This window comes from Vipera berus (genome assembly GCF_964194415.1).
Source record: "Vipera berus genome assembly, chromosome: Z".
Classification (NCBI taxonomy): domain Eukaryota; kingdom Metazoa; phylum Chordata; class Lepidosauria; order Squamata; family Viperidae; genus Vipera; species Vipera berus.
Window position 1 is genome coordinate 56,188,335 of NC_138205.1, and position 215,553 is coordinate 56,403,887.

The following is a 215,553-nucleotide window of genomic DNA, read 5'->3' on the forward strand; positions in this document are numbered from 1 at the left end:
ACACCCAATTGCCCAGGTAGCCTTAGTCTCCAAATTGTTACAAGCCATCCAATTTCCATCAGCCTTAGCTGTCATTCATTATAGAGCATACAAATCACCAAAGGCAATCAAAAAGCAGATCACACTACTAAATGGGTTGCTACACAACTCCTATCCCCACCCATTTTGGCCCATCATTAAGATCCACACAGAAATTCCTTACCTGGATTTCTTAGAAAACAGGAAAGCAGAAATATGGATAGACAAGTATGAAGCGACTTTTCAGGAAGGGTTTTGGAGAGTCCCAGATGCAGGCCTATTGCTCCCCACTACTTTCTATGACTCATATGCCAACAATTAAGGGCCACTGTGTGATCCAGTTCATAGTAGATGCTGCTAGAAGAGTTTGGTATGAATGTGGAGCATACAGTGAGGCAGCCAAAGTAGCAAGAAAATGCCAAACATACCAGGCTAATAACATCTCTTCCAGGAAAATTATTTGTGAAGGGGGAAGACTTTGGGCACAGCACCCTTTTGAGAAACTTCATCCAACTGCCTAAGACAAATGGCTTCCAATATGCCCTGAGATGTTGGGACCAGCTCACCCACTGGGTAGAAACCTTCCCCTGCTGCCATGCCACAGCAATTGAAACAGCCCGCCATCTTCTAAAAGAATAATAATAATAAACCTTTATTGTCAAAGTACAACATGTGTACATTGAGATTAACTGAGCCTCCCCCTGTGCTCTCCCCCCCCCAACACACAGTGACAACAAACCCTCCATCCTACCACACCATGTGAACCAACTAAACCACACGCCGGCCTCCCAAGTCAATTCTGCATACGTTCACAGAGATTATATCCCATTTAAAAGCCTAACAGCCCACGGATAAAAGCTATTTTTCAGCCTGGTGGTACGGCTGGCTATACTCCTATATCTCCTACCGGATTGTAGGACAGTAAAGAGATACCGTCCAGGGTGTGAGTCATCCCTGAGAATCTTCCCCACTCTTCCAAGGCAACGAGCCCTGGCGATGTCATCCAGTGGTGTCAGGGGACAGCCCACAATGTCTTGTGCTGTGCTCACTACCCTCTGTAATACTTTCTTGTCCACGGCTGTCAGACCAGCATACCAAACCACAATGCCATACGAGAGGACACTCTATAGTAGACCGGTAAAAGAGGGTCATTAGCCATTGTTCTACCCTGTTCTTCCGCAAGACCCTAAGAAAGTGAAGCCTCTGTTGGGCCTTTCTAGCCACCTGGGTTGTATTAACTTTCCAGGTCAGATCTTCATAGAGGTAGACTCCCAGAAATTTAAAGGAGGAAACTCTCTCCACACAGTCCTCCCGAATGTAAAGTGGGGCAGGTTTCTCCTTTTTTCTCTGGAAGTCTAACACCATCTCTTTTGTCTTGCTGATGTTCACGTGCAAGTTGTTGTTACTACACCAGGGGTCGGCAACCTAAAAAAGTAAAAGAGCCACTGTGAACCGGTTCCATCATACACACAAAAAAGTGGGAGCCACGCGCGTGCGTCCACGCACGCGTGTGCGCAAAAAATGTTTTGCGCATGCACAAAACGGGAGGCACCTGCATGGTGGTGGCGACGGGTCTCCCTGGTGACGGGCGCTGGGTTGCGGCACCGCCTTCAGCCCGGGTGCTGCTGGAGCCACCCCTGGGACCTCCAAACTGCTGCCCGTTCAGAGAGGTGTGCGCGCAGCTCTCCAAACCTTCCCACTCTCTGAATGGGCGGCGGCACCACCCGAAGGCGTCAGGTCTGCAAACTGGCCATGGCAGCTTTCCAAATGGGCGGCAGTGCGCACGCAGCTGTCCAAACCTTTAGAGAGGTGTGCATGCACCTCCGCCCAAACAGGCGGCTGCGCCACCCATTTGCAGACCTGCCGCCGCCGGTTTGGAAAGCTGCCACGGCCAGTTTGCAGACCTGCCACCTTCGGAGGAAGGCGGTAGCTCTGCAAATGGGCCACAGCAGATTTCCAAATCACCACCCATTCCGAGAGGTGCGTGCGCACCTCTGCCCGAACAGGCGGCGGCGCCTCCCGTTTGTAAACCTGCCGCCGCACGGTTGGAAAGCTGCCGTGGCCAGTTTGCAGACCTGCCACCTTCGGAGGAAGGTGGTAGCTCTGCCAATGGGCCGCAGCAGATTTCTAAATGGGCGGCGCCACCGCCCGTTCCAAGGTGCGCGCGCAGCTGTCCAAACCTTTGGAGAGGTGCGTGTGCACCTCTGCCCTAATGGGCAGCGGCGCCTCCCATTTGTAAACCTGCCGCCACCGGTTTGGAAAGCTGCCGCGGCCAGTTTGCAAACCTGCCGCCCTGCAAATGGGCCACAGCAGCTTTCCAAGCGGGTGGCACCATCGCCCGTTCTGAGAGGTGCGTGAGCACCTCCGCCCGTTTGTAAACCTGCCACCGCCAGTTTGGAAAGCTGTCGCAGCCAGTTTGCAGACCTGCCACCTTCAGAGAAAGGCGGCAGCTCTGCAAACGGGCCGCAGCAGCTTTGCAAATGGGTGACGCCACCGCCCATTCCAAGAGGTGCGCGCGCAGCTCTCCAAACCTTTGGAGAGGTGCACATGCACCTCCGTCCAAATGGGCAGTGGCACCACCTCTTTGCAGACCTGCTGCCGCTGGTTTGGAAAGCTGCTTCGGCCCGTTTGCAGAGCTACCGCCTTCGGAGGAAGGCAGCAGCTCTGCAAATGGGCTGCAGCAGCTTTCCAAATGGGCGGCGCCACTGCCCGTTCAGACAGGTGCGTGTGCACCGGGTGACTAGGATCCACAGGAGACGGCTTAAAGAGCCGCGGGTTGCCGACCCATGTACTACACCATATGGATAGTTTTTGTACCTCTGCCCTATATGCTGTCTCATCCCCACCTGTAATAAGACCCACCACAGTTGTATCATCTGCGAACTTGATTATCGCAGTGGATGGGTCAGATGATACACAATCATAAGTGTAAATTGTGCCTAGATTTGGAATACCCAGTGCCTTAGACATGGACAGGAGAAATCATTTTGTATCACAAGTAATCACCCATGTGTAATACGTCTTAGGGATTCCTCAAAACTTCATGCCCCTTACAACCTAGCTTTTTTGCGGGGCATGTAGAATGTCAAAACAGAGAACTTAAAACCCTATTGGGTACACTCTGCCAGGAAACATGGCCCCAAGCCTTGCCTAGAGCTTTATTTCAACTTAGGACCAGACCTAGGTGAGATTGGGCCATTTCCCCATTTGAAATGGCCTCCAGACACCCCGAAAGATTTAAACCCCCCACTCCTTAAATTTAGAAAAGGGGGAGGCGGTCTTATCATGTTATCTTACAGCTCAGCATCAGCAACTCAGCAGACTGTGGAAGCAAAGTGCACTGACCCAGATGCTGCTACTGGGAAAAAAATCCATTTCAATCAGGGGACTGTGTCTGGATTAAGTCGTTTACCCAAAAGTTACCACTGCAACTGAAGTGGAACAGACCCTTCCAAATCCTGACAAAACAGATAGTGTGAAAGTTGCTGAAACAGATGGCTAGATCCACTAATCCCATATCAATCCAGCCATCCTCGATCACAGCGCTGAACCAAACCTGGCACTGAAGGTCCAACACATAAATCACAGAAAAGACTCAGAAACAGACAAGTGGGTGCTGGATTCTCTGTTTAACACTGAAGAGGACAGGGGGAACTATGTGGGGAGGATGAAAGCTCATAGCAGCACTACGTCTGATTTGTCTTGTAACCCATCTAAACTGTTGGTTTTATAGAACTGAATTCTTCCCTGACAAAGGCTATATTGGAATATTTAGCACAGGAAGTATTGAATACCACTGATTTCTGTCTGGCAGGAGTAATCTGTTAAGGATCTCCTAACTATTTGCCTTTTTGGGGTAGCTGCCCTCCCACCTTTCAAATTCATACTTCAACATCGTCAAATGGGGATCTAATACTGACACTAGGGATAAAACAATGTTTATATTAAACACAGCAACTGTAACCAACTCAGCCATATGTTTTAGGATGGAAGGATGTGCTGTCCCTAAGTTACTAAATTGCCAAAATTTAATTAACACAGGTGTCCTGCAATTGCACTGAGACCATTCCCTTTACTTACAGAGATATCAAGCTCCCTTTAGAATGGTTCCAAACATGTTGTTTACGATCTGCAAATTGGTGCTTTTCTTCTTCGATTGTCAGTGGCTAATGGCCAGCCACAGGAATGTAGCCAGTCTTTCCCCTGCCAGTTTGGAGGGCTTTCCTTGGATCAAATGGAAAGACCACACCTCTCTGTGATCTATGAGGCATCCCTCCTTCTTCATCACTTATTGAGGGTGACTAGGCCTTTTTAGGGCCCCTAGCAGAGAGAAATCGGGCACGGAAGGCAGAGTCCTGCCTTCCTGCATCCATCTCACTGCAATGCCAAACTGGAAGTCTCACATATCTCCATTTCCATGAGGGTCAGGCACATGTGCCTATCACTCAGGCAAATTGAGCACATGCACACACACTCAGCCACTGCTCACACAAGTGGGGATGCGTGCCTGCTTGTGCACACTTGCCCACCACTTTTGCAGCCCAGTTCTGAAGGGCTCAAGGCCCGTTAGTGGGCCATGTCCCAGGGGTTGGGGACCCCTGCATTAATGGACCAATTGTTTCTTTGACTTTTTTCTTGTTTTTTATGTGTTGAAAGAAAAAAAATTAAAATTGTTTTTAACATTTATTGCAAGTCTTACTTCATTCAAATCCTTAGCTTTTTAAATCTTTGCTGGTCCAAGCTATTTGTTGGTATTCTGCCATAGTTATGTGTCCCTCTTTCCATTTAGTCAGAATCAGAATAGGGCTTGAAGGGACCTTGGTGGTCTTCTAGCCCAGCCCCCTGCTCAAGCAGGAGATCCTATGGATACCAAAAGTTTTTCTTTGGCAACAGATATAGACATGGTTTACCAATGCCTCCCTCCTAGGGCTGAAAGGGAATCAAATAACCAGCCCAAAATCACCCAGCCGGCCCTCATGGCCAAATTAGGATTTGAACTCAATTTCTGCAGCTTTGTAGCCTGTGGCCATAACTATGAGACCAAATTGGTTCTCTATAAAGGTTTTCCTTCCCCTCCTTGACTCCAAGAAAAAAGAAAACAAATTGAGTACAGTACATTATACAGCAATTAATCATCTCTTTTGCAGTAGCAAAGACTTCCAAAAACACATGATGTAAAAAATAATTTCATAGGATTCTCACGTCAGGTAATTTTCCTTAGTTCTAGGTTGATCCTCACCCTGACTTAATCTCCAGCTATTGCTTATTGTTCTGTCTTTTAGAATATACGTATATTAATGTTGATAATTTCTTTTGTGGCAGCCCAATAGATATTGGACAATGGCTAGTACATTTATTAACATATCCAATTCCTGCAGACCAGAGCAGGCAAAAAGAAACTGTGTTGTTTTTTGTTTTTACTGTGAGAGAAAGCAGAGATTGGATGCCACAATGCCCCTCCCTTCTCAGGCAAAAGTTGTAAGCAGAAAAAAGAATGGTTACAAGAAACAGAAAAAAACCACACCCAACCCTCTTTCCTAAAAAGGTAAAGGTTCCCCCGCACATGCGTGCTAGTCGTTTCTGACTCTAGGGGCCGGTGCTCATCTCCGTTTCAAAGCTGAAGAGCCAGCGCTTGTCCGAGGACATCTCCGTGGTCATGACTAGACGCCAAAGGCGCACGGAACGCTGTTACCTTCCCACTGAGTGGTCCCTATTTTTCTACTTGCATTTTTACGTGCTTTTGAACTGCTAGGTTGGCAGAAGAACCCTCTTTCCTACTCAGATACAATTTCAAAGGCAGAATGAGATTTGCATCACCATTCTGTCCAGCAGTTAATCTTAACTACATCCCTTGAGTCTTTTGCAGGAAGGAAGAAATCTCACTCAGACATTACCAAGGTGTAGAAAAAAAAATCTCCCAAACAATCACCCACAAACATAGTGCAGAGGTTTTTTAATTTAAGAAAGGGAGAAACAGGAAATAATTCCTTCAGAAAAGATCTCAAATACTATGTAACCAGTGAGTTAGCCAAAAAATAATAGAGCTACAGACAAACACAGAGAATTTTCAAAACAAAATTTTGCACTAATAACAGATTTTTTACATCCACTTTCAGGGAAATAATAGCGGCATTGCTGGTATAAAAAATATCAGGATTTTGTGTTGTGCTAAGTAGGAGGATGGAAGTCTGGGTTGCTCAAATAGATCAATTAGGAAATGACTGTAAATATTGAAAAGGGAAAAGGCCAAAGTACATCCCCGGCATACACCTTTTTGTACATTTATTGAGCCAGATAGTCCTTTGAGGATTACACCTTACTTTTAGGATTAGAATATAGTTAGAATATAATTTTTGTATGAGATAGTGGAGGATTACTATCGATAGTAATAATATTTAATTTATCTCAGAGGCACTTCTGGATATTGAATCAAAGACCTGTTTCAAGTCAAGAAAGCCTCAAAAAGAGGAAAATTCTTTTTATATGTATATTTATGTATAGATGGCGAAGTACCAAAATATGGTTAATTTCCCTTCTCTGAATCCAGTTTGCTTGTCTTTAATTATGCCCTCTAAGATTATCCAATCTTGAGATTTGTGGTTTAGGTGCTTAGCATACACTTTGCTAACTACATGCAGTAGAAAAATGGGTCTGTGGTTACAAGGAACATTTCTATGGAAATTCTCACTTATCCAGCTCATGGTTGTCCCAAAGGTGCTAAAAAACTCAAAGTCAATGTTTTTTTTTCTTTTTTCCTTTCTATCCCCACTTTCTTTTTCCCCATTTTCCTCCCCTAGTTTCCCATTGTTTTGATTTTCCTTTGTATTTTATATTCTGATAAACTAATAAAAATTGGTTAAACAAAGAAACAAACCTACATTCTAAAACAGTCATCCATGGCATATATCCAGTTCCCCACTCATCAGATATTCTGAGAGAAGCAAGTTACATTTCCATTCATAAGAAGGCGAATAATGAGACTCACATTGAGACTTTTGGATCTTTTATGTTCATTTTTTATCAATAGATGCAACTGCTGTAACAGCTTTATATATAGACAAAAGTAAAAGTAATTTACTTTTACAAAAGTAAAAATAATTACAATTAATCTTCATTTGCTATGACTTTCCCAGTCTTTTAAATTGAATATATATATATATATATTTAGACCTGTTGTTATTAATTTTACAAATAACTCAAGATGGTGAACTTACACAATACACCTTCCTTCTTCTATTTGCTTTACAACAACAATCCTGTGAGATAGCTGGGCTGAAATGGATGTCATGGTTTGGATAGATGAGACCAGTAGAAATAAGAATTCTGAGGCAATTGCTTTCCTCAAAGAACACTTTTAATGGCTACATAATATCAGCACAAACAAAGGTGAAACCAAGACTGAAAATCCCCCCCCAAAAGGCTACAAATTAAAAGTTGAACTCCTCACCCATTAATGTATCATAAATCACAATCCCCAATTAACATTTTTGGCAGGCTTCCTAATGGTAGCTCCAGCCCGCCAAACACTTGACCTGCTTGACCTTGGTTCCCATAAGAAAGTTATTGTTTTGACTAAACTATAAGAATGCAGCTTCCCCCCTCCCATTGCTGTGGCAACCGAAGAACGAAGAAACATGGCTGTATCTAGAGTGTTTGAAGGTCTGATAGTCGGCTCCCCTAAAGAAGAGAGAAATCCTGTTGAGGAAAAGAATTTAGAGTCAGAAATCAACCCCTAGGCTTATTCAGATGCTTATCATAAAATTTACCTATTAATCTACCAGCTTTTACATCAGTACTTTTCACCCAGGTGGCCTCTGATAGTGGGTAACCTTTCCATTGCACTAGATATTGCAACTTTCCCTTATACAACCTTGAGTCAAGGATTTGTTTTATTTCATAATGAGTCTCTCCCTCCACAACAAGAGGATCAGGTGCCTACTCAGGAGGCGATCTCAATGTGGACTCCCTAAATGGCTTCAATAGGCTGCAGTGGAACACAGGGTGAATTTTCTCTAGAAGAGGAGGGAGCTTTAACTCCACAGTTACTGGATTTATAATCTGCACAATGGGGAAAGGTCCAAGGAGTTTTGGTCCCAATTTTTTACTGGGCAGTTTGAATCTTAAATATTTTGTAGAGAGTTAAACTTTTTCACCCACATCAAATGATCTCCGAGGGGCCCTCCTCTTGTCTGCCTGTTCTTTGTAACTTTTTGAGGCTTTTATCAGAGCTGCTTTTGCATTGTCCCACACAGTTTTCCGGGAAGTTACCCATTGATCTAAAGTTTGAGAAACAGGAGGATCCTGAGGGAGCTCAGGCACAGGAATGAATTCTCTACCAGTAGCTATTTTCAAAGGAGCGAGTCCAGTGCTACTATGTACTGTGTTATTGTAAGCCACCTCAGCAACAGGGAGGAAGTCAGCCCCTGTTGTCTGTTGATAATACACATAGCACCTGATATATTGCTCCATCATCGAATTAACCTTTTCAACAACTCCATTAGTAGATGGATGAAAAGCCGATGACAGTCCCTGGATGGACCCAATAAGTTTCAGAAAGTCCCTACCGAAGTTAGCAGTGAATCACACCCCCCTATCTGATATAATCCACTTCGGAGCTCCATGGAGTTGGTAGATATGCTTGAGAAACATTTTTGCTAATTTCTTTGCAGAGGGGAGACCTGTGCAGGCAATGAAATGAGCTTGTTTAGAAAAAAGATCTATCACAGTCCATATTACTGTATTTCCCCTACTTTCCAGCAACTCTACAATAAATCCATGGCTATTTCTTCCCAGGGCTGGGAAGGGCCTGCGACTTGCTGTAATAATCCAGGGGGGTTTCCTGGACAATTTTTCATGGTAGCACAAGTTGTGAAGCTTTTCAGATAGTTTTCAACATCCTTCTTCAGTCCTGGCCACCAAAACTGCTGCTGAATCAAATGTAAAGTTTTCAGGAAGCCAAAGGGACCCGCTTGTTTGTTATCATTACTGCATTGGAAAGCGTGGACTCTGAGAGACTCTGGTAGATACAGTTTTGATCCTTTCCAACCTAACCCATCCTGACATGTCAGCATGGTTTTATTTGATAAGAACCAGGAATTGGTTTTCAACTCCTCCTTCAGTCTTCACTTAGTAATCGGGTTATCAAGATCTGTTGATTTTGTGTGCAATGGCCCCCATTTTCACTTGAGAAACCAACTCTGATTATAGAATTACAGAGTTCACATCTCTTCTTCACAGCTTTTGTATTGGGACAGTCTGGATAGGGCATCAGCTTGGAATTTTTTTTCCTCCCGGAATGTATTTTACTGTAAAGTTGAAACAGTTAAAATACTGCGCCCATCGGAATTGCTTGGGGGATAATTTGTGAGGGTTTTTTAGTACCTGTAGATTTTTGTGTTCAGTCCATACTTCAAAAGGCAAGTCACTCCCCTCAAGAAAATGATGCCAAGTAAGCAAAGCACATCTCACAGGGAAAGCCTTCAGTGTCTGTTAATTTTTTGGAGGTGTAAGCTCATGGCTGTAAATTTCCACTGTCATTCTTTTGTAAAAGAACAGCCCCCACTGCTACATTGCTGGTGTCAGCTTAAATGGTAAATTGCTTTTCAGGATCGAGATGTTTGAAAATGGGTTTGGATGCAACAGTCTTTTTAAGTTTTCAAAAGCAGTTTGGCATTCAATGGACCATGGGAGTGGTTGGCAGGGTTGCAGCTTCCTACCCATTTTCCCTGTCTTTAACAGCTCAGTCAGTGGCAAGGCAATTTCAGCAAAGGAGGGGATGAATTGCCAATAGAAGTTAGCAAATCCTCAAAAGCTCTGGAGTTGCTTTCAGGTTCATGGAGGTTGCCAGTACTGCTTTCACTTTAGCTGGGTCCATTTCAATGTCTTCACTGGAAATCCTATATCCTAAGTAATCCAGGCGCATTTGATGGAATTCGCATTTTGAAAGTTTTGCATAAAGTTTGGCATTTAATAGCTTTTTAGCATTTTGCATACTAATTTAACATGCTCTGCCATGGTCTCAGTATAGATGAGGATGTCGTCAAGGTAAACTAAAACCCCCTTATATAGGTGATTTATCAATTGCATGAATACCAGAGTCTCTCAGAGTCTCTCAGAGTTCACGCTTTCCAACGCAGTAATGATAGCAAACAAGCGGGTCACTTTGGCTACCTGAAAACTTTACATTTGATTCAGCGGCAGTTTTGGTGGCCAGGACTGAAGAAGGATTTTGAAAACTATCTGAAAAGCTTCAGAACTTGTGCAACCATGAAAAAATGCTCATCTTGCTTCTCCAGGGAAGAAAAGGTGACTTGTACAACTTGCCCCTGGTTAGCCCAATTCGACTTCTCTCATGTCGGCCGAGGCTGTCTCTTTGGCTTCACTGGAGCTGCAGTCGTACTTTTCGGCAGAGGGAAAGGAACTGGGCACTCTGCAGCTTGATGTCCAGGTTGTCCACACCTGAAGCACTTAATCTGGGGTCCAGTGGAGGATTGAACGGATCCATGCATCTTGACAGGTGGAGGCCACTGTGATGATTGACACCTCATAGGGTCTCGCTTTGGTTGAGGTCCTGAAGCAGCAGGCTTGTGGTACTGTGTTAGCTCAATATCCATGTCTGTAGCTAAGTGGTAGCAATCATGTTGATTAGGATTGCCTCTGCAGATGCACATCTTGAATAGGTTGCAATCCAACCCCGCTTTAAAATAGTGGATCAATGATTGCTTGGGCCATTGCCTGATTTTCCCTGCCAACCTTCGAAATTCTCTTATGTATTCTCTTGCTGGCCAACCTGTCTGCTTCATATCGTGCAGGTCTTTTTCTGCTTGTACCACTTGGGATTCTTCCTCGAATCTGACTCAGTTCATGCGTGAACATATCAAAGTTCCATAGCTCAGGTGCTTGCTCCTATGATAAACCAGCCACCCATTCTGCAGCCTCCCCCTCCAGATTGGCAGCCTTGGTATCAATCACCTTGGTTTCATCCAAATAAGGACTGGCAGGACGCCGACAGTGATCAGGGTTGGCACATTGTCTGTAGGGATTAGGTTCCACTGGGCACTGGTGACGATCTGGGCTGGTAGACACCAACAGCAATTGGGGCTAACATAGCACCAACAGTGCTCAGGGCTTGCAGTGTGTCAGTAACTGGGACTAGGTGAATGACGGTGCTGATCCGGGCTAAGGGGATGCCTACATTGCTTGGGGTTGATAGAATGTATGTAATATTCAGGACTGACCTGTCATTGGGGTCGATCCAGATTGGCCTGGCATCAGTAGTGATTGGGGCTCCACCAGTGCATGGGGATCAATGTCAGGTCAGGCTTTGGGAGTGGGGAGGTGACCCCTTCCATCACCACAGGGCTAGAGCTTTGTTGGGGTGGTGGAGGTTCCTGCGACCACTTGTCCTCTCGCCCACCTGTAAATATCTGGCGGATGGCTGTCTCCCTTTGCCCATCTCCAGCCGATTGAATTTCTCCCTCAGGTGTTCCACTGTGTGGCTGTGGATGGCCGTCAGATACTTCCACTCACTGGATTCCTCCCAAGCTGCTGGCCACTTTCCTTCATCGGTACAGGTGAAGGGAGATGTTGCAATGAAATCGGTGGGAATTCAACCTCTGCAGTCTTCAGCGTGCTCTTTAGTGGCAGTGTAGCGGTGGATCACCACGTCCCCCTGAGGATGATGGCTTCCTCCTTTTGAGTCAGTTTCCCCATTGGGACTTTGGTCTCGCTTCACCTGCCAGGACCACACTTTCCACAAAAGTAGCAGCCTGCGTCCCATCTGCTGCAGCTGTCCCCAGGCTTGGGATTGATTCCTCTTTCTTTTCCATCTCTGCATCTTCCCTGAGTCTTTGTCATCCTCCCAAAGTTCCGGTAGGTGACTGGGGCTCAGGACCCCATGAAAAATGAAATTTAGAGTCTTGGTTTAATGTCATAGTTCCAGTAGAAATAAGAACTCTGAGGCAATTGCTTTTCTCAAAGAACACTTTTAATGGCTACATAAGATCAGCACAAACAAAGGTGGAACCAACACTGAAAGTTACCCCCCCCAAAAAAACTACAAATTAAAAGTTGAACTCCCCACCCATTAATGTGTCATAAATTACAATCCCCAATTACCACCTTTGGCGGTTTTCCTAATGGTAGCTCCAACCCGCCAAAAGCTTGAGCTGCTTGACCTTGGTTCCTACAAGAAAGTTATTGTTTTGACTAAACTATAAGAATGCAGCTTCCCCCCTCACATTGCTGTGGCAGCCAAAGAACGAAGAAACATGGCTGTATTCAGAGAGTTTGAAGGTCTGACAATAGAGTTACTGACTCAAAGTCAACCAGTTGGTTTTCATGTCTAAGGTGGGGCTAGAATTGATGTCTAGCTGGTATCTTGATGTATAAAGGTAAAGGTAAAGGTTCCCCCGCACATGTGTGCTAGTCATTTCCGACTCTAGGGGCCGGTGCTCATCTCCGTTTCAAAGCCAAAGAGCCAGTGCTTGTCCGAGGATGTCTCCATGGTCATGTGGCCAGCATGACTAGATGCCAAAGGCGCATGGAGCGCTGTTACCTTCCCACCGTAGTGGTCCCTATTTCTCTACTTGCATTTTTACGTGCTTTTGAACTGCTAGGTTGGCAGAAGCTGGGACGAGTAACAGGCGGTCACTCTGTTACACGGCACTCGGGATTCGACCCGCCAAACTGCCGACCTTCTGAACGACAGGCTCAGCATCCTAACCCACTGAGCCACCACGTCCCTTTATCTTGATGTATAGCTGGTATCTTAACCACTAGGCCAGTGATGGCAAAGCTTTTGGCCTCAACCAATATTTAACTTGACTCTACTGTCATGTCACATTACAATTTCCCAAACAAAAGAGAAAAAATATATCTATTTCTCCCCATCTAGCCCTCCCCGAATAGCAGCACTTGGTCACAGTTCAAAGGCTAGGCCTGGAGTTGAGGCCCAGGTCTTGATTTCAGCCCTAGTGCCATTGCTGTCACTACAAGAGGTAGTCTTGTGCCATTCCACAAGGTGCAATTGCCCTGCAGCCCAGCTCTTCCCAGGATTTGCCTCTTGCCTTAAACAGTGTTTTCTTTCTGTTGACATATCCCTGCAGCCTACCTTAGGAGGTTCCAGGTTGCATGAGACCTTCGTTCTTGAAGTAGCATCTAAGAATACTCTTCCACTGCCTGTGCATCTTCCAAAAATTGTGCAAAAATACATCCCAATCTTGTATTATTTTTGGAGGCTCCAGAGGCCCTCCAAAACAAGACTTTGGAGGCTGCACAAAAGCACACCCCTTTCTTCAGCAGCCTTCACAGGACTTTGGAGGCTGCACAAAAGCACACCCCTTTCTTCAGCAGCCTTCACAGCTTCCAAAAATCATGCAAGAATGGATGACTTCAAGAATAGTTACTGGGTGTTGGTGAATGCTGGCATGTCACCCAAAATGTATGTATGTATGTATGTATGTATATATATTAATTTTTAACTTTAATTTTTAACTTATTTTAATTTTAATTTATTCTACAGGGCCATTAATTTAATTTTTCTTTTAACTTCTGTATTATTGTATGTTATTGTTGTTAGCCGCCCTGAGTCCTTCGGGAGATAGGGCGGCATATAACTCCCAATAATATATATATATATATATATATATATATATATATATATATATATATATATATATATATATATATATATATATATATATATATATATATATATATATATATATGTCATAGGTTCACCATCACTGCACTGTGACTAGACTAAACCTCTCTATAAAAAGTGTGAAATAAATAAATAAGGTTATAGTTTTTATTATTGTATACTGAGGACTATTGTCAAAATAGCATTCACTTTCAAATTTTCTCCACTTCCTGACCATTGAATTTTCTTTGTATCTTGACATAAGAGTTCCTTTACTCTTCTCTCATAGCTAAGCAGGAACATGGGAAAACTGAAATAATATTGCAACAGAGAGAAAGGTAAACTGTAGAAAAAAGGTACAAGTATCAATAAGGCAATTCCTACTGAGGGAAATCCCATGTCCTTTTATCCTCCTTTTTCTTTTTTGCTGTCAAATGCTATCTTGCTTTATTATAAAAGGCCCAAGCAAAACATTATAAATTGTTCTCATATATTCCAAAGTTAAAAACTACATGCTTAGCTATATCAACATAGAAATTAATGTGTTTTGGGAATTATGGAAAGGGACCTTTACTGAGAACTAGAAAATTAGTCAACCGAGAATTATTTATTATTCCAAATAACCCAACACAGCTTTAATTAACTCCAATAATGCAGTCAATTGTGTTGTGCAAGCACTTAAAGCAAAAAAGGAAGATTATGGGGAATGTATTCATTTTCATGCTTCACTGCCTGTGAGAGAAGAATGCTGTACTAAGTTTAAATATATAATCAAGATTTTGTTGCCATATACAATATATATTTGCACATTATAATAACTGTTCACTAACTTTTCCTCTTGCTCTATGAACTGATAGGTGGCTTTATTCCCACAACATTAACCCAATATTTAGTTAAATCTGTTTACAAGTAGTTATGTACCAGAGAATCACACAAACTGAGTCTAGGATGAACGACACAACAAACAATCTGAGTACAATAATGAGGGACTACAAATAACTAGGCAATGAAGTCAAGAAGCTAGGAGCACAAGTACTGTTCTCATCAGTTCTCCCAACGAAAGGCCAACACCCATTGATGGAAAAAAGAATCTTAGAAATAAACCATTGGCTAAAGGGTTGGTGTCACCAAGAAAACTTTGGTTTCCTGGATCATGGACTGCATTTCCTACATGAAGGACTTGGCAAGGGATGAGCTACACCTCACGAAATCAGGCAAAAAGCTACTTGGAAAAAGACTAGCCCAACTCATCAGGAGGGCTTTAAACTAAAACTGAGGGGGGAGGGTGACCAATCTCTAGAATCTCTAGAACCCCAAACCAATCACAAATCCCAAGAAAACAAATCAAATGTTGAGGTAGGCAGAGATGGAAAAAAAACCCTCAAGCAACATCCGGGAGACACAGGAAACACCCCCATGGACAGGCATAAACATCTTAAATGCTTACATACAAATGCGCAAAGCTTGGGGAACAAACAGAATGAACTAGAAGCAATAGTATATGAGGGAGGGCATGACATAGTTGGTATAACAGAAACCTGGTGGGATGAAAGCCATGAATGGAATGGACTGATGGATGGGTACAAATTGTTCAAAAGGAACATGTCTACAAAAAGAGGAGGGGGAGTTGCACTATATGTAAGAGAACACTACATATCTGTAGAAATGCACATGATCAAAGATAAAATCTCTCCAGAAAGTATATGGGTCAATATAAAAGAAAAAAAAGTGACATTGCCATAGGTGTTTATTACAGACTACCAAACCAATCAGAAGAAATAGACAAACTGTTTGCAAACCAATTAAATGCATGTAGGAAGCATACCACAGTAGTAATGTGAGACTTCAACTATCCAGATATCAACTGGGAGACAAACTCTGCAGAAAGCAGGAGATCAGATTCCTAACCAACCTAGCCAAAAGGTGGAGGAGGGAACTAGACATAAAGCTATACTGGACCTAATCCTTACAAAAAGAGAAGAAGTTATAGAGGGAATAGAAATTACTAGAACCTTGGGCAAAACTACCATGTCATACTGGAATTTAATATAATGCAAACACCAGGAATAGAAAACAATCAACCAATGTCCTAAACTTCAAAAGAGCCGACTTTAACAAACTCAGAGAGAACCTAGGAAAAAATCCCATGGATGAAAATTCTAAAGGGGAAAACAATCCAGGAAGTGTGGGAAACCCTGAAAAATGTGATCACAAAAGCCCAGACCAGCACAATACCACTGAGAAAGAAAAACAAGAAATCCAAGAAGAAACCAGCATGGCTGTACAAAGAACTTTCTAACAAACTAAAAGACAAAAAGGACAAATACAAAAAATGGAAAAAGGGGCACATAACTAAAGCCGATTATTGGCAGACAGCCAGAACACGCAAAAATGAAGTCAGGAAAGCAAAGGCTCAGAACAAACAAAGATAGCAACAGAAATGAAGGACAATAAAAAAAGCTTCTTCCAACATTAACAAGAAAAAAATCAAGGAAACCGTAGGCCCACTAAAGAGAGAAGATCGCAAGGAAATTACAGGCAACAGGGAGATAGTAGAGCTGTGTAACTCATATTTTGTGTCAGTCTTCACACAAAAAGAAACTATAGCCTAACACACCACAAAAATCACTGCAAAAGACATACTAGAAACAAAAATTAAAATAAGCAAGAAAATGGTAAGGGAACACCTATCCAACCTTGATGAATATAAATCACTGGGACCTGACAGGCTACATCCCAGAGTTCTGAAGGAGCTGGCAGAACCTCCATGCCTGGTTTATTTCCACGATCCCAGAGGAAGGTGTGAAGAGCCGTCAACCATTGCTGTGTGATCTGGAGACAGACCAATGTTATCTCCCCTTTTCCCATGATGGACCTAACACCTGGAGATTGGTCATCCCACACTGGCCGAATGGACTATGGGGTGGAGTCTTGCTTGGGGATACATTAACCTATCGTTCTGTGTGGGAAGTCTCAGATCCTGTCTATTATGCCTGCTATCTACTCTTAATAAAAGTTCCTGTTGGAAGAATTTGCTTCCAAGAGTTCTGCTTTCTTAAGATGTGGGATTGAAGTGGGTCCTGACAGCTATCCCCTCAGGAAAGCACAACTCTTGAAACAGGCATTGTTTCAAAATGGATCTTTTACTGAAAGTGCAAAGGAATTAAGCTAAAAGTCCCATTTTTCCAGCCCCACCCCAATCCCCCAGTCAATCAGGAGCCAATCTGTTGGCATGAAATTGTTTTGAGAACTTAGAGCTGAAAAGCCATTCTCTGGTGCCTCTTCCTTGTTAGCCAGCAGGAGTTAAGACAGATGGCCTGAAGGTGCTCCCCCTCCCTAATTCCCATGCAGATACATCAAAGTGAACATAGAAAGAATGCAGGAACATTCTCAACCCAGAATAGTGCATGCTTCTCCTCCCTTTTGGAATGGCAGCATTCCGATAGGGACCTGACATGCTGCCCCCCAAAAGAAGGGGAAATCCACCTGAAGAGGAGAAAATAACAAAGAGGAAATATGTTAGAGTTTACAGCTCACCCAATGCAAAATAAGCCCCAAAATTAAGCACACGTAAAAAAACTGAGCAGAAGGCATAATATAGAAAAATACTATAGAAATCATTTACAATGAGCAGTGCATACCTTGCTCCTCCCAAGCTGGCTTGCATTGGGCCAACCAAATCTGCATGTACCAGCTCTAGACACCTTGTTGTCTGCCCTGTGCTCTTCTTGCTCACTGGGAATACCTTGGATTTTGATGATTTACACACTGCACAGTCTAAATATGCCTTACAACTTTTTAAGGATAATCCCTCTGCAAACTCTAGCATCCTATGCAACACTCCGAAGCTGGTATGGACAAGCTTTCTGTGCAAGAGATGAATGCATGAATCATGCTGTGGCACATTACCAAATGTTTGGGCACAATTAACCTTTTGTACCTGCAACACATAAATATTATCCTGCTTTATGCCCTGTGCACATACATTCCCATTTCTTTTTATGAGACATCGCCCATTCACAAATGTGGTCTCAAATCCTTGTTAGCAAATTATGCTCCATTTCAGACACACATAATACATTATTAAACACTTCCAGACATGGAATCAGCACACTGCCTTTCCCCATGACTTTTGTCTTTTGCCCATTTGCTAAGGCCACTGCATCTCCTCAAACTGGAGCCATTCTGGAAAACAATTTAGAATTATTAACAATTGTTTGACTAGCCCCACTATCTATTTTTTATTGAAAAGTTTTACAGTACATTTTTTAAAAGACAAAACCCCTCCCAACCCCCTCCCCTCTCCCCAAACCTCCCCAACTCAACCCTCCCCTCCCCCTCCCCGACTTCCCAGAGCTAAATACAGGGTATAAAAATAAAAAAAAATAGTTTAGTTTGGTCGGAGATTATTAAGATTAACAGAGATAAGCGCTTTCGGCGCGTAACTGAGAATTTGTTTGGAAATTAGAGAAAGGTGGGAGAATGCAAATAGCAGGTGAAAGTTTTTTTTTTCTTTTCCTCCTTTTTTTTTTTTGAAATTAATATGAATAAGGACTGGGATTAAGAAAAATTTATTTTGAGTAAAGATCTTTTTGTTTTCCTCTTTTTCTTTTCTACTTTATTTGTAATATTAATATTGTTTGTACTCATTTTATATGAGCTAGAGAGAGATAGAATTTATAGTTTATTGTTGATAACATAGGGGTGTTTATGTTTGTTTTTTGATTTTATGCCCTGTATTTAGCTCTGGGAAGTCGCGGGGGTGGGGGGAGGAGGGAGAGGGGGAGAGGGATAGGGGTGGGGGAGGGGGGATTAAAGTCAAAATGTATTGTAAAACTTTTTAAATAATAAAAAAAAATAAAAATAAAAAAATAAAAATACAATCATAATCTACCATATGCAAACAACAATAAAATATTAAATTCTATCGCACTTTAACTCTTATTAAAATAACTACAAGTAGTTTATATATCACATAAATCCAATACTTATTCAAATGCTAGATGAAACTTTTTAGTCCCATATTTATTCTGGATGTAATCAATCCATCTTCTCCACTCCACAATATATCTCTGTTGCGACTGGTCTTTCAAATACGCTGAGATCTTTGCCATTTCCGCCAAATTGGAAACTTTTAAAGTCCATTCTTCTATAGTCGGCAGTTCTTCCTTCTTCCAATATTGCGCTACTAAAAGTCTCGCTGCCGTAATTAAATTCAACATCAATTTAGTGTCCACAACAGTAGTATCTGTAATAATGCCCAGTAAAAACAATTGCGGACAAAACTTTATCCTTTTCTTGAATATTTTTTGCATATTCCACCAAATTTTAATCCAAAAAGCTTTAACCTTTTTACAAGTCCACCATATATGAAAATACGTTGCATCTTCACAACCACACCTCCAACATTTGGGCTGGCAGTTCGGATACATACTTGCTAATTTTTTAGGATCTAAGTGCCACCTATAGAACATTTTATAAAAGTTATCTCTTAAATTTTGGGCCTGTGTAAATTTTACATTTCTCACCCAGATCTTTTCCCAAGTATCCATTGTAATAACTTCTTGAAAGTTCTGAGCCCACTTTATCATACAGTCTTTAACAAGTTCTGTCTCTGAATCAATTTCTATCAATGCAAGATATATCCTTTTAATATGTGCTTGACCTTGATCTCTAATTTGCTTTACCAAATTTTCATCAATCATTGAGAAACCAATTTTCTGGTCTTCCTTCCACCTAGCCTGTAATTGCCCATACTGAAACCAGGTTTGTACAATCTTTTCTTCTTTTAAAATATTATGTGGCTTTAATTGACATACATTCCTCTCAAAACACAAAATTTCCTTATATGTAATCACATCATGTTTAAACCCAACATTTATATTTTCTATTGCGTGTTTTGGTATTGCCCGAATAGGTATCTTATAATTTAACTTGTGTCTGTACTTTTTCCAAACTCGCAACAGAGCATACCTTAAAATATGTATCTTGAACACCTTATCCACCTTCTTGTCATACAATAAATATGCATGCCATCCAAATAACAAATCATGGCCCTCAAGATTTAATAATCTCGCTTGTGTTAAATTAAACCAATCACTTATCGCTGACAAAGCAGCAGCTTCATAATATAATTTAAAATTAGGCATTTTAAGACCACCTCTTTCACGCGTATCTTGCATAATCTTAAATTTGACTCGTGGCTTTTTCCCTGCCCAAATTTATTAATACCTTTTTGCCATTCCTCCAAATTTAAATCCTTTTTAAGTATAGGTATCATTTGAAATAAAAATAAAAATTTTGGCAAAACATTCATTTTCACAGCTGCAATTCTTCCCAATAAAGATAATTGTAATTTTTTCCAACTATCTAATTCTTTTTGTACTTTTCCCCATAACTTTCCATAATTATTTTTATATAACTTTACATTTGAGGGTGATAAATATATCCCCAAATATTTAACCCTTTTAACTATTTCAAATCCCGTTAGCTCTTCTAAAACAGCCTTTTGTAATACTGTCATATTCTTAGACAACATTTTAGTTTTTTGTATGTTAACCTTAAATCCAGAAACTTTCCCATATTGCATTATTATCTCCATCAATTCTACAACTGAAAAATCAGGCTGAGTCACTGTAACAACCAGATCATCTGCAAACGCCCTCAATCTATAATCCTGATCTCTAATTTGAATTCCCTTAATTTTATCCGAATCCCGTATTTTAATCAATAATATTTCCAATGTTAAAACAAATAATAAGGGTGACAACGGACACCCCTGCCTTGTACCCTTTTCAATGTTACATACTTCAGTCAAACTATTATTATCTATTATGCAGGCTGTTTGCTTTTGATATATTGCCCTAATTGGTTGTAAAAATTTATCCCCAAATTTCATTTTATCTAATACTTTCAACAAAAATTGCCAATCCAATTGATCAAAGGCTTTTTCAGCATCCAAGAAGATCAACGCTGCAGGGATCTGATTGTTTCTTTCCAAAAATTCCAACAAATCTACTATATGCCTCACATTGTTCTTCATTTGTCTCCCACTTATAAACCCAGTTTGATCACCATGAATTACTTGTTGCATTACCCTCATTAATCTGTTAGCTAAAACTTTAGCAAATATCTTGTAGTCCGTGTTCAAAAGTGATATTGGCCTATAATTTTTTGCTTGGGTGACATCCTGGTCTTCTTTCGGGATCAAAGAAATAAAAGCAGTTTTCCAAGACAGAGGTACCCCTCCTCCCATTTGAATTGTCTTAAACAATTCCCTTAAAGGCTTCACCATCTCTAACTGCAAGTTTTTATAATACACAGCAGTCAGTCCATCCGTACCTAGCGCTTTGCCCACTTTCAATTGTTTGATTGCTGAAAAAATTTCTTCATCAGTTATCAATTGGTTCATCTCTTCCTTTTGTTCTTGCGTAAGAACAGGAATATTGGCTTTCATCAAATATTCATCAATATCTGCGTCACTAATCTTATCTCTAGCATACAACTTAGAATAAAAATCAACAAAGGTCTTTTTGATAAGACTCTGCTGGTACACTACCTTACCCTTGTGTTCTATTCTATCTATATTAGAAGCCCTTTGCTTCTTCCTTAACAAATAAGCTAGCCATCTACCTGGTTTATTGGCATTACAAAAAATATTATGTCTAGCATGCCGTAAGTTAGTTGCCACTTGATCAGCCATCAACTTATCAAACTGGCCCCTTAGTAAATTAATTACCTCTTTAGTCTTCCCATCTGATGGATTCAAAATTAAAGCCTTCTCTTTTTCCTTAATTTCATTCTCTAATTCTTTCCTCCTAAATTCCAAGTTACGTCTATATTTATTGTTCAAATATATTAATACACCTCTCATATACGCTTTACTAGCATCCCAAACCATTTCAATAGAAGTACCTTTATACATATTAATTTTAAAAAATTCCATCATCTGTTTTTTACACTCTTCCACATTTTCCTGATATCTAAACAAATTTTTATTTAAACGCCAGGAACGCCTATCCCTATTATCTTTTTCTATCTCTAACCATACTGGACTATGATCAGACATAGTTCTTGGACAAATCTTAATCTTCTTAATCCTAGAAAAAAGATCATTAGTAATTAATATGAAGTCAATCCTGGAGAAACATTGATGTCTATCGGAGAAAAAAGTATAGTCCTTTTCTTGCAAATTTCTTTCTCTCCAAATATCTCGCAATTCCAAGTCATCCTTCATTTCAAAAAAAGATTTAGGCAATTTAGCATGACTTGGGGTGCTTTTAAAAAAACACCCCTTGTCCATTTGTACATCCAAAACGCCATTCCAGTCTCCCATAAAAATACAAGATTTATAATCCCACTGAGTAATCTTGCTGTGTAATAAACTGTAAAAATCTCCTTGTTGTTGATTAGGAGCATATAATCCAACCAAAAGCGTTTTCTTGCCTTCTATTAACAGTTCAATTATAACATATCTTCCTTGTTTATCTGCTTCAATAGCCCCACTATCTATTAACCATTTGTCTCTATATTACAATAGCTAACATTTGTAACAGCAGCTTGTCCATTTGCTGTTTTTCTTTCTTGTAAACAATTTTTCTTTAAATGGGTTTCAGCTCCACAGATAAAGCATTTCTTTTTCTCCTTTTCTTTCCTCTTGGGAATTCTCTGCTGAGATGTAATCCAATCTCTGCAGACAGGCAGTCTGCTGTTCTGCTCTCTCTGTTCCTTGGACTCCCACCTTAGGAATTTCTGCTCATGGCTTCTTCTAAAATGGTGTTTCTGTTCCTCTGAAATCAAACAGGCTTTAAGCACTTCCATACATAATTCCTGTTGTGGTCTACATTCAAAAACAGCTGAAATAATGGCCCACATTTCATCAAGACTATTTAAGACCAACAGCACCTTCTGAGATTCAGGAATCAGCATTTCACGCTGTTCCAATTCAATAAATAGTTTCTGCATGTGGAGAAAATGCTCTTCTATGCTCTCTTGTGGCAGCAGTCAGGCTCTGTACAATTGCCTTGATAATTGCACTATATTGCATGCTGACACACTCACATGGACACTTCTCAGTTTCAGCCAAACCTCTTTTGCAGTTTTTAAGTCAGCTACATTTAAGAATTGTTCATCTTCCACATTTAAAATGATGTATGCCAGTGCCTTATCATGCCGCTGTTTATCTGCAGCTGCTAATAGCCCCTTGGGTGGGGTAATCACAATGTCCCAGGGCTCCTTAGCCTTCAGGAAGCATTCCATTTTTGCAGCCCAAATAAAATAATTCTTTTGTCCCAATTGAGGCAGAGAGCCGTCCTTTAAATCAGCCATCCTGGAAATCATCAGCTGAGCCTCTGCCTTTTTCTTTCTTAACTCAGGAAGTCATAGCTTATAGGACTAAATTAGCACATTCACAGGCTCCATTAGTGTGAGGATGATGGGTGGAACTAAATTCCTGGGAGGAGCCTATTAACTTTAGGAACTCCAACCAAAACTTTGACATAAACTGTACTCCCCAATCTGAAATAATGTGCTTCGGGATCCCATGTAGTTGGCATACAGTATGTGCTGCATGAATAGCCTAGCTAGGACTTGAACTGAGGGAATTCTGGGGCACATCACAAAATGTGCCTCTTGGAAAATAAGTCAATAATAATCCAGACTGAGTATTTCCAGTGCTCTCTGGCAGCTTGAGATGAAGCCCATAGAGATTTCTTCCCAAGGACTAGTAGAGTTAGCACTGGCTGCAGCAGTTCTGGGAACTTCCCAGGTAGCCACTTCATCAAGGCACACACAGAGCAGCTGGCCACATACACCTCTATGTCCTTCTTCATTTTTGGCCACCAAAACTGCCTTTTCACTAAGTGAAGAGTCTTTACAAATCCAAAATGTCCTGCTACCCTCGTGTCATGGCTCTGCTGTAGGACTAATGTCCTCTGGCTGGCTGGGATGTAGACTTTATTCTCTTTCCATGCCAACCCATCCTGTAGGGAAAGGTTGGCTCTGTGCCACTAAAAACATTCATCTCCCACCAAGGCATCCCTCAATGGCTGCACTAGGTCTTTTGTTGATTGCAAGGGTGACTCCCTCTGCTGCCTCATGAGGGCTGGTGCCACAAACTGCTGGGATAGGATGATGGAGTTAATGATTTCTTCTTGGGCAGTGTTGTATTGCGGTATCTGGGAGAGAGCATCTGCCAAAAGGTTTTTTCTTCCCAGTAGGTAGCAGAAATTAAAGTTGAAGCAGTTGAAGTATTGCGCTTATCGAACCTGCTTAGGGGATAACTTCCAAAAGGTCTTGAATGCTTCCAAGTTCTTGTGGTCTGTCCACACTTCAAATGGGCTTTTACTGCCTTATAGGGACTGCCTCTAGGTTAAGAGAGACTTTCGGACTGTATAAGCTTCCTTCTCCCAAATAGCCTAGTGCCTCTTGGTCTCAGAAAGCTTGCGGGACATATAGGTGCAGGGCTGCAATTTCCCCTTAGCATTTTTCTGGAGTAGAACTGTGCCCACATTACTAGCATCAACTTTTATCATGAATGGCTCATTCAGCTTGACATTCAAGGGACCAATTCAGAGGCTGGCTGGGCTTGGGCTTTGCTGCTCCTCGATTTTCAGCAAGTTGGTAATTGGCCGGACTGTTTGGGCAAATGTGGGATGAACTGGCAGTAAAAGTTTGCAAAAATGAGGAAACTCTGCAACTGTCACCTGGTTCGAGGGGGCTCCCATTCTAATATTGTCTTCACTTTCCCAGGGTCCATTTCCACTTCCTCTGGTTTTGTGGAAATCTCATTTAGACAATTTTGCAAAGTTACAGCCATACCATTAAAGTATTAGTGTAACCTAGATATCAGGTTAGAATTTACTAAAAAAAACACCTACTAATACAAAGTATGGATAATAATTAAATGGCATGTTTTAAGATTTTAAACATGAGTGGAAGTATAAAGAGTTAATAGAAATAGAAATAACTAACATAAAATATAAAATGATAGTTTCATTACAATCTATAAGTAAACTGTATTTAATAATTGATATAATAATAATGCAACACAAGTAATTCTCATGTTACGATCATTAATTCAATGATTGTTCAAAGTTATGATGTCACAGAATGAAGGAATGAAGTTTCAGCCATTACAGCAATCCCACGGTCACATGAACATAATTCAGGTGCTTGGCAACCAATACATGATACAGGAATCAGAGAGACAGCATAATCTTACTTTCATCTCCTAGCTAGCCATAGAGAGAAAATCAAGCCTTCCTTCCTCCATCTCTCTCCTTCCTGGATTTTTGGCATAGAATTTCTACAAAACTGAAAAGACAGTTTTGTCTCTACAAAAAGACAAAAGCTGATGATCAACTTTGTTACAGTATGATTATAAGTTTTAAAATGAATTGGCAAGGTCTAGTTTCCTTTAGGGGGAAGCGGTGGCTCAGTGGGTTAGGACGCTGAGCTTGTCTATCAGAAGGTCGGCAGTTTGACGGGTTGAATCGTGAGTGCTGTGTAACAGAGTGAGCGCCTGTTACTCGTCCCAGCTTCTGCCAACCTAGCAGTTCGAAAGCACGTAAAAATGCAAGTAGAAAAATAGGTGGGAAGGTAACATGACCACGGAGACGTCCTCGGACAAGCGCTGGCTCTTCGGCTTTGAAACGGAGATGAGCACCGGCCCCTAGAGTTGGAAACGACTAGCACGCATGTGCGGGGGAACCTTTACCTTTACCTTTAGTTTCCCTTGGTCTTATAGAAGGGGGTAAGTATGTTCCGGCTCCAACCACAAGTAGAAAACTTGTGGAGCTGTTTATGTGAGTGAATAGGAAAACAGGAACCCACCAATCCTAATTCTTTCTTAATCTTCCAAGAGGCGTGAAATTCCTTTTGGGATTTTTCCAGATTTTATTTGTGAAAGGAAATCTTAGACCTCAGATGTTTGGAAGAACATTTTAACAATAACTCAGGGATGAATTGTTTAACTTTCCAATTGTGAAAATACCCTGTAGGAATCTATCATTCAGTATCTGTTTAAATTCTGTTCCTGTAAAGAAAATCATACCACTTTTGAGGAACCTCCATCATTGAACAATTCTTAAACTTAAGGGGATATTCTGGAACACATCTAAATAGTTAGATAGAATACATCTGTCAATGTATTTTCTAAAACCTAATTTCCACAACTAAATGCAATATTTTAGGTGCAATCTAACAATAGAGAATTGAGAGGAATAATGAGTTCTCTTGATAGTCTGTTGTTTCTACCACAGAATGTGTTTTCCTTTTTGGAGTTGAATCATATTCTTGGCTCTTGTTTAGCCTGCAATTCTAATGTGTCATTTGTCGTATTTCTTTTGGAAGTTGAACACTAAGCCTCCCTGTTCCCTAACATAAAAGACAGGCAGTCTGCCAAGGCATTCAGTGAAATTAATCTCTGACATTGCTAACTTAGCTGATAAGATAGCCTAGAGCATTGATACCCAAGATCATCAAAGGAAACATTAACTCTTCCAACTCCAAATATCCTTCCTGAAGAAGGTAATTCTTGGTAAAGAATTCTTTTAAACAGTTGCCAAGGAAAGAATAAGCAATTATTTTTCAAACATTAGTGTTTTCTTGGCTCTGCTAAACTCTGATGCTGTTCAGCTCTGTCAAAATTAAAAAAGCTGTTTCATTTAAATCAGGTCTAGCATTCAACATGAATTTCAGTGCTTCTGAAAAACAGGCTACACAACATCATATCAATGATTAAGCACACTCAGGCTCAGGCAAATTGCTAAAACAAATTTTTATCTTTCACTGCTATCCCATTTGTGCGATGGCTTGTCCAACCCCTCACAGTGCCTCTTGGAAGGCACCACCTCAAATCTTCTGACTCAAAAGTTAAGTATTTGAGGTCAACCTGATTCGGAGTGAATGTCTCTCTGTGCTCTGTACTTTGCACTTGGTTGTGAAAGTCTATAAACTACAATTATGTGAGTCACATTCCATAGTCACAGGTCAGTCTCAAACATTATTTATTTATTTAATTTTTATCCTGATTTTGTTACTTCATAAGTAACTAAATGCAGCAAATATCCATAATACTCCTTCGTCTTCTTTTTCCTTACAACAACAACACTGTGATATGGGTTGGATTGGCAATGATCATCACACAAACCACACAAAATTAGCTGGACTCTTACCTTTCCATTTCTCCTACATATAGCTGTTACTTTTAATTGCCTTGAGAGAGGCAGCCTAAAAGCTTTTCTCAAAATGTTGTATTTTTATTTATAGAATACAAGTTTGAAGGGAGGTCTTGAAGGTCTGTTAGTCCAACCCTCTGCTTGAGCAGAAGACCCTATGACATTCTGGACAAATGGCTGTCCAATCTCTACTTAAAACCTTCAGTGATGGAACACCCACAACTTCTGGAAGCAAGCTGTTCCACTGGTTAATTTTTCTCACTGTCAGGAAATTTCTCCTTAATTCTAGGTTGGATCTCTCTTCGATAATAAGGTTCCATCGGTTACTTCTTGACCTGGCCTCAGGTGCTTTGGAGAATAGGTTGACCTCCTCTTCTCTGTGATAGCAAGACTACTATTATGTCACCCCTAGTCTTTCTCTTTGTTAGAGTAGACATACCCACATCCTGCACCCATTCATATTAACCTCCAGGCCTCTAATTATCTGTGTTGCTCCTCTCTGCACTTTTTTCTAGAGTCTCAACATCTTATTTGTATCATGGTATCCAAAACTGGATGCAGTTTTCCAAGTGTGGTCTTACCAGTGCCTTATAAAACATTACTAACACTTCCTGTGATCTTGAAACTATCCCTTTGTTGAAGCAGCCTAGAACTACATTGGTTTTTTTCAGCAGCTGCAGCACACTGCTGTTTCATATTTAACTGGTTGTCCACTAGGACAACCTAGATCCCTCTCATGGTTGGGCCAGATGACATCTATTCTGGATCTGTGCATTATATTTCGTTTATAACTCCTTTTGCAAGAAGTCAAGTTATATCTACACCAGTACAGAGTAGTACGTTGAGAGTTTGAATGTTATAAAGCAGGCGTCCCCAGCCTTAGGGCTGCAGCCACTAGTGGGCCACGGCCCATTTAGAACCAAGCCATGCAGGCAGTAGATGAATGCACGTCTGCGCGTGCATCTCCACTTGCGCGAACGGCAGGCACTTTTGCTCACGTGCAAAGCTCCATTTGTTTATATTGTTTTTTTCATTTTTGGAAATTATGTTCTAAAGCAATAGCTTTCCCCCCTCCCCTTCTCAGATTCCACGAACTCAGGGATATTCTCTGTTTTGTCCGTAAAGCCTGCAGATACCTAATTTGCTGAGCTGGCGAGAAAAAAGAGATTATGCAAGGAACGAACTGTTGCTATCTCTGTGGGAGAAGCCAGTGGGAGGAGCCAGGGCCTCCGGCTCTCCTGTAAACTGATCTTTAGTTGAGTTGCGTTCTGTCGTAAACATTCATTGCTTCTCTCTTGTTCCGAGAAAGATCTTTAACTGCAATGGCTGAGAATCCGTGGGAAAAACTGTTGTCTTTCCAGTCTTTTCAAAGCAAGCTACCTTCGGGTGCTACTTATGGTTATGGTGGAGAGGATCTGCAAAGATTGTGCCAGAGAGAGTTTCCCAGACTAGGAGGTAACCTGACGTGGTGGAGGTGGCAGCAGAAAGATTGGGAAAAATAATGGGGCAGGGAAGAGGAAAGTATTCTGATTTTGCGGTTGCTGCTGTGTGAGCAGTTACCATACTAAGTATGACTCCAAGGTTTTGAAGAAGAAAATAATATATTTCCATGTTTATTTTAAAGAAGAAACCAAGTGAATGAGAAAGGGTGATCAAACAGTAAATTTCAATCTGTCCTTACATTTGAGTCTGAAAAGAAAGGAACTGTTCAGTCAAAATAATTTTCACCTCTTGAGCTTTGTTACTCTGGGGTAGTAATATTAGCAACTGATTTCCCTCCTGTCTCTTGCTCCATTTCATTAAGACTGAGCAAATGAAAGAGTACTTTACATCACTGGGTCTAATGTCTGGCAGGACAACCTAAATGGATTCATCTTTGGCAGATGGTTGATCACCTTTTCCTTAAACATTGAGTAGTTAATCTTTGTTTTGTTATCTTCACTGAAGAATTAGTTTACTATTATACCTCTCTTTTATTAGGAACTATCTCATTTGCTAATACTGGATAGCTTGGCTAGAAGAAATCTTTCCTTCTAAGGAGGGAAGTACCACCTGCCATTTTTGGGCCTCATACAGGCATAGCCCCTGTTTTTATGATCTCTTAGAGACTCTTGTAAATTTTTTAACTCCCAAATAATAAAGTTTTCCACCCAAGATTTTAAATAGATATGCTGCCTAAGCAAGGTAGGCCATGTTTTATATTTCAGCTTCCTAATTCTTTGGATAGGTATGTTTGCTAAAATTGATGGGGAAAAGCCCAAAACAATTTGGAGGACACCAGCCTTCAGGAGTCTTGCAGAAAAAGAGGAAGTTGGAGTTTAAAAAAGAGAAAGATGGTCTTGCAGGAAAGGGGAGTTCCCATGTTGTTTTCCAGCCTACATTGCAGTACTTTAGTAAAGAGATGACTGTTTACAGATTAGATTTATAATAAAACTGTTCTCCCTCATTCATGAGTTTTATGTGGTGGTACCTACCAGTAACTTTCCAAAAGGTTATCAACAGTGTCTCCTATCCTTTTGTTATAGTACAAAACTATTACGGTAAGTAGGGGGAAAGTCACAATGCAACATTTTGCAGTTCTGACTAGGAAACTACCTGCTTGAAGCACAGTAGGAGGCATCCAAGAGAAACTTTGTGATTTGTTGGGAATGCCCCTCCTTTTTCTATCATGTTACAGTACATGATTTCCTGATTGCACATTATTTTTGCAGGGCGTATGTTTAAAGTAGTTTGCCTTTTTCCATATATTTTGCGGTTTCTTGTTTTTGTATCTTAATTATGCTTAATTATGCTGCCCAAACTAAGTTCAGCTTTAAATTTTCTGAAGTTCATCTATCATACACAAATACAATGAGTTACTTAAATTGAGTATATTGACATATATTTCTTTTTTTCTTTCACCATATGTAAAGTTTCGGTATTAGAGAAAAAAGTAAAGGCTATGGTCTGATGTTTGAGGAAGAATCTGAACTTCCGTTGAGGCACAAATTTCAGAGCCAACAATCATGTTAGTATTTTAGAAAAATGTATCTGAGGCTGACTCAGTGAATTCTTAAGAGACAGGACTGAGTTGTCTGCTAAGAGTAAATTGCAAAAATTACTATTGTGAATTCTAGTAAACAGAGGTATTAGCAGTCCAACTTTGTACCTATTTTATTGGGAAAGAAGATGAGCTGTATTAGGGTACAATGTTGTAGATGTTATTTGTTAATTGTTGAGAATGAATAATGGTATTATTTTGTGCTAGAGTAAGTATAACTCACTATTAAAATGATTAGAGACAGACGTTTAACTGCTTTTAGATATATGTTGACAGTACTATTGTTCTGAGCCTGATTTGATTATTCAGAAAACGTTACTTTCAAGATGCTACTTGATGCTACCTGATTCAGCTCTAAGTCTCTTATGTAGTTAGAGTCTTGCTTCTGTTCATTGCTTGAAAAAGTTACGCTAAGCTGTTTTTATTTGTTTTGGTTCAGTACCATGGTATGAAAGTAGCATCTGCAAAGCAATAGGAGTCACAAAGAAGTTTTATTTTATTTATTAAATTTGTTTCACATCTCACCATGGGGCTACTCTGGGCAGCTTATAACAGTAAAATGTAAAATTATAAAGAATGTAAATATAATAATAGTAAAAACAAGGAAACAATAAAAACAAGGAAAAAACAGAATAGGAATTAAAAGATGGTGGGGAGGGAGCAGGATGGATGGGGGGAGGTGTCTGCCATTAGTCTAATAGCTATTTCCAATGTTGTACTTTCCCATTGGGTCTCCAGGCCAACTAGCAGCCTAGGCCTTTGGACACTTATGGAAGAGTGCGAGCAAATCTGTCGTGGGGGGAGAGGCTGTTCCAAAGGACTGTGAACAATGGCAGAGAAGGTTTTTCTGGACTCCGCCTGCTGGAGTTCCTTGATGGGATCCTTAGCAGGCCGTTGCTGGCACAAGTGGGAGGGGGGCTGACCTAGTGGATGAGATGGTTTATCAGGTAACCTTGACCCATGCCATGGTGTCAGAATCCATTTATATTTCATTTCTAACTATCTCCTCTGATCTAAAACCAAATCCCACCTTTCCCTAGATTCTGCCATACCCCCAAGGGGGAAGGGGATACGCATGTGGATTTTATTGTTTTCACTTCCTCTATTAACCACGATGTAAGCTTTTGTTTGTTTGCCTTTGTGTCTGCTATCCATTACAATGTAACAAATTTCCTCCTATACTATGCATCTCTCTGAACTTCTTCTCCGTTATGGGCAGCTAGGAAAAGTGGGGGGGGGGAAGATACAGACCTCCGGGATCTGGTTTATTTCTCCATCCTCAAAAGGAGGTGTGAAGAGCTGTAAAATGATCATGCTGCAAACAGAACTGGATTGATGATATGTTCCCTTTCCCACGATGGACTTACCACCTGGGGACTGGATGGTCTGAACCGCCCGGATGGACTGTGGGGTGGGATTTGCTTAGGGACACTTTAAAATATCGATCTGTAAGGGAATCCCTCAGATCCTGTCTATTATGCCTGTTATCTCTTATTCTTAATAAAAGTCCCTGAGTTCGTGGAATCTGAGAACATAATTTCCATGAGGAAGATATAATGTTTGTAGTGACCCCAGGCACGGAATGCCCAATGATCTTAGGGCTGGAATGTCCATGAACTGCACTGGCTACCTATTTGCTTTTGGGTACAGTTCAAAGAGTTGGTTATGGTGCTTAAAGTCCTCCATGTGTCAGGACTTACTTCAAGCCCACATCTTAAGAAAGCAGAACTCTTGGAAACAGTTTCTTCCAAGCAGGGACTTTTATTAAGAGTAGGAGATAGCAGGCATAATAGACAGGATCTTTCTTCCCTTAGACTGCCCCCAAAGACTGTTCATATTGCTGCACTCTGCGGTAGCTGAAGCTTCCCAATACATTTCAGGGATAGCTCCACATAGAGCATATTGGTGGTAGTCCAGGCAAGAGATTATTATGGCTTGAGTGTGTGTAGGGTATCCTGATCCAGGAAAGGCCGCAGCTGGTATACAAACCAAAGTTGTGCAAAGGTCCTCCTAGCCATGGCTACCAGCTGTATTTTGAGTAGGAGTTGCAAGTCCAGAAGAACACCTAAGTTTCAAACTGGGTCTGAACAGGGTCATGGAATCCATCCAGAATTAAAGATGTCAAAGACCTGAATCTTGAAGCTCCATGCACCCAAAGCCACTTGGTTTTGCCAGGATTCTTGATAAGTTAAAAAAATGTGGGATTGACAGGATTGACAGGATCACCACCAGATGGATTTGTAACTGGCTGACAAAACTGTACTCAACAAGTAGTCCTTAATGGTACTACATCTACATGGAGGGAAATAAGCAGTGGGGTACCACAAGGTTCTGTCTTAGGCCTAGTACTATTCATTATTTCATAAATGACTTAGATGAGGAATAGAAGGGGATCTCATCAAATTTGCAGATAGCACCAAGCTGTCAGGAATAGTCAACATCCCAGAAGACAAGCTCAGAATCCAGAAAGATCTTGACAGACAGGCCCTATCCAATAAAATGATATTTAATGTGGAGAAAAGCAAGGTTTTACACTTGGGCAGGAAAAACCAAAGGTACAAGTACAGATTAGGTGAAACCTGGCTCAAAAACAAAAACTGTGAGAGGGTCCTTGGAGGCCTAACGGATGATCACTTAAATTCAGAGGTGTACGGCAGCAGCCAAAAAGCTAATACAAGGCTTGGTTGTATAAACACAGGCATAGAATCAAGTCACATGAAATATTAGTACTGCTTTATGAAGCCTTAGTAAGGCCACATCTGGAATACTGCATATAGTTTTGGTTACCACATTACAAAAAAGATGTTGAGACTTTTTAAACTAAACAACGATACAGAACATCACTGTCCCTGGCAATCTAAACATCACTGTCCCTGGCAATCTAAGAAAATAGGGGAACTTAGGCACCACACAAGTTATGTAGCAAGTAAACACAGGGTCAGTCATAAAGGACTCAAATGTCTGTACACCAATGCGCAGAGTATGAACAGTAAGCAGGGTGAACTAGAAATTCAAGTAAATGAGGGCGGATATGATATTGTTGCCATTACAGAAACATGGTGGGACGAAACCCACAAATGGAACACACAACTAGAGGGATTTAAATTATTTAAAAGAAATAGACTAAACAAAAGAGGAGGTGGAGTTGCTCTCTATATAAGAAATAACTATCTCTACAGAAATAGAGCACAACAATGATGAAAACTGTAAACTTGAATGTATTTGGGTCAATATAAAAGGGGGAAAAATGACATTGCCATAGTTGTATACTATAGGCCGCCCAACTAAACAGAGGAAATAGATGAACTTTTTGCTAGTCAGTTAACTAAGGTATGTAGGAAGCGCATCTCAATAGTAATGGGGGACTTTAATTACCCTGATATCAACTGGGAGACAAATTCTGCACCAAGTGGAAGATCTAACAGATTCCTGACAAACCTAGCAGACAACTTTCTCTCCCAAAAAATAGAGAAGGGAACTAGTGGATTAGCCATATTGGATTTAATTCTCACTAACAGAGATGAAATGATAGAAAGTGTCAAAGCCACAGGAACCTTGGGGGGAAGTGACCATGCAATATTGGAATTCAACATTATGGAAGCACAAGCAATAGAATACAGCCAAACTAGAATCTTGGACTTTAAAAGAGCTAATTTCAATAAACTTGGGAATAATTCCATGGATGAGAATCCTAAAGGGGAAAACAACTCAAGAAGCTTGGGAAATTTTGAAAAGTGAGATAATAAAGGCCCAGTCTAGCACAATACCAACAAGGAAGAAAAATAACAGCTTTCAAAAGAAACCAGCATGGCTGCATAAAGAACTCTGATAAACTGAAAGATAAAAAGGACAAGTATAAGAAGTGGAAAGAGGGGCACATAACTAAGGCAGAATATCAGCAAATAGCCCGTGCCTGCAAAGATGAAGTGAGGGAAGCTAAGGCTCAAAATGAACTAAGGCTTGCGACCAAAGTCAAAAATAACAAAAAATGCTTCTTTCAACATATAAGAAAGAAAAAAGTTAAGGAAATGATTGGTCCATTAGTGGGGGAAAGTGGCAAGAAGGTGACAAGCAACAGGGAGAAAGCAGAACTATTTAACTCATTTTTTGCATCTGTCTTTACACAAAGGGAAAAAACAGTCCAACCTACCAAAACCAGTGCCATAAAAAACAGAATAGAAACGCAAGTTAAGATAGGCAAGAAAATGGTAAGTGAGCACCTGTCCAGCCTAGACGAGTTCAAATCACCAGGACCAGATGGATTACACCCCGAGGTTCTCAAGGAACTGGCAGACGTGATCTCAGAACCACTGAACTATATTTTTCAAAGATCCTGGAGCACTGGGGAACTACCAGAGGACTGGAAGAGAGCTGATGTAGTTCCCATCTTCAAAAAAGGGAAAAAGGGAAAAAAATAGATCCAGGAAACTACAGACCTATCAGCCTGACCTCAATACCTGGGAAGATTCTGGAAAAGATAATCAAACAACAAATCAGCGAACACCTTGATGCGAACAAAGTTATCACTAAAAGCCAACATGGGTTTGTCAAAAACAGATCATGCCAGACAAAACTTATTGCATTCTTTGACCAAGTGACAAAGCTAGTGGACCAGAGGAATGCTGTAGATATAATTTACTTGGATTTCAGTAAGGCATTTGATAAAGTAGATCACAACCTACTACTTGATAAGATAGAAAAATGTGGGTTAGATAACATCACCACCAGATGGATTCGTAGCTGGCTGACAGGCCGTACTCAGCGTGTGGTCCTCAATGGAACCGCATCTACATGGAAGGAAGTGTGTAGTGGGGTGCCCCAGGGCTCTGTTCTGGGCCCAGTGCTCTTCAACATCTTCATCAATGATTTGGATGAGGGGATAGATGGGGAACTCATCAAATTTGCAGATGACACCAAGCTGGCAGGAATAGCCAATACTCTAGAAGATAGGCTTAAGATACAGGAGGATCTGGACAGACTCGAACACTGGGCACTATCTAACAAAATGAAATTCAATTGTGAAAAATGTAAGGTTCTGCATTTAGGCAGGAAAAATCAAATGCACAGGTATAGTATAGGTCACGGGTCGGCAACCCGCGGCTCCGGAGCCGCATGCGGCTCTTTGAGCCATCTCCTGCAGCTCCCAGTCGCCTGGTGTGCGCGCACCTCTCCGAACGGGTGGAGGTGCGCGCGCAGCTCTCCAAACCTTCAAGGTGGCGCTCGGCCCAGAGAAGCGGGAACTGGAGGGGCCACGATTTCCCCTCCAGAGGAAGAAGGCGCTGGATGCGGCCGGCCCCGCGGGGAAGGGGGAGCGGCGGCGGGGGGGACGGAAAAGTCGCAGAAACGGCAGGAGAGATGCTGACTGGCGGCGGCCGCGGAGGGGGGAGGGAGGGAAGGGTGACCGGGCGGGGGAGGGGGGGTGAGCCAGAAGGAAAAGGGAAACTCATCCCGCAGAGCGGTTGCGAAAAGAGGGAGGAGATAAGCCAGCCCGGTACCTGGATCCGCTTCCTGTGTCTCCTCCACTCTGCCATGATGTCCCCGTTTGGTCTCCTGGTGACGTGGAGCTGAGCCGGAAAAGGGGGAGGTAGAGACCGAGGGAGGGAGGGACGGAGGGAAGGAGGGAGGAAGAAAGAGAGAGAGAGAGACGGAGCCAGCGTCAGCCAGCGGGCTCACGAGGGGCAGCAACCTCGCGAGAGGCCGCGTGCAAGCCATTAGGTAAGGCGCGCGAGCCCTTGGGGAGGCAGGGTGGGAGCGCGGTCCGGCCACTGGGCTTCCTTTCCCTCTTGTCCGCATCGCTGCAAGGAATTGCGTTGTTTGGGGACGGCGACGCTCGCCCATTCACACGCTGTCCAAACGCTGGTCATTTGCTGCGGGGCTCCCGCTTGGAAGGGAAGGGAAGGTGCGGTGAAGAGGCCGGGCTTCCTTCGGGGGGCCTTTCATTCCTGTACAAGGGGGAAGGGGAATTCTCTGTGCTTTTGTGTGTGCGTGTGTGTGTGTGTGTGTGTGGCCCATCTGCAAAGCTGCCGAGGAAGGAGAAGCGGGATACTGGTTGGGTGGGGGAGCGGCAAAAGCGGGTGGGGGGAGAGAGAGAGAGAGAAACGGCTCCGCCTTTGGTTCCCCCTCCTAAAGCACAGGGGCGCTAGAGAAAGTTTGGAGTTGGGTAAGGAAGCGCAAAATTCAGGAAGGAAAGCGGGGCGGCGGGCGAACGGGAGAACCGGGAGCATTGGGGGGGCAGAGTTGAGCGATTACTGTCTCGCTACTAAAACGAGGGCCGGCCACTCCGCTGGGACGAGCGTGCCTGTCCTGCTCCCTTTCTCTTCCAAGCGGCGCTGCTCAGCGGAGACGGCGACGACGACCTCGGGGTCACAGCCTAGGAATGCTAAGAATGCGGGGCGGCCGCCGGCAGTGGAAGGCAGGAAACATCGGGGCTTGAGGTCTCGCTTTCCCCCCCTCTTCCTCCCTCTCTCGTGCTTTACATACACACACACACACACACGCACACAAAAGCACAGAGAGTTCCCCTTCCCCCTTGTACAGGAATGAAAGGCCCCCCGAAGGAAGCCCGGAGACCTGCCGCGTTGACGAACACGGGAGCTGTGCAAACGGGATGGTGGCGGTTTGGAGAGTGCGCGCGCACCTCTCCCAAGGACGGCGGCGGCTTTCTGACGCCTCCGGCTGGAATCGCTCCCATTAGCAGCAGCGCCAGGAGCATCCGCCGGGGCAAACGAGGGGAAGGGCGGCTCCCCCAGCCTCGCAGATCCTCGGGAGCGGCAAGGACCGGGTTTCTGCTCGGAGGGAGTGGGGAGTGCAGCTCGCACGGTCTGGCTTCGTCCTCTGGCCCGGCCCAAATGCCGCCTCTCTCACCCCCTGCGCCGGGGCCAGGGGCCAGGCTGGGCACGCGAGGCGTTGTTCCCCTCCTGCAGGGCAGCCGCGGAGCAGACAAAGAAGGGAGGGACGTGCTCCCTCCTTCTGTCCCCCTCCGGAAAAGCGGGCGGGGGGCGGGCTTCCTGGCCGGGCTTCTTTGGGATGCTGGCGCCTGAACAAAGGGCGGGAGCCACGCAAGGTGGGCTGCAGCAACTCGCTTCTCTGCCCCGCCTCCAGGCAAGCAGGGCTTCGTCCCCTGCCTCTCTGGACCTGCTCGCGGCGCTCCGACCCTCCCACTTTTAAAAGCCGCTGTTCTTAGAAAAGCCTCCATCGCCCCCTCCCCCCTGCGCGCGCCGGCCTGGCCCCGTTTGACGAACGCGGCAGGTCTCCGGACGGGACGGCGCGCACCTCTCCAAAGGGGAGACCCGTCACCGTGCAGGTGCCTCCCATTTTGCGCATGCGCAAAATGTTTTTGTGCATGCGCGTGAGTGGACGCACGCGCGCACACTTTTTGCGGCTCCCACTTTTTTGTTTGTGTGACGGAACCGGTTCTGAGTGGCTCTTTTCCTTTTTCTGGTTGCCGACCCCTGGTATAGGTGGTACCATGCTCGATAGTAGTAACTGAGAGGGATCTCGGAGTCCTAGTGGACAATCACTTAAATATGAGCCAGCAGTGTGCTGCAGCTGCCAAAAAAGCCAACACAGTGCTAGGCTGCATTAACAGAGGGATAGAATCAAGATCACGTGAAGTACTAATACCACTTTACAATGCCTTGGTAAGGCTACACCTGGAATACTGCATCCAGTTTTGGTCACCATGATGTAAAGAAGATGTCGAGACTCTAGAAAGAGTACAGAGAAGAGCAACAAAGATGATTGGGGGAATGGAGGCTAAAACATATAGGGAACGGTTGCTGGAATTGGGTATGTGTAGTTTAATGAAGAGAAGGGTGAGGGGTGACATGATAGCAGTGTTCCAATATCTCAGGGGCTGCCACAAAGAAGAGGGAGCCAGGCTGTTCTCCAGAGCACCTGAGAGCAGGACAAGAAGCAATGGATGGAAACTAGTCAAGGAGAGAAGCAACCTAGAACTAAGGAGAAATTTCCTGACAGTTAGAACAATTAATCAGTGGAACAACCTACCTCCAGAAGTGGTGAATGGTCCAACACTGGAAGTTTTTAAGAAGAGACTGGACAGCCATTTGTCTGAAATGGTATAGGGTTTCCTGCCTTAGCAGGGGGTTGGACCTCTTTCACGTACATCTTGCATTATCCTAAATTTTACTCTTGGTCTTTTCCCTGCCCAAACAAATTTATTAATACCTTTCTGCCATTCTTCCAAATTTGAATCTTTTTTGAGTATAGGTATCATTTGAAACAAAAATAAAAATTTTGGTAAAACATTCATTTTCACTGCTGCAATTCTTCCCAATAAAGACCATTGTAATTTTTTCCAACTATCTAACTCTTTTTGTATTTTTAACCATAACAATTCATAATTATTTTTATATAGTTTCGCATTTGAAACTGAAAGACATACCCCCAAATATTTAATCTTTTTAACTATTTCAAATCCTGTTAATTTTTCTAGGACTACCTTTTGTTCCGTAGTCATATTTTTAGGCAATATTTTAGTTTTTTGCGTATTTATCTTAAATCCAGAAACTTTTCCATATAACAATATTATCTCCATCAGGTCTACAACCGACTGAGTCGGTTGACTTAATGTAATAACCAAGTCATCTGCAAACACTCTCAATCTATAATCTTGATCTGTTATGTTAATTCCCTTAATTTTATTTGAATCACGTATCTTAATAATATTTCCAGTGTTAAAACAAACAACAAAGGTGACAACGGGCACCCCTGTCTTGTACCCTTTTCAATATTACATGCTTCTGTCAAACTACCATTAACTATTATTTGAGCTGTTTGCTTCTGATATATTGCTCTAATAGTTTGCAAAAACCCATCCCCAAACTCCATCTTCTCTAATACTTTAAATAAAAATTGCCAATTCAATTGATCAAAGGCCTTTCCAAAAAGATCAGCGCTGCAGAGACCTGGTTATTTTTCTCCAAAAATTCCAATAAATCTATAATATGTCTCACATTATTTTTCAATTAACAAAGTAATTGCTTCCTTCACCCTCTTATCAGATGGGTTCAAAATTAGAGCCTTCTCTTTCCTCTTGATTTCCTCCTCTAACTCTTTACGCTTGTATTCCAATCTACATCTATATTTATTATTCAAATATATTAACACTCCTCTCATATAGGCTTTACTTGCATCCCAAACCATTTCAATAGGAGTACCCTTATACATATTTATATTAAAAAATTCTTTCATCTGTTTTTTACATTCATCCACATTTTCTTGATATCTAAACAAATTTTCATTTAATCTCCAAGACCTCCTATCTTTCCTCTCATCCAATTCCAACCATACTGGACTATGATCTTGTGTTGGACAGATCTTAATCTTCAAAACCCTAGAAAAAAGATCATAAGAATCTTGAAGCCATGAAAACCTCTGCCGTAAATGGGCAAGATGGTCCCAACACTTTCATCACTTTGATTTCACTATCCATTACCTCCCTGGGGGAAAGAACATTTTAGCAGACACATTGTCCAGACTACCACAATATAACATCAAGAAAGCAGAAGTGATTAAACCATTTTTACATCCTCATCAACTTGCAGCTCCTGTAACCATCAGGGCCCAGTCAAGACCTGTGGCTCCTATTGGAAAAACTTTGTTGCAGGACTTTAAAACTGTGTTAGAGACCGATGCGTGGTTTCGGAACCATAATAACCTTTGTGTGGGGTTTTTTTGAAAAGTTTTTTATTAGTTTTTATAAGGTTAAAGGAGAGGGTAAGGGAATGGGGGTTTGGGATAGGGTAGAGGAAAGGTTGGGGGAGAGGGTTGGGGTTTCCCCCAATAACATTCAATATTTGGCAAACAGTGTATTGTCTGGGTAAATATACATAAATAAAGGTAATAAAGCTAATAATAACAATGATAGGTATAATAGATTATCAAAAACAATACTAAATTTTCAATGTATGGTATCATTCTTACTCAAATAAATTCAAAATTGCATATCACATTCCTTTCTCTCTAACTCGCTTATCTAACCATTGATAGAATTTGTTCCAAGTTCTATAGTAAACTGAATGTTCTTTCTCTTTAATCTTTAAAGTTAATCTGCAATGTTCTGCAAACCATAATGACAGCTGTCATAGGCCGCATTTACGCGGCCGCACTGACAGCTGTCAAATCTGACACATGCGCAGACGCGTCTCCCTTGTCCTTCCTGCCGACAAACCACCTGGCGACGAAGGTGGGATCCCGGTACTAGCTGAAGCCACGGGCCAGGAGTGTTGCTGTCCGGTCAACCGCTGAAGTCACTTGCTAAGTCACTGACCGGACAAGCCAACCTACCAGGCGCCCAAGTACCGCGGACCCGGAATGGCAGCCCTAGGACACATAAGGGAGTTCGACGTCCGGCACCCTGAAGGATGGGAGTCGCATTTGGGCCAGGTTGAGGGGTACCTCCTTGTAAATAAGATCACGGAGGACCGCCACAAGGCCGCCGCGCTCCTATGCCTGAGCGGGCCAGCGGTGTACGATATCGCCGTTGGCCTCTGCAGCCCGGACCCGGTCACTACCATTCCGTTTGCCGAGCTCACGGACCGCCTCAGCAAACACTTCGTGCCAAGGCGGTCCGAACTATATTGGCGGCTCTCGTTCGCCCGACGGAAGCAGCAGCCGGGTGAAACCACCACCGCTTTCATCGCGACCGTCAGGCACGCCGCCCGCAAATGCCATTTCCCCGACCTGGAGGACCGGATCCGCGATCAAGTTATCGCCGGTCTCCAGAACCCGCGCCTGCAGAGGAAACTTGTGGCGAAGCCCACAATGGACCTCGCAGAGCTCACGCTGGAGATAATGGCATACGAAGATAGCCACCGCGACGAAATCGAGCCGTTTGGCGAAAACCCGGGCAACTCTGTCCATCAGGCCAGGGAGCTCGGCCAGGGGCCGCCGGAGCCCGAATCCGGGGTCGATGCGATCCTCTCCCGCTTCAACCGGATGACCGCCGGCCGGGAAAGGAGCCGCAACCAAGACCGACAATCGGGCCCCAACACGAAGAAGCCGCAGACCAACGCCAGAGCAAAGTGTGCCAGTTGCGGCGGAAGCCATGCCCGAGCCACCTGCAGGTTTAGGAACGCAAAGTGCCACGGCTGTGGCAAGACCGGCCACATCCGATCAGCATGTCGCAGCCTAAACCGGGAGACCCTCCACGACCTTGACGAGATCCCCGCAGGTAGGACAGTCCCTCCCCGCCCTCAACCAAGGGTCATAGGGTCCGTATGCTCCTTAACAAAAACCCCCGCTAACAACATCCCCAGAGCCAAAGTTAGGACGTGGGTCAAAATACAGGGAATCCCCTGTGAAATGGAGGTCGACTCAGGATCCTCCGTTTCAATCCTGTCAGGAGACACCCTCCAAAAGATAGCCACCAAAACAAATCACCACATTCCTATCCAACCCTCCAGGGTCTTGCTGGCAGATTTTCAAGGGGCGCAAATAGATTTAAGGGGACAAGCCGTCCTGAAAGTCGATTTTAAAAAATTCTCAGGCCATTTAACAGCCCAAATAACTAAGCAACCAAGAACTAGTTTAATAGGACTAGATTGGTTTGAGGCATTAGGCATTCGCCTCGAGGGAACAAACCGCATCCAAACCGACTCTTTAGATACTATCTGCAAAAAATTTGCGGATGTGTTTGACGGCTCACTGGGCAGATACAATGGCCCCCCCATCGACCTCAAGTTCAAACCAGAGGTCGGACCAGTTAGAATAAAAGCCAGGAAAGTTCCCTTCGCCCTAAAACCAAAAATAGACAGAGAACTAGACCGCTTGCTCAAACTAGGAGTCCTAGAACCCACTGACAGCGGAACTTGGGAAACCCCCATAGTGACACCTGTCAAACCCAATGGTGACGTCAGAATCTGCGCAGACTATAAAGCGACCCTCAACCGCGCACTCAACCCGCATGCGTACCCAGTTCCGTCAGTAAGAGATGTTCTATCAGAAATAGGGTCCGGCTCCATTTTCGCCAAACTAGACTTGGCACATGCCTTCCTGCAACTCCCTGTAACCAGGGAAACCGCAGAAGCCCAAACCATAGTGACGCACAGAGGGGCGTTCAAAGTGAACCGCCTCCAATTTGGCATCTCCGTGGCACCTGGAATATTCCAGGAAGTCATGGAGCGCACCCTCAAAGGCATCCCCGGAGTCTGCCCGTATTTTGATGACGTCCTCATCGCGGGCGATTCCACCCAGTCCCTAGCAACCAGGCTGCACGAAGTCCTCTCGAGATTCCGCGCAGCTGGCTTAAAATTAAAACGTGAGAAGTGCTCAATCGGAGTGCCCTCCGCAGAATTCCTGGGGTACAAAATAGACGGCAAGGGCATTCACCCCACCAACGCAAAAATACAGGCAATACAAGCCGCACCCCCCCAAAAAAATAAAACGGAGCTCCAGGCATTCCTAGGGCTCCTGAATTTCTACCATTCATTTCTACCCGCAAAAGCCACAATAGCAGAACCCCTTCATAGGCTCCTGGACAAAGGGGCCCCCTGGAAGTGGACTCCACTTCACAATGACAGCTTTAAACAGCTAAAACAATTACTTTCCAGCGATACAACCATATCGCACTACAACGAAACCAAACCTCTATGCATCGCCTGCGATGCTTCACCTTATGGCATCGGGGCAGTCCTCAGCCACTCCCTTAACGATGGCACGCAAGCCCCAATCGCTTACTACTCAAGGACACTTTCGAAAACCGAGCGCAATTACGCGCAAATAGATAAAGAAGCCCTGGCTATTGTGGCTGGAATTAAAAAATTCCATGATTACCTCTACGGCAGACCTTTTACAATCTATACGGACCACAAACCTCTCCTGGGCATATTCACATGGGACCGCCAAACCCCGCAAATTTTATCCCCGCGAATGCTTCGCTGGACGACATTCCTCTCTGCCTACTCCTATCAGTTAATCTACAAACCTGGGAAGGAAATGTCCCACGCAGACGGCCTTAGCAGGCTCCCACTCCCCCAAATAGACCCTGATCCAGCCCCAGCCGGCCAGGTCCTGGCCATACAAGAACTCACTGAATGCCCAGTAACAGCTAAAGACATCGCACTTGCCACAACCAGGGACCCCACCCTCAGCAGGGTACTCTCATGGGTCACATCAGGTTGGCAATCAACCTGCCCCTCACCCTCGATCCAACCTTATTTTGCAAAAAGACAAGAGCTTTCAACACATTTAGGCTGCATCCTTTGGGGCTGCAGGGTAATAATCCCCTCATGCCACAGAGCTAAAGTTCTCCAAACACTACATGAGGGCCACCCTGGCATCTCAAAAATGAAGGCTCTGGCACGCAGCTACATCTGGTGGCCATCCTTAGACAGGGACATCGAGCAGCATGTAGCCGGCTGCTATCTCTGCCAGCAAACCAGACCCTCCCCTCCACACGCCCCAGTCCACAAATGGGAAACCACTTCCAATCCTTGGTCCCGCATCCACCTCGATTACGCAGGACCGTTCCAGGGACAAACATTTTTAATTATTGTAGATAGTTACTCTAAATGGCTGGAGGTTCTCCCGGTTTCAAGCACCACATCAGAGGCCACTATTCAAGCCTTAAGGGGAGTTTTTGCCACCCACGGTCTACCAGATGTCATAATCACTGACAACGGACCTCAATTTACCTCCCGTGATTTCCAGATCTTCACGAGGAGGAACTGTATTAGACACGCAACATCGGCTCCGTTCCACCCGTCCAGCAATGGCCTTGCAGAGGTCATGGTAAAGACCACCAAAGACTCTCTGCGCAGAATGATCGTCGGAAACTGGCACCGTCGACTCGCCCGCTTCCTCCTCGCTCACCACTCCACTCCCGTGTCCACCACCGGTAAATCCCCAGCAGAACTAAGATGGGGTCGCCGACTAGTCACTCGACTTGACAGACTGCACCCAGACAGACCAGCGGCCGAAAAAACCAACAACTTGCCACACAAAACATTCTCTAAGGGACAAAATGTCTGGGCCCGAAATTATGGGGGAAGGGATAAATGGACCCAGGGGGTGGTTCTCGATCAAACCGGGCCCCTGTCATACACCATCAATGCTGGCTCGGGACTCACACTACGGAGACATGCAGATCAACTCCGACCCAGGTCACCCCCCAACACCTCCACGCCAGAAACAGCGGCGGAAGATCCTGCACCCCCCAGCACCGTTCACCCAGAGAATGTCCCCGCTCCAGCCGACCTTCCTCCCGAGGAAGCCCCCGCAACAATGGAGAAACCTTCACCTCGCAGATCCACGCGACAGAAAAGGCCGCCAGCATACTTACTGGACTTCGAATGGGCCGGGAATGCGCCAACAAGTTCTAACACTGTTAAAAGTTAAAATTAAATTACCTTGTTCAGTTCAAGGGGGGGGGGAAAGGGGTGCAATGTTCTGCAAACCATAATGACAGCTGTCATAGGCCGCATTTACGCGGCCGCACTGACAGCTGTCAAATCTGACACATGCGCAGACGCGTCTCCCTTGTCCTTCCTGCCGACAAACCATAATCTATCCATTTCTGCACAATCCAATATTTTCTTAATTAATACTTCTTCAGTTGGTAACTTCATTTTTCCAATATTGGGCATACATAATTCTCGCTGCTGTCAATACATGTAACATTAAGTACCCACTCTCCTTGTCATAGTTGGGGCCTATCATTCCTAAGAGAAACAATTCTGGTTTAAATTCTATTTGTTTTTTAATCATCTTCTCCAACCATAAATGTATCTTAAGCCAAAACCTTTTTGCTTTAGGACATGACCACCAGATATGGGAATAAGTACCTGGTCTTTGATTACATTTCCAACAAACATTTGAAGTATTTTTAAACATTTTAGCTAGTCTCACTGGTGTCATGTGCCATCTATAAAACATTTTATATAAATTTTCTTTATATGATACAGCCTTGGTTAATCTAATATTTCTGTCCCATAGCTTTTCCCATTCTTCAAGCTCTGTAGTGTGTCCAACATTTTTTGTCCATATTATCATTGTTTCTTTAACTCGTTCCTCCTCCATCTTTTAAGTTAAGCAGTAATCTGTAGAGTTTTTTAATCAGCTTTTCATCTGTTTTTAACAATGTAAGATCAAGTTCTGTCCTTTCCTTATAGAGCCCCATTGTTTTCACATCTTTTTCATATCTTGATTGGATTTGTAAATATGGCCACCATGATAGATTATATGATAGATTAATACCTTGTTGTTGTAAGTCTTGTCTAGATTTCAATCTTCCTTCATTGTCCAATAAGTCTTTATATGTTACAAATTTATCATAGTTAATTAAGTTTGGGTAAGCAAAGGGTTCCATTGTTGAAAGCCATTCAGGTATCTTAGTATAATTTTTTTCTTTTATTTTTCCCATTCTAAGAGAAGTGCATTTCTTATAGCATGGTTCTGAAAGTATCTATGCACTTTATTCTTTCCATATCACAGAAAGGCATGCCAACCAATCTTCAGGTTATGCCCCTTTAGGTATAGTAATTTTTTGTCTCTAAGTGTTATCCATTCTTTAATTCATGTTAAAATAGCTGCTTGGTAGTATAATTTCCAGTCTGGGCGTCCAAATCCTCCCCTTTCTCTTAACATCCTGTAGCAATTTCACTTTATTTCGTGCTTTTTTCCCTTGCCAAACAAATTTCAATATTATGGTATTTAGTTCATCAAAAAAGGCTTTTTCTAATTTTACCAGAATGGTTTGAAATAAAGTATTTTCGGTAAGTTATTCATATTAATTGTAGCTATTCTCCCCAATATTGACAGTTGGAGATTTTTTTCCACTTTTTAAATTTTGTATAGTTGTCCTCTTTTACTGTTATGCATCTTGCTGTTAAATAAATTCCCAAGTATTTAACTTTTTTAACTATTTGAAGATTTGTTTTTCTTGCAAGTTGTGTTTTCTGTTTTTCTGTTAAGTTCTTTGTCAAAACTTTAGTCTTTTCTCTATTTATTAAATTATCAGGCCTGCGACCTCACCATATTGTTCTATTATAGCCAACAATTTTGTGCTTGTTTCCAGAGGTTCTTCCAGTATAAAGACCAAGTCATTCACTAATGCCTGCTGTTTATATTTTTCACCCTTTATCTCCAGTCCTTTGATCTCAGAGTCTTGTCTAATATTTCTGTTCATTACTTTCAAGGTTAATATGAATAGTAATGGGAATAAAGGACATCCTTGTCTTGTGCCCTTTTTAATATCAAAGTTTTCTGTGTAGTCTCAATTTACAATTACTCTAGCAGTCTGTTTATCATACCCGGAGGGCAACTGGAAGCCAATGTAGCTCACAGAGAAGAGGTGTTACACGGGAGTATCGGGAAGCTCCCATCAAAACTCGCACGGCTGAATTCTGCACCAGTTGAAGCCTTCGGGTGGTCCCCAAGGGCATTGCAGTAGTCTAACCGGGAGGTCACGAGCGCATGAGTGACTGTACGTAGAGCATCTCGGTCCAGATAGGGATGCAACTGGTGCACCAGGCAAATCTGGGCAAAAGCCCCCCTGGTCATGGCTCCTATATGATCTTCCAAACTGAGCCGTGAATCCAGGAGGACTCCCAAGTTGCGAGCCCTATCAACGGGGGTAATACCTCATCCCCTATTGTTAATGATGGAGAAGGCTGGTCAGCCCGAGATGCCAGTATGAACAGCCACTCAGTCTTGTCAGGATTGAGACGAAGCCTGTTTCTCCCCATCCAAACCCGGACTGCCTCCAGGCAACGGGACATCATGGTGAGGGCATCACTGGGTTGGGTCGGGGTGGAAAGAAAAAGTTGGGTACCCCACCCCGAAACCACAAATGAGCTCACCCAGCGGCTTCATGTAGATGTTGAACAGGAGGGGAGAGAGGACCGACCCCTGAGGGACTCCACAAACGAGAGATCTCGGGGTGGACCTCTGTCCTCCTGTCAACACTGACTGCGAGCGGCCCAGGAGGTAGGAGGAGAACCACTGTAAAACGGTGCCTCCCACTCCCAGCCCCCTGAGACGCCGCAGTAGGATACCATGGTCGATGGTATCAAAAGCTGCTGAAAGGTCTAATAGGACTAGGACAGAGGAACAACCCCTGTCCCGAGCCCGCCAGAGATCATTCACCAGTGCGACCAATGCCATCTCTGTGCTATGCCCAGGTCTGAAACCCGATTGGTATGGGTCGAGATAATCAGTTTCCTCCAGGAACAGAGGAAGTTGATGCGCTACCACACTCTCAACAACCTTCGCCAAAAAGCGAAGGTTGGAGATAGGACGATAGTTATTCAAAACCGCCGAGTCCAGGGTGGGCTTCTTGAGGAGGGGCCTCACCACTCGACCGTGTTGTCCCCTTGCGACCCCTAACCCAACGCAGATCCCGGTGGGCTCCATGGTTTTCTTCGGAGCTCCGGGAGATGAAACGTCGGAGACGGGGTCTAGAGTGCTGTTGGAGATCCAGCCGATCTGAGCTGGACCGATTGCGACTAAGAGCCTTTACAAGGTCTTCATTGCAGCGAGATAAGACCATTTCCATTTGTTTCTTGAGTATTACTTTATCTGGATCTAATTGTAATTCTAATTCTAGTTTTCTAAGTTCCTCCCTCAACTTTAATTGTAGTTGGTTTTTTTCTTTGTTCTTCTTAGCAATATAAGTTATGGCCAGGCCTCTAAAATATGCTTTGGCAGTGTCCCAAACATTTTGAAGTGATGTTGCTTCCTTCTTGTTTATTTTAAAGAAAAATTCCATTTCTTTTATTGCTAGTTGCAGGAATTCTTTGTCCTTCAGTATCGATGTATTTAGAGATCATCTAGGTTTCTTCTTAATTCCTTTCCAGATCACTTTTATTGGATTGTGGTCTGCCCAGTCATTGGTTTCAATTTTCGCCTCTTGAATCATCAGTTTCAAGTCCAACAACATGCATATCATGTCAATTCTTGACCATGATTTATGTCTATTCAAGTAAAATGTATATTGCAGTTTCTCTGGGGGTTTTTCTCGCCATATATCTAAAATACTAAATTCTTCTATCATTTTTGAAAATGCTTTAGGAAGTAAATTTCCTCCTTTCCATCCTTGTTTAGCACTTTTTTGTCCAAGGTTCCATCCACTATTGCATTAAAGTCTCCCATTATACAAAAGTTTTGGTAGTTTGAGTCTAATATTTTCTTATACAGTTCAAGATAAAATTGTTCTTGTTTGTCGTTAGGTGCATATATTCCAATCATTAATATCTGCTTTTGGTACATCATTATTTCAACCATTAAAATTCTCCCCTCATCATCTGCATAAATTTGTTTAGGCATCATCTTTTCTTTGATATAAAAAGCTACTCTTCTTTTCTTTTGAGATGACGCTGCAAAGTAAAGTTTGCTGATTTTTGGTTGTTCTAAAATTTTGGTATGTTTAGTACTCTAAAATAAAGAATTGTAATTCAATTTTTTTATTAAAAAGTTTTATAAAGTTACAATACAAACCCACCCCCAAACCACCCTCCTCCCCCTCCCCCACTTCCCAGAGCTGAATACAGGGTTACAAAAATAACAATCAAAATCTAAATAACATTAACCAACTATATATGTAACCAAGTTCCTAACGTACTTTAACTCCCCTTTAACATGAACACAAACAAGATAAAAATAAACATAATAATACCGTATTTTCCGGCGTATAAGACGACCCGGCGTATAAGATGACCCCCTACTTTTAAGAAGATTTTGAAGGTTTTGTCTTATACGCCGGAAAATACTTACCCGCCGGCCCTCCCGCTGCTCCCGCACTTCTGCCGGCCCCCGAGGTGCAGCGTTTCCTGGGCGGCAGGCAGCGCTGGAGGGCAGCCGCCACCCCGCCACGGCCGGCGCCCCTCCTGCTTCCCCCCCAGGCCTTGAACTTCTCCCATTTGGCGCAGGGCGGGGCAGCTCTGCCTGCAGCCTCTTTTTTAGAACTCATGTGCCGCTTCCCTCTCACTGTCGGCCGAGGCGTGCTCGGCCCGGGCTCCCGGTCCCTCTTCCCGGCCGGCTTCCCGCCCTGCGCCGAATGGGAGATAAAATGGGGGGGGGGAAGGGAAGAATAATGTATTTCTGCAGCAAGTTCATATATAAAAATCTTGCAGTTGCTTTCTTTATAACAGTCAATATTGTATGTTCTTGTAGCCACCCTCATTGGAGCACTGTGTTCTCCTATTGTGTTAAATTATTGTCATATTTTCTGTTTCACAATTAAGATATTTCAACTATTCTTGCTGCTAGATGCAGGAACAGAATTGCTTCTTGGTGACAGGAGGAACCTTGCAAATCAGAAAGAGCGTAAGCTTCTCTTCAGCATTTGAATCGCTCCTCTAATGGAATGGCAGTGGAATAAAATTATTCTGTAGTGCAGAGGGTACCACTTCTGTTGGTTTGAGCATCACAGCAGGCTTTGTGTGACTTGTGCATTGCAAACCAGATGGGGCCAAGGCTACAGTTGGGAAGCTCCCGGTCCCTCTTCCCGGCCGGCTTCCCGCCCTGCCCCTCATGGAGCTGGCCTGGGCGTGCAGCCTCTCGGTGTGGCTGCTTTTCCTGGGCAGCCTGGCGGTGCGGCTCCTTGCGCTGATGCGCCCAAGCGGCTGCTTCTCCCGTCCTCGGCGGCTCGCACTCCTAGTTGCAGGCTGCTCTTCGGTCACCCGCCGGGAAACTTGCCAAACCGGGAGAGCGACTGCCGCGCCCATGCCCTGCCTGGGACGCCGCGCCTGCCTGCTTCTTCTGGGGACTCCTCCTCCTCCTTCCCCCCTCCCGCCGCCCTCTCGCCTCACGAAACGGCCTCTTAGTCTGGCGCGCAGCTCCGATCCCGGCTGCCTGCTGGCTCGTCTCGGTTGCGCTGATGCGCCCGAGCGGCTGCTTCTCCCGTCCTCGGCGGCTCGCACTCCTAGTTGCAGGCTGCTCTTCGGTCACCCGCCGGGAAACTTGCCAAACCGGGAGAGTGACTGCCGCGCCCACGCCCCGCCTGGGATGCCGCATCTGCCTGCCTCTTCTGGGGACTCCTCCTCCTCCTTCCCCCCTCCCGCCGCCCTCTCGCCTCACGAAACGGCGTCTTAGTCCGGCGCGCAGCTCCGATCCCAGCCACCAGGCTGGCTCGTCTCCGACAGCACCGTCCGACGGAAATGCATCCCCGCGGGGGGAGAGAGTGGTGCTGGTGACGGCCGTGGCGGCGGCAAGGGACTCAAGAAAACTTCCTGTCGCTGGGGAAGGACGACGAACAGGAAGTTTTCTCGACTCCCTTGCCGCTGCCACGGCCACCGCCTCTTCGCAGAAACACGACTCCCGCTCGGCTGGAGCCCTGGGCTGAATGGAGGCAGGCGATGGCGACCTGTGGTTAAGCGTCCGACGGCGAACGGGTGATGGAAGGCAAACTCGTCAGCTTCTGGGGCGGCTACTGCAGCTGCTGCCGTTGCTCGCTCAAGGACTGGCCGTGCAAGTGCCTCCAATGCTTGGCTGTCAGGTCCCCGACAAGAGGACGGGCAGGCGGTCCCCAGAGGCGCCCCGCTCGACCGTAGGAAGGGAGAGCCTTTGCTCCCGCCGAGGCACCGCCTGACTCGCGCTGACCACAAGAATTGCTTGCTCGGAGTGCGGAACTGAGAGCAGCAGCGCAGCAGGCGAGAGAGCTCAGAGACAATAAGGCGAGGCGCCCCTTTGGCGGGAAAGGAGCAAAGCTGGGCCAATCACAGAGCAGGTGGAGCAGGGAAACAGGGAGGGAAACAGGGCAGCGGCTGCTCGAGACGACGGGCGCGGGCTAGTCCCGCTCCTCTCATCAGGGACCTGTCAGCCAGCATTGGAGGCGCTAGCACGGCCAGTCCTTGAGCGAGCAACGGCAGCAGCTGCAGTAGCCGCCCCAGAAGCTGACGAGAGTTTGCCCTCTATCACCCGTTCGCCGTCGGCCGCTTAACTACGGGTCGCCATCGCCTGCCTCCATTCACCCAGCGATCCCGCCGCCCAGCAGAAAAAAGATCCGAAGGTGTTTTTTTCCAGCGTATAAGACGACCCGGCATATAAGACGACCCCCCCAACTTTTGAGGTGATTTTCAGGGGTTCAAAAGTCGTCTTATACGCCGGAAAATACGGTAATAAGAACATAAAAGCAAGATAATATATTATTAAACAATACTAATAATAAAAATAACAATAAAATATAATAAAAACTAATAAAAATACCATAAAAACATACTAATATTAATATCATTCTGTAGTTCATTCATAAGCTAGATCACGGGTCGGCAACCCGTGGCTCCGGAGCCGCATGCGGCTCTTTGAGCTGTCTCCTGCGGCTCCCAGCCGCCCGGTGCGTGCGCACCTCTTCGAACGGGCAGTGGTGCGCACGCACCTCTCCAAATGGAGATTGGCACCGCCCGTTTGGAGAGGTGCGCACGCACCTCTCCGAACGGGCGGAGGTGCGCGCGCACCTCCCCAAACCTTTGGAGAGGTGCGAGCGCACCTCCGCGCGAATGGGCAGCGGCACCGCTCTTTGAGAAAGCTGCTGTGGCACGTTTGCAGGCTGCCGAAAGTGGCAGCTCTGCAGACGGGCCGCGGCAGCTTTCCCAAGAAGCGGCGCTGCTGCCCGTTCGCGCAGAGGTATGCGCGCACCTCTCCAAAGGTTTGGGGAGGTGCGCGCGCACCTACGGTCGTTCGGAGAGGTGCGCGTGCACCTCTCGGAATGGGCAGCGGCGCCGCTCTTTGAGAAAGCTGCCGTGGCACGTTTGCAGGCTGCCGAAAGTGGCTGCTTTGCAGACGGGCCGTCGCCGTCGCGCAACCGGGAACCGGTTCCATCACACATAAAAAAATGGCAACCGCGGCGCATCCGCGCATGCGCAAGGAAAAGCCGTTTTGCACATGCACAAAACTTTTTTTGCGCATGCGCATGCATGGACGCACGCACGCGGCTCCCACTTTTTTTTATGTGTGATGGAACCGGTTCCCAGTGGCTCTTTTCCTTTTTCAGGTTGCCGACCCCTGAGCTAGATGAAACTTTTTAGTCCCATATTTGTTCTGAATATAATCTATCCATCTTCTCCAGACCGAAATGTATCTTTCTTGTGAATGATCCTTCAAATAAGCAGAAATCTTAGCCATTTCTGCCAAATTTGTCACCTTAAGGGTCCAATCTTCTATAGTAGGCAAACTATCTTTCTTCCAATATTGACCTACCAAGAGCCTTGCTGCTGTTATCAAATTCAACATCAAATTTGTTTCTTTAGTATCACAATCTATAACAATACCCAATAAAAACAATTGTGGAGAAAATTTTATCTTTCTCTTAAAAATCTTTTCAATATTCCACCAAATTTTAATCCAAAAAGCTTTAACATTTCTACAAGTCCACCATATATGATAATAGGTAGCATCCAAACTACCACATCTCCAACATTTGGGCTGTAAGTTAGGATACATACAGGACAGTTTTATGGGATCCAAATGCCATCTATAAAAATTTTTATAAAAGTTTTCTCTTAAATTTTGAGCCTGGGTAAATTTCACATTTCTAACCCCAATTACCTCCCATGTATCCAATGAAATTGGTTCTTGAATATTTTGGGCCCACTTTATCATACAATCTTTAACTAATTCTGTTTCAGAATCCAATTCTATTAAGGCATTATATATTCTCTTTATATGCGCTCAGTTTTGATCTTTAATTTGTTTTACCAAATTTTCATCAGTTAATGTAATACCAATTTTCTGATCTATCTTCCACCTCGTTTGCAATTGAGTATATTGAAACCAAGACTGTATGATATTTTCTTGTTTTAACTCACCTAATGATTTTAATTGCAAACCATTCCCTATCCATCTAAGTAATTCCTTATATGAAGTCATATCCAAACTCATACCCATAGATACACCCTCTATTGCATGCCCAGGAATCCCCCAAATTGGTATTTTATAATTTAACTTATAATATTTTTTCCACACGCGCAATAAGGCGTTTCTTAAAATGTGAGATTTAAATGCCTTATCCACTTTTTTTTATCATAAACTAAATATGCATGCCACCCATATAGTAATTTTTTTTGAATAGACAAATAGGATGAAAATACAGAATAACATTTAATAGCGATAAAGCATTTAGGAAACAAATCAAATATACAAATATAATAGCAATGGCACATAGACTTATATACCGCTTCACAGTGCTTTACAGAGTCAGCATATTGCCCCCAACAATCTGGGTCCTCATTTTGCCAACCTCGGAAGGATGGAAGGCTGAGTCAATCTTGAACTGTTGAGAATAGAATGGCTGGCAGCTGGTAGAATTAGTCTGTAATACTGCATTCTAACTACAGCACCACTGTGGCTCTCTATAAATAAGATGAAGGATGCCTGGATTTTCATAATATCTATCTTCTCAAAATCTCAGAATTGTAGATTACAAACTGAATATGAGTCAGCAATGCATTATTGCTGCAAAATATTCTGTGGACTTTATTTGTAATATGGGGGCTGTTGTTTGGGGGACTGAATATGGCTGCCTTCAGGGTAGTTTGGGGGTGGAGCCTTACCGGTCGTTGGAGATCTGTTTGCTAGAACATTTATTGAGAGCAATAAAGGACTCTCTAGAGCAGGGCTTTTCAACCTTTTCACCCATTGTACCACTTTTAGGATAAGGCAATATCCGAATACCACCAGTCGCCTAGCAAGGTGTCAGAAAGTTGATGACAAAAAAGGAAAAAAATTATAAAGTACAGGTAGTCCTCAACTTACAACAATTCACGTATTGGCTGTTTGAAGTTACAACAGCACTGAAAAAAGTGACTTATGACTATATTTCACACTTATGACTGTTGCAGCATCCCCAGGGTCATGTGATTTACATTTGGATGCTTGGCAACTGATTCATACTTATGACGTTCACAGTGTCCCAGAGTCATGTAATCAACTTTTGCAACTTTATGACAAGTGAGGTCAATGGTCGGGGGGGGGGCATGGGCAGCTCATCACTCAGGTTGTGGGGTGCCTGTGGAGGGTGCAGGCAGGGATGTGAGGGGATCATGGGTTTTTGGTGGAGGGGGTGGGACTGACATGGGCCCCTTCCCTCCCTCCCTCTTTGTCCCTTCCTTCTTTCCTTCCTCCCCTCCTTCTTTGTCCCTTCCTCCTTCCCTCCCTCCCTTCCATTGTCCCTCCCTCTTATTGCTCCTTCCTTCCTTCCTTCCTTCCTTCCTTCCTTCCTTCCTTCCTTCCTTCCTTCCTTCCTTCCTTCCCTCCCTCTTTGTCCCTTCCTTCTTTCCTTCCTTCCTTTCTTCCTTCCTCTCCTCCCTCTTTGTCCCTTCCTCCTCCCCTCCCTCCCTTCCATTGTACCTCCCTCATTACTCCTTCCTTCCTTCCTTCCTTCCTTCCTTCCTTCCTTCCTTCCTTCCTTCCTTCCTTCCTTCCTTCCTTCCCTCCCTCATTGTCCCTCCCTTCCCTCCCTCCCTTCCTTTCCCTCCCTCTCATTGTCCCTCCCCCCTCCCTCCCCTCCCCCCCTCCATGCCCATGTGCTCTCCTCTGCCTCAGCCTCTGCGTGCTCACATGCCGAACCTGTCTGTGCTTGTGGAGAGGCTGAGGCGCATGCGCTCTTTTCTGCCTCAGCTCTGCGCACACACAGGCTGATGTCACCAGTTCACCTTGCCTGGCCACTCGGTGTGGTGAGAAGAATGTGCCTCTGTCTGCCGAAACGAGGCTGAGGTCTGGGCGGTGTAGCGCAGGTAATGTGGACTCTCATGCCACTTGCAGCATCCCCTCCCCCGCAGTCCATAGGTATGTGAAAAGGGCAAGGGCCATTTGCTGGTCTCCTTCAGGGGATGCCTGTTTTTCTCCCTCCCTCATTACAAATATCTTCCCACCACTTTGCTCTTAACACTGTGTGGCTCTTGTCCAGCAATTTACAGTGGCCTTTCAAGCTATGGCCACCGGCAGCACAGCCACCAACCACGCTGGCAGACTGTCCCCCTCCCCTTGTCCCTTCCTGGGCATAGAGGGGGGGAAGGAAGGAAGGGGCAAAGAGGGAAGGAAGGAAGGAAGGGACAATGAGGGAGGGAGGGAAGGAAGGAAGGACTCTCATGCCATGACCCTTCCCCAGCTGCATTTCTTACTTGTTTGTCACTGCCATCCATGTGCAAACCCAGCCTATTTTTTGTCCTTTCCTCTCTCGCCCCTCCTCCTCCTTCTTGTACCTTCAGTGCAGCTCCAGCTGACTCTTCCTCCTTCTCCCAAGGCTGCATCTTTTTTTTCTCTTTCTCTCCCGCCCAAACTGCCTCCTTTTATAGCCTTTCCTGTCTCCACTCCCACCTCTTCCTGTCTCTTTTGGGTGTGCTGGAAGTGCCAACCCTGGGGCTTTTGCCTTGCCCCAGCAGTCCTGCAGCTCCCGAGGACTCTCTCAAGGTAAGTCCTGCGCTGCTCCACTTTGGCTCATTCCCTCCCCCGCTACCCTGAGCGGGGCTGTACAGGGCCACATACCACCTGGCACATGCCAATGTACACAGGTAGTACACGTACCCCCAGTTGAAAAGCGCTGCAGTAGAGCTTTAAACAGAATTACAATTTAGTTCTTTCAGGTTTACAAACAATACATTCTTCTCAATTCATTCTCTCTCTCCTTGTCAGAATTAATGAAATCTAGGATACAAGGGGATCAATGATATTGGACTTAAGTCTCACTAACAGAGATGAAATGATGGAAGGTGTTGGCACTATAGGAACCTTGGGGTGGGGAGTGATCATACAATATTGGAATTCAACACTATGCAAGCACAAGCAATAGAACATAGTCAAACTAGAGTCTTGGACTTTAAGAGAGCTAATATGTTTAGAGAGAGCTTGGGAAGGATTCCATGGATGAGAATCCTCAAGGGGAAAAGAACTCAAGAAGCTTGGGAAATTTTGAAAAGTGAGATTATAAAATCCCAGTCTAGCACAATACCAATGAAGAAGAAAAGTAACACCTCTCAAAAGAAACCAGCATTGCTGCATAAAGAACTCTGATAAATTGAAAGAAATATAAAAAATGGAAAGAGGGATACATAACTAAGGCAGAATATCAGCAAATAGCCCGAGTCTGGAAAGGTGAAATGAGGAAAGCTTGCGATGAAGTAAGGCTTGTGATAAAAGTAAAAAATAATGAAAAAGCTTCTTTCAACGTGTAAAAAACAAGAAAAAGGTTAAGGAAATGATTGGTCCATTAGTGGGAGAAAGTGGCAAGAAGGTGACAAGTAACAGGGAGAAAGCTTAACTCATTTTTTCATCCGTCTACACAAAGGGAAATATAATAATAATAATAATAATAATAATAATAATAATAATAATAACAACAACAACAACAACAACAACAACAACAACAACAAAACTGTTAGATGTTTAGTGCCAGCCATTGGCAGTTCCCCAAAAGGGTCATCAGATGGAGGCAAAGAGGCTTCTTTGCTTCCACTGATGAGCCAAGGGTCCCAGACCCACAGACCCATTGGCGAGAGAGTTTTATGGTCAAGGAGGGGCCAAGACCCCCCATAAATACCTCTGCACGAGGGGCTGCTCTTTGTTCTCCATTTTCCAGCTTCTTGTTCTGCTTCTACTCCTAGTTAGTTTAGTCATGTAATCCTAGCTTATTTTGTTTTATTTTATTTCTCTCTCACATGCAGGCATGAATGCTTTCATGCCAAGTATTTCTTTCTCTTTGATCTATCATGAATAAAGCTAACATGATTGCATCTCTGCGTGATGCCTTTGCTTGGAAGCACCTTTAACGATTCATTGTGAGTCCACCTCACAAGTTGGTAGTCAGAGGATGGTTTAAAGGAAAGCTTCCAAGCTTGCAGAAGATTTGAAACTGAAATGGATGGCCGGAGATCCCAGATCGTTACCAGGAGTCATCAATCAAAGATGCCTACATCCAAGACTTCAGTCCCTGAAGCAACCTCAGCTGCAGATGAAAACGCGGATGGCCTTCATTCCGTCAGAGGATCCAGCAGAGCGTCCAGGACCCCTTCACATGCCTCTCTACAACTGAACGCCACAGAGGAGAGCATACAAGGTTTGCAGACTGTCCAAGATTGCTCAGATGCTGCAGAGACGGACCTGGCTGAGACCAAACGCTGCGTGAGTAAACTGACTGCACAGGAACGTGAAGAGCTGCTTAAAGAGATCCTTGCAATGCAAGGGAAAGGGGGGGCAGCCCAGGGAGCAGCAGCGCAGGAAACAGCCCAGAAAGCCTCAGAACCCCTGGTGAGCCTCTCCCTAGAGACCACGAGGCTTCCAAATATGGCGCCCGCCTCCCTCAGTGACCCCGGGACCCCAGGGCTCTTGGTGCGAACCCCCCCGCCCAGCCGTGAGCTACAGCTTCCTGGGGCAAGCGGAAACAAGATGGCTCCGCCCACGTGGTCTAGCACAGGAAACAAGATGGCGGCCCCCTATAAGCCCACACGGTCTAACAAAGACTTGATTTGTTTAAGTCTGGAAGGCCAGCAGTCCCTGGCATCCAGCCAAAATTGCCAGCAATCCCTGGCATACAGCAGAAATGACATGCAATCCCTGGCTTCTAGCCACAGCAGCATGTTAATTCCTGAGTTCTCCCCACCACAAAGCCTAAAGTCCTATGATGGCGATGAGATCTCCCCAGCCGATACTAATACAAATACAAATGCAATTAAAACGGCCATCCAAGTCCTGACTACGGCCCTGGGGGCCAAGCAGACGTCGGGGGTGCCCACACCTCCCCCAAGGCCTCCCATCCTCTCCCCAGGGCCCAACTGCCGGGGGAAATCCAGCCTGCAGCCTCCCAACAATCAACCCCCGCGGCCTCCCACCTTCTCTCCAGGTCTTCAGGACCAGCAATGGGCTCCTCAGGGCAATGATGAAAATCCATGCTGTTGCAATTCTCGGGAGGATCCATTGCAGCAACCCCGAGCCGGCAAATCTGGGCTCCGCCCCCCCCAATGCCTCATGGGAAGAAGGGAGAAACCCTGAACAGCGCCCTCCCCCGGGTCACATGGTTCCCAAGCACGCCCACCTGGAGTCAATAAATAACCAAGAAAGGATTCCCTCCTCGACCACTAGAGGGACCCCTTTCACTGAAGGATTCACTTCAGGAGTAAGCATTTTTCCGCTTCCTTTTACATCAATGGACGTTTCAGAATTTTTTGAATATGGGTCCGAGTTTCTAGCCACAGACCTTCCTAGAGATTTTAAAAAACTACAGCTGGGGGGGGGGAGAATTATAGCAGTTGGAGTAAAGATATACAGCTATATCTCTTAAAGAATGGGATTCTACAAATGGTTCGAAAACCACCCCCTCCCCCATGGGAACGTCAAGAAGAGCTGCGACACTTGCAGGCTTATTCTGCTCTACTCAGTTCTCTGGACAATAACTTGTTCCCTAGCATCCCAGCTGGTCTCATTGCTGCTGAGGTCTGGAAACTGTTATTCAAACTATTCAACAGCGATACCATTGGTTCCATCACCAGATATACAACTGAGCTTTATACAACCAAACTGAAGTTTGGTGCCAGCATGCCTGAACATCTTGCAAAATTAAAGGCACTCAGGGCAGAATTGATTTCCAGAGATTTTCCTGTGTCTGATGTGAGCATGCTCTCCATAATTTTTACTTCTCTAGACAGGAGTTGGAGCAATTTCATTGTTTCACTCGAAGCGGTCAAGAGGGAAGACATAAATCTGTCCTACCTCACAGGGAGACTGATCGAAGAAGATCAGAGAAGGAGAAATGCTGGAGAATACACTAGAGTCACCACTCAGCAAGCCAGAAGGGGGCGCCACAACTCAGAGCAAATTAATGCTCTGCTTAAATGTTTCATCTGTGGCTCTGAGGAGCACCTCAAGAAAGACTGCCCCCATCAACATCAAGCCCCTAAACGTGGTCTCAATCAAGTAAGAGGCAAAGGGCAAGGAAGGGGGCGTGGCAGGGGCAAGGGAAATTCACTGCATACTTGTTCCCTCACCCCCACAACAAAGGCTGATAGCTCCACTGACTTATGGTTACTGGACTCTGGAGCTTCTTCTCACATTACTAATATGAGTCAAGATTTTAAAAGGTTAAAGAAAATTAACTCATCTGTCAAGGTTGCAAATGGAGATACTGCTTCAGTTGTTGGTGCGGGGTTTGTTTCTGTACCTGGGCTTGGCAAAGTTGAGGGTGTCTTGCACGCTCCCTCCATAGCCAACAACCTATTGAGCATTACCAAATTGTGTAACGATGACAAAGTGGAAGTCTTATTTCGCAAGGGGGGAGGTCATGTCACCCGTGACCAGAAGGTCATTGGAAATATTACCATAATAAATGGCTTACCATATTTTTCTCCCAAGCCACCACAGCCTGCCCCAAGGCTTTCCAAGGGCAGTGTGGGCAAGGAGCCTGAATCTCAGCAGGCACCTACAGTACCACTCAAAGCAACCAGAGCCAAGAGAGTGTCAATGGGGAAGCCAATTCACGATAAGTGCGCCCACTTATTGCACAGAAGGCTGGGTCATGCAAGCTTCCCTGTAGTTAAAAAGATGGGAGAATTTGCTGAGGGAGTCCAGCTCAAGGACTGTGACGTGTTTCTGGACTGTGCCATTTGCAAGAAAACAAAGAGGAAGGCTGCCCCGACCTCAAAGGTGTCATTACGCAAGACTCAATATCCATACCAACTAGTACATGTTGACCTAGTTGGGCCTTTTACACCATCCCTAGGAAAGAAAAAGTATTTTCTCACTGCCGTTGATGATTTTTCACGTTACGGTCATGTGTATACTCTCACAGAAAAATCTGAAACCTTTGATGCCATAAAGTCACTGTACAACTTCGTAGAGACCCAGTACAAGACCAAGATCGCACAATTGCAGAGCGATCGTGGGGCTGAGTTCATGTCTCAGAAGTTCCAGGACTGGGTAAGGCGCAAGGGCATCCGCCATTTCCTAACTGCACCATTTACGCCTTCGCAAAATGGTGTAGCTGAGAAAAGGAATGGAATCCTGCAAACAATGATGCGTAGTCTGATTGCAGACGCAAAAGTCCCAGAATCATACTGGGGAGAGGCGGTCCATTATGCCAATTACACCTTAAACCGCACCTGGAGCAGTGTTGTGAACCAGACCCCATATTTCCTGGTTCACGGTAGGAAACCAAATCTGGCACATTTGCGCGTGTTTGGTTCCTATGCATGGGTACACATCCCCAAGAAGCTGCGGAAGAAGGGGAGATCTGTTTCCCAGAGACTAAGGTTCTTGGGCTATGCTCCTGGCTCCAAGGCCTGTCGTTTCCTGGGAGAAGGGGGCAGGCCTGTGACTTCCCAATCTGCCTCTTTCGAAGAGGACTCCAATTGGACCCAGATCCACTCAAATGATCTGAGCCCATATGCCAACCGACCCAGCAAGGACACACCGACCGCGACATCGCCAGAGGCGACCTCGTACCCTGCCACCGACGAAAGTGAGGAACAAGACGAAGATGCGTCCAGTCCCATGGAGGAAGACACACCGTCTTCACCCCCAGCAACACCTCAGAGACCCGCGGAAGAAAAGAGCGGTGAGTGGCAGAAGGTAAGGAGGTCAAAGCGGTCCAACAAAGGGGTCCCGCCAAAGAGAATTGACATTGGCCACATCGCGTCTGTCAACAGCATTGTGGTCACCCCAAAATCCTTCTCTGACATCCAGGAGCTGCCCATCGAGGAGCAGGAGAGATGGCAGCTCGTGATGGAGAAGGAAATGCAGAGCTTAAAACAACTTAAGGTCTTCACCCCCCAGCAACCTCCAAAGGAGAGGAAAGTCATTGGCACAAGGTGGGTTTACAAGGCCAAATCACTTGCCAATGGTCTCTACCTGTATAAGGCCCGTTTGGTAGCCCAGGGCTTCGCTCAGCGTTATATGGAGGACTACTCGGAGACTTACTCTCCAACCGTCCGGGCAGAGAGCGTCAAAGCCACCCTCGTGACTGCAGCCGCTCTGGGAGAAGAAGTCTTCCAATTTGACATCCAGACGACTTACCTCCACGCCAACTTGGACCGGGAGATCTACGTGAAGGCTCCTCCTGGCTACCAGCAAGAAGGGGGAAATACATGGTTGCTTCACAAAGGGTTATATGGTCTTAAGCAGTCAGGGAAATTATGGTATGACTGTCTTAGAAAGAGTTTAGAACGAGTTGGTTTCTCAGAATCTCATGCAGATCAATGTGTTTTCACACGCAATTCCAAGGGAACCACAGAACGGGTATTAGTTTATGTGGACGACCTATTATATGTAGGGCCTAACAAGGAAAGGTGTGATGAATTTGCCAAGGCCTTGGAAGAAATGTTTACTCTGAAGTCTTTGGGGCGGGTTGACAAGTACTTGGGTGTGCATATTTTGGCCACTAAAGGGGGGTTCGCTCTATCTCAAAAAGAAAAGATAGAGGAATTACTGGCCAAATGCAAAATGACAGAATCTAATCCTACGCATAGCCCAATGCAAAGCGACTTTTACAACCACACCCATAAGGACGGTCCTGAGTTCACAGATAACACGCTTTACAGATCTGTGATTGGCTCCTTGCTATACATCAGCAATTGGAGCAGACCTGACATAGCTTTAGCTGTGAATCTATTGTCCAGGCACGTGGAACACCCAAAGGAATTCCACTGGACTGCTGTCAAAAGGGTGCTCAGATACCTAAAGGGCACAGCTGATGCTCTTCTCATGCTAGAACCAGAGAAAGGGAAGACGGCCCAGCTCTCCGCTTACTCAGACGCAGACTGGGCTGGAGACACCAAAACTAGACGGAGCACTTCTGGTTTCATCATATTGCTAAATGGCTGCCCAATACATTGGCATGTTAGGCAGCAAAAATTTATTTCTTGCTCCACGGCCGAGGCTGAATATGCCAGCCTGTCAGACACGGCCAATGATTTGACTTGGTTCAATGAGATGATAACAAGCATCTGGGCATCTCCCCCTCTGCCCATCCAAATTCTAGAGGACAACACTGCTGCAATTGCAATCTCGGAGGCTTATGCAGTAGGCTCCAGATCTCGCCATATAGACATACGCTATAAAAATGTCAGACAGCTTACCAAAAAGGGTTTTATACATGTTGAGCACTGTAACACAGCTGACCAGATAGCTGATCTGTTTACCAAGCCTGTTCCCGTTGACCGGCACAACCTTCTGTGTAAGCGTTTGTGTTTGGCCTTCTGAATGTTTTTCATGCATGTCTATGACACCTGCTCACCCCTTACATACATTCACTGGTCCCTGTCATTGGCTGGCAAGAAGGGGAATTGTTAGATGTTTAGTGCCAGCCATTGGCAGTTCCCCAAAAGGGTCATCAGATGGAGGCAAAGAGGCTTCTTTGCTTCCACTGATGAGCCAAGGGTCCCAGACCCACAGCCCCATTGGCGAGAGAGTTTTATGGTCAAGGAGGGGCCAAGACCCCCCATAAATACCTCTGCACGAGGGGCTGCTCTTTGTTCTCCATTTTCCAGCTTCTTGTTCTGCTTCTACTCCTAGTTAGTTTAGTCATGTAATCCTAGCTTATTTTGTTTTATTTTATTTCTCTCTCACATGCAGGCATGAATGCTTTCATGCCAAATATTTCTTTCTCTTTGATCTATCATGAATAAAGCTAACATGATTGCATCTCTGCGTGATGCCTTTGCTTGGAAGCACCTTTAACGATTCATTGTGAGTCCACCTCACAAAAACAACAACAAAACAAATAATAATAGTTGTTATTATTTCACACAAATGGTTGTCCAGTGTTGGAGCATTCACAAACTTCTGAAGGCAGGTTATTCCACTGATTAATTGTTCTAACTGTCAGGAAATTTCTCCTTAGTTCTAGGTTGCTTCTCTCTCTGAAGCCTATCTTCTGAAGTGTTGGCTATTCCTGGAGGCTAAAACATATAAAGAATGGTTGCTGGAACTGGGTATGTCTAGTTTAATGAAGAGAAGGACTAGGGGTGACATGATAGCAGTGTTCTAATATCTCAGGGGTTGCCACAAAGGTGAGTGAGTCAAGCTATTCTCCAAAGCACCTGAAGGCAGGACAAGAAGCAACAGATGAAAACTAATAAGGAGCGAAGCAACCTAAAACTAAGGAGAAACTTTTTGACAGTTAAAATAATCAGTGGAACAACCTGCCTCCAGAAGTTGTGAATGCTCCAACACCGGACGTTTTTACGAAGAGACTGGAGACTGTCTGAAATGGTATAGGGTTTCCTTGCCTGAGTAGGGGGTTAGACTAGAAGACCTCCAAGGTCCCTTCCAACTCTACTGTTGTTGTTAAATTGGATTTGATCAGGTCAGTGAATGCAATCTCCAAATTATTAGGACTCTGAACACATCATTGCCCTGATGTGATCACTGGGGAGGGGGTTGGGGGTGGTTATCGACATATTCTTCAGAATGCAGGAAAACTTTAGTTAATTTAATATTTCTATCCCATAGTTTTTGCCAGTCTTCCAAATCTATAGAATATCCAAAGTTCTTTGCCCATGTTATCAGTTTCTTTTACTTGTTCTTCTTCCATCTTTAAATTTAGCAGAAATTTATAGTTTCTTAATCAACTTTTCATCTGTTTTTAGCAGTATTTGATCAAATTCTGTCTGTTCTTTATAAAATCCCGTTGTTTTCTTTGTCATATCTTGTTTGAATTTGCAAATACGGCCACCATGCTAGATCAATACCTTGTTGTTGTAAATCTTGTCTATCTTTCAGCTTTCCTTCATTATCCAAGATATCTTTATAAGTCACAACTTTGTCGTAGTTAATTTGGGTAAGCAAAAGCTTCCATTGTTGAAAGCCATTCAGGTAACTTGATATAAAATTTCTCTTTTATTCTTTCCCATTCTAAAAGAAGTGCATTCCTTATAAAATGGTTTTGAAAATATATGTGTGTTTTATTCTTCCCGTACCACAGAAAGGCATGCCAATCAATCTGTAAGTCATGTCCCTCTAGGTACAATAGTCTTTTAGTTCTAAGTGTTATCCATTCCTTAAGCCGTGTTAAAATAGCTGCTTGAAAATATAGTCTCCAGTCCGGGAGTCCAAATCCTCCACTATCTCTGGCTTCTTCTAGCATTTTCACTTTAATTCGTACTTTTTCCCCTTGCCAGATAAATCTCAATATTGTTGCATTCAAGTCATCAAAAAAACTTTTCCCAATTTTACAGGAATTGTTTGGAATATAAGAGTATTTTCAGTAAGATATTCATTTTCACTGTAGCTATACTTTCTAACATTGACAGTTGGAGATTTTTCCAATTTTCCAAATCCAGTTTTATTTGTTTTAACAATCTTTCATAGTTATCTTCTTTTAGTGTTGCACATCTTGCTGTTAAATAGATTCCCAAGTACTTAACTTTTTAACTATTTGCAGATTTGTCTTTTTTGTAAGTTGACTTTTCTGTTTATCTGTTAGGTTCTTTGTTAATACTTTAGTCTTTTCTCTATTTATTTTCAGACCTGCCACTTCTGCGAAGCTTTCTATTTTCTCCAACAATTTAGTGCTTGTTTCAAGTGGCTCCTCCAATATAAAAACCAAGTCGTCTTTCTGCTATTATCGAAGCAAAAATTTTATAACCTATATTTAATAGTGATATTGGTCTATAATGTTTTATTTGTGTGTGACGGGTCTTCTTTAGGTATTAAGGTAAAGTTTGCTTCAGTCCACGACTTTGGTATTTTAGCCTCCAAAAGCATTTCATTACATAGTTCTTTCAAAGTCAGGCTTAATATATCTTGTAATGATGTATAAAATTCTGCGGGAAGTCCATCTGGACCTTGAGTCTTATCCTTTTTTTGCCTTTTTATAGCTTCTATGATCTCCATCATTGATATTTTTCCATTTAATATATTGTGAATATTCTCCAGAATTTTTGGCAAGTCTGATTTTTTTAAGTACAGCTGTATTTTTTCTTTAGAAATTTCCTTGGCCTTGTAGAGTGTCTCATAAAAATCTTTGATGATTTTTTTCATGGCGTCATTTTGGAATTGTAATTCTCCTTTTGAATCTTGTAGCTTATTTATCATTCATTCCATTCTCTTTGTCACTAGTTGCAAGAATTCTTTTTCTTTCAATATAGATTTATTCAAGGACCATCTTGTTTTTTTCTTAATTCCTTTCCAACTCAGTTTTATTGGGTTATGATCTGCCCAGACATTAGTTTCTATCTCCACATCTTGTGTTATCACTTTCAAGTCCAAAGATGTCCATATCATATCGATTCTAGATCATGATTTATGTCTATTTGAATGAAATGTATATTGTAGTTTTTCTGGGTTTTTCTCTCTCCATATGTCTTGGATACGGAAGTCTTCTATCATTTTTGAAAACACTCTAGGTAGTATATTTCCCTCTTTTCTCCCTTGCTTAGAGCTTTTGTAATCCAAAGTCGCATCTGCTATTGCATTAAAATCTCCCATTATACAAAGATTTTGGTAATTTAAATCCAATATTTTCTTCTATAGTTTATGATAAAATTGCTCTTGTTTATCATTAGGTGCATATATTGCTACCGTCAATATCTGTTTTTGATCCATCATAATTTCTACCATTAGTATTCTCCCCTCTTCACATAAATTTGTTTAGGGTTCATTTTTTCTTTAATATAAAGGACTATTCCTCTTTTCTTTTGAGATGCAAGTGCAAAATAGAGTTTGCCAATTTTTGGTTGTTCTAAGATTTTGAAATGTTGTCTCTTAATGTGTGTCTCTTGAAGGCACATTATGTCCATTTTTAGTTTTTGCAACCATGTAAAAGTTTTTCTCCTTTTTGAAGGAGAGTTTAGTCCATTTATATTTATTGATAAAATCCCAGTTTCCTCCATCTCTTTCAATTATATCTAGGTCTCAGTCTTCTAGTCGATCTTATCTGTCTCTGATCTCTTGGTCTTGCTCCTTCTTCTGAGTACATGTTGTTTACTTCTGTTTGTTTAGCCGCTTCTTCAACTGCAGTTTCTTCTTGTTTCTTGGGTTCAGGATTGCCTCTTTCCAGGAATGCTCTGTGATTGTCGAAAAACTCCAATGCTGCGATTAAGATCCCTTCTGGGATCAACCATCTAAAATTCACTCCTTTTTCAGCCAATTTCCTGGTTAGGAGCTGGTATTCTCTTTGAGCCTTTCTTATCCTTCTAGGGATTTGTTTGAGAAGTACAATTTCTTTTTCTTTATATTTTAATGGTTCATCTCTTTACTTTTCTCAGAATCTCATCTCTTATGGCTCTTAAATCTAATGTTCACTTCCCTGGGCACTTTATTTCTTCTAGCATAATTTGAGTTGACTCTATAGATCTGATCCAATTCTTGTTCCATTTGCGCTTTCCCAAATCCTAAAAGTTCTGCCAGTAACAGTTATCAAATCTAAAAGATCCTCTTCTTTATCTTCTATTATATTTTTGGAATCTTTGAAAATATGATGACTTTTCCATTTCTATCACTGCTAACGAGTCTTCTAGTTCTCCATTTATTTGCATTATTTTTTCATTTTCATCTTTTAAGGCTTCTAGTTTCTGATCAACTTCAACTGATTTATCTTCCATTTTTTGAATTCTTTACTGATTATATGTAATCATCTGTTTAAAATTGTTTGTAATTGTTTGTACAAGCTGGCCTAGCCTGATGGGGATCGGTGGGGTTGTTTTATCTTTGGTCTTTTAATCTTATCTTGGGGTTTTTTAGAATTGTACTTCTATTGTTTTTAACTAGGGCAATTGTTTAATTTTTTTAAATGTTTGTATTTGCTATTTTATTCTGCCCTGTAAACCGCCCTGAGTCCTCAGGGAGAAGGGCGGTATATAAATGTTATTAAATTAAATTAAATTAAAATTAAAAATTTCAATTTGGGAATCTATATTGTTAATTTTTGATTCATTTTATCAAGGTCATTTTTCAACTCTTCATGGTTTTTCGTCGAAGTTGCCGACTGAGCTGCAATTGCTTGGAAAATTGCTTGAGTATCTTTCTGGAGGACGTCTGTCTTTTCTTGTGGAAGCATTGTTGTAATTGATCTTTGGTATACTGGACTTGCAGAAGTCGAGGCAGGAGCAGAGGATCCTTTCCCCCCCAGTTTGGATAGATTTGAAACGCTCTTCTTTGTCTTTACTGTATATTGTAATCCACCAGGTAGCCAAATGGCCAGATTTTATAATCCAATAAGCTCCTATTAGTTTGGAGAGGCAATCCAAAAAAGTAGTTGCAAATAGGAAAAAAAGGAAAAGTAAAAAAATAAAAATAGCAGCAGGGGAAAAAGAAAAGGGGAAAAAAGAAAAAGAATGGAAAATGCTCCAAAAGGAAAAAGGAAGAAGGAAAAAAGAAAAAAAGGGACAAAAGTGTCAAAATTATAATCTACCAAAGTCTGTTCTAAGGAATTTCTTAATTTTCAATTCTTCTAAAGCAGCTTGTTATAGTTCCAAAGTACATTATATTTGTAATCCAGGAAAGTCAGATGGCTCTAAATACTATTTTATTTATAGTTATAATCTTATCTTGTAAAGCCAGGTAAAACAAAAAGACAGTCTTTTCTCCAGCAAAATTTTTCAAGGACTTTCAGATAAGCAATGTCTGTGCATACAGCCAAAGTTTTAATCTTAGTAAGCTCCAGTCAAGGGAAGCTAGACATAGTTCTCAATTTCACCACAGGGTGGCACTAGAGGTCCATTCCCAGCACATTTTTTAAAAAATAAAAAATAAAAGTAAAAATAAAAGTTTAAGAGATTTAAAAATTAAAAATTGTAGTGGCTACCAAACAAAAAGCAACCACAAAAAATCTCTATAAGAGCAGGAGCTTCCCAAATTGTCTTATGCCTCAGACAGCTTTAGAATATAGAAAGTTTTTAATTTGCCAAAAAGCTTAAACTGCCGCTTAAGTTCAGGAGGGGGGGCAAGAAGAAAGAATTCCACCCCATCCCTAAAAGTAAAGGCTTTGCTCTCAAGCTGTAAAAGAGCTATTTGTCAAACTGGTATCCACTTCTAGTGAGAAAGGAGAAAGTATTCTCACATAGAGCAGCTGTTTGCTGCCGCTTAAGATTCTTCGTCTCCGACGAACAGCTGGTAAAGGCGGACTGCATAAACGTGGTCAGCCTTTTCTCCTGCCGATTCCGAGGGCTCCTTTGGATCCAGCGAGCCGGCTACCACTGACCCCCGGTCTTCAGAGCTTCACCCCTTGGTAGCCACCTCTCTGGGGCGACTTTCAGTCCAATTGGACCCACCGGCAGGCAAAAATTGGACCCGGGGAGAGGAAAATCATTTCCCCAAGTCTTTCCTTCAGCAACATCACCGGAAACTCCCAAGTAGAGTCCAGTGCCATATAAAGAAAACTTGTACAAAATGTTTTATAGATGGCATATGACACCAGTAAGATTAGCGAAAATGTTTAAAAATACTTCAAGTAATTGTTGGAAATGTAAACAAAGGCCAGGTACTTACTATCATATCTGGTGGACATTCCCTAAAGCAAAAAGTTTTGGATTAAGATACATGTATGGTTGGAAAAGATGACTAAAAAACAGATAGAATTCAAACCAGAATTGTTTTTGTTAGGAATATTAGGAGTTAACTATGAGAAGGAGAGCGAATATTTAATATTACATGTATTAACAGCAGCAAGAATTGTATTTGGAAAAATGAAAACTTGCCAACTGAAGAGGTACTAATCAAGAAAATTTTAGAATGTGCAGAAATGGATAGATTGACTTTAGAGATTAAAGAGAAAGAAGATTCAGTTTACTTTAGACCATGGGATAATTTTTATCAATGGTTAGGAAAACAAACTAGAGAGAAAGGAATGTGATGTTATTTTGAATACATACTAGTAGGAAGAATGCTATACGTTGAATAATTAATACTGTCTATGATAATTAATCATACTACTGTCATCTATTACTATATTAATTATTGTTAGCTAAATATATGTACCCAGACAATATTCTGTTTGCTAAATATTGAAAATGTTACTGGGGGATAACCCCAATGTAGACCCCAATCCTGTCTTAATCCCAACCCCAATCCCAACCCCACCCTAAACACCAAACCCAATCCCTAATTTTTTCCTAATCCTATAAAATCCAATAATTTTTTTTTTAAAAAAAGAGAATGCAGGAAGTCTGATCTTGAAACTGAAAACAAATTTCTGATTTCTGGACATGCTTGGAAGGACTCTATTATTAGCCAATCTCTCCCTTTCAGAAGTACCATGAATTTCTGCCCGGCCGTTGTCTGGACATGAACCTGCAGCATTCAGTCAAGGGGCACCCTGCAACAATGTGAAATGTCTGTAAGGTGGCAGGAACTTTTCCATCCTAGCCCCCTGTGTGCACACAAAGCACAGTGGGTCATATTCTGCTTGTTGCCAGGAGAAACCTCACATTTGCCCCTGCCCCACAACCTTTCCAGTTTCTACTTCAGGAAGCAGAGCTGGCAGGACTGTGTCCAATGGGAAGGCAGAGCTGGGACACACGGCTACTTGGCCCATGCTGTGGATTGATCGAGGACAAGTGTCCCTCGATAAATAGCCTGGATAAGGATGCAGGGGAAGAACACCAGCAGACCATTGGTGGAAGAGGAGCACTGGTGGAGGCCCAGTCATGGATAAATGCCTGAATGAGGTGGCTACAGTGGGGGGGGCATGATAAAGTGGGTGCAGCCATGTGCCTACTGTTAATTGTTTTAGACCTGTTGTGCGCCTCTTCTCTGTAACAGGCCTTTAAGTACTGAAAGTCTGCTATGCTATCACCCCTAGTCCTTCTCGTTATTAGACTAATACCTAGTTCCCTCACTCATTCATCATATGGTTTAGCTTTCAGTCTCCTTATTATCTATTATTTACCCTACCATATTATTTACCCCGAAACCATTCCCTTATTGATGCAGCCTAGGATTGTGTTAGCTTTTTTGGTAGCTGCAGCATATTGCTAGTCATACTTACTAGGACACATAGATCTTTCTCACAGTTGTTACTGTTGGGCTAGGTACCATGAATTTTATACCTGTAGATTTGGTTTTTCTTACATATGTGTAGGACCTTAACTTTTTTTTACCATTGAATTGCATTTTGTTGTATCTTGAGTGTTAACTATTCCCTCCAGCTTGGTGTCATCTGCAACTTTGATGAGTTACCCTCTTTATCCCCTTATCTAAGTCTTTGTGGCCATGATCTAATAATAGGTCTAATAATTAGTCTAAAATTAAATGACAGTTTAGCTGGATATTAAAATCTATAACATTGTACCATTAGCAGAAGCTCATATCTCAGTATACAAGAAAGGCACCATTGCTCTATGTTTCTCAGATTATGGATTAGATTTTTAGATAGTCTTCAATTATCTTTTTATAAAGGATAATAATTTGCATATTTTCACTGTAGTACAATGATTCTAAAATTAGTTTGACTTTATTTTATTGCAATAGTGTTATTTTCTATTAAATAATGAAATATATTCAAAAGTATATATTTAAAACCACATTTTTTTCCTGTAATGCTATTTGGAACAAAAATGCTTAGATTGAAATTGATTGAGGGGAATAATTGGTGGCTATAATTTATATTCATCTTTTCTGTTGTAGAAATTACTTATCTTGACCATGCGGGTGCTGCTCTTTATCCAGAAAGTTTGCTAAAAGCCTTCACTGATGACCTCAGTACAAATGTTTATGGTAAAGTAAAATTAAACAATATAACTTTTGTCCTTCCTTACAATGGAAAGGCATTTCCGAGGCATTTCAAGATTTTATTCTAAAGTAGGATGTGTTTACTTATTTATAAATAAAATAAATAAGGCTTAACAGACCTTTGCTGCTATCTAGTGGTTTTCCAGATTGTGTTTTTTTAAAAGATACTTATTTATTTAATAAATAGGCAAATAAAAAGGAAGGGAAAAAGGAAAACTACATAAATAAGATGTTAAGCAGCTCTCTCGTTCCCTCTCGCCCTCCCTCCCTTCTTCTCTCTCTCTCTCTCTCTCTCTCTCTCTCTCTCTCTCTCTCTCTCTCTCTGTTTCTCTCTCTCCCTCCTCCATCTCTTTTGATCTCTTGATATATTAGCGTGTGTGCATGCATTACAGTAGTAGACTGTAGTGTCTGTAGTAGGATCTTCAGTTGTGGAGGGGAAATGAAAAAAAGAAAGAAAGCTCAACTATGCTCCTCCTGCCATAATAATTTGTTAGAGAATGTTTATAGGAGAAATAATGATGTTCTGCATAGTACTATTGAAGAATTTCATATTACGAGTTTCTGATTTTGAAAAGCATTATGATCATATTTCACATTGGAAGGAAGGGGACCGCTTCTGCTTTATCCTTAAGGCATTTTCTAATATTTGGAAAGAGTTAGAATTCAAGATTTTAGAAGGTCATACTAATATTGGTATAATGAAAGAAATTAAATTTCAATAGGATGATATAATTTACTGTCTCAAGATTTTATTATATGGTTGTGCTGGATTTTACAACATTTTTATACGAAAAAGAATGAAGTTCCAATCTACCCTCAACAATCTCTGGCTATGGGCTGGAGAAGCACATCAATAGGATTGTTCTGAGGAAAAACAGAGGAGGAAGTGTTCCCTCCTGGAGGGGAAATCAAGATAAATATAAAAATTAATTAGTGTAAAAATACAGGGATTAAAATTTAGACTAATTTCACAAAGAATGAAGTGTGTTTTCATGAATCACTGTTTTTTTTTAATCTAGGAAATCCTCATAGCCAGAATATCAGCAGCAAACTTACATATGATACTATTGAACATGTTAGATTCAGGTAATGTAATCCTTATTTTATGTGTTAGATGTTTTGTTTCATGTTTGCTTTTGGGTCCTTTTCTTTCTTATGTGCTATGTTTCTTATATGCTAGAAACATGATCCAAAGTATTATTATATGGAAGCAAGGATAAATATTATATATTAGTGATTTTTTTTTCTTAGTCCCCAGATCTGTTATTGACTAAGTATCAGAAATCATCAGTCTTATCATATTATCAGCAGAAAAACAGGAATTAATGGTGAAGTCTCTTAATGCTCCAGTGATACTGTAAACAAGGGTACAGGTGGGACAAAAAAGTATTTAGTCAGCCACCAATTGTGCAAGTTCTCCCACTTAAAAAGATGAGAGAGGCCTGTAATTTTCATCATAGGTATACCTCAACTATTAGAGACAAAATGGGGGGAAAGAATCCAGGAAATCACATTGTAGGATTTCTAATGAATTAATTCGTACATTCCTCGGTAAAATAAGTATTTGGTCATCTACAAACAAGGAAGATTTCTGGCTCTCACAGACCTGTAACAACTTCTTTAAGAGGCTCCTCTGTCCTCCACTCGTTACCTGTATGAATGGCACCTGGTTGAACTTGTTATCAGTATAAAAAACACCAGTCCACAACCTCAAACAGTCACACTCCAAACTCCACTATGGCCAAGACCAAGGAGCTGTCGAAGGACACCAGAAACAAAATTGTAGACCTGCACCATGCTGGGAAGACTGAATTTGCAATAGGCAAGCAGCTTGGTGTGAATCAACTGTGGGAGCAATTATTAGAAAATGGAAGACATACAAGACATACACTGATAATCTCCCTCATTCTGGGGCTCCACGCAAGACCTCACCCCGTGGGGTCAAAATGATCACAACAACGGTGAGCAAAAATCCCAGAACCACACGAGGGGACCTAGTGAATGACCTGCAGAGAGCTGGGACCAAAGTAACAAAGGCTACCATCAGTAACACACTACGCCGCCAGGGACTCAAATCCTGCAGTGCTAGACGTGTCCCCCTGCTTAAGCCCGTACATGTCCGGGCCTGTCTGAAGTTTGCTAAAGAGTATTTGGATGATCCAGAACAGGATTGGGAGGATGTCATATGGTCAGATGAAACCAAAGTAGAACTTTTTGGTAAAAAACTCGTTGTGTTTGGAGGAGAAAAAATGCTGAGTTGCATCCAAAGAACACCATACCTACTGTGAAGCATGGGGGTGGAAACATCATGCTTTGGGGCTGTTTTTCTGCAAAGGGACCAGGACAACTGATCCGTGTAAAGGAAAGAATGAATGGGGCCATGTATCGTGAGATTTTGAGTGAAAACTTCCTTCCATTAGCAAGGGCATTGAAGATGAAATGTGGCTGGGTCTTTCAGCATGACAATGATCCCAAACACACCACCCGGGCAACGAAGGAGTGGGTTTGTAAGAAGCATTTCAAGGTCCTGGAGTGGCCTAGCCAGTCTCCAGATCTCAACCCCATAGAAAACCTTTGGAGGGAGTTGAAAGTCCATGTTGCCCAGAGACAGCCCCAAAACATCACTGCTCTAGAGATCTGCATGTAGGAATGGGCCCAAATACCAGCAACAGTGTGTGCAAACCTTGTGAAGACTTACAGAAAATGTTTGACCTCTGTCATTGCCAACAAAGGGTATATAACAAAGTATTGAGATGAACTTTTGTTATTGACCAGATATTTATTTTCCACCATAATTTGCAAATAAATTCGTTAGAAATCCTACAATGTGATTTCCTGGATTCTTTCCCCCCATTTTGTCTCTCATAGTTGAGGTATACCTATGATGAAAATTACAGGCCTCTCTCATCTTTTTAAGTGGGAGAACTTGCACAATTGGTGGCTGACTAATTACTTTTTTGTCCCACTGTATATGTACATGTATTCGTTTCATCCACTGCTAGCCCCATTCCTTCATGTTCTTCTTTGGTTCTGCATTCTGCTAATACAGACCATTTAGAATGGTCACCTTGTCCTATCTAATGATAAATGGAGGTTAGCCATTAATGTCAAGTACCATAGCATCTTGTATTTAAGATGATGAGCAATTGCAATTAGATTTTTTTTGCTTTTGTAATTTTTTTCAGAATTATCTCTCATGATCAGTGCATTGATTCTATACACTTACTAAATGTAAAGTATTATGCAAGAGGCATAATAATCATAATCACAATTGAATTTCCTATAAAAGTGATTCTTAATTTGTATATAAAAAGGTTGATAAATAACAATACGTATTTTCTTATGAGTGTTCGTTACTTTGAGTTTATTCAGATTTTGATTTATACTAACATTTCAACAAAATGGGTGAAATGGCTGCCACTAAAACTAAAAAACAGAGTTATTATTATTCAGTTAGTAATGAGACAGAATCTTGAATTGAATCAGTCAGTGAAAAAGCTAAAAATTATGTCCGGTTGATTTAATTTATTGCTGATTACAAGCACTAAGGGATGTGTGTGAGTAAGGAAGGATCATAAACCTATACCTTCAGTTTCTTGCAATTCAGAAATGTTCTAAAGCCATTAAACATACATTCCATCCTTTGCTAATTAATTTTTTTCATTATGGTAATTAAAACTGTCCCATGGATAAATAGAGTTTGAACCCTGTACTATATAAACAGTTAAGTACAATAAACATACTGTAGTATACAGTGCATTCAGAAAGTATTCTGACTGCCTTCACTTTTGTCAGCTTGATTCTACAGATGTTGGAATTCATTTTTTTCTTATTAAACTATATTCAGTACTCCACAATGACAAAATGAAAACAGAATTTTAGAAATGTCTGTAATTTTTTTTTTAAAAAACTAAAATATCACATTGAAATGAGTTCTCAGACCCTTCACTCAGTATTTCGTTGAAGCACCTTTGGCAGCAATTACAGCTTCAAGTCTTTTTGGGTATGATGCAACAAGCTTTGCACACCTGGATTGTTGGATTTCCTGCCATTCTTCCTTGCAAATCCTTGCAAGGTCAATCAGGTTAGATGGTGACTGTAAGTAGACAGCTATTTTCAGGTCCCTCCAGAAATGTACAATAGGGTTCAAGTCAGGACTCTGGCTGGGCCACTCCAAAACATTCACAGAGGTTGTTTTTTTTTAAAAATCCCATTTATATCCCGCCCTTCTCCGAAGACTCAGGGCGGCTTACAATCTAAGCACAAATCAATGTTAGTTGTCCCTAAGCCACCCCTGTGTTGTCTTGGCTGTGTGTTTAGGATCATTATTATGTTGGAAATTGAACGTTCAGCATAGTCTGAGGTCCTGAGTGCCGTGGAACAGGTTTTCATTGAGGATATCCCTGTATTTTGCTCCATGCAACTTTCTCTCAAACCTGACCACTCTTCCAGTTCCTCCTGCTGAAAAACACCTCCACAGCATGATGCTGCCACCACCATGCTTCACTGTTGGGATGATATTGGGTAAATCAGACATGCAACCGTACGAGGGGGGGAAACAACACCGGACTGCCGACCCCTCTACAAGCCGTTCCCGCATGTCACACACACACACACACACACACACACACACACACACACACACACACAAGGGGGGAAACAACACTGGACTGCTGCCTCCCTAGCAGACCTTCCCTGCGGGATGTGCTGCCAGGAAGCCAGGCACCCCGATGAGCAGACCGTGTGGACCACGGCCCATCGGCCAAGGCTGGGCCAGCTCCAGGATGCCGCCAGAGTCAACAAGCGGCTCGGCGCGGTTCTGACATTGTCGGCACAGCCGGAGCACAGAGGAGCCAGCGGAGGTGGGCCAGCGACGCCGCCGGGGCAAGGCATCCCTGCGGCTCGCAGCACCAACAGGGCAAGGGATGAACCGGTGTGGCAGCTGTGGGGAGAGGAATCCTCGTGGGCCGCGGTTCAGAGTGAAAGAAGGCAGTGCGGAGCTGGAGGAGGTGGTGGCTCGCCGGTAAAACCAACAGACTTGGAGGTGCCGCGGCTGGCCTTTCGAGGCGCCGCAGACCTCCATTGACTTCCATGGGGATGTTTGGCAATTGGGGCTGATTGAAACTGCTGCAGGATGGCTTTGAGTGGCAGAGAGAGACAGAGAGACACAAACGCATCTCCACAGGAGAGGTAGCAAGGGCAGGAGATGAGGCAGTGGTAGTTCACTGGTAAATCAACGGACTTGGTCTCTCTCTCACTCTCTCTCACAGAGAGAGAGAAAGATAAAGAGAAAAGGGGGGAAAGAAGGAGGGGGTCTGGCAGCACTCGAGACTCCATATGCTGCTCAGAAACACCACCACCATCACCCCCGCACACCCCATCTGACCGACCCACTCACCTTTCCAGCAGTCCTCCTGTCTCTTCCTCTGCTGCCGCCACGTGCAGTCTGAAGAAGAAAAGAGGGTAGTCCCACAAACCAAAGAACTTCAACCAATCAATTCAAACTTCACAAGTTTTTTTTCTGTGAGAAGTTTGAATTGATTGGTTGAACTTTTTTAGTACCACTTTTTTTTCTGGACTGCACATGGTGCCAGAGGAGGACTGGGAGCCGCAGGAGACGGCTGAAAGAGCCATATGCAGCTCCAGAGCCACGAATTGCCAACCAGTGGCCATGGAGAATGACGGGGAGGGCCAGAGGAGTAGGAAAGATGGCTATAAATGGGCTGAGATGGGTGGCTGGGGGCAAAGGAGACGTGGCCAAGGGTCCGTGCCTAAATGTCCTAAACCCACATTAGCAGCCCTTGGTAGGGTAGCAATAGCAATACTAGATTCTTGGAAAAGCCATGATTTATACCTACAAAGATCAGAATTGAACATCCAATAGTACTTCCTGTGACACTCTATGGAAGGAAAATTTAGACTCTGAAGAAGCAAGATAGAATACTTTTGATCTTTGGTATTGGAGAAGACTCCTGACAATACTGTGGATAATCAGGAAAACAAACAATTGGCTTCTCAAACACATAAATTACCAGCTTATCTGACTTCAGACACATTATGCAATGACCCAGATCTCTACATGCTCTCTACATGCTCTCTACATGCTCTCTACATGCTCCAGAGCCTTGGTGGAACAGTGGGCTAATGCCTCCTTAAGTAACACCAGCTGCCTGCAATTAGTGCAGGTTCACATCCCACCAGGCTCAAGGTTGACTCAGCCTTCCATCCTTCCGAGGTAGGTAAAATGAGGACCCAGATTGTTGGGGGCAATTAAGCTGACTTTGTAATAATGCCGCTTGGGGTGTGTGTGAAAGCCCTAATAAGCAGGCATATACATAGAATGAAGGCTACTGCTAAGTTTGTAAGCCGCCCTGAGTCTTCGAAGAAGGGCGGGATATAAATGGAATTAAAATAAATAAAAAATAAAAAAATAAAGCTGGGAAAGTTGAAATAGAAGAGGACTACCAGTAGCAAGGTTGATAGACTTATTCACAGTAGCAATGAGTTGGAAGAGAACCAGATAAGGGATAGATCATCATAGAGAAAATCTGTGTAGCTGCTAAAAGTCAACAACAGATAATAAATTAAACTTGATTTTGAAGAAAGTCTTGATGATGCTTTAGTTTAATGTCCTCTTGTAACAATAAAGCTTCACTACTTCGCTGCCCTCATCGCGTCCGCAGATAATCGCCCGGCCGCCCTGTTTAGGGTGACCCGCTCCCTCCTTAACCAGGAGGTTAGTGGGGAACCCTTGCAGGGGCGTGCCGAGGAATTTAGTCAACATCTGTCGGACAAAATCGCTCGGATTCGGACCGGTTTGGACTCCGACTGGGCAGTATCGGACGATCAGGACACGAGCGATCTTGTCAATGTCACCTGGGAGGAGTTCGATCCTGTGACTCTGGAGGAAGTGGACAGGATCATGGGGAGGCTGAGCTCCACCACATGTTTATTGGACCCGTGCCCTTCCTGGCTGGTTTATGCAGCCCGGGAGGGGACACGAGGCTGGTTCCAGGCGGTTATAGCTGCTTCCTTGAGTGAGGGTAGTTTTCCCGCCGCCTTGAAAGAGGCGGTGGTGAGACCTCTCCTCAAGAAGCCTGCCTTGGATCCGGCTGTTTTGAATAACTTTCGTCCAGTCTCCAACCTTCGCTTCCTTGCGAAGGTTGTTGAGAGTGTGGTGGCGCACCAACTCCCTCTGGTCCTGGATGAAGCGGATTATCTAGACCCGTACCAATCGGGCTTCAGGCCTGGGTACAGCACGGAGACGGCATTGGTCGCGCTGGTGAATGATCTCTGGAGGGCCCGGGACAGAGGATACTCCTCTGTTCTAGTCCTATTAGACCTCTCAGCGGCTTTCGATACCATCGACCATGGTATCTTGCTGCGGCGTCTCAGGGGATTGGGAGTGGGAGGCACGGTTCTTCAGTGGTTCTCCTCCTATCTCCTGGGACGCTCGCAGTCGGTGTTGACAGGGGGGCAGAGGTCGACCGCGAGGCCTCTCGCTTGTGGAGTCCCTCAGGGGTCGGTCCTCTCGCCCCTTCTGTTCAACATCTACATGAAACCGCTGGGTGAGATCATTCGTGGTTTTGGAGTTGGGTACCATCAGTATGCTGATGATACCCAACTTTTCATTTCGACCCCAAACCACCCCAGTGATGCCCTCGACGTGATGTCCCGGTGCCTGGAGGCGGTCCGGGTCTGGATGGGGAGGAACAGGCTTCGTCTCAACCCTGACAAGACGGAGTGGCTGTGCGTACCGGCATCTCGGGATATTCAGGATATCCCACCACTCATTATGGGGGGTGAGTCATTACCTCCTGTAGATAGGGCTCGCAACTTGGGAGTCCTCCTAGATTCACAGCTCTCTTTAGAAGACCATATTGTAGCTGTAACTAGGGGGGCGTTCGCCCAGGTTCGCCTGGTGCGCCAGTTGCGGCCCTATCTAGACCGGGATGCCTTGCGCACGGTCACTCATGCGCTCGTGACCTCTCGTCTTGATTACTGCAACGCTCTCTACATGGGGCTACCCTTGAAGACCACTCGGAGGCTCCAACTGGTACAGAATGCAGCCGCGAGAGTTGTATCGGGGGTCTCCCGATACTCCCGTGTTACACCTTTGCTCCGCGAGCTGCATTGGTTACCAGTTGTCTTCCGGGTGAGGTTCAAGGTGTTGGTAATGACCTACAAAGCCCTCCATGGCATGGGTCCAGAATACCTTGGGGAGCACCTGCAGCCGGCGTCATCTTCCCTCCGCCCAGTACGCTCCCACAGAGAGGGCCTCCTCAGGGTGCCGCCAGTCAAAGAATGCCGACTGGTGACCCCCAGGGGGAGAGCGTTCTCTGTGGGTGCACCGGATTTATGGAACCATCTTCCGGTAGAGCTCCGGATGGCGCCCGATCTCCGCTCCTTCCGGCGCAACCTTAAAACCCATCTCTTTAAGGAAGCGGGCCTAGCCTGATGGGACGGGGTGGGATTGTTATTATGACTTTAATTTTAAATTTGTATTATGGGCACTGTTTAATCATGTTTTTAATAATTTTAATTTTTTTGTATCTGTTTTTATGTATTGCCCTGTTAACCGCCCTGAGTCTCTTGAGAGAAGGGCGGTATATAAATTAAATTAATAAATTAATAATAAATAAATTAAAATTTCAGATCTTTTATTTGTGGAATTCTCAGTTCTAGAAAAATTGGATTATTGTATTCAGAAAATCCCCTTCATGGATTACTGCCTTGTCGTGGCGAAGGGGCTTGCGTAATTCAATGAAGCTATGAGCTATGCCGTGCAGGGCCACCCAAGACGGACAGGTCATAGCAGAGAGTTCTGACAAAACGTGATCCACTGGAGAAGGAAATGGCAACCCACTCCAGTATCTTTGCCATGAAAACCCTATGGACAGTACCAAAAGGCAAAACGATATGACGCTGGAAGATGAGCCCCTCAGGTCGGAAGGCGTCCAATATGCTACTGGGGAAGAGCAGAGGGCTAGTACTAGTAGCGCCAGAAAGAATGAAGTGACTGGGCCGAAGCCGAAAGGACGCTCAGCTGTGGATGTGTCTGGTGGTGAAAGGAAAGTCCAATGCTGTAAAGATTTTTTCTCCATAGGAACCTGGAATGTAAGATCCATGAATCAAGGAAAGCTGGACGTGGTCAAACAAGAGATGACAAGACTGAACATTGACATCTTAGGTATCAGCGAACTAAAATGGACAGGAATGGGTGAATTTAATTCAGATGACCATCAGGTATACTACTGCGGGCAAGAATCCTTCAGAAGAAATGGAGTAGCCTTCATAGTCAATAAAAGAGTAGGAAAAGCAATACTGGGATACAATCCTCAAAATGACAGAATGATCTCAGTTCGAATCCAAGGCAAACCATTCAATATCACAGTAGTCCAAGTCTATGCCCCAACCACCAGTGCTGAAGAGGATGAAATTGACCAGTTCTATGAAGCACTACAGCACCTTATAGAACTAACACCAAAAAATGATGTTCTTATCATCATGGGGGATTGGAATGCTAAAGTAGGAAGCCAAAAGATAACTGGAATAACAGGCAAGTTTGGCCTTGGAGGCCAAAATGAAGCAGGGCACAGGCTGATAGAATTCTGTCAAGAGAATGCGATGGTCATAGCAAACACTCTTTTCCAACAACCCAAGAGACGGCTCTACACATGGACATCACCAGATGGTCAACACAGAAATCAGATTGACTATATGCTCTGCAGCCAAAGATGGAGAAGCTCTATACAGTCAGTAAAAACAAGACCAGGAGCTGACTGTGGCTCAGACCATGAGCTTCTCCTTGCAAAGTTTAGGCTTAAACTGAAGAAAGTAGGGAAAAGCACTAGGCCACTCAGGTATGAATTAAATCATATCCCTGTTGAATATACAGTAGAGGTGACAAATAGATTTAAGGAATTAGATCTGATAGACAGAGTGCCTGAAGAACTATGGACAGAGGTTCGCGACATTGTACAAGAGGTAGCAACCAAAACCATCCCAAAGAAAAAGAAATGCAAGAAAGCAAAATGGCTGTCTGAGGAAGCTTTGCAAATAGCTGAGGAAAGGAGGGAAGCGAAAGGCAAGGGAGAAAAAGAAAGATACGCCCAATTGAATGCAGAATTCCAGAGAATAGCTAGAAGAGATAAGAATGCCTTCTTAAATGAACAGTGCAAAGAAATAGAAGAAAACAATAGAATAGGGAGGACCAGAGATCTTTTCAAGAAAATTGGAGAAATGAAGGGAACGTTTAATGCAAAAATGGGCATGATAAAGGACCAAAATGGCAGGGACCTAACAGAGGCAGAAGAGATTAAGAAGAGGTGGCAAAATTACACAGAAGAACTATACAAGAATGAGCTTAACGTCCCTGATAATCACAATGAGGTGGTCACTGACCTCGAGCCAGACATCCTAGAATGTGAAGTGAAGTGGGCCTTAGAAAAACTGAGCAACAACAAAGCTAGTGGAAGTGACAGTATTCCAGCTGAGCTATTCAAAATCTTAAAAGACAATGCAGTAAAAGTGCTACACTCAATTTGCCAGCAAATTTGGAAAACTCAACAGTGGCCACAGGATTGGAAAAGATCAGTTTACATTCCAATTCCAAAGAAAGGCAGTGCCAAAGAATGTTCAAACTATCGCACCATTGCACTCATTTCTCATGCTAGTAAAGTCATGCTTAAAATCCTACAAGCTAGACTTCAGCAGTATGTGGATCGAGAACTACCAGAAGTACAGGCAGGATTTCGAAGAGGCAGAGGAACTAGAGATCAAATTGCCAACATACGCTGGATCATGGAGAAAGCTAGGGAGTTCCAGAAAAACATCTACTTCTGAAGCCTTTGATTGTGTGGATCACAACAAACTGTGGCAAGTTCTTAAAGAGATGGGAGTACCAGACCATCTTATTTGTCTCTTGAGAAACCTATATGCGGGTCAAGAAGCAACAGTGAGAACTGGACACGGAACCACTGATTGGTTGAAAATTGGGAAAGGAGTCCGGCAAGGCTGTATACTGTCGCCCTGCCTATTTAACTTATATGCAGAGCACATCATGAGAAAGGCAGGGCTAGATGAATCAAAAGTTGGAATTAAGATTGCCGGAAGAAATATCAACAACCTAAGATACGCAGATGATACCACTCTAATGGCAGAAAGTGAAGAAGAACTAAAGAGCCTCTTGTTGCAGGTGAAGAAGGAGAGTGCAAAACTTGGGTTGAAACTTAACATTAAGAAAACCAAGATCATGGCATCTGGCCCTCTCAATTCCTGGCAAATAGATGGGGAAGAAATGGAGGTAGTGACAGATTTTATTTTCCTGGGCTCCAAGATCACTGCAGACGGGGACTGTAGCCAAGAAATTAAAAGACGCTTGCTCCTGGGGAGGAAAGCCATGGCAAATCTAGACAGCACACTAAAAAGCAGAGACATCACCCTGTCAACAAAAGTGCGTATAGTCAAGGCTATGGTCTTTCCAGTTGCAATGTATGGCAGTGAAAGTTGGACCATAAGAAAGGCTGAGTGCCAAAGAATTGAGGCCTTTGAACTGTGGTGCTGGAGAAGACTCCTGCGAGTCCCTTGGACTGCAAGGCGATCAAACCGGTCAGTCCTAGAGGAGATCAATCCTGACTGCTCTTTAGAAGGCCAGATTCTGAAGCTAAAACTCAAGTACTTTGGCCACCTAATGAGAAGGAAGGACTCACTGGAGAAGAGCCTAATGCTGGGAAAGATCGAGGGCAATAGAAGAAGGGGACGACAGAGAATGAGGTGGCTGGATGGAGTCACTGAAGCAGTAGGCGCGAGCTTAAATGGACTCCAGAAGATGGTAGAGGACAGGAAGGCCTGGAGGAATGTTGTCCATAGGGTCGCGATGGGTCGGACACGACGTCGCAGCTAACAACAACAACAACATTCAGAAAATGGAGCTGAAATATTCATGTCTGTAAGTTTGGTTAATAATAAGTTAAAATCTCATATTTATATATTGATTTGATTGTTATAACCACCCATGTCACATAAGTGACTTTTCATTGCTTACAAAGATTAAAACACAGAAGACCCAACACTAGTTAGCTCCTCAAGCCCAAGGATAAGCAATAACCCTGCTCACTGAAACAACAGATTGATAACAAACTAGCTCTGAATCAAACGCCTGAGGTAACAGCGGAGTTTTCAGTGCTTTGTGAAGAACTGAGGCCCTCCAAGTCTCCAGGGGGATAGTGTCCATAGGGCAAGCTCAGACTTGTTGGGTGTCAGGCAGCATATGCATGTTGACTTACAACCACAATTGAACCCAGAATCTTAGCTGTAAATCATTGTAGATGTTAAGTTGCCTTTGTGACTCTCTGCAATCCTTGCTCTCTCCATTGTGATCGATAAGCAGACAAAGCAGAAATAGTTGCCTATCAAAGACAGATAGAGAGCTCCCCTCTGTACACAGAAGAGCTGGCCTGGAGAAAAGAAGCTTAGATCTTTATGATCCAAGTTTTTTTTTATCTCTAGCTCAGTGCCAAGTTCCTCTCTGTGTGCTCTGCAGACTCCAGTGCTGGACTGAAGAAACTTCACTGCCAGAGTTCACTTATTTCCAAACATGCCAGTATCATTGCAAAAAACTTAGTTGCTACCGTCCTTTGCTGCCTTGCACAGTTTTACAAGCGGTGTGTTCCTGGACTAGTTGGCTGTGGTGCAGGACTTGAGGTGGTATTTCTGCCAACTGAAGGATGAAGAAAACAGTATGATATCAAGGAAGAGCTCTAGGCCTTCAGTATTACTTAGTATCAAGTCAATGGAATTTATGATGTCAGGAACACAAATTGAGAATATCCTTGAAAAACACATTTGACGTAATTTGTCTCCCATATTGAGGTAAATGTCTCTTATTATTTTTACTTTTGGCCTATCTATAACGGAACAGAACAGCACATAATCTTAAATAGCAGTAATTAATATTTTTGTAGCTATATATCTTGTCCAATTTGATTTGATTTTAGATGACTAAATTACACAAAAGTAGTCAAGAAAATATTTTAGTGGAGTAATATAAGATGGAAGCATATCCATTCAATATGTCTGTGATTCTGTGTTTATTTTACAGGATACTACAGCACTTCAATACAACCATTGAAGATTATACTGTCATTTTTACTTCAGGAAGTACTGCTTCACTCAAACTCATTGCAGAAGCTTTTCCTTGGATGCCTGAAAACATGGGGGAACCTGGCAGCCGATTTTGCTATCTTACCGATAACCATACATCTGTGGTGGGCATGAGAATGATCACTACTGCAAAAAATGTTGTATTTGTTCCAGTAAAACCAAAGGATATGTTATCAGGAGCAAATATTGTGAAAGAGAAAGACAATAATTGCAGTACACCACATCTCTTCTGTTATCCTGCTCAGAGTAATTTTTCAGGAGTCAAATACCCACTTGCATGGATAGAAGAGATACAGTGTGGAAAACTCTGTCCCATTCAGATCTGTGGGAAGTGGTTTGTGCTTTTGGATGCAGCATCTTACACCAGCACTTCTCCCTTAGATTTAAGCATTCATCAAGCAGACTTTATTCCTTTATCATTCTATAAGATATTTGGATTCCCCACTGGCATAGGTGCATTGCTAGTAAAAAATGAAATTGCTTCTTGCTTGAGGAAAACCTTTTTTGGAGGAGGAACTGCTGCTGCCTATTTGGCAGAAGAGGATTTTTATTCACCAAGACAATCAGTGGCTGAAAGGTAATGTTATAAAATAAAGGTAGTCCTTGACATACAACAATTTATTTGAAGTTACAAGGACACTGAAAAAAGTTATGACCATTTTTCACACATCCGTTGCAGCACTCCCCATGGTCACATGATCAAAATTCAGATTAATTTGCCAGCTGACTCTTTTATGACAGTTGTGTACCGACAAACAGTCAGTGGAGAAACTAGATTCATTTAACAACTGTGTTACTAACTTAACAACTCCAGTGATTCACTTAACAATTGTGGCAAGAAAAATCATTAAATTAGGCTAAATTCACTTAACAAATCTCTTGCTTAGCAATAGAACTTTTTGGCTCAATTGTGGTCATAAATCAAGGACTACCTTGCATCATCTTTAAATGTTCTTATCTTATTTGGGTACCCAGTGACTGGCTCAATTTAGATACCAAATCTGATCTAAGCCATAGTCCAAAGAACAAAGAATACAGTAGTTCTCACCTCTCTATTTATTAAATATTAGAATTATAGAATGCATGGTTGGAAATTATTTTAATGATCATCTTGCATAATTATATGAACTCCATTTTTAACAAAATGAATAGGTAAATCACATGCATATGTTTATATGGGTAATAATGCTTTAATATGTTTTTCATTCTTTTTTATGAATTTGAGAAATCAGCTTTTTTTCATTGTATAGGGTTGCCTGATTAAAGGAACTCTGAGCTGCTTACAATAACTTGAAAACCAGATAAAACATGAAACAATTCATGTTTTAGTTAGCAACTGAGGACAATTACTCTACTTCTTAAAACATCTCAGAGTTGGAATTCCTCAGATCCTTGTCCTAACATTTGTCAGGTCTTCAGTATTTTGAAAGGCAGAAGCAGAGTTGTCTGGATTTTGGGGGTTAAACCTACTCCATAGGGTAGCGTTGGCAGAGAAGGCACACTTCTTGAGACCCATCAGATCACATTGCTTGGTTAAAAAAAAGACCTTCAGCATGCATAAAACCTCTGTTGAGATCTAGTAAGATGGCAGAATTAATAGACAGTTTCATTTAACATTTATATATTTTTAGATTGTATCCTAATAAATAAAACAGATGGAAACAAATTTTTGTAGTTTAATATTTTGCTTGTTTGTTCTTTATCCAGGTTTGAGGATGGGACAGTTTCATTTCTTGATATTATTGCAGTGAAGCACGGATTTGATGTTTTGGAAAAAATAACAGGTAGGATTGTGCTACTCAGTAGAAATGTAGTCCCTAGCATGCAGCCTAATATGGCCAATCAATGCCTTCTCACAGCCAACATTAATTTAAAATCTAGTAATGAAATACTTGAACACACCAGTTTTTAGATCACTTTTTAAAACATATCCTGGCACCTACTAATGAGATATTTTACCATCATTGGAAGAAATGGGCATGCCTTTTAATTGCCAAAGGATTCCATTCTGCTTCTTTTGATACCTCTGAGTATAGTTTTCAGCTAGCTCAAATAATACCATTAGAAACAAAAGCATTGCTGAAATTTGATAGACTTATCAGAAAAAAAAGTTGAAGCTCTGCCTCTGATTTCTTATCTTTGTTAAGGCAAATATGTTGATTTTCCTTATCAAAAGGTTGATTTAGGCTTCTTCATAGAATTTAACTTCTAGACCCCTTATCATGGTTTCTCTCCTCTGCAGTCTTTCTAGGCCCTCAACATCTTTTTTCGACTATGGTGACCAGAATTGGATGCAGTATTCCAAATGTGGCTTTACCAGTTCAGTATAGAGCAATACTATCACTTCCCTTGTTCTTGACACTTTCCCTCTATTGATGCAGCCCAGGACTGTGTTGGCGTTTTGGTAGCTGCAGCGTATTTCTGATTTATACTTAACTGATGGTTCACCAGGACACCCATTCATTCATTCATTCATTAATTATTTATTTATTTATTTATTTATTTATTTATTATTTATTTATTTGAATACAATAACTTTTATAGAATAAAAGTATAAAGCATAAAGAAAAGAAAAAGAAAATATAGAATTATGACTTTCATACTTTCTATTGAGTAATTACCAATTTTGGTACCATCTTTCTCTTTTTTCCTTTGCAAAACCCTTCCCTTCCTTTTTAATTCATTTTAGTTCCCAATTCTGTAAATCATCTATTCAATGTTTTTTCTTTGAACAAAAAGCCTATACAAAATTTTCAGTCTTTTAGAACGGTCTTAATCTTTTTTTCCCCCTGACCAAACTAGTCAGCTTTGCTATTTAGGTAAATCTTGTTAAGTTTATAATCCAAACTTCCATTGTGAATATTTCATTATTTTTTCATCTTTGTTCATAGAGTAATCTTGCTGCAGTTACCATATACAGTATTAATTTCCCATATTTTAGTTGAATGTTCATAATCCCCTTTCTCCCTAAAAAACAACTGGTTTCATAGTAATACCATTCTTAATATTTTTTTTCATTGTATGGATTTTTGCCAATATTTTTCAGCAAAGAAAAAGCCACTTCTTTTTGACACTTTCAACACTTGTTGAAAGCTGGTTTGACAGCTTAACTGAAATTATTTACCATCAATACATCATTTTATTAAATTATCTTAAATTAACACATAGTGTAAATTTAACACCAGTTTCCTACAGAGACAACTTCTTTTTCTATGTGGTCACTGAAGGAGGGATATCTGGAAACATTTGAAGACAATACTCTTTCAATTACAAGTAGAAAGCTCACTATTTTTTTCTTAAAATCATGTCATGTATTGCAACCCTGTCAAACTTTATAATATGGATTAGGGTTAAAGCACAGCTCACTTCACAAGGTTATTGTGGAGAAAATAGGAAGAGAAAGGTGTATTTAATATGTTTGTCTCCTTGAGTTATTTGTAAAAATAATAAAGCTGGGATACAAATAAATAAATAGGGACTGCACCACTTCGGACATGTATTTAATAGGGAACTGTTAATCAACTTCAATTTGCAAGTAAAAGCCAGAAGATAATGAAAGTAAATTCTCAAGCATTTTCAGAAAAACCAGCCAAAGCTAATGAGCCAGGTGATAATTGCGGTACCACACAAACATTGTTTGAGGGTCCCTCCTCTCCCCTTCCCTGTCCTAGAAATTAAAGGCCAGATATGAAAGGCCCATCATAGGCAAGTGTCCTTCCTCCCACTGGAGGAATACTGAAGGGCTCTTCCTTGACAGGTTCCTCAGATGAAACTGGGCAGTAGCTTCCTTGGCTTGTTGTGGAAGCGCTGGGGAAACTGACAAACTAAATCAGGGGCATGAACATGCTGTGTGTTTTCCCACAAATGATCTGCAACCCAACCCTTTCTAATGAATCAAACACTGGATTCCTTTGCCTTCTTTCCTAGAATCTAGGATTTCTTCCATCTCATATTCTGGTTCTCTCTCTACTATGACTGGCGGTGGAATGTGTTGCTGCAATTGTATTGTGCTTGGAGGAAAATAATGCTCAGTGAAATACTGGATGCCCCTTCATTGCAGGAGGTTGGAGATGGAAAGCTACACTGTTGATTTGTCAATGGGCCCACAAATTTAGCATCTAGCTTCTTGGAAGGTCTTGAAATGGCTAAGAACTTAGCAAAGAGCCGAACATTGTTTCCTACTGGTATGGGTGAGCCCTTTTGCCAGTGGGCATCTGCTGCCTTTTTATAAATCTGTTTTGCTTGGTCAAGTTGCTATTCCAAAAGATCTTGGGCAACAGGTTGCTCTGTAAGAAATCAACCGCCCTTGAGACAATTGAGTCCAGTGCAGGGTGGTCTGGGAATAGTTTAGGTGTAGGTGACACATGGCTTGAAATGATGTCATTGAAGTTGATGAGTGCAGCAAATTGTTGTAAGAAAATTCTGTGTGTGGCAGTAATGATGACAAACCAACACTATTGACAAGAGCCCTGTGGTGACCAGAACTGGATGCAGTATTCCAAGTGTGATCTTACTAAGGCTTTGTAAAACAGTATTAGAGCTTGATTCTATCCCTCTATTAATGCAGCCTAGGATTGCTTTAGCTTTTTTGGCTGCTCCCACACATTCATGGCTCATATTTAAGAGATTGTCCACTAGGATTCCCAAGATATCTCTCATAGTTACAGGCATTAAGCAAATTTTCATCTAGTCTATACCTATGCAATACCTATGGTTTTTCTTGCCTAAGTGTAAAACCTTACTTTTATCCACATTGAATTTCATTTTGTTAGATAAGGCCCAGTGTTCAATTTTTTTCTTTTTGAAACTTGAGCTTGTCTTCTGCGTTGGCTGTTCCTGCCAGCTTAGTGTCATCTGCAGATTTAATCAGTTCCCCTTCTATTCCTTCATCTAAGTCATTTATGGAGATATTTATTTATTTATTTATTATTTTAATTCCATTTATATCCCGCCCTTCTCCGAAGACTCAGGGCGGCTTACAAGCTTAGCAATAGCCTTCATTCTATGTATATGCCTGCTTATTAGGGCTTTCACACACACCCCAAGCGGCATTATTACAAAGTCAGCTTATTGCCCCCAACAATCTGGGTCCTCATTTTACCTACCTCGGAAGGATGGAAGGCTGAGTCAACCTCGAGCCTGGTGGGATGGGAATATTGAAGAGTACTGGGCCTTAAATAGAATCTTGGGGTACCTTACTGCTTACTTCCCTCCATGTGGATGTAGTTCCATTGAGGAGTTCACACTGAGTACAATTTGTCAGCCAGTTACAAATCTACCTAGTGGTGGTACTGTCTATTCAACATTTTACTAGCTTGCCAAGAAGTAGGTTGTGGTCTACTTTAACAAGTGCTTTGCTGAAATTTAAGTATACAGCATTTCACTGACCTACTAATTTGGTCACTTCATTAAAGAATGAAATAAGATTTGTTTAGCATGATCTGTTTTTGACAAACCCATGTTAGCTTCTGGTTATAACCTTGTTTTCTTCTGGGTATTCGCAGATTTGTTGCTTGATTATCTTTTCAAAGATCTTCCCAGGTATTAATATCAGTCTGATTGGTTCATGATTTCCAGGATCTGTTTTTTCCCCTTTTTTAAAGATGGGGACCACTTCTTTTCCAGTCCTCATATAGTTCCCCGGTGATCCAAGAACGTTGAAGGGTATGTTTCAATGGTTTTAAAATCAGGTCTGCCAGTTCCTTCAGAACTTTTGGATGTAATCTGTCAGGACCCATTGATCTGAATCTGTCTAGAGCTTATAGGAGTTCTCTTACCTTATTTTTGCATATTTTAATTGTAACCTGTCATTTATGGTTCTGTTTTTGGTAATTTTGAGTAGTGTATTCTTTCTGAATCTCTGAAGATAGATGCAAAGTATGAATTAAGCAGTTCTTTCCTCTACTCCCCATTACTTGTTTGCCATCTTCTCCCATTAGTTGACCAATTATTTCTTTGATTTTTTTTCTTAAGTTCTGTATGTTGAATTTTTAAAATATTTTTATGCCTTGTTCTGTTTTATTTTATTTATGCTTTAATTTTTATTGTAGTCAGTGATCGTAATAAAAGATTGAATTGAATAACTGATTTCCACAAGAGCTGTGAATAAAATTCAAGTGTAGAAGATGACCCAGGCTGAGCCTGAGGGCAGATCAAATGCTTCATCAATCATGAGTCTCTTCATGCCCATAAGAGAGCTAAATCCAGCCCACCTTGAATTCCTTCTATTCTTATCTACTGTCAATTTCTTTTGACTGTTAGTAGTTCAGATTCTTGTACAGAGCTTAAACTTGCAATAAGTCTCTCTATCTATTTGAACTACCTGGATCTTCTGATTTCCCTGGCACTTGACATTAATCTGAACTACTCTCCTTCACCAAAAATTTCACAGACTCCAGAATACCCTAACAATTGCTTCAGATTCCAGAGCTGCAGCAATAATGTACAAGCAAGATCTCCGCTTTATCCATCGCTCTAGATACTAAGATGGCATTGAAGATGAAATCAGGAATTTTGCAGACAATTTTCAACAAATGCAGATCCTGATTCAACAAGTGATTCCTCTGCAACCACAACTAATTGCTACACCTGCCCAGGCAGTTCCTGACACGCTCATCCCCAAGACTCCCCATTGCCTACCACAAAGATCACTGGTGGTCTGATACGATGAGAACATTCCTAGCCAGAGCAAAGTAATATCAGCATCCAACCAAGGGAGTTTCCAACAGACAGATCAAAAATTTCCTTCATCAGTGTTTTAATCAAAACACTCCATTGCCAAATGGGGGCATCCACCCATTGAAACCAATGACCCTGCCGTGGATAGTTTCCCAGACTTTCTCATTAGGTTTAAAGAACACTTTGGAGACTCTATTCAGATAGAAACCACAGAACAATGCATCCACCAGCTCCACCAGGGCAAAAACTCCATAAGAACATATATATATTGAAGATTTCAAACTCATTGCAAAAGATCTAGATTGGAATGAGTTAGCCTTAAGATTACAATTCAAGAATAGGCTCAACAAGGCCATAATCACACAACTGATGCAACAAGGTATTCCATGCAGTCTACAAGACCTCTATCAAGCCTTTATAATAGCTGAATCTCAACTCGCAGAACTTAGAGCATTTTTCAGCAGCTGCAGCCAACCGCTTCAACAGCTGACTCCTCCTGTCATTACCCTGAAGCTCTCTGCCCCCTTGGATTTGGATGCTGAAGATCTGATACAAATTGCAGTGCCAGATAAGCTCCAGGAGCAGAAGAATGTCATGGCACAGAGAGCTCGCCCTTTGTTTCTATTGCGCAGACAAGGTCAAGAATTGCTTCACTAAAGCTCCCAGGACAGGCAATAGATAGTTTGGCAATGTCTCCACTACTCACCAACTGGACAAGCCCCAAGGCCAGGAAACAAGAAATGCTCCCCCTCCAAGAGCTTACAGGGAGTTCACCCAAACACTGAATGAGGCTCAATTACCTCCATGCTCAGGTACAGTAATGAAATTTGATTCTACCCTGACACTTCCCAATGATCAGGAAACCACCATCCGTTTTGATAGATTCTGGGGCAACCTCCCACTTCATAAGCCTAGCCACAATCCATAAACATAAGATCCCCACAGTTCCCCTGATGTCTCTATTGCCACTGATAACTATTGATGGTGAAATTCTAAATTCTATTATTCATGCCACAGTGCCTTTGAAATTAACAATTAATTAGCATCCTGAAGAATTAACCTTCTTCAAATCTGACTACATCAATCTTCCATTTGTGCTGGAAACCACTTGGTTACAACACCGTGATCCCTACTACTAAGTGGAAAAACCAATCTACTGCCTTTTATAGTACGTGCAGGGCCACCCAAGTAATATTAAGTCATCAACTACACACTTGTTCTCCAAATAATTATATGAAGATTGTATTGCATTGATCTGCTGCATGCAATTTTCTTTTGAAAAGTTTTACAGTACATTTTATCTTTAACAATCCCCCCTCCCCCCACCCCTACCTAACCCTCCCTATCCCTCCCCCCCATTCCCCCTCCCCCCCGACTTCCCAGAGCTAAGTACAAGGTATAAAAACAAAGAACAATCATAAACAACCATATGCTAAAAACAATAAACTATTAATTCTATCGCCCTCTAGCTCATATAAAATGACTACAAGCAATACTAATGTTACATATAAAAAGAAAAAGAAAAAAAAGAGAAAAGAAAAGAAAACTTATTCAAATGCTAAGTGAAACTTTTTAGTCCCATATTTGTTCTGAATATAATCAATCCACTTTTTCCACTCCATAATATAACGTTCTTGCGAATGATCTTTCAAGTAAGCCGAGATCTTTGCCATTTCCGCCAGGTCAGAAACCTTTAAAGTCCATTCTTCTATAGTCGGCAGTTCCTCCTTTTTCCAATATTGACCTATTAAGAGTCTTGCTGTTGTAATTAAATTCAACATCAACTTAATGTCCACAACAGTAGCATCCGTAATTATGCCCAGCAAAAACAATTGCAGACAAAACTTTATCCTTTGCTTAAAGATCTTTTGCATATTCCACCAAATTTTTATCCAAAAAGCCTTAACCTTTTTGCAGGTCCACCATATATGAAAATAGGTTGCATCTTCACCACCACATCTCCAACATTTAGGTTGATAATTCGGATACATGCTTGCAAGCTTTTTAGGATCTAAATGCCATCTATAAAACATTTTATAAAAGTTCTCTCTTAAGTTTTGAGCTTGCGTGAATTTTACGTTCCTCACCCAGATCTTTTCCCAAGTGTCCGTTGTAATAACTTCTTGAATATTCTGGGCCCATTTTATCATACAGTCTTTAACAAGTTCTGTTTCTGAGTCAATATCTATCAATGCAAGATAAATCCGTTTAATATGTGCTGGACCCTGATTTCTAATTTGCTTTATCAAATTTTCATCAGTCATTGAGAAACCAATTTTCTGGTCTTCTTTCCACCTGGCACGTAATTGAGTATATTGGAACCAAGTTTGAACAATCTTCTCATCTCGCAAGAAATTGTACGGCTTCAAACACCAGACGTTCCTTTCCAAACTTAAGATCTCCTTATACGTAGTCACATCATGTTTGAAGCCTACATTTATGTTTTCTATTGCATGTTTTGGGATTGCCCACAACGGCATCTTGCAATCTAACTTATGTCTATACTTCTTCCAAACTCTCAACAATGCCTGTCTTAAAATATGCACTTTAAATACATTATCTACCTTCTTATCATACAACAAATATGCATGCCAGCCAAATAACAAGTCGTGGCCCTCAAGATTTAATAATCTCCCTTGTGTCAAATTAATCCAATCATTTATTCCTGACAACGCAGCAGCTTCATAATATAATTTAAGATTAGGCATTTTAAGACCACCTCTTTCACGAGTATCCTGCATAATCTTAAGTTTAACTCGTGGCCTTTTCCCTGCCCACACAAATTTATTGATACCCCGTTGCCATTCTTCCAAATTAGAGTCTTTTTTAAGAATCGGTATCATTTGGAATAAAAATAAAAATTTAGGCAGGACATTCATTTTCACTGCTGCAATTCTTCCCAGTAAAGACAATTGCAATTTTTCCCAACTCTCCAATTCTTTTTGAATTTTTCCCCATAACTTTTCATAATTATTTTTATATAACTTTGCATTTGAGGGTGACAAATACACCCCCAAATATTTGACCCTTTTAACAATCTCAAATCCAGTTAATCCTTCTAAAAGGGCCTTTTGCGGTGTTGTCATGTTTTTGGCCAAAATTTTTGTTTTTTGTACATTAACCTTAAATCCAGAAACCTTCCCGTATTGCATTATTATCTCCATCAGGTCCACAACAGAGTTTTCTGGCTGGGTCACCGTAACAACCAGATCGTCTGCAAACGCCCTCAGTCTATAATCCTGATCTCTAATTTGAATACCCTTAATTTTTTCCGAATTCCGTATTTTTATCAATAATATCTCCAATGTTAAAACAAATAATAAAGTTGATAACGGACAACCTTGTCTTGTGCCCTTCTCAATATTGCATGCTTCAGTCAGACTATTGTTAACTATTATTCGAGCAGTTTGTTTTTGATATAATGCCCTAATTGGTTGTAAAAATTTATCCCCAAAATTCATTTTATCTAAAACTTTCATCAAAAATTGCCAATTCAATTGATCAAAAGCTTTTTCAGCATCTAAAAAAATTAGCGCCGCAGGGATCTGGTTGTTCCTTTCCAAAAACTCCACCACATCAACTATATGCCTCACATTATTTTTCATTTGTCTACCACTAATAAACCCAGTTTGATCCCCATGAATCATCTGTTGCAAAACCCTCATCAGTCTATTAGCTAACACCTTGGCAAATATCTTGTAGTCTGTATTTAAAAGTGATATTGGTCTGTAGTTTTTTACTTGAGTAGCATCTTGATCTTCCTTCGGAATCAAAGAAATAAAAGCAGTTCTCCAAGACGGAGGCACCTTTCCCCCCCTCTGAATTGTCTGAAACAATCCCTTAATGGCTTTATCAGCTCCAATTGTAAATGTTTGTAGTAGATCGCAGTCAGACCATCCGTACCTGGCGCTTTATCCAACTTCAATTCCTTAATTGCTATAAAAATTTCTTTTTCTGTTATCAATTGATTAATCTCCTCCTTTTGTTCTTGTGTAAGAACCGGGATGCTAGCATTCTTCAAATATACATCAATATCTGTTTCATTAATCTTCTCCTTAACATATAGTTTAGAATAAAAATCCACAAAGGCTTCCTTGATAAGATCCTGTTGAAACACAATCTTTCCTTTGTATTCAATTTTATCTATATTAGAAGCCCTTTGTTTTTTCCTTAACCTGTAGGCTAGCCACCTACCTGGTTTATTGGCATTACAAAAAGTATTATGCCTAGCAAACCGTAAGTTAGTTGCCACCTGATCAGCTATCAACTTATCAAATTGTCCTCTTAGCAGTTTGATGACCTCCTTAATCTTCACATCCGATGGATTCAAAATTAGGGCCTTTTCTTTTTCCCTAATTTCATTCTCCAGTTCTTTCCTTCTAACTTCCAAATTACGTCTATATTTATTGTTCATATATATTAACACCCCTCTCATATAAGCTTTGCTAGCATCCCAAACCATGTCCATAGAGGTATCCTTGTTCATATTAATTTCAAAAAAATCCTTCATCTGCTTTTTACATTCTTCCACATTTCTCTGGTTTCTAAACAAATTCTCATTTACGCGCCAGGAGCGCCTATCTCTATTGTCCTTGTTGATCTCCAACCAAACTGGACTATGGTCAGATATAGTTCTTGCACAGATCTTTACCTTCTTAGTCCTAGAAAAGAGGTCATTAGTCAATAATATAAAATCAATCCTAGAAAAAGATTGATGTCTATCAGAAAAAAAGTATAATCCTTTTCATATACGTGTGTATCTCGCCAAATGTCTCGCAATTCCAGGTCATCCTTCATTTCAAAAAAAGATTTAGGCAGTTTAGCATGACTCGGGGCACGCTTAAAGAAACCAGATTTATCCAGCTGTACATCGATGACACCATTCCAATCTCCCATAAAAATAAAAGATTTATAATCCAACTGGGTAATCTTTGTATGTAGTAAACTAACAAAATCAGTTTGTTGTTGATTAGGAGCATACAGTCCAACTAAAAGCGTTTTTTTGCCTTCTAACAGCAAATCTATCATAACATATCTTCCTTGTTTATCTACTTCAATTAGTTCCGCTGTCAGAGTACTCTTGACATAGATAACCACTCCATTTTTCTTATTAATTGCAGAAGCAATAAATTGCGTGCCCAACCTTGAGTTCAACAAATACTTTTGGTCCATAACCCTAATATGCGTTTCTTGCAAACAGATAACATCAGTCTTAAATTGTTTTAAATATTGAAAAACTTTCTTTCTCTTCTGTGGTGAATTTAATCCATTAACATTCCAGGTTAGGAACTTAGTCGCCATTCTTGGCGTCCCGAAGCTTCTGGAGCACGTCTGCCAGGACCCCTTTAACTTCCTTAGGCCGCGCCCCTCCCACAGCTTCACTGTAAGTACGCTTTGGAGGTTCCATAACTTTCTGCTGATCTTGTTCTTGCTCTTGTCTCACTCGTCTTGAAACGGCACGCGTCATCCTCTGCTCTCCAGCAGCTGCCGATGAAACTGTAATTTGATCCCCTCCAGCACTATTCTCCTCTGTCTGTGTTCCATCAGCATCTTGAGGCTTTCCCTCGCCATATCCCTTTACAGCTTCCAGAAGTGATAGAGGGGTTGCTTTTAAAACTTTGCTGTAAAAATCACGTGCCTGAGTCACTGTAACCAGACGGTGTCTTTTACCTTCGTGCAACACCACCATGCCCACTGGGATCTCCCATCTAAACTTGATGTCACATTTCTTAAGTTCCTGTGCTAGGAAGGCAAAATCTTTCCTTCTCCTTAAAATCTTTGGAGGAATCTCTTTTAAAACCAGAACTTCTTGCTCAGCAACCACAAACCTAGTGTCATAAGCAACTTGAATAACTTCATCCCTAATTGCTCTCTTTGTAAAGTAAACCACCACATCTCTAGGTAACTTCCTCTGCCTTGCAATCCATGAGTTCACACGAAAGATTTTATCTATACTTCCCTCAATTTCAGCTGCTGATTGGCCCAGTACCACTTCCAAAGCCTCGGAGATCAGCTGCTTTAAATCTTCTTTAGGATTCTCTTTTAAGCCCCTGATTCTGATAGCAAACTCCATCTGATGGTACTGGACCAGACTCAAGTCTCCATCCATTTTATCCCTTATATTTTCATTCTCTAATACTTTTACTTCTAATATAGAGTTCTTTTGACTATGATCCTCCACTTTTTCATCCAAACTTTGCACACATACAGCCACACTTTCAATTGTAGACAAGATGTCTGCCCTCATTGCTCTAAACTTCTCTTCCAACTTCTCTTCCATTTTCTCCTCCAATTTCTCCTCCAGCTTTTCCATCATATCTGACATTAATTGTGTTTGCTTTTCAAAGGCATCCTGTAAATCCTTAAGAGTCAGTGCCGGAGCAGGTGCGGGAGGGAGCAAAGCTTGCAACGAAGTCTGTTGCACCGGGGAAGCCCCCGCACTCCGAAGAACTTTAGAGGCTTTCGTCGCCATCTTCCCCCACTTTCACTTGTTGCGCACTTTCGCTTTTAATCCATAAAATCCGTTGAGCTAGAGAGTAAAGATAAAAGTCCACTTCACCTTGACCTCCTGTACCGCTCTGCCTGTGTCTTCATACTCAAGAGTCTTTCCTTCTGGCAGGGGTGGTTGCTAACGCTTGGCTCTGCTCTAAAAATCACAGAGCAGAGACGCTGCGCAGCCCGGAGCAAACCCAGGCTTCGGGGGGGCTCGATCCTTCAGCCGCCCAAACTTAAAGCTCAGGCGGCCCCAGAGAGCTCAACCCCTACCTGGGGCCTCACCCCCTCCTCTTCTCCCGGGGAGGGGGCTTCCGAATCACCAAAACAGCTGATCGGCGCTGTTTTCAGTGATTCAACAAAGCTGCGGAGCGGACAGCCCGGAGATGGCTGTCTTCAGCGTCGCGTCACCACCGGAAGCCCATGCAATTTTCTTTTGGACTGGCACATCTTTTCTTTGAAGCAACTGTCTTGTGCACTATGGTTAAAGTTTGCATAAGATCCTCTAACTTAGTCTTCTTATTTGGAGTCTGACAAGTATCCAGAAGTGTCAATTATTTCTGCATTCAGTGATACAGCTGCTGGCACAAGGGTTAGAATGCAGTACTGCAGGCTACTTCTGCTGACTGTCGGCTGCTGGCAGTTCAATTGTCACCAGCCTTCCATCCTTCTGAAATCAGTAAAACGAGGACCCAGACTGTTGGGGGCAATATGTAAATTGCTTAGAGAGGGCTGTAAAGCACTGTGAAGCAGTACATAAGTCTAAGTGCTGTTGCTGTTTATCATATCTCTGCCTGAAGTTGCTTATCTAAATAATTAGTGGAGAAGGCTAGTTTGATATTTTTACAAATGGGGGCAGCAGCATCCACTCCTTGTTTCTCAGTTAAAATAGCAGTAGCATCAGGATGTTCTTCATTTTGAAAAGCATAGTTGGAATTATAGATTGCTTGAATGTCAGCAGAATTTGCTTACAGCCCATCTTGCTAGGCAGCCTCTCAACTGAATGTAAATCAACTGCATAATAATGATATTGAAGTGGCTGACTTAGGGAATAACATATTGCTTTTTAAAAAATACTGTTCACTGTTGAGTCGATTAAAGGGTGATTTTTAAATAAATCTGATTGGTTTGGAACACATGGTGTCAAGTTCATTTGGGATTTATTCCTTTTTTCTGTCAGTTTAGCTATAGAGTCTCATTTGGGGTTGCAGCACTTGGAGTATGTTTGGACACAGAATTGAATCCATAGCTCAGTCTTCTGCTGCAGAGGTCTTGCAGAACCAAGTTATGGATTGAATCCATAGCTCAGTTCTTGGCTGCACAAGCCTTCTGGAAATGCCTGTAACTGAGAAAAGCAGGCTTGGATGCAGAAGATGCTCCAGAAGAAGTGGGCCAGCAAAGAGAGGCCTGTCTGCAAGGTAAGTGGCTGTGGGTGTGTGGGGGCAGATCCACACCCCTATCCCCGACCTAGCTTGATTTTTAAGTGTGTGCCTCACCCCAAAATTAGGACTTATTTTTGGAGTAGTGCTTATATTAGGCCCACCCCCAAAAAATCAATCTAGGGCTTATTTTCAGGGTAGGCCTTACTTTTGGGGAAAGTCCTATCCAAATGCCACTTTAAAGAGGGTTAAACCAGTGCTACTATGTACGGTGTTACTATAAGCTGTTTGTCAAAAGAGGTCAGCCCAGTTATGTTGTTGGTAGTTAATGTAACATCTTAAGTATTGTTCTAGGACACCATTAGTACATTCACACACACTGCTCATTTTAGGATAATGGGAGGAGCTTAGTAATTTGAGGAATTCTTGCCAAAATCGTGAAATGAATTGAATGCTGCAATCCAAAATTATTCATTCTGGTGCCCCATGAAGTCTGTATACATGTTCCATGAATGGCTTGGCTAAGGTTCATGCTGAGCTGTTCTGTCCTAGCCTATATGAGTCCTCATTCCCTCACAAGGACAAACCCCTCTTTTAACAAGTAGGTTGGAAAAACAAACCCCTTTTATTTGAGTTACAGACCTGATAATTGTCCCCAAAGCAACAAAACATGTTTCAAACGGAGAATTGTTCAAAAGCAAAGGGAGCACGAGTCAAACAGGGAATTATTCACAGGCAAACAAAACACGATCCTTTGAAACTGGAGTCTTTTGCAAACAGTTGCCTTCAGCAACCAGTCCTGTCCACACATTCCCTTTTTGTTATGTAGCCACAAGGCGTGGCTTCTCAGTGCCTTCTCCTTCTCCCTTGGAGCCGCCCCATTGCCTCCCTCTGTCCTACTCATGTTGCCTGTCTGCATTTATGAGTGTCTATAATGTCCTCCAGCTGTGAGTCCTCAGAGTCCGACCCAGCTTCCCAGCACAGTTGGGTCTCAGCCTGTGTTCTGTTCCAGCCTATGACCAGCCCTGTTTGAATGTCAGGGACAACCCCTTTTTATAGTCAACAGGCTGGGAGAACCCAACCAAATTTATTTACAAAGAAATCAAAAGTTCAAACAAGAGTTAAACCAAAAGTTCAAACAAGAGTTAAACCAAAAGTTCAAACAAGAGTTATACAGGAATAACAGACCAGGATTTTAGCAGAAGATCTTCAAACGGTTGCCTTCAGCAACCAGCACCTCCCACACCTTCCCCTTTTATCAGCAGTCTCAAGGCGTGGCTTCTCATTGCCTTCTTCTCCTCTCACCGAGTTGCCTCATGGCCTTTCTCTGTTCTACTCTGCTGGAATGCCTCCTGCTCCTAGCATCCCTGAATAGATCCAGCTGTGAATCATCTATGTCCAATACCTCGTGCTCACACGGCTGAGACTGATGAGGAACATGACGGGAGGGTCCAGGCTGAGAGTCCTGCAGTGCATCAGAGCCTCCCTCTGGCACCAAAGGCTCTCCAAACCCCTCCTACTCCTCCTCTTCAGAATCATCAGACTCAGCTGCCGGTATCACAGGCTGACGCTTAATCACAACAGCCTGAGCACGAGTGGAAGGGCCATGCTCTTCATCAGTTTATAAGTCTTAGAGCTCATCAGAGTCTTCCTCCGACTATGATGGCTCTCCAGGCCCTTCCTCCTCCTCTGATTCCCCGGACTCAGCTGCTGGGTCCACTGGCTGGCATGGAATCACAACATGAGGGAATTTTTTGGCAAGGCATAAAATGTACTTCTTTAGAGAAGAGATTATCACTCAAATTACAGTATTTCCAGAGCTTTCCGCTAACTCCACTATAAAGTCCATTGAGGTTTCCTTCCAGGGCACTTTGGCACTAGTTGGAGAAGGCCTGGGGTGTTCATTTGATGTCTTTTGGCTGATGCACAAACAGGGCAAGTAGCTATGTAGCTATATCTTTTTTTAGGGATAGCCACCAGATCTGTCTTTTTACATGGTGCATGGTTATTAGAAAGCCAAAGTGTACCACTGTTTTCATGACTTTTTTGCAGGACAATGGTTCATTGACTCTCCAGGATCTATAGTTTGGCCCCTACCCATACCAATCAATTGTGCAATGTACATTTAACTTGGTGGGCGTTAAACAATTTGTCTTTCTCTAATACAGCTTTTAGCACAGAAGGTAAATTGTCTGCTATCTTTGGTTTGAGCTTCTCCTGCCCTTTGATAATGGCTGGGGCTGCCAGCTGCAGGAAAGGAATGATTAGTCTGCTGACTTCAGCCTTAGAGCTAAGACTTTTTTTCCCTCCTGGGAGATACCGCAATGTAAAGTTGAACTGTTAAATTATTGGGCCCAACAGACTTGCTTTGGAGATAGTCTTGAAATTGCATCCCTCTATCAGAAATTAGGTGATGTGGGGGTCCCATATAAATGATATACGTGATGAAGAAACAGTTTTGTCAGAGCCTTTGTGGTGGGGATCTTCTGGCATGAGATAAAGTGGACCTGTTTTGAAAATAGGTCAGTAACCGCCCAAGCGACTGTGTTTCCTGTGCTTTCTGACAGTTCTACCATAAAATCCATAGAAATCTCTCCAGGTTGCTGAAGGCTCTGCCACCAGTTGAAGGAGGCCAGGTTTTTTCCCTTGCCTCCATTTGGCAGCTGCGCAGGTGGGGCAGCTAGCCACATAGTTTTTGATTTCCTTTTTAAGGGATGACCACCAAAATGGTCTTTTTAAGAGGTTCAGAGTCTTTATGAAACCAAAATGTCCTGCCAATTTTGAATCATCGCATGTTTGCATGGTTTTCAGTCTCTGACTGGCTGGAACGTACAACTTCCTGTGCTAGCCCTTCCTGCATCGAGCAGACATTCTTGTGGTTAAGGAACTACTTGTACTGTAGAGCTTGCTTGAAAGCCAGGGTATTGGTATTATTTTGCATGCACTCTTGTGGCTTCTCGAGCCGCAAATTGCCTCATTGGGAACAAAGGCTTTACCATTTCCGACTTTGCACTATTATGTTGTAGACTTGATAGGGCATCAGCTAGGAATTTTTTTTCCTGCTGGTAAGTAGTGGAGGGTGAAATTAAAATATTGAAATTTTGGGCCCACTGTTCTTGCTTGGGGGACAATTTTCTTGGGGTTTTCAGAGCCTCTAGGTTTTTGTGGTCAGTCCAGACTTGGAAAGAGATTTTATTTTCTTCCAGAAAGTGCCACCAGGTGAGGAGAGCCCCTCCTAACAGCATGAGCCTCCTTTTCCCACACTTCCAACATTGTTCAGTTTCTGTCAGTTATTTCAATGTGTAAGTGCAAGGTTGCAGTTGGCGCTTTTCATTTTTCTAAAGCAGTATGACCACATCACTGGCATCGGCCTGAATAACAAAAGGCTTTTCAGGTTCTGGGTGCCTTAGTACTGGTTCAGCAAAAAAAAAAAAAGGCTTTTCAACTTTTCGAATGCGGCTTGGCATTCCATAGTCCATTTCAGTGGCTGACTAGGTTTTGGTTTGTCTACCCCTTTTGTCTTTGGCAAGTTAGTCATACGGAGGGCAATTTGCGCAAAGGAAGGGATGAATTGCCTCTAAAAATTTGCAAAACCAAGGAAATTTTGCAGCTGCTTCCTGTTGTGAGGAGGTGCCCACTCTAACACCCTGCACCTTTTCTGGGTTCACCTTTACCCCCTCATGGGAGATATGGTAGCCTAGGTAGTTAATTTTCTCCTTGTGAATTCACACTTTGAGAGATTAGCATACAGTTTGGCAGCACAGTTTGTTCAAAACTGCCTGAACCAATCTCGCATGTTCAGCTTTTGTCTCAGTGTAGATTAATATGTCGTCAAGGTACACCAAAACCCCCTTATACACGTGTTCATGGAGCACTTTGTTTATCAGCTGCATGAATACTGCGGGGCCGCCTTGTAATCCAAAGGGGACACTTTAAATTGAAAGCATCCAAGTGGGCAGTTAAAAGCAGTTTTCCATTCATCCCCCTCCTTAATTCTGACTTGATAGTATGCTTCCCGTAAGTCCTTTTGAAAGGTGGGCTACCATATCTTTCTTTCATGAGTAGAAGGGGGTACATGTTTTCCACACACACTATGTTCAAACTTCTATAATCAACGCAGAGATGAAGAGACCAGTCTTTCTTCTCCCGGAACAGAAATGGGGCGGCTATCCTGGGTCTAGCCAGTTGAATAAAACCTCAGGCCAGGTTTTTGTCTATAAACTTGCACAGTTCATATAACTCCCTTGGAATCATGGAATACAGTTCGTCCAAACCTCTCTCACTAAACACATCAGCCAGATCATCATATTCTCGGAGTATACCCTGCAGTAACTCACTTTTCAAAGCAGCTGCTACTTCTCTGCAGGGTTCCTTCTTTGCCTTGTGGCAGCCATCACGTTGGGCTTGTGCCCCCTACAGGAACTTCAAGAGCCCCTTTCTCCAATCCACCCACAAGTTCCATTTCATGAGCCATGCCAGTCCCAAGACAAGGGGCCATTCCATGCCAAGTACCACTATAAAGGTCAAATGGCTTCATTGGCTTTCCCCCTGGCAGTCAGTCCTATTTCTTGGCTTGGATCTTCACACGTAATTCCACTGCCCAGGGTCCTCTTTGCCACACTTGAAGCAGATGGTCGAGCGTGGCAGCACTGCCTAGGGCTTGGCCATCTCTCTCTTCTTCTCAGGTAGAAAACGCTTCCATACTCTGCCTGATCAGTACTGGTTCCATGCCTGGTCGATCTCTGCTTCTTCGGCCAGGATGCGCCTGTCGTGGAAGTGAGCAGGGGCTGTCTTGGTGATGCAGGCAATGGTACAGATCATTGTTCAGCCCGTCCTTAAAGTAGTTCACCAGAATGTCTTCCGGTCAGTTGAGGGGCTGGTTAGGTCCTGGAACTCTTCAGTATATTCGGCTACTGGGTTACGGCCCTGCCTCACAGTTTAGAGTGGAAGGGGTGATGTCACTATCCCTCCTTTTTCTGGAGACTGCATAGACCAGAATTCACCTTCTGGCTGCTGATCTCTTTCTCCCACTGAACTTAAAATGTATTACTCTTTCAGTTTTCTGCTTTTCTTTCATTTAAAGGCAGAGGCTACTTTCTGAACTCTTTACCTTTAAGTCATTCAACAGTATGTGTCAGAATCCATTTATATTTCATTTCTAACTCTCTTTTCTGTTTATTCCACCTGCTTGCTATCCATCACAATAAGATCAATGAGAGGCATTTTCCCTCTCATCTTACGGGCAACTAAGAAAGGGGGTGGGGGAAAAACCCTCTGGAATCTGGTTTGTTTCTCAGGATGGAATGTGAGGGGATGGGAATGATTCTAATACGAATGGACTGATGTTCTCCTTTTCCCACAAGGGGGTTACCACCTGGAACTTGGCTTATCCAGAACTGAATGAATAAACTGTGTGGTGGGACTTGCTTGGGGACATTTAAAAATATTGATCTGTGAAGGGATTTCTCAGATCCTGTCTATTATATCCTCCATCTTCTATATCGTAGTAAAAGTTCCTGCTTGGATAACCTTGTCTCCAAGAGTCTTTCTTTCTTAAGATGCAGATTGAAGTGGGTTCTGACAGTATGCTAAGTTCTCTCATATTATTACTGCCTCTGTTTGTATGTTAATTTAAATATTGGAAGGGACATTGGAAGTCATCTAGTCCAATCCCCTGCTCAGGCAGCAAAACCCTATACCATTTCAGACAAATGGCTGTCCAGGAGGTTTTCTTAAAAACTTCCAGTGTTGGAGCATTCACAGCTTCTGGAGGCAGGTTGTTCCACTGAATAATTTTTCTAACTGTCAGAAAAATTCTCCTTAGTTCTAGCTTGTATCTCTCTTTGGTTAGTTTCCATCCGTTGCTTCTTGTCCTTGTCCTTGTTTTTGTCCCCCCCACCCATGAATTTACTACTTCTTGTATAATTCTGGAACACATACCGTATTTTCTGGCGTATAAGACGACTTTTTAACCCATGAAAATCTTCTCAAAAGTTGGGGGGTCGTCTTATACGCCGGGTCATCTTATACGCTGGAAAAAAACCATAAATCAGTCAAGCGTCCCCGTTCTTGCAAAGCCGGGCCGCCCCGCGCAACCGAGCTATCTCCGGCGCGGCTCCCAGACACGGCTGGGTGGGAGCATCGGGTGGCTCTCCCCACGCGAAGGCGGCGCTGCCCGTCGGCTCTTGGCCCGAGGGGAGGGCCTTGTGCCCGCCGGACTCACCTGTTACCAGCACCGCTCTTCCCCCCGCGGGGATGCGCTTCTGCCAGGCGGTGCTGGCCGAGACGAGCCAGCAGGCAGCTGCCGTGAGCGCGGCGCTGAGGGGCAGCAGCAGGACGGCCTGGCCCAGCGCCTGCAGGACGGCCAGCAGCCCCACATGCAGCAGTAGCAGCCGCCAGCTCAGCAACAGGTCTGAGCGCAGGAGCTGCACCGCCAGGCTGCTCAGGAAAAGCAGCCACACCGAGAGGCTGCACGCCCAGTCCAGCTCCATGAGGGGCAGGGTGGGAAGCCGGCCGGGAAGAGGGACCAGGAGCCTGGGCCGAGCGCGCCTCGGCCGACAGTGAGAGGGGGCGGGCGGAGCTGCCCCGCCCTGCGCCCAATGGGAGAAGTTCAAGGCCTGGGGGGAAAGCAGGAAGGGCGCCGACCGTGGCGGGGTGGCGGCTGCCCTCCGGCGCTGCCTGCTGCCTGGGAAACGCTGCGCCTCGGGGGCCGGCAGAAGCACGGGAGCAGCGGGAGGGCCAGCGGGGCCAGTCAGGCCTTCGCCTCCTCTGTGACGGAGAGGGAGGGCAGGGCGGCCCTCCGCTCTCGCCTTTGCGGGTCTTGTATGCACAGGTGCAATTGGCAAAAGTTGCCCCCTCGCCGCCCCCCACAAGGCCTAGGAGCCCTCAGGTGAAACGGCCCCTTTTGCGTGTCCCCCGCGCACTCCCCTGAGAGGAGCCTCCTGGGCTGAGAGGCATCCTCCCGGCCAGAGCTCGAAGGCAAGAGCCCCCCCAGCAGCCCCTCTTCCCTGCAGGGGCCCGAGAGCCGCCTTCCGTGGGGTGGAGCTGGACCCCAGGCACTGGTGGGGTGGTTGCACCGCCCCTCCCGCAGGACGCCTCCCCTGCATCCCCCCTGGGGAGGGAGCGCCCACCCGCTGCCAGGCCGTTCCAAGTTCCAGGAACTTCCGGGGACTTCTGGCGGGCCTGGCACCCCTCTCGCCCACAGACCACACAGCGGCCCTCGCCAGCCGGCCTCGGCATGGCCGCCCCAAGCCCGCCTCTCCAGCGCGTCTTCCGAGCCCACCTGGCTGACCGCCTCCTGGGCGGGGCTTGGCTCCAGACACGCGGCTGCTCCGTCTGCAAATGTGCTCTCAAATGGGTGGGTGGAAGGAAAAGCCCCTTTGGGCTTCAAAAGGGAGGCTTTGCACCATCTGCATCAGACGGGGCTGAATCGGGCTTGTGTCGGACACTTGGCAACTGGCATGTAAGTATTTTCCGGCGTATAAGACGAAAAACCTTGAAAATCTTCTTAAAAGTCGGGGGTCGTCTTATACGCCAGAAAATACGGTAAATCTGTTTAATGATCCCCAGTTCATTATATCCATGTTTTTCTATCTTTTGGGATGACTTATCCCTCAGCCAGCTGTGAGATTCAAATATGTGAACAATCAGTTATCTGAGTGGATACCGCTTCCGGAAGTCCATTCTGGGCCTAGACAACAAAAAATTAACTAGCTGAATCCCACCACTGCCCTCAGCCAATACCTTATCTCCCCGGATACTCTTTCTGTGAATCTCTAAATGAACAAGACTTGTGCATTTAGACATTTATTGAAATATACAACTTGACAGCGGGAGTCTAAATGTTTGTTGTAACCCCTTGTCTCTTCTTGCTCTTTCATGGAAGTTAGTTTTTACTTGATTACATCTTCCTCTGTCTTGAATGCCCTTTGCTTTTCACTTTACTTTGATTTGATCTCTGTTTAATCCACAACAAATATAATTTTCTAAAATAATCTGTATTAATGGTTTCATTATGAAAAGTATTTGGGTTTTTTGTTTTTGTTTTTTGTACAGTCTTGGATAATTCAATTACTATCCCACTGATTTTGCTTTAATTGCCTGCCCAAATTTTTAAGCTAACTATTATATGAATCTAATGTTGTCAAATCATTTTTTTCTTTTATAGAAAGAAAATTAAAGTACTAAAAGATCTATTGTAACATGTTTGTTGTGATTTAACTGTAATAATGAAACAGTTTGTGATTGGATCTATGTATTAACTGATTACTGAATGGAATTGTTTTTGAGATTATACAAAATATTCCACTAGTTTAGTATCTATGGAGTTGAATCTATGGAGACTCTCACACATTCTGGAATTTTTGCCCAGGTAATACATTAGTTGAGTGTTATTTTTTTCTGAAAAGTGATCTTTTTATTACATCATTTGATATATAAAATTATTGTCATATCTAGTGAAAAATGCAACCAAATTAGTATATAATTGTTGGCTTTGTTTTTCTTAGGTGGAATGGAAAACATAAAACAGCATACATTTGCTTTGGCTCACCATACCTATACAATTCTTTCTACATTAAAATATGCTAATGGTGCACCTCTTGTACGCATTTATAGTGATACTGACTTCAACAACTCAGATATCCAAGGTCCCATAATTAATTTTAATGTGTTGGATGAAAATGGAATTATAATTGGGTATTCACAGGTACAGTTTATTTATTTTTTTGTTTCCATCATGCATCTTTTTGCTGTTATGCATCTTTCTGATTGTTTGATCTTCTTTCTGTCTAATTTCAGTTTATTGTAATTTTCTTATAGTAATTTTTCCCATATTCTTCTCAAGAATATACTTTCTAATTTTTCCACTTCAGATAATTTATAGCAAATAGTATGCCTCTGTGTGTCACATTTTCCCAAGAATTTGTGGTAGTTTAGTAAAATTTTACAGTCGTGAAATAAGCATAGAAAATACAGCAGAAGACATGTCTATATTTTTGAAGCTGAAAGTAGTAATCATGCACAATCACTTTGTAGTACACAATTTTTCTTCATTTATTCCAAAATTACAATTCTGATCTGGAATGTTTAAACTAAATCCAATTTGGATGGAAGAAGCAACACAGAAAATAGTGTGATACTGTGCATAAAGAGCTGGTTGAAAAATTATATCAAGCAAGTACATAGCAGTAGCTGTACATTAGGCTTGAAAAAAGTATTGAATAGTGTACTTCAAGACTCCATTCTAGTTCCTAATCATGTGTGCGTGCATGCGCGCGCGCGCACACACACACACACACACACACACACACACAGATAAATATATGGATTTGGATGAAATTGAAAATGTAGTTACCAAATTTGCAGATGGCACAAAGATAGGATTTTGATAAGCTGGAATAATGTAGAGAAATCAAGAAAATGAATTTTAATAGGAATAAATTGAAAGTTGCACGTTTAGATAGGACAAATTAAGGCATCAGTATAGGATGGTGAGAACCATATTTAAATACAGCAAATGTGAAAAGTATTTGAGTTGCTTACATACATCACAAGCTGAGCAGTAGTATATAACATGAATTAGCTTCAAAAGGAATACATTCCTAGGTTGCATCAACAAACAAATAACATTAAGATCAAGAAAATATCTCACTCCTTTCTATTTTACATTGATCATAATAGATCTAGAATATCATTGAATTTCTGGACACTGCATTTTAGGAGTATCATTAACAAATTGATGTAGGTCTGGAAGGAAAACACTGCAAGGAAAAATTAGAAGGGGTGAAATTGTTTTCTGTTGAAAAAAAGGAACAAAATAAAAATTTGTGAACAGAAATTAACCAAAAGAAGATTCAGAACAAATATAACAGGAAAGTTGGACAATGTGTTATTGATCATTGGAACAGACCAGTACAAATAATAGTAGAATTCTCTTCATAGGAGGCTTTAATTTTTAATTTTTTGTAATTTATTATTTCCTTAATAAGGCAATTCTTTTATAGTGGATTGTTGCCTGTTGGGAATAGTTGTGCCATGTGTTTCTTAATTCTAAATTTGTGCTTTACTCTAAAATTTCATCCAGACTATAGTCTTAAGTCACCCAGTAAAGAAAGACTATTAATTGCATGCATAAATAAGATATCTCTCTATTTAAAAGAGAAACATTTTCTACTTGAAAACTCATGACTTGATCTAATCTGCATCTGAAAAAATTGTAGTCCTAAAATTATTATCTCTATTCAGAATATAACTTTTTTATTTATTTTTAAATAATTTTTTGTTTTTGTATTCTCTCTTTGCCCAGAGCCTGTATCTCTGTTTTTACTGTTAATGTGATTTTTATATTTGTTAGATTTGTGGTTTTTATATATGGTTTTACTTTGATTGTGTATTGCCCTTAGTAAAGGTAAAGGTTCCCCCGCACATGTGTGCTAGTCGTTTCCGACTCTAGGGGCCGGTGCTCATCTCCGTTTCAAAGCCGAAGAGCCAGCGCTTGTCCGACGACGTCTCCGTGGTCATGTGGCCGGCATGACTAGATGCCAAAGGCGCACGGAACGCTATTACCTTCCCACCATAGTGGTCCCTATTTTTCTACTTGCATTTTTACATGCTTTCGAACTGCTAGGTGGGCAGAAGCTGGGACGAGTAACAGGCGCTTACTCTGTTACGCGGTGCTCGGGATTCGACCCGCCAAACTGCCGACCTTCTGATCGACAAGCTCAGCGTCCTAACCCACTGAGCCACCGCGTCCCTTGTATTGCCCTTAGTCACCTTCAATAAGAAGAGTCATTCTATAAATTTGAATAATAAATAAATAAAAGAGCTCACTGCCAACTGCTAGTAGTTCAATCCTGAATGGCTTAAAATTGACTCAACCTTCCTTCGTTCCAAGGTCGGTACAATGAGGACCCAGATTGTTGGGGGCAATATGCTGGTTCTGTAAACCACTTAGAGACAGCTATAAAGTACTAAGCCTGTGGTGGTGAACCTATGGCACGTGTGCCACAGGAGGCATGCAGAGCCATCCCTGTGGGCATGCACACCATCGCCCCAGAAGGAGGCAGGGCCAGGCTGCTTCCCTCCACCTCTCCACGTGCACCTGCACTCTCTCTTTCTCTCTGCACTGAGAGTCAGGCAGCAGCTGCAAGAGCTGCTGGACATATCTGGGCTGGATGGTGGAGGCAGCTGTCAACATGAGTCTGATAAGCTCCTGGAGCAATTTTTGCGGCACCCCAGCAGCCAGATATGGGCTCTGGATGCCTGGAAAATGCTTCTGCCACCCGGATTGGCTGTGGTGGTGGTGGTGCATGAAATCGCACTGCAGCCTTAGATCCAGGCAGCAGAAACATTTTCCAGGCCTCTGCAGTGCAGATCAGGCTGCTTGCATGCCCCAAAATCGCCGCGAGACCATGGATGCGAGCTCCGGAGGCCTGGAAAATGCTTCTGCCACCCAGATTGGCTGTGGGTGTGTGTGCAAAATCTCTCTGCAGCACTGGATCCAGGCAGCAGAAGCATTTATTATTAATAAATTAATAATAAATCCTGGAAACAGTGACGGAATGGCCCCTGTTGCCTTGGCCCCTGCCCAGGGCGGCCGGGAGCCAATGTATAATTTCATGGTGGCCATCTATGCTGAAATGCATTCAGTCTTAGCTCCACAAGGTTATCTGGAAACAGTGAGGGATCAACCCCTGCCAGATCAGCCTCATACCCTGGACGCGCGTGGGGAGGTGTCACTTTTCGTTTCTTGCCTGTTTTTATCTATCCCTCATCTCAAATATTTTCCCACCACTCTGGTCTTAAGGAAAGGAAGGAAGGAAGGAAGGAAGGAAGGAAGGAAGGAAGGAAGGAGAGGGAGGGAGGATCTGAGGGAAATTCTGCCTTACTCCTACCCTGCTGCCTTTTCACCATCCTCTAGCCCCCTCCTCTTGGCCTATCCTGGGAGTGTCCCATCCTATTGTGAAGGATGTTTTGGATACAAAGACAGGTCTCCTCTGACTTTGCCTTCGTACCCATCCTGAGCAACCTGGCTAAGGAAAGCAAGCACAGCAACAGCAGTCTTGAGGAGGAGGTAAGCACAGCTGGGCGTCCCCTTGGGGAAGTGGGGCTGGGCTTAGTGCCACAGGAGCTCAAAGGCCGGGCTGCCTAGGGCTCCGGGCAGCCCACGCCACCTCCAGCCCCCCCACATGACCTGAGAGGGACAGTGAGGCTCCTCCAGTGGGCCATGTCTTGGCGCTTGCCCCATTCCTATCCCCCTCTGCGGTGATCCTCAGATCTGCCCAGGCCCCCACAAGCACCCTTGATGCCCACCCAGTAGACCACACCCACCCCAGCCATGCCCACCCAGTAGGCCGTGCCCACCCTGGCCACACATACCCCTCCCAGGGCAACCACAATGCTAATGAGGCCCTCAGTGAAATTGAGTTTGACATCCCTGGTCTAGTTAGCTTGGCCTAAGTAGAAGTGTTGATCTAGGTAATTTCTTGGATCCATATTTTCTCTTTTTTGAAAATGGAAACCACATCAGCTCTTTTCCAGTCTTCTGTTAGTTCCCTAGTGCTCCAAGATCTTTGAAAGATATGGTTCAGTGTTTCTGAGATATATCTACCAGCTCTTTCAGAACTCTGGGATGTAATCTATCTGGTTCTGATAATTTGAACTTGTCTAGGGTAGATAGACATTGTTTTAACATTTTCTTGCCAATTTAGTTTGCATTTCTAGTCTGTGTTTTATGATTCTGTTTTTTTTTGTAGGCTTGGGTATTTTTTTCCTTTTGTGTAAAGGCAGATGCAAAGAATGAATTAAGCGGCTCTGCTTTCTTCCTGCTGCCCATTACTTCCTTGCCATCTTCTCCCATTAGTGGACCGATTGTTTCCTTGACTTTTATTTTTTATTTTTTACCAATTGAGAAAAACCCTGTTTTTAATTATTTTTGACATTTGTTGCAAGCTTAGTTCACTTTGAGCCTTAGCTTTCCTCTTTGCAAAGTCGGGCTATATGATGGTATTCTGCCTTAGTTATGTGTCCCTATTTCCATTTTTTTTACACATGTCCTTTTTGTCTTTCAGAGAGTTCTTTATGCAACCATGCTGGTTTCTTCTTGGATTTCTTATTGTTCTTTTTCAATGATACTGTGCTGGACTGGGCTTTTATAATTATATTTTTCAGAGTTTCCCAAGCTTTTTGAGTTGTTTTCCCTTTTAAGATTTTCCTTCCTTCCTTCCTTCCTTCCTTCCTTCCTTCCTTCCTTCCTTCCTTCCTTCCTTCCTTCCTAAGCTTTCTCTAATTTTGTTGAAATCAGTTCTTTTCAAAATTAAGACACTAGTTTTAATTTTGTTCTTTGCTTGTATCTGCATTGTATTGAATTCGAATGTGACATGGTCACTCTCTTCCAAAGTTCCTGCAATTTCAACCCTCTTTGTCATATCTTCTCTGTTAGTAAGAATTAATCCCAGTATAATTGACCCTCTAGTTCTACCTTTTGGATGACAAAATTGTCAACTAGGCTTATCAGGAATCTGTTTGGTCTCCCACTTGATGCAGAGTTTGTCTCCCAATTGATGTCAGAGTAGTTAAGTCCCCATTATTACTTTGGTGTGTTTCTGCACATTAGTTAATGGCAAAATTTGATCAATTTCTTGTACTTGGTTGAGTGGCCTGGAGAATTAACCGATATATATTTGGGGAGGCTTAGTTTTACACATTTCTGTAGCAAAGTAGTGATTTCTTACATATAATGCAGCTCTATCTGCTCTTATGTTAGGTCTGTTTCTTTTGAACAGTTTATATTCTTCCAGCAGCTCATTCTAATTGTGAGTGTCATCCCACCAGGTTTCAGTAATGGCAAGTGTAGTACTGTGCAAAACTTTTAGACAGTTGTGCAGAAATCCTGTAAATCTAGAATGAGTTATCACACCAAGTATTGATTTGATTTGTATTTGTCTTTTGTTCATTTACTTCCATTTTGTTAATTGATAAAAAATAAACTGTTAATAGTTCTATTTCTGAAAGCATTCTTAATGCACAGCAGTTTTGCACAACTGCTTAATACTTTTGCACAGTACTGTATATCATGTCTGCCCTCATATACTAGTATTTCAAGTTCACCCTGTTCTTTCTTCAAAATTTGACTATTAGTATATAGGCATCTGAGTCCTTTGTGGCTGAACCTCGATATGCTTCCTATATCACCTCTTTATATCTGAGGGGTTTTTTGAGGTTTTTTAAAGTTTTTGTTTTTAATTTGTCCATTACAGTTTGATAATTCTAAAATCTATTACAAGTAGATTTCTTCTCAATCTATTTAGGTATTTCTTGCTACTCATCAAAAATCCTCTTGTCTCCTTTAATTTTCAGTGTGGTTCTTAAATTACAGTAAGTACCTACGTACTTACCTACTACCTACCTACCTACCTACCTATATATCTATGGTATTTAAGAGCCAACCCTCTCCCTAACAGTAATTCATAAAAGTAATATATAAAATGTAAAACAGGCAAGGAATGTTAAAAATTAGGGGTGAGGGGAGGGCTTTCAGGGCATGTACCAGCTCCATATGTGCTCCTCTGCTTGTCTCAAGCAATGGCACAGAGTCATATTTTTATACATTTATGGAAGGCCAAGAAAATAGGGGCCCACCTCACCATCAGGGAAAGAATATTCTGCAGGGTGGGAGCAATAGCAGATAAGGATCTTTTCCTAGACCCCACCAGACAAAAGAATGGGACATCTTGGTGCTGCCATCTTGCCTTAGGTGGTTGCATGAAGACATGGACCAAGGAGCAGAGGGCTGTAGCTAGATGGAGCAGCTACACCCTGAATGAAGGACTGCAGGCTGAGCCTGAGCAGAGGGAGCTGCAGCTGCAGCAAGTTAGTCTGGAGGCTTCCCGCAAAGAATAAAAGCAGGGCAGAGATGCAATGGGAATAACCCTGGTCAGCCAGGTTACTTGCGAGAAAGTAGCCTTACACATTGTGAGGGGCTATACTGGCATTACCTATTTGATCTGGCCCAATGAGATGGGCATTGCTGGAACAACATGTGTGGATTCCTTGCTCTGTGATTCCTGCTTATTATGTTTTGCCTTGCCCCGTGGACTAATTCAAGCCTTTGGAACACTTTTCTTGTTGAATGCCTTTGTTCTGGCTTCTGCCTGGCTTCAGGAATTCAGACCACTCCTCTTGCTGGCTCCTTAGAACCCCTGGTGGAACTCAGAGGGGGTGTGTGGGCTTTAGTTATTGAAGGGCTACTGGGGACTGTATATTTAGGCTTGGGCAGCTCAATAAAGACTTTTTAACCTACCGCTGTGTGTCTGTGAGTGCAGTCACACATGTTGTTCCAGCTCACATTCACCCCCTCCCAGAGAAGCCTGTTCTTCAAAAGGATGGAGCAGTTGCTGGCAGACAATGCACAGCTTGCCCAGGAAATGGTCCTGCTCTTCTCACAGTTGGCCCAGATGCAAGTGGCAGTCCCAGCTCATCTTCGTCAGAAATGCCTGGTATCCATGCCAGACAACTTTGGAGCACTCTCCCACATTTTGGGGACACTGCCAGCTCTTTATGATTTGTGGCTGGATAACTTCCAGATGGATTGGGAAAAGGTGGGGTTTGTCATCAGCCTCCTGACTGGCCCAGTGCTAATCATAGAGCACAGCCTTCTCCTGGATGATTAGGCAGAGTTTTGTACTAAATTGAAGGCTATGTTCGAGGATCCCAGACAGTGAATTGGTGTTTGCAGAAGCTAAAGCAGGGGCAATGGCCAATTATGGCTACATTATTGATTTCTGGCTAATAAGCCAGGACCTGTGGTGAAATGAGGAGACCCTCATGGACCAATTCCAGGAGGGTCTGTCCTTAGAGCTTCTGGATGAGTTGGCCTGGACGGAGTGCCCCAGTACCTTACAGGTGCTCTTACACCTCTGTCTTCATATTGATGGGCAGCTACAGTAACAGAAGGCATGGAAATGGGGACAGAAACATCCATGCCAGCAAAGACCTGAAAGGAGCCTCAACCATCTGAGGAACTCATGCAAGGGGGGGGGGGTGCCAGACCATGGCTCACCACTCCCAGAAGGGCTGTTGATGCTAGGATTTTGTTGAAAGAACTTGTGAAAGGGATTCATCACCCAGCATCCCATTTAGCAGCTCCCAACCTCTTCATGAAAAAGAAGTCAAAGATGAGGCTTTGCTGTGACTACCACAAGCTCAATGCTTTCACTGTAAAGAACCAATATCCACTTCCACTAATTCTGGAGCTGATGGAGCAGTGATGGTGGGCGAGCATCTTCACAAAGTTGGACTTGTGGGGCACATATAATCTAGTGTGAATCCAGAAGGGGGACAAATGAAAAATGGCCTCCTGAACCCAATACTGTCACTTTGAGTATACTTGAATGACATTCCAGCTTACCAATCTCCCTGCCATGTTTATGCATATCATACATGTCATGTTCCGTGATTTATTGGACTCATTTATGGTTATATACCTGGTGACATTCTGGTGTATTCATTGTTACCGAAGAGCATTGGACACATGAGCGAACTGTACTGCAATGCTTGTGAGAAAACCATCTCTAAGTGTGAAAAGTGCCAGTTTGCACAGATCATGTAGACTTTTGGGGGCATTGGATTTCACCTGCTGGCATCACCATGGAACCTGAGAAAACTGAGGCCTTACCATATTGGCAGCTCCTGTGCTGAATGAAATATGTTCAGTGGCTCCTGAGGTTTTCCAACTATTATCAGACTTTCATTCCATGGTTTGTCATCATCACCACCCCTTTGACTTAGTTGCTGCAGAATGGGGTGAGGTTTATGTGGAGTTCAGCTGAGCAAAAAGCCTTCAAGACCCTGAAATTGGTCTTTGCTGCAGATCCCATCCTTAGCCATCCTGATTTATTGCAACTATTTGTAGTTGAGACCTATGCTTTGGACACCACCATCAGAACAGTGTTGCTACAAGCCTCTTCGGATTCCAGGGAACTCTTACACCAATAATTCATGCAAGCACAATCCCACAAAGCATAATTATAGGATCTGGGATAAAGAATTGCTGGCAGTCAAGGTTGCCTTTCAGGTCTGGTGGAACCACCTAGAAGGGCCTCACTACCCCCAAATCAAGGTATTGATGGATCACGTGAACACCTGAAGACAGCGTAGAGACTTAACCAATGCCAGATCTGACGGTCTGTCTATTTTCCCAGTGTGCCTTTTGAGTGACCTACAGTCCTGGAGGCTGTAGGACTGATGTGCTGTTGTGGAAACCCACATATACCTGGACAAGGACAAGGTGTCGCTTCGGTTGGTGATTCCAGTGGGAAAGTTTGCAGCCAGGCAGTTGCCTGTCAACCTTAAGGAACAGATCTGGATGATGCAGTGTCAGGATTCCTTTGTTGCAGCTCATTATGTAGAATTGGACTCTGTCAGGACCCCATCAGGTCACACTTCAATGATGATTTGCTACATTTTCAGGAAGGATTTATGTGCCTGAGCAGTCCTCTGGAGGCCTGATCCTATGTCAGTGCCATGACAACCCAGCTGTAGGACACCTTGGTGGGGCAAGTGTTTTGGTGGCCACACATCTGTCATAACATGGAATTGTATGTATTGTCCTGCCCAGAGTGTCACTGTCAGGTCTGCCATCATTGGCTTGGCACCTTGCTGGCAACCTGCCATCAAAGGCTAGGAGGGGGAGGGGGACATGGGGGAATATGTCAGTTGGGTTGATTGGGAGGGGGGAATGACAGCTTGATGAAAAGCAGGAGAGCTCGCAATTACCCAAGACTGTGCAACCTGAGAAAGACTCAGCATTCTCAAAAAAACCTAGGTGGACTCTTACAAGCTACAAAGCTTCCTGGGATTTGCGAACTTTTACTGCCAGTCATCCAATCATTTGCCCAAATAGCCTTCCCCAGTACCAACCTGCTAAAGGTGAAGGGGGAAAGGAAACCAAGCCCAGCCATCCACTGAAATGGACAGTGGAATGCCAAGTGCCATTCAAAAAACTTAAGTACCTGTTCACAGCTGAGCCAGTGCTGAAACACCCAGACCCCAGTGCCTCCTTTGTCATTCAAGCAGATGCCAGTAATGTTGCAATGAAGGTAGTGCTCCTGCAGAAAAATGAGCAGGAAATCCTGTAACCATGTCTTATATACTTCCAAAAAGCTTACTGAGACTGAATGCAGGTGGGCCTTTGGGAAAAGGAAGCCTATGCGATGTGCTGGGCACTCCTAGCTTAGAGACATTTCTTAGAAGGGGGGGAACCCCTGTTGAAGTATGGACTGATCATAAGAACTTAGAAGCTCTAACCCCCCGCCCCCAAGGTTATGGCTCAGACAAGTTCTTTCGCCTCAATACTTTAACCGTTTCAATTTCACACTGCAATATCTCCTGGGGTGAAAGACTTTTTAGCTAATGCTTGGTCCAGGCTGTTTGCCCATTTGTTCCCCTGATGTTCCCCTTCCCCCTCCTAGCCTTTGATGGCAGGATGCCAGTGAGGTGCCAAGCCAATGATGGCAGATGTGACATTCTGGCCTCCTTGACAGAGACCTCAGTCCTGTAGAGAAAAGAGGAAAGGGTAGGGAGGGAGAAACACACAGAAAAATCATAATCATGATTGCCAGGGATATTCAGGAGTAGATACAAAGTTCTGCCCCATGGCCACTTTAAAACCAGTGCTAATGTGCACTGAGTTGTTGTAAATAATCTCAGTGAATGATAGGAGATATGCCCAATTGTCTTGTGGATAATTAATGTAAGATCGGAGATACTGCTCCAGTACACCATTTGTACATTCACAGGCACCATTAGTTTCCAGATGATGCAAGAAGCTAAGTCCTTGCGTGATCTCCAAAAGTTTTTAAAACTCTTGCCAAAACTGCAAAGTGAATTGAACTCCACTATCCGAGATTATTCTCTCTGAAGCTCCATGCACAAACAACCTTGCTCAAGTGCAAGAGGAGGGGATTTTCTGACAGGACATAAAGTGCACTTGTTTGGAAAACAAGTCAGTTATGACCAAATCTCTGTATTGCCTGAGCTTTCAGGCAGTTCTGTGAAGTCCATTGAAATGTCCCTCCAGAGGATTTTAGGCTCCTCTTTGAATGAGGATTTTAGGCTTATCTTTGAATGATAACCTCGGTGGGTGGTGGTGGTGGTGGTTAGAGCTTCTAAGTTCTTATGGTCAGCCCATATTTTAAAAGGGGTTCCCCCTCCTTTTAAGAAATGTCTCCATGTTTGGAGTGCCCAGTGCAATATATAGGCTTCATCTAGATCAGAGGTTCGCAACCTGTGGTCTGTGGACTACTGTGGGGGTTGGGTTGCAATATCATCACAAGGGGTACATGAAAGCTCAAAAAATGTTACGATTTAAATCTTGAATTACCTCTTGGGGGTCTGTGGCTGTAGTCCGTGGCCACAAAAGGTATTTAAAGGGGTCAGTGGTGAAGAAAAGTTTGAAAACCACTAATCTTAGATTATTTATGAAAATTTTGAAGAGCACTGGGCCCAAGACAGAACCTTGAGGAACCTCACTGTATGCTTCTCTCCATGTAGATATTGGGGAAATCATGCTGAGTGCAGTTGTTCAAACAACTATTAATCTATCTGCTGATGGTAACTATCCCACATTGTTCTAACTTATCAAGAAGCCTTACTGAAGTTCAAATATGCTATAACCACTGCATTTCCCTGATCCATTAATTTAGCCACTTCCGCAAAAAATGCCTGGCATGATCTGTCTTTAACAAACCCATGCTGGCTTCTAGTAATCACCTTGTTCATGTTTAGGTGCTCACAAATCCACTGCTTGATTATCATTTCCAAGATTTTCCCAGATATTGATGTCAAGCTGATTGGCCTATTGTTTCCAGGATCCACCTTTTCTCCTAAGTCAGGCATGTCCAAAGTCCGGCCCGCGGGCCATTTGTGGCCCGGGGGGCGGTTTAATACGGCCCTCTAACAGCCCTCCCTGCTCTGTGTAAATGCGGCCCTCCCACGGCCCTCCCTTCTGATTGAGGGCGGCAAGCAGAAGACTGTCTGCCACAGGAGGGAGGGCGGTGAGAGGGTGTTTCTGAGCAGCATATGGAGTCTCGGGTGCTGCCAGACAGATCCCCTCCTTCTTTTCCCCCTTCTCTCTCTCTCTGTGTCTTTGTGTGTTGGACCCGCGGGGAACAGCTGGTAGGGAGGCGGCAGTCTGGCATTTTCTTCCCTCTCGTTTGTGTATGTGTGTGTTGGACCTGCGGGGAACGGCTGGTAGGGAGGCTGGTAGGGAGGCGGCAGTCTGCAATTTCCCCCCCTCTCATTTGTGTGTGTGTGTGTGTGTGTGTGTGTGTGTGTGTTGGACCCGCGGGGAACGGCTGGTAGGGAGGCAGCAGTCCAGCATTTTTCCCCCTCTCGTTTTTGTGTGTGCGTGTGTGTCTCGGACCTGTGGGGAACGGCTGGTAGAGGTGGTGGCAGTCTGGTGTTTGCATCTCTCTGTGGGCCCGACACACACACACAGGAGGGGGGGAATGCCGGACGGCCACCTCTACCAGCTGTTCCCCACAGGTCTGACACACACACACACACAGGAAGGAGGTAAACAACGCCGGACCACCGCCTCCCTAACAAACCTCTCCTGCATGTGGAGAAATGCCCATTCCCTCTGCTGAGCCATCCCAGTTGCTTGCATTGCGGAAGGCAATCATTTGGAACGAAGACACGAGATTCGACATTTCTCTGCCCGCGCTGATCTCGCCCTCCTTACAGTCTCCCTCTCTTTGTTTCAGCTTGCTTTCTGCATTTGGGATGAAGACTCGAGAGAGGGAGACTGTAAGGAGCGCGAGATCAGCGCGGGCTGAGAAACGCCAAATCTCGAGTCTTTGTCCCAAATGCAAAAAGTGCTGATCTCGCGCTCCTTACAATCTCCCTCTCTCGAGTCTCCAGTCTTTGTCCCAAATGCAGAAAGCAAGCTGAAACAAAGAGAGGGAGACTGTAAGGAGGGCGAGATCAGCACGGGCTGAGAAATGCCGAATCTCGAGTCTTCATCCCAAATACTTGCCTTCTGCAACGCAAGCAACTGGGATGGCTCAGCAGAGGGAATGGGCGTTTCTCCCCACGCGCTGATCAGCGAGCGCAGAGAAACGTGGATTCCCTGTGCACCCTTGCAAGATATGGAGGTGCTCCAGGGAAGTAACTGGGATGGCTCAGCAGAGGGAATGGGCATTTCTCCACACGCACTGATCAGCGGGCGCAGAGAAATGCCGAACCTCGAGTCTTCATCCCAAATGTAGAAAGCAAACTGAAACAAAGAGAGGGAGATTGTAAGGAACGCGAGATCAGCGCGGGCTGAGAAATGCCGATCTCGTGTTCAGATTGTTGGGGGCAATCTCGCTCCAGCGTCTCGGCGAGCACACTGGGCCGCCCCGCTCCTTGGGGCTCGCTGCTGCCATGGGGGCTGGCTCGGGGATTTGTTTCTGCCGGTTAAATCAGAACCAAGCAGCAAGTGAAAAAGTTAGCAGCAGTAGCGGGAGTGGTTTTAATTGCCAAGCGTCCCCATGGAAGTCAATGGAGGCGCCGCGGCTGGCCTTTTGAGTTGGTGAGTGAATGAGAGCGAGAGAGAGAAACATTTATTGAGCAGTGTGAGTGAATGAGAGCATGAAAGAGGCTTTTTGGAGCAAGAGTGAGGGAATGAGAGAGCGAGAGAGAAGCTTTTGCAAACAAAACATGAGTGAATGAGACCGAGAGAAACTTTTCCAAGCAAAGGTGAGTGAATGAGAGTGGAGGGGGCAGGGTGCCTGTATGTCTCCCCTTAGGCTCCACTGTTCTGTCAAGCCTCTTGTTTTGCACATAAAATACATTGTGAAAACTCAGCAGTCAGTTGATCTTAATGTTATAAAATGAAAAGTATGCCATTTGCAATTAACTTGGCATAAAATAATTCATTTGCATTTAATTGTAATTGTTCAAAGAATGTTCGGAAAAATGTTCGGCCCTCCAGCATGTTCACTTCATCCAATCTGGCCCTCTTTGAAAAAAGTTTGGACACCCCTGTTAAGTGAAGATTGGAAACACATCAGTTCTTTTCCAGTGCTCTTGCAGATCCCCCCTACTCCAGAAACTCTGAAGTGATTCCAAGGACCCAACTCCTTCAGAATCCTGGGATGTAAACCATCTGGTACCTGTAATTCGAATTCCTCTAGAATGGATAAGTGTTTTCATAGCAATTTCTTACCTATTTTGACCTTCATTCTTCTTCTGTCTCCCTTGGTGCTATTTTTGGTAGGTAGGAGTATTTTTTCCTTTTGTATGAAGACAGATGAAAAGAATAAATAAATCAGTTCAGCTTTCTCCCTGCTGCTCATCGCCTTTTTGCCATCTTCTCCCATTAATAGCCTGTCCATTTCCTTGACTTTCTTCTTGTTCTTTATATGTTAAAAGAAGGTGTTTTTTGCTTAATTTTGGCATTTGTTGTAAGTCTTAGTTCATTCTGACCCTTAACCTTCTTGATTCCATCCATGCATATTTAGGCTACTTGTTGGTATTCTGTTTTAGTTGTATGCTCCTCTTTCTATTTTTTATAATTATCCATTTTGTCCTTCAGTGTGTCAGAGAACTCTTTATGCAATATGCTGGTTCATCTGGAGATCTTGGGTTTTTTTTCCCCTCTGTAGTATAGTTTTGTCGATCAGATGGTCGGCAGTTTGGCGGGTCGAATCCCGAGTGCCGCGTAACAGAGTGAGTGCCTGTTACTCGTCCCAGCTTCTGCCAACCTAGCAGTTCGAAAGCACGTAAAAAGGCAAGTAGAAAAATAGGGACCACTATGGTGGGAAGGTAACAGCGTTCCATGTGCCTTTAGCGTCTAGTCATGCTGGCCACATAACCACGGAGACGTCCTCGGACAAGCACTGGCTCTTCGGCTTTGAAACGGAGATGAGCACCGGCCCCTAGAGGTGGAAACGACTAGCACGCATGTGCGGGGGAACCTTTACCTTTACCTTTATAGTTTTGTTTGGGCCTTTATTACTTCATTTTTCAGAGTTTCCTGAATATGCTGAACTTTTTATCCCATTAGGATTTCTATCTAGGGAATCCTCCCTAGTTTCTCTTTTAGCTTGTTGAAATTAGCTCTCTTAAAGTCTAAAACATTTGTTCAATTTCATTCAGTTAGTTTACCTGTATTATATTGAATTCTAGTATGACATGATCACTCTCCAATAATTCCTACAAACAGCACTCCTTCCCGCCTCTATCTTTCAGATGATAGTTGTCAGCTAGGTACAGCAGGAACCTGTTGAACTTGCTGCAGGGTTTACCTCCGGTTGATATTACCTGCACACTTTACTTAGCTGGTTAGAAAATGTTCATTTGTTTCCTCTGCTTGCTTGAGTGGCATGTAGTATGAATGAATGAACCTTTATTGTCAAAGTACAACCATGTATACATTGAGATTGGCTGAGCCTCCCTTCGTGCCCCCACCCCCAACTCACAGTGATAACAAACCCTCCATCTTATTACAGCATGTGAGCTAATTGCACAACACACTGGCCTCGCAAGTCAATCATTCATAAAGTTTATAAAATTATTTCCCATTCAAGAGCCTAACAGCCCATGGATAAAAGCTGTTTTTCAGGCTGTTGGTACAGCTGGCTATACTCCTGTATCTCCTACCCAATGGTAGGAGAGTAAAGAGATACCGACCAGGGTGTGAGTCATCCCTGAAAATTTTCCTCACTCTTCCAAGGCAGCGAGCCCTGGCGATGTCATCCAGTGGTATCAGGGGACAGCCCACAATGTCTTGTGCTGTGCTCACCACCCTCTGTAATACATTCCTATCTGCGGCTGTCAGACCAGCATACCAAACCACAATACAGTACAAGAGGATGCTCTCTATAGTAGACCAGTAAAAGAGAATCATTAGCCGTTGTTCTACCCTGTTCTTCCACAAGACCTTGAGGAAGTGGAGTCTCTTTTGGGCCTTTCAGGCCACCTGGGTTGTATTAACTTTCCAGGTAAGATCCTCACAGAGGTAGACTCCCAGAAATTTAAAGGAGGAAACTCTCTCCACACATCCCCCCCGATCTAAAGTGGGGCAGGTTCTTCTTTTTTCCTCCAGAAGTCTAGCACCATCTCTTTTGTCTTGCCGATGTTCAGGTGCAAGTTGTTGTTGAAACACCATATGGATAGTTTTTGTACCTGCCTCCTGTATGCTGTCTCATCTCCACCTGTAATAAGACCCAGTATGGTGGTATATACCTATAGCAATGTCATTTCTTCTTCCTGTAATATTTATCCAAATGCATTCAAGAGAGCTTTCATCCTTGGCATTATGTATTAGAGCAGTGGTGGCAAACCTATGGCACGGGTGTCGGAGGTGGCACTCAGAGTCCTCTCTGAGGGCACCCACGCCATGCCTCGGAGGTAGCAACTCTCCCTCTTCAACCAGCTGCCTGCTAACTTGCCGAGGTCCCACGTGGTTGAATGCATCCCAGCACAGCTGGTTTCCCTCCCCCACCACCCTGTCCCTCCTGGCCTCGCATGCTCTCCTTTTCCCAGGCATGACCTCCTCAGCCGTCAGCCGACCATCCATCTTGAAGGTGGCTTCTTTGAACTGCTGGCGACGGGCTGCGGAGCTCCAGAGTGCGCCTATCGAGGGGCCGGCAGGCTGTGGCTACTGATGGACACTGTTGGCCCCCATGTACTCACTGGCTTCTGTGTGTGAGGGCCAATGGTGTCAGGCAGCAGCCGCCCTAGCCCTTGCCTTGCCCCACACTGCCCCACTTGCCCAAGAGCTCCTGGAACTCCCCCAACCCTGCCCACCCCCACAGGTGTCCCTCCCCACAAGCAACATTGAGGTGACCACATCCACATCTTCCATGACCACCACAGCCACACCCACCCAGTGGGCCACGCCCACCTAGCACCCAGCGATAAATACTTGGGTTTTGGGTTGCAGTTTGGGCACTTGGTCTCTAAAAGGCTCGCCATCACTGTATTAGAGAATAAATGTTTTTGCACTGGCATTATAAAAAAAATGAAGACTGTTTAACATATGATCTGTGAGTAGTCCAGTTATAGCTTCATTTTGTTTTCAGATCATTACTTGCGTCAGTGCAATTTTGGAAATAAATTAGACGTTAACATGATGTTGAACTATATTCCTAAAACATGGAATTAATCATCCTTGGAAAAGTTCTGGCTCTCTTTAGCCTGGTGCACAGCAAAGATGAAAATTTTAGTTACAGCAAAGAAGTTTAGTGTCCTTATTCAGGATATTGTTACCCTGTTTTGAAAAGTCTTTCTAAATATACACAGCTCAAGCAATATATTTTTATGTAGTCTTGCTAAATGATTTAATTAATTTTATTCTGTACAAATGACTGTTACATGGATTTTTCCTCTTTTATTTTCTATTAATTATCCTTCTCTTTCTCCCCCTCCCTCCTTTTCTCTCGTTATATTAGTTTATTTTAACTAGCATAATGTATCTAGTATTTTTTTCCTTTTTATTCATTGTTTACATGCTTTTGTGTGTGTATGTGTGTGTGTGTAGAGTGGTGGTGATGGTAATGGTAGTATATTTTACTGTTTAAAAATGTATTTCTCATTTCTACTCATTATTGAACATTTGTTTTCTTTGTTAGTATTTAAACACCATCAGCCATTATTTTACACAGATATTGTAATGTTAAAAGAAAAGTACTTTATAATTATATCCTCCACAGTAATTATAAAATCTATTTAGAATTACAGCATTTTGTTCATATTTCATCAATATTCTTAGAATAGAAAAAACCATTTATTTGTTCCTGTATTAAAAATCTTTATTTTTGGGGATGGGGGGGAACCTCTTGAAACAAGGTAGACAAACTGGCTGGGCTCTACAATATCCATATGCGCACAGGCTGTTTCTGTAATACTGGAGCTTGTCAGCAGCACTTGGGGATAAGCCATGATGACATCAAAAAGAACCTACAGGTCTGTATGTGTTCAGTGCATCAGTTCTACCCACTAAAGTAAATAGAATCATGCTGCATCTGTTCCATTAATTTTCCCACTGTTTCTAAGCAAGTATACCCAACAAAGTGCCATCGTATTAAAAAAACCATTAACATAAAAATAAATATAATTTACTAGTTTATGTGCAATGCAAAACTCTTTATGCAAAGTTATTCTATTTAATGTAATGAAGTATAATTATGGTTTAAATTAGCTATGAAAATTAGGAGACAGCATAGGAAGTATCAATTGTGAATATGTGCAGATGGCCCTGCTGTCTTTGGGCACTTGCAGAGTCATGGATGCAGGGACATGAAAGGACAGCAAGGAAAACACCCAGTGTCCTAACCCACCCAGAAGGGAACATTTTTAGCTACTTCTGCTTTCTCTCTTCTTATTTACAGTGTGCCAGACTTACTGGGTAAAATCTTTATCATATCTGTGTCAGCTTTGCTGGGTGGATTGCTTATGTAATCAGAAAGAATAAATATAAAGATTTCTTGTCATTCGGGGCTTCTCTCTCTTAGAGGAGCCCGTCTTTGTTCAGCTGAATAAAAATGTAAAGCTGAAAGGCAACTTCTGGTTTCCTGTATTTTTTATCAAGTAAAACCTCAGAACCTGCAGAACAATTTACTAGTTTATGTGCAATGTAAAACTCTTTATGAAAAGTCATTCTAATTAATTATGGTTTAAATTAGCTATGAAAAAATCTCTTAAATTTCTCATTGCACAATTAAATTTGTATTGTAAACAATATACATACATTTAAACTTCTGACCCAAATTAATTTAAGCTTCATGTATTTAGATGGAAACTTTTGAGAACCAAATCATTTTCCTCTGATGTGACTATCACCAAACCTATTTTTTTACTTTTCTTTATCCTTTTTTACTTTTGTATTCTTAGTGATGGTTTTGTTTTGTACTCTGCATGTTTTGGCTTGTACTTTTTCTGTGTAAGCCATGAAGAGGCTTTTGATTGCATAAGCATAGAAATCTGTTAAATGGATGGGTTAATTTGCTTGATTTTGATGTTGATGATGGGTCAACCCAGACCCAGTACCTCTTTGAGGTACAAAGATTTTTAAAGTTTTCCATACACATATACACACACAGGGCATTTTTTGTCATAGAATGCCCAGAACCTTTTTCGGATGGAATCTTGTGGGTTAGGCAAGGCAGGTTGTATTACATGTGTGAGTTCCGGCACCTTTTTTTTACACAAAAAAGCACTACACACACATAATATAAGTCTGTATACCCCTGTTAAATGTCTGGGTTTTGAGATGTAATCATATCAAAATAAATCACTTCAGAATTCTTTCCATTTTAATATAACACATATGCTGTATAAGTCCATTTAAAAAACTGAAATCTTTTAGAGGAAAGATAAAAATACTAAAATGTCTGTATAAGTGTTCATACCCTCTTAGTAGTAGAAATGTGGTTGTGTTCAGAATTAACAAATCACATTCAAATTGACGGCAAATAGTAGTCAGTACAAACCTGCCATCAGTTAAAATGACTCTGATCAAGACCATATAAATTTTCGCTGTTCTAGAAGGATTTTTTCTGACATTTACTTAGTTGCCTTTTACAGCAAAAGCCATAGTAAAGTCTGCAAAGATTTTAGAAAGCATCAAAAGCATCTGACTATTGGAAGCTATCAGTCAGAAGAAGAGTATTAAAAAAATCCAAGACTTTGGATATAACATGGATATACTTTGCTTCAACAAAGTATTAGTTTAATGCTATGCATCTTTACGTAGTCATATTATTCTAGTTTTTTATTGTTATTTTCTCCCTAAAAGATTTCAGTTTGTTTTTGAGTTTAATTGTACAGCTTATATGTTAAAGGTGGAAAGAATTTTGAAGTGATTTATATTGGTCTGATTTTTTTACATCTCAAAAACCTGACATTTTAACAGCAGTGTGCAGTAGACTTTCTATTTCTAGTGTATTTTGATATGTTTAATATTTTTCTTATGACACTAACATTTTATGAGTTTTGAGACAACTTGAGACACTTTGAATTCCTTATTTTCATAGATCCTACATCTCCCAACAAATTGACATGGGGTAGAAGTGTTCTTGATAATACTTTTTTCTGTTTCTCAAACCCATCGAATTATAAGTTGGAAGAGACCAGGACAAGAAACCAAATAAAAGCACATTTGACAGATAGCTATCTTTTTATCCAAGGATAAGGAACCATAATTTCTCTAGCAAATTGGTTTCTCTGTCAAATGGCTTATAGTTACAATGCCTTTTCAAGTATCCAGCTATCCTGTACCTCTGCATTTCAGTTTTGCTTCTCAAATTATTTTTAATCCATTTCTTTTTAAGCTGTCAAGTTTGTCAATATTATTTCTCCTAGGTTATTAACTATCCCACTTTAAAAAACCAGACCAAGATAAATCACTTCAGAATTCTTTCCACCTTTAACATATAAGCTGTACAATTCAACTGAAAAACAAATTGAAATCTTTTAGGGGGAAAAATGACAATTAAAAAATAGAATAATATGACTGCATAAAGATGCATATCTTTAAACTAATATTTTGTTGAAGCAAAGTATATCCATGATATATCCAATGTCTTGGATTTTTTTTGTATCAACTGCACCTCATCTAAATGATTAATAAAAATGTTGAGAAATATAGGTACCAAGACTGATCCTGATGATAAGCAAGATTTATGATAAAACACCTTGCTTCCGTTGATGTAAAACCATCACTGTACATTTGGCTTGAATTATTTTTGATCCAGCTGTGTTTCTCATTAATTTGTCCTGACATTAAATTGTAAATATATTCTATATTATCACTGATATATATTATGACTACATAAACCTGTATTGTCATTGTTCTGAGATTATTAAATTTTCCTTTTCTGAAATCTTACATATGCATTTTTTCTAGATTCAGCTTCAGTTCCTTTTAAGATTAAGAACATCAGTATATCATAGTCAATTAATTCCAAAGTTCCTGCTACTTCCAGAAATTAGTTTTCCCTATTGATCTGTACAGTTAAAGATAGCTGATCCTCTTCTGTCTTCCTCTATCATTTAAGAACACAATATTCACAATTTTCATAACCTCCTGTTTCTGTGAAGGTTATTTCACACATCATGAATAATCAGGAATGTAATTCTATGGAAAATTAGATAAAGAAAGATGGTTCTTATTTTGGACAAAGGTTACTAAATCAACTATGCCATTAAAGCATTTAGACCCGGGGTTTCAAACTCACCACATCATGTGATGTGTCGTGACGTATCACAACTTTTTTTCCATTGCTGGCAATGGGGTGGGCGCAGCTTCCGTATGATGAAACCAGCCTGGGAATCGGCAGTTTGATATCCCTGATTTAGACTATGTTTATAGAGAATCTTTCTGCTGTAGCTTTAGTAAACTATGTCATATTTTAACAAAATTTACAAAATATGTTTTTATTTTGTTCCTAAATAGGCTGGTCATGTGTGCGGAGATGACATAGATGTAATTGATGGACAACCCACTGGGTCTGTAAGAATTTCATTTGGCTATATGTCTACATTTGAAGATGTCCAAGCCTTCCTGAAATTCATTATAAGTATTAGATTACCTGCTTTCAACTTAGTAAAATGTCCACTCCAGAGGGAGATTGTTCCAAAGATCACATCATTTCCAAGATGGGATAGCAATACTCATGGTGAGAAGAATGCAACTGAACAGCCTCTGGAAAGGATAATCAAGAATTTACAGCTAAGTGACCACTATGCATCAGTGATAAAACCAGAAGGAAATCTGCTTTTGACTAAAAGCTATGCAGAAATCAACATACCTAAAGTTCTTACTAACTCAGTAGAAGTGCCAAATGGTAGAAAGACAATTACAATCACCAATATTTACCTGTACCCAATCAAATCATGTGCTGCATTTGAGGTAAATGGTTTCAGTAATATTTTATAGTCATGTGTAATATCAGAGCTGGAGAATTTTTTAGAGGTTATAACAAATAAATATAAAAATAAGTAACATAAAAAACTTTGTGGTTTGGAAATTCCAAAGTAAATTAGGCCAAGAGAAATTAGACCAAAAGAAAGTTTCTTTCCAAAATTATGTTAACATATACATCGAAGTAAATAACTCAAATATAATTAAAATTATACTAAGATCTTGATTGTTACAAAGAGAATTCAAAATATCCCTGTCTAACTTGTGTTTATCACATTAGAATCTTACCCTTGCCTCACTATTGATTTTGTAGTTATAGTGTTAGAAAACTTGCTTTTTTCTCTCCCTGGTATGCATAGCCTATGACTTCTTTATTCAACTTTTTTAAAAACAAAATGATACCATTAGGAATGCATTACAGAAAGCAGAGGGCCAGCAGAAAGAAATGAGACAAATAGTTTAGGAACAGGTAACTGTCGCTTTCCATATACAGCTCTTACAATTCATCTTGCTGCTAGGACTGTTGAAAACTGAGGTTCATATATCTGAAATACCCCACGTTATTTTCCTTTTGGTTAATATTTTTAACATTCAGTATAGGATTATTTTGCTTTTTTCTGTGAAGAAAAAAATAGGAACTCTATTTCACTTTTTATATATTCCAATAAGGGATAAGTACTTCAAAATTAAACCAGAACTTGATTTAGATTGCTAAAGCACTAGAATGCAACTTTTTATTGGCCATCAACCTACTTAATAGTATCTTCCAAGAACTTTAGACTGAATTGAAGAATGTAGGATAATGACATGAAGTTGGCAAGATTATAGCATGAATATATAGACTAGTCAATGACTTTGGAGAACAAATGCCTTTTTTAAAAAAAACAACCTTTTTTATTTAAATGATTTTGCAAATCTTTTAAATTTACTATATAGTTTTCTTGTTTCCTATCTCTAAATGGCAGGAGATTGAAATTTGATTATTCACCCAGAAAGAAGCCTGCAACTGCAGAAAGAAGTTAAACTGCCTTAAAGTGTGCCATGTACATAAGACAATATACTTACTTTACTGTTGTAATGAGCTGAAAACAAATACACATATATGTCAGGTTTTTTAAAATGTTACTCAATGTCTGTTGACTAAATAGCAGTTCCATTTTCCTTTGCATTCTTTAGGTTATGCAGTGGCCTATTGGAAATCAAGGCTTGCTGTATGACCGAAACTGGATGGTTACAAATCAGAATGGAGTTTGTCTTACTCAGAAGCAGGAACCACGACTTTGTCTTATACAACCTTTAATTGACCTGGAGCAAAATGTGATAATCATCAAAGCAGAAGGTTGGTATGCACAGGTTGTTTCTTCGACTGTGAAAGGGTTATCAAAAATATTCATCCTATAAGATTTTCATTTTAGATAGATCATGTCAGGAAATAGTGGTTCTATAATTGTGTTTAGTACTCTTGAAAAAAATATTGAGTCATAGCAAATTGAAATCAGTTATTAATCTCTGTTTCAAGATATTCTTGAGAAATACTGGATTTATTAAACTAGCACTTTGAATGGGATACAGAAACTGACTTGCACCCAATGGGTAGAAAGATGGCAAAGTACTGGCATAATATATTGGTATATGTCAGTTCCATTGATCAGTCTAACTGCCTCTGTTTTTTAAAGGTTGCCCCACATACAGTGTATTGCAATAAACTGACCAGGAAATTATTGTAACATGAATAAACTGTTGCAAGGTTGTCTCTGTCCAAGTGTAGAGAGTAAAGAAGATGATCTTGATAGAAAGAGGGAAGATCTGTTATTAGGCAATAGATAGAAAAACATTGCAAAAAAACAGATAGGGGTTATGGGTCTGATAATCAATTTTCACAGGATCAGACTTCAGGAAGCATTGTTCTATGACATGGAAGAAAGGAATTTTTATCTTAAAGTTTGTTGCTCTGGGCATATGTCTGCACTTGTTCTCAGTGCAGCGTATCTTACCAGCCCCACCCACTCTTCATTTGTATCTGTACCTTCTCTTCCATCCTCCTCAGCTGTTGCTGTGACTAATAATATAGTGGTCTGTACATTTTTTAAAAAATGCTGTGATGGTCTGAAATTTTCCAGTTCCTGATCTTTCCAACATCTTCTCTTTTCTCCCTCCCCTAGTTTCCACCCTTACAGAACTGAGTCAAGAATCACATATTTTAAAGTTGCCAAGATTGAGAAACATTGTCTTATTTTTATTTATGAAATGTGTTGTTGCCCATCTTGCTACAAGGCGACTCTAGACATGATAAGTGATACTTGTATAAAGATAGTCTTAACACAACTGAGACTGGAATTTCAATTGTAAGTCATTACAGTTGCTAAGTGAGATTGGAATTGTGTTATTCAACAACTGCAATCCCAGCAGTCACATTACTGTTATTATACAGAGTGAGGGTGCTTCAGGGTGTGTGGGATGTCCTGGGAGGCCCAGCACAGGTACATGAGCTGGTGGTCTGTTGGAGTATAATGCAAAGCCACAGCTGCCACAACTCAGGACTGCAATACATCACTCATCGGTGGAAGCACTGGGCCTAGCAAGCAAAAGCCCCAGGCCTTGACTTTCAGCCCTAGCCCTGCCATTGCCATTAAGGAATATTGCCCAACTCCCTATCTTTTTTCTTTTTTTTCCTTTTGGTTCCATTATTTTATTCAAAGAAAGTTAAAATACAAAACTACAAAAAAGAAAACACACAAAATAAAGAAGACATTAAAAAACTAACACATATACACATGTTATCCCCATTAGTTGAATACTGATTGATACATTACTACAATATTACTTTCCCACCCTTGGAGAACAGACCCAAAATATTTAAACTACTAAATATATTTGCAAATTAATAACTTGTCATCTGTATGTTATATTAATGACAACAAAGTTAACAAGAACAACAGTAATAATACAAAAGCAAAACTAAGTTTTAAAATTCTATCTTAACAAATTGTTATTGTAATCAACTCGTAGAAAATATACCACAGCATCTTATCTATCCCAAATTGTCTCAAGAGTTAGTAGTAATTTGTCCTGGATCAAATATTCATGTTTGTTTCTTAATACCATCTTTTATCAATTGCTGTTTGGTTAAATATAATAAATTCAATCTACAAGGTTGGTCTGTCTTTCCCCCCCCCCAAAAAAAATCCAGATAATATTGTTTGCCATTAAGTGTGATAAATCTATTCCCCAGTGTCCTTCAGTCCTAGGGAAAACCAGTTTATCACTTCTTTACTCAATTAGGTTGCTGCTGTTGTAAAAAAAAATGCAGGCTGGAACTTCAGGGAGGCCTATGCACTCTAGGTCTGTACAGTGCATATTTCTTTCCAATGATCTACTGCTTTCAAACCACATTTCTTTTGTGAACCTAATTTAGCACAATATTTCCACTGACATTATCATTTCATCTAAATTTTTAAAAAAGTTTTCAACTAATAATTGCATGTTACTAAATGGTCTTTTTTCAGATATCAGCCACATTTGTTTGTCTGTAATCTGATACATTGTTGTTATGTGTAACTTGGCAACAATAAATAAGAGAACAGAAAGAACAAAAACGTGAAGGAAAGAGAAGAAATAGATAAAGAAACGGAAAGTATCTAAATATTTCTATCCAAAGTTAAGAGAAAAATTAAAGAAATAAGCTCCATGTATTTTGCAAATTAATAAAATGCAAAAACTCTGGGCTGAGGATCCAATATAGATGTAAATTTAATAAAGCACTTTCACTATCCTTACAGAAAAGCAAACTTTATTCAAAACAACAAAATATAGGGTAAAAGAAAAAAAAAGCAAATAAAGTTCACAGGCGGCTAAAATAAATCAGCATTCAACCAGCCAGTGAATTTTTAAAGATAAAAAGCAAAGTGAAACAAAAAATTCAAAAATCGAAGTTAAAACTCAGGCATGCTTTAGATAACAAACTGCTAAGGAGGAGGATGGATGACCAGTGACTTTCCAACTTCTCCTGGGAATCTTCCCAGGTGGGTCCACAGCCATCCAAAAGCCATCTTGGGTCATTCCTAAGTGCTGCTATTCAAATCCAGGGAGCAGCACTGCCAGAGAACCACTGTTTAGCAGCAGTCTTGAGGAGGAGCCCCTTGCCTATCTTTTTTCCAAGGCTGTCCTACACAGTGGCCTTGCTGCAGTGCCAAGCCTGAGCTTCAACTAGAATCTCAGCCATTTGCTACATCTCCAGTCAGCAGCCCTAGCATTGCTGCTGCCACGCACAAATGCAGCCTTGTGCCATTTTTCAAGGCATGTGAGTCATGGTAAAGAGCATGATTGCTCCATCAACCAGCACTCTTGAGGATCTGACACATATTGCTTATCTTTAGACATTTTTCTCCTGCTGTTAGGAGGGCAGCACCTATCCAGTTTAGGTTCTAGTTGCACATTCTAAAAACTACCTCATATCCATTTCTAATGAGCATTGGAAACCTTCCAAAGCATTGGATAGGCTATGTGGGGCTCTCCATAGCAAGAAATAAGAGCCTGAAGTTAGTGGGTCATGTTAGGGTAATTGCACCATTCTCCAAGGAGCAATTCCCCCATCCCCCAGCAGTTCTGATGGCCTGCTGTCTGCTACTTACCTTCTGGCATTTTTCTCATGCTGTTGAGAAGCCTGCATCTATCCAAGCCAGCTCCCCGTTACGCTGGGCCTTGTTTCCCAAAACCACTCCGTTTTCTAGTTCTAATGAGACTTTGAAAGTCTTTCAAAGCATTGGAAGGCTGTATAGGCCTCTCAACAGCTGGAGAAAAACATCTGAAAATAAACAGTGCATGACAGATTCTTGGGAGTCCTGGATGACAGGGGCATTAACATTGTTCCCCAAGTTTCATGTGCTTTGGGAAATGGCACAAAGCAGTATTTCTGAGTAGCAGTAGTGGCACTAGGTCTGAGTATGAGACCTGGGGTGGTGACAGCTGACTGAGACTGCCAAAGACCCAGGCTTCTACTTCAGGACCAGGTCTGGTGCAATGGCCAAGTTTAGTGATATGCAGGGTGGCCTAAATGGGGGGAGATAGGCAGGTGGGTTGCAGTACCCCCACAGTTATAAAGACATGCCTGCTGTCAAGCATCTGGATTTTAATCATATGACCATGGAGGCACTGTAATGTTTCTAACTTTGGGCATAAGTCATAAATATTTTCTAATTTTGAATGGTCGCTGAATGTTAAGCAAGGACTTCCTATAACGATAGAGCTCTGCTCACAGTAGGAAAAGCACAATGTCAGGAGGAGCAAGGCCCACCCCCACCTGATCCTATAGCATGGAGAGTGGAGAGAAGGAGGGAACAACACAAACAGGCTCAATTACTTGTGAGGAGAGTGTCCCGCCCCACTGCACAAGGCACACGTGGGGGTTGAGATTTAAGGAGATGCTGTGAGGTGGGGCATTTGCCGGGAACAAACGTTGAAACCTGGAAGGGATGTGTATTGTTGCTCTTGTTCTCTGCCTTTGGAAAACCTGGACACCTTGCCTACCGGACTGGCTGACCACGTGGATTGAATGTATTATGACCTCGGACTGTGTTTCGGATTCTCTCTTTGAAAACTGCTCAGGCAAGCTGGGATTCAAATGGACTTGTTAAGTTTTCTTGTTTGTTATCTATATGGCCTTGAGTATGTTCTTATAAGGGACGCAGTGGCTCAGTGGGTTAGGATGCTGAGCTTGTCGATCAGATGGTCGGCAGTTTGGCGGGTCAAATCACGAGTGCCGCGTAACAGTGAGCGCCTGTTACTTGTCCCAGCTTCTGCCAACCTAGCAGTTCGAAAGCACGTAAAAATGCAAGTAGAAAAATAGGGACCACTACGGTGGGAAGGTAACAGCGTTCCGTGCTCCTTCGGCGTCTAGTCATGCCAGCCACATGACCATGGAGACGTCCTCGGACAAGTGCTGGCTCTTCAGCGTTGAAACAGAGATGAGCACCGGCTCCTAGAGTTGGAAACGACTAGCAGGCATGTGCGAGGGAACCTTTACCTTTATACCTTTATGTTCTTATACCAATCACGCTGTATTGAAACTGCTGTGTGTGTGTTCTGTTGTTGGAGGCTTGCCAGCAAACATGGGATCATATGGAGGAAATTTGCAGCAATTAAAGAATTGTTTACATTGCCAGCTGATTGAATTGCCTTTGTGCTGTGCCCTGGGTCATCACAGAGACATAACACTAGTCAATTTTATGAGGCATGAGGAATTCAATAAATTATATATAAATTATAGTTTATATTTTGAAATATGTTGGTTCATGAAAATAGAACTAGTGTTTTATCTATTAATATTTATGCCATTTAAATGTAGTATTTATTAGTTGAAGAAAATATGTTTTTTCTTCTGTGTAAGCTCTCATATGGTGGCTAGTCAATATATGATCCAATGTCTAGTGAGGAGCACCACAGTCACATTCACGGGAGGATACTCTACCACACTTAAACAAAGAATCACAACAAATGCCATGCAAGGTGTGAATCCTATTGAGAGTATTCAAATGCTGGCGGGTGGCATTGAAAGCTGCTAATTTTTGGATGCGGTGGCTCAGTGGGTTAGGACACTGAGCTTGTCGATCAGAAGGTTGGCAGTTTGGCGGGTCGAATCCCGAGTGCTGCGTAATGGAGTGAGCGCCTGTTACTCGTCCCAGCTTCTGCCAACCTAGCAGTTCAAAAGCACGTAAAAATGCAAGTAGAAAAATAGCGACCACTACGGTGGGAAGGTAACAGTGTTCCGTGCGCCTTTGGCGTCTAGTCATGCCGGCCACATGACCACGGCCACATCCTCGGACAAGCGCTGGCTCTTCGGCTTTGAAGCTGTTCATTCAGACAGAGCCACAACATTCAGCTGTAGAATAATCCAATCCCAATGCTGATCTTCTGAGCATAGAAGCAGAGGCTCCCTGAAGTATGTAATTTCTAGTATTAATTTTTGCTGCTGTATTTCTTGTAAGGGAGAGTTCGATCCAGCATTACACCAAGTTATTTTCAAAAGGGTTGTTAGGCAGCAGGCTGTTATTGAAGTACCGTATATACTTGAGTATAAGCCGAATTTTTCAGCCCACTTTTTGGGCTGAAAAATCCACTTCGGTTTATACTCCAGTGAACAAAAAAAAAAGAACTGTCCCTTCGTTCGGGCCAGGCTGCTGAGAGAAGGGAGCGGCAGAGCCTTGCAGAGCTGGTAGAGGTGGCGGCAGTCCAGCGTTGTTTCTCCCCCTCGTGCGTGCGTGTGTGTGTCAGACCCACGGGAATGGCTGGTAGGGAAGCGGCATTCCGGCATTCCCCCCCTTCCTGTGTGTCGAGCCCACGGGGCTTGACACACAGAAACGCAAATGCCGGACTGTCGCCACCTTTACTAGCCATTCCTGCGGGTCTGACACACACACACACACACACACACACACATGCCGCCGGGCTCGGCTCCTCGGCAGGAGGGGCAGCCCCCGCCACGCCCCCCTCCCCTCCTGGCCCGCAGCGCCGTGCCGCCGCCGCTTCCTCCGGGCAAGTCGGGGGGGGCTTGCGGGGCGAAGGCACCGGCCGGGGGGCAGGCAGGGCGGGAGGGCGGCCGCGCAGCTCAGCGCCGCCCCGAAGCCACAGCCAGCCGCCGCCGCTCGTGTCCCAGCAGAGAGAGCCTGTCCTGCGGAGCGCGCTCGCTTGCTCACCCGCTGCCTCGCCCGGGACCAGCGGCGCCGCCCCAAAGCCACAGCCAGCGGGCGAGCGAGCAAGCGCGCTCCGCAGGGCAGGCTCTCTCCGCCGGGACACGGGCAACGGCGGCTGGCTGTGGCTTTGGGGCGGCGCCGCTGGTCCCGGGCGAGGCAGCGGGCGAGCGAGCAAGTGGGCTAGGCAGCGGGCGAGCGAGCGAGCGCGCTCCGCAGGGCAGGCTCTCTCCGCCGGGACACGGGCGGCGGCGGCTGGCTGGCTTTGGGACGGTGCCGCTGGTCCTGGGCGAGGCAGCGGGCGAGCGAGCGAGCGCGCTCCGCAGGGCAGGCTCTCTCCGCCGGGACACGGGTGGCGGCTGGCTGTGGCTTCGGGGCGGCGCTGAGCTGCGCGGCCGCCCTCCCGCCCTGCCTGCCCCCTGGCCGGTGCCTTCGCCCCGCAAGCCCCCCTGACTTGCCCGGAGGAAGCGGCGGCGGTGCGGCGCTGCGGGCCGGGAGGGGAGGGGGGCACGGCGGGGGCTGCCCCTCCTGCCGAGAAGCCGAGCCCGGCGGTGTGTGTGTGTGTGTGTGTGTGTCAGACCTGCAGGAATGGCTAGTAAAGGTGGCGGCAGTCCGGCATTTGCGTTTCTCTGTGTGTCAAGCCCCGTGGGCTCGACACACAGGAAGGGGGGGAATGCCGGAATGCCGCTTCCCTACCAGCCATTCCCGTGGGTCTGACACACACACACACACGCACGAGGAGGGAAACAACGCTTGACTGAGGGAAACAACGCTTGACTGCCCCCCCCACACACACATGCGCACGAGGAGGGAAACAACGCTTGACTGAGGAGGGAAACACACACACACACACGCACGAGGAGGGAAACAACGCTTGACTGAGGGAAACAACGCTTGACTGCCCCCCCCCACACACACATACAGACATGCGCACGAGGAGGGAAACAACGCTTGACTGAGGAGGGAAACACACACACACACACGCGCACGAGGAGGGAAACAACGCTTGACTGAGGAGGGAAACACACACACACACACACACACACGCACGAGGAGGGAAACAACGCTTGACTGAGGAGGAAAACAACGCTTGACTGCCGCCTCCCTAGCAGACCTCCCCATTCCTGTTAGAAATGGATCCCAGTACTTCTAATCCTGCACCAAAACAAAAACGCAGGTCATACGAAGCTGCTTTCAAACTAAAGGTTGTGTCAAGAGCAGAAAAAAGCAATAACAGTATTGCAAGTAGGGAATTTGGTGTTGATGAAAAACAAGTGAGGGAGTGGCGGAAAATGAAAGCTGACTTGGAAAAGATTCCAAAGGCAAAAAAAGCTCAACGTGGTTTAACAACTCCATATGGGGCTCCAGAGACTGAATTGCATAAATGGGTTATGGAGTGTCGTCAAAATGGTTACTGCGTAACACGCATGGGAATTCGCTTACGGGCCCTTCAAATGGCTAAAGATGACAAATTAAAAGTACCAGGCATTGAAAATTTTGTTGCGTCAGCAGGATGGTGTACTGGCTTCATGAATAGGCATGGCCTATGTTTGCGGCAAAGAACAAAGATTTCACAGAAGTTGCCAAAAGACCTTGATGAAAAAGTGATGTCATTCCATTCATTCATCATAAAACAAAGAAAGATCCATAACTATGACCTGGGAGATATTGGGAATATGGATGAAACACCTATGACCTTTGATCTTCCAAGCAACAGAACCGTGGCAAGTTTGGGAGACAAAACTGTTTTACTCAGAACCACAGGTAATGAGAAAAACCATTTTACAGTTGTTCTGTCATGTTTGGCTAATGGAACTAAGCTGCGGCCTGTCATTATTTTTAAAAGAAAGACCTTGCCTAAAAAGGTCAAATTCCCACCACGAATTACAGTGCGCCCACATGTTAAAGGCTGGATGGATGAAGATGGAACAAAAAAGTGGCTGGAAGAAGTTTGGAATGGACGACCAGGAGCAGCCTTAAAGAAAAAACCATCAGATATGTTCAGAGCCCACACATCTGATGACATAAAAACATTGGCAAAGTCTTCTCAAGTTACTTTAGCCGTTATTCCAGGTGGGCTTACATCTGTATTACAGCCCTTAGATGTGTGTTTAAATAAACCTTTCAAAGACCGTGTGCGAAAGATGTGGTGCGAATGGATGTCATCTGGTCAAGCCCGACTAACAAAAGGTGGAAATATGATGAAGCCTGACATAGAACTGATAGCAAAGTGGGTTCGTGATGCATGGGAAGAGATTCCAGAGGACATGGTGAAGCACGCCTTCAAGAAATGTGGCATAAGTAATGCTATGGATGGCAGTGAAGACAGTGCTTTGTATGAGGACGACAGCTGTGATAGTGATGACAGCGAACTCTGTGACAATGTATATGATGATAACCTCACACCAGCTACAGCTGAAGCTCTGTTTGGAGATACAGATGAGGAGGAAGAATCCAGTTTTGAAGGATTTTGATGCTTGTGTTTTAGCTTGGTTGCTTATTGAGTTAAGGTTTTTGTACATTTAAAGTTATTGTTAATACTTTAATGTTATATATTGTTTTTGTTGAATATACTGATAATATATTGTTTTTGTTGACCCTCTTTTCCACATGCCTCAATTAAAGCAATTTTATTGTTATCTACCTGTATTTTTATCTTTGAAATTTACCGTGAGCTGCTGCATTTCCCAGCCTCGGCTTATACTCGAGTCAATAACTTTTTCCAGTTTTTTGGGGCAAAATTAGGGGTCTCGGCTTATGCTCGAGTCGGCTTATACTCAAGTATATACGGTATACCTTCAGGATTATTTTTGCTTTGTTATTAAGGTGGTAACACACTGACGTGGAAAAACCCAATGATAAAGACAAGAGACAGCAACACAAAACAATAATTCTTACTTTAAGATTCAAAGGTTTATTTTACTAATAATTTGGAACATAGCAAGCATAATAACACATTATCACATACATTAATAACCCATTGCAATGAGGACCATATGGTATAGTAGAATCCAAAAGGACAGCTATAGGCCAATGGCAAATCAATCAGATCCACTCCCAACTTTTATACCCTTTCTTGTTCTAAGACTGTAGTCAGATTGTCCACTGACTTTGCTGACTTTTTACTGACCCCCTGCTCACTTACTTTCCACATATACTTTCTGCTGAACATAACTTTCTACATGTACCCATGTACATTGGAACCTGCATCCATCAGCTACTTTCAGTTCCCTATTTCTCCCACAGTTACAATACTCATGTTCCAAATATACATAGAACTATCTACTTTGCGATTTCATATTGCACAAAGCTCATATTGCACAAATAGTACATTCGTATTGTGAAATAGTATAAAGTTCAAGTCAAAGCTTTGTTTTAAATCACTATTGTGGGGCCTATCTCAGGTTTGCTTCAGCCACATCTTGTTATATGAAGAGGGGACTATATTTTCATCTCCCACAACACTGTTTCTGTTTTAGTCATACTTGGGATGAGCTTCCAGTCACCAAAGAACTTCCCCAGAGCTTTTAGTCTTCTGTGAGGGAGCTGTCACCATCCTTCATACGTTTCATTTGGGTTGCTAGGGCCTGGTTATCCATGTAATTTCCGTCCTTTTGTATTTGGCATGTTAGATATGTATAAACTGAACAATGTGGGAGCCAGCACAGAGTCCTGTAGTAGGCCATTATTTAATCTTCTCACTCCCCCCCATTATTATTTGAAAAGTCTTGTTACTCAGCACATTATTAATAAGATGGATAGTCTTTTGACATGAGATGATGATCAGTTGTAATTTGTACAATAAATCTTCCTTTCAGACTGTGCTATAACGCTGCAGTCAGGTTCACAAAACTACTGTGGTTTTAAGGCCTCATTGGAATCCTGCTTCAATATGACTTGGTAGACTCAGCACCTGTTCTTTGCAGTTTCAATTTTGTTGAAATCCTGTTTGTTCCACAGGGAAATGTCCTTCAGTTGTAGGACTGATCCTGCTAAGAGTAGTCTTTCTAAGAGTTTATAGTAAGAGCTTTAAAAAGCTATTGGGTGGTAGTTTTCTACTGTCTTTTGAATTGCCTAGTTTTAAAACTGATACCATTTGTGCCATATTAAAATGTGTTGGTAAGCAGTTGCTGGAAACGATATGAGTAAAACCTAAGTAAGGCATGTCAAACACACGATGTCACATGACATCGTGCAACGTATCGTAACTTTTTCCCCATTGCCAGCAATGGGGTGGGTGTGGTTTCAGCGTGACACATTCGGCCTGTAGGCTGGCAGTTTGACAGGCCTGACATAAGTGATGGATTTATATGTGTGTTGCCCACAGTTTATCAGGAATTCCAGGTGGAAGGCATCAAATCCTGGTGGTTTACTGCATTTGATGGTTTTGATAACAGTATTAACTTCATCTGCAGTGAAAGGGCATGAATAGTTTTGCATGTTTATCATAATGTCCTGAGCATTCTCTTTACGTAAATGGTATGCTCCTTGTTTCTTGGTGCTTTGGAGAGGGAGAAATTCACAAGTCAACTTGGTCAGTGTTTATCTCAGGTGTCTGTCATGCTGGATGGCTAGTACCACTTGTTTTTGCAACAGGCTCCATGCCCTCCTGCTGGATTTTTTGAAGTTCAGCGATTCTGTGGTGTGTTCCCATTTTAGGTGCAGAACCTCATCTAATCTTTGTAATAGGTTCTTAGTGATTTCTGAGTCTTCATTCCATTGGAATGATTGAAAGAATTCTTCAATATTGTCACTCCATCCAGGAATATAGTCTTTCCTATGCACTGTAGGGATGTGTCTTAGCTATAGAAATTATTGCCTTCACGAACCTGTAAAAGTTCTGACTTTTTTTGTGGGATCCATTGTATAATTTTGTCAAGATCTTCAGCATATTTGGAAGTTTGGCCTCCTGGAAGTTCTATCTAGGCTTTGGAATGGAATGGGTTATGGGAATCTGTAGTCCAGTGTCCAGCAAGATAGGATGGTGCTGGCTTTGTGGAAATTCATTCATTACCTTTCTGTAAATGGGAATAGTCTACATCTGGTCCCTCCATAGTAAAACAGAGATCCAGATTTGTTTCACTTTTCCAGGCCACTGATTTAAATGTATTCTTTTTAGTTTTGCATTGAAAATCAATTGGACGTTGTTCATCTCTGCCCAGTCAAGCTGTATCTCATCATTTTCATCAGAAGCTGAATACTTTTTTAAATTATCTTTGACTTTTGTTGCAAGTCTTTGTTCATTCTGAGTCTTTGCTTTCCTGACTTCGTCTTTGCAGATTCTGGCTATCTGATATTCTGCCTTAGTTATGTGTCCCTCTTTCCACTTTTTGTACTTGTTCTTTTTGTCTTTCAGTTTATCAGAGAGATCTTTGTGTAGCCATGCTAGTTTCTTCTTGGATTTCTTGTTTTTTTTTCCAGTGGTATTATGCTGGTCTGGACTTTTATGATCATATTTTTCAGAGTTCCCCAAGCTTCTTGAGTTGTTTTCCCCTTTAGGATTTTCATCCAAGGAATCTTTCCCAAGCTCTCTTGAGTTTGTTAAAATCAGCTTTTTAAAATTTAAGACTCTGGTATCATTATGTTCTATTGCTTGTGATTGCATTATATTGAATTCCAGTATGACATGGTCAGTCTCACACAAGATTCCTGCAGTTTCAACTCCCTCTATCACTTCTATGTTCATGAGAATTAAGTCTAGTCTAATATGGCTGTCCCTCTAGTTCCCTCCTCTACCCTTTGGAGAACAAAATTGTCAGCTAGGTTGGTCAGAAACCTATTTGATTTTTCTCTTGGTGCAGAATTAGTCTTCTAGTTGATGTCAGGGTAATTGAAGTCCCTCATTACTATTGTCTTGTGTTTCCTACATATATTTGTTAATTGGTTAGTAAAAACTACATCTATTTTTTCTGCTTGCTTGGGTGGCCTATGGCACCTTTGGCAATGTCATTCTTTTTTTGTTTTATGTTGACCCATATGCATTCTAGGAAATTTCATCTTTGGTCTCATGCATTTCTGTAGCAATATAGTGGTGTTTTACATACAGTGCAACTCCATCTCATCTTTTATGGGGTCTAGTTTTTTTTAACAGTTTGTATCATTCTATCAGTATGTTCCAGTCATGGATTTTATACCACCATGTTTCAGTAATTCCAATTATATCACATCTACCTTCATGTATTAGTAATTCAGGTTCACCCTATGTGTTCCCCAGACTTTGATCATTTATATATAGGCATTTGAGATCTTTATGTCTGACTCTGGGTATGCTTCCTATGTCTCCTATTTGGTGTTTGGGTTTGTCATCCTTCCCATCCCTACTTACCTCATTATTTGATTTGTTTTCTAGGGTTTTGGGTTGGAATTAGGTCCTGGAGATCCTAAAGATTGGTCACCCTACCCCCTCAATTTTAGTTTAAAGACCTTATGATAAGTTGACCCAGTCATTTTCCAAAAACATTCTTCCTAGTTTTTGTGAGGTGCAGCCCATCCCTTGCCAAAAGTCCATCATAGAGGTAGTGGAGACCATGGTCCAAGAATCCAAAGTTCTTTTGGCGATACCAGCCTTTTAGCCAGTTGTTCACTTCTAGAATGCTTCCTTCGCAGTACAGATAAAAAAACTACTTGTGCACCTAATTCCTTGACTTTCTTGCCTAGCTGCTTGTAATCACTCAATATTTTTTTCACATCCATCTTAGTGTCATCCCTATATGTAGTATAGAAAAGGATAGTAATCTGTGGGTTTTATTGTTTTGGTTATGTTCTCAGCCACGTCTTTGATTTTTGCTCCATGGAGACAACATACCTCTCTGGATTGACTGCCTGGTCTACAGATGGTGGATTCTCTTCCTTGAGAATTGAAGTTAAGACTGGTCCTTTAAAAAATATTTATTTGCTAGTGATTTTTGTCTCTGTTCTTTTCATAGGAATGAATCCTATTTCTGTATCCTTAGACGAACATGGGGGAGCTTTAACAGAAATTTGTCAAAGCAAAGTTTGTTCTCACAGGTGGGTAGGACAGGTGCAAGAAGCAAAAATTTACATAATGAAAAACATTTCATAATGGAAAGGAGACTATAAACTACCTTTGGATGTAACATTAGTGAAATTATTTCATTATAATTTCTCACTAATACCAGTTAGAGCTGTAGATTCATAATTTCTCCATGTATGTATGTAAATATATGTCTTATAAGTAGCAGTAGTAGGATAGAGTAACTTGTTATAGAGGATGCAGTTTGAACACAAATGTGAAGCCTTGAAAGAATATGAAGATTTTTTTCTCACTTTGGAAGTCCTTTAAATCAATTTTTTTTTAAATTGAAAAGGTATGCTTGCATCAAATATTCATTGCTTTAAAATCAGACCTGTATCTTTTTCTTTTTCGGATCTTTTTCATTTTCCTCTTTTATCTCAAAAAAGAAAGGGAGAGACAAAAGAACACAAACAGATCTTTAATCAGTTTTTTTATTATCTCTAACTTTCAAACAATGGATAGTTATGGTAAAGCTAAGACAGAAAGGAAGTGCATGCTGCTAAGCAAAAACAAATTATGTAGCTAACCCTACAAAAGAGACAGGAATATCAATATATTGATTCTAAGGAAAAGGCCTAATGGCCTGAATGCCTGGAAACTATACTGATAATCCTTGACTTATCACCACAATTGGGATCAAAATTTCTGCTGCTAAGCAAGGCAATTGTTTAGAGCAAGGCTTTTCAACCAGTGATACGGGTATCACCTGTGGTACATTGGCACCTACCAGGTGGTACACGACCATCCTAGAAAAGTGGTAGTGGGGGAGGGGAATGAGCTGAACTGGTGGCAGCAGCACACAAGCCTGAGGAAGAGATGGCTGGAGCTGCAGGGCTGTCAGGGTTCAGTGGTAGCGCCAGGATCAGTGCTTCTTCGGGGCTGTCAGAGTTCAGCGGAAGTGCCAGGATCAGCATCAGGCTCCAGGTGGAGCTCAGCACTGATCCCGGTGCTTCTGCTGAGCCCAGAAGAAGTGCCGATCAGCTGAAATGTTGCAGCATCTCCAGTGTCTTGTGATTTACATTCAGATGTTTGGCAACTGATTCATATTTATGACGGTCACAGTGTCCCAGGGTCATGTGAAGTGACCAAAACCTGCTGCAACCACCCAGCAAAGGGGGGGGGAAATAAAAACCAAACACCCCCCCTGCCCCCCCCGGTGCCAATTCTCAACAGAAGTGCTCACAACAATGAAAACCTTGGACAGGAGGAAGAGTGCTGCCAGGCGGGCAGGCAAGTGTCTTGCTCAGCTGTGGCTTGTGGGGCACTTTTTTCAGTGCCATTGTAACTTCGAACAGTCACTAAGCAAACTGTTGTAAGTTGAGGACCACCTGTACTTCATCACTTTTTTCTTTTTTTTGGTCATCAAAGTTTTTGACACCTTGCTAGGTGACTGGTGATACTTGGATGTTGCCATATCCTAAAAGTGGTACAATGGGTGAAAAAGTTGAAAAGCCCTGGTTTAGAGAATTGCACCTGATATTACTTTTTTTGCCATGGTTGTTAGGTGATTCACTGTCGTTAAGTGAATCTTTCATTCATTAAGCAAATCTGAATTCCCCAATTGACTTTACTTGTTAGAAACCAGCTGGGAAGATTGCAAATGGCAATCACATGACTCTTTGGACACTGCAACCATCATAAATACATGCTAGTTGCCATGCACTAACTGAAGGGTTGCTGCCACTGTCATAAGTGCAAGGAGGTTACTTTTTTCAGCACTGTTGTAACTTGTACTGTACTACCTGTGCATGAAATACAGCATATAACTGGACATTTAGTGACTATTTGAAGTTATAACAGCACTGAAAAAAGTGACATGTGGACTTCCAGTTTTGCACAGTAACATCTGGTCACAGGCTTGTGGATTCTCCGCAATCCCGCAGGTAATTTTGCCCTGCCAGGGGACCCTAAATGGGTCCAAGTTGCCCCGGAAAAGTGACAAAGAAAGAAGGGTGCCTCAGCAGTTCTGGAATGATGATGGTCATTCTGTTTGACTTGGGGAAAGCCTTCTAACCCAACAGGAGCAAGGCCGTACTTCAGCGACCAGCTCAAGCTACTTGCAGCCGAAGTCAAAAGCACTAACCAGCACAACTGTGAACAGCGTGTTTGAAACTGGGTGAGGATTTGGCCTTCTCTTTTCTATTCTATATTTAATTTCCTGGAAAAGATCGCCAAGAAGCAAAATACCCCTGAAAGTGAAGGAGGGGGTATCCAGCCCACCCTAACAGAAATGGGAAGTGATATAAATATAAAATGTGAAATTTAAAACTTAAATCTGGATACATCTAATGTTGTTGAATGGTTAAGACTCTCATTCTAAAGGCAATTGTTAGTTTTGGAAATTGAAAAAAAATAGTTGCTGACATCTAGTGGTGTATGAAGACTATGACAACTATAACTTTCATATAAGACTTGCCAAAACCTGGGAAAAGCTAATCTGTGTTTGTGGCCTCCAAAACTTTAACAACAAAGAACAGCTGTGACAAAAAAGGACAATAATCTGGCTGTAGACAAAGAGAGAATTAAAAAATTTTTAAAAAAATCTTTTTTGAACTATTTGGATTACAAAAATCTATTTAACCGGCACTCTAAAGCTATTTGCACAGAAAAGAAAAGAAGAGAAAAACTGAAATTTTTGGCCATCATGGATCAGAGACATGTAGAAAGAACATGTCAAGAAAACATAAATACTCCACAGGAGGAGATATACTGTATAGTATACTGCAACTAATTCAAACAACAATGATTTTAAACCACAAAGGAATTCAAAATAACTTTGACAATATAAATCAATCTATTTCCAAGTTAACTCTATAACAAAAAAATTCCCAGAAAACAATAGAGAAAGAACAGATAAAACAGATAATACTACAAAATAAATCTGAGGACAAGAAAACAGAGTGGATAAAATGGACTGTAGAGATGTCAGGAACACCGGAGAGAAAGGAAATGATAAGAGAAGCAGAGAGAAAGAAAAAGAAAAAGATTTTCAATAAACATGGAAAGGCAGAAGCCCCGTACAAAAACACTTCACCTGATTTACATTTTATATCTACAGTAACATTTCTGAACATATGGAAAGACCTTTTGACTCAGCAAAGCACATTGATCAAGACAGATAATGGGCAAAGGAAAAAGACTAAAGTGGAAATCAAGAAAATAGATGATGGGACCTACCAGAGAAAATACTTAAAAAAGAAACATTTGATTGAATATGGTTAAAGAAATAAGGAGTTTCCGGTGATGTCGCTGCAAGATGGGCTCTGGAAATGATTTTCCTTTCCCCAAGTCCGATTTCTATCAGCTGGGGAGTCCAACAGGACTGAAAGTCACCCCGTAGAGGCGACTGGCCAAAGGGTGAAATTTTGCAGATCGTGGGTCAGTGGTTGCTGGACCTCTGGATCCAAAGGAGCCCTTGGGACCAGCAGGAAGAAAGGCTGACTACATCCATGCAGTCTGCCATTAGCAGCTGATCATCAGAGACAAAGAACTTTAAAGCGAAAGCAAACAGCCAACCTGGGTTACTTTCCTTATCTCTCTGCAAGTGGAAATACCAGTTCAGTGAAACAGCATTTTAACAGCTTTTCAGAACAGAGCCCTTATCTCCAGGGAGGCTTCCTTTCTTACCCCTCCCTCCTGAACTATAAGCGGCGGTTTAAGCTTTTGGCAAACTAAAATTGACTTACCATATCAATGTGAAGCTGTCTGAGGCACAAAAGGATAATTTGGGAAGTTTTTGGTTTTATAGATTCTCTTCATCTATTTTTTGTTTGAAAGTCATCAGAGCTTTTACTTTCTAAACTTTCTTAAAATATGGTGGGAATGGACATCCAATGACATCTAGTGGCAAAACTGAGAATTATATGCAGTTCCCCCTGATTGGAGCAAAACGTGGCTGTATGCCCAGACATTGCTTATCTCAGTGTCCTTGGAATTTTGAGTCCTGAAGATTCTGGCTGGGAAAGAAAGACTTTTTTTGGTTTGCCCTGTCTCACAAGATGAATTATAATTATAAATAAAAACTGTGTTTGGAGTCATCGGACTCCCCTGGATTACAAATACAGCTTGATCTGGAATTGTTATAAGTTGTCTCTGAAGGAGTGAATACCAAGAAACCCTTTTAAACAGAGTTCTGTGGATTATAAATTTTGGCATTTTTTTCTTTTTTTGCTCCATTTTTTCTATTCTTCCTCCTTGCCCTGCTGATTTTTTTCTTTCTCTCTCTCTTTTTTACCATTTACTATTTTTATGGTTTACCTCTCCTAATTATTAGGAGCTTATTGGATTATAAATTTTGACTTACTTGGTGGATTACAACATATGATTTAAAGATAAAGATGAGTGCCCCAAATTTATCTATAAAGTTGGAAAAAAAGGATCTTCTGCTCCTTCTTCGGCTTCTGCAAGTCCAGTCTATCAGAGATCAATTGCTACAATGCTTCAACAAGAAAAGATGGATACCTTCCAGAAAGATACGCAAACAACTGCAAGCAATTGAAGAGGCAATCATTACACATATGACAGTCACATTGAAAAACCATGAGGAGTTGAAAAATAATTTTGATAAAATGAACCCAAAATTTAACAATATAGATTCTCAAATTGAAAATTTTAAACAGATGACAACCAACAAAAATTCAAAAATAGAAGATAAATCAACTGAGGTTGACCAGAAATTAGAAGTTTTAAAAGATGAAAACCAGAAATTGATGCAAATAAATGAAAAATTAGAGGATTCAATAGCCATCATAGAAATGGAAAAGGCCTCATACTTTTTAAGATTTCAAAATATAATAGAAGATAAGGAAGAGGATCTCCTAGGCTTGATAACCGAACTACTGGTAGATGCATTAGGAACTAGGAAATTGCAAATGGAAGGAAAATTAGACCAGATCTATCAGGTCAACTCAAACTATGCTAGAAGAAATAAAGTACCCAGGGAAGTACATGTTAGATTTCTTAAAAGATCTACAAGAGACGAGATTTTGAGAAAAGTAAGAGATGAACCGAACAAAGAAAAAGAAATTGTAGTCCTCAAACAAATTCGTAGGAGAATAAGAGAGTCTCGAAGAGAATACCAGTTCCTAACTAGGAAATTAACTGAAAAAGGAGTGAATTTCAGATGGCTGACTCCAGAAGGGATTTTAATTTATTGGGATATGAAAAGATATAGACTGGACACACCACTTAAAGCAATGGAATTCTTTGATAATCACAGAGCATTTCTGGAAAGAGGTGACCCTGAACCAAAGAAACAAGAAGAAATGGCAGTAGAAGGAGCAGCCAAACAAAGAGAGGAGGAAGAAATTAAAAATACATATGGAGCAAGACCAAGAGATCAGAGACAGATAAGATTGACTAGAATAGGGGTAGACAACCCAAAACACTCAAAGAGACACTTGGACCTGTTTCCCACCAAAAAGAAAACACTGGGAGCCGCAAAACCCTTTTTTGATATCTAAAATGAAGATAACACTGCATATATTGTTTTTTACGTTTATGCTTTGTATAAAAAAAACTATAGTGTGCTGCATTTACAAAGAAAACTTTTTATTTCTGCATGCAACAAAAGCATTTTGAACTAAAAAAAAAGATGCTGGGTTGAAGGTTATTTTCAAATAAAATACTCAAGTCTGTTTGAGTCCCTCTTGTATTTATGAAATAAAAAGCTGGTGTAAACTATAAAAACTACAAACAGAAAAATAAAGAAAAAAATTGCAGGGAAAAAAAAAGAAAAGGACAGGAGAAAGAGGGAAAAAACCTTTTGCCTTCATCCCAACAGGTAAAAACAATTTTAGTAGCTTATCTACCATCTTTAAATAGAGCATAATTATCCCCATACCTCACCTCTTAATTAAAAAAAATCAAAATATTTCATTAAACGTTCTTTACTAAAAGTCCAGTAAGGACAACCACATATATTGATATTTTTCTCTTTCTCTCTCTCCCTCCCTCCCTCTCCCTCTCTCCCTTCCTCCCTCTCCCTCCCTCCCTTCCTTTTTCCTTCTCTCTCCTTCCCTCTCTCTGTCTTTCTGCCCTTGGCCTGCCAGTCCTCTTCCCCCACTCAATGTGTTTGTGAGTTGTGTGTGTGTGAGAATAAGTGTGTGTGAGAGAGGCACTTGCGCTTCCCTTCTCTCTCCCTCTCTCCCTCCCTTCCTTTCTCCCTCCCTCTCTCTCCCTCTCTTTCTGCCCTTGGTCTGCCAGTCCTCTTCCCCCACTCTGTGTTTGTATGGTGTGTGTGTGTGTGTGTGTGTGTGTGTGTGTGTGAGTGAGTGAGAGACAAGAGACACACACACAGAGAGAGGCACTTGTGCTTCCCTTCTCTCCCCCCTCCCTCTCCCCAATCTTCTGCTCACCTCACGTTGTTCTCGGACAAGCTAACACAAGTTCTTATTGGGCTGGCTCTCCTGCTGCTTCCTGCTTCCTGTGGAGATGAAGCAGAGCCCCACCCAATAAGCTTGTCAGCTTCTCCGAGAACAGCGTGAGTTACACACACACACACACACACACACACACACAGACACACACACACACACACACACACAGAGAGAGAGAGAGAGAGAGAGAGAGAGAGAGAGAGAGAGAGAGAGAGAGAGAGAGAGAGAAGGGAAGTTCAAGTGCCTGTCTCTGTCTGTCTCTCTGCAAACTGGGAGCTGCAGGAGAAGGCTCAAAGAGCCTCATGTGGCTCCAGAGCCGGGGGTTCCCGACCCGTGGACTAGAAGATTAAGACCTAGATATAACTGAAAGAGATGGAGAAGAGTGGAATTTTGTCAATAAATATAAATGGACTAAATTCTCCTTCAAAAAGGAGAAAAATATTTACATGACTATAAAAATTAAAAATGGATATAATTTATCTTCAAGAAACGCACATTAAGAGACAACATTATAAATTGTTAGAACAACTGAAAATTGGTAAACTTTACTTCACATTAGCATCTCAAAAGAAAAGAGGAATAGTTCTATACATTAAAGAAATGATGAACCCCAAACAAATCTACACAGATAAAGAGGGGAGAATATTAATGGTGGAAATAATGATGGATCAAAAATATACTAATGGTAGCAATATATGCACCTAATGATAAAGAAGCAATTTTATCAAAAACTATGAAAAATATTAATTTAAACTATCAAAACCTTTGTATAATGGGACATTTTAAAGCAATAGTAGATGGAACTTGGGACTACAAAAGTGCCAAACAAGGGAGAAAAGGAAATATATTACCTAAAGCGTTCTTAAAAATGACAGAGGAACTTCTGCATTCAAGATGTATGGAGAGAAAACCCCCCAAAGAAATTGCAGTACATTTTTTATTCAAATAGACATAAATCATGGTCTAGAATTGATATGATATGGACATCTTTGGAACTGAAAACAATGATACAAGAAGTTGAGTTAGAAACTAATGTTTGGGCAGACCATAACCCAATAAATTTGACTTGGAGAGGAACTAAGAAAAAAATCAAGATGGTCCTTGAATAAATCTATATTGAAAGAAAAAGAATTCCTACAACTAGTGACAAAGGAAATGGAATTTTTCTTCAAAATAAACAAGAAAGAAGAAACATTGCTTCAAAATGTATAGGACACAGTTAAAGCCAAAAATTCTGGAGAACATCCGAAACATATTAAATGGGAAAATATCAATGATGGAGATTATAGAGGCTATAAAAAGGCAAAAAAAGGATAAGACTCCGGACCCAGATGGACTACCTGTAGAATTTTATACATCACTGCAAGATGTATTAAGTCCAATTTTGAAAGAACTGTGTAATGAAATTCTCCTGGAGGCTAAAATACCAAATACATGGTATGAAACCAATATTACTTTAATACCTAGAAGATTTGATTTGATATAAATAAAAAATTATAGGCCAATATCATTATTAAATGTAGATTACAAAATCTTTGCTTCAATAATTGCAAAAAGACTAAAGAAATTTTTGATCGAATTTATACACACAGATCAAAATGGTTTCTTACCTAAAAGACAGATAAAAAATAATCTAAGAATGATTCTTGATGTTTTAGAGTATTATGAAATTCATTCAGGAAAACAGATGGTTTTAATATTCCTTCATGCACAAAAAGCATTTGACAACGTAAACTGGCAATTTATATTTCAGCAGCTTGCAGAAATGGACTTTGAAAAAAACTTTATAAATGCAGTCCAAACAATTTATTGTAAACAGACTGCCAAAATAATTGTAAATGGACACTGTACAGAAAACTTCAATATTAAAAAGGGCACAAGACAGGGATGTCCACTATCTCCATTACTATTTATATTAACACTGGAAGTATTGAATAGAAACAGACAAGATACGGAAATTAAAGGACTGGAGATAAAAGATGAAAAATACAAATTACAAGCATTTGTAGATGTCTTGGTTTTTATACTGGAAGATCCATTGGAAACAAGGACTAAACCTCTGGAGAAAATAGAAAAATTTGGAAAAGTAGCAGGCCTGATAATAAACAGAGAAAAGACTAAAGTGCTGACAAAGAATTTAACAGAAAAAAAATAAACTAACAAAAAAACAATCTTCAAATAGTTAAAAAAGTTAAGTACTTGGGAATTTATCTAACAGCAAGATGTGTAACAGTAAAGGAAGATAACTTTAAAACAAATAAAATTGGATTTGGAAAAGTGGAAAAACCTTCAACTGTCAATGTTGGGGAGAATAGCAACAGTGAAAATGAACATCTTACCAAAAATACTCTTTTTATTTCAAACAAAATAAAAGTCTGGGAAAAGCCTTCTTTGATGAACTGAATATAATAATACTGAAATTTATCTGGCAAGGGAAAAAAGTGAGAATTAAAGTGAAAATGCTACAAGAAGCAAAAGACAGTGAAGGATTTGGACTCCTGGACTGGAGGTTATGCTACCAAGCAACTATTTTAACATGGCTTAAAGAGTGGATAATGCTTAGAGATAAAAGACTATTGCACCTAGAGGGGCATGACCTACAAATTTGTTGGCATACTTTTCTGTGGTACAGAAAGAATAAAATACATAGATACTTTCAAAACCACTTTATAAGGAATGCACTTCTTTTAGAATGGGAAAAAATAAAATAAAAAATGTATATTTAGATACCTGAATGGCTTTCAACAATGGAAGCTTTTGCTTACCCAAATTTAATTAAGTACAACAAAGTTGTGACATATACAGACATTTTGGATAATGAAGGAAAATTGAAAGACAGACAAGACATACAAGAACAAGGTATTGACTTAGCATGGTGGCCATATTTGCAAATTCAAATGAGATATGAAAAAGATGTGAAAACAATGGGATTTTATAAAGAACAGACAGAATTTGATCAGATACTGTTAAAAACAGATGAAAAGCTGATCAAGAAACTATAGATTTCTGTTAAACCTAAAGATGGAGGAAGAACAAGTAAAAGAAACAATGATAATATGGGCTTAGAATTTTGGATATAATATAGAATTAGAAGAGTGGCAAAATTTATGGGAAAGAAATATTAAATTAACTAAAGCAGTGCCATATAAATAAAACTTATACAGAATGTTTTGCAGATGACATACTGTATGACACCAGTGAGACTAGCAAAAATGTTTAAAAATACTTCAAACAATTGTTGGAAATGCAAACAAAGGCCAGGTACTTATTACCACATCTGGTGGACATGCCCTAAAGCAAAAAGGTTTTGGGCTAAAATACACCTATGGTTGGAGAAGATGACTAAAAAACAAATAGACTTCAAACCAGAATTGTTTTTGTTAGGAATACTAGGAGCCAAGTATGGGAAAGATTGTAGATATTTAATACTACATGTATTAGCAGCAGCAAGAATTGTATTTGCCCCATATTGGAAAAATGAAAACTTACCAACTGAAGAAGTACTAATTAAGAAAATTCTAAAGTGGGCAGAAATTGATAGATTGACTTTAGAGATTAAAGACAAAGAAGACTCGGTGTAATTTAGAATATGGGATAATTTTTACCAATGGCTAGAAAAACGAGTCAGAGAGAAAGGAATATGATATCTAATTTGAATATATATTAGAAGAAGGCTACTGAGTGATTAATCAACATTGTTTCTGATAATTAACTATATCTATTATTGCTAGTTAAATACATGTACCCAGACAATATGCTGTTCATTAAATATTGAAAATGTTACCTGGGGAAACCCTGTCCCCAACCCCAGCCCTAACCCAAACCTCAATCCCAATCCTGACCCCATTTTATCCCTAACCCTTTAAAAACTAATAAAATTTATATACAAAAAAGAAATAGGAAAGATTTGGACTCTGTGTGTGTGTGTGTGTGTGTGTGTGTATAATTCTAAAAGGGATGAATCTCTTAAATAATATAGTATGCTTTTCCCCCTTCTTTATTCTTTTTCTTGATATGAGTAATATAAAAAAGTTGAAATAGCTTAGATAAAGGAAATATTTGAGGCGGAGCCAGCTGTCAAACGGAATGGCTGTGTTGAGACACCACTCTGAATGAGTGCACTGATTCCACAGCCACTTCTCTGTGCCCGGTGGGTTTTTTAAAGCCCTAGATCTCTTGGAGATTGGATAAGGAAGCGCTCAGCTGAACGATTCTGGATGGCAGTCTGAATCGTAAAAAGCAGGAAAGCCTCGGAGAAGTCGGCTGGGAAAAGGAGACGGCTCAACTGGACAGAAATAGCAGTGAATCAGCGGGACACTGTTACAACCAACCTGGTGCCGTGAGTACCTAGCGAATCCTTGCAAGTGTTCCAGAGCATAAAATCATTCCGGAGAACTTCAAGGAAGAAAAGAAGAGAAGGGAAACCCCAGAGCGAAAGGGGGAAAACTACCCCCCCTGTCAGATAGCGGTGATAAAGAGACAGGGGAAAAAAGAGGCTTTACCTTAAAGCAACAGACTCATAAGCCACAAGGATTAACAAACAAGGGTGGTTTCTCTCTTCGGCTCTTGCAATAAAGCTAAGAAGAAGTTAAAAAACCTGAAGAGTGACAGTGCTGACTGAGCAGAGAAAGTGGACATTTTGAATAAGAACTGGAAACTAAGTAGCATTAAAGGAGGGAAGAGTGATACTTACAAGTTAAGAAGTAAAAAAATTGCCTTAAAAATATTCTAAAAACAAAAAGGATAAGCTGTAACTGAACTGAGAGTTCAGACAAATAAGAACTAACTGAATATAATTCATTGTATGCTTGAATTGGAAGAGACCAACTAGGAACAGAAGAATGAAAGTTTAAGGAGGGTGAGAAAAATCATTTAATAGCCTACCTTGCTGAACATATCAACATTTATAACTGTTAAGAGATTCATTGTAAAACCTGGTCTATATTGTTAATGAATTGAATACCTGTTACAATACTTAAACGTATTGTTATATTATTGTTATATATTATTATATAGATAAATTAGAATTGCAGTGGAATATGAACATTTGAAATTGATTAATATATCAGACCGTTAATTATTGTATATTAGAAGTGTTAGTGTAAGAAGTTTTATATTGTGTTAGCAACAGAACATATTATTGTTAAGATATAAGGTATCAGTGGCCATAACTTTAGAAGTATGATAAATATTTCATGTGTGGCGGAGAGAAAGATAAAGATTGTACACAAGAGGGAGGGTTGGCTGACGTCATTTTGAAAGATGACAAGCATTCCCAACCTAACAAGAGTTGGGACTGGAATAAGGCAGATAACTCAAGCCACATCAGCGGAACTAAGCCCACCAGGGCAAAGATCGATAGAGGAAATGATGCCACATGAGAGAGCAGGCTCACTCAATGCTACAATTTATGCAGGAGGTTATGCTGAGAAATCAAGAGGACTTGAAAAAAGAAATAGGTGAAATAAGGAACTATATTGGAGAACTTAAAGAGAAGATGGAAGCAATGGACGGAAAATTCAAATGTTTCCAACAACAAATATTGAAAAATGAACAGAAATTATTAGAAATGGAAGATAGAATGAATAAGGAAGAAAGAAGAGTAGATGAAATGAATGAAAAACTCTCACAAGCAAACAAAGAATTAGAAAAAACTGTTATCTTGCTTGAAACAGAGAAAGCAGATCATTACCTATGTTTTCAAAATGTGAAAGAAGAGAAAGGGGAAGAGCTCCTAGAAATGATGATGGATCTGTTAGCAAGGGTCTTAGGGACTGGGAAAGAAGAAATAGCAACTGAGATCGATGAAATATATAGAATCCACACAAATTATGTGAGAAGAAACAACTTACCTAAGGAAGTACATAATAGATTTGTTAAGAAGTCGATCAGGGATGAGATCTTGCACAGAACTAGAGACAACCCAATAGAACACAGAGGACAACAACTAACAGTTCTCAAACAAGTCCCCAGGAGGGTAAGAGATTTATCAACACATCACATCGAAATTAATAAGACAAAACATCAACTTTAGGTGGTTGATGCCAGAAGGGATCCTGGTGACCTGGCAAGAAAAAAGACATAGGCTGGATACGATAAACAAAGCAGAATAATTTTTTCAGCAGTATCTAGACAACAAAAATGAATCAGAAGAAAGAGAACTAAGAGAAGAGGACAGCACAGAGAGATATAACAGAAAGACACAAGAATCACAAGGCAAAAAATGGGAAACTGAGAGAAGAGAAAAAAATGAAATATGGCAATGGCGATGAAAGCAGACTCAAAGAATTTAAGGAAGAAAGACCGACGAGAGCAACAAGATTAAAATATAGGCAGTAATGTGGAAGAACTAACAGCACTATCATTAAACGTAAACGGTTTAAATTCCCTGGCTAAGAGAAATAAAATTTTGAACAGGCTCAATAAGAAAAACTTAGACATAATAATTCTACAAGAAACATATATAAAGAACCAGCATCAAGATTTATTAAAGTACCCTAAGTTAGGAATATAATTTGTATCACTCTCACAGCAGAAAAAAGGAGAAATTGTGATATATGTCAAGGAAAGAATCCGAACAAAACAAATCTATCAAGATGAGGAAGGTAGAATATTGATAATTAGATAATAAAATATAATATAATATAATAATATAGAATGAAGGCTACTGCTAAGCTTGTAAGCCGCCCTGAGTCTTCGGAGAAGGGCGGGATATAAATGGAATTTTAAAAATAAATAAATAAAAATAATTGAAATCTCCCTGAATAAAAAAAAGTCACCCTGGTAGGAATTTATGCCCCCAATAAGAAATAGAGACAATTTTATAAGAAACTACATAAAGTTATTGGTGACATTGAATATGAGAACATTTGCTTAATTGGCGATTTCAACGCAATTGTAAACAGAATTAGATTATAAATGTGAGGAAGTAAGGAAAGGAACCAGGAGAATACTACCCGGTACTTTTTTCAAAATGGTGGAGGAATTTAATATCCAGGATAGTTGGAGGGAGAGAAATTTGAATGCAAAGCAATTCACATATTATTCAGGGCGTCACCAATCATGGTCTAGAATTGAAATGGTCTAGACAACGAAAGAATTAAATTCAGATGTAGATGACATAGCAATAGATATTAATACATGGGCAGACCATAATCCTATTATAATTAAATAGAAAGGACAGAAGACAACAAGGAGGTGGACCGTAAAAAAGGCAATCATAAATAAAAAAGAATTTAAGTATAAGATGGAAGAACAAATACAGATATTCTTCCAGACGAATAAGAAAGAGGAGACTAACATCCAAAACTTATGCGATATGGCCAAGGCAGTCACGAGAGGAACTGCAATTGCATATATGGCCAATGAAAATAAAAAGAAAAGGCAGTATCAAAAAAGTTTAGAGGAAGAGCACAAAAAACTGGAAACAGAACTACAAAAAACCCCACAATATAGGGACCTAAAACGACAACTAGATTTAAATAAGCATAAACTGAATATTATAGAAAAGGAAGAAATGGCATAAAGAATAAAAAGCATTAGACAAAAAATTTTTGAACATGCAAACAAACCCAGGAGATGGTTGGCTTACAGATTGAAAAAATGAAAAGATAAAGGATTAGTAAACTATGCAACATAGGGGAGATGGTACATGAAAATGAAGGAAAAAAAACATGCAGCATACAAATTTTATAAATTTTATAAATTTTATAAAAGCCTCAGTGAGGGAAAAATATTACAATGCCTCATGAGCGCGGACTTGCCGAAGGTACCCAAAGAATTTCAAAATATATGTTTAAGTTTAAGTTTTAAGTTTTATTAAATTTTTATACCGCCCTTCTCCCGAAGGACTCAGGGCGGTGAACAGGGCATATAATAAAAATACAAAAGTACAAAAGTTAAAAAAGAATTAAATTATTGCCCAAAATAAAACAGTAAAAATATACAAATATTAAAACCCTAAGTTAACTCCCCATCAGGCCAGGCCAGCTTGTTCGAATAAATGGGTCTTTAACCCGCGCCGGAAGGAGCGGAGATCCGGTGCCATCCGGAGCTCAACCGGCAGTTGATTCCACAGAGCCGGGGCGCCCACAGAGAAGGCCCTCCCCCTGGGGGCCACCAGCCGGCATTCTCTGACCGGAGGCACCCTGAGGAGGCCCTCTCTGTGGGAACGCAGAGAGGACATAACACCCCAGGAAATTATAGAAGCAATTAAAAAACAAAAAAGTAACAAAATGCCCAGTCCTGATGGACTACCATCTGAAATATACAAGAACCTTCAAGAACTTTTGGGCCCAACTTTATTAGATACATTTAATGAAGTATTAAAAGTAACAAAAATCCCAAATTCATGGAAAGAAGCAACCATCTCGCTAATTCCTAAAGAAAACTCTGATTTCACCTGTATTAAAAACTATAGACCTATTTCTTTACTGAATACGGATTATAAGATCTTTATGACTATAATGGCAAAAAGATTAAAAAGATGCTTGGTTGAATTTATCCATACCGACCAAAATGGTTTCTTACCCAAAAGGCAAATAAGACACAATCTTAGGATTATATTAGACACCCTAGAATATTATGAATCACACAATGAAAAACAAATGGCATTGATTTTTGTTGACGCTCAGAAAGCATTTGACAATGTCAAATGGAATTTTATGTTGACCCAACTTAAATATATGAAATTTGGGGAAAGATTCATAAACATGTTCAAAGCAATCTACTCTAAACAAGAAGCAAAAGTAATTATAAATGGAGAATTAACAAAAAGCTTCCAAATACAAAAAGATACGAGACAAGGCTGCCCACTTTCAGCACTATTATTTGTACACTCTCTAGCGGTATTAACAACAATAATTTGGAAAGATAAGCTGATTAAAGGATTAGAAACAAAGAAAGAGACATTTAAACTACAGGCCTACGCAGACGACTTAGTTTTTATTTTAGAAGAGCCCCTAGAGTCCGGAACAAGACTAATACAGGTTCTGGAAAATTACAGAGATGTAGCGGGGTTGTAGATCAACAAAGACAAAACCAAAATGCTAGTTAAAACATGTCCAAATTAGAAGAAACTGAGCTAGTGGAAAAAAATAATATTCAAATATCTAAAAGGGTAAGGTACCTGGGGATCCAAGTGTCAGCAAGATGCATCACACTTAAAAGAGAAAATTACAATAAATTAATAGACCCAATCACAGTAGACCTAGATAGATGGAAAAACTTGCAGCTCTCCTTCATGCGGAGAATAGTGACAATCAAGATGAATATACTCCCTAAACTACTCTTTTTATTCTAATACGTACCAATTAAATTAGGCAAAGATTTCTTCCAAAACCTAAATAAAATTACATCCAAATTTATCTGGCAAGGGAGAAAACCAAGAATTAAATTTAAATTATTACAGAATGCAAAGGAAAGAGGAGGGCTTGGCCTCCTGAATTGGGAAAAATATTATTAGGCGGCAGCATCTGTGTGGATAAAGGACTGGATAAATCTAAGGGACAGAAAATTGTTAGCATTAGAAGGCCACAACATGCAGATAGGGTGGCATGCAATACTGTGGGACAGGAAACACAAGGCATATCAGTACTTTCAGAAACCCTACATTAGATGGGCACTAATAGAGGTGTGGACTAAAATTTAAAAATTCAATTATATAGAAATTCCCAACTACATATCAACATTGGAGATATTTATGCACCCAAAATCCATGAACTTAGGAAGAATAATTACATATAAAGATATTCTAGATAAGAATGGAGAGCTAAAAACAAGGAAAACACTATTAGAAGATGGTATAGAGCAGGAATGGTGGGCTTACTTGCAAATACAGACACGATACAGAAAAGATAAAAAAGAACCCAGGATAAAATTAGAGCATACAGAATTAGATAAAATCCTATTAGGAACAGAAGACAAAATGATAAAAAAGATATATCAATATTTATTAGAACAAGACATGTTAGAAGAATAAGTTAAAGATACAGTGCTAATTTGGAGCAAAAATGTTGGCTATACCATTGATCTAGACAATTGACAATCACTATGGGACAGGAACAGGAGGCTAACGGTAGTCACCACCTATAAAGAAAATTTATACAAGATGTTTTATAGGTGGCACCTTTCCCCCACAAGGCTAGCAAAAATGGATAAAAAACTTCACTGACATGCTGGAAATGTAAGTTACCAGGGATCTGTTATCGCATGTGGTGGGAATGTCTAAAAGCTCAAAACGTTTGGCACCTGATAAAAAATTGGCTTGAAGAGATAACATCACAAAAAATTGAACTAAACCCTGAAGCCTTCCTACTAGGGATTATTAATGATAAATTCAGCAAAGGATCTTTATACTTAGTACTGCATATTTTGACTGCAGCAAAATTGGCTTATGCTCAAAAATGGAAAAGGAAAGAAACACCCACTGAAGAAGAATTAATAAGCAAAATCCTATCCTGCGCTGAAATGGATAGGTTAACATTAGAGATCAAAAACAAAACTGAAACAGATTATTATGAAATTTGGAACAATGTGTACAAATGGCTAGAGTTAAGGAGAAACGCTGGGATGAATACTGACTGATTAGATGATAGTTTAGAAACCTTTTACAGGATAGACTTGAAAGATACTTAATCACATTGTAGACGAATGAAAGAATGTTCACTAGAAAACTCATAGATGTTATATGCACATTTTGTTACAATGTAACTTTTTTCTTTTTTTTTCTTTTCTTTTTTTTTTCTTTATATAAGGTAATACTAACAGCAATGTTGAAGCCAGGGAAGTTGTAACATGTCCACTTTTGTTTTTAATTGTATATTCAATAAAATTTGTAAAAAAAAAGATAAAGGAAATATTTTAGATATTTAAATGTGATTGAATTTAAGAAAATTATAATGGATAAAATGTTTTGAATAAGAGTTAAAGGACTAGAGAACTAGATATACTAAATGGAATATTTAGATTAAACATTTTAATTATGGTTAAAAAGAATAAGAAATCTTGGAAACATATATTAGTTTAGGAGGGATATATATTTCAAGTAGTATGTTATTTTTTATGTTTCTTTACTCTTGCTCTCCTTTCTTTTCTGTTTTTACTGTTTTGTCTGTTCCTTAAGAAATGTAAAAGTGCTGAGATGGTTCATATGGAAAAAATAGACTTAAATTTTTAAATGTAATTTTTGAGAAAATCTTAATCAGTAAAATACTTAGAATTTTGTGGGAGAAACAAATTTAAATAAGGACTGTAACAGGATCTATGATAAGGCAACCAGAATGATTGGACAGAAAAGAATGGAATGTGTGTATGTGTGTGTATATATATATATATATATATATATGTGTGTGTGTGTGTGTGTGTGTGTGTGTGTGTGTGTGTATTTGTATGTATATGTATATATGTATGTATATGTATATATATATATATATATTTTCAACCCCCTGCTAAGGCAGGAAACCCTATACCATTTCAGGCAAATGGCTGTCGAGTCTCTTCTTAAAAGCTTCCAGTGTTGGAGCATTCACCACTTCTGGAGGCAGGTTGTTCCACTGGTTAATTGTTCTAACTGTCAGGAAGTTTCTCCTTAGTTCTAGGTTGCTTCTCTCCTTGACGAGTTTCCATCCATTGCTTCTTGTTATCTATCAAAACAACAAGAATTGTTTGGGGAAAAGAGGAAATCAACTAAAATCATTCTGTCGATTAAAATTATTCTGTCGATTACAGATTATAGAAATCAATTGTTAGTGATTGTTTAAAAAATGTAAACCCAGCCAACACACTGTTCACCAATTATTAAGTGATTTATGTTAAAAAAAACCCAATAAATTATATTACAAAAAAGTGACATGTGACTATTTTTCACATTGCAGCATCCCCATGGTCATGTGATCAAAATTCAGCTGTTTGGCAACTGGCCTGTATTTATAAAGATTGCAGTGTCCAAGGGGTCATGTGATTGCCATGTAAAACCTTCCCAGCTGGCTTCCAACAAGTAAAGTCAATGGGGGAAGCCAGATTTCCTTAATGACTGAATGATTCACTTAATGGCAATGATTCACCTAACAACCATGGCAAAAAAAGAGGTAATATTGGGTGCAATACTCTTTAACAATTGCCTTGCTTAGCAGCAGAAATTCTGAACCTCATTATGGTCATACTTCAAAGATTACAAGTTTCCAGGTTACTTTTGCAACTTTCTTTACAAGAAAAGTCAATAAGAAAACCATGTTACTAATTAAAAAACTGCAATGATTCAACTGTGGCAAGAAAGGACTTAAACTAGGACAAAACCCACTTAAAACTGCTTTAGCAATGAAAATTTGGGCCTCAATTGTGGTTTATAAGTGGAGAATTTACAGATGCAGATTGAACTGAGAAAACAAGAATTAAAGGAAAATAATTACAGCACCTATAAGACTATAGATAACAAGGAAAATAACCTTTTCAGAGAAATGCAGGATCGATTGTTAAGGTGACAAGGGGTAAAAAATATTTTAAGTCCACAGAAGACAGATAATATTTGGAAGTGACTTAGATAGCTTATTCACTGAATTATACGTTAGCAGGAAGAGGAACAGCATAACACGATTCACATGATTCTGTTATAGTCAATCTCAATAAAACTAGTTTTAACCTTCCGATAGAGTTGAGCCAGTTGGGTGTAGTAGTTAGTGTATCAGGCTAGAAAGTGGGAGACTGTGAGTTCTAGTTCCCCGCTGGTATAAACGCAGCTGGGTGTTTGGGACTTGTTACTCTTTCTCATCCCTAGAACTGAGGCAAGGACAAACCACTTCTGAAATCTTACCAAGAAAATTGCAGTGAATAGTCCAGGTGGTCACCAGGAGTCGAAACCTCAAAGAAGAAGAAGATTATAGATCTCCTGAAAGAATTTTTGCATCTGAATGCAGAATAGCTATAACAGCTATGGCAAAATTCTGAGTAGCAATAAATGAATATTAAATTATATATTATAATTACATTAGTTTTACAGCCAAAGTAGACTTTGGATTCTCATATTTCTTATACTTTTGTTTATTAAAGAGTACAGACATATGATTGTGGGGAGAGACTAGCTGATTGGTTTACAAAGTTTCTCGGTCGACAGTGTCGCCTGATTAGACAGAGTTCAAACTTCAAAAGAAATTCTTCTAAGAAGAATAAAAAAGGTAATTATTTTGTATATTTATTAGAGAATAATATTGCAAATATTAAAGACATTAGAGCTAGATAATGAGTTATAAATAAAAATCCAATCACCATAATAATATATGGACATATTTTTAGGATTTCTAAAATATACTTAGGAGCAATTTACTTTAATGTCTCTAATTTACCTCAGTATTAATGTACAGCATATTATGTAAGCAAAATGTTTCCAATTAATGAAAGGCTGCCCTATTTGCAAATTGTGACTCAATTGTGGTATTATGTATAATGGAACTGAACATAGACGTACCGAAGGTGAAAATGTATTTAATAGATGGCTTCAAATAGAGAATATTTAAATAGAAGCAATATTTATGTTTCACTATTTGAGTTTAGTAACTAGAAGCCCTGTAGTAGAAAATAGATTTTTTAATTTTCACTATTTCTGATAACACTTTATACTGTTTGTATTTTAGAAGAGACTCTAGCTGCAGTTCCTTCACTTTCCTTAGTAAATGAAGCACAGTATCTCCTGATAAATATGACAAGTATTTTACAACTGAGAGAACAGGTTACTGCAAGGTAAGTACTCGGTTTTCTAAAAAATAAAAAAGCAAATTTCTTTGCCTTGTGCATTTTATGCCATTTTAATAACCAAGATATTTTGGTCCAAGATACTTAATTCAACCATGCAGAGTCTGTGGGATCTGACATTTTTATCAACATAAAAACAGCTTGTATCACAATAAAGCCCCTTTTAAGACTGACAAATACAAAAAGGGAGGAATTTGCATTACAATACTGTCACATTGCTTTCATCATTTGCCCTCCTCTAGGCACCTTGGCATTCCTGCATTATAGCTTGTTTTCATAGGAGTGGAAGACAAGAATCCTTATACCATCGTTGTCCAATCTTTTCTTGAAAACCTCCAGTGATAGAACATTCAGAACTCCAGGATACAAGCTGTTCCATTGATTAATCATTCTCACTCTCAGGGAATTCCTTCTTATTTCCAGATTGGTTCTCCCTCTGATGAGTTTTCACCCACTGTTTTTTGTCCTACCCTTAGGTGTTATGGAGAATAAATCGATCCTGTCTTCCCTGTGACACCCCTTCAAATATAGAAGGTGGCTATTAGACCTCCCCTAAGGCATCCCTTGTTAGGCTAAATACCTCTAGTTTCCTTAGCCATTCATCGTATAATTTAGCCTCCAGGCTCCTCATCATATTAGTTGCTCTTCTAGGACCACAGGATCTTTTTTATATAGTGATGGCCTGAACTAGATGCATTATTCCAAATGTAACCTAATAAGTGCAGTATAGAGTAGTAGTATCACTTCCTGTGATGTTGATGCTATCCCTCTGTTGATGCAGCCTAGGACTGCGTCAAATATTTGGGAGATGTAGCACACTGGTGACTCATAGGTACTTAAGAGGTGGCTCATCTGGGCACCTAGATCTGTCTAATAGGCACTATTGTTGAGCTACATACTGCCTATCCTATACCTGTGCATCTGTTTTTTCTGCCTAAGTGCAGGACTTTATTTTTCTTATCACCAAACTTCATCTTGTTGGATAGACCCAATGTTCAAGTCTGTCAATATTCTTCTGAATCTTGAATCTATCTTCCAGAGTGTTGGCAATTCCCCCAGCTTGGTGTCATCCACAAATTTTATTAACTCCCCTTCTGTCTCCTCACCTAGATCATTTATGAAGATATTGAAGAGTACTAAGCCCAACACAGAACCTTGAGGTATTTCATTGCATCCTTCCTTCCCCATAGATTTAGTTCCACTGAGGACTACATGCTAAGTGCAGTTGGTCAGCCAACTGAAAATCTGTCTGGTGGTGGTCCTTTCTATCCCACATTGTTCTACTTTACCAAAAACTAGGTTGTGATCTACTTTATCAAATGCCTTACTGAAGTCTAAGTATACTACAGTATATCCATAGCATTTCCTTGGTCCACTGATACAGTCACTTTATTAAAGAAGGCAATAAGGTTTATTTGAATGATCTGTTTTTAACAAAACCATGCTGACTGCTAGTAATCACCTCATTTATTATTAGGTGGTTACAAAACTGCTGCTTGATTTTCTTTCTAGGATTTTCCCAGATATTTATATTAAGCTGATTGGTCTGTAGTTTCCTGGGTCCAGTTTCCCTCTTTTTGAAGATTGGGACTGTTATATACTGGGTTCATTGCTTGAGGCAAGTGAGTTCAGCAAGAATCATTCTTTATTTGCTTATAGGAACTGAACTGAGAAACAGTGCTACAAATGCAGCTATTTATACCCTGGCCTCTAGGTGGTGGCCAATAGTTTTAAAGCAACCTATTGCTGCTCTAGAGGCAGCCAATGGTGGTGCTGGAGATGGGTTGTCTGAGGAGCTGGGAGCCGTTAGCCAGCTTCCCTGCTTAAACAACCTTCCAGCTATTAATCCCACGTGATACTCTTTAGTAAGACAAAACCCAATACATTACATCCCTCCCGCCTAGAATGTACACACATTATAACAACAAAAGGAATGATTACAGCAATTACAAGTTTTACAGAGATACAAAGAGAAGTATGCAAAAGTACACCTTTTTCTGTTTGCTAATACAGAGGCTCTCCTGGCTAGCAGCAATTCAATGACACATACAACATTATAGCTCAGTTATTTTGGAACAAAATCTTGTAAATATGCAGGAGGCCTGTGAACCCTCGTGGAACACTTGGGAGACCCGGGCATTCCCCGGTCTACCAGCTTGCCCACCAGGCTGGGTAGACAAGGGTCCATAAGTTCAAGCGAGTCTGGCTGACTCGGAATTCTCTGGCTGGCCATTCCAGGTTGGCGCACCCCAGAGTCTAATCCTTCTGCAGAGTTAGCACAGTGGCTGTAGTGTTCTGGTTGACTTTCTCCATCAGGGGCCCCATGCTGCACTCCCGGGCTTTGCCCCTCTATGACACCTGCCCGTTGCTCTGACTGCTTGGGACCTCAGAGCATATGGATTTATTGGCCTGGCTGCCGGTTTGAGGTCTGTGGATGGGACCTGGGATGAAGTCCTCGCTTTGTGGCCGTTCTGGAAAACACTTCCTAAGCTGATCGATATGGTGATGAACGACTCACCCGCCCTCTAGGCCCACTTCGTATGAGAGAGGGCCCGACATTTTGGTGATTTTCCCTGGCACCCACAAGTTCCCATGCCCATAGTTCCAGGCCCACACCCCGTCACCCACTTGCAACCCCCTCGGGGGTCTTGGGCGAGAGGCCTCTGCTGCCACCCTGTCTGGCTGTAACCTGTCCAGTTGTGTGATTAGTCACCTCCCCCAGCGCAACTCTGCTGGGCTTTTGCCTATTGCCGTGCATGGTGTGGAATGTTGCCAGAGCAAAAAGTCGGCCAGTCTGTGGTGCCAGTCCCAGTCACTATGCACCTCAGTGATTCTTTCGTGGTGTGCACCATTTGTTCAGCTTGCCTATTACTAGATGGGTGAAATGGAGCCGATGTCGCATGCCTAATGAGGTTTGCCCTCAGGAAAGCCTGAAATTCTGCTGCAGTGAATTGAGCCCCCGTTGTTGGACACTACGATGTCTGGTAGCCTGTGCATTGCAAAGAGTTTCCTAAGCACCTGGATGGGCCTAGCAGTAAACACAAGGCCCAGGGGCCAGATGCGGCCCACGAAGTGGTTTCATGTGGCCCGCGGACCCATCCTGGAAACAGTGAGGAAATGGCCCCCACTGCCTTGGCCCTAGCCCAGGCTGGCCGGGAGCCAATGTACAATTTCATGGTGGCCATCTATGCTGAAACGCATTCAGTCTTAGCTCCACAAGGCCGTCTGGAAACATCGAGGTACCAGCCCCTGCCGCGTCAATCCCACCCCCTGGGCACGCTCTGGGGAGGTATCACCCTTTGTGAGGAATGAAGAAATGCACCATTGCCTGGAAGTGGCCAGCACATGGCCCTGCCTACTTCGGGCAGGCTAGGAGCTGGGCAGCATTGCGCTTCTCTTTAGATTCAGGCCACCTGGCTCAGCCTCTCCGCACTGTGAGGAGAGCACCCCGCTGCCTGCCAAAACCAGGCAGGCTGGGCACTGGCAGCATTGTGCAAGTAACATCGACTTTCATGCTGCTCATGGCATCCCCTCCCCCAGAGCTCACCAAGCCAGATATGTGAAGTAGGTGAGGGCCATGTGCCGGCCACTTCCAGGCGATGGTACATTTCTTCATTCCTCACGAAGGATGACGTTTCCCCAGCTGTATTTCTTGCCTGTTTTTCTCCCTCCCTCATCTCAGATATTTTCCTACCACTCTTAGGAAGGAAGGAAGGAAGGAAGGAAGGAGAGGGAGGGTCTGAGGGAAGTCCTCCCTTAGTCCTTCCCTGCTGCCCTTTCACCATCCCCTTGCCCCATCCTCCTGGCCTATCCTGGGGGGTCTCCCATCCTATTGCTAAGGAAGCTTTGGATACAAAGCCAGGTCTCCTCACATGGAGAGGGAGTGGGTCTCCCTCTTGACTTTGCTCTTGTACCCATCATAAGCAACCTGGCTAAGGAGAGCAAGCACAGCAGCAGCAGCCTTGAGGAGGTAAGTGCAGCTGGGTGCTCCCTTGGGGAAGTGGGGCTGGGCTTAGTGCCACAGGTGCTTGAGGGCTGGGCTGGGCATTTGACCTCCGTGCCACAGTCCAGCCCCCCCCCCCCCCGCATGGCCTGAGAGGAACAGTGAGGCTCCTCCAATGGACCATGCCTTGGCACTTGTCCCGGTCCCATCTCCTTCTGCCAGAGACCCTCAGATCTGCCCCATTCATGCCCAGGCCCCATAGGTACCCTTGACGCGAGTGATGTAGAGCTGGCCATGCCCACCCAGTAGGCCACACGCACTCCAGCCACGCCCACCCTGGCCACACCCACCCGGCCCCCTGAGGGCAACCGCAATGCTGATGCGGCCCTCATTGAAATTGAGTTTGACATCCCTGTTCTAGGGGATAAGATGTGGGATGTCTGTCTGTCTGTAGTGAATAACCCCAATAGCGGTTTATGGTCTGTGAAGACCGTGAAGTCCCTGCCATGCAAGTAGTCATGGAATTTTTTTACTCCAGCTACTATGGTTAATGCCTCCTTATCAATTTGTGCATAATTACGCTCTGTGGAGGACAGTGTCCTGGAATAAAAAGCAATCGGGATTTGAGTCCCATTGCTCTTCAGGTGACTTAGGACAGCCCCCACCCCTATGGGGACACGTCACACGCAAGGCATACCCACATCGATTCCTCAAAGTGAGTGATCGTGGAACTGATGGACAGTAGAGCCTTCAATTCCTGAAAGCTTCTTTCGTGAACACTAGTCCACTTCCACACAGTATTTTTGTCCAAGAGCCGGTGTAACGGCTCTGCCACTGCAGCCTTGTTAGGAAGGAATGCATGGTAAAAATTTAGGAGGCCTAGGAATGCCTGAAGCATTGGGGCTGGGTGCCATCTGAATAGCTTTTACTTTTGACTCAGCAGGGTGGATGCCGTTGGCATCAATACGGAAACCCAAGAACTCAGTTGAAGGGACTCCAATACTACACTTATTCTTCTTAAGCTTCAGGCCTGCTTCACGCAGCCTTTGGAGGACGGCTCTGAGCTTCCTTGCCAGCACCTCGGTGGACTCACCGGCGATGAGCACGTCATCGAAATCCAGCTTCTCCCACCTTTCTAAGATTTGAGAGATTTAAGGTGCTGGTACTTACCTTTAAAGCCCTACATGGCTTAGGCCCGGGATACTTGCAGGACCATCTGCTGCCGGGAACGAATTCCCATCGCCCAGTACGCTCACACAGAGAAGGCCTCCTCAGGGTACCGTCGGCTAGACAATGTCGGCTTGCGACCCCCAGGGGAAGAGCCTTCTCTGTGGGAGCGCCAGCCCTGTGGAACCAGCTCCCCCCTGAGCTTCGGATGGCCCAAGATCTCCAGTCCTTTCGCTGCGGCCTCAAAACACTCCTTTTCCACCTGGCTGACATGGACTGACAGGGATTTTAATTATGTTTACAATTTTAACTCTAATCTTTAATTTATTTCAATTTTTAATTTTAATTTACTGTACAGAGACCTTTAATTTTTGTTGTTGTTAGCCGCCCTGAGTCCTTCGGGAGATAGGGCGGGATATAAGTCCCATTAATAAAATAAATAAATAAATAATAAATAAATATAATTGGAGGTGAGAAACATATCTAATATTCCTCCTTATTTTTTGCCCACAGTGCAGTGCAATGGATTAATCAGATTTGGATGTTACACTTGTTAATTCAACACTGCTATAGAGTGATTGATAACACTGCTATTCTCCAAATTGTTTTTAGGCCTCTATTTATATAATGTGTAGATTGTACACAAAAGAGATATATGTGTACTAGAAAGTTCAGCCCATTAAATTTGCAACTAGCTGAATGTTTGCATTTGAAAATTGCTCGTAAATGGTTCTGCAAAGTGAATGGGATGCCACAAATTTCCCTGCAGTGCTATTCAACATCTTTATAAATGAGAATAAGAATAGTAGTCACATTTTGGGTGATTGGGTCCTTTCTGAGTAATGAGGGACCACCTGGGTAAGGAGGCAATGTGGGAATTCTTGCAGGGCTGCTGTGAGAAATCAGCTCAGAATCTCTAAAAACAAAATTGTTTGACTTGACTTAGAGTTGGATTCTGAGCAAACACTTTGGAAGTGACTAAGACATATCTGCGCCCTATTATCTGAAAGGAATTTGAATCAGTTGATCCTGAAGAAGTGGGCTGGGTCCTCTTGGCTGTTAGCTCACTTGTGTCCTGTATCTATGCCTCTTATGATTGATTAAGGCTTCCTGGAAGTTGGTTGGATGCAAACAGTGATGAATATCTCTGTGTTGGAAGGGGTGGTACTGTCTGCCTTGAAAGAGGCAGTGGCACTTCCTTCTCAAGAGACCATCCTTGGACTTAAGTCTGGGTTCAAGCCATGGTACAGTACTGAAACAGCATTGATCATGCTTGTGGATGACCTCTGGGGGTGACAGCTGTAGGGGTTGGGATTGTGAGGCACTTTTTGCAGTTGCTCCTTTCCTTTCTCTGTGGAAGGTTCCAATTGGTGTTTGAGGGCTTGTGTCATTCCATTCTTCTCTTTAACCTCTCCATGTTGAAGTACTAGAAATTCAACAAGAGCAGCTTACCCTCCAACTCCTGCCATCAACACTCTGATGGCATTCCATATCTCCCAGCCCTTTTCCACTCTACACCTATTCATGCAGTAACTTTAGAGAGAAAAGACAAAATATAATTGTACTTAATAGTTATTATGAAAAATACTAGAAGCCATTTTTATTTTTTTATATCTTTTTTTATATCTAGCTCTTTTTCTGTTTTCTTCTATAGGTAGTCCTTGACTTATGGTCAGTCATTTAACAATCATTCAAAGTTCCAAAGCCCAGAAAGCACTTCCAGCCATCATAAAAACGTGCGCGAGTATACACACGCGCACACACACACACACACACACACACACGAGCTTGTGATACCCCTCACAGCCCTCATGTTGCCTCCCCGGACTCGAGACTTCCCCTTCTCCACTTCCCAAGGTGCCTGACTTTACGGAGGGGAAAGCAAAGTGGACAAACGGCGTGCGCCCTCCCAGAGGACTCATCCCGTGGCAGCAGGTGGGAATCGAGGCCCACGTTCTATAGGTGTTTGTTTTGCTGATGCACACCAGGCGAAGCCAACAGAACGTGGGTGTGGAGGGAGAAAAGTGCCCACCTGACTCCCTCCCCCCACTGTTTCACAGCATTTAACTCTTTTCCATTTCTGTGATGGCCAGCCTGCCCGCCTGCCAGTCAGTTTCCCTTTCTGGGCTGGCAGAAGCGCACAGCATTGCCTGTATCGCAGGCTTAAAGTCTGAAACAGCCGGGCTGTTGGCTGACTGATTGCCTTTCTCCCCCCCACCTCATCTTTCCAGGGTTTTTTTTAACTTGTGCTTTAGAGGCAGTGTAAAGGCAAACTCCAGGAGGCATGCATGGGGCGAGTGTCTCGGTTGCCTTCCTCCCCCCTGCTCTGCTTTTTTTTTTTGCCCTTTCCTCAATGGCCTTGAACATGTGCTGAGGAGGAGCAGGGGCATCCAGCCCTTTTTCTCTCCGCCACCACTGCTGCCAGTGCCATGTTGAAATAACCATTGCTGCCGCCCTCCCCTCAAACTGCTGTGCCTTCCTTGGGCTCCCCTCCTGCGACCACGCTGCCACCACCTGTTTTCCGCAAGCAAGTGAACTGGGCAGGAGCCCAGGTGACACCAGCACTTGTGGCTTTTCTGCAGTGCACACCCAAGGGCTGTTTCATTCCTGTTCGGCCTCTTGCAGGACCCGGGCTGCCTGCACTGGCAGGAAATGCAGCACTTCTTTTTCTGCAGCGGTGGAGCACAGGCATTGCTTGGTGGCGATTCTGCGAGATGTGCCTTTGCAGCGGGTTTCCCCTTCTGTTAGATATTGGAGGTTTGAAAGGCAAGCTGCTCCCGGGGCATAAAAGTAGAGGGTCCTGAGGAGAGGCCAGGATCAGTGTGCACAGCTCCAGCTGATTGGGGTGGTAGTCGGCCTCACAGAGTCTTCAGGCAGAGATTCAGCTGGAGCTGCATAAGGCATTGCCTGGGTCCTGCTGAAGGGGAGGGAAGAGATGATATTAAAGGGTAGGACTACCTGTACTTTATTACTTTTTTTCTGTTTTTGGGGGGGTGTCACCAAGTTTTTGACATCTTGCTAGGTGACTGGTGGTACTTGAATATTGCCATATTCTAAAAGTGGTACAATTGGTGAAAAGGTTGAAAAGAGCTGTCTTATTGCACTTTTAGTTTTGTATTCCTTCCTTCCTTCCTTCCTTCCTTCCTTCCTTCCTTCCTTCCTTCCTTCCTTCCTTCCCACTTTTTCTTTTCTTTTTTTAATAAACATTTTATTAATTTTCTATTTTTACAATCAAGTACCTAATAGACAACATGATGACTGAGTCCATTAGTGATCCCATGGTACATGTAAGCTTCTTCAAACTAAATCCAATATTTCACTTTCCAATACATCCTCTCTTCTTCTGATAATAGACATTTTTCCACACTAAGCAAATACAATTCTTATTGTTGTAAGTAAATATACAATTGCCTATCAACATTTGTTACATTTTTCTAATAGTGTCAATAATATCACTTTAGAATATCTTTTCTAACCAAAGCATATCTTAATTACATTTGCACTCAATATCCATTTATTCAGTCTTTAAGTCTTTATTTTTGGGTAACCAAAAGCTTCCCTTATTCAAAGTTCTTAGCATATTCTTATTTACCTTTTCATACTAAGATATGATATTCTGATTACAAATCCTATCTAGTTACAATAATACATCTATTTCTAACCATCTATTCTTAACCATATTCAAACATCTAATATAACATCCCCTCTAATAGGTCAAAGCTTCTATTTCCTTCAGTCCTACTCTAGCTTTTTTCCTTTTCCAACTAACTTTCCAAGTCATCAAATGATTCTTCCTCTATTTTTGTGTATATTATTTGAAACAAGAGAAACAATGTAGTTAAAAGTATTTTTGGAAGAACTAGCTCATTGATATTTATTAAACAGCCTCCCTCCTTATCCAGTTCCCCACAGTTCTGTTAATAGCTTTATCTTCCTTTCCATCAGCCTTATTCTCTAGTATGCTCTGAAACCATGGTTTGTAAAATGTCTTTTCCATTTCCAATATTATCATTGTGTCTTCTAAGTCTTCATTTATCTGAGTCTGGTCATTAGTTTCTTCCTTTAGATCCACAATGTTTGTGTCAGCATTCTTTAGTTTTCCTTCTATTTTCTGGGTTGCTGGTTCCTTCTCTGTAGTTATTTTTTGAGTTTGTAGATTTAAATTAGAAAATTGTTCTTTTATCTCCTTTGTGTTATTTTTAATCTCATCATTAGTTAAAGCAATTGTTTCTTGTATTAATTTCAACATGGAGAAAATTTCTTTCTATGGTTCATCAGTATTTTCTTGGTAATATGGCAAACTGAGGCTTCTGGAGTCAGATGTTAAGGATGGTTTTTTACTATTTAGAGCTAAGTATGGAACATCCATTTTATTTTTTGTAAGTAACCTTTATAAATTTATCCAATAGACTAGCTGTTCTTAAACCTCCCCTAAACAGATATAAGTAAAATTCAATTTTTTCCTGTCCAATGAGAAAAATATCCTTTCTGTCCAGGGAGAAAAAAAGAACCATTAAAGATTGTTTAACAATTGAGATTTATAATTCATGTTCCATCATATCAGGCAATAGTGTATGTTTCTTCTACAGGAAAATAGTTCCACAATACAGTGCTTGTCTTGAAGCTACCACTTTTGCATAAAGGTTACTGACTTCCTTAAAGCCTAACAAGTACCAGGAGAGGCTTGCAGTCTCCTGATGGCCAGCTAAACACAGAGCCTTGTTTGAAAGCCTCTCCACTATTGGAACATGGCATTGGCCCTTAATCTGGCTAGGTTCTTCCACTCTGCTGGGCTCTTTTTGGCTTTTTGCTGCTTATCTGCCTTGTTTATGGATCCAGCTGGGTGGCAGGCCTCCCAGGACCTCCCCCATCCATGAGGTACCCAATGCTTGTTTAACAACTCACATGGTGACATCAGGGAAAGTGGGGGTGTCATTAAGCAAAACTGTCTAATGGTTTTCACCAGTTGTACCCCATTGAGCAGGCTATCATAGGTTGAGGGTTACCTCTAATAGCATTTGCATTAGACAATTTAAAACTTACTATTTTGTATTTGTATGTGGACTTTTTATTGTAACTCTGCCTCTAATTTGCAATTGTTCCAAAGATTAATATATACTTTTACAGTTAGACTTGTATATCTTGTCTCTATTACATTTTAAATAATAAACTTACTTTTACTAAGTTAACTAAACTGAGATTATGTCTCATTTCTGTTAAACTATTTTTTCCCCTTTGTCTCTGTGAAACAGCCTAGGTGAATCATTTCTTCCTCAGGAATTAATTTATCGATTTCGGGCCAACATTGTTATCAGAACAAATGAGCCATTTGAAGAAGACTTGTGGGATCAAATTGCCATTGGTCCTCTACGTTTCAGGGTATGGAATGGCTGTAGCTCTCTTTTGCATTTGCAAAGCCTAATGAGAAAGACAAGATGCAAGAAACCAAAAGTGATCCTAGAAAATAATATTGGTTACTTATAAAGGTTAAAACAGCAGTTTGCTTTATCTTGTGCATAGATTATAGTTCAAACTAATCTTTTTGGATCAAACAAACAGAAACTGCAAACATATCTTGCTGTTTTCTGCTGGAACTGATATTTGACAACATGTGATTCTCAACTCAGGGGTAACACTGAATCTTTAAGATTAATAGCTTTGTTTTTCATAAAATTATCTTAATCTCATTCAAAACCAATTACGTTAGTAACTGTCACTTTGGTAATTAATTCATAGGTTAATCATGTACAAGGAGTCATCAACTTACAAATTAAACCAAATCCATTTTACGCAATGGGCATTTTTTGCTGGGAACCAGAAGTAAATACCAGACACTAGCAAAAAACATCAAAAACCACAGTCATGTTATTGCAGGATGCTGCAGATAGGTGTAAAGGTGACCCTGATAACAAACGCCAAAATGTGATCAGATTACCAAGGGGTATGTTTGGCCATTATAACTTCAAAATTGTACATATCTTTTGGTAGGTCTGTCATAATTTCAAACAGTCAGTAAGTGACTGGTTGAAAGTCTAGGATTACCGTCCTATACTATGTGAAAAAGTACTGGGAATACTTGTCTAATCCTTTTTCCAATCAGTTTCACTGGATGATGCCTGATCTTAATGTTTTGAGACAAAAAAAATTCTCCTTGAAATTTCATGTTTGATTTTATACATTCTTTCAGTCAGGTTCTTTCCTCACTTTTTTCTAAGCTAAAGTGTCCCAAATACCAACTTTTGGTAGAGAAAATATTTGAATCTTCTTACAATTTTGGTTGTTGTTCAAAACTCTAGTTGAATCTGATCTACGTCTGATCTAAATCTCTGAACTTGGAATCTCTTCAGAGAGCTGAAGAAAGAATTAGACTCTCCTGTTGTCAAAATCAAAATGAACCAAAAGACATTACTCAGAAATTGGAAGAGATAAGGTATAACTACACCATTCTATGATGCAAATTGGTGCTGGGGTGATTCTGCCCCTTAATATTACCTGACATTACCTTGAAAACTGGTTAATGAATCATATTTCATTGTATCCATTACAAAATCTGTTGGGATAAAGGAAAACACTATTTTAACACTAATATAGCTAATGACAAAAGTCTTTCTCAGTTATGCACTAGAAATTAGATGAAGGCAGCATTAAGAAACAAGCAAAAAGAGATGGCAAAGACATGGTTTTTTCACTATTAGATGCAATTCAGGAAAAGTTTGCATATTTGTGTAAGAATTGAAGATTAAATGTTATGTATTACTTTTAAAAAAAATAAAAGACAATGTGTAGTCCTGAACTTTCTCCACCTCAAAAAAGCTCCAAATATCATATTTTAAAAATTGTTTCCTTTAAAATTTCAAAGCTGCTTCTTTGCATTTAGTAATTTGAGATATGCCACTTTGCAGAATAATTAGAGAAAAGTATCACCATTAGGTTCTTATGCTGAATTTTAAAAAAGGCTTTACTTTTACCAAACTAGGATAAAAATAAATAATAGAAAATACTTGTAGCTCAGTTTTACATTTTGGCTGTGGTTTGTTTTCCAAGCTTGTTTCAATATAATTTCTGAACATTTCATTACCAAAACAGGTAACATCATCAGCAAGATTTTCTTGTCCAATTCTCCTTAGCTTATAAATCTCTTGTGTGCCATTGTGGTCAGTTGGTCACAGCTTGTGTGAAAGCCCTAATAAGCAGGCATATACATAGAATGAAGGCTACTGCTAAGCTTGTAAGCCGCCCTGAGTCTTCGGAGAAGGGCGGGATATAAATGGAATTTAAAAAAAAATCTTGAAGAGAGAGACAACCAGCATAACTAGGTTTTGCAATAAATAGCCTTAGAATCTATAGGGCCTGTAGATCAACCTTGATTTGCACTTTCTAATTGTTAAGCTATTTCTCCCTTTTTTCCTCTGGTATCAAACCAAGAGTAACCTTTCATAAGGAATGACTCTTAATGAATATTGAAACGCAAATAAGCTGAAGGCTGTGAATGGCTCTGTATAAATTAGTGAAATCCTGACATCTTATTTCAAGAAAGATAAGCAGTCTCCTTAAGAAGCTATAAGCAATGATACGCTTCCCATTGCACAGTTTTGCTAGAGAGTTTCTGAGTAATCAGCCATTGATTGGACAAAGAGGAAAGTGATCAGAGAAATCAAAGATTTTTATTCAGTTTTTATTGAATTATTGGAATTACGATGTGGTCTTTGAAAACACTGTAGAACATTTGGTTCTGCAATTGGTTTTATCATCAAAGGGAATAAAAACAAGATGACATGGTTATATATTTTATTGTACTAAATATATAATTAGGGTTGCATTGAAGTTTTAAAAGCTTTAAAGATTTCCCATGTCCAGTTGTGACTTAAGGGGCACTACTCATGAGGTTAGTGCCAAGATACTCTTTAGAGAAGAGGAATATTATTGTCAGCACTACTAGTCTGAAACAGGTGCACCTGTACAAGATTTTGGAAAGGTAATAATAATAATGAGGGTTATCCTTGTTCTGCGGGCAAATTGTTCCAAATTGTTCCATTGTTCCATACAAAATGCCCATTTCTATAATTCAAGATAGGTGGAGACATCAGGATGCATTTTGTATTTCCATGGGCTGAATGGGCAAAAACTATTTGCCCTCTCAAGGCACAGGAGTTGCCCTGTGAATAATATGGAGCTTTATAGTAACATTTTCAACAGCATTCAGAAACTTAGTGATTACTCCATTGCAAGGCAGTAATGAGACTGTCACATAAGTATATGGATTATTACGTATATTTTGCATCAGCTGAAGTTTCCAAATGAAGTTCAAGGGGCAATCCCCTGTAAAGCAAATTTCAGTAAACTAAGTGTGAGATGAAAAGGGCATGAGTGACATTCAGTGGTTCAAGCTGTAATTGGACATTTCCAATTGCTCTTCTAGCAAGAACTGATGATTCAAGAGAATCCTCAGTTTGTAGCCCTACTCTGCATCTGCAGAGCAGCTGCATCTCTTAACCAAGAATCAGCAAGGTTCTCCCTTGACTGAGGGGAGTCTATTTCTCCCACTCCAGGCAGCCTCCAGGCATCTGCATTCATCATATCACCTACTCCTGCTCTAAAGGGCTATAGCTTGTAGGATCATGTGGTAGAAGTGACATGACAGCAGTCTTCCAAAATTTAAATGGCTGTCACAAAGAAGAGGGGGTCAATTTATTCTCCAAAGCACCAGAATTCAAGATAAGAAGTAACAGATCAAGGAGAGATCCAACCTAAAACTAACAAGACATTTCTTGACAGTGAGAATAATTAATCAAAGGACGGCTTGCCTTCAGATGTTATGGGTGCTACATCACTGGAGGATAAGAAGAGGTTGGACAGCCATTTGTCTTGAATGGGTTGAGGAGGGGGTTGGGCTAGAAGACCTCCAAGGTTCCTTTCAATTCTGTTATTCTGATGAGTAGTTCATAATCTTTTCTGTAGCTTGGATTAGGAATGGGAGAAAGGTCAGGCTGGCTGTCAAATGTCCTGAAGGTTTTGTCTTAATTAGGTTTCTCTTAATACCCTATTAATGGGAACATGTTGGCTCAGTGGTTAAAGATGCTCTAGCCCTCCCCCCATAGTCCAGTCAGGCACAGCCAATCCAGCACTGCCGCATGTTATGAGAAACTCTGAGGTGTTTGGACTGATAGAATTACACACTCAGGGCAAATGGCCTTGCAGATTCCAGTGCGCCAGCATGAACCAGATTCCAAACCACTCTGCTGTTCCTCAACTGTCAATCCCCCCATCCTAATTTCCACAAGAAAAGAATACTGTTTTATTGCCCCTTTGTTCCCCCCTCCATTCCCCAATCAATAGCAGAACGCTAACAAGGTGCCAAGCCGAAACTGGTGGATCTGACAGATGCTGAGCTTGTCAGCTGAAAAGCTGATAGCCTAGGTTTGAGACCCATACACAGCATGATGGGGTGAGCTCCTGTTATTTGCCCCAGTTCCTGCCCACCTAGCAGTTCAAGAGCATGCAAATGCAAGCAGGTAAATAGGTACTACTTCAATGGGAAGGTAACAGCATTACACGTGCCTTGATGTATAGTGATGCTAGCCAAGTGACTATGGAAGTGTCTTTGGACAATGCTGGCTCCCTCAGCTGAGAAACAGAGATGAGCACCACCCCATAGAATCAGACACAACTGGATAGGGGAAAGTTTTATCTTTTAATACCCCATTATCTAAGTTAGGAAAACGTAGCATTTGTCTTGAATCAAGACATATTTGACCACTTTCTGAGCTGATTCAACACCAAAATAGTTTAGGTGATCTTTGCCACAGTCCTAGCAAAAATAATTGCTAGACACTTCCTGCTAAGATTGCCCAGCATTTTTCCTGAGTAATATTTCAGAATTTTTCTGTATAAATTTCAGATTTTAGGACCATGTCACAGATGCCTGGTTATCTGCATTAATCAACAAACTGGAGAGCGAAACAAGGACTTTTTGCAAAAGTTGTCATCCATTAGAGATAGAAAGGTCAGTGTACAAGCACTGGTGTTTTAATGATCCAGTCTTCTGATCTTCTTCTTTCACTGCTTGTTTTCTTTACTGTAAAAATATTGTCTTAAACTTTTGTCATTATTTAATATATACAGTGTTCAAATGAATATTTAAGACAAAGGCGACTGGTTAAAAAAGTGGAAGAATTCTAAAGAGAATTATCATTTTACCTAATGATGTGGAAGTACAAAGAAAGAGGTAGTCCTTGACTACCTGTCCTAGCCTGGGAACACAATGTCATTCTGGAGATGGTTAACAGACTAACCCACCTCCTGCCCATGTGCATCTTGATCCCATCTTTCCCATCTTTGTTAATTTTAACTCACTTTCAATTTATTTATTATTGTAAATGTTTTATTTTGTTGTTTTAATTGATTGTAAGCCACATAGTCACCTGTAGGTGAAATGGGTGGCACATAAGTTTCATAAATAAATATACCTGAGACAACTAGAGAAAGGAACTATATACATGCAGTGACCATTTATTTATTTATTTATTTGCCTGTTTGTATAGTTTCCACACATTTCCATGTTTATTTATACTATTTCTTAACTGCCTATCTCCATCAGAGTTAAATTCTCTGTGTAAAGCTTTTCCACTCCCCCTGCCCGCCAAAAAACCCTGAAATATTCAGTTTGAGTACCACCTTCTTCAGCCATTGGATTCCTCTAATAAAACATATTGGGGAAAATTCTGGGGAATTTCTTAAATTCTCCAGATTAACCTCTGGAGGTGGTGCCATTTTTGGTCAGAAATGTGGTATCAAAAAACTAGAGAATGATAGAAATAATGAATAAGAAGGAGCCATTATTTATCTGTCATTTTGGCTGAGTGCAGGAATGCAGAAATCAAATTGAATGTGTGTGTGTTTAAATTCAGCTAGAATACATACAAAGGGAGACCATTATGTCTTTGAGTAATTATTGCCACTGCAAATATTATAATATTCAGTTAGAAAATCAGCATAAATTTAAATATGTTTAAAATAAGAATGGTTGTAAGTATCATTTGAAGTGTGAATCTTCTTTTTTATTGTTTAGTAAATTCGTCTTAGTTCCGGAATTTTATTTATCCAATCCAGGAGAACTGCAGGTTGATATTGCATAACCTATTTCATTATGGCTACTATAAGTAGACTGCAATAATCAGAAACTATTTGTTTCCATTTAATGTTTGTCCAGATTTTTGCAGTATAGTTCTGGAAGTCTTGATTTCATCATATAAGCTGATGAATGTGTTGTACCTTTTTTTCAGACTAACTTTGGAATATACCTGGAAAATCACTCTGAGACACAATTCTCCCTTTCTAATAGCTTATTAGTAGGATCTGAGATACTTGTATTAAAGAACACTACATCTTCAACCTCAACAGAAGAGAATAAATCAGTCTAAGCAGCAGAACGCTCACATTTGTTGTGAAATTTCAATCCTCAATATGGGTAGTATGCTGTGATTATTTTTGAGCAATTCTGAGTTAAATCTAATAAAATTGCATTCTTTCCTGCAATTATTATACCTTTATGTAATTCTTATATACAGGAATTATTTAACATGATGTAAAATGTAAAATTGGTTGCTTAAGAACGACTATTCTGCCCACACATCAGCATTTCCAATAAGAGCAGGGTTTTTTGTAGTAGATAGCATTGCAGCTTTTTGGATCCTGATTTAGTAGAGCTTCTTAACTTCCTAATGAGTGCCCCTAGCCATCCTGTTATGCTTTGGTATACTCTGCCCAGTTTTGATTTTTCCACAGCCATCCCAACCAAAATACAACAGGAAGAAAAACAAATGAAAGCAAGGAGACAACAGCAGATGGTAGCAGGATGGCTATGGAAGATGAGAAGCTCTACTAAATTGGGATCTAAGAAGCTGCATTATTATTAAAATTATTCTAGCAAATGTTTACTGGAAATAATTATATTTTATTATTTTTAATAATTTTATTTTTATAATTTTATATAATAATACAGTTTTAATAGAACAATATAAGATATACAAACTGGAAGAAAAGAAAGAGAGAAAAATGTAAAGAAACAAGGAAAAATAGTATAAAAAGAAATCCCCCCTGTCCTTAAGAAAGATATTTCCCCTCATCATGGCAAGTATTAGCAATGGCATAATCTCTTCTTAGCTAATAAATATAAAATTTTTCATCCCATAACCCATCTTCTTCTTCCATCCAATTACAGGCAAAAAATCCAAAACTGTTTAAGATTTTAACATTAACATGTATAAAATTTAACTTTCTACATCACAACTATTAGAAAAAATAATTAAAAGGTTCCAATATTGTAATGTGTAGATCAGGGTGTCAAACTGGTGGCCCGTGGGCCAGATGCGTCACACACAGGGCACACCCACCCTGGCTCTGCAAAGGCAAAAAAGTCACAAACCATCACGATACATTATGTGACGTGATCGAGTTTGACACCCGTGGTGTAGATAGGCCTCAACTTATGACCAATCATTCAGTAACTGGTATTACAATAGAACTCAATCAAATTTTATTATGATCATAAACCAGCATAGGAAGGGTAGAATACAAACAAGTAAGAATTTGAAGTTAAAAAAATACAAAATACACAAAATTAAAAAACTATAACATATATGTAAAACCAGCAATCTAAAAAAATTATATAGGGAGATAACAATATAATACAAAACACTCAACTAACAAATCATTAAGTCAGGTTTGAGGCATAGGCCATCATTTGACAGATTTTTTTCACTGCTGCACAAAACCTAGCAACACTGTATTGATGAGATAAGATTAGTAGAAATGTCTATAGTATAAGCACTGTATGCTTTATTATTTCTATACACAAGAGTCCAGGTCACAGAGGTATTGGCCCTTCAGATGGAAATTTTTCCTGTATCTGCCCTCAAGAAAAGCTCAGAAGAATGGATGAAGGCCCTCTGGTGGCTCCGTACTTCAAGATTGAAAAAGTGTATAATGGGCAAGGCAAAATACCTTTTGTATTCACTGTCAATAAAGGTTGGGGGCCTGGCTAGGTCAAGTTGGAGCTAGGTGCCTTCTATATCCTATTTAATAAGAGCTGTGGCCTGATCATATGCAATGCTGAGTAGAATTCTTGGAGAGAAGCCCTACATTTAGATTTTAATTGCCCCTGCTTTATTCCTTGTGTTGTAAGTCATTCCTCATAGTTAAGGGGTGAGGCCAAGAGGAAAAAGGATAGTTTGAGACAGTAGTTGAGTATGATCATCCAAACTTTGACCTGTTTCCATGGACCTTTTTCGAATGCCAGGGTTGTATTAGAAACACATTTGGGGATTTGAAGGGTCGACCTTAAAATTTGGATTGAACAAATTCTAATGATTGTAAAGTTGTAAAAGTGGCCCGGTTGGGCACCATAAAGAAGTTAAGCTATTGACATGGCTTTGAATAGTTTGAGTGTTCCTAATATATAGAGGCCACCTCAACACAAATTTTTACTCTCACAAACTTGCAGATAGACAAGAGGTGGCTTTTTTCCCTTACCAGATAAATTTCAAAATCAATGCATTTAACTCATCAAAAAAAAATATCTCTAATTTTATAGGTATTGTTTGGAATAGGAAAAGTACTTTTGGTAAAATATTCATTTTCACTGTCACTATTCTTTCCAAGATTGATAATTATAAATTTTTCCATGTTTCCAAATCTGATTTTATTTGTTTTAATAGTTTAAAATAGTTACCTTCTTTTAATGTCGCACAGCTTGATGTTAAGTATATCCCCAGGTATTTAACTTTAATTTTCTGAAGATTTTTTTTTCCTGACAGTTGATTTTTTTTCTTTTTCTGTAAGGTTTTTAACTATCACTTTAGTTTTATCTCTGTTTATTTTTAATCCTTCTACTTCTCCAAATTCTTCAATCTTTGTCAATAATTTAGGCCTTGTCTACAAGGGATCTTCTAATATAAATACCAAATCGTCCATGAATGCTTGTAATTTATATTTTTCATCTTTTATCTCCATACCTTTAATTTCTGGATCCTGTCTAACATTTCTATTCAGCACTTCTAGAGTTAAAATAAATAATAATGGAGATGATATACACCCTTGTCTTGTGCCTTTTTTAATATTAAAAGTCTTAGTAAAATCTCCATTTACAATTACTTTAGCCATTTGTCTATGGTAAATTGTGTTAATTATATTTATAAAGTTTTCTCCAAAGTCCATATAGTTTAATTGTTCTACCATAAATTGCCAGTTGACATTATCAAAAGTTTTCCGTGCATATAAAAAATTAATGCCATTTGTTTCCCTGGATGCATTTTGTAATATCCCAAGGTATCTAAAATCATTCTTAGGTTGTTCTTTATTTGTCTCTTTGGTAAAAATCCATTTTGGTCTGGATATATAAATTCAATCAAAAATCTCTTCAGTCTTTCTGCTATTATTGAGGAAAAAAATTTGTAATCCACATTTAATAACGATATTGGTCTATAATTCTTTATCTGAGTCAAATCTGAATCTTCTTTTGGTATTAAAGCAATATTGGCTTCTGACCATGTATTTGGTAGTTTGGCCTCTAGCAATACTTCATTACATACGGTACTTCTTGCATTAATGGGCTTAGTATATCTTGTAGGCTTTTATAAAATTCTGTGAGTAGCCCATCGGCCTGGTGTCTTGTTCCTTTTTTTGTCTTTTTATAGCTTCTGTCAGCTCCATCACTGTTATTTTCTCATTTAACATATTTTTAAAATTCTCTGGAATCTTTGGTAATTTAGCATTTTCTATATATTGCCTTATTTTTTCCTGGGTAGTTTCTTCTTTATCATAAAGTATTTTATAAAATTCTTTAATTATTTTTTTATCATATCATTTTGGTATTGTAGATCACCTCTCACATCTAGCAATTTATTTATTTTTTTATATTTTTTTCAGTTTATAGACCAACCATTGACCTGGCTCATTAGCATTTTCAAAAAAGTTTTGTTTTGCTCTTTTAATTTGTTGGGCCATTTCTCCAGCTTCTATTAAATTTAATTTTTGTTTTATTATCTCCCTTTGTTTTTTAAGCGTCTTTCTTTGTGGGTCTCTTTGTAGTTCTAATTTTATCAACTCTTCCTTTAGCATCGTTTGTTGTTTTTTTCTTGTTCTTTTTTGCCATGCTAATCTCTAAAATATGCTTTGGCTATATCCCAAACCTTTTGGAGTGATGTATCTTCTTTCTTATTTTCTTTAAACAAAAATTCCATTTCCTTTGCGATTTTTTGTATAAATGCTTTCTCTTTAAGTAGAGATTGATTCAATGTACCATCTTAATTTTTTCTTTGTTCCTCTCCATGTCATCTTTATCGGATTGTGATCTGGCTATACATTAGTTTCTGTTTCAATCTCTTGTATGTTCATTCTTAGTTCAGCATATATCCATATCTTATCGATTCTAGATCATGATTTATGCCTATTTGAGTAAAATGTATATTGATATTTCTTTGGGTTTTCCTCTCTCCATATATCCAGTATACAGATTTCTTCTGTCATTTTAAAAAAAGCCTTAGATAAAATGTTCCTACCTTTTTTCCCTTTTTTACTACTTCTGTAGTGTAGCTTTCCATCTACAATTGCATTGAAGTCTCCTTCTAAGCAAATATTTTTATATTCCATTTCCACTATTTTCCTATGTAATTTTTGATAAAATTCTTGTTTGTTGTTCGGTACATAAATTGCTATCATCAATGTCTGTTTTTGGTTTAGCATTTCCACCATTAGTATTCTTCATTCTTCATCTGCATAAATTTGTTTTGGGTTCATTATTTCTTTAATGTATAAAGCTACTCCTCTTTTTTTGTTGTACTGGTGAAAAGAAAAGCTTCCCAATTTTCAGACATTCCAGAAATATATAATGTTGTCTTTTAATATGTGTTTCTTGTAAACAAACTATATCCATTTTTAGTTTTTGTAATCGTGTAAGGATTTTTTAAGGGACGCGGTGGCTCAGTGGGTTAGGACACTGAGCTTGTCGATCAGAAGGTCGGCAGTTTGGCGGGTCAAATCCCGAGTGCTGTGTAACAGAGTGAGCGCCTGTTACTCGTCCCAGCTTCTGCCAACCTAGCAGTTCGAAAGCATGTAAAAATGCAAGTAGAAAAATAGGGACCACTACGGTGGGAAGGTAACAGTGTTCCGTGCGCCTTTGGCGTCTAGTCATGCCGGCCACATGACCACAGAGACGTCCTCGAACAAGCGCTGGCTCTTCGGCTTTGAAATGGAGATGAGCACCGGCCCCTAGAGTTGGAAACGACTAGCACGCATGTGCGGGGGAACCTTTACCTTTACCTTAAAGATTTTTTTTCCTTTTTAAGGGAGAGTTCAATCCATTTATATTCATTGAGAGAATTATCCTTTATCCTTCTCCATCTTTTTCAATTATATTTAGGTTTTATTCTTCTAGTTGTTCTTGTCTGTCTCTGTTCTTTTCCCTTTGACCCTTCTTCTTGGTTTGTATTTTGTATATCTTCTTCTTCCCTTTGTTTGGCCACCCCTTCTATTGCTGTCTCTTCCTGTTTTCTGGATTCCCATTCTGGTTGAAATTCCAAGCCTTGGTGGAGCAGTGGGCTAATGCCTCCTTAAGTAACACCAGCTGCCTGCAATTAGTGCAGGTTCGCATCCCACCAGGCTCAAGGTTGACTCAGCCTTCCATCCTTCCGAGGTAGGTAAAATGAGGACCCAGATTGTTGGGGGCAATTAAGCTGACTTTGTAATAATGCCGCTTGGGGGGGTGTATGAAAGCCCTAATAAGCAGGCATATACATAGAATGAAGGCTACTGCTAAGCTTGTAAGCCGCCCTGAGTCTTCGGAGAAGGGCGGGATATAAATGGAATTAAAATAATAAAATAAATAAAAATACCTTCTTCAAACCAAAAGCCTGTATCTCTCATAAAATTCCATTCCTTTAAAGACAGTGTCCAATTTGTATCTTTTGGAGTCCAAATTGAACAGTATCCCCTCCAGTTTCAGCCATCTAAAATTCAATCCTTTTTAAATTAATTTTTTGTTCAAGAATTGGTAGTCTCTTCATGAATCTCTTATCCTCTTAGGTATCTGCTTCAAGACTACAATTTCTTTTTCTTTGTATTGCAATGGGTCATCTCTGATTCTTTTCAATATCATCTCTCTTATTGATCTTTTAACAAATCTGATGTGTACCTCTCTAGGGACTTTATTTCTTCTTGCATAACTTGAAATGACTCTAAATGTTTGATCAATCTCTCCTTCCATTTCCTGTTCTCCAATTTCCAATGCTTCAGCCAGCAGTTCTGTCAGCAAGATCTTTGTCTTCCATTATATTCTGGAATCTTTAAAAAATGATATGCCTTTTCCATTGCCAAAACCGCTATTGGATCTTCCAGTTCTTTGTTTGCCTGCATTAATCTTTGATTTTCATCTTTTATTTCTTCCAGCTTTTGATCTGTTTCTATTGATTTATCTTCTACTTTCTGAATCCTTTCCTCATTCTTTGTAATCTTCTGTTGAAAGTTTTCTAATTGGGATTTCAAATCATGAATTTCTTCCTTCATTTTATCAGTTATCTTTCATCTCTTCATGATTTCTCTTTGTATCTTCTTTGTGTGAGGTAACAGCCTCCTGAATTAGATGTAATGTGTTTCACATTTCCTTCTGGAAGCTGTTGGTTTTTTCTTGTTGTATCATTGCATCAATTGATCTCTGATACACAGGACTGGGGGTAGTAGAAAATGGTGCTGAGGATGATTTTTGTTAATTTTACCTAGATTAGGAACACTTATTTTTATTCCCACCTTCCAGACCACCTCAATTCTAATATATTCCCCAGTTATCAATCTTATACCAAACCTTCAATTTTATAGCCAATATTACAATATGTCATTTAAATTCATTTCAAAAATTTCTTGTAGTCTTTATCTGTAGTGTCTTATAATCCAATAAAGGTGAAAGGAGGAAAGAGAGTTTATAGTTCAATTCTGTCTTTCAATCTCAACTCCAAAAAATTATCAAAAGTCCAGCATTATCAATCAGCTCCAATTTGTAATCCAAAAGGTCCTGTTATGTAAAATTAATAGTACACAAGGCCTTCCCCAAAGGGAATCACCAAGAGTCAAATTTCTTTTGTCTCTACATAGTTCTTGAAGATCAGTATTTATAATCCAATAGGTTCCCAATAAAAAGAAAAAAAGGCGGAGAAGTAAAAATTTATAATCCACTTTTGTCTTTCAGCACCAACACCAAGCAGTTATCCAATAAGCCAAAATCATCAGTTAGCCAAAAAATTTAATCCTCAAGGGCCTGCTATTCCAAGTTAATAATGCATTAGGTCTCCCAAAGAGAATAACCAAATTTTTTCTGTCTCTGAATATTCTTGATATTGCAGCTCATGTGATGTTTATAATCCAGGAAAGTCAGCTGGCTTCAAAGTAGTTTATATTTATAATCCATCCTGTAGAAAAACAGCCCCAAAAGTTCCTCTTCTTTCCCAGCTGTAATCTGCAAGTCTGAAAAGTTCAGGCACATCAAAGAGCCTAGCTTGCTATCTCTATCTGGGCTTCAAACCAAGACAATTCTTTCCAAACAGCGTACAAAGCAAAAAAGAAAAGTCTTAGTGTTGTTCTTCTTTTCCACCACTAGATGTCAATAAAAGTCTATCTTTCAACCAGGACTTATTTCTCAAGAGTTCAGTCTGATATTTTTTCAAGCAAATAAAGTTTCCACGATATTTTAAGTCTCCCTTATTTTTCAATTTACAACTTTAAATTATTTCTGATTTGAGTTTATGGTCTAACTATTTTTCTCCCCAAAGATATAAATCGCTGCCATTCTTCTGGGGGGAGGGGCACCAAGACACACACCCCTTGCTTCTGGGAGTTTTGCCTTTTGGGATTCTTTTTTCCAGGGAATTTTTTTTTAAAAAAGTAGAGCATGAAAAAAAAATACTCTCACCCAGTTTGAAATGCATTGCTTAAATTTGCTAGTTGGTGCTTCCCTCCCCCTCCAGCTGTCAGTAGCTTCTGACTGGCTGCCGAACTGTAGCCAGTCTTTCACCTGCTGGTTTAGAAGGCTTCCTCAGATCGAATGGATTGACCTCCATCACACCATGATCTACAAGGTCCCCTCTTTCTTTGTCGCCTCTCCAGGATGACTTTAGGCCCTTTTCGGGGGCCCAGCAGGACAAAATCGAACACAGGAGGCAGAGCCCTGCTTTCCTGCATCCATCTCACTACGATGCGAAACCCAGAAGTCCCTATCCAGTTGTTTGTCATGGTTTCCTTTTTCTTGCATGTCAGCATTTTTTGTTGGAGAAGGTCCTGAGCAACTGTTGTATTGGATATATAGGCCTGATAAATGCTGGTGGGAGATTTTTTTATATTAACAGTGCTTGTGAAACCATGATTTGGAGTGCAGTAGTGCTATTGTTGCCTTCACAGTGCACTGTTACATGGGTTAGATGCTGGTGGAGATCTTGGATAAAAATGCTATAGTTCTCCAAGAGTGCATGAGGAGACTTGGCTGATATCAGGCAAACTGTGGGCACTGTAGATGATCTCAGGCCAATAGTTTAGTTATCATTTGATTTAAATGTAGGGTTCACTTTACTTGTTGGTAAGTTTTTCCTGCTGACATTAATAAGGGCTAGTAGCATCCTCAGATTGTATTTCTTGAGTGAAAACATTTAAATAAAGTAAATTGGGAAATGATTGCTATCAATCTTAGGTGTAATTTCTAGAGGTTTGACATAAGGAACAAGGTCATGAAAGGCAATTATATAGTCAATTGCACTCATTCTGGAGCCAGATAGATAAGTACAGCTAGATAATCACTTTCAAGGGCCTGATTTACAGTAGTATGTTGATGTTTAACATAAAGGCTGTTTGAGCCAGGCAGAAGCTTGCAGTGTTTGATTTTTAAACCTTGGAGCAATATCTGACAAAACAATTCATTGTTTTCAAGGTCAGAAAGGGCAGCTCTATTTTGCATGGAGATTATGATCATTAGGGTCCAATCTATCACTGAGGTTACATCCTAGGACTATTTGGATTTCATTAATAAGTAACATATGTTTCCAGTTCAATTCGTAAGGCTCTGATCTGGAATTTCTGCCTCACTGAGGGCATCATCATCACTATAACTTTAGCCATTGTCTATCCATTGCAGGATGGATTATTGGGAGATAGTTCTTTAAATCATCTTGGGCTTCTTTTTTGTGTATAAGAACTTCAGCATTTTTCTATGCATCTGCTATTTTTCAATTGTCATAAGTCGAGGACTACTTGTAGTAAAAACTAGAACCCCAAAGTCACTGTTGCTCTTCATGCTTTATTCTTTGTTTTGCTCATATGAATGAAATCCATGTAATGATAGGTTATCAAATGTCCATGGTTCCTGGAGGAGTATAATGTCATAATGGAAGAGAAAGTCAATAAGGCACACCCGGCATACATCAAAAACATTTTGGAAGCAGTAGAATGCAGCTTCCAAGATCTGCAAGTGGGCATCACACACTGCCCATAGGCTACCATACAAGGACAGATTATGCATTGTAAAGCTAGCTTGGAGGTGGGAGATACTTCAAATGTAATCTACAGGATCCCCTGCATGGATTGCCCCTGTGACTATAAACTGTAGGACAGACAGGGAAGAGCTAACCAAGATTGCAAGAATGCAAGTACGAGGTCAGACGTGAAAATTCAAACTCACTGATAGCCTCACATTGCAATGAACAATGACATCCATTCAGTTTTGTATTTACTAAGATTGTTGGACAAACAAGCACAAAACAGCCAGGGAAGTGATTGAAATGTGTAAAATGGGCCTCTCATCAGTCAACGAGTGCTGATTTACCACCAGCTTATCAAATACTTAGGAGGTGAGGGCTTGGCAGCACAAGGAAATGACAGCCAACAACTTAATAGCCAGCCATCAACACCACAATCAACAACTGGAAAGTCATACCCAACCAGGCACCATATAAATATCACACAGAGAATAGCTCAAAGCACACACTCTGCTAGAAAGAAATTTCCTTAGGATGGGCTCCAGCATGAGTCCAAAAGCTCAGCAAACTAAACTTCTGGTCTTGGTGACCGACCCAGATTGGATCCTGCAATATTATCCTGGGACACACATATTCACCTTCATTGGTAATAAGACAGGGTTCTCTGGTGTATGTAAACCATCCAGGGACATTCAGGGTTAAGAGATTGATTCTATGCTGGTTGCTTGGATATGAAGCAGAGGCACTGTACACCTGGAACTGGATGGGTGATTTTTGTACGAGTAGTAGGGTCATATTAGTTGATGGTTGAGGCAGTTGCAGTTGGGTCTCTCAGGTTCCTGCTTAACCTTCTCTTCTGTTTGTCCATCAGAAGGTTCAGTGCAGCAACATTCAGATCGTTGGCAAGCAGAAATGCCAACTCTTTAGCAGAGGAAACATCCTTTGGCTTGTCCTTTACAAGTTAGAATGAGGGAACCCTGTGTCTGCTAGAAGTCAGATTCCATTGGACCAGAGAAAGCTTGTTGGTTTTCCAAAGTGGTACATTTCCAAAGTGGGATGTTTTTTATTGTTTGACTGTGCTTCATTATGTTCATTATCTTCTTCTTTTTTCTTCAAAAATAATGAATTCTAAGTTTGTAGTTCTCTCTCTTGGTGTTTGTTTAACCTCTTCACTGCTTGCAAATCTGGCAAATTTATTATTTTTGGAATGAATGTTTTTATTATTATCTGCAAGGTCAGGACCGCTTATCACTTTGTGTTAGTAATAAGATTACATACTAATCATCCTTAAAGACTCTTAACAAATTGAATGTGATAATTCTGCCACAAAAATTATTTTATTTTAATAAGTCTAGGAAGGAGAACTATTTGATGAAAACTTTATAGTATCTGTTTGGCATTTCTTGAGCTTGCTAGATAGTGAAAATCTTTCAAGTCAATTGCTCTTCTTTGTTAATTTAGGACAGCGGTCTTCAATGTGGCCCTTTTATGACTTGTGGACTGGCTGAGGAATTCTGGGAGTTGAAGTCTACAAGTCATAAAAGGGCCACGTTTGAAGACCCCTGGTTTAGGAGCTGACACAGAGAAGTCATGATAAGCCTTTGATTTTTCTATCTGTGGCTATTCCAATGGATATCCAGGAGGAAATGATGTTACTAAAGCACATGGCAGGGCTTAACTAAATTAACTGCTTCCAGATGTCTGGATACACCAGCTGCCAAAATGCTGATGTGACTGTTGGCATATTATTTTATTTTATTTTTTATTTTAATCCCATTTATATCCCGCCCTTCTCCGAAGACTCAGGGCGGCTTACAATTTAAGCACAAACCAATGTGCTTAGCAATATTAATCCCTAATTGCTGTGGGGCATTTGTAGGTCCAGGGTTTGTTGAAGGCTGTCAGCCTTAAGTGCTTAATTTAATCATTGCAATATAAAATCAGTGTTTCTATAGACAACAGGCAAGGTTGGAAAGGTGTAGTTAGTACTGTATTATTTTGGGGGACATTACTGGGACCATGCTCCAGGAGGTTTGCTTTGTGCCCTGGAAAATAATTTAAATTGAAGAGGTGGCCAGAGTTCTGACTCAGTTCTGCCTTATTACAGTCTTTGGAGATGAAGGTAGTCTGAGGCCATGGATCCATTATTCACATTTAGATGCTTCTGTAGTGGGGAGGTAAGAGTTTATCTTACTTGATAAACTAGAAAAATGTGGGTTAGACAACATCACCACAAGATGGATTCATAAGTGGCTGACCAGCTGCACTCATCATGTATGTAGTCCTTGGTGGAACTACATCTACATGGATGCAGTGGGGCACTCCAATGTTTTGTCTTAGGCCCAGTATTCATAAATGACTTAGATGAGGGGATAGAAGGGGAACTCATCAAATTTGTACATGACACCAAGCTGGGGGGTATAGCTAAGATTTTAGAAGACAGATTGAAGATCCAGAAGGAACTTGATAGACTTGAATGCTGGGCTCTATGCAACAAAATGCAATTTAGTATGGTTTTACACCTAAACAAGAAAAACCAAACCCACAGGTATAGGTGGCACATGGCTCAATAATAGTAACTGTGAGAGGGATGTAGGAGTCCTAGTGGACAACTACTAAAAATGAGGCAGCAATGTGCTGTGGCTCTCAAAAAATCCAACACATTCCTAGGCTGCATTAACAGAGAAGTAAAATCAAGATCATATGAAGTGTTAGTGCAGCTTTTATAATGCTTTGGTAAGACCACACTTGGAATATTGTAGCCTGTTTTGATCACCATGATACAGAAAAAGCTGTTGAGACTCTACAATGGGTGCTGAAAAGAGAACAAAGGTATTTATAGGACTGGGGGCTAAAATACAAAGAACAGTTGCAGGAATTTGTTATGTCTAGTCTAACAAAGAGAAGAACCAGGGGTGACATGATAGCAGTTTTCCAGTATGTAAGGGGCTGTCACAAAGAAAGGGGGTCAACCTATTTTCCAAAGCGCCGGAGGGCAGATCAAGTAATGGATGAAATTTATCAAGGAAGATCCAACATAAAACTAAGGAGAAATTTTCTAACAGTGAGAACAATTAATCAGTGGAATTGCTTGCCTCCAGAAGTTGTGGGTACGCCATCACTGGAGGTTTTTAACAAGAGATTGGATAGTCTGAATTGGTATAGGGCCTCTGCTTAAACATGGGGTTGGACTAGAAGATTTGTAAAGTCCCTTCCAACTCTGTTATTCTGTTGTTCTGTTACTCATCTCTTTTTCTGCCTGGTTAGATTTTTGAGTTCTAATAATCCCAAGGATGCTTTTTCAAGAGGCAACTAGACTTTTTCTTTTTCTTTGAAGATGTTTCGCTTCTCATCCAAGAAGCTTCTTCAGCTCTGACTGGATGGTGGGGAATGGAAGGATTTATACTCCTTACAGATAGCTGGTCATTTGCAATCCTTTAGAGAGTCGTTGATGCCACCTGGAGGTTTATTTGTGTCGTCAGGGTCACCTGAGTAGTGCAAATGGTGTGAGCCTTCTTGGAACTGTTGAAAGGACTGTGTTGTAGACTGGAGATAGATGATGTCAGGTCCCTCTCCTTCTGTTGAGAGAGGGCTGTCCAGTTTTGACATAGATGGCCTCTGACCACTCTTTCAAACCAGCATTCCTCTCTGTCCAAAACGTGGATTTTGCTGTCTTTGAGAGAGTGGACTTCTCTTTTAAATGCAGATGACACAGATAAACCTCCAGGTGGCATCAGTGACTCTCTAAAAGAATGCAAATGACCAGCTGTCTGCAAGGAGTATAAATCCTTCCATTCCTTCAAAGAAAAAAGAAAGTCCAGTTGCCTTGTGAAAAAGCATCCTTGGGACAACTATGACCTGGATGACTGAGAATCTCCATAGAGTTCTAGTAACATTGCTGAGACTATTGCAGGTTCTTGCCCCTGGGTGGCATTTAGGGGGCATCAGGTTAAGCCAAAAATAGGCCTATTTCAACCCAGGAGCTGTTTTTAATAAGTAACTATTGTGTCATTATCTTAGCACCTCCTTCTTACATGGGCACTGAACAAAGGGACTAACGACCCGTGCCCAAATTTCTGAGCATTGCAGCACCCTCAGGGTGACATGATCAAAATTTGGGCACATCTGCCCTTAAAAATATAAGAGCATTGTAGTTGTCCATCCCATGATCCAGGAGGCTCTGGCCAGTTGGGCCCACTGGCACACAGAAATCCACTGGGATGGAAGACCTCAGCCAGATAGGCCCAGCAGTGCATGGACATTTTCCTTTCTTCATGTCACTTCTGAAAGGCCTGTGTTTTCTCCCTGGATCCTGGGTCCACTTTTTCCTGCAACTGCTGACAGGTGGGCCTGGCTGATGCAAGGTGCAACTAGAAAGCTAGCAAAGGCAATCTTCCTCAAGGCTAGAGAGGCAATCTGTCTCAAGACTGGCCAGAAATAGAAACCTGAGCTGAGATCTCATTCTTTTTCTTTTTATATCTGGTGCCAATTTGTTTTCCAGACTCTTCTTCATATAAACTTTGCTGCATATCTAGTTCTGTAACAGCTTCACCTGAGAGAATGCAACATAGTCAATATGATTAAATCAACTTCATGATGAAGATCCCTGCACAGTTCTTCAAATATGTTTCTAATTGCCATTATATATTGCTTGTCTAACTCCAATCTCAAGAACATTTTTTTGGACTTATTCTTTAAAAATAATTTCAAAATCTTAATATTCAAAATCCAAAACATCAATCTTATGATCCTTAACACTTTTCATAGCAAAAACCTTGTCTTGCTTTTTGATTCTGATTTTAAGTTCTTAAAAGATTTTTTTAAAAAATATCTCACGTTATATTGTGGGTGGAAGACAGTCACAAGTATTTCCAGCCTTATAATTTTGCAGCTGTCTTAACTTCTAGGAACCAATCCATAGGTAATTTCCAAAAACATTTAACAAGGGGAGACAACCCAGTGTCATTTAAAAGGCTCCATTGCAAGTGTATATGGCTAATTCCCCCATCTCCTGATTTGCCTCACAATTGTGCAGTCTCTCCATGAGGAAGAGGAACAGGAGAAACAGCTAAGTTTCTCTCTTTGTTCCAGATCGTAGGAATCACTTTGCCTTGGCTCTTTTCTAACTGCTTAGCCAAACAGATATAAAACACAAATTAAAACATTTTATCTTTTTATCAGTTTCCTGCTTGCTACACTTTCAAACCTTCTGTAAAATATTTTGACTTACAGAGTGTGGGAGATGAAAATATAGCCCCCTCCTCATACAACAAGATGAGGCTGGAGCAAACCTGTGATAGGCCTCACAGTAGTGATTTAAAGCAAAGCTTTGACTTGAACTTTATACTATTTCACAATATGAACGTACTATTTGTAATCTGTGCAATATGAAATTGCAAAGTAGATAGGTCTATGTATATTTGGAACATGAGTATTATAACTGTGAGAGAAATAGGGAACTGAAAGTAGCTGATGGATGCAGGTTCCAATGTACACTGGTATATTTGGAAAGTTATGTTCAGCAGAAAGTATATGTGGAAAGTAGGTCAGCAGAGAGTCAGTAAGAGGTCAGCAAACAGCAGAAGTCAGCAAAAGTCAGCGGACCATCTGCCTACAGTCATAGAACAAGAAAGGGTATAAAAGGTTGGGACTGGACCTGATTGATTTGCCATTGGCCTATAGCTGTCCTGTTGAAATTTGTTATCACCATTTCGTCCTCATTGCAATGGGTTATTAATGTACATGATGATGTGTTATTATCCTTGCTATGTTCCAAATTATTGGAAAAATAAACCTCTGAATCTCAAAGTAAGAATTATTGGTTTGTGTTGCTGTCTCTTGTCCTTTCCATTGGGTTTTTTCCATGACAAGAGGAAGATGGCAGACTGACTACCACTCCATGGCCAAGCACTGTTCAGTCTGCCATCTTCCCCTGAAAGTCAAAAAAAATTACAGTGCTTGAAAGTGTAGCAAGCAGGAGAATGATGAAAAGATAGAATGTTTCAATTCGTGTTTTGCATCTTTTTTATCCAAAAAGGTGAACAAATCTTCAGTTGCCCCAGTGAAATATCTACATCAATGCAAAGCAAAGGATTATAAACCTAGATTCCCTACTTTGTTAAAAGAAGCCACAAAATCTCTTCCAGTGCATTTAAAACTCAGTGGGCTTACAATTACAAACTAGAGAATAAAGGGCCAACCTTATTTAGCACCCACCTCTCTTCCAGTAATCAATTTAATGAGCACTTAATTATTAATAGTAATATTGCTACTGTAAATATTTTGGAATAGATAGATCACAACTACGAGTTACATCCCCTCATCATTATTTTGTAACCAAGAACTTTGAGAGGTCTTTGTAGATGTCATCTTCTTCCAGCAGTCACTTGAAACGATGTAGGATACCCTTGTCATGCAGATTCACATGGGAAAAGCTTTAGGTCTCTGTGCAGGTCAGGATAGAAAACCTCATAGGAACCCATGTGCCATCTTACTTTTTGTTTCCCAAGAAAGGGAATAGAGAGAGTTATATTACAGTGACTGGTTATATGATCCTCTTCTAGAGATGAGATCTTGCACCTAGAGTATTTCAGAATACTCTGTTGTTGGGCATTTTGGAGCTTTAGTCCGTCCTCCTACTTTATAACTTTTGTTGGCTTTAAGTGTGTGTTAGTATAAAGGGAAGTAGGGATGCATTTCGGAGAAAATGTAATACTATTCTGCATTACTGATCCTTTGGTTAAGTCATGCTGTGGACTTCAGTAACATGCTTAAAGTAAATCAAGATTGCCAACACTTCGGAAGATAGATTCAAGATTCAAAAGGATCTTATCAGACTTGAACACTGGGCTTTAGCCGACAACATGCAGTTCAGTGATGAAAAAAGCAAGATCATGCACCTAAGAAGGAAACCAAATGCACAACTATATAATAGGTGGTAGTGGCTCAATGGTGGTAAGCGTGATAGAGCTTTGGTGCTCTAGTGAACCATCACTTAAATATGAGCCAGCAGTATGCTGCAGCTGCCAAAACAAAAAACAAAAAAGCCAGTGCAGACCTAGGCTGCATCAACTGGAATTAAGGAGAAATTTCCTAACAATAAGAGCAATTAATCATGAAGAGTTGTTGTGCTCCATCGCTGGGGGCTTCAAGAAAAGTTTGGATAGCCATTTGTCTGAGATGCAATAAGATATATACTGCAGCCACTTTTGGTCACCATATCACAAAAAAGATGTTGAGAGTTTGGAAAAAATTCAGAGAAGAGTAACTAAGATGATCAAAGTCCTGGAGACTAAAACATATGAAGAACGGCTGCAGGACTTAGGTTTGGCTAGTCTAAAGAAAAGAAGAAACGGGTAACATGATAGCAGTATTTCGGTATTTGAGGGGCTGCCACAAAGATGAGGGGGTCACGTTATTCTCCAAAGCACTAGAGGACAGGACAAGAAACAATGGGTGGAAACTGACCAAAGAGAGAAGCAACCTGGAATTAAGGAGAAACTTCCTAACAGTGAGGACAATTAACCAGTGGAACAGCTTGCCTCCAGAAATCATGGGTGCTCCATCACTGGAGATTTTTAAGAAGAGGCTAGACAGTCACTTGTCTGAGATGGTATAGGTTCTCCTGCTTAAGCGGGGGGCTGGACTAGAAGACTTCCAAGGTCCCTTCCAGCTCTATTCTATTCTAAAAGATTACAATGAGCAATATTTGAGAGGAACAGGTTTTGCTCTCCTATATCATTTATGAAAAATGCATAAATGTAAGAAAAACATTACTGTATATTTATTGAGACTTGTTTAATCAAGTTCGGTGTAATATTTTATATAAATGTAGAATTGAGGATTGCTAGCTGGCTGCAATATGTGCACTATATCAGGGCTTTTCAACCTTTTCACCCATTGTACCACTTTTAGGATAATTTCTTTCTTTCCTTCCTTCCTTCCTTCCTTCCTTCCTTCCTTCCTTCCTTCCTTCCTTCCTAATCCATTTTTACCAAGAAACCTGATGCCCACTTAAGTCTTTATGAAGCAGCCGAGGAAAGTTAGGGAAGATCTATCTATCTAGCTCATTTAATAAGCTTTATTCCAGCAGAAACACCTCACATTCGCTCACCATCGATCCATGCACGCCAACAATGCTGCTGTGGACTGCGGGGCAGGAAGGCGCCCTTCACACAGGATGGATGGAAGACACACCAAAGTGCCCTTCGCCCCACTGCCTTCTGCAGACGCAGCCGGAGTCCCGGGTGGGGGGAGATCCAGGGCTGAGGCACACTCGGGGAAGCACACGGCAGCAAGTCACAATCAGCTACTCTTGGGGGACGGAGGCACAAAGCCGGCCAAACAGGGCTTGGAGTGGTTGACTGTCCCGGACCACAGCTGCGCTTCAACCTTTCCCAAGGCAGCCCCCACAGACAGAGCGCAGTGCAGGGAAGATGCGCCAAAGCTTGTCCCGGAGCCTCCCACTGCCAGACGCCTGCAGCGGCAGCATAAGAGGGCTTGCAAAAAGCGGGGTGGGCAGCGGCTGCTGCTCACAGTGCCACCCAAAAGCAAACAGGGCAAAAGCAAGCAGGTGGAGCCTCCCACTGCTGGAAGTCTGCTTACAAAAAGTGAGGCGGGTGGCAGCAGCTGCTCACGGCGCTGCCCAAAAGCAAGCAGGGCAAGGCTGCTATCAAGCTCCGGGCACGACAACCAGTTGTGTGGGGGGGGGAATCCGTGCAGCAACCCAGCTACCTGGCCTTTCAGCCGCTCATTGCTCTGCCAATCAGCTGGGAGGCTAAGACTCCGGATTTGAGCTGCCGAAGAGTGCAGCACAGGGAAGATGCGCCAAAGCTCATCCTGGAGCCGCCCACTGCTGGAAGCCTGCTTGCAAAAAGTGGGGTGGGTGGCGGCAGCTGCTCACGGCGCCGCCCAAAAGCAAGCAAGGCAAGGCCACTATCAAGCCCCGAGCATGACAATCAACTGGGTGTGTGTGTGTGTGTGGGGGGGAAAATCCATGCAGCAACCCGGCTACCTGGCCTGCCAGCAGCTCATTGCTCCGCCGATCAGCTGGGAGGCTGAGACTCCAGATTTGAGCCGCCAACAGAGCGCAGCACAGGGAAGATGCACCAAAGCTCATCCCAGAGCCTCCGCTGCTGGAAGCCTGCGACGGCATAACGGGGCTTGCAAAAAGTGAGGCAGGTGACGCTGCGTACCACCAGCCAGGTGCTCGCGTACCACTAGTGGTACACGTACCACCGGTTGAAAAGCCATGCATTATATAATAGCAAAGCAAGGCATTCTAAGCAAAGAGTAAAATGAATGCTTAGCAAATGGTTCAAACAATGAACAGGGAAAAAGACAAGAATGTGTTTAATGCATTTATAGATCAATGTGTAAAGAAAGTTTATAATGATGTTAGAGGTTTTTGGTTGTTTTATATACAGTGATGTTCTTTTACAGACAAGCTGAAAAACAAAATCATAGTGAATATTAGATAATTTGTATGAGATCATAAAGAGAATAGATCTGTAAATTAATATATAAAAGCTATCAGACAAAATAGAATGTTTTTTGTTCAGCTTCAGGTTGAAAATAGGTAGCAAACAATTAGGAAGGAGTACATGAACAATAATTGTGGGCGAAAAAGAAATAGCTGCCACACCAATCAGCTGTTTGGTAGCTAGTAGCAAGGGAGCCAGAAGCACTGATGTGGCCTGGAGGCAGTGAAGGCACTAAGCCAAGGCTTTTCAACCTTTTCACCCATTGTACCACTTTTAGGATATGGCAACATCTGCATACCACCAGTCACCTAGCAAGGTGTCAAAAACTTGATGACCCCCCCAAAAAGGAAACAAGTGATGAAATACAGGTAGTCCTCGACTTACAACAGTTTGCTTAGTGACTGTTTGAAGTTACAATGGCACTGAAAAAAGTGCCCCCCAAGCCACAGCCGAGCAAGACGCCTGCCCGCCCGGTGGCGCTCTTCCTCCTGTCCGAGGTTTTCATTGTTGTGAGCATTGTGCGCCAACCCTCTGGAACTGCTTGCCTGCCGAAATCTGGATGGCCCCCGACCTTCGCACCTTCCGGCGTGACTTAAAAACCTACGCATACCACCTGCCAGGTGCTAATGTAACACAGGTAGTACCCGTACCACTGGTTGAAAAACCCTGTACTAAGCAATATGTCTTTCAGAAAAAATATTGCTATGGAAAAAAAATGGTGATAGCAATGGATCCTTCCAGTCGTAAAAGTTTTATTAAAGTTTATTATAGCATAAAATACAATAAATTTTTTTAAAAGGGGGGAGAGTACAGGATGAAAAAATAGAGGAGAAAAGAAAAAAGGGATTGACTTCCAACTCTTTCCAACACAATAAAATACTACTACAATTGTTTTCACCCAAATTACGCTGGCAAGGCAGAGTTTGAGTCCATTTATTGCATACTTAACACAGTACCAAGTGACTCACCAATGGTGCCAATGAAGCTCCTCCCCCCAACCCTCAGTTTTCCCACAGTCCAAATTCCCTGGTTCCATGAATTAAGTCCTAGCTGCCCAAGGAAAAAGGGAAGTCGCAATATCCACTAGTCCACAACACAAGTCCAGGGTTCCAAAAACCAAAGCACAGTCCAAGAATCTGAAGTCAGAGAACCAAGTCCAAAGTCCATAAATGAAATCTGAAGTTCAGAGCCAGGAAACACAATCCAAGATTCACAGGACAGTATTCATATAAGCCAGGAAGGTGAGCATCAAAGCAAAGCAAACACACCTTCCCCAGCATCTGGTTAAATCACATTTCCCCAGGTGTTCCTTGTGAAGAGAGTCACAGCTGCTTCCTTACAACTTCACAAAGCTCCTCTGTGCTTCCCTCCACTCCATTCTGGTTGCAGCAAGGCAGCTGTTCTTTGTCAGAGGTGGTCTGGAGCCTGCTGTCTCTGCTGGCCCTCTGCAGGTGATCCACTCTGCAGGTAGCTCTGCGTCTGGTCAGCTGTCTCCTCCCACACATTTCAGGATGGCCCTGGGACTGCCTTGTCCTAAGACCCTGGACTCTGCTCATTCTGCGAAGACTGCTCCATTCCTGTTGAATGGTCTTGGCTCTAACTCCTCCTCCTCCTCCTCCTAACTGGGATCCGATAGTGCCATGAAAACAATTATGACCTCAACCTTTTATATTCTGTAATTCTTACAAGCCAGTTCTTCAACTGCACAATTATTAAATCTTCAAATTAAATTCTGAATTTCATTTAATCTTACCCAAATCCATTTTTTCTTGTTTTCTTGTCCTTTCCAACTCTACTATTCTATGTTCTAAATTTAGGTTGCTTCCTCCAGCTTATAACTCCATAAAATAAAACATTTTTCTTCTTTGGAATGTCTAGTAAGTAAATATAAACTTTTCTTTTTCTCAAGAGATTCTCTCTCTCTATTTTTTAAAAAACTTGTAATTAGAACATCTTCATGGTAAGTGCTGTTGCTGTCAGACTTATATCCCAAAATTACAGTTAAATTACAATTGTCAGATACCTGTGCAGTAGCCTCAGTAGTTTGATAACTTTCTGCACTTGGTTGTACCTTTAAATTACTCCTCTTTCTTCCAATTATTTAAGTAATTTGTTCCTCTTGCTCCTCTTTTGTGACATCGTTGGAACATAGTTGATCTACAAAGTGAATTGTTTGTTTAAATATTCAAAATATTTTTTGCATTTATTAGGTTGAGATGTTCAATGTTGCTTCATCTTCGTCTGTTCTTTAGTTCCGTTGTGGTCAAAGATTTTTTTTTAAATAAAACTTTTTATAGATCAACTGGTATCTCTTGGCAAATCAGAATCTATTATTATCAGAAGATTTCAGCCCCCACAACAAACAATCCAATAGTGCAAACTCATAATGTCAAATAAAAAGTGGCAAATTCATGAAACTGACAAAATAAAACCACAACTTTATAAATCCTCATGTTTCACCCTCAAAATAAGAAATAAAAAATTACTCCACACTTTTTAATTTTAGCTACCTCTGGGCTATGAGGGTGTGATCAAAAACATCCCAACAGGGCTTCCGGTTTGCCATTGGTGCCTTTGGATGCATGGAGGCAAACTCCGTCTTCAGTGTCTGATTTCATCCCACTGGGGGACCCTGGAAAGTGTTAAAAGTTGCCCTGTAGAGGTGATGAGCAAGGAGGGGATCCCCACTTGATAGTGGGAGGGTGGTAGTCCTCCCGCTTGATCCAGGACACCTCTCCAAACCCGCGGGAGAAAGACCGGCCATAGCAATATGGCTCCTCAACTAAGCTGCTGACAGCCGAAGCCAAAATTACTACCAAGCACCTGCAAAGCAACTGATGAAAGTGGGTGAGATATGATCTCTTTAAGACTCTAAATATCTTTCCTGAAAAAGCTGCCCTAAGTACTTTTACCCCTGTGAGGAAAGAGGGAAGGGAGTTCCTTCCCCACCCTCTAAGAAGAGCGGCGACTGACTACCCAGGGGAAACAAAGCAATTATAAAAAACAACTTTAATATTATTGGATGCGTATACTTTTGAAATTTAGGGACTAAAAAGTTTTCCTAAAATTTTTTCTTACTCCTATTTCTACTGGATACACTGATTTTTAACTAAAAAGAAAAGAAATAAACTTTGAAAAACTATTATAAAAACAGGGGACTTAAAAGGTTTTAAATGGCATCTTGTGGCAAAGTTTGGTATTACAACTTGTTATTGCCTAAAAGAGACTTGGCTTGAAGCCCAGACTACAGATAAAACTCTTTCAACCTTGAATACCACCTGTGAGAAACTCAGCTATAAAGAGAACTTCTGGGTTTGAACTATGAATGTAAACCTTTACTGACTTTCAGAGTTATATGTAGGGAATTGCCTTCCTATCACTTTATTTGAGGAACATTGGTTATTATTTGAGATGATGAAATACCTTGGACTATAAAATCTTACTTGACAAATGACTTCTACCATAAAGACTACCTATAAACACGTGAAATAAAGGTCCCATAACTAGTTATAAAATTATTTTTAATGTCTGATTTTAAAGTCCTCAACTTTACACATTATTAGGAGCAGGGCTTTTACCTTTTCACCCACTGTACCACTTTTAGGATAAGGCAATATCCAAGTACCACCAGTCGCCTAGAAAGGTGTCAAAAACTTTACCAAAAAAAAAAAGGAAAAAATGATAAAGTACAGGTAGTCCTCGACTTACAACAATTTGCTTAGTGACTGTTTGAAGTTACAATGGCACTGAAAATGTGACTTATGACCATTTTTCACACTTATGACTGTTGCAGCATCCCCAGGGTCATGTGATTTACATTCGGATGCTTGGCAACTGATTCATACTTATGACATTCAGTGTCCCAGGGTCATGTGATCAACTTTTGCAACTTTTTGACAAGCGAAGTCAATGGCTGTGGGGTGTGTGGCCAGCTCATCACTCAGGTTGCGGGGTGCCTGTGCATGTGGTGGAAATCCATGGGTCTCTGGTGGAGGGGGGTGGGACTGGGGTGGGTGCCTTCCCACTTTCTCTCCCATTGTCCCTACATTTCTTCTTTCCTTCCTTGCCTCCCTCCCTCTTTGTCCCTTCCTTCCTTCCCTCCCATTGTCCCTAACTTTCTTCTTTCCTTCCTTTCTTCCTTCCTCTCCTCCCTCTTTGTCCCTTCCTTTTGCAAGCAGGAAATCTTGCACAGGAATTGCAGCGGGGGATTTCTCCCCCCCCACACACACACACTCTTTCCCTGGCTTGCCCTGCATCTGGGATTTCCTCATTTCTTCTTTCCTTCCTTTCTTTCTTCTCTCCTTCTTTGTCCCTTCCTTCCTTCTCTCCCTTCTTCCCTCCCTTCCTTCCCTCCCTCCCATTGTTCTGTGCTATGATGCCCAGACCCCAGCCTGGTTTTGGCAGGCAACAGAGGATTCTCACCACACAAAGCAGCTGGGGGTGAAGTGAACTGGCAACATCACGTCCCTGCCTGTGCGCATGCAGAGGCAGAGGAGAGTGCATGTTTGAAGGTGGCTGTGCATGCACCCCTCCTTTGCCGGGGGTTGCCGCTTGACCTGCTGCGGCTGGGTGTGGCTGGCAGCTTTGCATGCGCTGCCGGGGTGGCGGGCAGGCAAGGGGGCTTCTCCAGGGGTGGGGGGAGAAAGACGCATTCTCCAACTGGCTCTTCCTTCCCCTTCTCTGGGCTGGGCTGCAATCTCACCCACTGCTTCTGTGGATCCTCCTTCCTCCTCCTCAGGCAGTGAGGCAGGGGGTTTCTCCATCCTGGATGCTGTTTTTGCAAGAGAGGGAGAAGTGATTGCCCTTTTGCAAGCAGGAAATCTTGCAAAGCAAGCAGGAATTGCAGTTGGGGATTTCCCCCCCCCACACACACACTTTTCCTGGCTTGCTCTGCATCTGTTTTGGTATGCTGGTCTGACAGCCGGGGATAGGAAAGTATTACAGAGGGTGGTGAGCACAGCACAAGACATTGTGGGCTGTCCCCTGACACCACTGGATGACATCACCAGGGCTCGCTGCCTTGGAAGAGTGAGGAAAATTCTCAGGGATGACTCACACCCTGGACAGTATCTCTTTACTCTCCTACCATTGGGTAGAAGATATAGGAGTATAGCCAGCCGTACCAACAGGCTGAAGAACAGCTTTTATACATGGGCTGTTAGGCTTTTGAATAGGAAATAATTTTATAAACTTTATGCATAATTGACTTGCGAGGCTGGTGTGTTGTGCAATTAGCTCACATGGTGTAATAAGATGGACGGTTTGTGTCACTGTAAGTTGGGGTGGGGGCACGACGGGAGGCTCATTGAACACACCTGGAGGCTGGGGGAGGCATACCAAAGCATTATTACTTATCACAGTCCTTCAAACATTGTCAGAAGTGTCTTAAAGGAACCTTGCTCTTTTTGCACACCCGAGAGAGCTGGCACATGGTTAAGACTTGGCTTAATCAAATCCGCCAAATGCAACTGTTCTTTGCAAAGAGTTCATTTAAAGGAGGAGGGAGGGGGGACAGGGAGGGAGGTTACCAAAGCAGCAGAACTTGCTCAGCCAAACCAAAACGGGGCTTTCCTCTCTCCCCCTGCCCCCCCCCGCTCCACGTCACCGCCGTGCCCTTGCAAGATGAAGCAGGCGCATGGCAAAACCTACGGATGGGCTCTCCTTCCTCAGTCCCAGGCTTGCTCTAGCAAAACAGCCCCCAGTAGGCATGGAGGGTGACCTCTACCCACCTCACGATGCTTTCGGGAGCAAGAGCAAACGGCCTGGCTGGAGGACCCAGGATCCGCCTCTTTCTAGCCGCTGAAGCCCAGGCACCAGATCCTCTTGAAAGAGAAACCCAACAAGGTGGTGTGTGATTCGTTCATTAATTCATCTGGGGTTTCCTTCCTTGAGAAGAGACTCGCAAGATTTCCTGCTTGCAAAAGGAGCATCTGGGATGGGGAAACCCCCTGCCCCACCACCTGTCTTGTCCTTTTTTTCTGCAAGGGAGGGGGAAAGGAGGAAGCACAGAAGCAGCGGGCAAGATTGCATGCAGCCCAGCCCAGAGAAGGGGAAGGAAGAGCCGGTTGGAGAATGCGTCTTTTGGTTTGGGCTCAAATCATGAAGCCAAAGCAAAGACAGAAGGCTTCCCAATCATGTAACGGGCATCCTAACCACTACAAACCACTAAATCTATCTGTTAATAGCAGAATCAAACAGGTTTTCTTTTTTCACCTCCCATCTCTGCAAGTTCTCTATTTGGTTTTAGTAATTAGGCAGTGGATTGTTCACAGGAAGAAAAGAAAAACTTACTAGCTCCTGGTATTAATTTTACCTTGAACTCTGGCATTTTCTCTGCATCCAAAATATGGTAGGGGGGGGGGAGGGGAGATGCAGTGGAGCTAGGGGGCTTCCTGGAACATTATGTCCCAATTCCTTACTCCTCTGTTTCCACACACCTCCTGCTGCTTCTACCCCCACCCACCCTCCGATTTTTAGGAAGCAAACAAAAGGCTGCTAAGACCATCCAGAAAAGCCAAAATGTATGATCCAGTGCAGAACCAAGGTGGGAGGGAAGAGAAACTCCTCTGTGTGCATGTGTGTATATACACATGTGTGTGTGTGTGTTGCACTTTTTTTATTGAAAAGTTTTACAATACATTTTTAAATACAAACTCTCCCCCTCCTCCCCCTCCCCTCTCCCCAACTCCTCCCTCCCCTCCCCTCCCCCCTCCCCGACTTCCCAGAGCTGAATACAGGGTATAAAAATACAAACAAGCATAATCTAAAATATGCTAACAACAATAAGACATTAAGTTCTGTCGCACTTTAACTCTCCATCGTCAAAATATTAATAAAATAACTACTAACTAGTTATACATCATATAGATCCACTACTTATTCAAATGCTAAATGAAACTTTTTAGTCCCATATTTATTCTGAATATATTCAACCCATATCCTCCATTCCACAATGTATCTCTGTTGCGATTGGTCTTTCAAATACGCTGAAATCTTTGCCATTTCCGCCAAGTTAGAAACTTTTAAAGTCCACTCTTCTATAGTCGGCAGTTCTTCCTTCTTCCAATATTGCGCTACTAAAAGTCTCGCTGCCGTAATTAAATTCAACATCAACTTAGTATCTATAACAGTAGTATCTGTAATAATACCCAATAAAACAATTGCGGAGAAAACTTTATCCTTTTCTTAAATATCTTTTGCATATTCCACCAAATTTTAATCCAAAAAGCTTTAACCTTTTTACAAGTCCACCATATATGAAAATACGTTGCATCCTCTCAACCACACCTCCAACATTTGGGCTGGCAGTTCGGATACATACTTGCTAATTTTTTAGGATCTAAGTGCCACCTATAAAACATTTTATAAAAATTCTCTCTTAAATTTTGGGCCTGTGTACATTTTACATTTCTAACCCAGATCTTTTCCCAAGTATCCATTGTTATAACTTCTTGAAAATTCTGAGCCCACTTTATCATACAGTCTTTAACAAGTTCCGTTTCTGAGTCAATTTCTATCAATGCATTATATATCCTTTTTATATGTGCTTGACCTTGATCTCTAATCTGTTTTACCAAATTTTCATCAGTCGTCGAAAAACCAACTTTCTGGTCCTCTTTCCATCTAGCCTGTAATTGCCCATACTGAAACCAAATTTGTACAATCTTTTCTTCTTTTAAAATATTATATGGCTTTAATTGCCATACATTCCTCTCTAAACTTAAGATTTCCTTATACGTAGTCTCATCATGTTTAAATCCCACATTTATATTTTCTATTGCGTGTTTAGGTATTGCCCAAATGGGTATCTTATAATTTAACTTATGTCTATACTTTTTCCAAACTCGCAACAGAGCATACCTTAAAATATGTATCTTAAACACATTATCCACCTTATCGTACAATAAATATGCATGCCAACCAAATAACAAATCATGACCCTCAAGATTTAATAATCTCCCTTGTGTTAAATTAAACCAGTCACTTATCGCTGACAAAGCAGCAGCTTCATAATATAATTTAAAATTAGGCATTTTAAGACCACCTCTTTCATGCGTATCTTGCATTATCTTAAATTTAACTCGTGGCTTTTTCCCTGCCCAGACAAATTTATTAATTCCTTTTTGCCATTCCTCCAAATTTAAATCCTTTTTAAGTATAGGTATCATTTGAAATAAAAATAAAAATTTTGGCAAAACATTCATTTTCACTGCTGCAATTCTTCCCAATAAGGATAATTGTAATTTTTTCCAACTATCTAATTCTTTTTGTATTTTTCCCCATAACATTTCATAATTATTTTTATATAACTTCACATTTGAGGCTGACAGATATATCCCCAAATATTTAATCTTTTTAACTATTTCAAATCCCGTTAGCTCTTCTAAAACGGCCTTTTGTGATACTGTCATATTTTTAGACAATATTTTAGTTTTTTGTATGTTGATCTTAAATCCAGAAACTTTCCCATATAGCATTATTATCTCCATCAATTCTACAACTGAATAATCCGCCTGAGTTACTGTAACAACCAGGTCATCTGCAAACGCCCTCAATCTATAATCCTGATCTCTTATTTGAATTCCCCTAATTTTTTCCAAATCTCGTATTTTAATCAGTAATATTTCCAATGTTAAAACAAATAATAGAGGTGACAACGGACACCCCTGCCTTGTGCCCTTTTCAATATTACATAGTTCAGTCAAACTTTTATTAACTATTATACGGGCTGTTTGCTTTTGATATATTTCCCTAATTGGTTGTAAAAATTTGTCCCCAAATTCCATTTTCTCTAATACTTTCATCAAAAATTGCCAATCCAATTGATCAAAGGCTTTTTCAGCATCCAAAAAGATCAACGCTGCGGGGATCTGGTTGTTTCTTTCCAAAAATTCCAATAAATCTACAATATGTCTCACATTATTCTTCATTTGTCTACCACTTATAAATCCAGTTTGATCACTATGAATCACTTGTTGTATTACCCTCATTAATCTATTAGCTAAGATTTTTGCAAATATCTTATAATCAGTATTCAAAAGCAATATTGGCCTATAATTTTTAGCTTGGGTAGCATCCTGATCTTCCTTCGGAATCAAGGAAATAAAAACAGTCTTCCAGGATGGAGGTACCCCTCCTCCCATTTGAATTGTCTTAAACAATTCCCTTAAAGGTTTCACCATTTCTAACTGTAAGTTTTTATAATACACGGCAGTCAAACCGTCAGTACCCGGCGCTTTACCCACTTTTAATTGTTTGATTGCTAAAAAAATTTCTTCATCAGTTATCAATTGATTTATCCCTTCCTTTTGTTCTTGCGTAAGAACAGGAATATTAGCTTTTGTCAAATAATCATCTATATCTACATCTCTAATCTTATCTCTAGCATACAGTTTAGAATAAAAATCAACAAAAGTCTTTTTAATAAGACTCTGCTGGTACACTACTTTACCCTTATATTCTATTCTATCTATATTAGAAGCCCTTTGCTTCTTCCTTAACAAGTAAGCTAACCATCTACCTGGTTTATTAGCATTACAAAAAGTGTTATGTCTAGCATACCGTAAGTTAGTTGCCACTTGATCTGCCATTAACTTATCAAACTGACCCCTTAATAAAGTAATTACCTCTTTGATCTTCCCATCAGATGGATTCAAAATTAAAGCCTTTTCTTTTTCCTTAATTTCATCCTCTAATTCTTTCCTCCTAAATTCCAATTTACATCTATGTTTATTGTTCAACTATATTAATACACCTCTCATATAAGCTTTACTTGCATCCCAAACCATCTCAATAGAAGTACCTTTATGCATATTAATTTTTAAAAATTCCTTCATCTGTTTTTTACACTTATCCACATTTTCCTGGTATCTAAACAAATTTTCATTTAAACGCCAAGACCGTCTATCTCTATTATCTTTTTCTATCTCTAACCATACTGGACTATGATCAGATATAGTTCTTGGACAAATCTTGATCTTCTTAATCCTAGAAAAAAAAAATCATTAGTAATTAATACAAAATCAATCCTAGAAAAAGATTGATGCCTGTCGGAGAAAAAAGTAAAGTCTTTTTCTTGCAAGTTCCTTTCTCTCCAAACATCTCTCAATTCCAGGTCATCCTTCATCTCAAAAAAAGATTTAGGCATTTTAGCATGACTTGGGATGCTTTTAAAAAGACCTCCCTTGTCCATTTGTACATTCAAAACACCATTCCAATCTCCCATAAAAATACAAGATTTATAATCCCACTGAATGATCTTGCTGTGTAATAAACTGTAAAAATCTCCTTGTTGTTGATTAGGAGCATATAGTCCAACCAAAAGCGTTTTCTTGCCTTCTATTAATAGTTCAATCATAACATATCTTCCTTGTTTATCTGCTTCAATTAAAGTCACTGTCAAAGTATTCTTAACGTAAATAACCACTCCATTTTTCTTATCAGTCGCAGTAGCAAAAACTGTGTACCCAACCTCAAGTTTACCAAATACTTTTGATCCGTCGCTCTAATATGTGTTTCCTGTAAGCAAACAACATCATTTTTAAATTGCTTTAAATATTGAAATACTTTCTTTCTCTTATGTGGTGAATTTAAACCATTAACATTCCAGGTTAGAAGCTTTGTCGCCATCTTTTGCGACCTGAAGCTTTTGGAGCGCCTCTTCCAAAATCACCTGCACTCTCTTTGGTCGCGCTTCTCCCACTGCTTCACTGTAAGTAAGTTTTTGAGGTGCCGTCATAACTCTCTGCTGTTCTTGCTCTTGTCTCATTCGTCTAGTAGCAGCACGTGTCATTCTTTGGTCTCTAACCTCCTCCGATGATACTGAAATTTGATCCACTCCTGTAACTTTCTGGAATTCTCCATCTTTCAGCTGCATAACTCCTTCAGCACCTTGTACGTTCTTACTTTGTGATTGATGCTCTCCTTCACCGTTCTACTTTTTAGATTCCAAAAGTGGTATAGGGACTGCCTTTAAAATATTGGCATAGAAATCACGTGCCTGTAACACTGTAAGAAGACGATGTCTCGTGCCTGCATACATCACCACCATACCCACTGGAATCTCCCATCTGAACTGAATAGCCCATCTTCTTAATTCTTCTGCCAAAAAAGCAAACTCCTTCCTTCTCCTTAAAATTCTTGGAGGGATCTCTTTTAAAATTAAAACTTATTGCTCTGCAATTGCGAATTTACTATTATAAAAAGCTTGAATAACCTCATTTCTAATTGCTCTCTTTGTAAAATAAACCACCACATCTCTAGGTAATTTCCTTTGTCTTGCAATCCATGAATTAACACGAAATATTTGATCTATATCCACCATAATATCTTTTGCTGGACCCCCCAAAACGCCTTCCAGGGCTTCTGAAACTACTTTTTTCAAATTTTCCTTAGAATCCTCTTTTAAACCTCTGATTCTCATGGCGAACACCATCTCGTGGTACTGCACCAAGGTTAAATCATCATCAATCTTATCCATCACAGTTTCAGCATCCGTCATTTTAGCATCTAATCTGATGTTATTTTGGCTAAGTTCTTCCACTCTTTCATCCAAATGTTCAATACAAACGGCCATGCCTTGAAATGCAAGTAAGATGTCTGCCCTCATTTCTGTAAGCTTCTCCTCCATAAGTTCAGCTAATTGTTGAGATTGCTTTTTCAAAGCCTCTTGCAAAACATCCTGCAAATCTTTTACTGTCAAAGCTGGTGCAGGTGCAGGGGGGGGCATTAAAGCTTGTAATGAAGATTGCTGCACCGGGGAAGCCCCCACACTTCTGGGAACTTTAGATGATTTGGCAGCCATTTTCGCCCACTCAATTCTGTTGTGCACTTTCACTTTTAAAAATCTCCACAAAATCCACTGAGTTAAAGATCATATACTTGCTCTGACATGATTCTCCTGTACAGCTCTGCCTGCATCCAAGTAATCCAAAGTTCACTCTCGCTGGCAGAGATGGTTGCTGCGTCCTGCTCTGCTCCAAAGCCCTGAAGCAGAGGCGTCCCGAGGTCCGGAGCAAACTCAGGCTTCGGGGGGGGCTCAATCCTTCAACCACCAGAGTTTCAACTCTGGCAGTCTGGGAGAGCTCTACCCCTGCCTGGGCGTTCACCCCCTCCTCTTCTCCCGAGGAGCGGGCTTCCGAGCCGCCAAAACAGCTGATCGTCGCTGTTTTTGGCGGTTCTACGGAGCGACGGGGCTGACAGCCTAAATGGCTGACGGCAACGGAGCCTTGCCACCCGGAAGTCTGTGTGTGTTGCACTTTGTGCCCTCACCCACAAAGTGCAACACTAGCCCAAGACCTGCCAGAGTCCTGGTCCTCTCCCGCCTCCTCCGCCCCCCCCAGCCAAACCCTTCCACCGACTTTCAGACAAATTACAGCTCTGCATCTTGCCAGGCTCACCCCATGCAAAGCAGGCAGGAGACATGGCAGCATGTCACCTTCTCAGACACAGCCTCCAGCAATCTCACTAGCTCGCTTTCTGCAAGCAAGTGAGCTGCACAGGAGTGTGTGATTGGGTTTCTCAGCGCAGCCCAGCTGTAGTTGCACAGGCTGAACCTGCACTCCTGCCCAGTTAACTTGCTTGCAGAAAGCAAGCAGAAAACAAGAAAGTGAGCTGCGCAGGAATGTGTGATTGGGTTTCTGTGAAACAGTGGGGGGAGTGAGTCAGGTGGGCGCATTTTTCCCTCCACACCCACGTTCTGATGGCTTTGCCTGGCACACATCAGGAAAACAAACGTGGACCTTGATTCCCACCTGCTGCTGAGGGATGAGTCCTCCGGGAGGGCATGCGCCATCTGGCCACTTTGCTTTACCCTCTGTAAAGCCAGGCACCTCGGGAAGAGGAGAAAGGGAAAAGTCTCGAGCCCCGGGAGGCAACATGAGGCCTGTGAGGGGTATTGCAAGCTCACGTGGGGGGGGAGGAAAAGAAGATGGAAGGCTGCAACAGAGAGAGAGAGAGAGAGAGAGAGAGAGAGAGAGAGAGAAGGGGGGAAAAAGGAGGGGGCGGTTGTGAGGTTGGCGCTCAGGGCCACAACGCAAGCAATCTCAAACACCTACCTGCCGAGGGAGTGGATGGCTCTGTCCCCTTAAGGCTCATGCTTACTTGTAAAGTAAGAAGAGGGGGGAAGGATGACATGGATCCCACACAAGAAGAGGTCAATCCAGTTGCTGCATGAGTCCCTGGGGAGGGCGGGATCTTGCTCTGAGCCTGCACTCTGCACGTGCCCTCAGTAGGGTTCCTGCAGGCCGCCACCAAGCAGCATGTTTTCCGGCAGCAAATGAGCTGGGAAGGAGTGGGGGGGAGGCAGGGGGGAAAGCAGGAGGGGAAGAAGACGCCACCGCGTACCACCAGCCAGGTGCTCACGTACCACCAGTGGTACAGCGTACCACCAGTTGAAAAGCCCTGATTAAGAGAATATGGATGAAGACCAAGAAAAGATCCTTTCTATGTTGAAAGCAATACATGAAACCATTCTTTCAGCTTGTGAGAAAATAAAACCCAACATAAAAGAACTAGATGCCAGCTTAGATACACAAACCCAAATTTTGACTACAACCAAAGAACTAACAATGCAAAAGATAACAGAAGGAGTGGAACAATCAAATATTAAGACAAAGGGCTCAATTGACCAACAAATACAGTTAATGGAAAAACCAGAAAAGGGAGTGACAATACTGAAAATGGAAAAGACTTCCTATATAAATCAGAAGAAATTTGAGAAAGAAGAAGAACAGATTGAATGAAAGATAAACATATCAGAATAATCTTCGGGAATTGGAATAATAGGGAGATGATTTAATGAATGGCAACTAAATGGTCTCTCTTATTTCAAATAATTTATTTTATTTATTTATTTTATTGCATTTATATACCGCCCTTTCCCTGAGGACTCAGGGCGGTTTACAGGGAATTAAAAATCAAACATACAAAAGTTAAAAACCAAGTTAAAAATATTAAATCAACCCTGTACTATTAAAAACCCCAATTAAAATTTTCTCCTCAGCCTGGGCCCGAGAGCTCAAAGAGCCAGGTCTTCAGGCCCCGGCGGAATGATCGGAGGTCGGGGGCAGTCCTCAGCTCCACCGGCAGCTGGTTCCAGAGGGCAGGCGCTCCCACTGAGAAGGCCCTATCCCTGGGTGTCACCCACCGGCAATCTCTTACCGGCGGAACCCTGAGCAGACCCTCCCTGTGGGAGCGCACTGGGCGAAGGGCGTTTGATGCCGGCAGCAGGTGTTCCCTCAAATACCCCGGACCCAGGCCATGTAGGGCTTTATAGGTAATAACCAGCACCTTGAATTTCACCCGGAGGGCAACCGGAAGCCATATAATATATATAATAACAGAGGGAGATCTATTTGATGATCTAAAAGCACTGACATGGAAGGCTAGTTGGCAAAGGAAGAAAGCCAGAATAAGGCTGAAGAAAATTGGGGTTTTGATTTATTAGAGGGGATTTCATATTACTAATTAGAGGGTTAAAGGGAGAAGTTGAGATAAGGGGAATTTTGGTCATTAAATTTAAAATATTTGGAAACTAGTTGAAAATAAGGATTCTATTTGTTTAATATTTAAAAATTAGACCCAAAAGAAAAAATATATATAAATATGTTTGATTTATTGATTAACCCAGACAATATGTATAATGGTTTTGATTTATTAAAGGGGATACTGTATTATTAATTAGATGATTTAATATGGTGGGAAATAGATAACTTTTAGGAAATAGAACAAGACTATATTCAAATAGATAAGATGTGTATTTTGAATATTAGATTCTGTTATGAATTGAGATAAGGGAAACTTTGCTTACCTAAAGCTTGGAAATTATAAATATCAAATGTTAAATTTGAATATTGATGGGAAACTAAAAATTGGGGGAAAAAATCAATAACAGGACACTGATTGTCTATGAAGATGGAATGTAAAAGTAATTAAGAGATGTATAAGCTAAAAATTTATAAATGTAATAATGATGTTTTTACTTAGTTGATATAATAAGAACTGTATTAGCTTAAATATGAGATAGTAGATATTAAAGGAAAAAGAGAGAAAATATTTGATGTTGTAACTTGGGATTTGTACTAAAGATTTTTGTAAGTTATTGAACTATTGATTAACCCAGCCACCATGTTGCTTTTTAAATGTAAAATTGGAAAATTAAAATATTATTTAAAAAACCACATCCCAACAGAACTGCTTCAAAAGTTCTTATGTGCGTCTAGTGGTGTGCAGGCAAGCATTATTGTGAACCAATACCACACTGGAAGTGGTGCCGTAGAAAATCCCGCCAAATGTGAAGATGCCAAAGATGTACTGCTAGTGAAGTTCATGGAGCATGGTTCGACCATCAATTCAGAAGTCTACTCAGACGAACCATCCATAATAAGCATTGGGACATGCTGACTTCCATTGTGGTGTTGGTTTATAATAATGCTCGCCTGCACACGGCTAGGTGCACCCAAGAACTTTTGAAGCAATTCCTTTGGAATGTTTTTGATCACCTCCTCATAGCCCAGATTTGATGCCAAGTGACTACTACTAAGGAATTTCAAACCTTGTAAGACATTATGACAAGTGCCTCAAATTGAATGGCAATTATGTTGAAAAGTAATGTAATGTTGTAGTTTTCTAATATGTTTAATAAAAGTTCTGTATCTGCAAGTGTCTGTCATTGATAACCAAACACAGGTTATTTCTGAACTGCCCTCGTATAAAGCTAAATATTATCAGCATATGGATGATACCTTATCACAAACCATCAGATGCCCAGTAGCTTCATATATATGTTACATAGGAGGGGATAGGGAGTCCATAAAAGATGCCATAATCTTGTCCAGATGAAAATAAGCTATAATTCATATTTTAAATTACTTATTGGTGATATAGGATGGAACAAATTAATTTAATTGATCAATTAAGAGAAAACTGGACAAAGATTTGAAAGATGAGCTGGTGAGGCAAGACATACTGTATCAAACACCTTGAAGAGCTATATCAACATTGTAATAATAGACACCTTATCGGAAGAATTGAGGCAGGGGAAAATGGTAAGATGGAAAGAATTTACAGCCTTTCTTTCCCCATGCCCCTTCTAATTACTTCCATGGAATCCAATGAGGGAGAACCCCTAAAAACTGGACCAACGAAGAGCTCTGTTAAGAGAAGCAAAGAAGATCACAATTGTGAGTCCCTTGGGTACATAGCTAGATTGTGCCTGATGAAAAGTAAAGCATTTGACATAACAACAAAATGCAGAATTGCACATACCCAGCAAATGTCCAGCACACTTCAAAGCAGAAACTAGGAAAACTTTGCTAGCTCCCTTCCCAAGAGCTCCTGAGGAGGCCCCCAAGCAACTAGGAAGAGCTCAGTAGGCAATACCAGTCAATCCTTTTACCAGATGCAGATGCCGATCAGAGCAAGCACATACAGCATTCAGTTCAGCTTCCAAAAATATAAGTCATTGTTTATTTCTTAAACATCAGCAAACATAGAACATTGACTAAAAAGGTTGTTAATATAAGCCTAAATATTACTTTATCTGGAAAAGTAAAATTTAATGTAGTCACTATGGCTTTCAAAGCAAAAAACTAACATAACATATCATATCTAATTTCACCAACATCTTATTTATATTTCCTTGGATGAAAGCTAATTAAACATTAGGAAATTTAATTGTATATATTTCTCATATCACATTATCATACTGTAGTTTTTTCAAACAGTAAAATGTTATGTATGTTTACATTACAGCCAACCCTTACCTTGTTTTATATTGTTTACTTAGTGTTACTTACACATTTGTAAATGTCTAAGTAACATCAAGTAAGCAGCATAAAATAATTCCAAGATTTGAAAATCAATACAGCAAGTATTTGCACCTTACTGAACACTTCTAATATATATTTAGTCTATATTTCCAAAAATATATCAGAAATAAGTACAAACACTTGCTGTATTGATTTCAAATCTTGGAATTATTTGGCACATATTTCAAATCTTGAAATTATTTGGGACATATTTATGGCTCAGGTTTATTGTTCACAATCTGAATGATTAAATTGTCCTCTAATATAAATTCCAATAGAAAAGAGTAGAATTTTAACCAATACCGTCTGACAAATAATTTCAATCTGTCATAATATTATATGGGATGTCATGGGGTTCCCATCAATATATAGAATGTAAGAGCAACAATAAGTAACAAACAAAAAGGAGATGAAAAAGTCTGATAGGCAGCTGAAGGCATAAAAATATCTTCATACTTGTAAATACTGACCACATGCTCCGAAACTGGTGGAGAATCTATATCATGCCGAGTTATAGAACCTAAAATAGATTAAAAAAAGAAAATATAAAAGAAATCATATTAACAATAAATATGGGAAATGCCATAAAAAAGAAGGAACATTTTACCCTATGTGGTGGTTTACATATGTGTGTATGTGTGTATCCCTTAAAAGTATTAGAAAGAAATTCTTCAAAATATTAAGAAAATCCTAAA

General features: G+C 41.4%; 1 protein-coding gene across 1 annotated transcript; it reads left to right on the top strand.

Moving 5' to 3' along the window:
• Window positions 1-28,160: 28,160 nt before the first annotated feature.
• On the top strand, window positions 28,161-179,489 carry MOCOS (molybdenum cofactor sulfurase; the record flags this gene model as incomplete). The annotated part of the gene is made up of 15 exons (XM_081343490.1): window positions 28,161-28,293; window positions 70,382-70,471; window positions 71,506-71,572; window positions 83,589-84,227; window positions 85,358-85,434; window positions 106,707-106,906; window positions 124,036-124,152; window positions 127,643-128,098; window positions 129,287-129,449; window positions 142,722-142,803; window positions 162,253-162,377; window positions 162,834-162,939; window positions 173,314-173,440; window positions 177,960-178,064; window positions 179,344-179,489. 15 exons carry the CDS (start codon window positions 28,161-28,163, stop codon window positions 179,479-179,481), a joined length of 2,625 nt encoding a protein of 874 aa, XP_081199616.1. The 3' UTR covers window positions 179,482-179,489.
• Window positions 179,490-215,553: the final 36,064 nt, after the last annotated feature.